The following is a 288,358-nucleotide window of genomic DNA, read 5'->3' as shown; positions in this document are numbered from 1 at the left end:
CATGGCCTTAGAATGCTAATAATCTCATATCTACAGGTAATAGAATTCTTTGTCATGTCAGGTTCCCTTTAAGTTGTTTCTTTGCAACATCTTTACCATCACCGTTTTTTCTTTTTAACGCCTACGGTATAAACTGCTGAGTGGCTTCCAAGCTGAGCCACCTGAAGAATGGGTCAGTCATCTTTGAAAAGGTAAAAGCGGTTAAAAGAAACTCCAAATAATGAATATATGAACAGCAAGTCAATTTTACATTACAGTCCAAATATTCATTCTTTTTAAAGATTTAGCAATTTTTCAAGACAGGCTATGGAGCGTACCTGCCTGAAACAGACCCCAAACTTGCTTCTAGTCTATGGCAAAGGGTGGCTTCAAGTACAAGGCCTATTGATATGGTGCAGCTTTTGCTTTTCCTTATTTTGCCAAAACTCGCCTTTCATCAATTATTCCAATTTTGTCTCAAATTGAAAATAAAAAAACGCTCTAAACATATCAGAAATCAAACAATCAGTAGGTATTGATAATGACTAAAAGGCAAAATTTTTCACTGGATAAAACATCACAATGTATTTTTCTTCTACGCAAGACAAAAGGTTCTGTTCTTCCCCAGGATGAGACAGACGGTGCTGACTCTGAAATCTGCTGCAGCACAATGAAAAGTGATAGTGTTAACCAGCTCGAGCTTTCAGATGTTATCGCTGCCTGATACTATGGATGGCATCTTGTGCTTTCTTCAGATGTAATTTATGATTTTTCCTTACCGGTGTAATTTAGCCAATCGCCATACCTTGAAAATGCAGTCATTCTTGGAAAACCCTATGTATAGATTAGAGAAGCAGCTAATCATATTCAGCAGTTGTTGAATTTGTATTCCTGGAAATAAGGTTCCTTAGGGAATAACAAAAGCCTCGTTGGCAGCACTTCGGCACAGCAGAAAAAGTGGAGAATATCTTCTGCAATTTGCACAACTCTCACTGCATTTTCCAGAATACTGCTGCTTCTTTTATCAAAAGGTCAGAATCACTCTTGTCATCCTGTCGGTAATTTAATTTGTGACTGCAAAATGTCTGCTTTACATGTATTTTGTTGCATCAGTCTATCCATCAGAGATGCTGAGCTGAGTGACATTGATATTACCGTCATTGGATTTATAAAGGGTAGAGTAAATAGGTTATACTTGATTTAGGATCCATTTATCTCAATTCTTCTGTTTCATCTACTATACACATAGAACGAGACATAAGGGATCAGAAAAATGTAAGGAAACACACTGCAATGTTATTCTCTTTCCATTTGAAGCACATTTTCATTTAAAGGGGTTGTCTCATCACAGCCCCTTTAATATGAGAGCTATAAACATCGATTATTTAAAAAAAAAATGCCAGGAAAATTTCTCATCTTCCCTGCAATTCCCCCTGTAGATGAGACGTTGCATTACATGCAAGAACAAGAAAAAAAACACATCACATCCAAACAAATTTAAATATACAGGTGCAAATTGCAATAACTACAATACAAAGCAAATAAACAACAACCAAAAATATGCAACAGCACTCAGAGCACTAAAATATATGCAAACATTAAATATATAAATAATTTCACCATTTTCAGAGTACTAGGCAGCTGCTTAGAAGAACCCATGGCCAGGGCCGCCATCAGGGCATTACTGTCCTGACTGTCGTATGGGGCCCGGTGGGCAGAGGGGGCCCGCATCAGGCCCCGTCTCATCTGCTCACCGGGCCCCTACCGGCATGCTAAACCGGGCCCTTAGCGGAGCTGCGCTGCGGCAGCTGAACGTTATTGACATGCGGGCCTGTCGGCCCGCACGTCAATAGTTAACAGCCGCCAGCCAATCAGAGGCTGGCAGCTGACGTCAGCCGCAGCGCGGCTGTCGCCGGCGTCTGACGTCTCGCTCAGTCGCTGGCGAGTGCGCGCTGCAGCAGCGTGGAGGGAGCGCGAGCGTCGCCGCTGAAGCGTGGCCAGGTAAGTAAGAACTTTTTTTAATTGAAAGCGGCGATCCGGGGGGCCCAGGGCAGAATGCTAGACATGATGGGGCAGATTGCTGGACATGATGGCAGATTGCTGGACATGATGGGGCAGAATGCTGGACATGATGGGGCAGAATGCTGGACATGATGGGGGCAGATTGCTGGACATGATGGGGGCAGAATGCTGGACATGATGGGGGCAGAATGCTGGACATGATGGGGCAGAATGCAAGACATGATGGGGGCAGAATGTGACAGTGAGACACAGGAGGGGGCAGAATGGACACTGGGCAGAATGTGACAGTGAGACACAAGAGGTGGCAGAATGTGGCAGTAAGACACAGGAGGTGGCAGAATGTGGCAGGAAGACACAGAAAGGGTGCAGGATCATGGGGCAGGATGGATACGATGGAGACAGATGGGGAGATCATATGGGGCACAATGGATACTCATGAGGGCGGGATGGGAGAACATATGGCAGGCCAGGAATGAGACACACGGGAGCCAGGATGGGGAATATTATTACCATAGGGGCTAATTAAGGGATATTATTACTGCAGTGATGTCTTTATTTTATTTTTTGAGTATACTGTTTTAAATGGGGGGATGGTCCTGTTACTGTGTAGAGTGACACTATGTTGCCTTTTTTTCTTCATGTGATGTACTGTAGAAGTTAGGAAAAAAATAAGTAATGTGTTCTGCAAGCAGAGCTCAAGATAACTGTGTTATTTCCAGCAGAGACGAGTCCTGGCTGGAAGACGTGATGGCGGTCTGTGCTGGATGAAAGATGAAAAGCAAAGATGAAGGACTTCACCTAGATACATCACTGGTGAGTTAGTGTGTTACCTATACACTGACACTATATACTGTATACTATATATAGAGGTCCTGTGTATAATGTCACCAGTGATCACTGTGCTACCTGTACATTATATACAGAGCTCCTGTGTATAATGTCATTGATCAATGTATTACCTGTACACAGACACTGTATACTAAGTACAGATCTCCTGTGTATAATGGCACTTATGGTGATGGTATTGTGTTTTTTATTACTGATCAGCATTGTAGTATTCAGTCACTATGTGGTGGTAATATGTGGTCTGGACATGGTGTTGTGGTAGTTGTCCCTTGTATGTGCTATTATTTGGTCACTTTGTGGTGGTAATATGTGGTCTGGTCATGATGCGGTGGTATTTGTTCCTTGTATGTGATATTATTCGGTCAATATGGTAGTAATATGTGGTCTGGTCATGGTGTGGTGGTATTTGTTCCTTGTATGTGGTATTATAGGTCACTATGTGGTGGTAATATGTGGTCTGGACTTGGGGCGATGGTATTTGTCCCTTGTATGTGATATTATTGGTCATTTTAAAAATTGAAAAATAAATAAAAATACTGTACCTAAATTGTATTGCATATTTTTAACAAATATTTAATAGGTTACAGTAGAGTAGGGCTCGGCCAAAAGAGTCTACAGTGTTGTGATGGTGGCTTAAAAAATCTTTTGTCCAAAGCAAAAGCTGCCGGGTATATGTGTGATCTGGTGATGGGAACTGTTAATGTGTGATTGGTGAGAAGTGGAGTTTTTCCAAGAGAGCGGTGGGACTGTGGACAGTTTGAGAAGTGGAGGCGGGGCTGGGGTGGAGCCTGGGCGGAGTCTAAAGGGGCCCCGAAAATTTTGCCAGTATGGGGCCCCGAAATTCCTAGTGGCAGCCCTGCCCATGGCTGCTGGTTTTTTGCACAAGGTTAAAGGAGGCTGGGTTTTTAAAAAGATAGGAAATTTGCATCACCTGGCCTTTCCCAATGATGATAGTGAACAAGCAATAACCCTAAGGGCAGATTCACACATCAGTATCTCCGGTACGTGTAGTGACAGTTTTCTCACGTACCGGAGACACTGACACATTCGAATGAATGTGTCTATGCAGATGTCAGCGTGTTTTCACGGACCGTGTGTCCGTGTGCAAAACACGCTGACATGTCCGTTTTTGTGCAACAGCACGGATCACACGGACCCATACAAGTCAATGGGTCAGTGTAAACACGTACCGCACACGGATGCTGTCTGCGTGTTGTCCGTGTGCTGTCCGTGTGCGATCCGTGTGTGTTTTTGAAAGTCAAAGGGTTAACATTGAAAATAATTTTTCAAAAACACGGACACAGACACACGGACAGCATACAGACAGCACACGGACCGCACACGGATGGTACACACGGACTTACGGATGTCACACGGATGGCATACGTATGCACACAGACACACGGACAGCTCCGGTACCGGTTTTTCCGGTACCGGAATTATCTGGACGTGTGAAACTGCCCTACGGGTGTGTGCACACGTTGCGGATTCTGCTGCGGATCTGCAGAGGATTTGGCCCGGCGGATCTGCAGCAGTTTTCCATGCAGTGTACAGTACCATGTAAACCTATGGAAAACAAAAACCGCTGTGCACATGCTGTGGAAAATTCTGTGCAGCATTTTTACACCTCTTCCATTATAGGAATCCGCAGGTGTAAAAACGCAGGCGAAATTAGCACAAAATCCGTAGAAAACCCGCAGGTAATCCGCAGGACATTTTACCTGCAGATTCCGCGTGGAAAAATCTGCAATTGAATCCGCAACGTGTGCACATACCCTAAAAGGCTTATTAAGGTCTGAAACCTTGGGCAAAATTATCTGAACACACGAATCTCCAAGGGTGTCCAAACTTTGCATTGACCAGTTTTATTTTTTGTAATTTTTAAACTGTAAAAGATTAAAATATATAATATTTCTGCCTAAAATACAAAGTAAATGTGTCATCTTTAACTTTAGCCTCCAGGTTCTCCAGTTTCCTCCCACACTCCAAAGACATACTGATAGGGAATTTAGAATGTGAGCCCCATCGGGGACAGTGATGATGTCTGTAAAGCGCTGTGGAAATAGTGGCGCTATATAATGAGTAAAATAAAGAAATATATTATATATGCTGTGCTAAACAAATAAAAAAAAAAGAAAACATTTTTTTAATTAACGCATATTAGGCCTGATTCACCCATCCGTTTTTCTGCTCAGTCAAAATCCGCCAAAATGGCGGAAAACGGATCCGTAGGCGGATTGAAAAAAGCGGGTGTCACCGGACCGTTGTTTTGACGGATCTGCGTAAAGGCTCATTCACACGTCAGTATTTGGTCAGTATTTTGCATCAGTGTTTGTATGCCAAAGCCAGGAATGGAACTTACCAAGAAAAAAATATAATTGAAAGACTGACTCCTGTTCCTTATTTTGGAGACATTCCTGGTTTTGGCATACAAATACTGATGAAATACTGCTCAAAAATACTGATGTGTGAAAGAGGCCTAAGGTAGAATTTTAAAGGAACCGTGTCTGGAATAAGGAGAGAGAGAGATGCAGAGAGAGAATTTTTTCAGCCACCAGAACTGGGTTTAGGGTTAAATTTCTGCCAAACGTAATTCTTCCGGGCATGCGCAGTGAAAAATGCGGATCCGGCCAGGCAAAAAAACATTTCATGGTCCGTCCAGTTATGTCAGCGGACGCCAAAATTTTGGCGGATCCGTAAAAAAACGGATCCAACGGATGATCATCCGTCAAGATCCGCCGATAATGCAAGTCAATGGGAAAAAAAATGGATCCGCCAAGAAAAATGGCGGATCCGTTTTCTTTCTGCAAAACGGCGGATTTTGACTGATGGAGACAAACGGATGTGTGAAAGAGGCCTTAGAAAAAAGATTTGATATTAAATTGATGGAGATTTAAGATTAAAATAAATTTTAGTTTCAGACCACCTTTTTAACTAGAGGAAAGTAAGATTTAGCTATACTCTTTCTTTTTTTAATTAAAAACAGCTATGGACATTTGAAAGAGTGAATTGTAATGATGAAGGCAGTCACCACCCCTGTAAGTACAGGGCGACCAAAGAGATAAATCAGCAGGTCCTAACAAAATGAAAGTATGTCTGGATTGTACATGCCCTGAGTTAATTTTATATGCATAGGCAAAAGAGAGGTAATGTAGGGTTTAATTTTTTTCATTTTTGGCAGATGGGCTCACACAATTTGATCAAAATGCGCTATAATAATTTCAAATGAATAAGCATACTCTATAAAGGAATATTGCAAAATTATTTATTGTAAGCAGATACATCAGCACACTTCAAGTATTGTTATATACTATTGTATGCTGTGCTAATACATCACAGTACAAGCAACTTTCACCTGTACAAATATTTCATCACCTGTGCTGATCTATTTCACTTATCGCATAGTTACATATTGGCGTGGTGACTGGTGCCATCTTAGCTGTGGACTCCTCCCACCTGTCCAAAGCTGATTTTAATTAGAGTAGAATATAACAGGATCCCACTTGCCCCAAGTTTGCCATGTCAGACTAGTCCCTTTAAAAAGTAAATATGTCAACTCAAATTTGTAAGCATAATATTACATGCAACCATTAAAAAAAATTACAAACATAGAACCTGGGTAAGCAAGCATTTCTGACCCATAGAGGTGGATCAGAAACATTACTAATAAATCAGCATTTTAACTGATATGCAAATCAGGCTGAAGAACTATTTGTAAAATTGAAACCTCTGTCACACCAGCTCTATTCCCTTCAAAGTGTTGCCTCCTCCTACATGACTATCCTATATTCTGCTTGATTTCATGCAAAAGTGTAATCAGTCAGTCAATCAGGAGGAGACTGTGGCACTGGGTGGGGAATAGAACTGGAGTGACAGAGGCTTCAGATTTACAAATGGCTCTCCTGACTCTTTTTCCATATCAATTCAAACACTGATTTCTCAGTAATGGAGGAACGGAATGGTCATATAAGGTATAGTACATGGGCACAGTATTAGTTTCAGGGGTGATTGATTAGTTTGGGTCGGTGATGATATTGCCTATCACTCTTCTCTGCAAAATAACAGTTATAGGCATGGGCAGCCTAAGAATGAGGGCTCACACATTCATTTATACAGTCAGTTGCTTCTGACTTTTGTTTCAAAAAGTTATAGGGAAATTGATCTCTGAATGGGTCTTATTGTTTTTACAAGTAACCACTTGGGAAAACTTAAAAGCGTCTATTTTTATGACAGATGCCTCTTTTTGCCTTACCAAGGGACTATTCCATACAATATCTGGCAAGGATCTTGATCCGCTTCACCGAAATTACTGTTTGGGTTTTTAAGGAATTGATTTCCTATCTGAAGCACATGATCAGACTGAATATGTAAATTATAATAATTTCTTAGTGTCACGCTTATACAATTAACAGCTCACCTTTGTGCAGCTTCACCATTGACAATGCTGGAATTACTCTGACAGTATGCGCTGAAATGAATACCATACAATCTGATTGTACGAAACTTACTTTATATTTCCTTCTGTGAAATTCTTTTCGGACCTTAGAAGTTTATCCATCCATAGAAACCGTCTGAGAGTTCTTGGAAGAAGGTGTCCATTAAGCCTATCGCATACTGAAGCCATGGTACTTGAGTCTAATGAAATGATTGCACAGATTGAATTACCCAGCACTTCAGCCCCAGGACAGCAGAAAGGTGGAGGTTTTATCTGATACCCTGGAATTCCTATGGGAGAAACAATCATATCAAATACATCAAATAAATTGAAGGCTACAGCTCAGCAATACAGCTGATATATTGTTTTCCAATAAATCAATATCCCTACATGTAAAATATAGAGAAATTCCATAACTATAGAAGCTTTAATATGCCATACACTACTGACGTAGAGAATAATTCCCATCTATGACAGTTTTGCTAAGAGCCAAACTGAATGTTTTGACTTTTTTTTCCCATTCTTATTATTATATTAGCAACATACCAATATTCAATCTCTAACAAAATGAGACATTAGTTCTATCATATCCATTGCGTAATCATGGAGAGCACGACAGTGATTAAGGACAACTCTTTCTGATGAACTTAGCCTAAAACAGAAGTTCCAAGAAGGCCTCTTTGAAGACAATTGGAAAACTTGTTAGTGTCAGTTTCGGCAGACTATTTGTAAGTTAGTTGCACAAAAACCCAAATTGATATTACAGAGAACCCTTTATGGGTCCCATAGAAAGAGTAAGGCCGGGGTCACACTGGCGAGGAATACGGCCGAGTGAGAGGCGTTAAAAGCACGCACTAGACACGGACAAATGATTCTCTATGGGGTCCCTCGCACCAGCCGTATATTTCTCATCCGTATTCTACGCTCCGTGCCAATCGCAGCATGCTGAGATTGTCAGCGTTCTACAGCCGTAGTACGCCAATGCAAGTCTATGGGTGCGCAAAAAATACGGATTACACACGGACCACACATGTGACTTGCGAGAAATACGCACCCGGTGTCTTTTAGCAAAGCCGGCAATTCAGTGCGCTATACAGTAAACTCACACTGACAGGTTTAATAAAGAAACGAAAGAATAGATATAGACACATAGAATACATATATATATATATATATATATATATATATATATATTTATTTATGCATTCTATGTGTCTATATCTATTCTTTGGCTTCTGTTAGAAACCCTGTCATAGGGCTCCATTATATGTCCATTTTGCAAGCCTGCGAGAAAATCTCGCCATACGGATGCCATACGGATTACATACGGATGCTTAGATGCGCAAAATACGCGACCACACCTTGATTACGGATGACATACGGAGCACTGTTTAGGGGCCATTCATCCGTATTATGCATGTAAAATACTGACCGTATTTTGCGTTGGTTAGTGTGACCCCGGCCTTAATGTGGTCATGGTCCACTATGGTGTTCAGAATCAGAAACAAAAGTTGTCAGGAAGGCAATGTCAGAACATAAAAAGTGGTCTAAATGGAGATCGCATCATGGTCAAACTTTAATTCCTATGTTGAACCTTAGAAGAAAAAAAAAAAAAAAACACAAATATCCTGAACTAAAAAGTAAAAAATAAAAAATAAACTACAATAACAATTTGCAGTTTATTTTTTACTTTTTCGTTCAAGATATTTGTGTTTTTTGCTTTTTGTTTTCTCTGGTTAATGGTCATGTGTTAATATGCACTTACATTGTGCATACACATTAACTTACTTTTCTCAGTTCAGATTTGTGTTTTATTCATTTCATTGTGCATTCAGTGCATATAGGGGTGTGACCGCCCTCTTTCTGAGCTGGGAAAACCATCCTGTCTGGCCTAAGCTTTTACTAGTGGTTCAATCGCTCGATCCTTGTTCACATTCACGTCTCTTGGCAAGTTAAAAGGTTTTAAATACTAGAGTAGGCTAGAGTAGGCACTGTCCCACAAGGGTTGCCATGACGTGGCGGGATGGCTTGTACATTATTTTGATCAAAATTATGTTTACTAAATACCCTTATTATTATTATTACCTTTATGCATTATTTGCAGTTTATTTTTTACTTTTTAGTTCAGGATATGTGTTTTTTGCTTTTTGTTTTCTCTGGTTAATGGTCATGTGTTAATATGCACTTACATTGAGCATTCACATTAACTTACTTTCTCAGTTCAGACTCCAGTTTTCTATGTTGAGCCTTGCCTGTGGTCTTCCCTTTTGATAGACATTAACTTTGTCTGGATCTAGCACTTCAATGTTTGTTAACTGCAAACTCTGTGGGTCCTTGCTGTCTTCTTAATGAAAATAATGTACTCTGTATATCCAATATATTAAGCTGAATGTGTGTGTATGTTTGCATGTATGTGTGTGTGTATGTCCGGGATTGGCATCTGCACCGTCGCAGCTACAGCCACAAAATTTTGCACAGTCACACGTCTGGACCCCGAGAGCGTCATAGGCTATGTTGTGAGGCGAAATTTTAACCCTGCGCGTTCCAATTCACCAAACAATTTGGCCTATTATTCGTATCATTTCTATGGTGTTAAGGTCCTTCTGTAATGCTGGAAATAACACAATTTATTACCGTGCCAACACAGACCACCCTCTGACACAGACTGCAGGGGGAGCCCAGTATCATACAGGATAGGATTAGATACACGGCTCAGCAGTCAGTATCACACAGGAGAGGATTAGACACATGGCTCAGCAGTCAGTATCCCACAGGATAAGATTAGATACACAGCTCAGCAGTCAGTATCACACAGGATAGGATTAGATACACTTCTCAGCAGACAGTATCACACAGGATAGGATTAGATACACAGCTCAGCACACAGTATCACACAGAATAGTATTAGATACACGGCTCAGCAGACAGTATCACACAGAACAGGATTAGATACACTGCTCAGCAGTCAGTATCACACAGGATAGGATTAGATACACAGCTCAGCAGTCAGTATCACACAGGATAGGATTAGATACACGGCTGAGCAGTCAGTATCACACAGGATAGGAATAGATACACGGCTCAGCAGACAGTATCACACAGGATAGGATTAGATACACAGCTCAGCACACAGTATCACACAGAATAGTATTAGATACATGGCTCAGCAGACAGTATCACACAGAATAGGATTAGATACACTGCTCAGCAGTCAGTATCACACAGGATAGGATTAGATACACAGCTCAGCAGTCAGTATCACACAGGATAGGATTAGATACACGGCTGAGAAGTCAGTAACACACATAATAGTATTAGATACACGGCTCAGCAGATGGTATCACACAGGATAGGATTAGATACACTGATCAGCAGTCAGTATCACATAGAGTAGGATTAGATACACGGCTGAGCAGTCAGTAACACACGATAGGATTAGATACACAGCTCAGCAAAAGGTATCACACAGGAGAGGATTAGGTCCACAGCTCAGCAGACATTATCACACAGGATAGGGTTAGATACACAGCTCAGGAACAGGATGTGCTAAAGGAGAGGACATTTTCATTCCAAGAATTCCACTCATTCCATCCGATTTCTTTTTTTTTTTATTTTAGACGCCTCCAGTTTCCAGTTCAACTGCTATTTGCAATGTCCATTAACAATGCTCAGGACAGTCCTTGAAAGCAGTAGGGATCGATTTGCAATCTCCATGCTTTTCTCATAGTCAACTTTATGTGGTCTGTTCAAGAGTTGGAACTGCCAAAAATCTGTTCATCTTTGCATCGAAAGGAAAAACTAAAAATCTTGAATGAGTTGAAAATAAAATACTATCAATACTTGGGTAATCATTTAGTTAATTTGTGTTGCAAATCTGTAGTGTTTAATATATGATGTGAAATGTTTTTATGTGCAATATAATCATTATAATTTGTTATAACTAACCACAGTTGGTTACTATGCCCAGGCAATGCTGGGCTCTTCAGCTAGTATATATATATATATATATATATATATATATATGTGTGTGTGTACTGGAGAGGATGCTGGGGGTGATGTAGTTGGGTTTGTGGCATTTACTGTTGTATTTTATTCCCAAAATTTAAATGGAATTTTCCAATTTTCCAACAGGCTTCTGCTATATAATTGGATAGCAGCATCTGGTATGGACAGAGACCCTGATTCCAGCGAGGTATCACTTAGTTTACTCGGTGCAGCAGTTTTGATAGAATCACGGTTTTCTGTGCTGCAGATCTAGCAGAGCTCAGATGTTGAGCTGTGTATAGAGCTTTCTGTATACCTAGTATAGTGTTAATCAGTGCTGGGGGAGTGGTTGGACTAGGAGATAGTCCTGTAGTGATAATTTCCTGCTGATAAAACACTGATTGTAATGAAACAGAAAAACACCCAGCCTAGTAGGCAATTAGTCTCTGGAATCATGCTCTTTTCCCCTACATCATGCTCACAGATTACACAGCAAAACCTGGTGACAAAAAAAAAAATATCTGATTCAAAAAAAGAAACAAGGTAGTCCTTGAACAGCAATCAGATTCCAGTGGAACATTGACTATACAGGCCATAGGTGTTAGGATGACAATTACTGTACCATACAGATACCTGATGGTAACTTGAAGCATGATCTTAATTGACAATAGGTCATAATAAATATCTAGTCCATGGTATACACTGGTGCACTTTGACAAACAGAGACCATAGAGGTGCATGGTTCACTGTTTCCTAATTATTACATGCTAAATACTGCTGTCATTTGCAACAGTAAGGCAAAGCCATCAGATAAGAGAGAACACACGTGAGACGTAGAGGAAAAGCATGGCGGAGAAGTGACTGGAAACTTTCTGCAAAGCAAATGTCCTTGTATTTGGCTGCTTGATGTGAGATTTAGGCATCATTCAGACGTCCGTGAGTCACGTATGTGTTCTATTCATGTTCTATTCAAGTTTTACACGGATAGGACATGTATCCATAGTTTATGGGGCTGTTCACATGTCCTTGATTGTTTGTGGACCATGTAGTTCTCAGAAAATCATGAAGATGTCCATTTTTTATCCAAATCATGGATGAAAATTACCCATACAAGTCTATGGACCCATGAAATCACTGACAGTGCACACCGCCATCTTTGTACAATCCGTGATTAACATTGCAATAGATCATTAAATTGCAAATCTCCTCCTATTACTTTCTACCATCAGTGTTTGATCAGTGATTTTCTCATACGGAAAAGCAAAAATTGACAATGATCAACGGCTGATGAAACTCTAATCCAAAACATTGATGAACAATTGTCCGAGTTTTGATGTAGGAGAAAAATCACGGACATTTGAATGAAGCCTTATATAAAGAACAAGAAATATTTAGTTTAGACGTGTAATGTTTTCCATTTTTTTACAGCGTCACACCCACGACTATGGACATCACTTAATACTAGAAGTAAAAAGAAAATTTAAAAAAATAATGAACCAAAAGTGTTATAGTAAGAAATAAAAGCAAAAAAGAAAATGTATATAAACTGCTAAAGACAATCCAAGGTGCGTGCCGCATTTTAATCGATATGGATATACACTGCACATTTCAATTATATGTCCTTTACATGCATCTGAAATGCTTTATGACGCTCCTTAAATTGATTAAGACCTAAAAGAATCACATAATGTATAGTCCTGCATCCACTGTCAATGTCCATTATCTCGCTGCAATCAATAGTCTTACGTAAGCATGTCCACAATAACAACCAATGACATATGTAACGTCATGCTCAGCCAAAGAGCCATTTTTAGAACGACTAAATGAACTGTGTGACATGCTAATGCTCGCCTGCAGAGAGGAAGGATTTACAGATTAGATTTGAAAGGATATATACTAAAACTGGGTCAGATTTATCACTAGGAGTTGCTAATTTTAAACATCTTCGTACTTATCAGTTTCCAACACCAGCCGGGCCGGTGTGCGCAGCCTTTGTTAAAAAGAACAGTTATGCAATCTATTTATGCAATTGTTTTTGGTAAACTTTTATTCTTCAGTAAAAAAAAATAACCTGAACAATTATAAAACTATTCCCATTTCCTGATCTTGCCGATACATAATTTAGTTATAAAACAAAGAGTTGGTACTGGCTTTTATTTTTATTTTTCCCCCCGAACATTCTAATTACATTGTACGTTGTGGCTTCCATTCATAGCGTAAATCTGGATGCTGTGCTGCATATGTTCTTCAGCGGAGATTCCAACAGTGGTGTGAACATAGCCGTAGGGGTATATAAATAAGGTGGAGACTGAGACATATTTATCTTTACGTAATAAGAAAATACAAGGGGTAGCAGTATGTGTTGTGCAATCTGTCTCTGAAAACTCTACACCTACAGTAGGGTCCAGAAATATTTGGACAGTGACACAAGTTTGGTCATTCTAGCCGTTGACCAAAACATATTCAAGATACTGTTATATAATCAATATGGGATTAAAGTGTAGACTCTCTTCTTTAATTTGGGGGTATTCAAATCCTAACTGGAGTAAGGGTTTAGTAATTACAGCTTTTCGATACGTAGCTTTTTAAAAGTGACAAAAAGTAATTGAACAATTATAGCAAAAACTCTTTAATGGGCTGCATGGGCTATTCCCTCGTTAATCAATCATCAATTAAGCAGGTAGTAAAAGGTCTGGAGCTGATTCCAGACATGGCACTTGCATTTGAAAACTGTTGCTGAGAACATACAATATGTTGCTGAGAGTGTACAATGGAACAAAAACAGACCATCATTAGGTTGAAAAAAAAAAAAAAGAAGAAATCCATCAAAGAGATAACAGAAATGTTAGGGAGTCAGTGTTTCAGTGTCTAAATGTACCATAAAGACAGCCGATGTCTGAGTTCCCGGACTTGCCCTGTTTACAGTGCCTTGCGAAAGTATTCGGCCCCCTGGAACTTTTCAACCTTTTCCCACATATCATGCTTCAAACATAAAGATACCAAATGTAAATTTTTGGTGAAGAATCAACAAGTGGGACACAATTGTGAAGTTGAGTGAAATTTATTGGTTATTTTAAGTTTGTGTGGAAATGCAAAAACTGAAAAGTGGGGCGTGCAATATTATTCAGCCCCTTTACTTTCAGTGCAGCAAACTCACTCCAGAAGTTCATTGTGGATCTCTGAATGATCCAATGTTGTCCTAAATGACTAATGATGATAAATATAATCCACCTGTGTGTAATCAAGTCTCCATATAAATGCACCTGCTCTGTGATAGTCTCAGGGTTTTGCTTGAAGCACAGAGAGCATCATGAAGACCAAGGAACACAACAGGTAGGTCCATGATACTGTTGTGTTCAAGTTTAAAGCCAGATTTGGATACAAAATGATTTCCAAAATGTTAAACATCCCAAGGAGCACTGTGCAAGCGATCATATTGAAATGGAAGGAGTATCATACGACTGCAAATCTACCAAGACCCGGCCGTCCCTATAAACTTTCATCTCAAACAAGGAGAAGACTGATCAGAGATGCAGCCATGAGGCCCATGATCACTCTCGATGAACTGCAGAGATCTACAGCTGAGGTGGGACAGTTTGTACATAGGACAACAATCAGTCGTACACTGCACAAATCTGGTCTTTATGGAAGAGTGGCAAGAAGAAAGCAATTTCTCAAAGATATCCATAAAAAGTGTAGCTTAAAGTTTGCAACAAGCCACCTGGGAGACAAACCAAACATGTGGAAGGTGCTCTGTTCAGATGAAACCAAAATCAAACTTTTTGGCAACAATGCCAAACGATATGTTTGGCATAATGGCAACAAAGCTCATCACCCTGAACACACCATCCCCACCGTCAAAGATGGTGGTGGCAGCATCATGGTTTGGGGCTGCTTTTCTTCAGCAGGGACAGGGAAGATGGTTAAAATAGATGGGAAGATGGATGGAGCCAAATACAGGACCATTCTTGAAGGAAACCTGTTGGAGTCTGCAAAAGACCTGAGACTGGGACGGAGATTTGTCTTCCAACAAGACAATGATCCCAAACATAAAGCAAAATCTACAGTGGAATGGTTCACAAATAAACGTATCCAGGTGTTAGAATGGCCAAGTCAAAGTCCAGACCTGAATCCAATCGAGAATCTGTGGAAAGAGCTGAAAACTGCTGTTTACAAACTTGTCATGGTTAGGACATGGTTAATGTCCTGTTCTCACAAGGTTTACTTTTGCCAGCCTCTCTTTGGATCTGGGAGGGGTATTTATACTCACTCCAGATTAGGATTCCCTGTCAGCTATACTGTTATTCTGGCTGTGTGTCTGACCCCCCTGGTGTGCGTGGATACTGCATTGCTTGTTTGATTCCCGTGTATGACCCGGTCTGTCCCCTCACTCAGTTCTCTGTCTCACGCTTTGGTATTATTGTCTTCTCCGGTTCTGACCTCCTGGCTTGGCTATTGTTACTCCGTTACAGTTTGTCCTCCCTATTGTACTGTCCATTGCCTGTTCTGGTTTTCTGATCTATTGCTACGTCCTGACTATTCGCTCTGTCTAACCCTTTGGCACTGTCCTGCTATCTCGTGCTTTGACCCGGTTTGATCTGGTTTACGTCCCTGTCTATGCCTCTTGGTAATTTGTCCCGTAGTTACCTTTCTAGGAGTTTCCCTGCAGCTCCTAGCTCCGTGGAGCTTAGGCCACTCCCCCAGCAGTCACGTGCTTCAGGTCCTGATAGTCTGAAGCACGCATCGTCACCGCTGCCGCCCCACTCCACAGGTATCTTTGAGCACTGTTTTTGTACTCAGGACCCGCGCACTGGCTCAGTGAGCAAGTGCAGTGTGGTGTTCCTGACAAAACTATCTCCATCAAACCACACTGAGCTCAAGCTGTTTGCCAAGGAAGAATGAGCAAGAATTTCAGTCTCTCTATGTATAAAACTGATAGAGACATACCCCAAGTGACTTGCAGCTGTAATCGCAGCAAAAGGTGGCGCAGCAAAGTATTAAGTTAAAGGAGCCGATCGATTAATATTGCACGCCCCACTTTTCAGTTTTTGAATTTCCACAAAAATTTAAAATAACCAATACATTTCGTTCAACTTCACATCTGTGTTCCACTTGTTGTTGATTCTTCACCAAAAATTTACATTTGGTATCTTTATGTTTGAAGCATGATATGTGGGAAAAGGTTGAAAAGTTCCAGGCAGTCGAATACTTTCGCAAGGCACTGTATGTGTTGGTACCAAAGTCCTAGTCCTGATTCCTGCTGTTATCTACCTGAAGTCTTTCTGTGTCTTGAACCCTGCACCCAGTGACTGTGACTCTTTGCTGACTGTCACGGGGCAGTAAGGGGAAAACAGGCAATGTGAACCAGGGCCCCTGTACTGCCCCTAATATCACGGGGCAGTAAGGGGAAAACAGGGGATGTGGAACCAGGGCCCCTGAACTGCCCCTAAGACTAAAGGGGGGTCCTGACTCTCCTCAACTTGGGGGTACACTTAATGGTAGTGAGGCCCAAGTCTCCGACCTGTCCCTATCTCCTGTTTAGCCCTGAGTTAAACACCCAACCCCCTCCCCAGGAGGTGAGACAGGGAATAAAGTAAACTGCTTGAAAAACCAGGGAAAGGGTAACACAGACACCTCAGGGTTAAATAAACTGAAAGACAAGACTTAGCTTGCCACTTGAAAACAGCAGACAACTGAAGATCCACAGAACTCTTGTCAGCTCCTGAACTCCAGCTTGGTTGGTCTCCAAAGAGAAACAATATCACCAACAGTTAGTTGGTGCACCTGGTGAGCTTATGTAGGAAGGTGGGAGAGGTTTCCACCTGCATAGATAATTAATCACAATGCAGTAACACCGGGGGGAAAAACTAATATTAACCCCCGATGGCCTTAAAGGAAAAAAGTTTTAATATAAGAGCCCGGATCTGCCACAGATCCAAAAAATGGATCGTGACACTGACTTTCTGTGACCTAACCTGGGTTCATCTTGGAAGGAGTCTCGTGTGTCCGCTGCGTTTCTGCTACTCTGTGCTCAGCTTCTTATTCAGTGCAATCCCCTGCCAGCTCTAGTCCAGTACGCGGTGCTTGCACCAGACCGCTTGAGTTCCTTTTTAGGTCGCTGCCAGATGTCCCGAGCCTGGCGACCATGGTCTCTTAGCCGGAGCCTGATGACCACGGACTGATGTTCGGTGTCTGATGACCGCTCCTAGATGTCCATTGATTGACGTCCTCCGCCAGATGTCCGGATCCTATCTTTTGCTGCCTGATGCCCGGAGCCTGCCGATCGCTGTCAGATGTCCGCAGCCAGATGTCCGCAGCCTATCACTGCCGATCCGAGTTCTGATGTTCCTCCTGAGACCTGATGTCCGCCTTGTGCCCTGATGTCCTGCCTGAGACCTGATGTCCAGATGTCCTGCCTGAGACCTGATGTTCTGATGCCCGGCTTGCTCCCTGATGTCCTGATGTCCAGATGTCCTGCCTGAGACCTGATGTCCGGCTCGAGTCCTGATGTCCTACCTGTGTTCTGATGTCCTACCTGTGTTCTGATATCCCGCCTGTGTCCTGAGGTCCCACCTGTGTCCAGAGGTCCCGCCTGTGTCCAGATGTCTGTCCGTGTTCCAATGTCCCATCCGTGTTCCGATGTCCAGTCTGTGTTCCGATGTCCAGTCCATGGCCTTGGTGGTCGAACTTGTGCTCTTGAGTCGGTCCCGCTCATGTTCCTGGATGGATTCCTCCTCTGTGGTTCACGGGAGTCACCAGCTCTGTTCACCGGTGACGGCCCTGCCAGTGAGCCCTGGACCCAAACAGCCGATGCCCGGTGCTGTAGAGCCAAAATTCCTGTACCTGTGCTATCCGTGTCTTGTTTATGTTCTGATGTCCTGCTGATTCCCTGGGGTCTTACCCGTGTTGGCTCCTGCTATTGTCTGAAGGCTGTCCAAGGTCGGTGTCTGATGTTCTCCTGCTGTGCCTGTGCTACGCCTGAGGCCTGAGAGAGAGGCCATCCGAGTATGCCGGTGCCAGATAACCTTCGACTGCAACAACCTGTGATGACCCTAGCCATCATCTGAAGTCTGCCTGAGGTCGGTGTCTGATGTTCTGATGTGCCTGTGCCTCTCCTGTGGGCCGCGAGAGTGGTCCTCCTAGGATGCCCGTGCCAGACGTCCCTGGACTGCGTCAACCCGTGATGACCTCTTGCCATCGTCTGAAGCTAGTCCGAGGTCGGTGTCTGATGTTCTCCTGTTGTGCCTGTGCCACTCCTGAGGCCTAAGTGTGAAGTCCTCTTAGGATGCCCGTGCCAGATGACCCTGGACTGCATCAGCCCATGATGACCTCTTGCTTCGCCTGTCAACCTGAGATGTTTCCTTCGTGATGTGCGCAATCAGGAACCTGGTGTTTTGGTGTCTTTTGCTTTTAGTAAACTTTGTTTCTTCATACCTGAAGTTGTGTGGTGTCTTTTTATCCTGCATATGGCCATCTTGTCCACAAGCTCAGCTGCCACAGACCCCGGTCGCTACCCTTCCCTAGTCCGGGTAGGCCCGGGTCCCCCCTGTGGTCCAGTGGGTCCACATTCCACGATCACCTAGGACGCACACCACGTGGTCATTATGGTTCGACGACATGGGAGCGTGGGCTTGGTAAGCCACGCTGCGTCCGCGATCGTAACACTGCTCCATAGCGGCCGCATGGGCTGGGGGCCACTGGGGCAATGGGGGCCCTGGTCTGCCGGCCCTGATCGTGGTCAGTGTTAACCGCAGCTTGCAGCTAACAGTACAAGCTATTGGAGTGAAATGAATATGACCTGCTGCTGCTCCGCTGGCACCGGGAGCCGCCCATAGCAGCTGCGTGATGTGCCACTATTAGCGACATGCTACTAGCTAGGGGTAATGATGAGCGAGTAGCATTGTTGCTCGGGTCTCCTCGAGCATGCTCGGGTGGTCTCCGAGTATTTTTGCGTGCTCAGAGATTTAGTTTTCGGCATCTTAGCTGCATGATTTGCGACTGCTAGACAGCTTGAATACATGTGTGGAATGCCTGTTTGCTAGGGAATTCCCACATGTATTCAGCTTGTCTAGCAGTTGAAAATCATACAGCTAAGACGACGAAAACTAAATCTCCGAGCACGCCAAAATACTCGGAGACCACCCAAGCATGCTCGGGGAGACCCGAGCAACAATGCTACTCGCCCATCACTAGCTAGGGGACCCTAGGCAGTTGCTGGCCTGTATGCCAGCAGGTGTCAGTGCCTGGGCCTACAGAACCGGACAGTCCGACCTTGAATGGCTGTGTGTTACAGCCAGGACCTGCCTCTAACAAAATCAGGTTGAGCAGAGATTCACCTGCGATTGCTAACCCGCTAAATGCCGCTGTCAATCTAACATTGGCATTTAACACTCACTGAAATGGGGGAGCATTGCATTCAATGCCTCTGTAGTCACATCTGTGACATGATCGCGGGTCGCCGATGGGTTGCTATGACAGCTGGGAGTCTAGTAATGATCTCCGTGCTTGTCATTACAGAGCTCCTTTGAAACCCTGCCTATAGCCAAACGTCAAAGGAGACCGTGATTTCTACTACAGAATACACAGCTATACTGTGGCATTGCTGTATACAGCACAAGCAATAAGGAGATTGCAGCTTCAAGTCTACACTACTAAGGACTGTGAAAAGTAAAAAAAAAATGTTTTCAAGAAAATGACAAAACTAAAAAAAACACATAAAAGTTCAATCACCCCTCTTTTCCCCCATCAAAATTAAAGGTATTCAAGGCACTCTGTCAGCACAGAATGACAAAGTCCAGGCGCTCAGTGAATCATGGTGAGGCATTTATATACAGCTTCCCATATGCTTTTTTTCCATCTATCTCCTCCCTTCCTGGCTCTATATGAAGCCAGAGCTGTCAGTCAAAAATGAAGGGGTAGCAAAAGAAGAGGAAAACAAGCAGGTGGGAAGGTGTATATAAATTATTGGCCACGCCATTTAAAGTCATTTTTAAATAAATGTTTTAAAAAAAAACACACATGTGGTGTAGCAACGCATTCAGAAAAATTCAATCAATCAAAATAAAAAAAATTAATTAGATCAGTAAACAAAAATTCAATAACGCCTAAATTATGTTTTTTTGGTGGCTGCAATTCCACAAAAAAATGTTGTAACAAGTGATCAAAATGTTACATCTATCCCAAAATTATATTAAAAAATCATTGTCTTACCCTGCAAAAAAATAAACCATCAAACATCTCCATCGACCGAAAAATAAACCAGTCATGGGTCTCGGAAAATGGTGACACAACCTCCAATTTGTGTTTTTTGGAAACGTCTGATTTCTTTTTCATCACTAAAATAAAGGACATGCTGGGTATCGCCATAACAATACTGATGAGCAGATTCATATTGAGAGTTCATTTTTACCAAAAAATGTACTGTAAAAACAATTCCCAAATAACAGTTTGAATTGTGGGTTTTTTTTTCACATTTTCTTTCCCGTTTTCCATTACACTGTGGTAAAATCAATGGTGTCATTCAAAAGCGCAACTCGTCCCGCAAAAAGCAAACCCTTACATGTCTATGTGGACAGAAAAATAAAAGCGTTATGGCTCTGGGAAGAAGGGAGGAAAAAATAAAAATGCAAAAATGGAAATTGGCCACGTTGTGAAGAGATTAAATTAATGAGATGGTCAAATAAGGCACTTAGACTCTTCAAAAATCACGCTTGTTATTTAGTTCTTTTAGCTTAGATTATCCAGAAAATTATCTTTAATTCTTATCCAAGTATTGCTGCTATGTTCATCCTTGGCAAGACCAAAACTCTCAGGGCAGGAGCCGAGCAGATGCACACATAGGAAACACAGATGTGTGTGCATCTGCTCGACTCCTGCACTAACAATGTGTGCGCCACGTTCCTGCATGGTCAGTGTGTGCATACATGGCTGAGGTTTCAGTTCAAACAGTACTGTAAATCAACAAAAGGTTATTGAGAATATACACTGCTCAAAAAAATAAAGGGAACACTAAAATACCACATCCTAGATATCACTGAATGAAGTATTCCAGTTGCAAATCTTAATTACATAGAGGAATGTCTTGAGAACAATAAAACATAAAAATGATCAATGTAAATCAAAATTAATATCCCGTGGAGGTCTGGATTTGGAATGATACTCAAAATCAAAGTGAGAAATCAAATTACAGGCTGATCCAACTTCAGTGGAAATGCCTCATGACAAGTAAAAGATGCTCAGTATTGTGTGTGGCCTCCACGTGCCTGTATGACCTCCCTACTGTACAACGCCTGGGCATGCTCCTAATGAGGCGGCAGATGGTCTCCTGAGGGATCTCCTCCCAGACCTGAAATAAAGCATCTGCCAACTCCTGGACAGTCTGTGGTGCAACGTGACGTTGGTGGATGGAGCAAGACATGATGTCCCAGATGTGCTCAATCGGATTCAGGTCTGGGAAACGGGCAGGCCATTCCATAGCCTCAATGCCATCATCTTGCAGGAACTGCTGACACACTCCAGCCATATGAGGTCTGGCATTGTCCTGTATTAGGAGGAACCCAGGGCCAACCGCACCAACATATGGTCTCACAAGGGGTCTGAGGATCTCATCTCTGTCTGTCCCACAAGGGTTGCCGTGGCGGGATAGCTTGTACATTATTTTGATCAAAATTATGTTTGCTAAATACCCTTATTATTATTATTATTATTACCTTTATGCATTATTTGCAGTTTATTTTATACTTTTTAGTTCAGGATATTTGTGTTTTTTGCTTTTTGTTTTCTCTGGTTAATGGTCATGTGTTAATATGCACTTACATTGTGCATACACATTAACTTACTTTCTCAGTTCAGACTCCAGTTTTTTATTCATTTTATTGTGCATTCTGTGCATATATGGGTGTGACTGCCCTCTTTCTGAGCTGGGAAAACCATCCTGTCTGGCCTAAGCTTTTACTAGTGGTTCAGTCGCTCGATCCTTATTCACATTCACGTCACTTGGCAAGTGAAAAGGTTTAAAATACTAGAGTCGGGACTGTCCCACAAGGGTTGCCGTGACGTGGCGGGATGGCTGGTACATTATTTTGATCAAAATTATGTTTAATAAATATCCTTATTATTATTATTACCTTTATGCATTATTTGCAGTTCATTTTTTACTTTTTAGTTCAGGAAATTTGTGTTTTTTGCTTTTTGTTTTCATCTTGAAGAGCACAGGGCGCCAGTGGCGAATTTTCCAGTCCTGGTGTTCTGTGGCAAATGTCAAGAGTCCTGCGCGGTGTTGGGCTGTGAGCACAACCCCCATCTGTGGACTTTGGGCACTCAGACCATCCTCATGGAGTCAGTTTCTAACCATTTCTGCAGACACATGCACATTTGTGGTCTGCTGGAAGTCATTTTGCAGGGCTCCGGCAGTGCTCCTCCTGTTCCTCCTTGCATAAAGGCTGAGGTAGCGGTCCTGCTGCTGGGTTGTTGCCCTCCTATGGCCCACTCCACGTCTCCTGGTGTACTGGCCTGTCTCCTGGTAGCGCCACCAGCCTCTGGACACTATGCTGACAGACACAGCAAACCTTCTTGCCACAGCTCGCATTGATGTGCCATCCTGGATGAGCTGCACTACCTGAGCCACGTGTATGGGTTGTAGAGTCCGTCTCATGCTACCACGAGTGTGAAAGCACAACCAACATTCAAAAGTGACCAAAACATGAGCCAGAAAGCATTGGTACTGAGATGTGGTCTGTGGTCCCCACCTTCAGAACCATTCCTTGATTTGGTCTTGATAATTGCCAATAATTTCCATCTGTTGTCTCTTCCATTTGCACAACAGCATGTGAAATTGATTGGCTATCAGTGTTGCTTCCTAAGTGGACAGTTTGATTTCACAGAAGTTTGATTTACTTGGAGTTATATTCTGTTGTTTAAGTGTTCCCTTTATTTTTTTGAGCAGTGTATAGGCTTTCTTCCCACATGCTAATATTTGCATGTTGAAGGTCTTCAATGCAGTTGCACTTTTGAACTACTATGCAAAAACTGTAGCTCCAGTAATTACAGATTTACATATCAATCCTGTGCTGCTGATGCTAATGACATGGCAAATAAACTCTGTGATGTTTGCTACTTTCACTGTCTGTGCAAAACATGTACAGAGGAGAAGCACCCTGTTAGTCCTCAATCAGACAACCATTTTTTATTTTATCCTATGTGAAAAATATCAGACCGAATTTAATCAGTGTACTGGATCAGACTTTCATCACCGTTTAATCAGTGTGTTATCAACTATAATGGCTACATGAAAAACAAGGACAGAAAACATGTGGAAAACAGATGTCTGAATGACGCCGCCTAAGTCATTGCTGCTCCATTCAGCAATGCCACTAGAGCAAAGCCACAGCTCTATGTCCACTACCCCATCTGCTAAAAAACATCTATTAGAGTAATCTTAGTACCCGACTGTCACGACTCTGTTGTCGGGTGTCCTAGGACCAGGGGCTCTTTCCTTGTCCCCAACACTAAGGCCTCCCTAGCTCACCCTGTTCCCCTGATCACTTCTGATGAAGATGCTGGGGCCACCTTCCTTGCCTTAGCTCCTAAATCTGCCCTCAGTCTGTAACCTTCCCCCACACAGGAAAGACGGGAGCAGTAGTGTACCACAATATACCAACCAGACTAACAAGGTAATACAAACAGGGATAAAGGAAAGTACCAAACATTCAAATTATACACACACAAATAACAGAGGGATGCATCATGGAATAGAGGACTGGGTTAAACCAAAGTAGGAGAAGATAGGGAATTATCACACACTCAAAACCAAGCAACAGTCACAGATAAATCCACCAAACGCCTTCTCCAATAATAACCACCAACAACCTCCAGCCATGCAGCATAAGCTATCTTTGACAATGAGTGCTAGCTAGGGCCCAGATCATATAGGAGATGGGAGTTACTAAAAGTGAACAGCTGAGCCTTAATGCAGGAAAGCATCCAGCAGCTCTCAACTGAGCAGATTAACCTCTGCACTGCTAAAATAAACCTGCACCATTTACTATGAGGGTGAAGTGCTTCTATTAAGTGCAGGAGTGGGAGAAATCAGACGCTGTGGTCTTCTGGCTCTCCTCTGTTGTGGTAAACCCGTGACACAGATGAATTTAAAAAAAAAAGAGTAACCTTTCATAAATTTACTAGTATAGTCGGGTTTGGCACTGGGTATTTGGCTCAGGAGTATTTTGTGCTGACAGAGCTGTCACAGATATAGACACTGTATACTGTATAGACATAAATGACGAGTGCTGTCGCTTCCCTCGCACTAGGTAGTGCTGAGTCCTGCCACTGCCTGCTGCCTACTCCTACCTGTCAGGAGTCAGTCCTCTTTAATGAAGAGACACACAATGCTGCTTACTCCTTGCACTAGACAGACTCCTGTCACACTGCCACTTATCTCTACCAGTCAGGTACAGACAGGGTACCCTTGCCAGACAAGAGTCAGCATTAAATAATGCTAAAGGTAAGTGGCAGCTGTTGCTACCTATTTATTGCACTAGGCAGCGCTGACTGAGTTCTGACGCAGCCCACGACGTGCTTCCATATTACCAGGGTGAGACCATTAACTATTCAGTGACCCAGTATTCACAATCAGTACAGTAGTCAGTAGTAGTATAGTGCCAGCATGGGACGCAGGCTGATTGCTGCACTGTGGGACCCGTAGGTAGATTCCTCCACCAGTATGGAGAGAATGCAGGCTCAGACGCAGATTAACAAGCAAGCAGCTGCGCCATTTGTCAGCTCTAAACTACTACTACAGACAACTGCACTAACTAGGAGTGCTGGTAGGTAGGACAGTCAGGCTGGCTGTAGAAGAGCATATGAGAAATCGTCTGAGCTTCATCTAGAAAACTCAGACGATTTTCAACTAATTTTCATCTGAGTCTCATACATGTGCCATCCGAATGTCTGTGTTTTTACAGCTGTTTGATGTCCATGTCTGATCCATTTTGATACATCTACACTTAAAAATGTACATGATCAAAACCAGTTTCCTAGGTTTATAATAGAAATGCATCAGTAAAAATAGGATGCCTGTCATGATCCAAGGTGGATCTGACAAGTAAATGGACAAAGTGAACTTTTTTCCCTTTGGCTTGGTGCCAAAGTGGGTTGATTGCCCCCGGTGGCCATTAGAATTATTACACGTGGTGTCGTTTGTTCTAAGTTGCCCCGGTGGTGGTGAGTGGTATTACACTTTAGTTTTAATGTGCAGGTATTACAAATCAGGTGTGAGGCTCTATAAAAGAGTTTCAGGTGTGTTTGATGATCGTTGGTGATATTGATAGTTCGTCATTTGGGAAGTAAGCATGGGTGATGAAGGAGCTGAATGAGAGTCCTGGCCAGCCCAGCCAGAGGGGTTGAGTCAGCTATGGAGTCTGCAAGGAGTGCTGGCATGGATTGGTGGAGTTCAATGTTGGTGTCTGGAAGAAGGGCTGGTGTTATGAACGGGTTGCCGAGGAGGAAATAAAAAAACAAGCTAAGTCTCAGAAAACCAAAGAGGTTGGTAACTATGCAGACTGCAGACCCCTGATCCTAACACGCAACTAGCAGCAGTCGTGGAGCATTCCTACGGTGGTCCTAGACGCCTCGTCACAACCGGAGAACTAAATAAGCCTAAAGCAGGAAAAGAGGAAAACTAACTGCCCCAGAGCAGACCCCAGAGGAAAGACAGCAACCCACATGTATTGACGGTGAAACAAGATGAAAACACAAACAAATGCAGGAACATAGGTTGAGCAAACGATGGGGCCAAACTAACTAGAAAGGACAGGAAAGGAAAGACACTGTCTGCAATCTGCCAAAAACCCTACAACAATGTCCAACACAACTGATAGCAAAATTAACCCTGAAGCCACTAGACTTCTCCCACTATATCAGTACTCTGAAATATTCTGAGACAGCGCAAAAAGAGGCCAATCTAATAAGGGACAAAAAAAGGCAATTTGGCAAATACAGATAAATAAGAGTGGAAATTCAGCACAGCCCAGCCGGGCTGGCTGACCACGCAAAAAACTGAATTGACCAACAAGAGCAAGTGTGAATATTAGCAAAAACAAACTTAACTTGAGAAGACTGGAACAGAGCTGAGTCCAAGACCTGAGAAGCAGACTGAGTCACCAGCACCAGGATAGGGCGTCGGCTGTCTTATATCCAGTCTGATACTCCAGAGATCCAATCGTTATCTTCCTCACCAGGTGGCAGATCACTACCAATTAAACCAACCTCACTACCTCCTGTCACCACCAGAGGGAGAACGGAAGGGGAACTCTCAACTGGTGGAGTAGAAAATGAGCTCATAACAGTACCCCCCCTTGAGGAGGGGTCACCGAACCCTCATCCATGCCACCAGGCCGAACAGGATGGGTCCGGTGAAAAGCACGAACCAATTTATTGGCATGAATATCAGAGGCAGAGACCCAAGAATTATCCTCCTGGCCATAACCCTTCCATTTGACCAAATACTGGAGTCTCCGTCTAACCAAACGAGAATCCAATATTTTCTCTACCTCATATTCCATATTGCCTTTAACCAACACAGGGTCAGGAGGTGTCGCCACAGGAACTACTGGCTCAACAAACCTCTTCAACAGTGATTTGTGAAATACGTTATGGATTTTGAACGTAACTGGAAGAGTCAATCGAAAAGAAACAGGATTAAGAATCTCCAAAATCCTATAAGGTCCAATAAATCTTGGCTTAAATTTTGGAGATGCAACCTTCATAGGAATATTCTTAGACGACAACCAAACCATATCACCCACTTTAAACCGGGGACCAATGGTCCTATGCCGGTTGGAAAAACGCTGGGCCTTTTCCTGAGAGAGTGACAATTTATCCACCACTTGGTCCCATATCTGCTGCATTCTCACAACCACAGTGTCCACACCTGGGCAGGACAAGATTCCACTTGCCCTGAAGAGAATCGAGGATGAAACCCAAAATTACAGAAAAAGGGTGACATCAAGGTGGCGGAACTAGCTCTATTGTTCAGCGCAAACTCGGCCAACAGCAAAAATGAGACCCAATCATCTTGATCAGCAGATATAAAACATCTTAAATAAGACTCCAGGGTCTGGTTTGTTCTCTCAGTCTGCCCATTGGTCTGGGGATGAAATGCGGAGGAGAAGGATAACTGAATTCCCAGATTGGAACAAAAGGCTTTCCAAAATCTGGAAACAAACTGGACCCCTCTATCGGACACAATGTTCTCAGGAATCCCATGTAACCGAACCACCTGTTGTAAAAACAAGGGTACCAACTCAGCGGAAGATGGCAACTTTGGGAGTGGTACAAGATGGACCATCTTCGAAAATCTATCACAAATTACCCAGATAACAGTCATTCTCTGAGAGACAGGAAGATCAGAAATAAAATCCATTGAGATATGGGTCCATGGCATCTTGGGCACCAGCAGGGGCATCAGCAACCCACTAGAATGAGAACAGGGTTTAGACCGAGAACAAGTCCCACAGGACTGTACAAAATTCCTGACATTACGAGATAAGCCAGGCCACCAAAACGACCGACTCACCAAATCTCTGGTACCAAAAATACCTGGATGACCAGCCAATGCGGAGCAATGAACTTCAGACATCACTCTCTTTCTCCACTGGTCCGGAACATACAATCTTCCCATAGGGCAACGCTCAGGTTTATCCTCCTGAAATTCCTCCAGGGCATGTCTCAAATCGGGCGAAATGGCATAAAGAACTACCCCCTCACCTAGGATTTTAGTAGGCTCGGTCACATTAAGAGAATCAGCAAAGAAACTCCTAGAAAGGGCGTCTGCTTTAACATTCTTAGTGCCCGGAAGAAAAGAGAGCACAAAATTAAAACGCATGAAAAACAAGGCCCATCTAGCCTGTCTAAGATTCAAGCGTTTGGCCGACTCCAGATAAGTCAGATTCTTGTGATCGGTGAGGACCACAAATTGATGTCTGGCTCCCTCCAACCAATGTCTCCACTCCTCAAATGCCCATTTTATGGCCAACAATTCCCGATTCCCCACGTCATAGCAGAGTTCAGATGGGGAGAACTTTCGAGAAAAGAAGGCACAGGGATTCATCTTAGAAGTCACAGGGTCTTTTTGGGACAGAACAGCTCCTGCACCAATCTCAGAAGCGTCTACCTCCACTTGAAAAGGAAGTGAGACATCAGGTTGCCGTAAAGCTGGAGCTGAAGTAAACCTCCACTTAAGCTCCTGAAATGCTGAGACAGTCTCAGGAGACTAATTCAGCACATCAGCTCCCTTCTTGGTCAGATCAGTCAGTGGTTTGACAATACTAGAAAAATTACCTATAAATTTACGATAGAAATTAGCAAAACCCAAAAACTTCTGAAGAGCCATCAAAGAAGTAGGCTGAATCCAATCATAAATGGCCTGTACCTTTGCCGGGTCCATTTCAATAGTCGATGGAGATAAGATAAATCCCAAAAATGAAATCCTCTGTACACCAAAGAGACATTTCGATCCCTTAACAAACAGGGAATTCTCCCTCAAAATCCGGAATACAGTCCGACATGTTCCACATGGGAATCCCAATCACTAGAAAAGATCAAAATATCATCCACATAGATGATCAAAAACTTATCCACAAAGTCTCGGAAAATATCATTCATAAAGGACTGGAAGACAGAAGGGGCATTGGAAAGCCCAAAAGGCATCACCAGGTACTCAAAATGTCCCTCCGGAGTATTAAACGCCGTCTTCCATTCATCCCTGTGCTTGATGCGAACAAGATTATACGTCCCCCTGAGGTCAAACTTAGTAAACCAGCAGGCACTCTTAACTCTGGAGAATAAATCAGACTTCAGAGGTAACGGGTACTGATATTTAACCGTCATCTTGTTAAGGGAACGATAATACACGGTCTTAATGAACCATCTTTCTTAGCCACAAAAAAAACGCCAGCACCAAAAGGTGTCGAGGATGGTCTAATATGACCCTTCTCCAACGACTCCTTAATATATGATCGCATAGCATCATGTTCGGGTACAGATAAGTTAAAAAGCCGACCCTTGGGAAATTTTCACCCAGGCATCAACTCAATTGCACAGTCATAACTCCTATGAGGGGGCAAAGACGCAGACTTACTCTCACTAAATACATCAGAGAATTCAGCCAGATAATCAGGAATATCATGACACTGAGAGGTGGAGAAAACAGGAGCGTCCCTAAGAACACACTGACAACCCCAACTCACCACAGACACAGATTTCCAATCCAAAACTGGGTTATGAGTTTGCAACCAGGTGAACCCCAGAACAATAGTATCATGCAAATTATGCAGCACCAAAAATTTACAGTTTTCCTGGTGGTCTGGGGCAACTCGCATTATCACCTGGGTCCAAAACTGAGGTTTATTCTCCGCCAAAGGAGTGGCATCAATACCCTTCAAAGGAATAGGCGTCTGCAGAGGCGTCATGGACAAACCACAATGTTTAGCAAAGTCCAAATCCAATCAGATTCAGAGCTGCTCCTGAATCCACAAAAGCCTTAGTGGAAAATGTGGACAAGGAGCAGATCAGAGTAATTGCCAAAAGGAACTTAGGTTGTATACTGCCCACAGCAAATGTGTGTGCAAAACGTTTCTCTCATTTAGGGCAGACAGAAATAGTATGAGAGGCGTCTCCACAGAAAAAACACAGCTTATTACGCCTTCTAAACTCCCGACGTTGCGCCCTAGACAAAACCCCATCACATTGCATAGGTTCAGACATTTGTTCAAAAGGTGGCAGTGCCTCCCGTGTATTTTTACGTTCACGTAAACGCCGATCAACTTGAATGGCTAATGGCATAGAGCCATCCAGACCAGAGGGAATAGGAGATCCCACCATAACATCTTTTACGGTCTCTGATAAACCTTTCCAAAAGAGGGCTGCCAATGCACTATCATTCCATGTAGTAAGGACCGCCCACTTTCGGAATTTTTGACAATATAACTCTGAAGGATCCTGAACCTGGTTCAATGCCAACAGGGTTCTCTCAGCTTGATCAATGGAATTAGGTTCATCATACAACAACCCCAAGGCCTGAAAAAATGCATCCACATTAGTCAGAATAGGATTTTCAGGTGTCAGAGAAAACGCTCAATCCTGGAGATTGCCACGCAGCAAGGAGATAACAATTTTAACCTGCTGCGCAGAGCTTCCCGATGAGTTAGGCTTCAAGGCAAGAAATAATTTACAATTATGCTTAAAATTCAAAAATTTAGACCAATCCCCAGAAAACACATCAGGAGTAGGGATTTTGGGTTCAACAGCATGTGATTGAGCAAGATAGGCGGAAATTCCCTGCACTTCAGCAGCGAGCTGCTCCACACGATCAGACAATGCTTAATTTCCATTAAGGAAAAAATCCTCCTACGGCCCCAGAGAAAAAGAGGAAAAAATGCATATTTTTTCCTCCTGCTTTTGAGTACCCTAGAATCTGCGGTATGGCTGGTGATTCTGTTATGAATGGGTCGCCGAGGAGGAAATAAAAGAGGAAATAAAAAAACAACACAAGCTAAGTCTCAGAAAACCAAAGAGGTTGGTAACTATGCAGACTGCAGACCCCTGATCCTAACACGCAACTAGCAGCAGTCGTGGAGTGTTCCTACGGTGGTCCTAGACGCCTCGTCACAACCGGAGAACTAAATAAGCCTAAAGCAGGAAAAGAGGAAAACTAACTGCCCCAGAGCAGACCCCAAAGGAAAGACAGCCCCCCACATGTATTGACGGTGAAACGAGATGAAAACACAAACAAATGCAGGAAAATAGGCTGAGCAAACGATGGGGCCAAACTAACTAGAAAGGACAGGAAAGGAAAGACACTGTCTGCAATCTGCCTAAAACCATACAAAAATGTCCAACACAACTGATAGCAAAATTAACCCTGAAGTCACTAGACTTCTCCCACTATATCAGCACTCTGAAATATTCTGAGACAGAGCAAAAAGAGGCCAATCTAATAAGGGACAAAAAAAAAGACAATCTGGCAAATACAGATAAATAAGAGTGGAAATTCAGCACAGCCCAGCCGGGCTGGCTGACCAAACAAAAAACTGAATTGACCAACAAGAGCAAGTGTGAACATTAGCAAAAACAAACTTAACTTGAGAAGACTGGAACAGAGCTGAGTCCAAGACCTGAGAAGCAGACTGAGTCACCAGCACCAGGATAGGATGTCAGCTATCTTATATCCAGTCTGATACTCCAGAGATCCAATCGTTATCTTCCTCACCAGGTGGCAGATCACTACCAATTAAACCAACCTCACTACCTCCTGTCACCACCAGAGGGAGAATGGAAGGGGAACTCTCAACTGGTGGAGCAGAAAATTAGCTCATAACAGGCTAGCATGGCGTGGTGGAGTCGCAGTTTATGGTGTCTGCAGGAGGTGCTTGCATGGCTTGGTGGAGTGGCGACTATGGTGAGAGTTGCACTCAGTATGCTGGACTTGGTTGCTGAAAGCTGGACTAAAGCATGCTTGACTTCTTGGCAGAAAAGTTGGACTCGAGCATGCTGGACTTTTTGGCAGAAGCTGGACTCATCTTCGGGACTCTGTTTACTGGGCAGCTGCAACTGGTGGTGGACTCTGCTCCAAGGCTGCACTAGGGTGATGGATCCGGTTATGGTGATGGATCCGGTTGGAGGAGAAGATGCATGCAGGTGGTGGGCTCTATTGCTAGGAGCGAAAGCAACAGATCAAAGCTAAGTGGTGTTCCCCCTGTATTGTCATTTTCCCTTATGTGTGTTTAGTGCAGTGGTGGGAATAGTTTCCGCACCGACCAATTCCCTAGTGAGGGTTTAGGTGCAGGGCAAGTCAGGGTTTGAGGTACGCGTGCGTCGCCCGGTGCGGAACCGGCATAGGGAAGGTTAGGAGTGCAGGGACACTGGCTCAGGGGAGTACAGGAGATCTCCACATCCCTATTCCCTATCGCAGGGCCCACCATTGTTATTGTTACCAAGGTTTCCCCTTTATTATTTAAATTCGCCTTACTGGAGGCGGGGTTTCCAGGCTACTGTATATATAACGTATTACCTAAATTCGCCAGTTGGAGGCGGTGTATCCAGCTGCACGTTTTATTGTTTAAATTCGCCCTACTGGAGGCGGTGTATCCAGGATCACGCGTGTCATGGGTTCGCCTTGCGGTACTCGCTGCGTCCAGACACACGTGACCGTGACAATGCCACCCGGATGTTCTGTGTGGGATCCGTATTTTCAGGCACCCATAGACTTGAATAGGTGAGTCTCGTCCGAGATTTGAAAGAAAATAGTGCATGCTGCAATTATTTTCTCATGGACAGTCGTACCCCACCAAAACAATTAGGGCAGCACGGTGGCTCAGTGGTTAGCTGCAGCGCTGGAGTCCTGGGTTCGAATCCCACCAAGGACAACATCTGCAAGGAGTTTGTATGTTCTCCCAGTGTTTGCGTGGGTTTCCCCCGGGCACTCCGGTTTCCTCCCACACTCCAAAGACTGTATGATAGGGAATATAGATTGTGAGCCCCATCGGGGACAGTGTTCAAAATGTGTGCAAACTGTAAAGGCGCTGCGGAATATGTTAGCGCTATATAAAAATAAAGATTATTATTATTATTATTATTATTATTAAAACAATTGCTCATTTGAAAAGACCAACAGAATATTATGGGTCAGTGTGCTTTCCGTGTACTATGCAATTAAAAATTAGAAAGCACATGTCCGATTCATACGCTCGTCTGCATGAGCCCTTACTGGTCTGTCTCTGGCAATCAGGGTTTACTCAGCTGCTATTTCTTTCAAATTGCACCCCTTCCGGCATCCCCTTCAGTGGTGCCTACACTTTGTTTCAGCCCTGATTATATTAAAATTGAAGAAACAAAAGTTGCATATTATTCATATAATCCTAAAATGGTAATCCTGAAATTACAGTACTTGCCAATTCTACCTAATGCGACTGAATTATCAGTTAGTTTATTATTTGATCCTCTTTAATCCACAGATTGCTCTTCTAAATTAATAAGGACAATACATTATTGAATTGCAGCAATGTGTCTTATCTAGTACTGGAGAAAGATTGCAGAAGACCAGAATGCTATATTTGCATTGAGAAGCAAGGGAGTCTGAAATTACAGTTCAATCTGCAGGCAGCATGATATGGAGCATGAGAAGCTGAGCAGATACAGTAGATTCAGTATAACCGGTGTTATATTTATTGAAATCTCTGCACATTCTGGGCTTTCCAGTCAAGTGGACGGTCCTAATCGGTGACTGAAAGCCTTTTCTTTTTGAACTATTGTAACAATGCCACTCATCTGGGAGCAATCTGAGGTATCACAGGAACCATTTCTATTTAAAGTTCAGTCCTCATATACAACATCATAGGAAAACTTAAACACAGCCTTTGCCAGGCACGAAGTGAAACATAAAGTAACAAATCCATACAATAGTGTTGGTGAGCCCCCCAGGCTTAGGGGTACTTCACAGTAAGCGAGATCACTAGCGTGATCGCTGATGCGTCACCGATTTTGTGACGCGTCAGCGATCTCGCTGTGTGTGGCACGCATCAGCGACCGCCCCCCCCCCCGCCGAGTATCGCTGATCATGCAGGAATGTCCTGGGCCATTTTTTGATCGTTGGTCTCCCGTTGGCCAGCACGCATCGCTATGTGTGGCAGCGGGAGACCAATGATCAGCGAGCTCCCAGCGTTGTAAGCAGATGCTGGGAGCTGGTATCCAGGGTAAATAGTGGGTAACTAAACGCGCACGTCGCTTAGTTACCCGCTGTGTACTCTGAATACCAGCGTGCTTGTGCTGGGAGCTGGTATCCAAGGTAAACAGCGGGTAACTAAGCGCCGCGTGCATTTAGTTACCCGCTGTTTACCCTGGATACCAGCTCCCAGCGCGAGCACGCTGGTATCCAGGGTAAACAGAGGGTAACTAAGCGACGCGCGCGCTTAGTTACCCGCTATTTACCGTGGATACCAGTGCCCTCACTGGTCCTGATCGCTGGTGAGTCTGCCTGTTTGACAGCTCACCAGCGATCATGTAGCGACGCACCAGCGATCCTGACCAGGTCGTATCGTTGTCGGGATCGCTGGTGCATCGTTTAGTGTAACGGGACCATTAGAGTCCAGCTTCTTAGTCCTTTAGCAAAGGCACACAATCCAGGAGATCTGCACACCTCTATACACACAGACATGTGTGAGACAAACAGGTGTCATTTTACCAAGTGAACCACACCCAAGGTTGAAGATATGGTGAGCAGCAGTTCAGCTGCTCATAATCAATCAGTCATGGTCAATTAATCCCTTTTTGCCCTAGGATTACTCTAGGTTTATCTTCCTTCCACTATGCATATAATAGCCACCTTACAGTATACAAACATAAATGTCAGTCACCAAGTAGGACCACCCACTTGTCTGAAAAGCCTGAATAATTAGATACACAAATGAATAAAATACAAGTTACGTGTATTTTTCACACATACTGTAACAATAAATCTGCTCAGCTTCATGTGATCCATTTCATGGTACCTGCAGATTGGGCATCATTTTCAATGTGAGAGGTTTTCATTGAAGATTTTGCCTGAAATTAAATGAGAAAAGCACCACTCTTCTTCATAGCCTTTTCTGGTATTGCAACTCAGACCCATTTAAAGCATGAGAGAGAATCAGATCACAGTAAAATTACACTTGAATCACGCTCGCAGCAGTGCTTGTCATTTGAATACAGCAACCAATTCTCTTGCATAAGCGAGCCATCAGATGCTATATGTTAGTGTGAGCAAAGCCTTAGACTCTATTATGGCCCCCATGTACTTTAGACTACACTTGGCCAAACACTGTCTAATGTGTATGGTGGCCACCATAGAGAGAAGGATGCTGCACACTGGATTTCAGATTGCGATCTTTATGCTTTCCAGGAAAGTTGTTCTTGTCTATGAGGGACTCAGGAGAGATAGCTGTCGGCCAACAACTATCTATGTTGTGGTGTAGTGACCACTGTGTCCACTAGGGGGCGTTGTGTGGGTGGTCCAGGACAGGCGTATAAGCAATTCCAGTGTCCTGATAGGAGTAGGATGCTGAATGATCGTAATGTATCTCAAGGTGGGTGGCCTTGAGACGAAGACTTGTGTATGTGTTGATCAGCAGTGATACTGCTGAGGTTCCGTGTCAATGTCTTAGGGAAGTCTTCAGGTAGCTGGAGAGACGGGCGGACCAGCTACCTACAAATCCACCCAGGGGTGTGTCTGGAAACGCTGGTAGTAAAAGAATATGTGAGTGTGAAGGACCTGTGATGAGGTCGTAGCCATGTGACCCGGTGGGCGTGGCTACGGACCATATGAGGTGGCCAGGGTAGGTCACATAGAGTGAATGCTTGGACCCGGTTGGTCTGTTGTGGAAGGTCCCACTGGGAGATGGAGCTTCCAGCCTGACAGCACATGGAGTGGCTGTGTGTAATGGCTGCCAGTATCTGAGAGTTCCCAGGGGAGGGAATGAACGTCTGGAGTCTGAAGCAACCATGAGGTAACCCTGACGGGGTGAAATAACTGTGAGGCTGAAAAGCCTGAGTGCTGGACATTGCGTAACCTGTGTGACCACAGGGATAACAGAGGGAAGCTCTGTCATGAACGTTATGCTATGGATATGAACTTTATGTTGCTGCTGTGGGTTTATGATGCCTGAATAAACCGCATGGATTGTTATGGTTTTATGGAAAATCCATGCCGGATCTGATTATCTGGCTGCCAAGCGAGTATCCCCTACCTGAATGACAGCGCTACCTTACAATGTGAATGGGGGGTTGGGGATTTAGGCTCACGGCTTTCATAGCAACCCACTAACACCTCACAATCATGTGGCAGGGTACCGAAAGTATTATAGAGGGAGTTACCTTACCACTATAAAACAACAGTGCTTCTGTTGCTAAGGAGCAGTGGCATACCGCTAATGAGTTGAGGAAGCCTGACATCGCCTACACCCCGCCCGGCATCCTGATTTCAACCTTAGGGCTCATACTCATTTGCGAGAAAAATGTACGAGTTCAATCCGATAAAGAATTACAATTTTTATCTCAGCTCAGATCGAACTGAGAAAAAAAATTCCAGCCTGCTGCGATGTGCCTCGTACATCGGATGAGACTCGGAAAAGCAAGTCAAAGGGTGCGAGAAAAAAAAATAAATCACACAGCCCATGGGTGTGCCAACTGATTTTTATGCACCCATCTCCCAGAAAATTCATTCATCAGCCGAGTACAGTAAAATCACAGTGTAACCCATCAGAATAGAATAGATAAATAAATATATACATAGAATAGATAGCTACAAATATGTGAGTCACATATATAATTAATACAGTGCTTGTTTAGCTTACTGTACATGTATTTTTTTTATAATTCTTTATTTAAAGACTCACAACGAAATCCAGGTTAACATAATAATTGAAACCAGACAAGTAGACGAATACAAGCAATACAACTTAACTCCCGACCAAGACAATCGTCCACGAGCTGTGAGCCTATTATTAATAGCCTGGGACGCTCCATGTTTATTACCCTCTTCCCAGGCTATAAACATCTGCCCCCAGCTGTCCGCTTTCCCTCTGAAAATTGACACAATTTCGAGAGATTCCATGTAATTTTTTGCTGTAATCTATTAATTTAATTAAATACATGTTCAGTAAACTGCACACTGTAGTAATTATATCTGTCACTCACATATTTGTAGCTATCTATGTATTGAAGAATATTTACCTTGAAAACTATCTTTAAATGACAGAAAATTAGAGTATGTAAAAGCTAATGTTAAAATCGCATTGCATATGGATTGCATACGCATGTCATATGGATGCTAGGTGAGAAAAATGTCATTGTACTCGCATGACACTTGTCCAACTTTTCATGAACAACATCGTACAGATTTTATTCACGCTGATCGGTATTAGCCCTTATCTGAATAATCAGGATGCTAATAAAGATGAAGATAGTGGTGGAACAGGGAACCATCAGATGTCTGATCCCCCATTCAGCATGTAAAGGCCCCGTCACACTAAGCGACTTACCAGCGATCCCGACACCGATATCAAGGTGTCAGGATCGCTAGTAAGTCGCTATGTGATCGCTGGTGAGCTGTCACACAGACAGCTTCACCAGCGATCAGCACAGCGATGCCGAACGTGCGGCATCGCTGGCCACCCCTGTAAAAAATAGAATCAAAATAAAAAATATAATTCTCACCTTCCGACGTCCCGTTCAGCCATCCTGCCTCTCTCCACGCTCCGGTCCCAGTAATCCTTTGCACGAATGACCGCGAGATGTCACAGTCTCGAGGGATAACAAAGTCTTGCGGTCATTCGTGCAAAGGATCACTGGGACCGGAGCGTGGAGAGAGGCAGGATGGCTGAACGGGACGTCGGAAGGTGAGAATAACTATATTTTTAATTTTTTTTATTATTTTTTACACCTGATCGCTGGTCTCCAGCCTGTCACACACAGCGATGCGTGTCGGCCAGCGGGAGACCAGCGACCAAAGAAATGTCCAGAGGTTTCTTCCAGCGATCAGCGATACCGGCAGGGGGGCCGCTCGCTGATAGCTGTCACACACAGCGATCTCGCTGGTGAGATCGCTGTTACGTCACAAAAGTTGTGACTCAGCAGCGATCTCGCTACCGAGATCGCTTAGTGAGACGGGGCCTTTAGTCTCAGTGTAACAGGTACAGTGACATCAATAGTGTGTGTGCGCCTGCTACATGAAACTTCAAATCACAATCAGCACAAACTAGAGCAGCACATAGAGGGATTGAGGTGGCTAGGTGAGTAGTTTTTGATGTACATTGTTAGTCAGCACTTGTGGAGGGCAATCTGAGGACTTAATGTATGTTTGTGGAAACCATGGGAGCATCAAACTATTGGGGAGGGGCTGTAGGGTCATAATACTGTCTGTATGGAAACTGGGGTGGGGGCATCATCTTGAGTGGGGGAACTATGGGGACGTCATACTGTGTTGGGGCATTGTGGGGACATCATACTGTGTTGGAGGCATCACACTTTGCTGATGGCATTGTGTGGGCATTATGGAGAATTCGAAAAGAGTAACTATTATAGAAAAATAAAAAAAATAAAAAACAACAAGATTACATAACACTAAAATGAAAATATGGAGGCCCAAGAATACAGAAAAAATAATTGTGTGCTTTTCAACTGGTAAAATACTGCAGTGGGTACGGAAAGTATTCAGACCCCTTTACATTTTTTCACTCTTTGTTTCATTGCAGCCATTTGGTAAATTCAAATAAGTTCATTTTTTTTTTTCTCATTAACGTACACTCTGCACCCCATCTTGACTGAAAAAAAAACAGAAATGTAGAAATTTTTGCAAATGTATTAAAAAAGAAAAACTGAAATATCACATGGTCATAAGTATTCAGAGCCTTTGCTCAGTATTGAAAAGCACCCTTTTGAGCTAGTACCACCATTCTTGGGAATGATGCAACAAGTTTTCACATCTGGATTTGGGGATCCTCTGCCATTCTCCTGGCAGATCCTCTCCAGTTCCGTCAGGTTGGATGGTGAATGTTGGAGGACAGCCATTTTCAGGTCTCTCAAGAGATGCTCAATTGGGTTTAGAGTCAGGGCTCTGGCTGCGCCAGTCAAGAATGGTCACAGAATTGTTCTGAAGCCACTCCTTTGTTATTGTAGCTGTGTGCTTAGGATCATTGTCTTGTTGGAAGGTGAACCTTTGGCCAAGTCTGAGGTCTAGAGCAATCTGGAAGAGGTTTAAATCCAGGATATTTCTGTATTTGGCCGCATTCATGTTTCCTTCAATTGCAACCAGTTATCCTGTCACTGTAGCTGAAAAACAACCCCATAGCATGATGCTGCCACCACCATGTTTCACTGTTGGGATTGTATTGGGCAGGTGATGAGCAGTGCCTGTTTTTCTCCACACATATCGCTTAGAATTATCACCAAAAAGTTCTATCTTTGTCTCATCAGATCACAGAATGTTATTTCTCATAGTCTGGGAGTCCTTCATGTGTTTTTTAGCAAACTCTATGCGGACTTTCATATGTCTTGCACTGAGGAGAGGATTCCGTCAGGTCACTCTGCCATAAAGGCCCAACTGGTGAAGCGTTACTGTGATAGCTGACTTTGTAGAACTTTCTCCCATCTCCCTACTGCATCTGTGGAGCTCAGCCACAGTGATCTTGGGGTTCTTCTTTACCACTCTCACCAAGGCTCTTCTCCCACAATTGCTCAGTTTGGCTAGAAGGCCAGGTCTAGGAAGATTTATGATGGTCCCAAACTTGTAAGGATTATAGAGGCCAGTATGCTTTTCGGAACCTTGAGTACTGCAGAAATTCTTTTGTAACCTTATGTCATGATCCAGGTTGGATTATGACAGATTTTGCACAAGTAACCATTTTTTTCCTTTAATCTGTTTGCTTAAAGTTAGTTTTGCCCCCGGTGGCCATTAAGGTCATTACACTGTGGTTGTTTTAGTTCTAGTTTTGCCCCCGGTGGCCGTTAGGGTCATTGCACTCTGGTGAATTTAGTTCAGTTGCCCCCCGGTGGCCGCTAGTGTGAGTGCACGTGATTATGAAGCAGGTGTGATACCCTGGCTCCTATCTATAAAGGAGTAGCAGGTGGTCTCACTGAGGGTTGGTGTTTATTGCTTATTTCCAACCAAATCTGGTGAAGGAAGGTGGCCGCTAGTGTGAGTGCACGTGATTATGAAGCAGGTGTGATACCCTGGCTCTTATCTATAAAGGAGTAGCAGGTGGTATCACTGAGGTTTGGTGTGTATTGCTCATTTCTAACCAAGTCTGGTGAAGGAAGGAACTTCAGAAAGGAGTTGCTTGCAGCTCAGGGGAGCACTGGTGTAATAGCTTCAGGCGGAGGCTGAATTCAGGTGTCGAGCTTCAGGGGTGAAGCTGAACTTTGGTGTTGTACTCTGTTGCTGGGAGCAATAGCAACAGAGCAAAGCTAAGTGCTTTTCCCTGTTTGTTACTTTCCTTGTGTGTGTATTAGTGCAGTGGTAGGATTAGTTTCTGCACCGTCCAATTCACTAGAAAGGGATAGGTGCAGGGCGAGCTAGGGATTTGAGGTATCCAGCTCGTCGCCAGGTGTGGAACCTGCCTAGGGATCGTCAGGAGTGTAGGGACACTGACTCGGGAGAGTGCAGAAGGTCTCCACGTCCCCGTTCCCTATTGCAGGGCCCTCCATTGTATCGGTTTCCCCAGTGTTTCCCTTAACTCTGTTTAAATTCGCGCTGCTGGAGGCGGTGCATCCATGTTCATGAGTGTAATAGAAATTCGCCCTGCTGGAGGTGGTGTATCCAGTCACACGTGACATCACACCTTGGCCAGATATGTGACATACCAAAATTCTGTCTCTGAGCTCCTTGGCAAGTTCCTTTGACCTCATGATTCTCATTTGATCTGACATGCACTGTGAGCTGTAAGGTCTTATATAGACAGGTGTGTGCCTTTACAAATCAAGTCCTATCAGTTTAATTAAACACAGCTGGACTCCAAGTCCAAAGGAGTAGAATCATCTCAAGGAGGATCACAAGCAAATGGACAGCATGTGACTTAAATATGAGTGTGTAGGGGATTGAAAGAGTATCCCTTTAATGCCGCCTCCCCTTTAAGGAGTTCTAATATTAACATATATTGTAAATGATGTACAGATATTATGATCTTTGTTACTGCAACACTATGGTGTATTACCTCCTGTTTATTGGTACTGCCACATTATATGTGTTACCAAGTTTTAGTATATTGTATTATATGCCGTATGTTAATGCTTAGATTAGGGTAAGCCAGTGCATCCTTCGGGTTCAATAGCGGAGGGCACCGTTAGTATATAGCTCCATAGACTGGGTATACTAGTTGGCCTTGTTAGGTATAGTTGATAGGTAGTTCACATAAGAGTTAACGGTAGGAGGAGCTGCTATGGGTTAAGCAAGTGTAGGTTATAGGAATAAGGGAGAAGGGCGAGCAGGCCCGAAGTGTCTACAAGGGCTCTAAGCCCAGGACACAATAGCAGCTACGCAACATTGTTGAAAAGAAGAAAAGCACTGGCACAGTCAGATGGGTGCTGGATAAGACCGGAGCACCCAGGGAAATTACAGTTTATGGCAGCAGCAGGAACGGAATGGAGGAAGTGGTCCAAAAGTAGTGCAGGGCGCAGAGTATTCACCATGTGGCACATCTTAAATAGGGCTGCAGCCTGCAAGTCTGAGGCGAAGTGGATGAACGGGTTCCCCTATGTTCTGAGGTCCTACAGGGCGCTACTACCCCGTAATGTGTGTGGGGATACAGAAGGTAAGCAAGGGAAAGTGCAGGAGGAATGCTGTGTGGACTGTAATGTAACTGATGTGTCCGGGACCATTGAAGAAGTAAAGTCGTTGATTTGGCATCAGAACTGGTATCTGTGTCCGTTATTTGAACCCTGAGCACTGGATCAAAGTGTACAGGAGCAGGGTCGCACCGTAGTGGAATCCCTGTCCGTGGACCAGCACCCCAAACAGGTATGCCGGTAGAAGCTGACGGTATTTCTGCGGGAGGAGGTCAGGACACCAGAGCCCCGATGTCCTCGGCTGCGACTACCGTCCTGGCCCCTCTTACAAGTGTCTGAGCAAAGGGTCTGAATACTTATGACTATGTGATATTTCAGTTTTTCTTTTTTAATAAATTTGCAAAAGTTTCTACATTTCTGTTTTTTTCAGTCAAGATGCAGAGTGTACTTTTAATGAGAAAAAAATGAGCTTTTTTGAATTTACCAAATGAATGCATTGAAACAAAGAGTGAAAAATTAAAGGGGTCTGAATACTTTACGTACACACTGTATATTTTTAAGGACTAGTCATTTTCATTTGCGCATCTAAATAATAAACATTTGTAAACTGTTATCTGTTTCCCTCGCAATAAACAGTGATAGTGGCTTGTATAAAGTAATATGAATGTATAATAAGGAAATTGGATCATTTCTAAAAGTGGGTAAATAAGTAATTGAGATGTTTCGGGTGTCTTATCTTTCATACCAAAGTAGACTAAATCACAGTAGTACAAAGAGCATCTGCTGAAATAGGCCGACAATGGCTTGGCTCAGTGAGAAACAGCAGTCAGTCTACAGAAGAGCACTTGATATTTATGGGCCTACAAAAGAGAACAGCAGACACATCAAAGACAGACGGCATCTCATGACACATAAGGAGTAGGAGGAGAACAGTTGCTCAGTTAGTATCCAATTCTTCTCTGACTCACTCTCGCTGGGTGACTTGTCTGTGATTTATGGTGTGAATAAAATGCCACTTAAGAACCTTTCCCATTCATATTCCCATGTAGTTCTATGCTTCTTCATGGAACTTCAGACATACTAGCGTCATAACACAAGTGAATTACAGCTAGGCCATGGAAGATCAGTAAGAATTATTACACTTACATATATTAATGATAGATAATTAAATTAACATCAATTCGACTTTCGAAACGCGTTGCCCTGTAATATTTTATCACCTCAATAAAGCAGATATTTACATATAACATCTATGAGAATCTCTATATGGGAGCGCTGGCTACATGCTGGGATTTTCCTAGCTATCTATTGTTTTATATAGCAGCAAATGAGATAAAATATAACTTTTAATACAACAAATTAAAAAGTACCAAAAAATAATAATGTCACCCACAAGTGAATTTAAAATGAGATGGAAAATAAATGGGTGATCCTCAAAGGATAATTTGCAAGCACCCAAACGCATCACATAGGGATATACTGTAGAATGTAACTGATAAATCAGAAAACAATCTATATAATGGATACAGCATAAATAAAAAATTAGCACAATGCTATAGCCAATTGCACATGTATGCACATATATATATATATTTTTTAATTCGTTTATTAAACCATAAGCAGTTTTACAATACATACATTCAGTGCAAAATGTTAAGCCTAGTACAAAATAGATATGTACAATTAGCATGAAGACATGAGGCATAATATGTGCATCAACTGTATGTAAATAAAGCAGACATAATATCAATTGAATCACAATGGTGTTAAGTTATTGTACCAGTAATAAAACCTGCCTGGCTTCTAAACTCAACCGACATCTACTAAAACATTAACTATTCTGCAGCCTACTTCTATATAGCAAGCAGTTTATTGTGCGACATCTCCGCTCTGCAAGGTAAAGTGAGAGGAGTTCCATCTCTCCCAAATCTTTTTAAATTTACCTGAGCACCCTCTATTCTGATACAGTGTCCTTTCATATGGGATAATCGAATTTACGAGAGTGATCCAGGACCCAAGAGAAGGAGGTGAATTCCCCATCCATCGTAGTGCCAGTATCTTTCGTGCCATGACCAGTGTCTCCCGTAAAAAAATCCCAACATAATGACCCCACGTCTCCTCTTTCCACACTCCAAACAGACATATCAGCGGTTCGAGGGGAACAGGCGTTTGTACCAAGGATGTTAATAACGACGTCACCCCTCTCCAGAATTGCACAACAACAGGACAGCACCAAATCATATGAATAAAGTCTGCATCCATTGAATGACATCTCAAACATTCCGATGACGGATATCGGCCCATCTTAAAGAGTCGAGTTGGAGTCAAATATGATTGATTAATAATGTACAATTGTATCATCCTGTTGTTGGCAGACGGAGACACCCAGATTGGTGACTCCAGAATTTCTTCCCATTCCTCATCCCGTGTATCAGGAATGAGCCTCTCCCATTTCTTCTTAACGGAGTCTATGGCACATTCTGTCCCCACTGACAACATATATGTATATAGAGAGGAGATGAGACCTTGAGGGCCCTGTGACTTGAGGATCTCTATCAAGGGCAGAGACGAAATGGCATCACTCATATCTAAATTTCTCATATGCGATTGAAAAGCTGACCTTAGTTGTAGATAATGGAAAAACTGGGATCTCGGGACACCGCGATTGACTTGTAATTGCGCAAAGGATATTAAAGTACCATGATCGTATAGATCACCTATCGTAGAGACACCGTACTGAACCCAGAACTCGGCAGACGGATGTTCACGCAGCACCGGGAGGTAGTCATTATTCCACAGGGGCATTTCAGCTATAACATCGCCAAATCCAACCACCCCCTTAATCTGTCTCCATATTGATCGTGCCAGACGGAGCAGAGGCAGCAGTCTCGGGACATTTATTTTCCTCATTTCTAAAATACCTAGTGGGCAACCAGTCCCTGCAGCATGAAGAAAATGACTCTCAGAATTCGGGAGGTGGCTTCCAGGCATCCATGCACTTAAGGCCTTGGCCTGTCCAGCTAGATAATCTAAAAAGAAATTGGGTAATGCTGCTCCCCCTCCCCTCTTGGGCCTCTGTAGAGTGGTCAACTTTAGTTTGGGCCTGGCTTTCCCCCAAATAAAGGATGTGGTTTGGGAATTTAAATGAGCAAAAATGGATTTGGGCACCACCACCGCACTATGTTGAAGAAAGTAGTTAAGCTTGGGGAGTAATATCATTTTAATTAAATTAATACGTCCGGCTACATACAATGGAAGCTTACCCCAGATCGCAAACTTACCCCTAACCGTCTCCAGCAGTGGTTGTATATTGAGTTGTAGATCAAATTTACTGCCCTTAGAGATATGAACCCCCAAATATTTGAAACTGGTCACGATGGATGGGCAGCAGGGAGAGAGTCTCAAGTCGTGGCATTGGAGCATGGGAAAGAGGCATCAAAGCAGATTTATCCCAATTTATGTAAAGGCCAGAATATTTACTAAATTTATTTATGGTAGTAATCACTCTTGTCAGGGTTTCCTCTGCTTTGTCCATAAATATCACCATATCATCAGCGTATAAGCCTATGGTATCCGTCCGACCCGCTATCTCTATACCAGCGATATCAGGGGATAATCTTATACGAATTGCCAGCGCCTCAATAGCGAGAGCAAAAAGGGCCGGGGAGAGAGGACACCCCTGACGGGTTCCCCTATGCAATGAAAATGATTCAGATATGGAGCTATTTACGATGACCCGGGCCTTGGGCTTCATGTATAAGACATTGACCCAGTTTTGGAATCTTTCGCCAAATCCATATCTCTGCAAACATGCACGGAGAAAAGGCCATTCAAGTGAGCCAAAGGCCTTGGCCGCATCTAGTGATGCCAATGCCCATTCATTATCCTGTACCAGAGAACTATATTGGGCCACTGACTGGACACGTCTGATATTTGTGGAAGTGCTCTTACCCGGCATAAAACCCATCTGATCAGGGTGTACAAGATCCAATATAACGGTATTTACTCTTTTGGCTAAAATTTTTGTAAAAATTTTATAATCCACATTTACTAGTGATATAGGCCTATACGATCCACAATCCAAAGGGTCCTTCCCCTCCATTTTTAGAACTATTATATTGGCCTCATAAAAAGACTCCGGCATGCATCCCCCCTCCCAAATCCCACGAAACACTGTCAACAAAAGAGGCGCCAGTATATCCTGATATTTTCTATATAACTCCACAGGAAATCCATCCGGCCCAGGGGCCTTCCCGGAGGCCATGCCTTGTATGGCATCCTCTACCGCCTCTAGAGTAAACTCAGCATCCATATAGGCCTGTTGGGAAGGAATTAGCGTGGGAAACTCTATATCTAACAAATAGTCCAAACACTCTGGGCCATCCACATCTGTCTTAGAATTGTACAATGAGCCATAATAGTCAGAAAAGCACCTTAGTATCTCCTCAGTTGAGGAGACCAATGTACCATCCGAATCACGGATCTGTAGAATTGTGTTGGTTGCATTGTGCTGTCGTACTAAGTAGGCCAGAAACTTACTCGCCTGATTCCCCATCTCAAAATAAGACTGCCGGGCAAAAAATAATTTACGTTTCGTATTGGTGTCCATGTATTGAGCATATAACCTTTGAGCGGTCAGCCATTCTATCCTATTACTGTTAGATTGATCCGATATATAGGCTGCTTCCGAGTCTTTCAGACGTCGCTCCATCTCGCCATCCTCCTCCGATGTCACTCGCTTAATGTGAGAAATTATAGAGGATAAACAACCCCGTAAATAGGCTTTAAGGCTGGTTTCACATTTGCGTTTTTTAGCGCTGGAAAAAAACGCTAACCTGCGCATGCGTTTTTTCCCCTATCTTTAACATGGGTGCGCATACTTGCGCGCTTGTAAGCGCATGTATGCGATTTTCATGCGCTGCGTTTTTTTGGGGTGTGCGATTGGATTTTCCAGACGCATCATGTTGCATTTTTTGGCCCTGCAAAAAAGCGCATGCGCACATATGCGCACGTTTTGCGCTAAAAAGGGCCATTATAGCCTATGGATGCGCATATGTGCGCACTGGCATGCTCATGTAAGCGTTTTTTTGCATATGCGTTTTTTTTTTTTAACCATGGAATTTAGGGGTTTGAGTTAGAGTTAGGGTTAGTTAAGGGGGTTTAGGGTTAGGGTTAGGGTCAGGGTCAGGGTTAGGGTTGGGTTTTGGGTCAGGGTTAGGGTTTAGTATGGTTTGGTTAAGGGTTAGGGTCAGGGTTAGGGTCAGGATTAGGGTTAAGTATGGTTTTGTTAAGGGTTAGGGTCAGGGTTAGGGTTAGGGTTAGGGTTAGGGTCAGGGTTAGGGTTAGGGTCAGGGTTAGGGTTAGGGTCAGGGTTAGGGTTAAGTATGGTTTTGTTAAGGATTAGGGTCAGGGTTAGGGTCAGGATTAGGGTTAAGTATGGTTTTGTTAAGGGTTAGGGTCAGGGTTAGGGTTAGGGTCAGGGTTAGGGTTAGGGTCAGGGTTAGGGTTAGGGTCAGGGTTAGGGTTAAGTATGGTTTTGTTAAGGATTAGGGTCAGGGTTAGGGTCAGGATTAGGGTTAAGTATGGTTTTGTTAAGGGTTAGGGTCAGGGTTAGGGTTAGGGTCAGGGTTAGGGTTAGGGTTAGGGTTAGGGTTAGGGTCAGGGTCAGGGTTAGGGTTAAGTATGGTTTTGTTAAGGGTTAGGGTCAGGGTTAGGGTTAGGGTTAGGGTCAGGGTTAGGGTTAGGGTCAGGGTTAGGGTCAGGGTTAGGGTTAGGGTCAGGGTTAGGGTTAGGGTTAGGGTTAGTTAGGGTTTAGGGTTTGGGTTAGGGTTAAGTATGATTTGGTTAAGGGTTAGGGTCAGGGTTAGGGTTAGGGTTAGGGTCAGGGTTAGGGTTAGGGTTAGGGTCAGGGTTAGGGTTAGTAAAGTCATGGTTTGGGTAGTGTGAGGGGCCACCTAAAAATGTTGGAAAAAAACGCAAACGCGGTAAAAACGCGCTAAAAACGCATACAAACGCATAAAAACGCTGCGTTTTTTTCATGCATGCTCATAAAAATGCTTGAAAAAAACGCAGCAGTTGTATGCTTATGTATGCGTTTTTTCAATGCGTTTTTTTGCGGGAAAAACGCGCTGCAAAAAAAAGCAAGTGTGAAACTAGCCTAAGAGCATCCCAAAATACATTAATATTTCGGGGTTCGGGGTGGGAGGAGACGAAGCAACGTAGCTGATCAATCGTTCTATCAGGGGGTGTTATCAACTTCAGTCAAAAAGGGTTCAGCTTCCATGCCATTCTGTTAGTCAATGGCCCATATTTAAGTTTGAGAATGACTGGACTATGATCCGAAACTCCCCTGTTCCCGTGTTTAATGTCCTCCACCCACGCCGCCAAACCGCTGGATCCAAAAATGTAGTCTATGCGAGACAGAGAGCGTTTAGTGGAGGAATGGCAAGTGTATTCCCTCGTCTCTGGATGGTGCACTCTCCATAGATCTAGCCACCCACTACCCGCCATGAATTGTGACAGTTGGGATGAGCCCGGGGGGGGGGACCCCACCCTGTATTCCATCGCCCAGTCTCAATTTATCAAGATGGCTATGCATGACCAGATTAAAATCTCCCATACAGATGACATGTGCGTCTGGGTAACTTAAAGCGAAGCTCAATGCCCTCTGGAGAATTGATATATTGGCCGGAGGGCGATTGTAAATACAAAGGATGACATATTTCCGAGAGTCAATCAGCGCATGAACAAACACAAATCGTCCCTCGGGGTCTCTCCGGGCTTCCCTGACCTCCCACCTAACATCCTTATGAATTAACAGAGAAACTCCCCTTGAGTAGCTGGTGTGAAAAGAATGCATAAACCATTGCACCCACGGCTTCTGCACCCACCGAACTGTATCCCTGGTCAGGTGCGTCTCCACTAGGGCCAATATGTGAGGACGGCAATGTCTGACCTGTGAGAATACCTTAATTTTCTTGCGAGGGGTTTTTATGCCCCTCACATTCCAGGTCATACAAATCAGCTCAGAATCCATTACCATCCATTCAAATATGGTGTATAATGGTGCCCGAGCCAGGTGCAGAGAGTCCACACAGATAGCAGAATTTGACGTCGGTTGCAGCCTCTATCTAAACAACAACAAACATAAAAAAAACTTTTAAAAAAGAAAACGCAAAAGCAAAGCAGGAACCTAGTAACATAGGCGTACAGTCTTACGCCCCCAACAGAAATTGAACAAGGGGATACCATCACTGAGCACAGTGTCCGGTATAGCTGGTATCTGGGAACTAGCCGGGAGAGCTCCAATTAGACCTTTGGTTGAAAGGATCAGAAATAACAGTCGCCGCATTAGGACTCCCTCGCCGGGGATCCCCCAAGGGATCGCAGCCATTCAGTCGCCTCCGCCGGATTCGTAAAAAATACAGAAGAACCCTCATGGACAACTCGGAGCCGGGCCGGATATATCATAGAATATACAATATTCCTGTCTCTGAGTCGCTTCTTGACCTCGAAAAACTGCGCCCGCTGTTTCTGCAGCTCCACGGAGAAGTCCGGAAAGATGGAAATGACAACATTATTGAATTTAATAGGACTTTTCAGGCGCGCCAGGCGTAAGATGGTGTCTCTCGTCCTTGCAGTTGAGCAGGCGTGCCAGGAATGGTCGAGGTGGGGCCCCCCGGAGGTAGGGGTCTGGTAGGGACCCTGTGAGCTCTTTCAACGGCGAACATTGAGGAGAATTCGTCCCCTAAGGAGGTCTTAAGCCAAACCTCTAGAAACTGCTCAGGATGCTGACCTTCCGAGCGCTCAGGCAGTCCAACAATACGTATATTATTCCTGCGCATTCTGTTTTCTAAATCATCCGCCTTTTGCTTCCAGGCATTCATGGAGCCCGCCACCTTCGTTAATTTAGCCTCCATGGGTGTAATGGTGTCCTCCACCTTGGACACCCTCGTCTCCACTTCCGTAATGCGTCCCTTCATGGCCTGCATATCCTGACGGAGTCTCCCCACCTCCGTATAAACATCCTCAATTTTCTCTGTCAGGGATGTCCTGGTCAATGAGATAGCCTGCATCAACTGCGCAGACGCTTGTTTAAGGGTCAATTCTTCCTGATCCGTCTCCTCCTCTCCGCCAGACTGGCGATTTTTGCGCTGAACTTGAGAGGATGTGCTCCTACTGTGCCGCGCACTTTCAGCGGGGTCAGGTCTAGCAAATTCCTTTAATTTTTCCGCCGCTCTCGGCCCCTTAAGTCGGCTCATGATTGTCTGCAGTGCAGCTGATAAAACAAATTAAGGTGTGCAATCCAGGTATTGCCCACTACAGATGGGTATCACAGCGGGCTGGTAACAGTTAATTATGAATCAAACTGCAGAGGGACGTTTGATGGAGTATCAGGGCAGCAGCTAGGCACAGTCCAGATAATCTTTGTGGCCCGGGGAGGGAGGGGGTCCCGCAGAGGCAGCTGCAGTGAGGGAGGGTGCACAAAGCCTCCCTTTCTGATGGCGCCAGCCGGTAGTGAGTGGATGGGCAGAGAGGGATACCGCGCAGGGGCCCGTTTCCCAGGGCACTCACCTCACGCTCCCCCGGGTTATCAATCAGATTACTTCTCTCCCCGGCGGCGGTGCAGCAGTGGGAAGCCGGCGCTGCAGCTCTCAGCAGTTGAGCTGCGCGCCCAAGATGGCCACCGCCTCGTGGGGGAACCAGCCGCCCGCTCCTATCTCCCCCCGTCGCCCGCTCCCAGAAGCCGTCTCCCGAACTGCCACGGAGTGTCCAGGGGGTCCCAGCGTCCAAGGAGGATCCAGTCAGCAGCAAGTGGGTTATTAGGAAAGGGTCTAGAGACCAGGATCAGTCAGGATTATGCAGAGCTCTCCTCACCAGCGTCCTCTCCCTCTCACGGCATAGCCACGCCCCTCGCACATATATATTTCGTAGGCCAGACCAACAGGTTCATAGCCTTCTATAACGAGATTTCAAAAGAAAGGAACAATCTCACCGGTTTATGCAGACGGTCAGGAGTCACCAGGGATACTTTGTATACCTACAGGAAGGTAGCGATGGGAAGACAATACCCTGTCAATTCCTTTACATGCTAACCATTAACTGATCCCCAGGCTCCTGCCCTTACAAGGGCAGTCCACAGCTTGCCCTATATTGCACATGCCCTGCACTTTCCCTATAAGGAGCGTCCCAACGCGTTTCATCCAAGTAACTCTTCAGGGGACTAACTTGTTTAAAGTGCCATAGTGCTATAGCTAAGAGACATACATCCTCCTGCTCTCTATGCTATCTGCTGTCTGCAGGGAGCGGAAGGAAAAGGGCATATATATATCATTATGTTAATCCACACATATTTCCGCAATTAATTAATTAACGCATATATGTTCAATCATACCTGGCATACCAGTCATCCCCCATTATATAGTTTAACTCTCCCAGGGCGCGCGCCATGATTTGCACAAAAAATGCCCCACAATGACATCACTGGAAAGGAAAGTCCCAAGTATAATGAGCGGATGAAGCCCCATTTCCGGTGGAATCAAAAAAAATGGTGAATGCCCCACTTCCGGTGACAAGCCTCATACACGGACGGCACACTTCCGATTCACAAGACACACTCATACTTGGCGCGTCAAACACACCATGCAAGGCGACCTAACCCAAACAGGGAGCGCGCGTCATAATTCGCGCTAGACACCGCCTCAATAAACTCCCTGAAACCGATGTCGCCCCACTTCCGGTGAAAGCAAGATGGTGGTTGCCCCACTTCCGGTGACGTCCATCAGCCAAACGGCACCACACTTCCGGTTAGTGGGGGACACATCCTGCCACACTTCCGAGGATGCAGCGCCCCCCCCCCAGCATCACCATCAAGGAAAAACATTTCAAAATAGCGAAAGAGGGACATATATAGATAATGTAAGATAATTAGAAAATTTGTCAATAATAACCAATCATAAATATAAACACCGGAGAGGAAAAATAATTCACCCCATATATTTATATGAAGGCGCAACATTGGAGCATATCCAAGTATCAAGAATGCAAATGGCGTCCAATTAGATACTAGCATATAACGGACGCTACCGATTGAAATGCGCATAAAACAAAATAAGCGGCAACATGAAATGCATATATAGGCATATAATACACATGTATACACATATGCCAATCCCCAATACTAGGTGACAAAAAGGTGATTTCAGGCTTAGAAAACAATCCAAACTGTAGATCAAAAATTGGAAAGAAAAGGAAGGAATTCAAATAAAACAATTAAAATTAATCTGTTCATTGAGGCCTTTAGGTGTTACAGTGTCCAAGTAGAATATCCACTTAGCCTCATGCTGCAACAGCAACTGATCCCAGTTGCCTCCTCTTTGTGGATTAAGGACCCCGTCAATGGCAGTAAAAGAAAGATATGAAATCTGCCCCTAATGCATACCATGAATATGCCTTGAGATTGGAGTGTCCCTGTAAATGCGGATTGGAGTACGTTGGAAAAACGATTTGAGAATTTAATAGGAGAATTGGTGAACATGTGGGAGATGTAACGCAAAAGAGGGACACTTTGATCTACAGTTTGGATTGTTTTCTAAGCCTGAATCACCTTTTTGTCACCTAATATTGGGGATTGGCATGTGTATACATGTGTATTATATGCCTATATATGCATTTCATGTTGCCGCTTATTTTGTTTTATGCGCATTTCAATCGGTAGCGTCCGTTATATGCTAGTATCTAATCGGACGCCATTTGCATTCTTGATACTTGGATATGCTCCAATGCTGCGCCTTCATATAAATATATGGGGTGAATTATTGTTCCTCTCCGGTGTTTTTATTTATGATTGGTTATTATTGACAAATTTTCTAATTATCTTACATTATCTATATATGTCCCTTTTTCGCTATTTTGAAATGTTTTTCCTTGATGGTGATGCTGGGGGGGGGGGCGCCGCATCCACGGAAGTGTGGCAAGATGTGTCCCCCACTAACCGGAAGTGTGGCGCCGTTTGGCTGATGGACGTCACTGGAAGTGGGGCAACCACCATCTTGCTTTCACCGGAAGTGGGGCGACATCAGTTTCAGGGAGTTTATTGAGGCGGTGTCTAGCGCGAATTATGACGCGCGCTCCCTGTTTGGGTTAGGTCGCCTTGCATGGTGTGTTTGACACGCCAAGTACGAGTGTGTCTTGTGAATCGGAAGTGTGCCGTCTGTGTATGAGGCTTGTTACCGGAAGTGGGGCATTCACCATTTTTTGATTCCACCGGAAATGGGGCTTCATCCGCTCATTATACATGGGACTTTCCTTTCCAGTGATGTCATTGTGGGGCGTTTTTTGCGCGAATCATGGCGCGCGCCCTGGGAGAGTTAAACCAAATAATGGGGGATGACTGGTATGCCAGGTATGATTGAACATATATGCGTTAATTAATTAATTGCGGCAATATGTGTGGATTAACATAATGATATGCCCTTTTCCTTCCGCTCCCTGCAGACAGCAGATAGCATAGAGAGCGGGAGGATGTATGTCTCTTAGCTATAGCACTATGGCACTTTAAACAAGTTAGTCCCCTGAAGAATTACTTGGATGAAACGCGTTGGGACGCTCCTTATAGGGAAAGTGCAGGGCATGTGGAATATAGGGCTAGCTGTGGACTGCCCTTGTAAGGGCAGGAGTCTGGGGGTCAGTTAATGGTTAGCATGTAAGGGAATTGACAGGGTATTGTCTTCCCATCGCTACCTTCCTGTAGGTATACAGAGTATCCCTGGTGACTCCTGACCGTCTGCATAAACCGGTGAGATTGTTCCTTTATTTTGAAATCTTGTTTATGGAAGGCTATGAACCTGTTGGTCTGGCCTATGAAATATATATGTGCATACATGTGCAATTGGCTATAGCATTGTGCTAATTTTTTATTTATGCTGTATCCATTATATAGATTGTTTTCTGATTTATCAGTTACATTCTATATCCCTATGTGAAGCGTTTGGGTGCTTGCAAATTATCCTTTGAGGATCACCCATTTATTTTGCATCTCATTTTAAATTCACTTGTGGGTGACATTATTTTTTGGTACTTTTTAATTTTTTGTATTAACCCCTTCCTGACATCAGACGTACTATCCCGTCCATGGGACCCGGGCCCCTATGCCCATGGACGGGATAGTACATCTCAGCGATAAGCGGCGCCCACGTGGTGAGCGCCGCTAATCGCGGCCGGGTGTCAGCTGATTATCACAGCTGACACCCGGCACAATGTGTCAGGGGCCCCGACACGTTAACCCCTTGCACACCGCGATCAAACACGATCGCGGTGTACCGGGGGTTAAAGGGAAGCATCGGCAGGGAGGGGGCTCCCTACGTGCTTCCCTGAGCCCCCCACGGCAGCGCAATGTGCAGCGCTGCTGCGGGGGGCTCCTTTTCTGCAGGCCCCCGAATCCAAGATGGCGACGGGGGCCTTCGGGGGCCTGCAGGAAGCTGGCTTCCTCAGTGCCTGCAAAGCGCAGGCAAGAGGAAGTCTTCTTCAATGCCTGTGACAGATTGCTGATCTGTCACAGTGATCTGTGATGTGACAGATCAGCGATCTGTCACAGGACAGTGATGTTCCACCTGGGACTATTTAATAAAGTTAAAAAAAAATAAAAAAAACTGTTAAAATAATTTTTAAAAAAAATCGCCAAATAAATTAGAAAAAAAAAAAATATTCCCCCAAATAAATCCATTTTTTGGAAATAAAAAAAAAAACAAACAATAAAAGTACACATATTAGGTATCGCCGCGTCCGTAACGACCCGCCCTATAAAACTGTTCCATTAGTTAACCCCTTTAGCGAACCCCTTAAAAAATAAAAATAAAAAACGAAGCAAAAAATAATGAGTTATTATCATACCGCCAAACAAAAGTGTAATAACGCGCGATCAAAAAGACGCATATAAATATGCATGGTACCGCTGAAAACGTCATCTTGTCCCGCAAAAAACGAGCTGCCACACAGCATCATCAGCGAAAAAATAAAAAAGTTATAGCTCGCAGAATAAAGCGATGCAAAAATAATTATTTTTTATATAAAATAGTTTTCATTGCATAAAACCGACAAAACATAAAAAAAGACATAAATGAGGTATCGCTGTAACCGTACTGACCCGAAGAATAAAACCGCTTTATCAATTTTACCGCACGTGGAACGGTGTAAACGCACCCCCCCCAAAAGAAATTCATGAAACGCTGGTTTTTGTTCATTCTGCGTCCCAAAAATCGGAATAAAAAGCGATCAAAAAATGTCACGTGCCCGAAAATGGTACCAATAAAAACGTCAACTCGTCCCGCAAAATATAAGACCTCACATGACTCGGTGGGTCAAAATACGGAAAAATTATAGCTCTCAATATGTGGTGATGCAAAAACTATTTTTACAATAAAAAGCGTCTTTTAGCGTGCGACAGCTGCCAAACATAAAAACCGCCATAAATAGTAAATCAAACCCCCCGTTATCACCCCCTTAGTTAGGGAAAAATAATAAAATAAAAAAAATGTATTTATTTCCATTTTTCCATTAGGGTTAGGGCTAGGGTTAGGGCTAGGGTTAGGGCTGAGATTAGGGTTAGGGGTGTGTTGGGGTTCGGGTTGGAGTTAGAATTGGGGGGTTTCCACTGTTTGGGCACATCAGGGGCTCTCCAAATGCAACATTGCGTCTGATCTCAATTCCAGCCAATTCTGAGTTGAAAAAGTCAAATGGTGCTCCTTCCCTTCCAAGCTCTGCCATGCGCCCAAACAGTATTTTACCCCCACATGTAGGGTATCAGCCTACTCAGGACAAATTGCAAAACAATTTTTGGGGTCCAATTTCTCCTGTTACCCTTAGGAAAATAAAAATTGGGGGCAAAAATATCATTTTTGTAGAAAAAAATGATTTTTTTCTTTTCACGTCCGAGCGTTATAAACTTCTGTGAAGCCCTTGGGGGTTCAAAGTGCTCACCACACATCTAGATAAGTTCCTTAGGGGGTCTTGTTTCCAAAATGGGGTCATTTGTGGGTGTTTCCACTGTTTAGGTACATTAGGGGCTCTCCAAAGGCAACATGACACCCGCAGACCATTCCATCAAAGTCTGCATTTCAAAACGTCACTACTTCCCTTCCGATCCCTGACGTGTGTCCATACAGTAGTTTTCTCCCACATATGGGGTGTCAGCGTACTCAGGACAAATTGGACAACAACTTTTGGGGTCCAATTTCTCCTGTTACCCTTGGGAAAATAAAAAAATAGTGACTAAAAGATCATGTTTGTGGAAAAAATACGAATTTTTTATTTTCACGCCCGGGCGTTATAAACTTCTGTGAAGCACTGGGGGGTTCAAAGTGCTCACCACACATCTAGATAAGTTCCTTGGGGGGTCTAGTTTACAAAATGGTGTCATTTGTGGGGGGTTTCCACTGTTTAGGTACATCAGGGGTTTTCCAATCGCGACATGGTGTCCGATCTCAATTCCAGCCAAAAACGTCAAATGGCGCTGCTTCCCTTCCGAGCTCTGCCATGTGCCCAAATAGTGGTTTACCCCCACATGTGGGGTATCAGCGTACTCAGGACAAATTGCACAATAACGTTTAGGGTGCTGTTACCCTTGGAAAAATAAGAATTGAGGGTGAAAAGATCATTTTTGTGGAAAAAATATGATTTTTTAATTGTACGGCTGTATGTTATAAACTTCTGTGAAGCCCTTGGGGGTTCAAAGTTCTCACCACACATCTAGATAAGTTCCTTAGGGGGTCTAGTTTCCAAAATGGTGTCATTTGTGGGGGGTTTCCACTGTTTTGGTACATCAGGGGTTTTCCAATCGCGACATGGTGTCCGATCTCAATTCCAGCCAAAAACGTCAAATGGCGCTGCTTCCCTTCCGAGCTCTGCCATGCTCCCAAATAGTGGTTTACCCCCACATGTGGGGTATCAGCGTACTCAGGACAAATTGCACAATAACTTTTAGGTCCTGTTACCCTTGGAAAAATAAGAATTGAGGGTGAAAAGATCATTTTTGTGGAAAAAATATGATTTTTTAATTGTACGGCTGTATGTTATAAACTTCTGTGAAGCCCTTGGGGGTTCAAAGTTCTCACCACACATCTAGATAAGTTCCTTAGGGGGTCTAGTTTCCAAAATGGTGTCATTTGTGGGGGGTTTCCACTGTTTTGGTACATCAGGGGTTTTCCAATCGCGACATGGTGTCCGATCTCAATTCCAGCCAAAAACGTCAAATGGCGCTGCTTCCCTTCCAAGCTCTGCCATGCGCCCAAATAGTGGTTTACCCCCACATGTGGGGTATCAGCGTACTCAGGACAAATTGCACAATAACTTTTAGGGTCCTGTTACCCTTGGGAAAATAAAAATTGGGGTGAAAAGATCATTATTGTGGAAAAAATATGATTTTTTAATTGTACCGCTGTACGTTATAAACTTCTGTAAAGCCCTTGTGGGTTCAAACTTCTCACCACATATCTAGATAAGTTCCTTGGGGGGTCTAGTTTCCAAAATGGGGTCACTTGTAGGGGGTTTCCACTGTTTAGGTACATCAGGGACTCTCCAAACGTGACACGGTGTCCGATCTGAATTCCAGCCAATTTTGCATTGAAAAAGTCAAACGGCGCTCCTTCCATTCTGAGCTCTGCCATGCGCCGAAACGGTCGTTCCCCCCCACAAATCAGGTATCAGCGTACTCAGGACAAACTGCACAATAACTTTTGCAGTCCAATTTCTCCTGTTACCCTTGGTAAAATAAAAAAAATTGAATCTGAAGTATTTTTTTGTTAAAAAAAAGGTAGATGTTCATTTTTTTTTAAATATTCAAAAAAATTCCTGTGACGCACCTAAAGGGTTAATAAACTTCTTGAATGTGGTTTTGAGCACCTTAAGGGGTGCAGTTTTTAGAATGGTGTCACTTTTGGGTATTTTCTATCATATAGACCCCTCAAAGTGGCTTCAAATGTGATGTGGTCCTAAAAATAAAATGGTGTTGAAAAATCAGAAATCGCTGGTCAACTTTTAACCCTTATAACTTCCTAACAAAAAAAAATTTTGGTTCCAAAATTGTGCTGATGTAAAGTAAACATGTGGGAAATGTTAGTTATCAAGTTTTTGTGTGCCGTATCTCTGTGATTTAAGGGCATAAAAATTCAAAGTTGGAAAATTGCGAAATTTTCAAAATTTTTGCCAAATTTCCGTTTTTTTCACAAATAAACGCAAGTTATTTGAATGAAATTTTACCACTAACATGAAGTACAATATGTCACGAGAAAACAATGTCAGAATCACCGGGATCCATGGAAGCGTTCCAGAGTTATGACCTCATAAAGGTACAGTGGTCAGAATTGTAAAAATTGGCCCGGTCATGAACGTGCAAACCACCCTTGGGGGTGAAGGGGTTAAAAGCTATATTTTATCTCATTTGCTGCTATATACTGTAAATTTGGATGAGAAATATTTGTCATTTCGGACTGATATTGGCATTTTTTGCTGTATTTGCTATCTATTGTTTTACCACAAATGTCTGAGGGCCTTTTCCGTGTGCCCAGTCGGCTGAGCTGCAGACCGTTCCCCTTGGATTCCTGTCGGATCCCCTTTCAATGCTTCATTTTCACTTTTGACTAGGTGAGTGCAATTATATAAGTGTGCAATTTACACCTAGTTTCTACTGCACTTAGATCATGTGCGGCGTTGTTTCCTTTTTTCCCTATCCTCAGGGTTGTTTGGATTCTCTCTGGTTTTTCAGTGACATGCTTCCAGTTTAAAATTTCGAACCAACGCCGTCATTGTCGTACATTGATTTCTTGGCTGTTCTTCATTCCCGCAGATTGAGATCTTGGTTCAATGACATCTCTAAAAGATATCGTTCATTTGAGACCGCAAATGGCACAATGATGGGGCTGGTACGAAATTTCAAACAGGAGGAAGTGACTTGTTATTCAAAGACCAGAGGCAGGTGGAGTACCCGGGGAAGAAGGAGAAGACATAATGCACAGTCCGGCCCCTGTGCACCAAAATCTCATTACCCGAAAACATAAAATGCTGATAAAGAAGGACCACAAAGCAGATTTCTTCACCAAAGGTATCGATTTAAACTGTATTACAGCCCCCATTATGGCTATGTCCTTACTTTAACTTGCAAAATGGTGTTGTCAGGTTCTCTTTAGAGTGACAACTAATAACAGTAAAACAAAGATCTGTCACTTCATAAACATTTGTGTACCTCCAGTACTTTATGGGACAACTCTTTTACCAACATAAGACCAACACCGCATTTAAATAATGCACTAGAATAAGTAAATAGAATATCTTTATTACTGTTAGATGGAAATGTTTCCGTTCTGCTTATGGCTAAATGCAGATCTTTACTTTCAACCGATGTTGGCCGTTTCCTTGAGAATAATCTCCAAGATACAAAGTCTTCATCCATTCTATGGCTCTGAAACTACAATAAATATTGGTTGCATAAGATGATATGTTTAGATCAGGGTAGGAGCAGCAGTGGATGGTGAGTTTAGTATTGCTTCACTAATTTTTTTTTAACCCATTCTGAGCATTTTGTAAATTTTTTCATGAGCCAGATAATCTAGTTAGAGTATATTTTATGCTGCCAGTACATCTACAGTAAAAAATAAAGCAACTTTGAAATATACCTTATTTTTTGGACTACAAGACACACTTTTTCCCCAAATGTGGGGGGCAAATGGGGGTGCGTCTTATAAACCAAATGTAGCTTACCAGCTGCGGTGGAGCTGTGTCTCGGGGTTGCTGCTGCAGGAAACTTCTGGTGGTGGCGGCGGCAAGAGTGGGGTGATGCTACGGGCCCCAGACTGGTAGAAGGTTGTGTACTGCAGTTCGGGGGCTTCGCCGACAATTTGACAAAGCCCAGAGACCCCGAACTTTCCATGCTTTTCAATGCGGTGGAATCTGGGAAAATGGCTGCAGGAGGTGGCGCATGCGCAGATTGAGATCTTGGCACCGAGATATCAATTGTGAATGCACCACCTCCAGTGACTATATTCTTGGAGTCCACAGTATTGAAAAACATGAAAAGTGCGGTCCCCCACACCCAGGTAAGCTACCGTAAAAATGGATTATAAGACGCACCACCATTTTATTTAAAAAAAAAAAAATTACTCCCCAAAATTTGGTGAGCATTTTATAATCTGGTGCATCTTATAATCCGCAAAATACGGTAGCTTTGTGTCTACAGCATAAATGTAGACCTATGTATGTTGTGTCTAGGGACTGTATAAAGTCTGTTTTTGCATTTGTACTCCCTTCCATCCTTCCTCTACTTCATGCCAACTTTCTGAGTATAGGCTACCAAGAAATAGAATCAAACTACACAGTTTGTTTGTTGTCTGTAACCTCGGAGAGACATAGATTTGCATATGAACTGTAGACTCAGAATTATAGATCATTTTTAATCCAGTTTTATTTAAAATTTGCTTAAAGGGAATCTGTCAGCAGGATTTTACTATCAAAACTCTTTGTAGTGTTCTTTCAAAAACAAGTCCACAAATATCTTTAAATGGCCATTCTGTTCCTGTTATTAACCTTTCATTAAGAAAGCAGAATTTAAATTGATATGCAAATTAGGCTGTAGGACTAAGGTAAAGATTCCGTCACTCTAGCTCTGTTCCCACCCAGCACCACCTCCTTCTGCTTGACTGACAGCCTCTTCTATGTTGTAACTTCAGTCAAAGAAACGGTCAGTTAAGCAGGAGGAGACAATGCAGTGTGGGAAATAGAGCTGGAGTGACAGAAGCTTCAGATTTACAGGCTGATTTTCATATAAATTCAAACGCTGATTTCTCAGTTAGGCCACATTCAAATGTGCAATATTTGATCAGTATTTTACATCAGTATTAGTAAGCCAAAACCAGGTGTGGGTGAAAAATGCAGAAGCGGTGCATGTGTTTCTATTATACTTTTCCTTTGATTGTTCCACTCCTGATTTTGGCTTACAAATAATGATGTAAAATACTGACCAAATACTGAACGTGTGCACGTGGCCTAAAGGAGGAATGGGGGGCGTGGCTGGCGCTCAATGTGAGAGGGGGTGATCCCTGAGCTCTCCGAGACTATCATCCTGTTATGATGTGCTACGCGCAGCTCAGCCATGCTAATCAGCAGCGCCCGCACCGTAATCACTCACTGGTGAGAGCAGTACGTTCCAGTAACTTTTTGTGGTGGGGAGATGCAAAAATGACAAGAAGGAGGGATGTCTAAGGAAGCTGAGCAGGAGATCCAAGATAGCGACGCGGCGTCTGCACCTGAAGTAAAAGCAGGACAGACGGCCATACATCAAAAAGAAGCCACAACGAGGCTTGAGAGTTTTGCCAGGTCCACTTCCCTGGATGAGGGAAGGAGCTCCAGAGGAGAGCCTACGCAGTGATCACAGCCACAGGCACAGCCAGTAAAATGGCCTGCACAATCAGCACAGAAAGATATGATGATCACCCTACATACTGTCAATGAGGACTCTGACATAAGCCAGGCTGCAGGTCTGAAGGTGCAGGGATCCTCACAGGATGAACCTGGACAGAAGTCTGACCCTACCACTATAGAGTCTACTCTCACTGATATGATACAAAACCTACAAAAGACAAAATGAAAAAAAACCCTGCTATAATTAAATAAGTAAAAAGCAAAAGTGCATTTAAATCATACAGAGTTCTTAGTAATACTGTATTTGATCAAACATAGCATAAAAGCCATCCCACCATCGACAAGGTGACTCTGTGGTCGGGGCGGTCCTATACTGTCTAGTATTAATAACCTTATCATGTGTCAAAGTTGACGTCTGTGTGAATAAGGGCAGTCAAGGACCGGGTCCCAACCCCTGGACACCAGTCAGGAGAAGCCTTAAAATACAATTTCCAGCTCAGGAGAGGGAGGCCACACGTCAGCTTGCACAGAATGCAAAAATACAAAGAAAAAACACAAAAATTGAGCTTGGTTTGAGTTGGTACACATGCAGCATATAAATGCATGTTCACATGGCCAAAAAGCATACAAAACCTACAAAAGACAAAATGAAAAAAACCCTGCTATAATTAAATGAGTAAAAAGCAGTGTCCAGTGGTTGGGACCCGGTCCTTGTCTGCCCTTATTCACACAGACGTCAACTTTGACACATGATAAGGTTATTAATACTAGGCAGTGTAGGACCGTCCTGACCACAGAGTCACCTTGTCGATGGTGGGACGGCTTTTATGCCATGTTTGATCAAATACAGTATTACTAAGAACTCTGTATGATTTAAATGCACTTTTGCTTTTTACTTATTTAATTATAGCAGGGTTTTTTTCATTTTGTCTTTTGTAGGTTTTGTATGCTTTTTGGCCATGTGAACATGCATTTATATGCTGCATGTGTACCAACTCAAACCAAGCTCAATTTTTGTGTTTTTTCTCACTGATATGATGTCAGCAATAGGACTATGCTATAAATCCCTAAATAATAATGTATTTCAAGAGAGGTGCATTAAAGAGGAGGTGACCATTGTGAGACATGATATAAACAGACTGAAAGACCACTGAAATAGAGGAGAGCATAAGTGAAATGGATGATGCGCTCCGGCCTAAAAAGGAAGTCATACAACAGCATGGGAGAGGCTTAAAATGTTCCAGGATGATTTGTAAAACCGGTTAAACTGGAATAACATAGATTTTGTGGGGGCACCTGAGAAAGCAGAAGGAAATAGGCCCACTGAATTTTTTGAAGACTGGATACTAAAAACATTTGGGAAAGACAACCTGACCCCCTTATTTGCTATCAAACGTGCCCATCATGGTCCAACTAGGCCACTTTCCCCAGGTAGCCCTCCACGTACAGTGTTCATGAAGATCCTACACTAGAGACATGGATATAATACTCCGTATGGCGAGAAATATTCCTGACTTATCACTGGATGGACACAAGATCTCCTTATTTCCTGATTATTCAGTCGAGGTCCAGTAAAAAAGAGGTAATTCCTGGACATTAAATGGAAGCTTCACCAAATAAATGTGCCTTACTCAATGTTATACCCTACAAGGCTTAGGGTGGTAGAAATAAACTCCACTTATTTCTTTGTAACGTTAAAAGATGCCCTTGCATGGCTGGAGCAGAATGAATGATGCCTTTGAGATACTTGGGCAAGACAGACAACACCTACTTGATATATGACAGATGAGTGCATACTGTAAACCTCTTTTGGTATACGTCATATGTTGTGTATCCCCCTTTGATGTAGGCTTCGACGCTGAGCCCACATCTTTTCCGGCACATGACAGCTGACTTGATCAGATGTCATGTGCCCCTAACAGTTGTTAACATGTTAAAAACCGCTGTCAATCTCTGACAGCGGCATTTAACATGGCCACGCCGGGAGCGCATCACTAACCCCACCCATCGGTGCCTGGCACATGATCGCGGGGTGTAGCGATGTGTTGGCATGACAACAGGAGTCTGCAGGAGTTCCCTGTGGTTGTCATTGCCGATCTGCTATAAGCGCCGCCCCATGGCCGGCGCTCATAGCGGATGAGCATTTCTGCTACACATAGCAGGGCTGAAGCCCTTCTATGTGTAGCACAAGAGATCAGAATGTTGCAGCTTCAAGTCTAAGGAGACTATTGAAGCAAGTTAAAAATAGAAAAAAAGGTTTTAAAAATATAAAAGTTCAATAAACCTACTTTTGCCCCATTCAAAATAAAACAATAAAAATATGAAAAATACACATATTTGATATGCTGTGTTCAGAAACTATCAATCTATCAAAATATAAAATAATTAATCCAATCAGTAAACAGCATAACAAGAAAAAAAATGAAGACGTCAGAATTAATTTTTTTGGTCACCAAAACATTGTATCTATGGCATCGATAAAAACGTCAGCTTGGCGTGCAAAAAACAAGCCCTCGCTCAACCCAAGATCAGTAAAAATGGAGGCGCTACGGGTCTTGGAAAATGGAGCTTTTTTTTTTTTACAAAGTTTGATATATTTTTCACCACTTAAATACAAAAAAAGAACCTAGACATGTTTGGTGTCTGTGAACTCATAATGACCTGGAGAATCATAATGGCAGGTCAGTTTTAGCATTTAGTGAACATGGTTAAAAAAAAATAACAATTGTGCCATTTTCTGCAATTTCACCGCACTTGGGATTTTTTTCCGTTTTCCAGTACATTATATGGTAAAATCAATAATGTTGTTCAAAAGTACAACTCGTCCCGCAAAAAACAAGCCCTTTACACGGCCATATTGAAGGAAAAATAAAAAATGATGGCTTTTGGAAGAAAGGGAGCAAAAAACAAAAACAATGAAAATGGCTCGGAGTGAAGGGGTTAAATAACTAAGCGGGCTTAAGAATGCCTTCAGATCATTTGAAAAAACACTTAAGATGGAGGTACAAAAAGCTGAAAATTTATATTTAATTGATGACTACCAAACTAGCTTAAAAAAAAAGCTGAACACCAGCAAGCAAAACATTTGTTAACCAAAGTGGGCAATAAACAATTTTTTCCAAAAATAAAAAATATTTTGAAGAGGGGGAGAAGGCTGGTCATTTACTGGTAATCATATCGAAAGCTCAGAAGGAGATGTGTTTTATGAAAGAGATGAAGGAAAGAGACGGGGAATTAGTGCAAACATCCTCGGGTTTTTTGAAACACTTTAAGTCTAGAGTATCCCCCTCTGTAGACTCAAAAAAAGAGGAACAGATTGGCCATGAAAAGGGACAGATTCAGTTGGTACAATGAAAAAGATGTATGTAACCTTTAAATAAACAATTAATTTGTTTACCTTCTCTTTGGTTTCACATTGGGCTAAAAATAAATCCATTGCATTCTCAACTAGCTGGAAAGTGTGATTTATAAAACTTGTCATTTCTGCTGAGACCTCTGTTGTGTCATCATCTAAAGAAATAATAGAAATGTTTCACATAAGCTAATATTCCATTATTTTGTACATTAGGCGAAGATACTACTGCATAATGAATATATCACTGAAACCTGTAGTGCATCCAGATTGTTGGGCTGATTTTGTCCACTGTTCCCACAGGCTCAGCTTCACTTTTTTTTCCATTCTTGCATGCTCCACCTTACTCATGTTTGGAGGGTGCTGAATGTGAAAGAAAAGGACAGTAATAAGTAAAAAGAAATGGGGCAAATTTACTATTCCTCTATAATATTTGGTCAGCATAAACTCAGTCTTGAAACTTTGGCTCAGCGATTAGTCTAACGCGGCGGTCCAAGGTGTGTCCCCCCCGGCGGCTGCATTTTGCCACCACCCAGAGTGGGAGTCGGACAGTCTCTGAACCGGCTGTCAAGCTGACAGCCGGCTCACAGAAGCTGCAGCCAACGGTTCCCAGTGAACAATTGTAGTTGCGTCTTTCAATCATGAGTAGAATTGAAGCTCTGACCACCGGGTCAGAGCGACGTCAGCAGCATGATCAGTGTAACCGGGGGGGGACATTTGGAAGAGGGTTGGGGGAGATTTATTGTAACGGGGTTAGGGTCGGTGAAATTTAGTGTAAAGGGAGAAGATTTGAGGACACAGGTGTGGGGAGCAAGGATGGGATGAGTGCAGACAAAATATGGGGAGCGGGAGAAATTTGAAGACACAGTATGAGGACCAATGGATGAGATGGGGGGCATGTATGAGAAAACAGTATAGGGGATGGGTGCAGACACAATATGGTGAGTGGGGGAAAGGGTGTGGACACAGCATAGTGATTGGGAGGATGGGTGCAGATGCAGTATGATGAGTGGGAAGTGGGTATGGACACAGTATGAGGAGCGAGGAGGGGAATGTATGAGAAGGATGGGTGCAGATACAGTTTGTGAGGGGATTGGTGTGGACACAGAATGGGAAGAATGGGGGTGAATGCAGTATGGATAAAGGGGAGGGAATGTATGTGAATACAGCATGTGGAGACAGGGAGGGAATGAGCGTAGTCAAAGTATGGTGAGTGGGGGAATGGGTTCAGACACAATATGAGTAGAGAGGGGAAAACGTATGTGGACACAGTTTGGGGAACGAGGGTGATGGGATAGGTGCAGACACAGTATGAGGAGTCGGGGGGATGAGTGAGAGGGCAGTATGGAGAGTGAGAGGGTAAATATATGAGGAGATAGTATGGTTAGCAAGGGGGATGTGAGAGGAGACAGTATGAGGAGGGATGGGGAAATGTGTGAGGAGATTTTTAAGGGGAATAATGTGAGAAGACAGTATGGAGGAAGAAAAGCGTAAGTGGGCACAAAATAAAGACTGGGTAGTGCATGTGGTGGGTAGCATGGGGGACAAAGTAAGGGCACAACCAGGAGGGATAGTATGCCAAGGAAGGGGAGTGTGGTGAGGGGGCACAGTACAGAGACTGGACCCTATAGAGGGGACACAGTGTGAGAGGACAGTGTGAAGAGAGGGCCCAGTATGGAAAGGAGAGGGCAGTGTGGAGAGCATGTACCATAAGAGGGACAATATGGGGTCATATTTTGTCTAGGGAATATAGTGAGGGGCAATTATTTATTCAGGTGCTCAGAAGAGGGCAGATATTTGTATTCAGAAGCATTATAATAACACTGCTGTTTGTAAAGATATCGTGTGGGGATGTACTGCAGAAGACCGGAGAAGATGTAAGTCTGTAGAGATGAGCTGGGTATGAGAAAAACCATCATGGCAGCACAGTGACTCAGTGGTTAGCACTACAGCTTTGCAGCGCTGGGGTCCTGGGTTCAAATCCAACCAAGGACAACAAATGCAAGGAGTTTGTTTGTTCTCCCTTTGTTTGCATCCTGGTACTTCAGCACTGTGGAATTAATGGTGATATATAAATGAGTAAAATAAATAAAAAATAAATAAATCATGGTGTCTGGACAAGATGAAGAAAAGAAAGAGAATAACTCCAATCAGAGAAAACATAATCTATAGGGTGCCTGGATATAATTGTTTTTTTGTGATACTGACTAATTCTCATATTTTTATTTATGTTAGGAGCACTAAAGATGTTGTACAAGTTTGTGATGAGTCTGCAGTCATTCTTTGTGACTACAGGCATCTTAATTCTCACAGTAGGCACTGAATGCTGTCAGGATTCTCTGGTGTCGGCGATTTGCATTTATGCAGTCACGTGCCAACTAGACATGTGTGGCCCCACTCAATGAAAATGAATTGAGCAAGCCAGACAGGTCTAGTTGGAATGTGGCCAGGAGTATGCAAATTGCATAGTTGTGCTGACATGACAGTACACTCTTGCAAGAGAGAATCCTAAAAGTGTGCGGTGCATGCGCTGTGAGAATTCAGCAGCCTGCAATAATATAGAGTGACTGCAGACCTTCCTCTCAAACCCGGACAAGCCCTTTAGTTATAAAATTAAGCTCTGTAGCCAATCCTAACAGTGTGTAATATACTCACTGTCAGGATTCAGCTCTGAATGCAGGTTCCAGCACTCATTACATGGTCACTTCAATCATATGTGAATTTCATACTTATGGTCACGTGACAATTAACTTCTCTCTTGCTGCTTTGCTCAGTTTTTCACTGAACAAGTGAAATAGGGAGAGCAGCTCGTTGGCGCATGATTAAGTGTGCAAATCGCAAATGTGCCTGGGGTAAGGGGGAAGCCAAACTGAATTCTTGCCCCGGGTCCTGGAAAACCTAAAAGCACTTCTGATTAGCACTATACCCTTGCAGAACTGGGGTCCTGGTTTCAAATATGTTCTTCCTATGTTTGAGTAGGTTTCCTCCCACACTCCAAAGACTTTCTGATAGGGAATTTCGATTGTAAGCCCCAGTGGGGACAGGGATGTTAATGCCTGTACACAGTGTCTCATGTTGGACTGAACTTGGCATATCTTTGGATATTTTTGTATACACGCATCCGCATTAAGATTGAAGTGCAAAATGCAAAAAGTGCTTAAAATCTTAAGTTTTAAAGACATATGAGTTTTTGTGATAATTAAGCAAAAATTCTGCCACATTTAACATATCTTTTACAATGACTAGAAATATTGAATTCACATTTAATACTTGCAAATCACCAGTCTGTTGCAACATACCTGAATGCTTCCACATACAGGTGCTTCGCACTAAATTAGAACATCAACAAAAAGTTAATTTATTTCAGTTCTTCAATACAAAATGTGAAACTCATATATAGAGTCATTTCAAACAGAGTGATTTATTTCAAGTGTTTATTTCTGTTAATGTTGATGATTATGGCTTACACCCAATGAAAACACAAAAGACATTATCTCAGTACATTAGAATAATTAACAAAAAACACCTGCAAAGGCTTCCTAAGCATTTAAAAAGGTCCCTTAGTCGGTATCAGTAGGCTCCACAATCATGGGGAAGACTGCTGACTTGAGCGATGTCCAGAAGGCAGTCATTGACACACTCCACAAGAGAGGGTAAGCCACAAAAAGTCATTGCAAAAGAAGCTGGCTGTTCAGAGTGCCGTACCCAAGCATATTAATGGAAAGTTGAATGGAAGGAAAAAGTGTGGTAGAAAATGGTGCACAAGCAAGTGGGATAACCTCAGCATTTAAAGCATTGTTAATAAAATGCCATTCAAAAATTTGGGGAAGATTCACAAGGAGTGGACTGCTGCTGGAGTCATTGCTTCAAGAACCACCACACACAGACGTATCCATGACATGGGCTACAAGTGTTGCATTCCTTGTGTCAAGCCACTCATAGACAATGCCAGAAGCATCTTACCTGGGTTAAGGAGAAAAAGAACTGGACTGTTGATCAGTGGTCCAAGGTGTTTTCAGATGAAAGGAAATTTTGCATTTCATTTGGAAATCAAGGTCCCAGAGTTTGTAAATGCTGCTTGAGGTCTAGTGTGAAGTTTCCACAATCAGTGATGGTTTGGGGAGCCATGTCATCTGCTGGTGTAGTTCCACTGTGTTTTATCAAGGCCAAAATCAGCACAGTCGTCTAAAAGGAAATTTTAGAGCACTTCATGCTTCCCCTCTGCCGACAAGCTTTTGGGAGATGGAAATTTAATTCTCCAACAGGACTTGGCACCTGTCCACACTGCCAAAAGTACCAATACCTGGTTTAAAAACAACAGTATCACTGTGCTTCATTGGCCAGCAAACTCCCCTTACAACCCCACAGAGAACCCATGGGGTATTGTCAAGAGGAAGATGAGAGACACCAAACCCAACAATGCAGACAAGTTGAAGGCTACAATCAAAGCAACCTGGGCTTCTATAACACCTCAGCAGTGCCACTGGCTGATCGCCTCCATGCCACGCCGCATTGATGCAGTAATTAATGCCAAAGGAGCCCAAACCAAGTATTGAGTACATTTACTGAACATACATTTCAGTAGGCCAACATTTTAGATTTTAAAATAATTTTTCAAGCTGGTGTTATAAAGTATTCTAATTTACTGAGATAATGACTTTTGGGTCTTCATTGGCTGTAAGACCTAATCATCAACATTAACAGAAATAAACACTTGAAATAGATCACTCTGTTTGTAATGACTCTATATAAGTTTCACTTTTTGTATTGAAGAACCGAAATAAATTAACTTTTTGATGACATTCTAATTTTGAGAAGCACCTGCATATATTGTGATAGATCACCTCACTCAGCGGTACACGGAGGTAGAAATAGGAAGACCGTCTCTTTAAGTCCTTCACTGGTTTATTTGGTACATGCAGCATAGGCCATGGTGAAGTAAAATAAACACCGCCCTTAGGGCAAAAACAGGAAAACAAAGCAAAATGGTATCTCACAGTCCATACTTTTGCGGGGATCAGCCCGCTCAAGATTAACAAAAACACATGGTTCAGTTTAGCACTAACACAAGCACTTTCCTGGAGCTACTCTTTCCAAACACACTGAGCACTGAATACGTCTGGAGGCCGACTATTTAAGCCCCAGACCAAACCCTTTGGTGGAGATAAGGTGGACAACCTTATGGTTGTCCACAAAAACTCAGCCTTTAAACAAGATGGTTGATTAACCTCTCTCAACACTTAGTGTGCTGGAGCAAAATGTTTGGGTTTCAAATCACTGAAGCCAGAAGTCCCAGCAAAACATATCTCCCCTCCAGCACTTTGCTAGTGACTGTAACTTCCAGACACACTCACCATGTGCCAAACACCAACCTCCATTACATAGCCCATAACCCCTCCTATAAGTGAGGTAAACATCATATGGGCTGATCACGTGACCATGACATCATCACAGGTCCTGTCTTTAGGGAAAAACCCGGCCAAATATTAACCTGCTGGGAGAAATGTATCTCCCATCCAGTAAAACACCCTTTACTGTACCACAATATATATATATATATATATATATATATATATATACACTGTATATATATATATATATATATATACACTGTGTATATATATATATGTACACACGCGCACACATTTGGCTAATTCTAAAGAAAGGGACCACAATGGATGCATGTAGTAATATTTATTGTCAATATGTAAAACACTGACAATGGGTACAGAATGACACTGTCGTTATGAGAGAGTCCCGGTTGTTTGCAGCATAACATAAGCCAAGGTCTGAATTGCTATCAGATATTTACAAGTACATAATGCAATAGTGAATATCAGACATTATCTTGGGAGCAAATTTATGAGTAATGCGTTCTTCTTGATTTCAAGTAGCTAGGCCTGTTTCATACCTCCGTCGTCGGCGGTCAATTGAAATCCGCCAAAGGTTCCAAACAACTGATCCGTCTCCTTTCGTGACGTACGGATGACAGCGGACCACGTTGCAGTACGGATCCGTGGAAGATGTAAAGCGGCGTGATTTAAAGGGACCGCGGGTTGGAAGTTCGCAGCGATCTCGCGGCATTGCCCATCGCCGCGATATCTCATGGCCGGCCGCGATTGCGCGGCGATCCTCATGGCCACGATCTCGCGGCAATCCTCATGGCCGCGATCTCGCGGCGATCATCGCGGCAATCTTCATGGCCGCGATCTCGCAGCAATCATTGTGACAATCTTCAAGGCCGTGATCTCCCGGCAATCATCGCGGCAATCTTCTTGGCCGCGATCTCGCAGCAATCATCGCTGCAATCTTCATGGCCGCGATCTCCCAGCAATCTTGAGGACGTGATTGGAATCGAGGGAGCTCAGGTGAGATCGGGAGAGAAAGAGAATTTTAGCGGCTCCCGGGACAGCATTTCAGGGTTAAAACTGCTCCCGGCTTTCACCTTTCAGGCATGCGCAGTTAAAAATAGCGGACCGTCAACCAAAAAAAACTTTGCAGTGTCCGTCTGGTCCGCCCCGGGAGCCGCTAAAATTCTCACGGATCCGTTAAAAAACGGACTCAACAGACGACCATCAGTCAAAATTCACCACTAATGCAAATCAATGGGGGAAAAAACAGATCCGCCCAAAAATGGGTGGATCCGTTTTTTTCTAAAAGTGACAGATTTTGACTGACGTCAAAAAACTGAAGTGTGAAAGAGGCCTTGGCCACAACAACATAAGCTCTTAATTAAGCCACAGTAAATATGTGCGTCTTAATAATATCTATATCAGGTCATTTGTCATAAATGATAGTGTTTGTATTACTTACCAAAAGATCAGGGTCATTTGGATATTTACTAAAATGGTTTTGTACGAAGTTATTTCCTATGAGTTTGAATATCATTTGCCTTTCCTTCGGATCATCAAGTAGAAATTGTATATTTTTGACAAAGGCAACAGTAATCCTGTTCAATACCTGCAGAAGAATTGGAGTTAAAAATGTAATAGTTTTTACTTTTTAAAAGTGAAATTACATTTTAATCTAATTTCACCAATCCACTGATATAAAAACCCTTATTGATGTACCATACGGATTTCAACAAAGTGCACAAAGGATACATTAAAAAACAAATAAATAAAAACTCTATTTCATATTTCTATGTAGCAGTGTAGTCATTACAGGGGCTTCCAATTTTTGTATTACTAAAAGGGATTGGCCCCATTTAAGAAAAGTGTTTCCAATAAGTTTCCTTAGTAGCAAACACAAATTGCGTTTTACTTACCCTGCCTGAGTCCAGTACTGGTCACAAAGGCTGCTCCTGGTGTATGCAGCACTAACGTCACGTTGACAGCGCTGCAGACAATTGAGCTGAGCGGTTATGCTGATGTAGACGGCACAACTTGCTCAGAGCCACTGAGCTATCTGACTTCCATGCTGTCACGCTCAGCCATTCGCGCTGTCTACATTGTCTTTCTTAAATGTATAGAGAATAAGGAGCATTTGCTAAAGCCATGACAAAGAAGCAAATTACTCTGAAAAACTGGAGTAACAGCAAATCATGAATCAAGGTCATAGTTTCTTCTTATCATTGGAGAACTCACTTGCCCACATTTCATTCTAGATATCCAAGGATAATGTGAAGAGATAGGCTATGAAGCAGAGGCACCCTATTTCAATGGGAAGCAAGTTGTTTCTTGGAGAAGAAGGCTATTATTGCAGTACAGAAAAAAAAACAGCCTTACCTACACCAAGGTAGATCACAAATGCACGTGCAGGATGCAGCAGACATCCACAAACCTACCGATTCATGGAGGGGGTGGCTGCCTTGTAGAAAATTAACACAGATGAGGCTTGAATAGAACGCTAATCACACAGGTGTGTGTGATGCGTGTGGACCCTTGACATGGGTTGCGAACTTGTCTATTTTGGCCAAAATATCAACCAATACCTAATGTAATGTATTTATCATATACATTATTTTTCATTTTTTCAAATTTTTATTGCAAATTTATTCATTTTTTGCATGATGCTGACGAGCCCTTTTTTGTTGGTTGAACTGGGGTGTCTGTCCTTGTGGGGTGCACTCATAAAGTGCTGGACAGCCCGCCTGATATAATATTATGGGCATCATTAATAGGCTGTAAGTCGGACATTGTGCATCACATGTACCCGTGTGACTGGCGTACTATTCAAGCTTCATTTGTGTGCATTTTTTACTAGGCAGCCACCCCCTCCATGAATTAGGTTTGTGCGTGGCTGCTTTCATCAGTATTTTGCACCTGTGCTGCCTTTATAATAGGGGTCTGCTGCATCCTGCTTATGCATTTGTGATCTGACTTGGTGTTGGTAAGGCTGTTTTTTCTGGTTTGTTTTTTTAATTCATGTTCTTTAGGTTGTTATTATTGCCCTGGAAAACAAGAATTTGGATGCAAATGTAGAGCAAGGTGTAACATTGGATACTTACCTTAATGGTGAGCATCTTAGATCAGTACCATATATTTTTTTTTACTTTAGTTTTCCAGAGTAAAATTAATGTTTCTTAGACAGACAATGAACTCCAAAGCACAGTTTTAAAAAACACATGGTAAAGAGTCTAAGTATAATTCAAAAACTTATACATATTTACACTGATGAGCAAAAGGGTTACAATGTTTTGAATTTTTGACTTTCATTCACCATCTACTTCTGCTGAAAATGTGAGACTACCATCATTTTATAGACAATCATCTTGGCTATCTCGTAAATAAATTTAACTATTTAGCATATGATTAGTTTTGCAGAATCTTTTCATGTCACTGCATTTACTATTTTGCTCCTGGTGATGGAAAAATATTTTTCTTCCTGAATACTACAAAATACAATCTGTTTTCACATTTCCTAATAGCTCAGTGTGTTATTAGGTTAATTCCCAAGTGAAAGATCATTGGTTCGAATTGAGGAGCAGCCATGAAGATTTCCCAAGAAAAGAGAAACAACATCATCCAGCTCATCAATAACTTTCTTTTGGACAAAAAAATTACCAAATTGCATCATGTGAGTGTCATGACAGTTAGAAGAACATGAAATGAAGTCCGCCCATTAATTCAGAAGCCAAGAGGTGGACGTCCAGGTGAAATATTGAAGTCAACAAGTCTGTTCATCCCAAGGTCTATAAGTTCTGGTGCGACAAACACGGCAGTTGAGGTGACTCGTATACTTCATAATAGTGAGATCACAGTCGTCGATGCCAGCACTGTGAGACACACATTGACTAGTCTCTGATACGTGCAAATGGGTCTGAAAGAAACAAGGGAAAAAAGGTGCTAACAGATTGAGAAATTGATGGAAATGTCAAGTTCGGTAACTTGATGATATGGTGTTGGATACTTGACCAGGATTGACGGTGATCTCAAAGCTGATTTATATGTGAGTAGTATCCTACAAGATGAGTTACTTCATACACTTGCGTACTATGGATATGAGAAGGACGACATAGTGTTCCAACAGGACAACAGCACGAAACATAGGTCAAGATTGGCGAGAGATGGTTCAGCGACAATGAAGTAGAGGTGCTGGATTGGCCCCCACAGTCTCCATACCTTAACCCAATCAAACACTTGTGGGTAGAATTGAAGAAAAACTGTATAGATACCCAAGTGAGTCGACTAGTATGCACCAACGTTGGGAATGTGTAGAAGAGACCCGAGTTCAAACTTCGGTTGACACCTTTGAATCTGACTGAGAGCATGCCCAGAAGGAGTCAGACATTGTTGTTGAAAAACAAAAGGTAGATTTACAAAATACTAACAAAATTAAAATTTAGATCTTTCGGAGCAAAACAGTAAGAATGAATTGACATGACAAGGAATCTGCATAATTAATCACATGCCAAATAGTTGCAAGTCAAATTTAAGAATGAGATAGCCAAGATGTTTGTCTATAAAATGATGGCAGTCCCAGGTTCAAAGTAGAAGTGAATAATGAGATTTGGAGCCTGAAAGTCAAAAGTTCAAAACATTGTGACCGTTTTGCTCTTCACTGTAAATCAATTTTAGTGAATCTTATCTTTCCTAATGTGACTTATATTTATTAAAAAGAAAACATGTTTACATTGTCTGAAATCCCCTTTAGGCATAGAGAAAAAAATTGGTGGAATAGGCCAAACATAAATTCTACAGGGGTCTGTAAACTTTATCCTGACAGATGAAGTCAGGGAAAAGAAGGATCAGCTTGGGATCAGTAGAAATTCAACGACCAATCCTTTTGTTCACTCAAGAGGCCAGCTGCTGCCAGAGGTAGCGGCTTACACCCTTCTCCCCATTCAAAACACATGCACACTCAGCTGTGCATGAATGTGTATAAGGGTGGGAGATGGGAGAGAGACCGCTATCTAAGGTGTATGGACACTATAAGCCCGCATAACATAAAGCAAACAACTGAAGCCAATTAGAACATATTTCAATTGAATGTGCACAGCCACAGACAATAATAATTGTCTATTTGACCCTGTCCCACATAAGTCAATTGAAGAACGGTCTAGGTTTTAATTTTCCCAATTAGCTTAAACAACATACAGTGGGGAAAAAAAGTATTTAGTCAGTCAGCAATAGTGCAAGTTCCACCACTTAAAAAGATGAGAGGCGTCTGTAATTTACATCATAGGTAGACCTCAACTATGGGAGACAAACTGAGAAAAAAAAATCCAGAAAATCACATTGTCTGTTTTTTTTTCATTTTATTTGCATATTATGGTGGAAAATAAGTATTTGGTCAGAAACAAAATTTCATCTCAATACTTTGTGATATATCCTTTGTTGGCAATGACAGAGGTCAAACGTTTTCTGTAAGTCTTCACAAGGTTGCCACACACTGTTGTTGGTATGTTGGCCCATTCCTCCATGCAGATCTCCTCTAGAGCAGTGATGTTTTTGGCTTTTCGCTTGGCAACACGGACTTTCAACTCCCTCCAAAGGTTTTCTATAGGGTTGAGATCTGGAGACTGGCTAGGCCACTCCAGGACCTTGAAATGCTTCTTACGAAGCCACTCCTTCGTTGCCCTGGCGGTGTGCTTTGGATCATTGTCATGTTGAAAGACCCAGCCACGTTTCATCTTCAATGCCCTTGCTGATGGAAGGAGGTTTGCACTCAAAATCTCACGATACATGGCCCCATTCATTCTTTCATGTACCCGGATCAGTCGTCCTGGCCCCTTTGCAGAGAAACAGCCCCAAAGCATGATGTTTCCACCACCATGCTTTACAGTAGGTATGGTGTTTGATGGATGCAACTCAGTATTCTTTTTCCTCCAAACACGACAAGTTGTGTTTCTACCAAACAGTTCCAGTTTGGTTTCATCAGACCATAGGACATTCTCCCAAAACTCCTCTGGATCATCCAAATGCTCTCTAGCAAACTTCAGATGGGCCCTGACATGTACAGGCTTAAGCAGTGGGACACGTCTGGCATTGCAGGATCTGAGTCCATGGTGGCATAGTGTGTTACTTATGGTAGGCCTTGTTACATTGGTCCCAGCTCTCTGCAGTTCATTCACTAGGTCCCCCCGCGTGGTTCTGGGATTTTTGCTCACCGTTCATGTGATCATTCTGACCCCACGGGGTGGGATTTTGCGTGGAGCACCAGATCGAGGGAGATTATCAGTGGTCTTGTATGTCTTCCATTTTCTAATTATTGCTCCCACAGTTGATTTCTTCACTCCAAGCTGGTTGGCTATTGCAGATTCAGTCTTCCCAGCCTGGTGCAGGGCTACAATTTTGTTTCTGGTGTCCTTTGACAGCTCTTTGGTCTTCACCATAGTGGAGTTTGGAGTCAGACTGTTTGAGGGTGTGCACAGGTGTCTTTTTATACTGATAACAAGTTTAAACAGGTGCCATTACTACAGGTAATGAGTGGAGGAAAGAGGAGACTCTTAAAGAAGAAGTTACAGGTCTGTGGGAGCCAGAAATCTTGATTGCTTGTTTCTGACCAAATACTTATTTTCCACCATAATATGCAAATAAAATGAAAAAAAACAGACAATGTGATTTTCTGGATTTTTTTTTCTCAGTTTCTCTCCCATAGTTGAGGTCTACCTATGATGTAAATTACAGACGCCTCTCATCTTTTTAAGTGGTGGAACTTGCACTATTGCTGACTGACTAAATACTTTTTTTCCCCACTATATATAATTGAACATTCTTGGCATCTCAGTTTATTGTGAAAAGCATTCAGTTTTATTTTCTACATTTAGAAATGAAGAACATGTCTAGATTTCACCATGTTCTATGCTATAATTAATCTCTAATGCATCGGTACATGGCAAACAAAAGTGTGACTCTAGCGGAAATCCTACCAGCTAGAACCGTGAGAGATCATGCATCGCCTGCTAATGTATTGAATTAATATTTAATGTTGATCTGCAGGGAAGAACAAAAGTACAATAAGTATCATTGCCATCACTTTCCTTCTGTGCTGACATTTCCTTATTATCAGCTATTGACTACCTTACTAATGCACTTCAGCAATGCCTGCATAATGAATCAAAAACTCAATCAAGAATCAAAAGTGAATAATCTGTGAATGTTTCTTTTCAATTTGTGCCAGATGATAGTCTCGGCATAATATTCACCTAGATTTTATAATGTTCTCAAGATGGAGGCACTGCGGCTTTTGTCAGCTATGAACTATCGGGCAGACAGTACTTAAAATTAATAAATGTTCTACTAAAAGTCAGTTAGAAACATGAAAGGAGCAGGAAACAGAAATTACTATAAATAATAATAATCTTCATTTATAGAACAGCTACAATAAAATACCATTACTACTGAATTTAGTACTTTATGGCAGGGGTGTAACTAGATTCCTATAGCAACCAGGGCAGCTTCTGAATCTGGCTTCCCTTCCCAGCTTGTTGTTGCTTGGATGTCTCGGCACAACTGCTAGCATCTATATAAGTCATTCCTTTCTCACATTACAAAACCCCACATTACATACATATTTTAAATATATATGTCATGGCTGAAAGTATTGGCACCCTTGAAATTGTCTCAGAAAATAAAGCATTTCTCCAATAAAATTACTGCAATTACACGTTTTGTCATACACATGTTTATTTCCTTTCTGTGTATTGAAACAACACAAAAAAACTGAGAACAAAAGCAAATTGGATATAATGTCCCACACAAAGCTCCATAAATAGGCTGGACAAAATTGTTGTCATCTTTCCAAAATTGTGGGTAAACATCTTACCTGTGGCAAGTAACAGGTGTGGGCAATATGAAAATCACACTTGAAACCACATGAAAAGGGGAGAATTTGATTCAGACTTTGTATTGTGTGTGTGCCACACTAAGCATGGACAGCAGAAAGAGAACTGTCTGAGGACTTGAGAACTAAAATTATTAAACAATTTCTACCATCTCAAGGCTACAAGTCCATCTCAAGAGATCTTGATGTTGATTTGTCCACGTTGTGCAACATAATCAAAAAGTTTACAACCCATGGCACTGTAGCCAATCTCCCTGGATGTGGATGGCAGAGAAAAATTGATGAAAGGTTGCAACGAAGGACAGTCCGAATTGTGGATTAGCAGCCCAAATATTTAAATTACATAAAATGCTATGGCATGAGACCAAGGATGACCCCACTACTGACACAGACATAAAAAAGCTAGGCTGCAATTTGCCAATATGTAAGTGAGAAAACCAAACTACTTCTGGCAAAGTGTGTTGTGGACAGATGAGACCAAGATAGAGCTTTATGGTAAAGCACATCATTCTACTGTTTACCTATAATGGAATGAGGCCTAAAAAGAAAATAACACAGTACCTACAGTCAAATATGGTGGAGGTTCAAAGATGTTTTGAGGTTGTTTTGCTGCCTCTGGCACTGAGTGAAATATGAAGATTACCAAAGTATTTTGGGCCGCAATGTTGTGCCCAGTGTAAGAAAGCTGCATTTGCATCCTAGGACATGGCTTTTCCACAGTAGAACAATGACAATAGAGATACTTCAAGAAGCACCCTGAAATGGATGGAAACAAAGCACTGGAGAGTTTTGTAATGGTCAGCAACGAGTCCGGATCTAAATCCTACTGAACATATATGGAGAGAGCTTAAAATTACTGCTAGGAAAAGGCACCCTTCAGATATCAATTTAGAGGTGCAAGAAGTTTGTTGATAGTTATAGGAATTATTGATTGCAGTTATTTATTCCAAAGGGTGTGCAACCAAACATTAATTTGAGGGTGCCAACAATTTTGTCCGGCCCAGTATTGGGGTTTTGTGAGAAATTATGTCCAATTTGCGTTCTCAGTTTTTTTGTATTGTTTCAATACGCACAAATGAATTTAGCATATGTATGATAAAACATGTGTAATTGCAATAATTGTTTGGGAGAAATACTTCATTTTTTGGAACAACTTCAAGGGTGTCAACACTTTCGGCCATGACTGTACATACAGTGCTCAGCATAAATGAGCACTCCCCAACAGATTTTTCAGAAAACCTAAAGTTTCAGAATCAACATTTCCTATGGGATACTGTTGTGAATTCACTTTCTGGCCTACCTCTGGTTACTAGTGAAGGTAGTGGAGCTGGTTGTATTGATAGTGGGGTCGTGAGTTCTCTTTCCGGGCTCCCTCTGGTGGTTACAGGAGGTAATGGAGCTGATCTAATTAACAGATGTCTGCCACATGATAATGAGGAGGATGATTGGACATCTGGAGTTTCTGATTGGATTTAAGACAGCCAACTCCCTCTATCCCTGCTGGTGATTTTTTCCTGCCTCCTGAGGTCTTAGATTCCAGCTCAGTCCCTGCATGCTCAAGCTAAGTGTTCTTTTGCTATTGTTCACATTTGATTTGGTTTTGTCTACTTTAGTTTTGTGTGGTCAGCCAGCCCCGGCTGGGGCTGTGCTGAATTTCCATCCTTATGTTACTGTTTGTGCCAGTTTGTTTTTGTCCCTTATTAGATTGGCCTCTCTTTGCTCTGCTTTCAGAATATACCAGAGTGCTGATATAGTGGGCAAAGTCTAGTGACTTCAGTGTTTTTTCTATCAGACGTGTTGGGCTTTTTTTGCAGGGTTTTTTGCGTGATTGCAGACAGTGTCTTTCCTTTCCTGTCCTGTCTAGTTAGTTTGGGCTCCATCATTTGCTCAGCCTATTTTCCTACCTGCGCTTGTGTTTTCATTTTGTCTCACCGACAATATATGTTTGGGGGCTATCTATTCCTTTGGGGGTCTGCTCTGGAGCAGTTTAGATTTCCCCTTTCTTGCTTTAGGCTTATTTAGTACTCCGGCTGTGTCGAGGCATCTAGAATCATCGTAGGTACGCTCCACGGCTACTGCTAGTTGTGTGGATAGGATCAGGGGTCTGCAATCCGCTTAGTTACCAACCTCTCTGGTTTTCTGTGGCTTAGCTTGGTCTTGCTTTCCTCCTCGGTGACCCAATCATAACAGGATACAATATTACAAAATACTCCCACAAATGTTAGCCATTGATAGCAAACAAGATTTGTTATTTTCCTAACAAATTAATTCAGGACCATATTGAAAAAATGAGTACACCCCCAATTAAAGTATAAGGTTATGTTTCCTGTTATGATTAGGTAGCCGAGGAGGAGAGCAGGGGAATAGGCTAGGCAACCAGATAACCAGAGAGGTTGGTAACTTAGCAGACCCCTAAACTGACAACACAACTAGAATTATCCGTGGGACGTACCTACGATGCTCCAGACGCCCCGGCACAGCCAAAGAATTTACTAAGCCTAAAGAGAGAAAGGGGAAAGCTAAACTGCCCCAGAGTAGAACCCCAAATAAACATATATTGCTGGTGAGACAAGATGAGGCACAAAACACAGGCAGAAAATAGATTAAACAAATGATTGGGCCCAAACTGTCTAAATAGAACAGGACAGGAAAGGATACTTTCTGCAATCACGCAAAAAACCCTAAGAAAAAGTCCAACATGTCTGATATGCAAAAATACTGAGGCCACACGACCTCTGCCCCACTAAAACAGAATTCTGGTGTGAACTGGACGCAAAACAAAAGATACTGATATAACAGGGACTGACATGAGCTGTGGCATATGGAACAGAGTCAAGAACAGGTCCCAGCAGGGAACAAGGCTGAACTAACACCAGCAGAGCAAAAATCAGAGAAAAGCAAAAAATGGATCAAATGCAAAAAGATTCAAGCAGACAAATAACTTATCTGAAAGATGCAGGACAAAGCAAGAGGCAAGCAGACTTCCAAAATGCTCAGGAAGAAAACCAAATCACCGGCAACAACTGAGGGAAGGTTGCTCACTTAAATCTCTCCAGTCTGTAACACCTGACCTCCAATCATCCTCTTCAGGTGATTGACTTCTGTCAGCCAGACCAGCTCCATTATCAGCAGCAACCACCAGAGGGAGCCCAAACTATGAAGCCAGGTCAAAAGCGTTCACAACAGTTTCAACGATAAGCTGTTGGTGAGTTTTTAATGTCACAGATTTTCTGCACCATTTCTACATCCATTGAGTACAATAGTTTACTTGCATTTTTTGAAAGTATGCAGAGTAAAAAAAAAATCACCAAAAACTAATTGTGGGAACGTACACAAACGAGTAAAAGGGTAACAATGTTTTGAACTTTGACTTTCAGGCTCCATATCTCAACATCCACTATGGCTTCAAGTGTGAGACTACCATTATTTCATGGGCAATCATCTTGGCTACCTCATACCTAAATTTGACTTGCAGCACTGAATTGTTACTAATGTGTTCCTGATGGTGGAGAAATCTTTTTCCTTTTTCTTCCTGTATGCTACAAATTACAACCTGTTCTTTCATTTCCTAATAGCAAAACTCAACCACAGGTAAGACTACTTATTCTACAACAGGTGTCCAGTACCCAGTTCACTATAAAAGGGCATTACTTAACTAAGAAAACCCCTTCCCATTTCAAACTGTCAGCAATGGTACCACATGGAAGAGAAATGTCACAAAACATGAAAGAAAAGAATAATTTCTTTACAGAAAGGTGATGACTACAAGAAGAATACTTTAGCAAGAGTCATAAAAAAATTAATAAAGATGAAACTGTAACAATCTCGCAGAGGTGTTCAGGCTAACCATGGAAATTAAAACCTAAACACTGGGTGTGTGAGATGAAAGCTAATGAAGTGTATGTAATCAATCTTATGTCTGTTCTACTCTGGGCACTCTGTAATCACACACAGCTCTGCAGTGAGGTAACGTGAGCAAACTCTTAGTCATTACATGACTCACACTGGTAATGCCCCCTTTCATTTAAAAAACTCTGGAGGCAGATTCTCAGGCAGAACAGCGCCAGCTAGGAGATCTTAATAGCTCATTTACATATTCAAAAACATGGATTTCTCTGGAACAGGACATAGGATCGCAGGTATCAAGATATTTTGTTTACCTTTCTATCACCTACATGCCCAAATAAACAGCAGATTCTCTTTGAAGAGAATCTATCACTAGGTTTTATGCAGCATAATCACAGAGCAGCATAATGTAGGGACAGAGACCCTGAATTGAGTCATGTGTCATTTATTAGGCTACTTGCTGTAGTTTTGATAAAAAAATAACTAGTTTATAAACAGGAGATTATCACTAGAGGACTAGTAAATCTGCTGACATGTAGTCCTCCATATTTTCCCACCCCCAATTTGTAGATTTCTAACTATGCTCAGTGTACTTGTAAGCAGAAAGCTGTCAATCAGTGGTGTGGGCAGGGTAGTACAGAATTCAGCATTTACAGTACTGGCAGATCTGTGGCAAATAAAATAGTGATTGTATCAAAACTGCTAAAAGCAGCTCAGTAATTGATACACATCACTGGAATCAGGATCTTTGCTCCTAAATGATGCTACTCTCAGATGAGGTAGCAAAAACCTGCTGACAGAATCTCTTCAAATGCAGGAGAAATTGTAATTCCATTGAAAAAATATTTGCAATATGAAAGAATATGGACCAGTTTATTTATAAAGACGAATACCAATCTGATGAGAGTTGGTATTCATTATTTCTTAGTATGATTAGGCTGCCACCATGTGGAATATAATACAACTGTTTTCTTTGTCTAAAGATTTATGTTGCCATCAAGTGGTTATTACAAATGCCATAAATATTATTACATCACCACCAACCCCTGACTGCATATATTATTTCAAAATACAGTAGGTTAAAATCTTGACAGTAATAAATCCCATAGGAGTCTATGGAAATGAGCAGTCAAAGGCCAGAGAAGAGACCTCTCTCAGCCAATGCTAGGCTGAGCAGGTATCCGGATGTTCCTGGCATCGGGATTGCCCCCAGGAACTAGATATCAGCAAGAACAAGTTAACCATCAGAATGTGAGCTGCTGGGAATTAGTGGAGATTGAGTAAAGCTCTTTTTTTAAACAATCAGTGCTATATTAAAAGCAATGTATACTCCCTAAACTAAGTGGCATACTGTCAATGGCGAAAGGACATGTGGCCGCTATGGGGCACGCAAGTCTGGGGGGAACCTGTGCCCTGCCTGGCATCGCACTTTCAACTGTATCGGCATCCTGGATGCCAATACAATTTAAAGCAATAATGGAGGAGGGAGCATCAGCTGACGCTCTCTCCCCCATCATTCTCCCTCTGCATCTGACGCCTCAGCGCAGCGTCTAAAACGTGCCCACTGTGCCAAGCAGTGCAAAGCTGCAGAAGAGACGTTGAAGAGAGCAAAGCAGCGGAAAATGGGAAGAGGTGAGTATTTTGCTTTTGTTTTTCTTTAATCAATTAGAACACTGTGGGGAGACTAATATATTATATGGTAGGCTGCGTGGGGCCATTAGATAATATGGAAGGCTCTGCGGGGCCACTATATAATATGGAATGCAATGTGGGGTCCATTATACTATATGGAAAGCAATGTGGGGCACATTATATTACATGCAAGGCTATGAAGGGCCTAGTATATTATATGGAAGGCTATGTAGGGCCCATTATTTTATATGAAAGACTATGTGGAGGCTATTATATTATATGGAAGGCTATGTGGGGCACATTACATTATATGGAAGGCTATGTGGAGCCCATTACATTACATGAAAAGCTATGTGGTCTCATTATATTGTATGGAAGGCAGTGTGGGGCCAATTATATGATATGAAAGGCTGTGGGGACCTTATATTATATAGAAGGCTATGTGGGGCCAATTTTACTATATGGAAAGCTGTGCAGGGCCATTACCGTATATTGTTTGGAGGGCTATGTAGGGGCATTATATGTTTTTTAGGCCTATGTGAGGGTCACTATATTGTTTGGAGGGCTATGTGGAAGCTTTTATAAAGTTTGGAAGGCTGTGTGATGGCTCTTATACTGTTTGGAGGACTATGTAACCATTATACTGTTTTGAGGCTATGTGGGGGCCATTATACTATTTGGAGGGCTATGTAGGGCCATTATAATGTTTGGAGGGCTATGTGGGGGTGGGCCATTATACAGTGTGGAGGTATGTGTGGGGGCCATCATACTGTGTGGGGGCTATTATATTGTGTGGAAAGTTGTTTAGGGGGTCACAGTTGGGGCATCATACTGTGTTGGGGTCAACATACTTTGCCAGGTGGGTACAGTAGGGTCATCATACTGTGCATCTATAGGGTGTTGTGTAGGAATTCATTGTGTGGGTATACTGTGTTTGAGGGCACTTTTGTTGGCATCATACTTTATGGGGGCAATGAAAGAGAATCTACGGCCTGAAAAGGAAGAACGTTACTCTGTAAAAGCTGCAAAGTTGTGGGATATGTTCTGTGCCCCCACAGAACATAATTTTTCTTTATTTTTTTATTTTTTGGGGGGAGGGGGGCCTGATTAGTAGTTCTGCTAAAGGGGCCCCACAATTTCTATTTCCATCCCTGCCTAAACCTAGCTCGGATCAGGGACTTAGTTGGGTGTGAGCAGTTTATTCCTCATTCTTTCTATCTCTGGGCAGTGCTCAACAGTCTTGGGATTAAGTTCAGTTCCTGACCTTGAACAATCTCTGTCGAATCTTTCTGGGAAATCATACTCATTTTCTTAAACATTCCAGCTTAAAAAATCTCACGGTGATCTGCTGTGAAGACACTGACCTTGAACTGCGGTGACCTCATCACTGACTTTTTCCCACGGTCCTGAGGTCACTGCAGTTCAGGCCGGCTGGGAACCTTGATGATGTCACCACAGGTCAATGATGCTGCGCTCACAGTAGCTCATTCATCAGTGGTTCTCAGCCGGAACGGTCGCATCTTGGCACCGTCCAGGTTGAAAATTATTTAGCCCCCAAAAAATGGATTACGGTATGGGACAGAACGACTGACAGGTATGGTATATTGCTGTTCTTCTATTTTATTTTTATTACAGGAGAACAAGGGCTTCGGTGAAATTAGGTGAGGTCATAAGTAAGGTTTAATTGAGAATATTAAAGGAGTCTGTTATTTTTTCAATTAAAGGCCTTTATTATGGCCGTGTCTTTATTTACCATACAACTATAGGATTAGTAATGGATAGGAGTCTTAGAGACACATCTCCATTACTAAGCCGTGGGCTTGATGTTACCTGATAATACAAAGGTGACATCAACCCCACAAATACTACCCAACTTGCCACGGCTACAGGGCAAGTGGGAAGAGCTGGGCAAAGTGGCGCCTTTTCTGGGTGGCTGTGGGCTGCTGTTTTTTAGGCTGGGGGGCCAATATCCATGGCCTCTTACCAGCCTGAGAATACCAGCTGAGAGGGGTCTCACAGGGGAAGAGGGGTTGACCGCTCACCTCGGTGGGAGAGGAGAGAAGGACCTAGCAGGGGTCGGCTCTCTGGCACCACCACTTGCCCCAGGTCAGTCAGGGAACTGCACCGAGGGCATATAGTCGCTTGAAAGGCTTCCCTTATAGGTACGAGTTAGTGAGGTGCTCCCAGTGAGGGGAGCTACTGTATATATCACCAATCCAGGCTGGGAATATATATACAAACCTCCCAGCCGTCACTGCCAGAGTTCCTCACTAAAACAATATGGTATTCTGCCACCAGTTCCTCATTTGAAATAAGCCCCGTCCGACAACAGGCTTATATCGGGTCAGGAACCAACTCGGTAGCGTATCATATAACCAGTCGAGTGTGTGGACGTGGGGATTTGTGGATCGAGATAAAAGAGCAGCCCAAGATTAATTTTATACTGTATTTAATCGCCTAAAAGGCGCACTAGAAATATACAAGCATATATTTACAGAACAATATACAAGTATGCCGTCAGGGGTGTAGTACAAGGATAGGGTATAGATAGGTTGCAATTACCGTGTTATGTAGCATGTGCCCACAGGAAGACGCTGATAGATTGCAGGTCCAAATCTTAGTTACAGGCTTTCCTGGCTCTGCCTGATAACGGGTCCTCCAGTCAGAAGAAAAAACTAGCTCCAAGTGAGGAGCTGACATTTATCTCCTTGGCTGCTCCTCCAACACTCTGCGCCCACCCATGGGCTTGTGCAGCCTATCTACTCCCATCTCTGAAAGTATCAGTGCCAGTCCAGAACCGTGAATGTCCCACAACTTTCTGCCCAAAGCTCTGAATAGAATGGCATTTAACATTCGATTCCAGCAATAGCGCTGGAAATCCGCCCATCGGGGAACCTTTTCGAGTGATCGGGGGTCACTAATGTGTAAGGATTCCGGACTTTCCTTTGTGCCTGTTCGCCCTTATGCAAGATGGAGTCTTGTATCTCGCCTTGCCATGGAACTTCCTGTCCTGATTATTTCCAGTCTGTTCTGAGCTCCTGCCTGTCTACTGGTGGACTCACTGTTGCTGATGCTCATTACTCGGTGCTCTGCAATTCCATGTTATGCTGCCTACAGTCCTCTGCACGTCTCCCTGATGCTGTCTGTGCTTTGCTGGACTTGTGTGGGACTTTCAGCCCAAAAAGATACATATAGTGACCTTCTCCTGTTAATGCCACTCTTGTATAATGCTGGTCTTCTACGTTTAAGTGCCGTGTGCATTTCCACCCATATGATTGCTGGACTCCTACACTTTAGTGCTGTGTGCGTGCTCATTTATAATATAGCTGGTCTTCCTTATTAAACGCGGTGTGCTTACTCTCATACTTTCTGCTGGTCTCCCACGTTTAGTGCCTTGTGCACACCTGCATCATATTACTGTTGGACTGGTTCACATTAGCGGTCGCATCCCGCTCTTCAGTTACACTGGACATTTCCATATTGTGCTGTGCATTCATTACTATTGCAGGAAGTGCTCTTTTAGTTTTGCTTTACTTGCATCATTCTACATTGTGTTGTGTTTTCATTACTATTGCAGGAAGTGCTCTGTTAGTTTTGTTTCTCTTGTTAATATACTCATTTGCATCAACTTTGGTCTCAGTTTCATATTATCCCACGCATAACATTTTCCGTAGTACCCATATAATTGTTACACAATGGGTCTGCATGACAACCAGAGGACAAGTGAGGTATTCTGCTACATGAAGGTGATCTGATCATCGCCTGTATGTAGGAGAGCCGATCCGACAAGTGCAGCTTCTAGTCTCCCATGGAGACTCCAGGGATTGAAGCTTGAGGAAGATAATTTGCATATTCCAGGTGCCTTCTGGGAAAAACGAAGAGTCTCCCTAAGCAAGAGGATCGATGGATACAGCCGGGACCAGCTGCTTGGAAAGCATCGCCAAACCAGGGATTGAAGCTTGAGGAAGATCATTTGCATATTCCAGGTGCCTTCTGGGAAAAGCGAAGAGTCTCCCTAAGCAAGAGGATCGTTGGATACAGCCGGGACCAGCTGCTTGGAAAGCATCGCCGAACCAGGGATTGAAGCTTGAGGAAGATAATTTGCATATTCCAGCTGCCTTCTGGGAAAAGCGAAGAGTCTCCCTAAGCAAGAGGATCGTTGGATACAGCCGGGACCAGCTGCTTGGAAAGCATCGCCAAACCGCGCGCCATAATTTTTGCCTCTAGGATATTATTGCAAGAAAGCTTGCCTGATTGAGTAGATTACACAAGAAGGAAGACACGCAGCAAGTCAGCAGGATCTAGGAGCAACATGGCAGATGTGATAACCTATATGGTGAGCTGCAACATGTGCTACATGTTCACAGATCGACCAGAAGAAGAATCCAACTTCACCTGCCAGAAGTGTAGATTAGTGGCCCTTTTAGAAGAAAAGATGCGTGGTCTGGAACAAAGATTTGCAACTTTGAAACTCATCAAAGAAAATGAAGACTTCCTAGGCAGGACAGAAGCATCTCTACTGGTCACAGAAGGTGAAGAAAGTGTCAGAGAACCTCCAAAAGCAGACGAGTGGAAGCATGTGACCAAAAGAAGCAAGAAGACCATAGAAACATCACCAACCACACAACTCACAAACCGATACCAAGGCCTTGCGGAGGATGATGATGGTATACCTAAGGATGAGGCACAACCAGCAAGCAAAGAAGAAAAGGGTACACAGCAACACCCAGAAGCGACAACAAAAAGTATAGCCAAGAAGCAAAGAAGAGTGGTAGTGGTGGGAGACTCACTACTGAGAGGCACACAAGCAGCCATCTGCAGACCGGATATAACCGCAAGAGTATGCTGACTCCCAGGTGCGAAGATCAAGGATGTGACCAATAGGATACCAAAGCTCATCAGTTCCAAGGACGTCCACCCATTTCTTCTGATACATGTTGGCACCAATGACACGGCAAGGAAGGACCTACCGACAATCTGCAAAGACTTTGAAGAGTTGGGGAAGAAAGTAAAGGAACTGGATGCCCAGGTAGTTTTTTCTTCTATCCTTCCAGTAGACGGGCATGGCACCAGGAGATGGAACAGGATCCTTGATGAGAACAACTGGCTAAGACGATGGTGCAGACAACAAGGATTCGGATTCCTGGACCACGATGTGAATTACCTGCACGATGGACTCCTCTCCAGAGACGGACTACACCTCAACAAACCTGGGAAACACACATTCACCAGAAGACTTGATACACTCATCAGGAGAGCGTTAAACTAGAAGAAGAGGGGATGGGAAGAAAAACGTTAGACACGAACATGAAACCAGATATTATAACTGATGAATGATATGAGGTGTGGCAAAGAAGATCCAAGACAACATACTCAGAAGGGAGGTAAGAAAATTTCTAAAACAATCAACAGGGAGGAGATTGGAACAAAGCAAAATTCTCTAAAATGCATGCTCGCAAACGCCAGAAGCCTGACAAACAAGATGGAAGAACTAGAAGCAGAAATATCTACAGGTAACTATGATATAGTGGGAATAACCGAGACATGGTTAGATGAAAGCTATGACTGGGAAGTTAACTTAAAGGGTTACAGTCTGTTTAGAAAGGATCGTAAAAATCGGAGAGGAGGAGGGGTTTGTCTTTATGTAAAGTCTTGTCTAAAGTCCATTTAAAGGGAAGATATTAGCAAAAGGAATGAGGATATTGAGTCCATATGGATCGAAATACATGGAGAGAAAAATAGTAACAAAATTCTCTTTGGGGTCTGTTACAAACCCCCAAATATAACAGAAATCATGGAAAGTTTACTACTAAGGCAGATAGATGAAGCTGCAACCCATAACGAGGTCCTTGTTATGGGGGACTTTAACTACCCGTATATTAACTGGGAAACAGAGACCTGCGAAACCCATAAAGGCAACAGGTTTCTGCTAATAGCCAAGAATAATTATCTTTCACAATTGGTGCAGAATCCAACCAGAGGAGGAGCACTTTTAGACCTAATACTATCTAACAGACCTGACAGAATAACAAATCTGCAGGTTGTTGGGCATATAGGAAATAGCGACCACAACATTGTACAGTTTCACTTGTCTTTCACTAGGGGGACATGTCAGGGCGTCACAAAACACTGAACTTTAGGAAGGCAAAGTTTCACCAGCTTAGAGATGCCCTTAATCTGGTTGACTGGGACAATGTCCTCAGAAATAAGAATACAGAAAATAAATGGGAAATGTTTAAGAACATCCTTAATAGGCACTGTAGGCGGTTTATACCTTGTGGGAATAAAAGGACAAGAAATAGGAAAAACCCAATGTGGCTAAACAAAAATGTAAGAGGGGGAATTAACAGTAAAAAGAAAGCATTTAAACTACTAAAGCAGGATGGCACCGTTGAAGCTCTAAAAAACTATAAGGAGAAAAATTCTTTATCTAAAAAAATAATTAAAGCTGCCAAAAAAGAAATAGAGAAGCACATTGCTAAGGAGAGTAGCACTAATCCCAAGCTGTTCTTCAACTGTATCAATAGTAAAAGAATCAAAAGTGAAAGATTAGGCCCATTAAAAAATTGTGAGGAAAGTATGGTTGTAGATGATGAGGAAAAAGCTAATATATTAAACACCTTCTTCTCCACATTATTCACGGTGGAAAATGAAATGCTAGGTGAAATGCAGAGAGACAAAGAAAACCCTATATTAAGGGTGACCAATCTAACCCAAGTGTGACGGACTCAGCTCCTGCTGAGCCCATTTTTTTAGTTCACCCTCTGGGTCATGGCACCCACCAACCGAGGGCGAGCTTACCTTGTGAGAATCCACCCCCAATACAGGGAGTGTCAGGGGCAAGACCAAGGGGGTGAGCCACCACGACTGCTGGAACCAGACGGCCGGCTCAAGGGACACTAGACGAGTGTCTGACGACAAGGACGAGCAGGAAGCAAGACGAGACAAGACGTAGGTGCAAGGTAACTTCATTAGGATAACTCAGGATCACATACAGTGTAAACAAGCAAAACGTGCAAGGTGCGCGCTTTTGCACGCCAAGGTCCATAGCATGGTACGTGCCAGGTGGCACGCCTAGGTACGGGTAACGGCATGATGGCATCGGACTCCGTACTGCTGGCAACGATCGACATCATCAAGGCATCAGGCTGCGGACATCAGCTCCGGACGTCAGGCCGCAGTCATCCAGCTCATGATCTCTGGTAGCGATCGGCAGGTTCCGGGCATCCGGCAGGCAAACCAGGTTTCAGGCAGGGAGGCACGACAGATATCCAGGCATGGTGCGTGATAGCGAACACGCCGAGGTCCAAGGCTAGGTGCGTGTGTAGGGGACACGCCAGGGTTCAAGGCTAGGTGCGTGTGTAGGGGACACGCCAGGGTTCAAGGCTAGGTGCGCGTGTAGGGGACACGCCAGGGTTCACAGACGAGACAGGGTGCGTGTGTGGAGACACGCCAAGGCATGAGACAGAGTAAGAGTGTAGACACACGCCAAGGCACAAGACAGAGTCCTGAGCGTGCAAAGGGCACGCCAGGGTCAGGCGAGGCAGAGTCCTGCGCGTGCAGAGAGGCACGCCAGGAACAGGGTTCAAGGACCAGGCAAGACAGGGATCAGAGCAGAGCAAAGTTAACAAAGTGTTGTGCAAGAGTAGCACGAAAAGGCACAGTGCGAGAACCAGCGTGAGTGCAAGGGAGCACGGAGACCACGGCTGGGAGCGCTGGCAGGTGGTACTGATGATGGCAGTTGCAGGCAGGCACGACTAGAGGCGGCACCGCCGCGGGGCCACGCAGCCAGACCACTATAGCACTGGACGGGGCACGGCTGAGGCACACAGGCGAGCATGGCTAGAGGCGGCACGGCTGAGGCACACCAGGCAGGCACAGACGACCAGGCACGTGCACGGAGGCACAGAGCCACAAGGCAGGGCTAGGCAAAGACACAGGACAGTGACACGTACAGACAGTACGGCAGAGCCTAGTGCGAAAAGTGCAAGGGCGCACGAAACATCAGGGACAATACAAAGAACAAGGCAGAGACCTGCGCATGCAAAGAGCATGCCAGGGACAGGGACAGTCTAGCAGCGGAGCGTAGGGCGAAGCCCAGAGCCGGGCCAAGGAAGGACCTTGGGACTAGACAGGGTACACAGGCGAGGCAGAGTCCTGCGCGTGCAGAGAGGCACGCCAGGGACAGGCGAGGCAGAGTCCTGCGTGTGCAGAGAGGCACGCCAGGGACAGGCGAGGCAGAGTCCTGCGCGTGCAGAGAGTCACGCCAGGGACAGAGACACGGAACAGAAGCAGACAAGGACTACAAGGCAAAGCAGAGCAGGGACAGAACATGGCACGAAGGACAACACAAGACATGACACAAGACAAGAGACGGAATACGAGCACGGAGCGTGTGCAGAGATGCACGACAGAGCAGAGTGCAAGGGCACAGAATAGAGGGAGCGCCCCACAGACCAAGCAGCCATGCAGGGACACCACACAATACTCAGGCCCTGAGCAAAGGAAGGGGCAGCCTGATATAGGGCATAGCACCTCCTCTTCCAGGTCAGGGCCAGGGGAGCACTTCCGGGTTCAGATCCACAGGATAACAGAGCACAGTCACATGATCAGAGTTCCAGACATGACGAGACGACTGCAGATCCAGTGCTGAAACCTAGACAGGTCACATGATCAGAGTTCCAGACATGACGAGATGATTACCGAACCAGACAGTGCAGGATCTTTAGGAAACATCACATGATCAGCGTTCCAGACATGACGAGATGATTGCAGAACCAGACAGTGCAGGATCCAGGCAGGGACACATGATCAGGGACTCTAGACAAGACGAGAAGATCACAGAAGGCAGAGCAGAAACGCAGGCATCCTGCAGCTCAGACATGAGGTGAGTGTGCACACTGCTCTAGCGAACATGCAGGACAGCAGACAAGATATGCACATGCACATCGCTCCAGGAGTTCTTGAGACAAAACAGACATGGCAGACATGACAAACATGGCGGACATGACACCAAGAAGAGGTGCAAAACCGGCTAAATAAGATTAAAATAGATAAATCTCCGGGTCCGGATGGCATACATCCACGAGTACTAAGAGAACTAAGTAATGTAATAGACAAACCATTATTTCTTATATTTAGAGACTCTATAGCGACGGGGTCTGTTCCACAGGACTGGCGCATTGCAAATGTGGTACCAATATTCAAAAAGGGCTCTAAAAGTGAACCTGGAAATTATAGGCCAGTAAGTCTAACCTCTATTGTTGGTAAAATATTTGAAGGGTTTCTGAGGGATGTTATTCTGGATTATCTCAATGAGAATAACTGTTTAACGCCATATCAGCATGGGTTTATGAGGAATCGCTCCTGTCAAACCAATCTAATTAGTTTTTATGAAGAGGTAAGCTATAGACTGGACCAAGGTGAGTCATTGGATGTGGTATATCTTGATTTTTCCAAAGCGTTTGATACCGTGCCACACAAGAGGTTGGTACACAAAATGAGAATGCTGGGTCTGGGGGAAAATGTGTGTAAATGGGTAAGTAACTGGCTTAGTGATAGAAAGCAGAGGGTGGTTATAAATGGTATATTCTCTAACTGGGTCGCTGTGACCAGTGGGGTACCGCAGGGGTCTGTGTTGGGACCTATTCTCTTCAACATATTTATTAACGATCTGGTAGAAGGTTTGCACAGTAAAATATTGATATTTGCAGATGATACAAAACTATGTAAAGCAGTCAATACAAGAGAAGATAGTATTCTGCTACAGATGGATCTGGATAAGTTGGGAACTTGGGCTGGAAGGTGGCAGATGCAGTTTAACAATGATAAATGTAAGGTTAAACACATGGGAAGAAGGAATCAATATCACCATTACACACTGAACGGTAAAACACTGGGTAAATCTGACATGGAGAAGGACTTGGGGATCCTAGTTAATGATAAACATACCTGGAGCAGCCAGTGCCAGGCAGCGGCTGCCAAGGCAAACAGGATCATGGGGTGCATTAAAAGAGGTCTGGATACACATGATGAGAGCATTATACTGCCTCTGTACAAATCTCTGGTTAGACCGCACATAATAATATTAATAATAATCTTTATTTATATAGCGCCAACATATTCCGCAGCGCTTTACAGTTTAACAGTTTCAAAACACAAGTCATAAGTAACAACGTTAACAATACAATAATTGAAGCAAAATAAGACGAAATGAGATGTCCCTGCTCGTGAGAGCTTACAATCTATAATGAGGTGGGGGAGATACAAAGTACAGGTGTGTATTTACAATTGTGTATTTACAATGAAGGTCCAGCCATCTTGAGGGAGTGAAGGATGGATGGAGATAGTGAATGGGCTACACAAGCACACTTACACAGAGAATTACTTTGATCAGTGAACGTGATAGGCCGCTCTGAACAAGTGTGTTTTGAGGGAGCGCCTAAAACTATGCAAATTGTGGATAGTCCTGATTTCTTGGGGTAGAGCATTCCAGAGGATAGGAGCAGCACGGGAGAAGTCTTGGAGTCGGGAGTGGGAGGTACGGATTAGTGCAGAGGTTAGTCGAAAGTCGTTTGCAGAGCGCAGCGATCGGCTAGGCCGATAGACAGAAATGAGGGAAGAAATGTAAGGGGGTGCTGCACTGTGGAGAGCTTTGTGGGTGAGAATAAGTACTTTGAATTGGATCCTATAATGAATGGGCAGCCAATGTAAGGACTGGCGAAGAGCGGATGCGTCCGAGTACCGATTAGCCAGATGGACGATCCTGGCCGCTGCATTAAGTATGGACTGGAGGACTGTGTACAGTTTTGGGCACCGGTGCTCAGGAAGGATATAATGGAACTAGAGCAGGTACAAAGGAGGGCAACAAAATTAATAAAGGGGATGGGGGAACTACAATACCCAGAGAGATTAGCAAAACTAGGATTATTTAGTCTAGAAAAAAGACGACTGAGGGGCGATCTAATAACCATGTATAAGTATATAAGGGGACAATACAAATATCTCTCCGAGGATCTGTTTATACCAAGGAAGGTGACGTCACAAGGGGGCATTCTCTGCGTCTGGAGGAGAGAAGGTTTTTCCACCAACATAGAAGAGGATTCTTTACTGTTAGGGCAGTGAGAATCTGGAATTACCTGCCTAAGGAGGTGGTGATGGTGAACTCAGTCGAAGGGTTCAAGAGAGGCCTGGATGTCTTCCTGGAGCGTAACAATATTGTATCTTACAGTTATTGTTAGGTTCTTTAGAAGGACGTAGATCTGGGGATTTATTCTGACAGACTTTTATAGGCTGAACTGGATGGACTAATGTCTTTTTTCGGCCTTACTAACTATGTTACTATGTTATGAAGCATGTAAAAAGTAAAAAAAAAAGTTTTAAAAATATAAAAAAATAAAAAATATATAAAAGTTCAAATCACCCCACTTTCACCCCATTCAAAATAAAACAACAAAAACAAAATCAAACATAGACATATTTGGTATCGCCGCATTCAGAATCGCCCGGTCTATCAATAAAAAAAAGGATGAACCTGATCGCTAATCGGTGTAGCAAGAAAAAAAGTCAAAACGCCAGAATTACGTTTTTTTGGTCGTCGCGACATTGCATTAAAATGCAATAACGGGCGACCAACAAATCGTATCTACACAAAAATGGTATAATTAAAAACATCAGTTCGGCACGCAAAAAATAAGCCCTCACTGAACCCGAGATCACGAAAAATAGAGACGCTACAGGTCTTGAAATATGGTGCAATTTTTTTTTTTTTTTTTAAACAAAGTTTGGAATTTTTTTCACCACTTAGATAAAAAAGAACCTAGACATGTTTGGTGTCTATGAATTTATAATGTCCCGGAGAATCATAATGGCTGATCAGTTTTAGCATTTAGTGAACCTAGTAAAAAAGCTAAACAAAAAACAACTGTGGGATTGCACTTTTTATGCAATTTCACCGCACTTGGATTTTTTTTTCCCGTTTTTCAGTACACAATATGTTAAAAGCAATGGTGTTGTTCAAAAGTACAACTTGTCCCACAAGAAACAAGCCCTCATATGGCCATATTGATGGAAAAATAAAAAAAGTTATGGCTCTGGGAAAAAGGGGAGCAAAGAACAAAAAAGAAAATACCTCCGGTCATGAAGGGGTTATCACACAGGACACAGGTCCTGTCAGGACTCTGCAGGTGGAGATACAGTGGACCCCCACCCACCCACTCTATGGAGGAACACTAAAACCAGCTCAAACATAGGTTCCTATTAACCCTCTCAGCACTTAGCGTGCTGGAGGCAAAAACACTCTGGTTTTATACTGACCACAGAATGCGCAGTGGCACGTATCTCCATTCACATACTATGCCAGTGACTCTGTCACAGCCTGGTATTTCCATTTACCTTGTTCCTGTGCCTTGTTCGTCGGGTTGGTGTACTGCGGTGCATGGCAGCTCTCCTCTTCCCTGGGAGGGGGAAGAGAACAGACAGAGGACTGATTCAGGAGATAAGGCAATGATGGAGGCCCCAGAATCTTCATCTCCAGAAGTATCCTGGGATTAGGGCGAGCTAGGGCACACCCTAGTGTTAGGGACAGGGAAGGAACCCCTGGTCCCGGGGTCACCAGACAGCTGAGTCGTGACAGATAATTTGCATATTTCCCAAAGGAGTATTGTGGCTTAAAAGTCTCCTCACCTTGGCATGTCAGGCTTGACATGTCACTCTCCGCAAGGAGATACGTTACCCCTTGAATCCAAATCAGACGCCTCTCACCCAGCAAACAAGGTCTTACACTTTGCACTGACAAAGGGGCAGTACACTGAAACACAGTGTCTGCAAATTGAGATTTTGGTTTTGACTTTCATCCTAATTCATGTGAAAAGGCTCATTAGAGAGTCTATACTGACTTTTAGGATTGCTACTTCCTATAGATGTCACACCATACGAGCCATACTGTATGGTGAATTTAATCGCAGTAGACCAGGGGTGAGCAATTAATTTTCTAGAGGGGTCACATGAGAGACAATGACTGCTATGGAGGGCCGAACCAATAGGCTAAAATTAATTATACTCAATATTAATATACACATATTAATTAAAATTATATTAAGATTAATTATATCACTCAATATTGAGCATAATTAAGTATGCTAACATCCCCATATGCACCATATGAACCTGAATACAGCCCCTTTAATATATCGTATGAGGCCCACACAGCCTCCCCATGTCCAGCATATGAGGCCCACACAGTGTCCCCATGTCCAGCATCTGATGCCCACACAGCCTTCCCATGTCCAGCATGAGCCCCACACAGCCTCCCCATGTCCAGCATGAGGCCAACACAGCCTCCCCATGTCCAAAATTTGAGCCCCACACAGCCTCCCCATGGCCAGCATATGATGCCCACACAGCCTCCTTATGTCAGCATATGAGGCCAACACAACCTCCGAATGGACAGCATATGAGGCCCACACAGCCTCCCCATGGTCACCATATGAGGCCCACACAGCCTCCCAATTGTCACCATATGAGGCCCACACAACCATCCCAATGTTCACCATATGAGGCACACACAGCCTACCCATGTTCATGTTAAGACCTCATAACCTACACATGTCCACGTTAAGACACCCATAGCATCCCCATGTCAAGATCCCCATAGCCTCCCTATGTCCATAAGACCCATATAGCCTTCCCATCTCCATAAGACCCATACAGCCTCCCCATGTTCATTATAAGACCCATATAGTCTCCCCATGCCTATGATAAGACCCATATAGCCTCCCCATTTGTGCAGCCAAACATCCCATGCACATAAATAAAAAAAATAACATACTCACCTTTCTTCCGGTCCCATGGCACTCTGCTCTGCTTCTGTCTCCGATGCGCTGTCTCTCTGCAGTATATAGTACACATGACGTCATCGCGTCAGCTGTTTCACACACTGATTGGTGGAGGAAGTGGTCGGAGGCCCCTCCTCCACCAACGCAGTCAGTGTCGATGGAGACTGATTGCGGAGACAGCGGGCAGGTGTGCGGAGACAGCGGGCAGGCATGCGGGTGGGCGGAGATAGCAGGTGGGCACGGAGCGGTGCGAGGGCCACTGTTTTCAGCCCCTCGGTTGTCTCGGTCCACGGGACGGACTGGGATAGCCAGAGGGCTGGATGTGGCCCGCAGGCCGCACTTTGTCCACGTCTGCACTAGACACATTTGTTCTAATAATAAATCCTTTCTTTATGAAAGACAAATTATAAAGAAACGTCTGAGTGAAAGGGGTTATAAGAACCATGATATAAAAAATATGCCTTTAATAAGGTAATAAAAAAAAAACAAGATCCATACTTCCTTGTAATACATTTCCTCTTTCGTCTCAAGATTCACATTCCATAGTTATTTTTTCTTTTTTTTAATAATTCTTTATTTAAAGACTCACAACGAAATCCAGGTTAACATAATAATTGAAACCAAACAAGTAGACGAATACAAGCAATACAACTTAACTCTCGACCAAGACAATCGTCCACGAGTCCTTAACATCCGGGGACACGGTAGTAGAGGTCAATTCGGAGGGTCTTTCATTTATTTAACCTTTAACAAACAGTATAGGAAAGAAAAGACAGAGCAGAGGAAGAAGGAGAGCAGTTGAAGCGAAAAAAGAGAGTGGGGGGAAATAAGTAACGGAGCCAAGAGAGGCAAAAAAAAAAGGGGAGGGAAGGAAAAAACGAGGGGGTAAGGGAAGGAGTCCCCACCCGACCAAGTCCACCTCTCAGCCTGATGTTTTCAGTTAACCTCAGGGGGGTTTACCTCCAGCATTAGATTACAATACTAACTAGAGCTTCAAAAATCCATCCATCCAAGCCAAGTAGCCCAAAACTTTGGGTATGATTCATGTATGGATGAGGTGAGGTCCTCCATATACATAATTTCATTGACTTTTGCGATCCACTGAGTCATGGAGGGAGGAGCGGGACTCATCCATATCTCTGGGATGCAAGCCCTCGCAGCCATGATCAAAAATTTCAACAAAGAGGATTAAGGCTATGTGCACACGTTGCAGATTCACCTGCGTTTTTTTCAGCGCGGAACCGCAGGTAAAACCGCAGGTAAAGTGACCTGCGGTTTGGTCTGCGGTTTTGCCCTGCGGTTTCACACCTCTACTATGTTAAAGGTGTGAAACCACTGTGGAAACCACCCAAACAATTGACATGCTGCGGTTTGTAAACCGCAGCAAAACCGCGCGGAAAAAAACGCACCGTCAGCACAGCGTTTTTGAAAATCCATAGGGTTTCATTGTACTGTACTTGGTCTGCGGAACTGCTACGTTTCCGCAGGGCCAAAACCGCTGCGGAAACGCAGCAGAATCCGCACCGTGTGCACATAGCCTTATAGATCCGGAGTGGGATTTTATTATGTTGGAGTAGTATCAGAGCCGGAGTCAACTTTTCGGAACAGCCCGTAACCCGACAAATAATTTCCCACACCCCTGTCCAAAATAATTGCAAAACGTCACATTGCCAGAAAATATGAAAAATCGTGCCCTCTGCCCCGCCACACCTCCAGAAGTTGGGGTGAATTTCCGGAAATATGGTGTGCAACCTCGAGGGCACTCTGTACCATCTGGACAAAATCTTATAGCCAGCCTCCTGGAACCTAGAGCTAATCGAGGCACAGTGTACAAGGGTAAAAATTTGAGTTCTCTGATCTTCCGTAAAAGAAATATTTAAATCTCTCTTCCAATGCGCAAGGAAAGAAGGGGGCGACCGGCTCCGGGGGTCCATCAACATAGAGTAGGTTTTAGCTAAGGTGTGTCTGATTGGGCCCTGGCTATTACATAAAAGCTCAAATTGCGTTTTGGGTCGTCAAAATGAACTTTTGGGGGGAAGGCTGCTGAAAAAGTGGGTAAGTTGCAAACACCTCAAACTGCCCAAGGGTATTTGATCTATTTTGGCGGTAAGGTCACCCAGATCAGGCCAAGAGGCTCCCTCTCCCCAGTTTTCTACTCTATCCATCCCCGAATCTATTCACAGACAAAAAATGGAGTCCGAGCAGCTAGGGACAAATTTAGGATGACTCGATATCGGAGTGAGAGGAGAAGCCCATGGTTACTTTTTCAACATCGTACAGCCCACAGTTTAACAAAATCAAATCAATAATAAAAAAAAAATACTTACCGGTCACTAATCAGGATGATATAATACGTGAAATCATTAATCATGGGTATAGATATGTGGCCCAGTGGGGCTTTACTTTAGGCAATTCGTTGTCCTCCAACCTCATCAGACAACCGCACTGTACCAGAACATTGCTGTCTGTTATAGGATTCCACAAATGCGCTGGCAGCAGATGCAACGTGTGTAAATCCAAAGATAAAGCAAAATAATAAATAATAAAAATATTTTTTTTAAAAAAAAATTATAAAAATAAATAAAATGTTAAAAAATAATAAAATGAATAATGATGGACAGAATATGGTTTTACACCACAATATAAATGAGCATACAAAAATACGATGGGGGGCGTGGTATGGCGAGCGAGGACGCACTTGAGAGAGCTCCCGCTCCCACACCGGTGACCGACCCGAACAGAGCCCGACATACATACCCCATTTACCGATGTCGGCTAGGAGGACCAGGGGGAACACATCCGCGGGCCCTTCAGCACCCGATAGCGCTCCCAAAGGCATTTCCCGCTACTTTACAGGAGCGGGAAGAGGGAAGGCCGGGGGGGCCATGACAGGAGCGGAGACCGGAGCGCAGCAGGCCCCGCCGCCACCAGGAAGTAAGGTGCAGGCGGGGGGAGAACGATCTGGAGAGACAGCAGACCGTAGGGGACCCTCTGGGAGAAATGGTGGCATGTCTGCAGGGGCCCCGCAGACAGTGAGACGCTCTCCTCCGAATAAATCCACCGGGGCCCGGGAGACCCGTCGTTCACAGGGGAGCCCCGCGGACGGACCCGCGCAGCCGCAGGTCGGTGGGTCAGGCCGGAGCCCCAGGGAGATGAATGCAGAACCCCCCACACCACAGAGAGGCGGCAGTGTCCCCCCAGATGCCGACATAACCACTGCAGATGTCTCTGCAGCAATAGGGGCAGCAGACCCCATGATGACAGACACCACAGTATCCCCTGCTTCTCAATCAGGTCTGCCATATAATACAGCTTACCGACCAGATGCACCCCTGACACCGCAACACGGGAAATCACCCTCTTTCTTGACAGGGCACTCCGCAGCACCCATGGGAGCTGATTTCAATCTATTATACAATAAGATAAAAGATATCCCAACGAAGCAGGATATGGAGCAGTACATTGCCCGTTTGGAATCCTCCTACAAGGCTGAACTTTCCATACTAAGAGATGATATTCAACAATGTGGTGAGAAAGTGGAATCTCATGACCAGCTTATAGCCTCTCTGACCGAGAGAATGTAGGCTCAGGAATCCGCCACAGCCGCACAAGCTAGACAGCTGCATACTCTAGCGGAAATGCTGGATGATTCTGAGAACAGGGGACGCAGAAATAATATTAGAGTAAGGCTGAGTTCACACGTGGCGTTTTTTTCGCGTTTCCGCGGCAGTTTTAACCGCGCGATTTTGCCGCGAAAACGCGAAAAATAAGCATCCCATGCATTCCTATGGGATTCCGCAATGCTGTGCTAATGCTGCGGTTTTTACCGCGGCGGAATCGCTTTGCGGTAAAAACCGCAGCATGCTCATTAATTTGCGGAATCGCAGCGATCCCGCACCCATAGGAATGCATTGTTCCGCTTATTTCCTGCATGTGGCTGTGCACACCATGCGGAAAGTAAGCAGAACATTTGCGGATGGTACCCACGGTTCGGAGGAGAGGAGACTGTCCTCCGGGCTTTGGGTACCATATCCCTGTAAAAAATAGAATTTAAAATAAAAAATATTGTTATTCTTACCCTCCGACGTCCCGCGCAGCCTTCCTGCTTCTCTTCACGCTCCCGTTCCCAGTAGTCCTTTGCGAAAATGCCCGCGATGGCGTCCGATCTCGCGGGATCGCGAAGCTAAAGCTAAATATAGCTAAAGCTAAATACGCTTGCAAAATGCTAGTTTTTCCGCGGGAATTTAAAATACGATTTTCCCGCGGACTGGAATTCCGGAATTCTCGCGGTAATTTCCGCGAGAGTTCCGGTACGTGTGCACTTAGCCTAAGAGGACTGCCCGAATCTATACCCCCCCAGGAGTTGAACACCACTTTGAGAGCCATTTTTAACTCGGTACTATATAGGCCTCAGGACGCTCCACTGGAACTGGATCGTGCCCATAGGTCCCTGGGCCCACGTCCCGGCGAGCAAGACCAGCCGAGAGATGTGATATGCCGGGTTCACAAGTACCAACTTAAAGATGCGGTCATGGGAGCAGCAAAGGAGAGTAAAAACCATAAACCATTCGGGATCTCGTATACAGCTCTTCGCAGACCTGTCCAGATGGACCCTACAGAGACGCAGAGCTCTCCGCCCCCTCTTGGACGAACTACAACGACACGGCCTTCCTTATACTTGGGGATTTCCATTTTGTCTTTGGGTTCGGAGGGGAGGTAGAGTGCATTGTTTGAGCCATCCTGGTGGAGTTCCTGCATTCTCGGCTGCCTTGGATCTAACAGAAGTGGATATACCTGACTGGCCATCCCTACCATCATTCTATAGACTTGAGGGTCTCCAAAGAGGCCAGAACCCTCAGCAGCAATGTCGTCGCAGGGGTCGGCCCAATGGTCCGGGGCACATGCATCCGGTGGAGGACGAGGCTGACGATGCCTTGTCCTGAATTTGCAGATTGTCCTGTGGTGTCATGTTTTGAGGGATAACTTGCTGTTTAAAAGATTATACTGGTTCTGAGTTTAAAAACAAAAAACGTTTCACTAGCTTATGATTAGATAAAATATGTCTATTCTCTGTCTGTTAAGTTCTCGATATAAAGGGAATACGATGGTTAGGTCATTACGGGGTTGGGAACCGGGGGGAGACGGTGTCTCCAACTCCTCTTTTTGCTGTACACTTAACCCCTGGAGGTGCTGTTCTGCCATTGAGGCACGCAGCTGTTATAGTTTACCTCCAACAGGTTCTACTGGAGTGTGCTTACTTACACTCGTATTGTTAAAATTTCCTATATCTTTGTCTTTTTTTTTCTAACTTTTCATCTACTTTCCTTGTCAATACCCACTCCCCTTGTTAGCTTCCCCTCCCTCTTCAACAGCGGGCGTTGGACTCCGAAGCCGATCCATCTTGGTAGCCGTAACTTGCATCCTCGACCTCACGCTACAGATACAATGTCGGGTAAGACCACTGCACAAAAGATAACACTGGGCTCTTTGAATACTAGAGGCTTTAATACCCCGCAGAAGCGGTCACATATTTTATATGGCATGCACAAGAAAAGAGTAAATGTAGTAATCTTACAAGAGACACATTTTAAAGTTGGACACATCCCTAATATTCATGACCGATACTACACAACCTGGTTCCATAATGCTAACCCGAATTCACGATCCCGTGGGGTATCTATAGCGCTCCATAAATCTCTCCAGCATAACATATTGGACACTTTGGTTGATGCGGAGGACAGATACGTGCTCTTGAAAATTCAAATTTTTTCAACCACATATACTATAGCGGGTTGGTACGCCCCCGGCTAAGACCAAATACGAGCTGCTAGATCTTTCTTGAAGATCGTGGCTGAGTTTGCTGAGGGGGTGGTCATACTGGGAGGTGACTTCAACATGACTCTTAACCCGACTCTAGACTCCACGGCAGCAAAGTCTTACTTATCACTTCGTCAGCTGTCCTCATTGAAAAGGGACCTCCAGGATTTACGACTCACCGACGTCTGGAGACTTTGCAACCCCAATGAAAAAGACTATACGTTCTTTTCCACACCGCATAACTCATATGGTAGGATAGATTTCTTTCTCCTTAGTCACTGTGCATTGGCCTGGAACCCAAGACCTTCTATCGGGAGTTTTCTGTGGTCGGATCACGCTCCAGTGTTTCTGGACATTAGTCCTCCTGACTCAGGGTTGCGGCAGTGGACGTGGAGATTGAACGATAATCTTTTAAAAGATAATATTTGGGTGGCCGACATCAAGTCTACCATAGCAAACTTTCTACAAGACCATGCACATGATACTACTGCCATTCCTGTTAAATGGGAGGCCCTTAAATGTATCCTTAGAGGGGTTCTCATTAAACATGGATCTCGCTTGAAACGAATAAAAAGTTAAGAGATTATAGACTTGACAGAAAAGATATTGACGTTAGAGACGAAGCATAAGACGAACAAGGATGCGGAAACGTTGACTGACCTGATTAAATACAGAGACGATCTGAAGTCCCTACTAAGTGAAAAATACCGACACCACAGAAACCGCTTTAAAAGTATATTATACGGTCAAGCTAACAAATGTGGACGTCTGTTGGCTAGATTTTTGCACCCACATAATCAGACTACATACATCTCATCTCTCCAGCAAAACGGAGGTCGAACGACGTCAAACCCGACAGAAATTTTGGATATAATGCGGCGTCAAACATTATATAATATCAGTGGAGATTGTCCCCCTCAATCACCCTTGGATCCTCAACCATGCATAGAATCTTATATTCATGACACTGCCCTTCCTACACTGGCCACGGATTTAACTATCCCGTTAGACTCGGACTTTACGACAGAGGAGATTGTTGAAGCCATCCAAAATACTCCGGCTGGTAAAAGCCCGGGACCGGATGGGTTTTCCCCTCATTTTTATAAGATGTTTCAAGAGCAACTTAGCCCTATTATGACATGGGTGTTTAACTCCATCACAGCTGAGTCTCCGTTCGTTCCACAGTCTTTAGAGGCTTTTATTACAGTGATACCGAAGCCGGGGAGGGACCCTAAATTAGTAACAAATTACCGCCCAATATCTCTCATCAATGTTGACGTAAAATTATACGCAAAAATTCTGGCGAATCGACTGGCTCCTCTCTTGTCCTCAGTAATACATTCAGACCAGGTGGGGTTTGTGCGGGGAAGGGAGGCGAGAGACGGCATAAGTAAGACTCTCAACTTGACTGCATATGCTAAATCGAAATGTAAACCGTTGGTTGTGCTGTCGATGGATGCGGAGAAAGCCTTTGACCGTGTACACTGGGGCTTCATGTTCTCGGCCCTACAACAGATGGGCCTGGGAAACCGCTTTTTGCATAGGGTTGCAGCCCTATACTCTGGCCCGTCGGCAATGGTCAAGGTAAATGGAGCAATGTCGAACTCTATGACCATTGGGAACGGGACCAGGCAAGGGTGCCCTTTGTCGCCCCTTTTATATGCGATAGTTATGGAACACTTGGCGGTGGAGATCAGGAAGAACCCTAGTGTACACGGTCTATGGGTAGACAATATTCATTATAAGGTCTCTCTTTATGCGGACGACCTCTTACTGTATATATCCCAGCCACATATTACCCTCCCGTCATTGATGGAAGAGTTCCAAAAATACGGAGCAGTCAGTAATTTTAAGATTAACTTTCAGAAAACTGAAGCCCTTAACATATCCCTAGGACAGTCAGAACTTACAAGACTTATGGGAAATTTCCCCTTTCGGTGGAAGACTGGGGCCATTCAATATTTAGGCATTCAAATCCCTACTGACACGACTGACCTATATAAATTAAATTATGTGCCCCTGTTGGAGTCGACTCTGAAACGGTTGAGGGAATACGGACGGAAGAATATCTCATGGTTTGGCAGGATGAATTCATTTAAAATGGACAGGTTCTTATACCTATTCCAGGCGGTCCCGATTGTGCCGCCGAAGACATTCTTTCAGACCATTAGATCTGCGTTAATCCGCTTTACCTGGCAGACATCTAAAACTCGTCTTAAATATTCTATTCTAACCGCCCCGAAACCCAGAGGTGGTGCGGGCCTCCCTGACCAGGAACTCTACCATAGAGCTTCCCTACTTGCACATCTGTTTGACTGGCAGTTCGGCCACCGTTCTAAACAATGGGTTCAATTGGAACAGACGTCTTTTGGTGTCCCATTGCGCCATCTCCCGTGGATCAGAGGTACTGAACAGGTCGCAAATGACTTTAAGGGACCAACAGGTTTCTTGACTCGAGAAGTTTTACAGACCTGGAATCATGTTAAACATAAAAAGAAACTGATCAGCACTTTGAACCCACTGTCGCCGATATTTGGTAACCCGGACTTTGCTCCAGGATGTCACAGAGACCAATTTTTAGGTTGGCATAGGAGTTCTGACTTACGACTGGGACAGATACTCGTGGACGGAAATTTTCCGACATGGGATGCCTTACGGGAAAAGTTTCCCAATAGGTCACTCTCCTGGTTGGAATATAACCAGTTGAGATATTTTATACGGGGACGTTTGGTCGACCGTACTTCTCGCCCTCCCATGACGCGGTTGGAGGCTCTCTTACAACTGCAGGACCCTCCCTCTCATCTGATTTCCTTTTTAAATAAGGAACTTCATTCATGGGACTCGGAAGTGGTTCCAAGTTACATCCGTGCATGGGAGGAGGAGATGGGTTGTAAATTTTCGACGGAAGACCTTGACAAAGCATTTCTTTTTACACAAAAATGTCTCCGGCCGGGGGCGCACAGGAGAAAAATTATAAGATACTGACTAGGTGGTATCTGTCCCCCGTTAGATTGAAGTCCATCTTTCCGACAGTGGATGATACATGCTGGCGCTGTCCAATGGAGAGAGGCACGCTATACCATATATGGTGGCAATGCCCTGCTGTACGACCCTTCTGGGAAGAGGTGTTTCGGGCCTACCAGGAGATATCTGGAAAATTTGTCCTTCCCTCCCCACAAATTGCCATTTTATCAATTCTCCCGGGTTCCATATCCACTCAAAAGGAGAGCCTTCTCCAGTTTTGTATTACTGCGGCACGGATGGTGATCCCACGCCACTGGCGTACGACAACAAAGCCAACTATAGCAGAGTGGTTATCAGAGTTTACAGACATTTTTCGTATGGAGGAGTTGATGGCTGAATTGGAGGGAGATAACTCCCGTTTGATTCGAACATGGCAGCCTTGGATCGTGTTCAGGGAGACGCCTGGTCTACTTCGATTGATCGAAAATGCTTCTTAGAGGCTGGCTCGGAAGTCTGAAACCCGTCCCCCTTTCCCCCCCTTTCCCTTTGCCTCTCTCCCTTTTCTCTTTCTATCTATACTTCCTGTGAGTCTTCTTTCTCTTTCTGATTCCTTTCTCTCTTTGGTATTTGCAATACACCTTCACAGGTTACGGGCAAACTATTGTTGAACACGAACCACTGTTGCTGTGATCTAGTATGGCTTGGTGTATAATCGTGTATAATCTTGTATATTGTATCTTATGTCTTGTATGTTATATGTTAAATTCTTTTCAATAAAATGGATTCAACATAAAAATACGATGTAATAAAAACCAAAAATATTTGCATTACAATATATCTTTATTCAAGCAAAAAGTTTCTTCTATATATATTAAAAATAATACAATAAATGCAAAAGTTAAGGCCCTTTTACATTTAGCGATGCACCAGCGATCCGACCCGGTCAGGATCGCTGGTGCATCGCTAAATGATCGCTAGTGAGCTTTCACACAGAAAGACCTCACAGCGATTCAGCAGCGACGCAGCGGACGATACTTACCTTTCACACACAGCGATTCTGACATCCTCCCGCCCGCGTCCAGCGTCACTCGTCTCACACAGCAGGAAGCCCAGCAGGAAGCAGACGACGAGAAATGGAGCCGGCCGATCTCGCGTGATCAGCGATGGACAGCGGGGGAGCCGGTCGTTGGTAAGTATCACACATAGCGATATCGCTAGCAATATCGCTATAACGTCACAAAACCGGTGACGTTATAGCGATAATGCTAGCGATATCGCTTAGTGTAAAACCCCCTTTAGCCAATAGATGGCGCTGCAAATAAATATCTAACACATAAATAAAGCTAGTGAATAATATGTGAAAGTGAAACTAATTCAAAATCTAATTCATCTTTTAAGGTGATTAATTTATCTGAACAAACTTTTTCTGAGTCTGAAATAGCTTTATTGTCTAAGGGATTGTCCTTTTCACCTTCTATGCGTTTTAATCCTTTTTTAGCAATCAAGGACTTGAATATTTTTGCAAGAAACCTAATTTTCAAAAAATGGTTTCACAATGAAGAAATGCAGAAACTATTTCCTTTACCAGAAGAACAGGCTGCCATACAAATTCTGGAAAAATTAGATGAGGAAAATGATATTCCATTGGGTAAGATTCCATCTTCTTTAAAACAAAGATCTCAAAAATTCCCCCCTCTGTCTAGTTTTCCTAACATAGATATACTTGCTCAACTTGCTCTGAATCCACTCCTGTGTCTCCATTCAATGTCAGCAAGCAGTTAATCCTGAATGCTATCTATGTGTTTTCAACTCTGCAAGCTTATATCTGGTAACCAGCTTTTCCAATCTCTGCTCTGAATCCACTCCTGTGTCTCCATTCAATGTCAGCAAGCAGTTAATCCTGAATGCTATCTATGTGTTTTCAACTCTGCAAGCTTATATCTGGTAACCAGCTTTTCCAATCTCTGCTCTGAATCCACTCCTGTGTCTCCATTCAATGTCAGCAAGCAGTTAATCCTGAATGCTATCTATGTGTTTTCAACTCTGCAAGCTTATATCTGGTATATAGTTATTTCAACTTACTCTGCTTGTCCCCTTATGTTGTGAGGTCAAGAAACTTTTCAAAGTGCTTTATGATCCATGTAGTGCTGGACATGTGTTTATTTGACCACCACATTTTATTGGGTCCTGGTGTCTCAATTTAGTGTGATTGATTAACGAGAAGAGAGAGCCAAAAAACAAAAACAAAAAAAAACTTAGCCTTAACCTCCTATATATTCAGACCTAGCTAGGGGGAGCATTTATGCAGGGGTGGCATTTATGCACATGTAATCGAAGTACATGTATCAAAGTACTTCTGGCAGTTATAACATGGCAGTTAGACAGGGCAGGAGACAGGTAAGACATTTATATATCTACTCCCTGTACATTTGGGGTGCAACAAATATATACCATATGCATTTGTGTAATTTATATCCTGGCCGCTGCATTCACACACATCCACCGCCCTGGCATTAACTCTCCACACTCCATCCATATTGGCCCCTCGCTCCTTTCCTCTCCTATGTATAGCACTCATGCTCTTTTCACATTGTTAAATTGCACAGATCCAGCCAGTCCCACCATTCAACACCAGAGACGCTCTCACAAATCACTTAACCATCTGCTCACTCTTTCTATCCTCCTTCTCCTAGTTGCAGGAGACATTGCTCCCAACCCTGGTCCCCCATGTTATAGAAAGTCAAACCCCCCCACTGCTACACTCAGAAACCCCTCTAATCTTATTAATATTCCCTGCATGCCATCTGTCTCTCTTAATTGTGCACTTTGGAATTCTCGCTCAGTGTGTAACAAACTCTCCTTCATTCATGACTTCTTCCTTTCTAATTCTCTTAACCTTCTGGCTCTTACTGAAACCTGGATCCAGCAGTCAGATACTACCACTGCTGCTGCTCTTTCATACGGGGGGCTACACTTCTCTCATACCCCAAGATCAGACAATAGAGCTGGTGGAGGCGTTGGTCTGCTCCTATCACCAAAATGTACCTTTCAGGTTATCCCTCAACTACCCTCACTTGTCTTCCCTTCTTTTGAGGTCCATGCCGTCAGACTCTACACCCCCTTCTCCATGCGACTGGCGGTGGTATATCGTCCTCCCGGCCCCTCCCATCAGTTCCTGGATCATTTTGCCACTTGGCTTCCACATTTTCTCTCCTGTGACATCCCTACCCTCATCATGGGAGATTTCAACATCCCCATTGCTCTTCCCCTCTCCCCATCTGCTACTCACCTTTTATCTCTAACCTCCTCATTTGGCCTTTCGCAGCTTACTAATTCTCCAACGCATGAAGACGGAAACTCCCTCGACTTGGTCTTCTCTCGGCTTTGTGCAGTGGATGATTTTGCAAACTCCCCTCTCCCGCTCTCTGACCACAATCTTCTTTCATTCTCTATAAAGAACTGCCAGGCTGCTCAGGTCACCCCCACTGTCCAGACTTATAGAAACACACAGGCCATTAACACCCAGAAACTTCTGAAGAACTTGCAGTCTTCATTGGCCCCTATCTCCTCCCTCTCATGTCCTGATTCTGCTTTGAAGCATTACAATGAAACACTTCAAACTGCCCTGGATGAATTTGCACCCCCTATAAATAGAACACCACAACGCAGACGGCGACAACCCTGGCACACGGTGCAAACACGTTTCCTGCAGCGGTGCTCCAGGTGCGCCGAACGTCTGTGGAGAAAATCCAATCTACACGAAGATTTCATCCATTTTAAGTTTATGCTTAGAACATACAACACTGCCCTTCACCTCTCCAAACAAACCTATTTCAACACCCTCATCATCTCACTGTCCAATAACCCGAAACGTCTCTTTGACACTTTTCATTCTCTACTCAATCCAAGAGTACAGGCCCCAACCACTGAGCTCCGAGCTGACGATCTGGCCAATTACTTCAAAGAAAAAATTGACCAGATCCGACAGGAAATTATCTCCAAATCCCCTCATACCATGCACTGTCCTCCCTCCCCCACTGCATCTAACTCACTCTCTGATTTTGAACCAGTCACAGAAGAAGTAAGCAGGCTCCTTGCATCTTCTCGCCCAACTACTTGCACCAGTGACCCATTTCCGTCACATCTCCTCCAGTCCCTTTCCCCTGCTGTCACCCCTCACCTAACTAAAATATTTAACCTCTCTCTCTCTTCTGGTATTTTTCCCTCCTCATTTAAGCATGCCATCATACATCCACTACTTAAAAAACCATCCCTCGACCAAAATTGTGCCGCTAACTATAGACCTGTCTCTAATCTTCCCTTCATCTCTAAACTCCTGGAACGCCTGGTCCACTCCCGTCTTATCCGCTATCTCTCAGAAAACTCTGTTCTCGACCCTCTCCAATCCGGTTTCCGCTCTTTACACTCCACTGAAACTGCCCTCACTAAAGTCTCTAATGATCTGCTAACAGCTAAATCAAATGGTCATTACTCCATGCTAATTCTCTTGGATCTCTCTGCAGCATTCGACACTGTGGATCATCAGCTCCTCCTCACTATGCTCCGTTCCATTGGCCTCAAGGACACCGTTCTCTCCTGGTTCTCCTCCTATCTCTCCGACCGCTCCTTTACTGTTTCTTTTGCCGGTTCCTCCTCCTCTCACCTTCCTCTTACTGTTGGGGTTCCTCAAGGATCGGTTCTAGGCCCCCTCCTCTTCTCCTTGTACACTGCCCCTATTGGTCAAACAATCAGTAGATTTGGTTTCCAGTACCATCTCTATGCTGATGACACCCAATTATACGCTTCTTCTCCTGACATCACGCCAGCCTTTCTAGAAAACACTGGCGATTGTCTAAACGCTGTGTCTAATATCATGTCCTCACTATATCTGAAACTGAACCTATCAAAGACTGAACTCCTTGTGTTTCCTCCCGCTACTAATGTACCTACACCTGACATTGCCATTTCCGTCTGTGGTTCCACTATTACTCCCCAGCAACATGCCCGCTGTCTTGGGGTCATACTTGATTCCGAGCTTTCCTTTGCCCCCCACATTCGATCACTGGCTCGCTCTTGTCATCTGCACCTCAAAAACATTTCTAGAATTCGACCTTTTCTTACTTTTGACTCTGCAAAAACTCTTACTGTTTCTCTTATTCATTCTCGTCTCGACTATTGTAACTCTCTTCTAATCGGTCTCCCTCTTACAAAACTCTCCCCTCTCCAATCTGTCTTGAATGCTGCAGCCAGGATCATATTCCTCACCAATCGTTACACCGATGCCTCTACCTTGTGCCAGTCATTACACTGGCTACCCATCCACTCCAGAATTCAGTATAAACTTATTACCCTCACCCACAAAGCCCTCCATGGCTCAGCACCACCCTACATCTCCTCCCTTGTTTCAGTATACCACCCTACCCGCGCCCTCCGTTCTGCTGATGACCTGAGGTTAGTATCCTCAATAGTCAGAACCTCCCACTCCCGTCTCCAAGACTTTACACGTGCCGCGCCAATTCTTTGGAATGCACTTCCCAGGTCAATACGATTAGTCCCCAGTCCCCACAATTTTAAGCGTGTCCTGAAAACGCATTTATTCAGACTGGCCTATCGCCTCAACACATTAACCTAACCTATCCCTGTGTGGCAGAGCCAAAAATTTTACCATAACCAGGTTCCCAGCATCATGTTCCCACATGCTTTATGCATCCATTAGCCCTCTGTGTCTGTACTGTTACACACTTAACATTATGGCTGGTCCATACAATCAGGGCAACTGTTACCACCCACCTTTCGTGTCTACCTCTTTCCTCATAGACTGTAAGCTTGCGAGCAGGGCCCTCACTCCTCTTGGTATTTGTTATAATCTACTGTATGTGATTATTGTTATGCTGTAATGTCTATTGTCTGTACAAATCCCCTCTGAAATGTAAAGTGCTGCGGAATATGTCGGCGCTATAAAAATAAAATTTATTATTATTATTATTATAACTTGTTTCTGCTGATTTTGAAAAAATTTCTTGGAAAATTAATAATGATAATATACCAAAGGCAGAACGTGTAGCTTTAAAATCATTGAAAAAAAGAGAGGATATTTTATATAAACCTTCTGATAAAGGAGGAAATGTTGTGATATGGCCTACAAAACTCTATGAAAGTGAAGCATTTAGATTATTACATGATAGATCTTGTTATAAAAAGCTCACTTATAATCCTTTGACATCTTTCAGACAAGAAATATTCAAGATACTACAATCTGGCAGAGATAATAACTTGATTACCAAGGAGATTTTTTAATATTTTGGCTATTAAGGAACCGGCGATACCAACCCTTTATTTATTACCCAAGATTCACAAAAATGCTATTACACCACCAGGTAGGCCTATTATCTCAGGAATAGGAGGTCTGATAGAAAATATTTGTAAATATATTGATTCTCACTTAAAGCCATTAGTGGAGACCATTCCTTCTTATCTTCGTGATACTGTTGATTTTTTACAAAAAATTGATTCATTACATATAGATGATGATATGATTTTAGTAACGTGTGATGTTGAATCATTGTACACGAATATAAAACATACAGATGGTCTCAATGCAGCTAAAGTTTTTTTAGGTATGTCCAATCTCTCCAGAGTGGAATCCAATTTTATTCTTCAGCTTTTAGAGTTTGTTTTAACTCATAATTTTTTTACTTTTAAAGGATCCTTCTACCTGCAGCTCCAGGGTACAGCAATGGGTGCGGCTTGTGCGCCTTCTTACTCTAATCTGTTCCTGGGGCTGTGGGAAAGGGATCTATTTTCATCTGATTTTTTTTAAATCATGTTCCCTTTTGGACAAGATTTATAGACGATATATTTTTTATTTGGCGTGGTGGCGAATTTGAGTTAAAATCATTTATTTCAGATTTGAATGTAAATGATCTTAATATCCATTTAACTTTTAATCATGATTTTTATAGGGTGACCTTTTTGGATATCGAGATTCAACGTGATGATCAGGGAGTACTACAATCAGATATATACAGGAGGGATACAGCTGTCAATTCGATTCTCCACGCTTCTTCCTCTCATCCATATCACATCATTAAATCTATTCCAACTGGACAGTTTCTTAAGGGCCTGTCACACTAAGGCCTGTTTCACACTTCCGTTTTTGTGTCCGCCAAATGGATCCGTTTCCGTTTTTTTGACGGAAACGGATGCAAACGGATCCGTTTTTAAAAAAACGGATCCGTTTTTTTGACGGATCCGCGGTAACCGTAATGGAAGTCTATGGGACCAAAAAAAACGGATCCTGCAAAAAATGGCGGATCCGTTTAACGGAAAACAACGGATTTTGACGGATTTGAAAAAACGGAAGTGTGAAACAGGCCTAAGCGATATCGCTAGCAATATCGCTATAACGTCACTGGTTTTGTGACGTTATAGCGATATTGCTAGCAATATTGCTATGTCTGATACTTACATCTGACCGCTCCCCCCGCTGGTTATCGCTGATCGCGCGAGAACGGCCTGGGCCGTTTCTCGTCATCAGCTTCCTGCTGGGCTTCCTGTGGCGCCGACGAGCGACGCGTGGACACGGGTGGGAGAACGTCAGGATCGCCGCGTCTGACAAGTAAGTAGCGACCCCCGACCGCTGCTATGTCGCTGGTGAGATCTGCCTGTGTGGCAGCTCACTAGCGAACACTTAGCGATGCACCCGCGATCCATATCGTTGTCGGGATCGCTGATGCATCGCTAAGTGTGACAGTACCTTTAGACTAAGACGACTTTGTTCTTCTTATAAGGATTTTAAAATCCGTGCAATTGAAATGCGGGACAGGTTTTTGGATAGAGGGTACAGTCGTCGAAGTGTGAAAAAAGCTTATAATAGAGCAAAAAAAAGTAATGATCTTATCTATGCTACAAAAGTTGTAAAACCCTCAAATCAGGTGAGATATACAACCCAATATCACTCTCAGTGGGAATATATGCGGAATGTTTTATCAAAACAATGGTCTGTTCTCCTTGCAGACAAAACTTTGAGACAATACCTTCCAGAAAAACCATGCATTACTGCTCGAAGGTCTCGTAATTTAAGGGATCATTTGGTGAAATCTCATTATGTGGCAAATGATCAATCTACAATTTTCCCGACAAGTAAACCACACCAGAAGTGGGGTTGCTCACCATGCGGTAAGTGTGTGGCCTGTAGCAGTACTGATCAAGCTACTCAATTCAAATCAACAGATGATAAAGTTTATCAAATAACCCAAACTATTACGTGCCGAACTAAGGCTGTAATTTACCATGCCACATGTCCGTGTGGGAAGATTTATGTGGGTCTTACAACCCATTGTTTTAAAGTTAGAGCACGGGAACACATAAGGGATATCCGTTTAGCGGTAGGAGAAGAAAATGTTGAGTATATGAAACCGATCCCTAGACATTTTAAAGATTTTCATTCATGTGATCCCACGGGATTACATTTTATAGGTATTGATTGTGTGCATTCAGAATATCGTTGTCACGGTCACGCGTGGCTGGACACAGCGCCTCCAGCAGGGCGGATTTAGATGACACGCGAGACCCTGGCTACACCGCCTCCAGTTGGGCGAATTTAAATAATAAAATGTGCAGCTGGATACGCCACCTCCTTCGGAAATACAAGTATGTCTGGAAACCCCGCCTCCAGTAAGGCGAATTTAAACAATAAAAGGGAAAACCTGGGTAACAATAACAATGGTGGCCCTGCGATAGGGAACAGGGAAGTGGAGACCTCCAGCACTCCCCTGAGTCAGTGTCTCTACACGCCTAACGTTCCCTAGGCCGGTTCCGCACCGGGCGACGATCAGGAACCTAAAAACTCTGACTCGCCCTGCACCTAAACCCTCACTAGTGAAGTGGACGGTGCAGAAACTCATCCCACCACTGCACTAAAACACACATAAGGAAAAGAGACAAAACAGGGGAACACCATTTAGCTTTGCTCTGTTGCTTACGCACCCAGCAACAGAGCCCACCACCTGCATGCATCTTTTCCTCTGACCGGATCCAACACCATAGTGCAGCCTTGGAGCAAACAGAGTCCACCACCTGCGTGCAGCTGTCCCGAAACAGAGTCCAGCGTATGAGTCCAGATTTCCAGCAAAAGAGTCCAGCATCTTGAGTCCAGCTTTCCAGCAACCGAGTCCAGCATCATGAGTGCAGCTCTAAACCATAGCTGCCACTCCACCAAGCCATGCAAGAACTCCTTGCTGACACCATAGCTGCAACTCAACCAAGCCATGCCAGCCCTCCTAGCAGACACCATAGCTGCCACTCCAGGACTCTCACTGAGCTGCCCCTCCAGGACTCTCACTGAGCTGCCCGGGACTCTCCTTCAGCTCCATCCTTCACCCAGGCTTGCTTGTAACTGGGGACTATCACCAACAGTGATTACCACACCTGACACTCTTTTATAGAGCAATCACACCTGTTTTATAACCAAGTGCACAAAACTAAAGTAACCAAAGTGCAATGACCCTAATGGCCACCGGGGGGAAACTAAGAAAAAGACACCACTGTGTAATAACCCTTAATGGCCACCGGGGCAAAACCAACCCTGAGCAAACAGCTCACAGGAAAAAAAAGGTTACATATGCATTTTCTCTGTCATATCCAACCTAGATCATGACAATCGTGGGGGCAACCTTAGCAAGATTCTCGCTCAAAAAGAATCCAAGTGGATTTGGACTCTGCACACTTTACAACCACTAGGCCTCAATGAGAACCTAAATTATGCTTCATTTCTCTGATCCTTAGAACCGTTTTAGTTATATATATAATTTTTTAATGATTATTTTATATATGATGATAATAAAGATATGCATTATCTATATGCCTCTATTAACCATATATGTATTTTTTCTTTTTAAGATATTTGATCTACAGTTTCCATCCTTTCGTGACTGGCTATTTATTTTGGACACATCACACTTGATCACTTATTTATTATTCCTTATAATTTAAATTATATATATGTAATACTACTATGTATTAAGCGATTAATAATTGATATTGTACACTGTTTATCATACTTTTATTATATATATATATATATTCATATTTTATTGTAGCACCACACTTTAATTCATATTCATTTGATTAACTAAATATTTGATAAAATGTATTTAATATATGGTTTATGTGTATTTATGTGGTCTATTGCATCTTTATATGCATATGTTGCTTGTTATTATGTAGATATAACTATATATGTGTATTGACTGCATAGTATGTATCTGTATATGCAATGCATTTTTTGCTTATATATGCACAAATTAGTATCACCTTACATTAATATTGCAGTTATTTTCAGCACTATAATAACATTTTTTGTCACTTAATATTCATTATTTAGGCACATATTTATATTTTGTGTTTTTTTTTTTTAATATGTTCTCGCTGGTCCATGACCTAAGTTATATGTAATCCAGTGTGCGCATGCGGGCCCGCTTTCCTCCTCTCACACACCCCTCGATGCGTCTCTGTGGTGATGCGGCGGTCTGTTTCCTGGATCGCGCTCACGTGATACGTGGGCGTGGTTTCGGGTCACATGACCGCTGTGTCTCCATGACGCTCCGATGGATGGGAGCGATGGATTTACAGCGGGTGTCCGCATGCGCCGTTCAATACCGGCGTACTTGTGAGCCATTTGGCTCTATATTCGCAGGTGGATGGGGGCAATTAGGTTATACTGTGTGTCCGCATGCGCCGTTTATTATCGGCGCACTTGTGAGGCAATTGGCCCTGTATTGCTATTGGACACATTCATATATAAATAGTGGCTACATCAGCACTATAGACACTCCCCTGGAAGAAGGCTATACATGCCGAAACATACGTAGGGATTGGGACCTCTGGCGCTGCTGCACATTGAACTTTGTAGGTATAGATTTTATTTGCGTGTTTCACATTGTTTGTGTAGTTGTATTTGCACTGAGCACTTTTTTTTACCTTCAATTAATTATATTACCATGGTATTTGAATTAGTTTCACTTTCACATGTTATTCACTAGCTTTATTTATACTGTATGTGCTAGATATTTATTTGCAGCGCCATCTATTGGCTAACTTTTGTATTTATTGTATTATTTTTAATATATATAAAAGAAACTTTTTGCTTGAATAAAGATATATTTTAATACAGATGCAACGTGTGTGTATAAGCTTTGCATAGAACTAAGTCCATCCAGCTGGCTTCTGGCATGGTCCAGAAAATTACATCCTTTATCAACTGCGACACACAATACGTTGTTTATTGCATCTGCTGCCTTACTTGTGATTTAAAATACATCGGGTGCACCACTCGCAAGTTAAAAAAAAGGAGAGCAGAACACCTATCAAATATTAATAACAAAAATGCTTCCTATTCAGGGGCCTCTAAACATTTTGTTAATGTTCACGAAGGTGACACTGCTCACCTTGCGTTTTTTGGATTCGAGAAGGTGAACAATCCTGTTCGTGGAGGTGACATAAACAACTTACTATTAAGGAATCCTTTTGGATCCTAAAATTGTATACTAACTATCTGAAAGGGATGAATTTCAGAAATGATTTATTCTATAGTGTGGGGTACAGCACGCAAGCATCCCATAAGCAAAGCATCACAGAAGATAAGCATCCAGCAAAACGGCAGTTATACATGGCATGGAATTAACATTCATCTTCTCTCTTCACACAGGTAATCAACTGAGCCACCCTGCATGTATTTACTCCATTCACTGCCAGCAAGCAGCCTGAATGATACAACTTCCCACCTCTGCTGCCTCTATTCTCTGCTGTAATATATCCAAATGGTACAACTCCATACTTCTGCTGCTTTACCATTTTGCTGCATATTTAAATGTGCTTGCTAAAGCTTTGGTATAATTCATTTGTTGCACTGTATGTAATACTTACTGCTTTAGATCTGTGACTGGGGCCTTTCTAGATCTTATCAGGTGGAAGGTGCTATAGCATTTTGCCACATCTTGGTCTAGTGCCTTTGATCATCTAACCATCCCCTGGTGTGCTGGCCCCAGCTGCCAAATTATACCCAACCATCTCCCACAATCCCTCTCTCCTGACCCTGTAGTGTGGCCTATATATGTAGTAGTTGCTAAGGGGAAGCACGCAGTGTGGGGTACAGCACGCAAGCATCCCATAAGCAAAGCATCACAGAAGATAAGCATCCAGCAAAACGGCAGTTATACATGGCAGTTAGTCAGGGCAGGAGTCAGGTAACCCACACTTTGCCTTCCCCTTTAACCATGTGCTTTATTTTTATCCTCCTGTGTTCCCTTGCCATCCACATTCATCACCCTATCCCCCCTCCATCACGACTCATACACATCAGCCCCTCTATACTTCCCTCTCCCATGTACAGCTCCCACACACTCCTCACCTTCCTGAGAAACCTCAGCCCATCTTGCCCAAACACATCGCAGAAAAAAACTACTTACAATTCCAACAACTATTGGCTCTTTATCTTCCTTCTCCTACTGATTTCAGGGGACATCTCCCCCAACCCTGGTCCACCATCCCCCAACCTCAACCCCTACCCTACCTCATATCGAAACCATAATAATCTGATTAACATTACTTGCACTCCCTCATCTCCATCTTTTAATTGTGCCCTCTGGAATCCACGGTCTGCTTGTAACAAGCTTCCTTTCCTACACAACTACTTTCTGAACAACTCTCTTAATCTGTTGGCCCTCACTGAAACCTGGATTCAGGATTCTGACACTGTCTCTCCTGCTGCCATTTCCTACGGTGGTTAACAATTCTCTCACTCTCCGAGACCCACAAACAGACCTGGTGGTGGAGTTGGCATACTCCTGTCCCCACAATGCACTTTCCAGGTCATCCCCCCAGTCCCATCACTCTTATTCCCTTCTTTTGAGGTCCACACCATCAGGCTCTTTCGTCCCCTCTCCCTCAGGGTAGCGGTCATATACCGGCCCCCAGGCTCACCCACCCACTTCCTTGACCACTTTTCAGCCTGGCTGCCACACTTCATGTCCTCAGAACTACCAACCCTCATCCTGGGAGACTTCAACATCCCCATTAACAGCCCTAATTCCACATCTGCATCCCAGCTTCTATCACTAACCACCTCTCTAGGCCTCTCACAGCTTTCAACCTCTGAGACACATAAGGACGGTAACACCCTTGATTTGGTCTTCTGCCGACTCTGTTCAATCTCCCACCTAAACAACTCACCGCTTCCACTCTCTGACCACAACATTCTCTCCTTCACGCTCACAAATCCTCGCCCACCCCAGCTCATTCCTACCTACCACACAGTCAGAAATCTACAAGCTATTAACCCTCAGACACTTTCAGATTCCCTACATTCATCTCTGTCCCCAATCTCCTCTCTTTCCTGTCCTAATCTGGCTGTTCATCACTACAATGACACTCTTAGAAGCACCCTTGACCAAGTAGCTCCCCTCACCCTCAGAACCTCCAAACACAGAGTAAAACAGCCCTGGCTCACATCGCAAACTCAACTTCTCCAGCGATGCTCCAGGAGTGCTGAACGCCTATGGAGAAAAACCCGCACACCAGAAGACTTCATCCACTTCAAATTTATGTTAAGAACCTATAACGCTGCCCTTCACCTTGCCAAACAGACCTACTTCACCACCCTGATCTCCTCACTAGCCAACAACCCCAAGAAACTTTTTGACACTTTTCACTCCCTCCTCAGGCCAAAAGCACAAGCCCCTATCACAGACATTTGTGCTGATGACCTGGCCTCCCACTTTACAGAAAAAATAGATAATATCCGTCAAGAAATCTGCTCCCAACCACCAAGTGCTGTGACTCCCATCCCTTCCTACATCTCCCCTGGCTCACTCTCCACATTTGATCCCATCACAGAAGAAGAAGTCTCCAGACTCCTCTCTTCTTCTCGTCCGACTACATGCACTACCGACCCCATTCCCTCACATCTCCTCCAGTCTCTCTCTCCAGTCGTCACAACCCACCTAACTACAATCTTTAATCTCTCCCTCTCCTCGGGCATTTTCCCATCCTCCTTCAAACACGCCATCGTTACTCCATTACTAAAGAAACCTGCTCTCGACCCATCCTGCACAAACAACTACAGACCAGTCTCCAATCTCCCCTTCATCTCTAAACTTTTGGAACGCCTAGTTTACTCCCGCCTTACCCGTTACCTCTCCATTCACTCCCTTCTAGACCCTTCACAGTCCGGCTTCCGCCCCCTACATTTGACTGAAACTGCACTCATCAAAGTGACCAATGACCTTCTGACAGCAAAACGTAACGGTGACCACTCTCTGCTCATTCTTCTTGACCTATCTGCAGCTTTCGATACTGTTGACCACCATCTCCTACTCTCTAGGCTCCAGTCACTAGGCATTAAGGACACTGCACTCTCCTGGTTCTCTTCCTATCTCTCTGACCGCTCCTTCAGTGTTTTGTTCTCTGGCTCCACGTCATCTCCTCTTCCTCTTGCTGTCGGGGTACCTCAGGGCTCAGTCCTTGGCCCCCTTCTTTTCTCTCTCTACACAGCCCCAATTGGACAGACCATCACCAGATTTGGCTTTCAGTACCATCTTTATGCTGATGACACACAACTATACACGTCTTCCCCCGACCTTACCCCCGCTGTACTACAGAACGCCAGTGACTGTCTGTCCGCAGTCTCCAATATCATGTCCGCTCTCTATCTGAAACTCAACCTCTCCAAAACTGAACTTCTTCTGCTCCCGCCGTCTACTAACCTCCCTAAATCTGACATTTCCCTCTCCGTGGGTGGTACCACAATAACACCCCGGCAGCAGGTGCGCTGTCTGGGTGTTATGTTTGACACCAATCTCTCCTTCACATCCCATATACAATCCCTTGCCCGCTCTTGCCGCTTACACCTAAAGAACATCTCTAGAATCCGCCCTTTTCTCACTATGGAAACAACAAAAACCCTCACTGTTGCATTGATCCACTCTCGCCTGGATTACTGCAACGCTCTATTAATTGGCCTCCCCGTCACTCGACTATCCCCTCTCCAGTCCATACTTAATGCAGCAGCCAGGATCGTCCATCTGGGTAATCGGTACTCGGACGCGTCCGCTCTTCGCCAGTCCTTACATTGGCTGCCCATTCATTATAGGATCCAATTCAAAGTACTTGTTCTCACCCACAAAGCTCTCCACAGTGCGGCACCCCCTTACATCTCTTCTCTCATTTCTGTCTATCGGCCTAGCCGTTCGCTGCGCTCTGCAAACGACTTTCGACTAACCTCTGCACTAATCCGTACCTCCCACTCCCGACTCCAAGACTTCTCCCGTGCTGCTCCTATCCTCTGGAATGCTCTACCCCAAGAAATCAGGACTATCCACAATTTGCATAGTTTTAGGCGCTCCCTCAAAACACACCTGTTCAGAGCGGCCTATCACATTCACTAATCAAAGTCATTCTCTGTGTAAGTGTGCGTGTGTAGCCCATTCACTATCTCCATCCATCCTTCACTCCCGCAAGATGGCTGGACCTTCATTGTAAATACACCATTGTAAATACACACCTGTACTCTGTATCTCCCTCACCTCATTGTAGATTGTAAGCTCTCACGAGCAGGGTCGTCTTATTTCGTCTTATTTTGCTTTAATTATTGTATTGTTAACGTTGTTACTTATGACTTGTGTTTTGAAACTGTTAAACTGTAAAGCGCTGCGGAATATGTTGGCGCTATATAAATAAAGATTATTATTATTATTATTCTATACATACATATGTGTTTTCTTTGCACCTTTGGCTTCTATAAAGATGGCGTGGCACACTCCATGTGCATACTAATGCAATTATGCTTTGCTGTCTCTGCTTCGTTTTGTCTATATACAATTACATGCTTTGCCTTTGTTGTATCCTATGACGGAAGGGCACTACTACCGCGCCAGAAAACGTGTCAGGTTCTTTTATCTATTTTAACTATGGTTTGACAGGCCGAATAGAGGCTTTTGATTTTATCTCACAGGTCTGGAGGAAATCCCTTTTCTTTGCCTTAGGGTGCCGTTACACCTAGCGATGCACCAGCGATCCCGACCAGCGATATGACGCGGTCAGGATCGCTGGTACATCGCTAGGTGGTCGCTAGTGAGCTGCCACACAGGCAGATCTCACTAGCGACATCGCTGGGGACGGGGATCGCTACTTACCTGTCAGACGAGGCGATGCTGACATCCTCCCACCCGCGTCCACGCGTCACTCGTCGGCGCCACAGGAAGCGCAGCAGGAAGTGACCGACGAGGAATGGTCCAGGAGCTTCTCGCGCGATCAGCGATAACCAGCGGGGGAGCCGGTCGGAGGTAAGTATCAGACATAGCGATATCGCTAGCAATATCGCTACAACGTCACAAAATCGGTGACTTTACAGCGATATTGCTAGCAATATCGCAGTGTGTAACGGGGGCTTTATTTGTGGCTGTGATTACCAGCGGGACCAACACCCATCTGCAACACATTGGACTCAGCCTCATTTGGATCCATCTGCTACGTTGCAGACTCCCTGACCCCCTCTCGTCTACAAGAGTCATACCTTATTCCACGGGCTGCCTGGTAGCAATGTACTGTGCAAGCAAACATCCAGCCAAGGCTCCTTGAGACGTTCATGCCTGTCAGCAGAATGGTTATGTTGAGCAGAAGGCATCTCCATTCCTGCTAAAAAACAGTAAATGAACATCTTATACTACAACAATACAATGTATTCTGTAGGTACAATGGTAATTATGTTGCTCTGACTAGCTCTAAAGTGACCCAGACAGCATACATTAAAAGAGTATTCCCATTTCCAAGTGTGGCGCCCCCAGGAGTATGGCCGCCACAGTGGCTTTGCCTTCCTCCAGGGGAGGGTAATGCCAGGCTTGCAGGCAATGATGGGTCTCTCTCGCAGTCAATCCATACATGCAACACAGTTCCACTCCAGGTCAGCAGGGGGAACTCTGAACCAGGATTAGGGGGAGGAGTGCTCTCTGAGGGCCAATAGGAAGGAGTGGCCAGTTAGTCTGTGGAGGGTGAAGTGGGGAGAAGCTGGAGGTTGAGCTAGGAAGGAGAGCTCCCTCAGCTTGAGAGCGCAAGAACTGGAGCCTGGTCTCCACGGCTGTATGGATACTAACGGTCCTACAGCAGACACCAGAGGAGTAGGAGGCTGTAAATGCCCTACTCCCATCTAAGACTTGAGACACAACAGCAGCTTGGATAGAGAGCCAGGACTCAAGAGAGGAGTCCCCGAGAGAGGCTACAGCTGTCTGCCGTGCAAGTAAGGTTCTGACAGGAGGAACTTCAGAGTAACTTAGTACTGGAGTGCTTCATTCAAACCAGTGTTAGGAAGGAGACTGCACAGCCCGTCTGCTGAGAAAGAATCCCTGAGTTGCTTCCAGGCTAGCCTGCTCCGTTACCATCTGTAATCAGGACCCTGGACTGCAGTTATCAAGTAAAGGTACAGAAATTGCACCCCGCTGTGTCTTGTCTGCTTCCTACCTTTCCGGCACTGCTACATCCCCGTGCCAACCACATCTACACTGCCCTGGGACTATAGCGTCACCTGTGGGGAGCTATTACATCTTTGCTGCACCATACCATCAGTCCCAGCGGATCTGTCTGCAGTGTCGGCTTAACATCTCCCTTGCCGAACACCACAGGTGGCATCACGAACTATTCCATTCCATTAACTACATTCCCCCATTACTTGGGCGCCCAGGGCCACGGATCGGGTCACCGCTGCTGTGACACATTCCCCTGACACCTGCCCGGTACCAAGTACCCCACAGCCCTGGGAGGGCGACCCACAAGATCCTATCTCAATATGTAGTAGGTGTAATAATAATAATATTAAGCAAATACCTCCAATTAGAAATGTAGTATTGTTTTTCTGATTCGCTATGTCGCTTTCCTCATGTGCATGCATTGAAGGATCTTAAGTATCCATGCTTACGACCACTAGCAACTAGCTAACTAACTGTCACTATATCAGTGGTCATAACCATGGATACCTAAGGTCCTGAAATGGCTGAACATGAGGAAAGAGAAAGCAAATCTGAAAAACTATACTACACTTCTAATTGGAAGTATTTGCTAATATTATTATTATTATTATTATTATTATTACTACACCTACTACACATTGGGGTAGGATCTTGGAGATGGGAATACCACTTTAAGGTAAGGTGTAGATGGCCGTAGATTATCTCATCTGAGAGGACTGGGCCGAATATACAAATGACACTCTGCTCAAAGTATGATCACAGTTTGATCAAAGTGTTGGTACACTGTGATCCGATGCTAAACTATGATGAGAGAATCGGAGCACACTGTAAGGAGAAGAGGGAGAACAATATTTCTCCATTAGACTGCACCCAGATGTCATCCGAGTGCAGTCCAATTGTTTCCACGTGTTCAGTAGCCTGAATGGCCAAGTGCCATCCAAATATTGGATCAAAACTCGGACATGTGAGTGGCCCCATAGAATATCATTGGTCCTAGTGACATCCAACTACTTTTTTACAACAGCCTTCAGGACAAAATAAATCCACTTTCTGGCTCCTATGGTTGAATGTTCTGGGCACGATCTACACAAGTAGAATGCACCTGAATTATGGGAGGAGTAGATCTGAAGCCCTCCCATCACCTTTTGTCAGTGATGTAATCCTTTGTTATGTGCTTTCCCAAGTGTTTCCCAGGAGTGGACAGTCATGGTTAAAAGTTTTGAGACAGTCACAACTTTTGGTTTTCACAAAGTTTGCAGCCTCAGTGTTTTAGATCACTTAGGCTGGTTTCACACTAGCGTTTGTGTTCGCAACATGTTGCGTTCGGCGGGCACGTCAAAATGATGCACGGGGACACATCCGCATACAAGGCATGTCCCTGCATACACAATGTTAAACATAGGTATGCAAGATGCATGCGGATCTTAAGGAAAGAAGTACGCTGGCCTATGCTGTGTACACAAAGGCTAGTGTGAAACCAGCCTTAAGGCCCCGTCTCACTAAGCGATCTCGGTAGCGAGATCGCTGCTGAGTCACAACTTTTGTGACGTAACAGCGATCTCACCAGCGAGATCGCTGTGTGTGACAGCGACCGCCCCCCCTGCCGGTATCGCTGATCGCTGGAAGAAACCTCTGGACATTTCTTTGGTCGCTGGTCTCCCGCTGGCCAGCACGCATCACTGTGTGTGACAGGCGGGAGACCAGCGATCAGGTGTAAAAAATAATAAAAAAAATAAAAAATATAGTTATTCTTACCTTCCGACGTCCCGTTCAGCCATCCTGCCTCTCTCCACGCTCCGGTCCCAGTGATCCTTTGCATGAATGACCGCGAGACTTTGTTATCCCTCGAGACCGTGACATCTCGCGGTCATTCGTGCAAAGGATCACTGGGACCGGAGCGTGGAGAGAGGCCGGAAGACTGCGCGGGACATCGGAAGGTGAGAATAACTATATTTTTTATTTTAATTCTATTTTTTACAGGGATGGCCAGCGATGCCGCACGTTCGGCATCGCTGTGCTGATCGCTGGTGAAGCTGTCTGTGTGACAGCTCACCAGCCATCACATAGCGACTTACTAGCGATCCTGACACCTTCATATCGGTGTCGGGATCGCTGGTAAGTCGCTTAGTGTGACGGGGCCTTTAGTCCAATGTTTCTAAAAAAAAAAAAATCATTATCTACAGTGTTGACCCTTATTTATCAAGACTTCTGCAATTCACCCTGGCATGTTGATTATTAGCTTTTGGGCCAAATCCTGACTGATGACATTCTTATCTAATCAGTGCTTGTAGTGTGTCACAATTTCTGTGTTCTTATTTGTCCACTCACTTATTGAGGCTTTACCACTAGCTCTCAATGTTTGTGATCTAGGGAGTTTCCTAACTAAGGACCCAAAATGTTAATGTTTTGTTCACCGAGCTATTAAAGCCCCCGTCACACACAGCGATCTCGATATTGAGATCGCTGCTGAGTCACTAGTTTTGTGACGCAACAGCGATCTCACCAGCGAGATCGCTGTGTGTGACAGCGATCAGCGACCGGCCCCGTTGCCGGGTATCGTTGATCGCTGTTGAAATGGCTGGACATTTTTAGGGTCACTGGTCTCCCACTGGCCAGCACGCATCGCTGCATGTGACAGGCGGGAGACCAGCGAGCAGGAGCTGGTAACTAAGGTACACATCGGGTTTCTAAGTGGGCGCGCTGCGAAAACCTGTAGCTGAATCCTCTTTAGGAGACGTCCCTAAGGGTACCGTCACACTAAGCGACGCAGCAGCGATACCGACAACGATACGACCTCATCAGGATCGCTGGTACATCGTTACATGATCGCTGGTGAGCTGACAAACATAACGATATCTTCAACGACGCAGCATAGATCAGCAATCTGTATAACGACCTCGGCGGTCGTTGGAACCCTGGCACACAGCATCTATTGTGACGATGCAGACCTCGAGTAGGCGTGCTTCAGCGTTACCTTTGCAAAGCCCCTCTTCATCGATTGGTGGCCAATGCTGCACTCTCATTGTCGGATTGGGCAACGGATTTTAGAACGCCCCGCAACTCCGACTGGTGGCCACTACTGCGACCTCTTCAGAAAAGATAGTATTTGGGCTTCCATACAATTGCTCCCGAGCGCTGTAGTTAGTACAATAAGTATTCCTGCTGCGCTCCCGTGCAAATCATTGGTGCGTTCTCCCTGGATTCAACCTGCTTGATAGCCTCAGTGACCTATATGTATTCCTGCTGCGGTCCCGTGCAAATCATTGGTGCGTTATCCCAGGATTAAACCACCTTCCTTGCCTCAGTGACCCTGTTAGAGACGCTACAGCATCTTGGATTTTCTTGGAATTTCCAACAACTTCTGGATTTAGCTCTGTCTTGCAAGGTATGTTTGGGGTTTTGTAATGGGATTTTAGTTTGGTTCCTTTTTTTAATAACTTTATTCAAAATTTTTTTGTTTTGCTTTTACATAGACATAGGCAGCGATTTTTTTTTTTTTTTTCTCTTCCTGCCGCGCCCGCCACCGCTATTGTAGGATCATGGGCAGCCATGTTATTTTTTCTGCCGCGCCAATATTGTACGATCTTTGTAGCATTACGTTTTATATGTCAGCAATCATCGCTCGATTGAAATTTTTTCTTAGGCTTTTATATAGACATACTTAGCCATTTTTGTTTGCCTGCCGCGCCCGCCCCTGCTATTGTAGGAACATGGGCAGCCATTTTAGTTTTCCTGCTACGCTCAACAAACACTACTGGATGGGCGGCCATTTTAGTTTGACTACCGTGCCCGATATTGTACGATCTTTGCAGCGTAACGTTTTTTAGGTCAGCAATCATCGCTGGATTCAAATTTTTTTTTAGCCTTTTACAAAGACACAGGCAGCCATTTTAGGTTGACAGCCACGCCCGCCACCGCTATTGTAGGATCATGGGCAGCCATTTTAGTTTTCCTGCTCCGCTGTACAAACACTACTGGATGGGCGGCCATTCTAGTTTTCCTTCCGCGATCGTCCCCTACATTGTAGGATATTTTTCGTGTTTAATTTTATAGGTCAGCTTTAAATTATATGCAATCAGAACTCTATTATACATTTTGTTTATGCTTTTACCCCCCCGCACAACAAACACTAGTGCATTTGTAACGTGTATTTTTAATTTTCAAAAATGTAACATGTATTGTGGCGTTGTCACTGATTCTTTTAATTTTTTTCAGATGCAAGGCTTTATTCGTGAACTCATTGAACTTTATCGCTCCCTGCCCTGCCTATGGAAAATTAAGTTTGCAGAGTACAGCAACAAACATAAAAAAAGGAGGCATATGACAAACTTGTTGCACTGTTCAAAGACCATAATCCGAGAGAGACCGTCGATGAGACAGTGGTCAAGAAGAAAATACAGGGCCTCCGGACTGGGTTTAAAAAAGAGCTCAATAAGGTGAATCAATCTACAAAGTCTGGTGCCGGAAGCGATGAAGTCTACGTACCAAAGCTTTGGTATTATGATTTGATGGCATTTACAAGAGACCAGGAAATACCACGGCCTATGACGGGGATGTTGACTAGGGAGCCAGAGATCCGCCCAGAGTCCCCTGTCGGAGATGTAAGTACCTTATTTGCTTCCCTCTAAATAGCCTTGAAATGTTGTATGTAGATGGCCTAGACTCCGGTTTTACATGATTAATTTTGCAGATTACAAATGTTATCCCTTCCTGTGCAGATAAGTATACTCCTTTACCTGTTTAGGCCTACTCATTTTTATTTCCGTTGAATGACATTGCATATTCTGTTACACTAGTCCCGCCCTCACTTTTGGTGTAGCGGTACGATGTAAAATTACCTATGGTTTTTGCTTTAACATGCTTTTTCTGTTAACGCAGGACCCAGGTGAAGGGATGTCATCACCAACTGTTGTCACCACATCGCCAGTATACATCGGCAGTGCCACACAAAACAATGAGGAGGAAAATGAAGAACCATCACCTTCAGCGACACCTTGGCAAATAACCAATTGTGGTCGCAAAAGAAAGGCCCCCCCCCCTGCGACCCCTGAGTAACACTTGCTGGACTCTCTTGCACACCTTTAAGCCTTCTTCACAGGAATTGACCCTCTCTGGAATTCTTGATGATCCGATAAATGGTTGAATTAGGGGCAATCTTACAAGCAGCAATGTCCTTGACTGTAAAGCCCTTTTGATACAAAGCTATGTTAACTGCACATTTACTTGGAGACAACCATTGGTTAACAGAAATTACTGACTTCAATCACCATACAAGTTGTAAAGCAACTAGTCCTTTTTTAAAATTCAATCAGGATCGCAAAGTGAAATCAACTACATTGTACTCAATGGATCTTTCTCCTGACGTTACAAGAAAAGCTCCGAAGTGATGTAAGCATTTTTAATTTGTGGCAGGGCTGAAATTCTGGAATTTTTTGGTTTTTTTAGATTAAACTAATTTTCATGGCAAGGAATTACTGTAATTTATCATATCACTTTAAATAGCAATCTAAAGTTAGTGCAGATTGCCACTATAAAAATTTAAGCAACAAACTTTTTGAAAAGCAAAATTTGTGTCAGTCTCAAAACATTTGGCCACAAACTATACTCAGGAAAATTGATAAATTTCAGATAAAATAATATTTTAACATAAAAGCTTAATACCTTCACAACATGGGCTGTACATATACAGTGCAAGTCGAAAGCCAGCTCATGGGGTAAGCCCACCCCATACCTGGCATGTGATCACTGTGTGTTACAGACTGGACCTGCCAGCAACAATCGCAGGTGGAGAGGAACTCTCCCTGCGATTATTAACCTGCTAGATGCTGCTGTCAATCTCTGACAACGAATGGGTTGCCATGACAGCCCAGGGTCAGTTAAAGACCTCCATGCTTGTCATTACGGACCTCCTTTGAAACCCAGCCTATGGCCGGGCTTCAAAGGAGAAAGTAATTTCTGCTATATACAGAGATGCTGTGGCATCATTGCATGTAGCACAAGTGATCAGATGATCACCAATTCAAGTTCCCTAAGAAAATTATGAAAAAGAGTGTAAGGTCAATGAAGGTTTTTAAAAAATATGAAAAAAAAAAAAGTTAACGTCACTCCTTTTTTCCCCATTGAAAATAAAGATATTAAAAATTGCCGTGTTCCGAAAAGTCCAATCTATCAAAATTTTAAAATAATTAACCCGATTGGTTTAAGACTGTAAATGGAAAAAATGGAAGAACGACAAAATTACGTTTTTTTGGTGGCTGCAATTCCTCAAAAAATTCTGTAACAAGCGAACAAAAGGTCACAGCTGTTCCAGGATGATATCAATAAAAGCAATGTCTTGCCCCGCAAAAAATAAGCGATCACACAGCTCCATTGACTGAAAAATGAAAATTTTACAGGTCTCAGAAAATGGAAACACAACCCCAAAAATTTTTTTTTGCAAACTTCTGATTTTTTTTTATCACTACTAAAATAATAAAAAAACTGGACATGTTTGGTATTGTTATAATCATACTGATGAGCAGAATCATATTTCAAGGTCATGTTTACAATGAAATGTACACTGTAAAAATAACTCCCCAAAAAGCTATTTCAGAATTGCATTTTTTTTTCACAATTTCACAATGGTACTCCCATCTCAAAGATCCTATCCCAATGTGTAATGATAATAATATTAGCAAATACCTCTAACAGAAATGTAGTATAGTTCTTTGGATCTATTACTGTATATTGCTTACCCCATGTGTAGGGAATTGCAGTATCTTTGGTATTGTAAGGTAGCGCTTATTGTTAGTGTTGGGGGACACTCGCTTGGCAGCGGATTAATATGGTCAGGCACGGGTTTTTTAAAAAAAAACAGTCCATACGGTTTATTATGGCATCATAAACCGCACCGTAAGCCATGTTATACTTCACAGGCTTACACATAGTCCGTAACATTTCAACATATGGCTTTTCCTTGCAGTCCCTAAACATGCTGGACCCCCTCACTGTCCAGTTACCGTGGGTGACTGCACGCCGTACAGTTCATTAATGTCCATAGAACATCACGGTCACCAACAGTTATATCCCCATGTCCAGGGTTACCTCGCAGGAGCTCCTGCTCCAGATGCCGACTCTTTGGTAGTTGTCTCTCTCAGGGAAGCTGCCGAACTGGGATCACCGTCCCGGACAACGACTTGCTCACCAAGCCACCTGACAGTCCAGATCCACAGACGGACAGTAGCTCCCCCAATGCAGTGCCATCACTGACTCTGCAAATACACGTGGCCTGTCTGTGTGCTATTCAGGATGTCCGTCCCCACTTTGGAACCGTCCAACACACAGGCCTCACTGGGTGCTATTCAGGGATCCGACCCTCCTCCCAGGGTCTCCCAACACACCGGCCACCAGGTCCAGGGCCTCAGTGGGTGCTATTCAGGACGTCCGTCCCCTCCTGAGACTGTCCAACACTCACGCCTCACCAGGTCCAAGGTCGCAGCACGTGCTCCAGGGATCCGATCCTTCTCCCAGAAACTCCCAATCTGACCCTCCAGGACCTTGTACCCTGAACCATTCAGGTATACACTCTCTCCCCATGTGACCAGACCTCAGGCACATTATATGGTTCATAACCACACCCACAGGTAAGGTATGGATTACATGGTCATGATCTCACTACATTACACACAGCCACACACTTACAGGCTTTACTTTGGGCGTTCAGACACACCCCTGGGTGGGTTTGTAGGTGACTGGTCCCACCCATCTCACCAAGTCACCTGGAAGCTTCCCTGATACACAGCAACAAATCCTCAGCAGTATATCTCTGCTGCTTAATACATATCCCAGCTTCATCACAGGGCACCCACCCCTGTGATACATATCGGCCATTTATAATCCTGCCGCTCACCATTTTCCCATCATAACAAAGAGAATACCTGCATGCATGTCCCGGGCAGCCCATACAGCGCCCCCTAGCTGTCACAGGGGTCACTGCATCACAGTATCCATGGTTACAAACACTAACAGCTAACTACAGTTGAAACCAGAAGTTTACATACACTATATAAAAAGACACATATTCACATTTTTCTCAATATCTGAGAAAGAATGTTTTAAGGCATTTTTATTACTTACTGCAAAGTCAAAAGTTTACATACACTAAGATTACCATGCCTTTAAAAATTTCTGGACTGCCCATATGATGATGTGTTTGGAAGCTTCTGTTTTTTGGCAACATCTGAGTTAATTAGAGACACAGCTGTGGATGTATTTTAATGCACACCTGAAACACACTGCTTCTTTGTATAGCATCATGAGAAAGTCTAAAAAAATCAGCCAAGATATCAGGAAAAAAATTGCGGACATGCACAAGTCTCGCTCATCCTTGGGTACAATTTCACAATACCTGAAGGTGCCTTGTTCATCTGAACAAACAATTATACGCAAGTACAAACAAGATGGGAATGTCCAGCCATCATACCGCTCAGGAAGGAGAGGGGTTCTGTGTCCCAGAGATGAACGTTCTTTGGTCCGACACGTGCATATCAACCCAAGGACAAAAGCAGAAAACCTTTTGAAGATGATGGCGGAAGCTGGTAAGATTGTGTCAATATCCACAGTGAAACGAGTACTGTATCAACATGGGTTGAAAGGCAACTGTCAGGAAGAAGCCATTACTCCAAAAGAAACATAAAAAAACAAGACAAAAGTTTGCAAATACACACAGGAACAAAGACCTTTGGAGACATGTCCTGTGGTCTGATGAAACTAAATTGAACTTTTTGGGCATAATGACCATAGTTACGTTTGGAGGAAAAAGGGAGAAGCTTGGAAGCCTAAGAACACCATCCCAACTGTGAAACACGAGGGTGGCAGCATCACGTTGTCGGGTTGTTTTGCTGCAGGAGAGACTGGTGCACTTCACAAAATAGATGGCATCATGAGAAAAGAAGATTATGTGGCAATACTGATGCAACATCTCAAGACATCGGCCAGTAAGATAAAGCTTAGGCGGAAATGGGTCTTCCAAATGGACAAAGACCCGAAGCAAACTGCCAAAATGGTAACGAAGTGGCTTAAGGATAACAAAGTCAATGGTTTGGAGTGGCCATCACAAAGCCCTGATCTCAATCCTTTTGAAAATTTATGGGTAAAGCTGAAAAGGCAGGTGTGAGCTGTCACGGTCACGTGTGTCTGGACGCAGCGACTACCGCAAGGCGAACCCATGTGACGCACGTGACCCTGGATACACTGCCTCCAGTGGGGCGAATTTAAATAATAAACACGTGCAGCTGGCGAATTTAGACTACACGTATATACAAGTCTGGAAACCCCGCCTCCAGTAAGGCGAATTTAAATAATAAGGGAAACCTGGGAAACATTAACAATGGTGGGCCCTGCGATAGGGAATAGGGAAGTGGAGACCTCCTGAGCTCCCCTGAGCCAGTGTCCCTGCACTCCTAACGTTCCCTATCCCGGTTCCGCACCAGGCGCGCAACAGGAACCTAAAAACCCTAGCTCGTCCTGACCTAAACCCTCACTAGGGAATAGGTCGGTGCGGAAACTAATCCCACCACTGCACTAAAACACACATGAGGAAAGATGACAAAACAGGGGAAACACCACTTAGCTTTGCTCTGTTGCGTGCGCTCCTACCAACAGCCCGCCACCTGCGTGCATCTTCTCCACCAGGATCCATCACCATAACTGGATCATTCACCATAGTGCAGCCTTGGAGCAGAGTCCACCACTAATTTCAGAAGTCCAGTAACAGAGTCCCAAAGATGAGTTCAGCTCCTGCCCAAAAAGTCAAGCATGCTTGAGTCCAGCTCTCAGCAACCAAGTCCCGCATGCTGAGTGCAACTCTCTCCATAGTCGTCACTTCACCAAGCCATGCAAGCACTTCCTGCCGAGACCATAAACTGTGACTCCACCACGCCATGCCAGCCCTTCTTGCAGACCACATAGCTGCCACTCGTCCCCTCTGGCTGGGCTGCGCAGGACTCATGTTCAGCTCCTTCCTCACCCAGGCTTGCTTCCCAAATGACGAACACAATATCACCAACAGTGATTGAACAAACCTGGCTCCCTTTTATAGAGCCTAACACCTGATTTGTAATTAAGTGCACATTAAACCAAAGAAACTAAAGTGCACTACCGCTAACCACCACCGGGGCAACTTAGAATGCACAACACCACGTGTAATAATTCTAATGGCCACCGGGGGCAATCAACCCACTTTGGCACCAAGCCAAAGGAAAAAAAGTTCAATTTGTGCATTTAAACTGTCAGATCCAGCCTGGATCATGACATGAGCAAGGCGATCTACAAACCTGGATCAGTTACATCAAATATTTTTGTAGAAATAGGCCCAAATTCCGGCCAACTACTGTGAGAACCTTGTGGAAGGATATCCCAAACGTTTGACGCAAGTCATTCATTTTAAGTGCAATGGTACCAAATACTAATGAAATGGATGTAAACTTTTGACTTTGAGGAAGTAATAAAAATGCCTTAAAACATTCTCTCTCTGATTATTCTGGCATTTGGCAAATATTAATAGTTATGGTAATCCTAACTGACCTAAAACGGGAAAGGTTTATTCTGATTTCATGTCAGATATTGAGAAAAACATGCATATGTGTCTTTTTACATAGTGCACGTAATTAGCTGTAACTGTCACTATATGAGTGAATTTTTGTGGTCGTAACCATGGAAACGTAAGTTACTGCAATGCCTGCACAAGGGGTAAGTGACACTGAGAATCAGAAGAACTATACTAGATTTCTAATTGGAGATACCGGTATTTGATGATATTATTTTTATTATTATTACACCACCTACTGGGATAGGACCTTGGAGATGGGAATACATTTTTATTCAAACAAGGTTATTTTCAAGCAATAGATAATCTGGAAAATGTAACTGTCATTTTTAGAGAAAAGAGAAATGCCAAGACCTAATTGTAAATGAGCCTTTTAATGTAATACACTGACCCTTATTATTATCTTTTTTTTTACTCCCTAGCTACAGTGTTTGAACTCTTCAGAATAGCTTGAGAATGAAGATGGCTGGATGGCATCTTCCTCCTATGCGGTTTGCTACCACTCTGCATCATACAGTCTGCCCTCACCGCCGCAACGCAGTGCTGCTCGCTCTGCAGTGAGCATTGGCTGTAGACAATCAGGACACCGCCATTCCTTTGGCACGCCACAAGTCTATACTATACTATGGAAGATAAAGCAGCTTGACAATAGTTATATAACGGTTTACGAGGCTGCGTCCACATGTTGTGGTTATGTTGTTTTGTTTTGCCACAATCGCACAAAAAACATTTTACCATGTTTACAGTTTTACCATGATTGCGGCAAAGAAACACACAACAGAAGCTACGTGTGAACGCAGCACGGATGTCACCGAGAGACCGCCTGCCAAACAAGTATCCGTACTCAGTCAGTACAGAATAAAGAAGTGTCAGTACACAGTGGAGTATGGAATATGTATAGCAGCACAACCCCGGTAAGGATGAAGAAAGCTATAGGGGCGACATTTCGACAGTGTGGTAGGCGCAGAAAAGAGTAAAAAGGGGAATGGAGTGCACTAAATATATGTAGTACATCACTTAGGGATACTATTTCAGTAAATATGAAAATAAATGACATTTACTCTTTAAATTTAGTTTAGTGTTGCTAGAAAGGTAAGACCTTCCAGGTGATGAAGCATTGCTACATGGTAAGTACCCCACTTATGAACAGAGGTCAGCGAACCTGAACTGCAACGTTCGTGGTTCATACCTAAGTGCGTAACTCCGAACATGGACTTTTCCTGAAGTCCATTACACTTCGGGAGTCCAGGGAGCGAGTGAGAGAGATTTTCGAACTCCAAAGTTCGGGTGCCCATTGATTTCAATTGGGTTCAGGTTCAAGTTGAGATACAGTTCTGGCACCCGAAACAAACTTTGAACTAAAGTTCAGTTGGGTACCAGAACCCGAACTTCCATGGGTCGGCTCATCTCTACTTATGAACAATCCCAACTTTGCATTGTGTGACTATCATGAGTTCATAGGACGCAGTGAATTCTGGGTACTGGAGCCTGAGAGGGCCCAAATGTTTCTCTACTACAGAAGAATACTGATGATACTATTAAGACCTCACTTCACAAATGTTTTCTAACTGTGGTTTTCACAGATACAACGCGTAACCATTATAGTCTATGGGGTTGTTCACATGTTCATGTTTTTTGGTGCAACGTGTGTGCAAAAATAACGGAGACATGTCTGTATTTTTACCAACAGTGGCATCACAGATGAAAATTGCTGATATAAGTCTACGAGTTTGTGAAAAACATGTATGGCATCGGTGTACCGTCCATGTGCTGACCGTGACAGACCAGTGGTTTTTCAGCCGGGACAGTCGCATCTTTGCACCGTCCAGGTTGAAAAATGTATATCCCCCGGATATGGGTTATGGCGTGGGACACAACGACGAACAGGTATGGTATATTGTTGCTTTTTTATTTTATATTTATTACAGGAGACCAAGGGCTTCGCTTAGATTAGGTGTGGTTGTAAGTATGGTTTAATTAAGAATAATTATTATTATTTTTTATTATTTATTATTATAATAATAAAGGAGTCTGTGTCTTTATTACAAGTAAAGGATTTTTTAATGGGTGGCTGTGTTTTCTTTACAATGGGGTTAGTAATAGGGGCGTCTTATTGACACCTCTCCATTACTAACCTCAGGGCTTGATGTCACCTTTCAACCCCCCAACTAGTTCCCCATATGCCACCGCTACAGAGCAGTGGGAAGAGCAAGAGATGCGCCTTTTCTGGGGCGGCTAAAAGCTGATGTTATTAGCCGGGGGGGGGACTATCAATCGTCCCTTCTTTGACTATTAACATCAGCCCTTAGCTGTCTGCATAGCCATTGCTGGCTATTAATTATAGGGGGACCCCATGCCATTTTTTGCGCAAAATAATCTTTAACCCCTTACTGCCACTGGATGCAATAGTACGTCCAATGGCAGTACCCCCGCTTTGATAAGGGCTCCGGCGGTGAGCTCATATCAAAGCCGGGACATGTCTGCTGTTTTGAACAGCTGACATGTGCCAGCAATAGGCGCAGGTGGAATTGCGATCCACCCACGGCAGAGCCGATCAAGTTGTGGCAGCTTCTTGTCTCCTATGGAGGCTATTGAACCATGCCAAAATTAAAAAAAATGTTTTAAAAAAATATGAAAAAAATAAAAAAATATAAAAAAAATATAAAAGTTTAAAATATAAAAGTTTAAATCACCCCCCTTTCGCCCCATTCAAAATAAACAAAATCACACATACACATATTAGGCCTCTTTCACACTTCCGTTTTTTACAATCAGTCACAATCCGCCAGGTTTTGAAAAAAAACGGATCCTCAAATTTTTTTTGAGGATCCGTTTTTTCCCATTGACTTGCATTAATGGCGGATTGTGACGGATTGCTGTCCGTTGCATCCGTTTTTTGTGAGGATCCGCCAAAAGTTGCTGTCCGTCACCATCCTCAAAGATTTCAAAACGGAGCTTGTAACGTTTTTTTCTCTGGCGGATCCTCCAGACACTCATTTAACCCGAAATTCTTTCTGGGTGCCGGACAAAAAAAAAAAACTCTCTCTCTCTCTCTCGCCAGCGATTCCTTGAAATTTCTTCATTTTCAGGATCCGTCTGAAAACGGATCCTGTGCCATCCGTTCACATCAGTTGACAACGGATCCGCTTGGCCGCCTTTTTGGCGGATTATAACTGATGCAAAAAACTGAAGTGTGAAAGAGGCCTTAGGTATCTGCGCGTTCAGAATTGCACGATCTATCAATTAAAAAAAGGATTAACCCGATCGCTAAATGGCGTAGCGGGAAAAAAAAACCAAAATGCCAGAATAACATTTTTTTGGTCGCCACGACATTGCATTAAAATGCAATACCAGGCGATCAAAAGATCGTATCTGCACATAAATGGTATCCATAAAAACATCAGCTCGGCACGCAAAAAATAAGCCCTCAACCAACCCCAGATCATGAAAAATGGAGACGCTACGGGTCTTGGAAAGTGGCACAATTTTTTTTTTTTTTTTTAGCAAATGTTGGAATTTTTTTTCACCACATAGATAAAAAAGAACCTAGACATGTTTGGTGTCTATGAACTCGTAATAACCTGAAGAATCATAATGGCAGGTCAGTTTTAGCATTTAGTGAACCTAGCAAAAAAGCCAAACAAAAAACATGTGCGAGATTGCACTTTTTTTGCAATTTCACTGCACTTGGAATTTTGTTTCCCATTTTCGAGTACACGACATGCTAAAACCAATGATGTCTTTCAAAAGTACAACTCGTCCCACAAAAAATAAGCCCGCACATGGCTATATTGACAATAAAATAAAAAAGTCATGGCTCTGGGAAGAAAGGGAGCGAAAAACGAAAACACAAAACCGAAAAAAAGCGCCGGTCATTAAGGGGTTAATTCATTAAATACATGTCCAGAATTTTGCACACACATTATGCTAATTGTATTTGTCACTGACATGTATATAGCTACCTATTCTATATGGATTTACCGTATGTAATCCATCTCTCCTATCCTGTCGGTTCCTGCAGTAATTTTACAGAAGCCGACAAATTAATTACCAGCTGTTCTTCTACCTATCTCTCTATGAAATATAAAGACATATATATATATATATATATATATATATATATATATATATATATAGATATATAGATATATATATACACTGTGTATATATATATATATACATACATATATATTTATATATATATATATATATATATACACATATGTGTGTGTGTGTGTCACTGACATCTACAGTATATATGTATTCTACAGTGCCTTGTGAAAGTATTCGGCCCCCTGGAACTTTTCAACCTTTTCCCACATACCATGCTTCAAGCATAAAGATACCAAATGTAAATTTTTGATGAAGAATCAACAACAAGTGGGACACAATTGTGAAGTTGAACGAAATGTTTTGGTTATTTTAAATTTTTGTGGAAATTCAAAAACTGAAAAGTGGGGCGTGCAATATTATTCGGCCCCTTTAACTTAATACTTTGTTGCGCCACCTTTTGCTGCGATTACAGCTGCAAGTCGCTTGGGGTATGTCTCTATCAGTTTTGTACATCGAGAGACTGAAATTCTTGCCCATTCTTCCTTGGCAAACAGCTCGAGCTCAGTGAGGTTTGATGGAGATCGTTTGTGAACAGCAGTTTTCAGCTCTTTCCACAGATTCTTGATTGGATTCAGGTCTGGACTTTGACTTGGCCATTCTAACACCTGGATACGTTTATTTGTGAACCATTCCATTGTAGATTTTACTTTATGTTTGGGATCATTGTCTTGTTGGAAGACAAATCTCTGTCCCAGTCTCATGTCTTTTGCAGACTCCAACAGGTTTTCTTCCAGAATGGTTCTGTATTTGGCTCCATCCATCTTCCCATCAATTTTAACCATCTTCCCTGTCCCTGCTGAAGAAAAGCAGGCCCAAACCATGATGCTGCCACCACCATGTTTGACAGTGGGGATGGTGTGTTCAGGGTGATGAGCTGTGTTGCCTTTACGCCAAACATATCGTTTGGCATTGTTGCCAAAAAGTTCGATTTTGGTTTCATCTGACAAGAGCACCTTTTTCCACATGTTTGGTGTGTCTCCCAGGTGGCTTGTTGCAAACTTTAAAACAACACTTTTTATGGATATCTTTGAGAAATGGCTTTCTTCTTGCCATAAAGGCCAGATTTGTGCAGTGTACGACTGATTATTGTCCTATGGACAGACTGTCCCACCTCAGCTGTAGATCTCTGCAGTTCATCCAGAGTGATCATGGGCCTCTTGGCTGCATCTCTGATCACTACCTATATAACTACCTATTTCCTTGTACTGTGCCCCATACAGGACCAGCTCATAACCTTCCTTACCAGCTGGCAAACAGTCATATCTCTTCTCTCATTCATTACTTTGGAGCACAGAGATGAGCCCAGTGCTGTGATTGGCCCATGTTACGTACAGCACTGAATGGTGGTGAAAGTGCTGAGCATTGTAATTTCCAGCTTATGGAGCTGCTAGAATTTTTAAATGAGAATGATTTGACCCCTCTCTCTCGGAAATCTGGTGAAAACTATACCATCGTACATCCCAGCTATGTAATTGAAGCCAGGTGTATTTTTCTCTGACATGCCCGCGACTCAAAGAAAACATAGTTTACAGATCCATGTGTGTGCATCAGTAGAGAACTGTCAATCAACTAGTTATCTGAGAAAAAGCCCGCCATGGAGAGCACCAGACTAATCTCATCTCTTTCTATAGTCCCTGGCCAGGTCTTTTAGCTATATTTTATCTGAAGCACTGAAGCGTTTCAGAGAATAACATACCTGGTGTCAAGGGTTTACAGCATGAGAGGGGCCAGTAGACCACGGTGTCTGATTTCACATACTCCTGCACTGATTAGAAGCACTTCAACATCGTATTAAACAGTGCTGGTTTTTGCTAGCAGTACAGGAGTTAATCTGTTCAGGTGAGAGCTTCTGGGGCTTTCCTGATTTGATGGCCTCAGTTGTTCAGTGTTCGCCACTCTCCTCTGCTATATATACTGGCCTCTGGCAATCAGGTTCTGGAGTAGGAGGTGTTGGTTGTTGGAGGAGGCAATTGGAGTGTTGTTCAGGAGACTGTTGCTCGGTGATTTGTCTGTGTGCGTATCCCAACTTCCCACTTCCCTGGGTGAGGGAGGGGACAAACAAGGGATGATTTAGGAGCTCAGCAAGATATGTGGCCCCGGCATCCTCACCATTAGAAGTAATCGATGGAGCAGGGATAGCTAGGGCTCCCATAGCTTTAGAGATTGGGAACGAGCACCTAGCCGCAGGATATCCGACAACAGTGCTGTGACATCTGGGTGCAGTATTGCAGCTAGACTCTGATTCATGCTTCCCATGGTTTGGACAGCGTGAATCAACAAGGATCCCTTTAATAAGATCCAAGTTGTCCTAGTCTGATGTCAAAACCATCAGACTAGGACAACCTCCGTGCAGGCTTGGATTGACCCACAGGAGAATCCTCAGGTGGGCCCTCGTGCACAAGTGGGCCACCACCCTCTTACATGAGCAGTACTTGGCACAATATACTTGAATCACTATGTACAGACAAAGGTTAATTCATTTAACAATCTACCCAGTTAATTGTTATATAAATTTGTGATTGACGATAACGTTACATTTGCATGTAGCTGAAAAGTGGGGCCCTGGAGTTGAATGAACAATGCAGTATTTGGCAGCTGGACCAGGGCAGTTTTCACCTTCACAGCCAGCATCCTGGATAGCCCTTGCGCTTACTAGGTCACCTAGTCTCAAGACCACATTCGATGTCCTGACATCCGTCAAGGGGCCTAATATACACCAGAAGCGCCCTCAATGGAACATGCCAGCCACAGAAGTGAAGACTGCCTTGATCTGGACTACAGAACTGGAAATCGGACCAGGGGAGTGCAAATCTTTTTGATTAACCCTATATAGTGTTAAGGTTTCGCTAGGCAAGGCAGGATTCCAGGAGTGGACCCTCTGGAGCGTGGCACCGAGGGGCCCCAGACGAGCAACCAGGTGTGGCCAACCCCTATACAGGGACCGTTAGGAGCAGGCCCGGGGGTTTGAAAGCCACGGCAGCCGGTACCAAGAGGGGCGGCTTGGAATAGACTGGATTGAGACAGAGAACCAGGTACCACGAGCTCAGAGTAGGCGTAGAGCTCGGGTGGAGAGACTGGAGTAAGACAGCTGGAGTCAAAGGGGAACAGGCAGGACAGAGCAAGAACACACAGGACCGGAGTAGGACAGCAGGAGTAAGACACGGGCAGGCAGGACGGGAGTAGGACTGCAGGAATAAGACACGGGCAGGCAGGATGGAGCAGGAACACACAGGACCGGAGTAGGACTGTAGGAATAAGGCACGGGCAGGCAGGACCAGAGTAGGACTGCAGGAATAAGACACGGGCAGGCAGGACGGGAGTAGGACTGCAGGAATAAGACACAGGCAGACAGGACGGAGCAGGAACACACAGGACCGGAGTAGGACTGTAGGAATAAGGCACGGGCAGGCAGGACGGAGCAGGAACACACAGGACCGGAGTAGGACTGCAATGGAAGCAGAGGAAAAATGTGAGAACCGGCGCAGTGCACGGGGCAAGGCACAGGGACCTAATGTGCGGATGAAACAACCATGATCAGGCGCCTCCATTACAGGAGGGCGGCCTGAAATACCCAAAACGCTGCCCCCATTGGTCCGGCGGTGCTTCCGGTTCAAGCCACCGCCGGAGCATAAGAACCGAGAGAGGGACGCGACCGCGGCCTACGGCGCATGCGCAGAGCATGCAAGGACGCCGCAGGCCGCGGGCCGGTCACAGGACGCCGCGACTGCCGGGAGAGACCAGGTTGCGGCGCGGGACCGGTCCGGTAAGTATCGGGGGCGGTAATATATAGTTTGCTGAGGGATCAGTTTTGTGCATGCAGCATTTGGCTGTCCAGCCGTGGACTTCAGACAGGCACACTCACTTTTTACATCTACTTTAGCCAAAAACAATTTGGCTGTGTGAACGCACCTTGGTTGATACACAGCATACAGTAGAGCTTTATTTTCACAGTAACTTTCTGATAATAAGTGAATCAGTTTTTACATCTATTAAAAAAAACAACAACAACAATCAGTTAATTTCTTCATAAAATGAAACAACAGAAAGGGGACGGTGCCTAATGTGATACGTTTCAACAAATTAGTATCTATATATATAAAACTGAATGTATGTATCTGTGTATCACCAACCAATCACAAAGCATCTTTCATTTCACCAGAGCTGTTCAAAAGAAGCTGAGCTGTGATTGGTTGCTATGAGCAACAGTTTTCCTTGCAACCAATCACTAAGCATCTCTCATTTCACCAGAGCTGGTTAAAAGAAGCTGAGCTGTGATTGGTTGCTATGAGCAAGTTTTCCCACTTGACAACACCTCAGCAGACACTGACATGGTGGGAGAAATCTAGCATCCCTGGAAACATAAGCTCCCAGTCATTGTCTGCCCCTCAGAAGGAGCAGCGAGCACATGACAGAAATGAATCCCCCCTCCCGTGCCTATATACCCATCACACATCCTCCATACCAAACCATCAAAGTGTGAAAAAATGGATCCGTTGCAGATTTGCAAAAAACTGATGCACCGGATCCAGTTTTTGGACAGATCCGTCGCAGCAGCCAGTGTATGAAATTTAAAGGAACAGAACTCTGGAAATGGGGAGAGAGACCCCAGGGTCTCTTAAAGGGATCATTGGTATGGAAGATAGGGAAAATCCACACTGCGCTTTGGTACTGACCCCAGGACTTTCTTAAAGGGATCTCCGGTATGGAAGTCAGGGCAAATCCATCCAGCCCTTTGGTTTTGACCCCAGGCCTCTCTTAAAGGGATCCCCGGTATAGAAGTCAGGGCAATTGCCTTCAAATGCTCTGGTACTGACCCCAGGCTCTCTTAAAGGGATCTTCGGTATGGAAGTCAGGGCAAATCCATCCAGGGCTTTAGTTCTGACCCCAGGCTCTCTTAAAGGGATCTCCTGTATGGAAGATAGGGCAAATCCCTGAGCGCTCTGATTCTGACCCCAGAGTTCTATTAAAGGGATCATTGGTATGCAAGTAAGGGCAAATCCACTCAGCGCTCTGATTCTGATCCCAGGCTCTCTTAAAGGGATCCCCGGTATGGTAGTGAGAGCAAATCCATTCTGCGCTTTGGTACTGACCCCAGGCCTCTCTTAAAGGGATCCCCGGTATGGAAGTTAGGACCGTTCCACTGAGCGCTCTGGTTCTGACCCCAGACTGACGGGATGATGTGGGATATTAAGGGTAGTAGTCCGGTGGCTCTGGCTGACGGGATGATGTGGGATATTAGGGGTAGTAGTCCGGTGGCTCTGGCTGACGGGATGATGTGGGATATTAGGGGTAGTAGTCCGGTGGCTCTGACTAACGGGATGATGTGGGATATTAGTGGTAGTAGTTCGGTGGTTCTGGTGGACGGGATGATGTGGGATATTAAGGGTAGTAGTCCGGTGGCTCTGGCTGACGGGATGATGTGGGATATTAAGGGTAGTAGTCCGGTGGCTCTGGCTGACGGGATGATGTGGGATATTAGTGGTAGTAGTCCGGTGGCTCTGGCTGACGGGATGATGTGGGATATTAGGGGTAGTAGTTCGGTGGTTCTGGTGGACGGGATGATGTGGGATATTATGTTTAGTAGTCCGGTAGCTCTGACTGAATTATGTGGGATATTAGGGGTAGTTGTCCGGTGGCTGTGACGGGATGATGTGTGATATTAGTGGCAATTGTCCGGTGGCTCTGGCTGACGGGATGATGTGGGATATTAAGGGTAGTAGTCCGGTGGCTCTGGCTGACGGGATGATGTGGGATATTAGTGGTAGTAGTCCGGTGGCTCTGGCTGACGGGATGATGTGGGATATTAGTGGTAGTAGTTCGGTGGTTCTGGTGGACGGGATGATGTGGGATATTATGTTTAGTAGTCCGGTAGCTCTGACTGAATTATGTGGGATATTAGGGGTAGTTGTCCGGTGGCTGTGACGGGATGATGTGTGATATTAGTGGCAATTGTCCGGTGGCTCTGGCTGACGGGATGATGTGGGATATTAGGGGTAGTAGTCCGGTGGCTCTGACTGAATGATGTGGGATATTAGGGGTAGTAGTCCGGTGGCTCTGGCTGATGGGATGATGTGGGATATTAGGGGTAGTAGTCCGGCGGCTGTGACGGGATGATGTGGGATATTAGGGGTAGTAGTCCGGAGGCTCTGGCTGACGGGATGATGTGGGATATTAGGGGTAGTAGTCCAGTGGCTCTGGCTGACGGGATGATGTGGGATATTAAGGGCAGTAGTCCGGTAGCTCTGGCTGACAGGATGATGTGGGATATTAGGGGTAGTAGTCCGGTGGCTCTGGCTGACGGGATGATGTGGGATATTAAGGGCAGTAGTCCGGTAGCTCTGGCTGACAGGATGATGTGGGATATTAGTGATAGTAGTCCGGTGGCTCTGGCTGACGAGATGATGTGGGATATTAGGGGTAGTAGTCCGGTGGCTCTGGCTGACGAGATGATGTGGGATATTAGGGGTAGTAGTCCGGTGGCTCTGGCTGACGGGATGATGTGGGATATTAGGGGTAGTAGTCCGGTGGCTCTGGCTGACGGGATGATGTGGGATATTAGGGGTAGTGTAGTCCGGTGGCTCTGGCTGACGGGATGATGTGGGATATTAGGGGTAGTAGTCCGGTGGCTCTGGCTGACGAGATGATGTGGGATATTAGGGGTAGTAGTCCGGTGGCTCTGGCTGACGGGATGATGTGGGATATTATAGTTAATGTGGCTCTACACTCCGCTTTATATATATAGATATAATCATTATAATTTGTTATAACTAACCGAAGTTTGTTACTATGCCCGGGCAGCACCGGGCTCTTCAGCTAGTTAGTATATGAAACAAAGGTACTTAACAAGGGGGTGCTCTCCTCTATCGTTAGAAGTGTACCTAACCCTGTTACAGGGTAATGGGAACATTGGTGAAGGCAGATGCCGGGTGTCTCCTGGCGTGCCTTCCCTTCTCCAAAGGAGTTCCGGAGTGTTCACCAGATAACAGTAGGTATATAGTAGAAAAAGATGCTATACTTCAGTGTTTCTCAACTCCAGTCCTCAAGACTCACCAACAGATCATGTTTTCAGGATTTCCTTAGTATTGCATAGGTGATGGAATTAATGTTAGGACAGGTGATGAAATTATCACCTGGGTAATACTACGGATATCCTGAAAACATGATCTGTTGGTGGGTCTTGAGGACTGGAGTTGAGAAACACTGCCTCACTTGGCGCTGTCACTCCAATAGAAAGTAGCATCAGTTCAAAGATAATTATTTTATTCATGTCTTAAAAGATTACACGTTTTGGGGACCTGCTCCCCTTCATCAGACCAAAAACACAAGACATCTCTTCATCAGTATCATTCTATTCCTTTGGTTGGTCCTTATGTCTGACATTGACTTTTCTCTGCTTGCAACCCTTATAAGTGAAGTAACATCGCCACCTAGTGGTGACTGCTGTGAATGACTCATGCTAGTCGTAAAATATACCTCAACCAATGAAAATCTAGCTCTTGAAAACACTGACCCAGATCTAGTAAATTTACAATGTAACAAGAGGTACTGATTTATAAATGCATATAATCCTCAATGCACCTGCAGAGAGGACAGTGAGGTGGCCATTATACTTGGTGTCAGTCAGGCAAAACAAACTGAATGTGGTAACAGGCGAACAAGTCTTTCATAGGGAAGCACGGCTAAACCAAATATCCAATATGTAAGCTCTTTTCTGAATGTGATTTCATAAAGATCATTTGCTTTTTTGCTTATAAATGATTCCGGAGAAACAAGCAGAACAGTCCATGAGATATTACAGATGCTGTGATGTCATAAACATGTCCACCAATCATAAATGAGCTCTGCCTAGAAGAATCAAGAACCACCCATGAGGAAACAGTCATGACTGTGATGTCATGGAGCTGAGCTGGACCTCCACCAATCAGTGCTGGGGATAACCAGCAGTACATGCCTGCTCAATCAGTTCTGCTGTCCTCCTAGCCTTTCTGTTCCTTGTGAACACGTCATGGAGCGGAATCTCTGGAGGGAAAGTCCTTGTCACATTCAGGAGCAGCAGGACATTCAGAGCCGATCAGATGCTTGCAGGTGGCTGAGGAATGGGATTTATGGCAGACACTTTAGTGCCAATGCTCCATTGTGCCTCTATGTTGTATTGGAGCATACGACTGCGCAAATTTGGTTTTCGTTGGATTTCACGTGGTTGTCTAGTAAAGCTATGTTATCAGTTACCCAAGGGATAGATGATAACTTCGAAACTGGTTGGGGTCCGACTGCTGAAACCTGCACTGACTGACAGCATGGGGCACAGGCCCAACCACTGCAACATTCATTTTTAATGGGGCTTCCAGAAAAAGTGCAGCACCCTAGGAAATTAATGGAGCAGTGGTCAGGCATGTGCACGGCCGCTCCGTTCTAAGAGGTAATAACGGGCATAAAAGTTCTGAAGATTACCGCAGTTTCCAGTGGTTGGCCCCCTGCACCCCGATCTCCAGCTCATCACCTATCCTGCTCCATGCAACAACTCCTTTAAGGCCACGTTCACACTTTCAGTATTTTACCTCAGTATTTGGTGAGTTTTTACATCAATATTTGGTCAGTATTTTACCTCGGTATCGGTAAGCCAAAACCAGGAGTGGGTGATAAATACTGAAGTGGTGACGGGTTTCTATTATACTTTTCCACTGATTGTTCCTCTCCTGGTTTTAGCTTATAAATACGGAGGTAAAAAACTCACCAAATACTGAATGTAGAGGGGTGAAAAGCATAAACAAAGACCACAGGTTGCAGATTAACCCTCTTAAGGTCACGTTCACACTGTGCTGTCCCATCTAAAGTTATGATTCTATGCTTTTATAGTTGTGTTATGTTACCTTTCTTTGTGTTCAGTCTTGCTTTTGGTCTGCTGCCACCTGCTGTCCTTTTTCTGTATAGCAGACTGCAGCTAAGTAATTTTAGTACATGCCTCCCACTTCCAGGTCAGAGATGACTCCTTCTCTTCCTGCCGGTGGCCATTACTAGTTTCATCTTCACCAGAGAGAGACACACTTACCAGGCTGTGGAAGGCATCAGTTTTTTGACCACACACTTCGTTGCTCACACAACTTGCTGAATCATCTTGCTGTACCACCTGGTTGTTACATCTGCATTTCTGGAGAAGTACTGCATTACCAATCATACTCTGTATGTCCAGATTTCCAATAAACAAGTCTGGACTTCACAATATCTGGTGTGTATCATCTCTCCGGACGCATGAACAGCAAAACAGCAACAATGGTCCTGTCTGCTCTGCATCGAGGAAACGGAAGGTAGGAATCTCTCCCAGCCCCACTCAACTACACCTCCATTCGCCTCATGTGGGGACAGAACAGTCAAAAAACTGCCTTGAAGCCTGGCAAAAATCACCCTTGGATCTTAACCCGCCTGCCCACTCACATACTGCAGCCCTGCTCTGCTAAGAAACTCTGCAGCGTCACCCCAGACCGCATTGTGCATAGAGACTGTCTGTATATTATACAACATTGCTGCAGATTGTCGGACTGCAAAACCCCACAATTCTCTAAAAAGACATTGGGGATCTCGTCAGGACATCTTAACTAAGCTGCACTACGATTTCCAGCCCCCAACTCAAAAGTTCAGTTTCTTAAAGAGACAGTGCACCTTAAATCAAAATGGCCGAAAAAGACCCTGCAAAGTCTTCCACTGCTGAAACAGAGCAAATACTACCCGATGATGTCCATTATGAAGAGGGGGAAACAGAGCCAGCTTCAGAAACAGACCAAGACTCGCGACCAAGACGCTCTGCCAAACCAACCATAAAGGTCATCGAAAACTATCACAGTACAAAGGATGAGTTTAATGACAACCTGGACGACCTATGGGAATGAGTCACCTCCCTCATGTCAAGCATCCAACGCCACAAAAATGATGCAGCGAGTCTACAGGACACTATAAAACGGCTAGACACGGCCCACAGAAGATACAAGAGACTGTCCGCAAGGTACGTTGCCTTCCTAAAAAACTCTAATATTGATGAAGCCTCATCAGAATTAAGCAAAGTGAATTCCACAGAAAGAGAAAGGGACACCGCTGTGCAAGACGCCAAAGATAAAGCGGAGCTCCGTATCGCTTATCTGCAAGAAGCTGGATCTCACAGGTCAGGCTAATCCAGACACTCTGCTCGGTGATACAAATCATCCTGCTCAAGAACTTCAGCCCTCAGCGACAGAATCCTAGAGGCCCATTTAAACGCAGAGCGATCCAAATTAAGACGCTCCTACACAGAAAAGAAAGCAGAGGCAGAAGCAGAAGCCAAGAAAGCAGAGGCAGAAGCCAAGAAAGCAGAAGCAGAGGCAGAAAGCAAGAAAGCAGAGGCAGAAGCCAAGAAAGCGAAAGCAGAAGCAGAGGCCCAAGCAAAGATCCTTCAAAGAGAAGCAGAGGCTCGGGCAAAGATTCTTCAAACAGAAATGGAGGAAAAAAAATCACATTAGCTGAAGTAAAAATACTTGAGCAAGCAATAAAGCAAAACCTCGACCCGATTTGCCTACCACCACTGGAAGAAGAGGACCCAGCTGTCTGTACCAGTGATTACGTGCAGAAACAGATATCTGCAGTACACACCTTCTCCAGCGACGTTCAACCCAACAATGTGGAAACGTCCAAGTCAGCCCAACTTACGGTGCCAGTGTTACCCACAGCATCTACAGAAACCCAAGACCAACGCCATAATGTGTCCCCTCAGGAGCAGCAATCATCACAAGATGGCCACAAGATGCACTCCAGTCCATCTCCACAGTTCAAGCCGCAGTCATCGAAACCTCCAGAGGTTAAACCACAGCTCAACCCTAAGGTGAGTGGCTTAGTGTACATTTTTTTGCAAAAAAAACGTATCAACAAAATACCCTGGTTTTGTTAACATCTTTTACTAGCACTTGCTGCTTACTGTTACATATATTTTACAACAGAGTATTTATGCACGTTTGTCATACTGTGTTTTGTTTCTGTGTCTTAGTTCTTGGGTGGTGTGAACAGGGTCTTATTGACCTGTTCATTTTTTGTGCATGTGTCATGTGTTCTGAATCCATTGATTTCTTGCTTATGCAAGTCTTGGGAGATCCCCGCCTCTCTCTTTTGGGACATGCACATAAAAAGCCATTTTGCCCAGCGAGTCCATACCGGGCAGCACCTTTCTGAATCCTGCTCATGAAGGTATTATTCACATGTTCAGGTTTTAAATACATTAGATAGGACTGCTCCGAGAAGGGTATGCCTTGACGTGGCGGAGTGGCTTAGCGTAATTTTTTTGCAAATAAAACGTATCAACAAAATACCCTGGTTTTGTTAACCTCTTTTAGTAGCACTTGCTGCTTACTGTTACATATATTTTACAACAGAGTATTTATGCACGTTTGTCATACTGTGTTTTGTTTCTGTGTCACAGCTCAACCCTGCAGCAACATCATTCTACCCGGGAACAATTCACCCTTCCACGCCACACAGCTTATACGCCCGAGAGGCAACACAAGGTAACAAGGAGTGAAGGATCGGATATGCCCGAGTTAGCCAGGTTTATGGTGAGCACAGATCTAATCAGCACCAGCCTCTCAAGGTTTGACGACTGTGCAGAGAACTACAGAGCCTGGAAAGCAACCTTCAATGCTACCATTGCTGACCTCAACCTATCTGCAGAACGGGAGCTCGACCTCATGGTAAAATGGTTGGGTCCTGACTCCACAAACCGTATCAAGAGTCTTTGGACCGTCTATGTGGGGCAAGCTGAAGCAGGTCTCGCTGCTGCCTTGCTGAGACTCGAAAGAACCTATGGCAGCGCTGAAGCCATAGAAAAATCCCTATTCAAGAGAATGCAGAACGTCCCAAGGATCAACCTTAAGGAAGCCCACAAGCTTCTGGACTTAATTGATCTGCTTATGGAGCTGGAACTTGCAAAAAAGAGACCCTCGTCTGTCTGGATTATGCTACCTGGACACTGCCCATGGGGTGAACCCAATCATCTCAATGCTGCCGCACAGTCTGCAAGAGAAGTGGGCAGTATGCGTTTCCAGGTACAAAAGGTCACATGATGTCACCTTTCCTCTGTTCGATCAGTTCTACAAGTTTGTCGACGAACAGGCCCAAATGAGGAACGACCCTAGCCTAGACTTCCTGGAGTCTAACACTACAGCTCCAGCAATACCGTCATCAAGGTATGAAAGCGTCTCACATAGACGCAAGGACTTGAGGAGCAGTATAAGTGTCAGAAAGACTAACCTGCCACCACCCGCAGTAACTGCCGATAAACAGTACACTATTCCATCGAGAGATAAGTCTTTCATCCGTGAGTGTCCCATTCACAAAAAAACGCACTCACTGAATAAATGTAGAGGCTTCAGGTCCAAAACCAATCAGGAGTGCAAGAAAATCCTCAGTGAACTTGGGGTATGTTTCAAGTGCTGCGCCTCATTAGAACACATGGCCAAGGACTGTAAATCTGCCATTAAGTGTGAAGAGTGTCATAGTGACAAACACCCTGTCATGCTCGCCATGTCTGTCATGTCCGCCATGTCTGTTTTGCCTCATGACCCCTGGAGCGGTGTGCACGCGCATCTCATGTCTGCTATCCTGCATGTGCCCTAGAGCAGTGTGCACACTCACCTCATGACTGTTGAGCTGCGGGATGCCTGCGTTTCTGCTCTGCCTTCTGTGATCGTCTCTTCATGTCTAGAACCCCTGATCATGTGTCCTTCCTATGTTCCAACAGAGGCTGGTTCTGCATTCATCTCTGCATGTCTGGAACTCTGATCATGTGACCTGCCTAGGTTTCAGCACTGGTTCTGCTATCATCTCTGCATGTCTGGAATTCTGATCATGTGACCTGCCTAGGTTTCAGCACTGGTTCTGCAATCATCCCTGCATGTCTGTAATCCTAATCATGTGACTGCTCCCTGTGATCCTAGAGGATCTGAACTGGAAGTTCTCCCCTGGTCCTGACCCAGAAGTGGAGGTGCTATGACCTATATCAGACCGCCCCTTCCTATGCTCAGGGCCTGAGTATTGTGTTGCTTCCCTGCATGGCTGCTTGGTATGCTGGGTCGCTCCCTCTATTCTGTGCCCTTGCACTTTGCTCTGTCGTGCGTCTCTGCACACGCTCCGTGCTCGTACTCCGTCTCTTGTCTTGTATAGTGTTTGTTCTTCGTGCCATGTTTGTCCGTGCCTTGCTTTGCCTTGTAGTACTTTCTATGTTCCCTGCCTTGCCTGTTTTCGCTATGCCTTCTTCCATACCTTGCCTTGCTCTACCTTGTTCCTCCCTATGGTCTCAGTCTTTGCTTGCTCTGCCTCATTCTCTATGGTGCTCTGTAGTGCCCTCTGGCACACGCACCATTCCTCCTCTTTCCTATTGTGCTCTCCTGCACGTTTCTAGGCTAGTTCCAAGGCTCTCCCTTGGCCCGGCTCTGGGCTTCGGCCTAAGCTACGCTGCTAGCTCCGTTCTCGCTCTGATCTGACTCTGTGTTTCTGCCTATGCTTCCGTTCCTGGTTCCGTACTCTGCCTATGCTCTGCCTGGTTTCTTGTCTTGCCTTGCTCTGTTGCTTCGTGTGCCCTTTGCATGTGCCTGGCCTTCCTAGCCTCCTGCTTGTGCCTCAGCCATGCCCGTCGGTCAGTGACAGCAGTGTCGCCTGCCATGCCTCAGTCGGGTTCACTGGTGTTTTGCCCGTCTGTCAGTGCCGCAGCCCGATCAGCTAGCCAGTGCCCCAGCCGTGCTCTCTGTACTTCCTTGCACTTCACGCTGTTTCTGCACTGTGCTGTGTGCTCTCTATAGCACGCGCAGGTCCTCGCCTGCCCTTGGCATACCTCCCCGTGCTTCTATAAAAGTACGTGCAGGTTTTGCCATGTATCCTGTCGTGTCCTCTTGCACACATAGGCCCTAACCCTGTTCTCGTACTCTGTCCCTGGCATGTCCTCGCACGCGCAGGCCACCGTCCTTGTACCTGTCCCTGGCGTGCCCTCTGCATGCGCAGGCCACCGTCCTTGTGCCTCTCCCTGGCATGCCCACTGCACGCGCAGTGTTTTGAGCTCATTTTCTGGTCTACCAGTCAGGCTCCCTCTGGTGGTAACAGGAGGTAGTGAGGCTGATTTAATCAATAGAGATCTGCCACCTGATAATGAGGATGACAATTGGACCTCAGGAATCTCAGTTTGGATTTAAGACAGACGACGCCCTACTCTGGTGCGGGTGATTCCTTCAGCTTGTCAGGTCTTGGTTCAAAGCTCTGTTACAGTCAGTTCAAGCTAAGTTCTCTGCTAATGTTCACACTTGATTTTGTTGTTCTATTCAGTTTTTTGTGTGGTCAGCCAGCCCCGGCTTGGGCTGTGCTGAATTTCCACTCTTATTTATCTGTATTTGCCAATTTGCTTTTTGTCCCTTATTAGATTGGCCTCTTTTTGCTCTGTCTCAGAATATTTCAGAGTGCTGATATAGTGGGAGAAGTCTAGTGACTTCAGGGTTAATTTTGTTATCAGAAGTGTTGGACATTATTTTGTAGGGTTTTGGGCAGATTGCAGACAGTGTCTTTGCTTTCCTCTCCTTTCTAGTTAGTTTGGGCCCCATCGTTTGCTCAGCCTATTTTCCTTCCTGTGTTTGTGTTTTCATCTTGTTTCACCGTCAATACATGTGTGGGGGCTGTCTTTCCTTTGGGGTCTAATCTGGGGCAGTTAGTTTTCCCTTTTCTTGCTTTAGGCTGATGGATTTGGACTTTGCTAAACATTGTGGTTTTTCCATGACACCTCTGCGGACGCCTATCCTTTGAGGGGTATTGATGCTACTCCTTTGGCGGAGAATAAACCTCAGTTTTGGACCCAGGTGATAATGCGAGTTACCCCAGACCACCAAGAAAATTGTAAATTTTTGGTGCTGCACAAATTGCATGATACTATTGTTCTGGGTTTTCCCTGGTTGCAAACTCATAATCCAGTTTTGGATTGGAAATCTGGGTCTGTGGTAAGTTGGGGTTGTCAGTGTGTTCTTAGGGACGCTCCCGTTTTCTCCACCTCTCCTCAGTCTCATGATATTCCTGATTATCTGGCCGATTTTTCTGATGTATTTAGTGAGAGTAAGTCTGCATCTTTGCCTCCTCATAGGAGTTATGACTGTGCAATTGAGTTGATGCCTGGGTGTAAATTTCCCAAGGGTCGGCTTTTCAACTTATCAGTACCCGAACATGATGCTATGTGATCCTATATTAAGGAGTTGTTGGAGAAGGGTCATATTAGACCATCGTAGTTACCTTTAGGTGCTGATTGTTTTTTTGTGGCCAAGAAAGATGGTTCATTAAGACCATGTATTGATTATCGTTCCCTTAACAAGATAACGGTTAAATATCAGTACCCGTTACCTCTGATGTCTGATTTATTCTCCAGAGTTAAGAGTGCTTGCTGGTTTACTAAGCTTGACCTCAGGGGGGCGTATAATCTTATTCGCATCAAGCACGGGGATGAATGGAAGACGGCGTCTAATACTCCGGAGGGACATTTTGAGTACCTGGTGATGCCTTTTGTGCTCACTAATGCCCCTTCTGTCTTCCAGTCTTTTGTGAATGATATTTTCTGTGACTTTGTGGATAAGTTTTTGATCATCTATCTGGATGATATTTTGATCTTTTCTAGTGATTGGGATTCTTATGTGGAACACGTCCGGACTGTGTTTCATATTTTGAGGGAGAATTCCCTGTTTGTTAAGGGATCGCAATGCCTCTTTGGTGTACAGAGGATTTCATTTTTGGGATTTATCTTGTCTCCATCGACTATTGAAATGGACCCGGCCAAGGTACAGGCCATTTATGATTGGGTTCAGCCTACTTCTTTGAAGGCCCTCCAGAAGTTTTTGGGTTTTGCTAATTTCTATCGTAAATTTATAGGTAATTTTTCTGGTATTGTCAAACCACTGACTGATCTGACCAAGAAGGGCGCTGATGTGGCTGAATTGGTCTCCTGAGGCTGTCTCAGCATTTCAGGAGCTTAAGCGGAGATTTACTTCAGCTCCGGTTTTACGGCAACCTGATGTCTCACTTCCATTTCAGGTGGAGGTAGATGCTTCTGAGATTGGTGCAGGAGCTGTTTTGTCCCAAAAAGACTCTGTGCCTTCTTTTCTCGAAAGTTCTCCCCATCTGAACGCAACTATGACGTGGGGAATCGGGAATTGTTGACCATGAAATGGGAATTTGAGGAGTGGAGACATTGGTTAGAGGGAGTTAGACATCAAGTTGTGGTCCTCACCGATCACAAGAATTTGATTTATCTGGAGTCAGCCAAACGCTTGAATCCTAGACAGGCTAGATGGGCCTTGTTTTTCACGCGTTTTAATCTTGTGGTCTCTTTTCTTCCGGGCACTAAGAATGTTAAGGCAGACGCCCTTTCTAGGAGTTTCTTTGCCGATTCTCTTAATGTGACCGAGCCTACTACCATCCTAGGTGAGGGGGTAGTTCTTTCTGCCATTTTGCCCGATTTGAGACGCGACCTGGATGAATTTCAGGAGGATAATCCTGAGCGTTGCCCTATGGGAAAATTGTATGTTCCTGACCAGTGGAGAAAGAGAGTGATGTCTGAAATTCATTGCTCCGCATTGGCTGGTAATCCAGGTATTTTTGGGACCAGAGATTTGGTGAGTCGGTCCTTTTGGTGGCCCGCCTTATCTCGTGATGTCAGGAATTTTGTACAGTCCTGTGGGACTTGTTCTCGGTCTAAACCCTGTTCTCGTTCTAGTGGGTTGCTGATGCCCCTGCCGGTGCCCAAGAGGCCACGGACCCATATCTCAATGGATTTTATTTCTGATCTTCCTGTCTCTCAGAGAATGTTATCTGGGTGATTTGTGATAGATTTTCGAAGATGGTCCATCTTGTACCACTCCCAAAGTTGCCATCTTCCGCTGAGCTGGTGCCCTTGTTTTTACAACAGGTGGTTCGGTTACATGGGATTCCTGAGAACATTGTGTCCGACAGAGAAGTTCAGTTTGTTTCCAGATTCTGGAAAGCCTTTTGTTCCAGTCTGGGAATTCAGTTATCCTTCTCCTCCGCGTTTCATCCCCAGACCAATGGACAGACTGAGAGAACAAACCAGACCTTGGAGTCTTATTTAAGATGTTTTATATCTGCTGATCAGGATGATTGGGTCTCATTTTTGCCCTTGGCCGAATTCGCGCTGAACAATAGAGCTAGTTCTGCCACTTTGATATCACCCTTTTTCTGTAATTTTGGGTTTCATCCTCGATTCTTTTCAGGGCAAGTGGAATCTTCGTCCTGCCCAGGTGTGGACACTGTGGTTGAGAGAATGCAGCAGATATGGGACCAAGTGGTGGATAAGTTGTCACTCTCTCAGGAAAAGGCCCAGCGATTTTCCAACCGGCATAGGACCATTGGTCCCCGGTTTAGAGTGATATGGTTTGGTTGCCGTCTAGGAATATTCCTATGAAGGTTGCATCTCCAAAATTTAAGCCAAGATTTATTGGACCTTATAAGATTTTGGAGATTCTTAATCCTGTTTCTTTTCGATTGGCTCTTCCAGTTACGTTCAAGATCCATAACGTATTTCACAAATCTCTGTTGAAGAGGTTTGTTGAGCCAGTGGTTCCTATGGCAGCACCTCCTGACCCTGTGTTGGTTGAAGGCAATGTGGAATATGAGGTAGAGAAAATATTGGATTCTCGCTTGGTTAGACGGAGACTCCAGTATTTGGTCAAATGGAAGGGTTATGGCCAGGAGGATAATTCTTGGGTCTCTGCCTCTGATATTCATGCCAATAGATTGGTTCGTGCTTTTCACTGGGCCCATCCTGATCGGCCTGGTGGCGTGGATGAGGGTTCGGTGACCCCTCCTCAAGGGGGGGGGTACTGTTGTGAGTTCATTTTCTGGTCTACCAGTCAGGCTCCCTCTGGTGGTAACAGGAGGTAGTGAGGCTGATTTAATCAGTAGAGATCTGCCACCTGATAATGAGGATGACAATTGGACCTCAGGAATCTCAGATTGGATTTAAGACAGCCAACGCCCTACTCTGGTGCTGGTGATTCCTTCAGCTTGTCAGGTCTTGGTTCTCAGCTCTGTTCCAGTCAGCTCAAGCTAAGTTCTCTGCTAATGTTCACACTTGATTTTGTTGTTCTGTTCAGTTTTTCGTGTGGTCAGCCAGCCCCGGCTTGGGCTGTGCTGAATTTCCACTCTTATTTATCTGTATTTGCCATTTGCTTTTTGTCCCTTATTAGATTGGCCTCTTTTTGCTCTGTCTCAGAATATTTCAGAGTGCTGATATAGTGGAAGAAGTCTAGTGACTTCAGGGTTAATTTTGTTATCAGAAGTGTTGGACATTATTTTGTAGGGTTTTGGGCAGATTGCAGACAGTGTCTTTGTTTTCCTCTCCTTTCTAGTTAGTTTGGGCCCCATCATTTGCTCAGCCTATTTTCCTACCTGTGTTTGTGTTTTCATCTTGTTTCACCGTCAATACATGTGTGGGGGCTGTCTTTCCTTTGGGGTCTGCTCTGGGGCAGTTAGTTTTCCCTTTTCTTGCTTTAGGCTTATTTAGTCCTCCGGCCGTGACGAGGCGTCTAGGTTCATCGTAGGCACGCTCCACGGCTGCTGCTAGTTGTGTGGTAGGGATCAGGGATCTGCAATCTGCATAGTTACCAACCTCTCTGGTATTTCTGGGCTTAGCATGTTTAGGTTTTTTCCTCCTCGGTGACCCATTCATAACAGTGCAGGCCTCCGTCCTTGTACCTGTCCCTGGCGTGCCCTCTGCACGCGCAGGCCTCCGTCCTTGTACCTGTCCCTGGCGTGCCTCTCTGCACGCGCAGGCCTCCGTCCTTGTGCCTGTCCCTGGCATGCCCCTCGGCATGCGCAGGCCTCCGTCCTGTGAACCTGATCCTGGCGTGTCTCCAAGAACGCACCCTGCCTTGAACCCTGGCGTGGCTCCAAGCACGCACCCTGCCGTGAACCCTGGCTTGCCTGCCGGATTCCTGAAACCTGCCGACTGCTGCCAGAGGTCCGGAACCAGATGACTGCGGCCTGATGTCCGGAGCTGATGTCCGCAGCCTGATGCCTGGACCCTGTCGGTCGTTGCCAGTAGTCCGGAGTCCGATGCCATCGCACCCCGTCTTGGATCCTGGCGTGTCCTTGCATGCACCCTGCCTTGGACTCTGGCGTGTCTCTCGGCGCGCACCTTGTCTTGGACTCTGGCGTGCCCTAGCACGCATCCCCTCTAGGAACTCTGGTGTGATCCCTAACACGTACCCTGCCCTGGACTCTGGTATGTTTTCGTGCACGTGTTATGTCTGGAACATTTGGCGTGCCCTTGCACGTACCTTGCCGTGTTTCACCGTTTGTGCCCTGCACCTGATTCCCTGTTTATGCCTTGCACCTGAATAAAGTGTAAAACCACGTTTTGCTGAAGAAACCCTGTGACTTTGTTTTATGTTTGGTATCCTGTCCGTCCTGTTGCCAGACACTCAATAGTGTCTCTCTGAGCCGGCCGTCTGGTCCAGCTGCCGTGGTGGCTCACCCCCTTGGTCTTGCCCCTGACACTCCCTGTACAGGGGGTGGGTTCTCACTAGGTCAGCTCGCCCTAGGTGGGTGGGCGCCACGGTCCAGAGGGTCCACTCGAAAAAGGAAAACGACTCAGCGTAAGCTGACGTTCGTCACACACCAATCAGCTTTGCATCCAACCTCAGCCACCAGCGATTCAGCAGTCGCAGTTACCTCTAGTCCGGCTACAAGCCATGGCTGGGAGCCACAGAATAACGCCAAGTCTACCACGGCTGTCTCCTGCTCACGCTCAAAGGTATGTGGGAAGAGCCAAAGTGACAAATGCTGTGTCAGGATATGCCTAATCAAAGTTTATCCAGAAGGGCAACCAGAGAAGGCAGTAAAAATGTATGCCATCATTGACGATCAGAGCAATCGATCCCTGGCTGGACCTAAGTTCTTTGAAGCCTTTGGAATCAAGGGACCAGCAACGCCCTATACTCTGAACACTTGCTCTGGCAGCATAGAGACTAGCGGCAGGAGGGCACAAGGTTTCATTGCTTCTCCTGTCAACGGAGGCGTAGAAATACCCTTACCTACGCTAATCGAATGCGATCAAATACCCAGCCAAAGGAATGAGATTCCTACCCCAGAAGCTGCGTTCCACCAACCACACCTAAGGCACCTAGTCAGCGTTATCCCACCTATGGACTCAGATGCTGGAATCCTACTTCTGCTCGGCAGAGACAATTTAAGGATACATAAGGTCCGCCAACAGTGCAATGGTCCTGACTATGCCCCCTACGCACAGAGACTCGACTTGGGGTGGGTAATCATAGGAAATGTGTGCTTGGACCGAACAAGAGTCGATTCCTTTAAGACTTATGTACTCAGAGACGGACGAGCTACTCTCTGCAAACCATGCCCTCATCACCACAAGGTGAAAGAGAAGCCTCCAGATCCAGTACAGCTGCCTGATGTCATTCCTTCTCCCTATGCAGACGACTTGGGAAGATCGGTGTTTCATACAACTAAGGATGACAACAAAGTAGCCCCGTCAATGGAAGACAAGGAATTTGTCAGGATAATGGACAATGAGTCCCTTAAGGTGAAAGAGAAGCCTCCAGATCCAGTACAGCTGCCTGATGTCATTCCTTCTCCCTATGCAGACGACTTGGGAAGATCGGTGTTTCATACAACTAAGGATGACAACAAAGTAGCCCCGTCAATGGAAGACAAGGAATTTGTCAGGATAATGGACAATGAGTCCCTTAAGGACGAGACAAATCACTGAGTTTTTCCCCTACCCTTCCGAGCTACCAGGGTAAGACTCCCGAACAATCGTGAACAAGCCTTGTCCAGATTCAACTCTCTCCAGCGCACACTTAGCAACAAACCGGAGATGAAAGAACACATTGTCACCTTTATGAGCAAGATATTCCAGAATAACCATGCTGAGACAGCGCCTCCCTTAAAGGAAAATGAGGAGTGCTGGTACCTACCCTCATTCGGAGTATATCACCCACGGAAACCTAAGCAAATTAGAGTTGTCTTTGATTCAAGCGCCAAACATCAAGGTGTATCTCTCAACGATGTCCTCCTCACGGGTCCTAATCTTACAAACAACCTAGTAGGAGTGTTGATGAGGTTCAGGAAAGGGCCCATTGCCATCACCGCTGACATTGAACAGATGTTCCACTGTTTCATAGTCAGAGAGGACCATAGGAATTTCCTCAGGTTCAAGGACAATGACCCCAGCAAAGGGATGGTGGAGTATCGCATGAGGGTGCACGTATTCAGGAACAGCCCTTCCCCAGCAGTGGCAACCTATGGCCTGCGGAGAACCGCTCAAGAAGGAGAGACCGAATATGGAACACACGCCAGAGACTTTGTAGAGAAAGACGTCTATGTAGATGATGGACTAAAATCTCTACCCACAGAAGAAGCGGCTATCGATCTACTCAAGAGGTCCCAAGGTATGCTGTACCAAGCTAAGCTTAGATTGCACAAAATTGCTTCAAGCAGTGCGGCTGTCATGAGAGCCTTTGATTCAAGTGACCACGCACCAGGATTCAAGGACATAGACCTGGGACCAGACTGTCCGCCTGTGCAGAGAAGCTTAGGCTTGAGGTGGAACCTGTCAGTCGACACCTTCAGTTTCCAAATAAACTGTGCAGACAAACCATTCGCTAAACGTGGTGTCCTGTCAGTGGTGAATAGCTTATACGACCCGCTGGGGTTCGTAGCATCAGTTACCATACAAGGTAAATCCCTTCTGAGACAGCTTTCCGAAACCGTCAAGGACTGGGATGCCCCACTCCCTCCTGAGAAGGAACCAAATGGGAAACCTGGAAGCAGTCTTTGTGTGCCTTGAATGAGATCCACATACCGAGATGCTACGCCAGAACCTCACTTGCTGCTAGCACTAGGAAGGAACTCCATGTGTTCTCGGATGCATCCATGGAGGCCATTGCAGCAGTTGCCTACCTGAAGGTGATGGGACCCGACAATCAAGATCATGTTGGATTCGTCTTCGGCAAGGCTAAGTTGGCTCCCAAGCCTGACCACACTATTCCCAGGCTTGAACTCTGTGCGACCGTGCTTGCAGTGGAACTCGCAGACTTTATACAGCACGAGCTAGATACCAACATAGATGACGTGCAATACTACAGTGACAGTAAGGTTGTCTTAGGTTACATCTACAACCAAACAAGGCATTTCTACGTGTACGTCAGTAACCGCATCGAGAGAATAAGGAGGTCTTCCAAGCCTGAACAATGGCACTATATCCCATCTGAACTTAATCCAGCTGACCATGCCACTAGACCTATGTCTATAAGGTCCTTTGCTAACTCTTCTTGGCTGTCAGGTCCTAAGTTTCTGCTGGAACAGAAGGGAAGTGAACGTGTCCAGGAAGTCTTCAGCATCCAGGATCTGGATGGCGATCCAGAAGTCCGCTCCGAGGTCAGTGCTTTGGCGACGAACACTAAACCAACCTCCAGCCTCGGTTGCCAGCGCTTCAAATACTTCTCCAATGGGAGGAAACTTCTTAAGACTATCGCAAGGTTAGTCCACACTGCGAGATATTATCTCAGCTCACGTGGAGACAAAGACTGTCACGGCTGGCACGTCTGCCACAAACCACTCTCTATCAACTACGTTCCGGTAGGATGAACCACGAACAGAACACTGCCCTACTATTTCGTCCATTGGATTACTGTTTGGGTCGGAGACAGTTTGGCCTAGTACGGCTTCTCCGATCCGAAGATGGGTACCATTGGATTGTCTCAGGAACTGACTGTCATCTACCTCGTTTTGAAGTTGTTATTATTGCATGCATATTCATGTTTCTTTTCTAGGTTATTGAACTTTAAAGAAAAACAAAAAAAACTATATAGTGAAATTCCTTATGGAATTTCAGACGGGGAGTGTGCTGTCCCATCTAAAGTTATGATTCTATGCTTATATAGTTGTGTTATGTTACCTTTCTTTGTGTTCAGTTTTGCTTTTGGTCTGCTGCCACCTGCTGTCCTTTTTCTGTATAGCAGACTGCAGCTAAGTAATTTTAGTACATGCCTCCCACTTCCAGGTCAGATGACTCCTTCTCTTCCTGCCGGTGGCCATTACTAGTTTCATCTTCACCAGGGAGAGATACGCTTACCAGGCTGTGGAAGGCATCAGTTTTTTGACCACTTACAAATCCGTTGCTCACCTTGCTGCATCTTGCTGTACCACCTGGTTGTTACATCTGCATTTCTGGAGAAGTACTGCATTATCAATCATACGCTGTATGTCCAGATTTCCAATAAACAAGTCTGGACTTCACAATATCTGGTGTGTATCATCTCTCCGGACGCATGAACAGCAAAACAGCAACAATGGTCCTGTCTGCTCTGCATCGAGGAAACGGAAGGTAGGATTCTCTCCCAGCCCCACTCAACTACACCTCCATTCGCCTCATGTGGGGACAGAGCACACACGTTCAATATTTGTTGAGTTTTTTACCTCAGTATTTGGTCAGTATTTTACCTTGGTATTTGGTTAGTATTTTACCTCAGTATCTGAAAGTCAAATACAGGAGTGGGTGATAAATACAGACGTGGTGACGTGTTTCTATTATACTTTTCCTCTGATTGTCCCACTCCTGGTTTTAGCTTATAAATACTGAGGTAAAATACTGACCAAATACTAAATGTAGAGGGGTGAAAAGCATAAACAACAAAGACCACAGGTTACAGATTAACCCTCTTAAGGTCACGTTCACACATTCAATATTTGTTGAGTTTTTTACCTCAGTATTTGGTCAGTATTTTACCTCAGTATTTGGTCAGTATTTTACCTCAGTATCTGAAAGCCAAAACCAGGAGTGGGTGATAAATACAGAAGTGGTGACGGGTTTCTATTATACTTTTCCTCTGATTGTTCCTCTCCTGGTTTTGGCTTACAGATACTGATGTAAAAAACTCACCAAATACTGAGGTAAAATACTGACCAAAAACTGACCGTGTGCACATGGCCTAACATCTTGGGCTAACATCTTCTATCAGAATAACCACTGCATTAGGCTATGTTCACAACTTTTTTGTCCGGCTATAAAAAACTAATTTCGACTGGATCTGTTTTATAAACATTGAAGTCTATGGAGAATGGATCAGGTAATCAGCCACCCGTTTTTCTCCCATTTGAAAAGGATCCGTTTTTTGCTGACCAGATCAGTTTCATATGGAAGAAGACTGATGGTTATAGAATGGATCTGTTTTCCATAGATTTCAATGTTAAAAAAACGGATCCAGTTGAAATTAGTTTTTTTAGTTGGACAAAAAAGTAATGTCTGCGCAACTTGTCAACGGCTTGTTCCTGGGTCTGTTCTAACGGATGATTACTGGACATGTGGCCGTAGCCTTACACCATGAAGAGTACAGAGAGAAATGCAAACAGACCAGACGCATCATGGCTGATATATGGGTTCCTCTATAAGCCCCCATCATGGACCCCAAACCACTCCTAATACCACCCACATAGGAATGAGACAAAGTCACCATCCCAGGCGACCATGCTGCTGCTACGCTCTTGTGTACAGAGCGCTGGCCGCCATGAAGACGCTGCAGCAATCACTGGAACCATCTGATTGTTGGGGTCCTGAAAGCTGGACCACCACAGACCTCCACTGATGAATGGATAAAGTAACCATTAATCTTATAGGTATAGAAACCCCCTCTAATTCGCCCCCTGGTGGGAGTGAGATGGGGATATGAGAAACACCTGGCGGGACTGACAGTCACCAGTGCTGCAATCCCGATCCCTGACACTACATAGCAGGAGCCGCCATGTGGGCCCCACAGACCGGGGACTAACTTACCCCTTACTCTACTGGAGGTGCAGACCTCTGCTCTGAAGACAGTACAGACTGTGTACGCTAACTGCACATTACCCCACTAACAAACCACTGGCGATCGTGTCCCACATACATCCACACGATAAAGACAGATCATATCCACCTGATTCTGACGCCAGAGTCCCGTTGCTAAGGCCGATAGACGCCAGCCACCTTGTCCTTGGCAACGACGTAAGCGTCTATCCCCTTCCCCGCGTGACGTGGGTGAGAGCTCAGGAGCCGGAGTGTTAGCAATAGCTCCGCCTTCCACATGGCGTCACACCGGTAGCAGCCGGAACCTGTGAGTCCCGGAAAGAGCGGCTTACCTGTGCCCTGCCGCCGCGCCAGCACCTGTTCCTAGAGTGTCGCCTCTGACAGAGATGGGCACGGACGGTCTCGGCTCTCGGGAGCAGCATGAAGCTACGAGCAAGTTCTGAGCGGTGAGGACGTGGTGTACGTAGCAGCGTGATCCGTGACGTCATCTGCTGCCACTGGCGAGGTACAGGGGGCGCAGGGCAGAGATACTGTGCTCTGCGCCCGGAATACCCTCTTAAAGGGGTAGTACAGGTGATAACAGTGCCGACCCCAATGCGCAGTCCCTGTCCCCTGCCCTGTGTATAAGATATAACGGGTTTCCCCGGACAGCCCCGTTAAGGTCGCGATCAGTTGTCAGTGTGCTGTTTCTTCTTCCCTTATTTGTTGGCACCATTTGTTGCAGTTCTGAGACTCCATTTACCTCACAGGAAAATTTGGTAAATGTTTCCAAATATGGCGGGATGGTGAGACACCCCCCCCCAGCTCCCCCATTGTTTGTACATACCGCCAGGCTTGAGGGCTTCTGATATTAATCTAGTGGCTTAGGCTGTGTGCACACGGTGCGGATTCTGCTGCGTTTCTGCAGCGGTTTTTCCCCTGCGGAAACGCAGCAGTTCCGCTGACCAAGTACAGTACAATGAAACCCTATGGAGTTTCAAAACCACTGTGCACATGCTGCGTTTTTTTCCGCGCAGTTTTGTTGCGGTTTTCAAACCGCAGCATGTCAATTGTTTGGTTCAGAAACGCTGCAGTTTCAGGCTGTGTTCACACACAGCGTTTTTTTAGCGTTTTTCACTATAAAAACGCTAAAAATAAGCTGCACAGTCATTTCTATGCATTTTTCACTTTTTGTGCACATTGATGCGTTTTTTACCGCGAAAAAACCGCATCGCGGTAAAAAACAGCATGCACATTAATTTTGCGTTTTTTTCCGCGGTTTAGGCTTCTCCCATGCTTTTAGAAACCGCTGCGGTAAAAAACGCATCAAAACCGCGCGGAAAACACAGCGGAAAAATAGGTGCGGTTTCTGGGAAGGGATTCAGGTTTTTGTGCAGAAATTTTCTGCAACGTGTGCACTTAGCCTTACACCTCATCCATTATGAGGTGTAAAACCGCAGATTTACCTGCGATTTTCTCTACAAAATCCGCACACCAAGAAAACTACGTGTGCACATACCCGTAAATCAAAACTGTAGTTTGTTACAAATTTCCAAGTGTTTTTTTTTTCAATTGTGTAAGGAAATGTTTTATTTTTTCTGCATTCCAAGCTGTTTTTTTTTTATTGGTAATTTAAGTTTATGCTTAGAACATACAACACTGCCCTTCACCTCTCCAAACAAACCTATTTCAACACCCTCATCACCTCACTGTCAAATAACCCGAAACGTCTCTTTGACACTTTTCATTCTCTACTCAATCCAAGAGTACAGGACCCAACCACAGAGCTCAGAGCTGACAATCTGGCCAATTACTTCAAAGAAAAAATTGACCAGATTCGACAGGAAATTATCTCCCAATCACCTCATACCATGCACTGTCCTCCCTCCCCCACTGCATCTAGCTCACTCTCTGATTTTGAACCAGTCACAGAAGAAGAAGTAAGCAGGCTCCTTGCATCTTCTCGCCCAACTACTTGCACCAGTGACCCATTTCCGTCACATCTCCTCCAGTCCCTTTCCCCTGCTGTCACCCCTCACCTAACTAAAATATTTAACCTCTCTCTCTCTTCTGGTATTTTTCCCTCCTCATTTAAGCATGCCATCATACATCCACTACTTAAAAAACCATCCCTCGACCAAAACTGTGCCGCTAACTATAGACCTGTCTCTAATCTTCCCTTCATCTCTAAACTCCTGGAACGCCTGGTCCACTCCCGTCTTGTCCGCTATCTCTCAGAAAACTCTGTTCTCGACCCTCTCCAATCCGGTTTCCGCTCTTTACACTCCACTGAAACTGCCCTCACTAAAGTCTCTAATGATCTACTAACAGCTAAATCAAATGGTCATTACTCCATGCTAATTCTCTTGGATCTCTCTGCACCATTCAACACTGTTGATCATCAGCTCCTCCACACTATGCTCCGTTCCATTGGCCTCAAGGACACCGTTCTCTCCTGGTTCTCCTCCTATCTCTCTGACCGCTCCTTTACTGTATCTTTTGCCGGTTCCTCCTCCTCTCACCTTCCCCTTACTGTTGGGGTCCCCCAAGGATCGGTTTTAGGCCCCCTCCTCTTCTCCTTGTACACTGCCCCTATTGGTCAAACAATCAGTAGATTTGGGTTCCAGTACCATCTCTATGCTGATGACACCCAATTATACGCTTCTTCTCCTGACATCACGCCAGCCTTTCTAGAAAACACCGGCGATTGTCTAAACACTGTGTCTAATATCATGTCCTCACTATATCTGAAACTGAACCTGTCAAAGACTGAACTCCTTGTGTTTCCTCCCTCTACTAATGTACCTATACCCGACATTGCTATTTCTGTGGGTGGCTCCACTATTACTCCCCAGCAACAGGCCCGCTGTCTTGGGGTCATACTTGATTCCGAGCTTTCCTTTGCCCCCCACATTTGATCACTGGCTCGCTCTTGTCATCTGCACCTCAAAAACATTTCTAGAATTCGACCTTTTCTTACCTTTGACTCTGCAAAAACTCTTACTGTTTCTCTTATTCATTCTCGTCTCGACTATTGTAACTCTCTTCTAATCGGTCTCCCTCTTACCAAACTCTCCCCTCTCCAATCTGTCTTGAATGCTGCAGCCAGGATCATATTCCTCACCAATCGTTACACCGATGCCTCTACCTTGTGCCAGTCGTTACACTGGCTACCCATCCACTCCAGAATTCAGTATAAACTTATTACCCTCACCCACAAAGCCCTCCATGGCTCAGCACCACCCTACATCTCCTCCCTTGTTTCAGTATACCACCCTACCCGCGCCCTCCGTTCTGCTGATGACCTGAGGTTGGTATCCTCAATAGTCAGAACCTCCCACTCCCGTCTCCAAGACTTTACACGTGCCGCGCCAATTCTTTGGAATGCACTTCCCAGGTCAATACGATTAGTCCCCAATCCCCACAATTTTAAGCGTGCCCTGAAAACACATTTATTCAGACTGGCCTATTGCCTCAACACATTATCCTAATCTATCCCTGTGTGGCACAGCCAAAAGTTTTACCATAACCAGATTTCCCGCATCATGTTCCCACATGCTTTATGCATCCATTAGCCCTCTGTGTCTGTACTGTTACACACTTAACATTATGGCTGGTCCATACAATCAGGGCAACTGTTACCACCCACCTTTCGTGTCTACCTCTTTCCTCATAGACTGTAAGCTTGCGAGCAGGGCCCTCATTCCTCTTGGTATCTGTTATGATCTATGTGATTATTGTTATGCTGTAATGTCTATTGTCTGTACAAATCCCCTCTGAAATGTAAAGTGCTGCGGAATATGTCGGCGCTATAGAAATAAAATTTATTATTATTATTGGTACCATTTTGGGGTGCACACAACAGTTGTTATTTGATTTTTTTTTTTTTTTTTTTTTTTATAGTGTTTAACTTTTGAGTTAAACCCTTATATATTGGAATCTTCTGCATTCATTTATTGATGTTGTTTGTTTGCTTTTTTTGTCGTACAATTTTGGAACCTGCTGCAATCACTTGTGCTATATATTGTACTTCTAGTATATACTGCAATAGTTTACTCCCAGGATATAAAAAGATGATGGCAGTGGGGCCTTCAGCAGGACTGTGGTAACTTTGGAAACCCATTGGTACCCCACCATTACGCCTCAGTGAGAAGAGGGGCGCGCAGTGGGCATTCCAATGGATGCCCTAGGTCACTGTCCTCAATTAATAATGCTATTTAAGTGGTTAAACCGCAGCTAGTTCTGATCCGGGGTTGTGTGTTCCTAAAGATTGACTCGAATTGTTCGATCTGGAATTCTGCTAGCAGAGGTAGTCTGCCTCTGCAGTATGGGATAAGTGCAGGGAGACTGAAGCTGGTCAGAGCTTGCAGTCCAGTTGGCAGGAGAGCTGGGTCTAAGGCTACTTTCACATCAGCGTTTTTTTGCGCAGCACATCGTTAGCAATAGAAATGCATGCAAAAAGCGCATCATGCGTTTTTGCATGCGTTTGCGTTTTTTATGCGCATTCGTTCTCTAGGGGTTAAAACCAGTGACTACACATTTTTACACCGAAAACGCAGACGAACGCATGTCCATGCGCACGCCTGCGTTTACATAGACTGTAATGCATTATTTTGTCGCATTCCATGCGCATGCATTTTTTTATGCCTTTCAGCGGACCCATAAATGCAACGGGTTGCGTCTAGTGCGCCTAGGCGCACACCTTAAAAAAACGCATGCGCAAGAAAACGCGTACGAACGCGTGCAAACACAAGACCATGCGCCCGTCATGTTAACCCCTTCCTGACATCCGACATACTATCCTGTGCATGGGACCCGGGCCCCTATGCCCATGGATAGGATAGTACGTCTACCGCGATCAGCGGCGCCCACGTGGTGAGCGCCGCTGATTGCGGCCGGGTGTCAGCTGATTATCACAGCTGACACCCGGCACAATGTGACACGTTAACCTCTTGCACACCGCGATCAAACATGATCGCGGTGTACCGGGGGGTTAAAGGGAAGCATCGGCAGGGAGGGGGCTCCCTCCGTGCTTCCCTGAGCCCCCCACGGCAGCGCAATGTGCAGCGCTGCTGCGGGGTGCTCCTTTCCTGCAGGCCCCCGAATCCAAGATGGCAACGGGGGCCTTCGGGGGCATGCAGGAAGCTGGCTTCCTCAGTGCCTGCAAAGCGCAGGCATGAGGAAGCCTTCTGCACTGCCTGTGACAGATCGCTGATGATCGCTGTGATGTGACAGATCAGCGATCTGTCACAGGACAGTGATGTCCCACCTGGGACTATTTAATAAAGTTAAAAAAAAAAAATAATAAAAAAAGTGTTAAAATTAAATTAAAAAAATCGCCAAATTAGAAAAAAAAAAATATATATTCCCCCAAATAAATCCATTTTTTGGAAATAAAAAAAACCAATAAAAGTACACATATTAGGTATCGCCGCGTCCGTAACGACCCGCCCTATAAAACTGTCCCATTAGTTAACCCCTTTAGCGAACCCCTTAAAAAATTAAAAACGAAGCAAAAAATAATGATTTATTATCATACCGCCAAACAAAGTGTAATAACGCGCGATCAAAAAGACGCATATAAATATCCATGGTACCGCTGAAAACGTCATCTTGTCCCGCAAAAAACGAGCCACCACACAGCATCATCAGAGAAAAAATAAAAAAGTTATAGCTCGCAGAATAAAGCGATGCAAAAATAATTATTTTTTATATAAAATAGTTTTCATTGCATAAAACCGACAAAACATAAAAAAAGACCTAAATGAGGTATCGCTGTAACCGTACTGACCCAAAGAATAAAACCGCTTTATCAATTTTATCGCACACGGAACGGTGTAAACGCACCCCCCCCCAAAAGAAATTCATGAAACGCTGGTTTTTGTTCATTCTGCGTCCCAAAAATTGGAATAAAAAGCGATCAAAAAATGTCACGTGCCCGAAAATGATACCAATAAAAACGTCAACTCGTCCCACAAAAAATAAGACCTCACATGACTTGGTGGGTCAAAATACGGAAAAACTATAGCTCAATATGTGGTGATGCAAAAACTATTTTTACAATAAAAAGCGTCTTTTAGCGTGCGACAGCTGCCAAACATAAAAACCGCCATAAATAGTAAATCAAACCCCCCGTTATCACCCCCTTAGTTAGGGAAAAATAATAAAATAAAAAAAGTATATTTATTTCCATTTTTCCATTAGGGGTAGGGTTAGGGCTGAGATTAGGGTTAGGGGTGTGTTGGGGTTCGGGTTGGAGTTAGAATTGGGGGTTTCCACTGTTTGGGCACATCAGGGGATCTCCAAATGCAACATGGCGTCTGATCTCAATTCCAGCCAATTCTGAGTTGAAAAAGTCAAATGGTGCTCCTTCCCTTCCAAGCTCAGCCATGCGCCCAAACAGTGTTTTACCCCCACATATAGGGTGTCAGCCTACTCAGGTCAAATTGCAAAACAATTTTTGGGGTCCAATTTCTCCTGTTACCCTTAGGAAAATAAAAAATTGGGGGCAAAAATATCATTTTTGTGGAAAAAAAATGTTTTTTTTATTTTCACGTCTGAGCGTTATAAACTTCTGTGAAGCACTTGGGGGTTCAAAGTGCTCACCACATATCTAGATAAGTTCCGTGGGGGGTCTAGTGTCCAAAATGGGGTCACTTGTGGGGAGTTTCAATAGTTTAGGTACATCAGGGGCTCTCCAAAGGCAACATGACACCCGCAGAACATTCCCTCAAAGTCTGCATTCCAAAACGTCACTACTTCCCTTCCGAGCCCCGACGTGTGTCCATACAGTAGTTTTCTCCCACATGTGGGGCGTCAGCGTACTCAGGACAAATTGGACAACAACTTTTGGGGTTCAATTTCTCCTGTTACCCTTGGGAAAATAAAACAATTGGGGACTAATTGATCATGTTTGTGGAAAAAATATGAATTTTTTATTTTCACGCCCGGGCGTTATAAACTTCTGTGAAGCACTGGGGGGTTCAAAGTGCTCACCACACATCTAGATAAGTTCCTTAGGGGGTCTAGTTTCCAAAATGGTGTCATTTGTGGGGGGGGGGGGTTTCCACTGTTTTGGTACATCAGGGGTTTTCAAATCGCGACATGGTGTCCGATCTCAATTCCAGCCAAAAACGTCAAATGGCGCTGCTTCCCTTCCGAGCTCTGCCATGCGCCCAAATAGTGGTTTACCCCCACATGTGGGGTATCAGCGTACTCAGGACAAATTGCACAATAACTTTTAGGGTCCTGTTACCCTTGGAAAAATAAGAATTGAGGGTGAAAAGATAATTTTTGTGGAAAAAATATGATTTTTTTTAATTGTACCGCTGTACGTTATAAATTTCTGTAAAGCCCTTGTGGGTTCAAAGTTCTCACATATCTAGATAAGTTCCTTGGGGGGTCTAGTTTCCAAAATGGGGTCACTTGTAGGGGGTTTCCACTGTTTAGGTTCATCAGGGACTCTCCAAACGTGACATGGCGTCCGATCTGAATTCCAGCCAATTTTGCATTGAAAAAGTCAAACGGCGCTCCTTCCATTCTGAGCTCTGCCATGCGCCAAAACAGTCGTCCCCCCACATATCAGGTATCAGCGTACTCAGGACAAATTGCACAATAACTTTTGCAGTCCAATTTCTCCTGTTACCCTTGGTAAAATAAAAAAAATTGAACCTGAAGTATTTTTTTTGTGAAAAAAAGTTAATGTTCATTTTTATTTTTTTTTTAAATATTCAAAAAAATTCCTGTGACGCACCTAAAGGGTTAATAAACTTCTTGAATGTGGTTTTGAGCACCTTAAGGGGTGCAGTTTTTAGAATGGTGTCACTTTTGGGTATTTTCTATTATATAGACCCCTCAAAGTGGCTTCAAATGTGATGTGGTCCTAAAAATAAAATGGTGTTGTAAAAATGAGAAATCGCTGGTCAAATTTTAACCCTTATAACTTCCTAACAACAAAAAATTTTGGTTCCAAAATTGTTCTGATGTAAAGTAAACATGTGGGAAATGTTAGTTATCAAGTTTTTTGTGTGCCGTATCTCTGTGATTTAAGGGCATAAAAATTCAAAGTTGGAAAATTGCAAAATTTTCGCCAAATTTCCGTTTTTCTCACAAACGCAAGTTATTTGAATGAAAATTTTACCACTAACCACTACCACTAACATGAAGTACAATATGTCACGAGAAAACATTGTCAGAATCACCGGGATCCATGGAAGCGTTCCAGAGTTATGACCTCATAAAGGGACAGTGGTCAGAATTGTAAAAATTGGCCCGGTCATGAACGTGCAAACCACCCTTGGGGGTGAAGGGGTTAAACAGGGACTCATGGATGCGCTGTACAAAAACCGCTAATGTGAAACCAGCCTAAAGCAGGGGTGCACAACACTTTTTGGGCCAAGGGCCACATTCCTATACTTAACCAATCCCATGGAGTACTTGCATAAATACATTACCAGAACCACCATCAGTACATTAATACATCACCAGAACCAAGTTTTGAGGACTTGGGGAGTTTCTGCTCCCCCCAAAATTAATTTAAACACACCCTAAATGAAATTGTTTTTTTTTTTTGTTTGCAGCAGACATTCACCAGATCCTCCTCCAAATCTCTAAGTTTTCAGGATTTTTAATTTTTAACATAGCCGTGTAGCACGTTATGGATTGCTACATTGTGCAAGATCTGAACCATTGTCAATGCACAAATGGGCTGCCACAGTTGGTGCACGTATGGGGTCATCAGAGCCACCGTCTGTACATGTATACAGCACCAAGCTTAGTACAGCGATCAATTGTAGTGTCAGGTCAGCCCCATATGTACAGGTGCATCTCACAAAATTAGAATATCATCAAAAAATTAATTTATTTCAGTTCTTCAATTCAAAAAGTGAAACTTGTATTTTATATAGTCATTACAATCAGTGATCTATTTCAAGTGTTTATTTCTGTTAATGTTGATGATTATGGCTTACAGCCAATGAAAACCCAAAAGTCGTCATCTCATCACTAAATTAGAATACTTTATAACTGAATCACAGTATCAAAAAATATTTTTGAGATTAAGTCAAAAATTCACAGTTATCTCATATATTCCTGTTAAAAATTTCAAACCTTTAATAATCAATTAAGCAAAAAATACACTAAAATTAGTAATGCATCATACACAAAAGAATGAACACCATAGGGAAGTGCCTGTCCCTATGCTGACCTGTCCCTACCTGTCAGCGGAGGTTGGAGCCCTAGGACCTGCGCATTGGCCCCCCCACTCCTCGACTGCTCTCCCTGCTACCCCTATAGGGCCCTGTAGTGGCAGGGTTGTGATAAGGTGTTAAAAAGGTAGGTGAGAAAGAGGAGAAATGTCTGAGTGAAGGCTTCTTGGATTTCTTCCCAGGTGCTCATCTCAATTGAGATGTATACTATGATAAATGGTCTCTATCTAGAGATTTATATTCTCCAGCACCCTCATATCTAGACTAATCTAATGTGGTTATGTTTAGATATAAGTAGAGCTCCCAAAAAGACCAAAAAAAAGGACTATTGAGCCGCTATACAATTAGAAGTACATCAAAAATCATTAGATATAATCTCCTCAGCACACATCCTCTTGTAATTCAATATTTCATATAAAGGTCACTGATACATATATGAAAAAAATACCCCTTGAAAAAGCCCCCTCAAAAAAACGAAACTCGGGTGTGGTGCACCACATCAAAAAACAAAAATGCAAGAATATGTATATAGTGTAAACTATGTACATCTATATGTAAAAATTAACCAGGATACAAAAATTCCCTGTATGCACGGCAGGGCTGTGGAGTCGGTGCTCATTTTGGTGGAGTCGGTATAAAATAGACCGACTCCTAAAATATATAATAAATTGGGTACAGTAGCTCAATGCAGAATGTGCTGAATATTTTTTCATAGGAATTTGGGAAAGTTATGAAATGTCCTAAAAATGGCTGTTCTATTCCTGATCTAAGGCTACATTCACACACAGCGTTTTTCCTGCGTTTTGAGTTTACGTTTTTCAGTTGCAAAAGCAGATCAGCTTTTTAAAAAACCGCATCACCTGAAAGGTTTTTGAGCTCATAGATAATGTTTTCAATAGCAAAAGCAGATTAGAAATCTGCTCTATCCATCCATTTATCCATATCTGTCTGTACATATCTTATCTGTACCAAAAAGAATGAAAGCCGGGTAACACAGACTGAAGGGGGCTTTACACATAGCGATATCGCTAGCAATATTGCTAAAGCGTCACCGATTTTGTGACGCAGCAGCGATATTGCTATGTGTGATACTTACCGCCGACCGGCTCCCCGCTGGTTATCGCTGATCGCGCACGTCCATTTCGCGTGGACGCGGGCGGGAGGACGTCATCATCGCCGCATCTGAAAGGTAAGTAACGACCGCTGCTACGTCGCTGTGAGATCTGCCTGTTTGGCAGCTCACTAGCGACGTACCAGCTATCCTGACCGGGTCATATCATTGTCGGGATCGCTGGTGCATCGCTAGATGTAAAGGGGGCTTAACACTCCTTTTCAAGTGTAGGGGTGTGCAGTATGAGCTTCTGCAGCAGCTGAGGTGTGCAGTATGAGGTTCTGCCCCCCCTAGGTTTGATCCTGGCTACGCCATTATATAGAGCATAGCACACCAACAGGTGCCGTGGCGTGCGTGTCAGCTGATTGCGTGTCAGTTACCTGTTTCCTGTTCCCTGATACAGCTCCTGCAGAGTCCCCACATACCTATGCTCTATATAATGGCAGTTAGCGGCTACAGACTTCAGGCATCATACCATGAGAGGGGATTGTCCCTGACCATCTAGGCACATCCTGCACATCTTATGTTTAAGATAAGTGCTCCACTTTTTCCATCACACTCCTGATGAACCTCGGAAGGGGGGAAACGCGTCGAGTTTACATTGGAGTTACAGTGGGGAAAAAAAGTATTTAGTCAGTCAGCAATAGTGCAAGTTCCACCACTTAAAAAGATGAGAGGCGTCTGTAATTTACATCATAGGTAGACCTCAACTATGGGAGACAAACTGAGAAAAAAAAATCCAGAAAATCACATTCTGTTTTTTTTTTTCATTTTATTTGCATATTATGGTGGAAAATAAGTATTTGGTCAGAAACAAAATTTCATCTCAATACTTTGTGATATATCCTTTGTTGGCAATGACAGAGGTCAAATGTTTTCTGTAAGTCTTCACAAGGTTGCCACACACTGTTGTTGGTATGTTGGCCCATTTCTCCATGCAGATCTCCTCTAGAGCAGTGATGTTTTTGGCTTTTCGCTTGGCAACACGGACTTTCAACTCCCTCCAAAGGTTTTCTATAGGGTTGAGATCTGGAGACTGGCTAGGCCACTCCAGGACCTTGAAATGCTTCTTACGAAGCCACTCCTTCGTTGCCCTGGCGGTGTGCTTTGGATCATTGTCATGTTGAAAGACCCAGCCACGTTTCATCTTCAATGCCCTTGCTGATGGAAGGAGGTTTGCACTCAAAATCTCACGATATATGGCCCCATTCATTCTTTCATGTACCCGGATCAGTCGTCCTGGCCCCTTTGCAGAGAAACATCCCCAAAGCATGATGTTTCCACCACCATGCTTTACAGTAGGTATGGTGTTTGATGGATGCAACTCAGTATTCTTTTTCCTCCGAACACGACAAGTTGTGTTTCTACCAAACAGTTCCAGTTTGGTTTCATCAGACCATAGGACATTCTCCCAAAACTCCTCTGGATCATCCAAATGCTCTCTAGCAAACTTCAGACGGGCCCGGACATGTACAGGCTTAAGCAGTGGGACACGTCTGGCACTGCAGGATCTGAGTCCATGGTGGCATAGTGTGTTACTTATGGTAGGCCTTGTTACATTGGTCCCAGCTCTCTGCAGTTCATTCACTAGGTCCCCCCGCGTGGTTCTGGGATTTTTGCTTACCGTTCTTGTGATCATTCTGACCCCACGGGGTGGGATTTTGCGTGGAGCACCAGATCGAGGGAGATTATCAGTGGTCTTGTATGTCTTCCATTTTCTAATTATTGCTCCCACAGTTGATTTCTTCACTCCAAGCTGGTTGGCTATTGCAGATTCAGTCTTCCCAGCCTGGTGCAGGGCTACAATTTTGTTTCTGGTGTCCTTTGACAGCTCTTTGGTCTTCACCATAGTGGAGTTTGGAGTCAGACTGTTTGAGGGTGTGCACAGGTGTCTTTTTATACTGATAACAAGTTTAAACAGGTGCCATTACTACAGGTAATGAGTGGAGGAAAGAGGAGAAGAAGTTACAGGTCTGTGAGAGCCAGAAATCTTGATTGCTTGTTTCTGACCAAATACTTATTTTCCACCATAATATGCAAATAAAATGAAAAAAAAACAATGTGATTTTCTGGATTTTTTTTGCTCACTTTGTCTCCCATAGTTGAGGTCTACCTATGATGTAAATTACAGACGCCTCACATCTTTTTAAGTGGTGGAACTTGCACTATTGCTGACTGACTAAATACTTTTTTTTCCCCACTGTATATCTGGTGATAAATGGGCTAATTAACCCTTTCCTAAGTTTTCTTTGCATGGTGATGTGGATAGATTGAACCCATTTCTTTATATTTTTCAATCATACTGTCCATGAATGAAGGGCTAAATTGAATTGACTTGCTATGTATTTGATTATGATGTTATTGGAGAGAGGGGTCATCTATTCTCCCTCTTTTACTACTACATGATCATGAGGAACAGTTTGTGTGCTCCTGTATATTTTTAGGCTATATAGTCCATGAACGAATGGATTATTGGAACCCCCATATATTGTGGATTTTTGTATGCTGTGCATTGCGCAATAGTCTATAGTGTGGATATGTTTTCAACATACAGACCAAGAATAACTGAACAATTCTTTCACCATTATGGGAATAAGATGTATTGATAATTCGCCAGATGATTACAACTAATTGGGCTAGATTACCCGTGCATACAGGGAATTTTTGTATCCTGGTTAATCTTTACATATAGATGTACATAGTTTACACTATATACACATTCTTATATTTTTGATGTGGTGCACCACACCCGAGTTTCGTTTTTTTGAGTGGGTTTTTTGATGCGGTACTTTATAACTCCAGCTTAAAAAATGATTTTAAAATCCGAAATATTGGTCTACTGAAATGTATATTCAATAAATGCACTCAATACTTGGTCGGGGCTCCTTTAGCATCAGTTACTGCATCAATGCGGCCTGGCATGGAGGTGATCAGCCTGTGGCACTGCTGAGGTGTTCTGGAAGCCCAGGTTGCTTTGATAGCAGCCTTCAGCTCATCTGCATTGTTGGGTCTGGTGTCTCTCTGTGGTGTCCTCCCCGCGCTGGCCCCCTCCGTGGTGTCCTCCCCGCGCTTGCCACCTCCGAGCAGATGGATACTATTTCTGATAGGAACAGTCAGGGATAGGCAGACGGGTACTATTATTCTTGGGGACAATCAAGAACGGGAAAATAAGAAAAAATAAAAGCTTAATTCGAGTGTAATACTATAAAAAAATATTAAATACTTTTTAAATATGAAAACAGGGTAATAAGTAAAAGATATTAACAGTCTGATATGGCAATAAATGTCAAGTATGATTCCATAAAACAATTCAATTCATATCTCATTTGGGCCCATATAGTGTCTACAAATCAATTCCTAAAAATGTATACCGTACATCAATTAGTAGAGTAAGGTAAGCAGAATTATTCAGGAATAGAATCCATAATTTATAGACATTTATTAGTCCCATTAGCAAGTGTCCTATAACTAAGGGTGTAAATATAGTGGGTGCAGGGATTAAAGTTGCAAAAACTTCCTTTTGCACATATTAGAAGATTAAAACTGTGAAACACCAGTGGTTGGTATTTAAAGGCCTGGCTGAGAGATTTTGACTTGGGGCCAACAAGTTACACCAGTGCTATAGCAGATCATCAGGGTGTTATGATAGAATTCATAAAGCACTATTTACAGAGCTACGCCCTAGATGGTAACTTACTGAGGATTCATCCACCATAATTCTAGGTAGATCATTAGCTGTAGACTGTGTCTATGAGGCTGGGTGAAGGCACTTTTGAATTGCCAGTAAAGAACTTCAAAGTAACTGCACATAACAATGCAGGCAGACCAGTTTGGCTGGATTTCCCACTAAAGTACTACATCAATCTATCAAATGGCAGATGGTGGTATCCGTGCTCAAGGCAAAGAAGAATAGCAGTGCATGAGAGTTGGTACTCATCGAGTTTGCATATCGATTTACTGCTCCACATCCTTCTGTTGATATACCACAATGCTGGTCTACGATAGCGGGAGTTCCGGTTTCGCATGAGGTGCAACCCATCAGCCGGTGTCATAGTGTGAGTCGACAATATACATGACTTGGTGACATTAATACTCTGACACAATTCATCACGTAACAGGAGTTCATCAGGAGGAGTTAAGATACCCTAAATACCAACCATGAGCCAAATGAAGCATGACATGCACGCATACAGTTGTGGCCAAAAGTATTGACACCCCTGCAATTCTGTCAGCTAATACTCAGTTTCTTCCTGAAAATGATTGCAAACACAAATTCTACGGGTTGACAGTGTTGTACCCTCGGACTGCAGGGCAGCTTGAACTTGTTTGGTTGTTAGTCGAGATTCTTTATCCAACATCCGCACAATCTTGCGTTGAAATCTCTTGTCAATTTTTCTTTCCGTCCACATCTAGGGAAGTTAGCCACAGTGCCATGGGCTTTAAACTTCTTGATGACACTGTGCACGGTAGACACAGGAACATTCAGGTCTTTGGAGATGGACTTGTAGCCTTGAGATTGCTCATGCTTCCTCACAATTTGGTTTCTCAAGCCCTCAGACAGTTCTTTGGTCTTCTTTCTTTTCTCCATGCTCAATGTGGTACACACAAGGACACAGGACAGAGGTTGAGTCAACTTTAATCCATGTCAACTGGCTGCAAGTGTGATTTAGTTATTGCCAACACCTGTTAGGTGCCACAAGAAAGTTACAGGTGCTGTTAATTACACAAATTAGAGAAGCATCACATGATTTTTCGAACAGTGCCAATACTTTTGTCCACCCTCTTTTTTATGTTTGATGTGGAATTATATCCAATTTGGCTTTAGGACAATTATTTTTGTGTTTTTTCATTTAAGACAATAATACCAAAGAATTTGTGATTGCAATCATTTTCAGGAAGAAACTGAGTATTATCTGACAAAATTGCAGGGGTGTCAATACTTTTGGCCACAACTGTAATGTAACAGTAATTGAAAATAAGAGAAAATCCCACCTTAATCTCTTTAATTTTGTTGGCTGTCACAACACCAGAAAACAGACAGGGAGGATAGAAGTAAGAAAATAATAATCATAAGGAATAATAGAAATTTTAGTATCTTTCCTAATAGATACTAAATAATACAATGAAAATACTAATAAAAAAAAGTCAAGTAATGTACAGGTGTGTGAGCACTAATACCTCTAGGATCAGGCAGCCTGGTACTAATTCTCATACAAACAGGTACAAGCGGACGGCACAAATACTCGTAGGGATGATGAGGAACAGGCGAGCAGGCTGGCACTAATACTCATAGAGATGGTCAGGGACAGGTGCTATTGCTCTTAAGGACAGTCGGGAACGAACGAGTACTAATGCTCTTAGGGACGGTCAAGAATGCGCTCTCGGGCGCTAATGCTCTTAGGGATGGTCAGGGACAGGTGCTAATGCTCTTGGGGACTGTCACTGAATAGACGCTAATGCTCTTGGGGACGGGCAGATGGGCACTAATGTTCTTAGGAATGGTCAGGAACAGGTGCTCATTCTCTTTGGGACGGTCACTAAACAGGCGTTAATGCTCTTGGGGGACAGGCGGATGGGCGCTGATAGTCAGGGACAGGTGCTAATGCTTTTGTGGATGGTCAGTAATGGGCGGACGGGCGCTAATTCTCTTAGGACAGTCAGGAACAGTCGCTAATGTTAGGGACAGTCAGACAAGCTATTGCTCGAAACATGCAGATACATACATGAACACACACACACACACACCCCTTCCCTACTTTTCAGTAGTTACATAATTTCACATGCTTTTTTTTCTCCTGTTGGTCCTCCTGTAGGAAGCCTTATAGCTCCTCCTCAAGCCTTCAGGACTTGAATAGATTTGGTCATTCGTCCGTAAACGTGCATGTCCAGCAGGGCTGTGGAGTCAGTAAGCCAAACCTGTGACTCCCGACTCTACACCGAATCTCCGACTGCCACATATATTGCTTATATTTAGTTGAAAAATTTATTGTAGTACAATGTGAACATCAGACATTTAATCATTTTTATGATACAATAATCAAGATATTTAGATAGAACATAATATATATTTATTGGAATACAACTTTAGAACACAAAAACCTGTAATAAATTGTAAATATGTAATACACTATGTAATATTGATATATATTCTCAGTGTGGATGTGTGTGTGGATGTCCGGGATTGGCATCCGCACCGTCGCAGCTACAGCCACAAAATTTGGCACAGTCACACATCTGGACCCCGAGAACGCCATAGGCTATGTTGTAAGGTGAAATTTTAACCCTGCGCGTTCCAATTCACCAAACAATTTTGCCCCTATCTACATAATGGGGAAAAAGTGAAAGGAAAAGTGTTGGAGGCAAATTGACAGCTGCCAGATGTGAACAAGGGGGACTGAAAGAATGAGAGCGATGGCACCAAACAGTATATACCGTACAGTTGCTAAGGTGGGGCCCTGACATGAGATACTCATCACACACGGGTATATGAACACACACACAGTGTGCCACACACTACCATGTGCTTCAACACATATACCACCCTCAGCACACATTTCACCGCACATGCACCAACCTCGCCACATAAAAGTCGAAACACAAAAGTCGCCACTCAAAACTCACCACACTGTCCCAGAGCTGTTTAAAAGATGAAAAATGAGCTGTGAGTGGTTGCTATCTGCCACAGTTTTCTTTGTAGACAATTGTGGTAACTGAGGCCTATTATTCTTATTTCTATGGTGTTATCATCCTTCTGTAAAGCTGGAAATAACACAATTTATTACCGTGCCAACACAGACCACCCTCTGACACAGACTGCAGGGGGAGCCCAGTATCACACAGGATAGGATTAGATGCACGGCTCAGCAGTCAGTATCACACAGGAGAGGATTAGACACATGGCTCAGCAGGCAGTATCACACAGGAGAGGATTAGATACACAGCTCAGCAGTCGGCATCACACAGGATAGGAATAGATACACTCCTAGCAGTCAGTATCACACAGGATAGGAATAGATACACGCCTAGCAGTCAGTATCACACAGGATATAATTACACAGCTCAGCAGTCAGTATCACACAGGATAGGATTAGATACATGGCTCAGCAGACAGTATCACACATAATAGTATTAGATACACGGCTCAGCAGTCAGTATCACACAGGATTGGATTAGATGCACGGTTTTTATGTGCAATATAATCATGATAATTTGTTATAACTAACAAATCCTAAATTTAGACCAAAATAATGAAGGACACACCTCAAGCCAAGATAAACACCAAAAAACAGAAGTGTGAAACCAAGAATATAATTAAAAAGTGAAAGTTTATTGAATACAAAGGAAAGGTAAAATCACATAGATATTAAGGGACTGAAACAACAGAATGAACTCCACGGGTCTACAAAAAAAAAGTGTAGTGCTTATACTAATGAATTCACATATGATAAATATAGAGCAGAATAGCCACATTAAAAGGAGATTTCAAAAGAATGTATAAAGTGCCAAAGATAAAATGAATCCAGAAAGAACCTAGTAGGTCATGTGAACTGTTTGCATAAAATAATACCAAAAATGGCTGCAAAGGCTACCAATGTAGCATCATAAGTATATGGCAGTAAGCAAAACATTTTTTATATAAAGTGCAATAGTGCAGAGGTAAATTCATAGTGACAGTCGGCAGAGTATACCAGAAGGTGCAATGGTGCAGCAATAAATAAGTCAAAAGCCAAAGATGCATGTAGTAGTGCAAGTGCACAAAAGGATTGCTGTACACCGGCTATATGAACATAGATGCAAGCATCTAATGAAGCTAACTGTCACTGGGAGGCATAATTACCGTGTAGACGGAGCGAGGAGATGGCCCCGACATGCGTTTCGCTTGTAGCTTCTTCCAGGGGGACGTGTATGTGACAGGAGTGAAGGTGCCGGTTTTTATATGAGCGCGGTAATGCGGCGCTTGAATCAGCTGAGCGGAGACCCAGGAAGCGGAGGGTCCGGCGTCCCACGTCATCAGTCACCACCCACTATTGCAGCATGGCCATGGCTGGATTGTAATATTTCACCTGTTTTCATTGGTGAAATATTACCAATCGCTCTGATTGGCAGTTTCACTTTTAGCAGCCAATCAGAGCGATCGTAGGCATGTGGGGGCTAAGCCACGCCCCCAGGGGTTAACTTCAAAGGGTCCTCTGTGTGCGGGTCGGGTGACCTTTCAGTGACCCCGGTCACCCGACCCGCAGGGGGGTAATGAATTCATGACGCTGCATGGACGTCATGGGTCGGATTGGCACTGACTTTCATGACGCCTATGTGGTGTCAAAGGTCGGGAAGGGGTTAAGAAATAATTACCTTAATCTTGTTATCCTGTTCACTCTAACAATTTTTTTGAGATGAGTACAGGCCTTCCTTCTTTCTGAGTGTGTTTACTTTGTACCCTTGTCTGTAGAGGAGGAGCTTTACTGGTGCTGAAGTGCAGCACTGACTTATCTCAGCTAAGACAAAGCTAGATCCTCAGGCTACGTTCACACCATGGGCGTAGCCGGGATCAAACCTAGGGGGGGCAGAACCTCATACTGTTCCGCAGAACCTCACTGCACACCTCAGCTGATGCAGAACCTCATACTGCACACCCCTACACTTGAAAATAAAGCCTGCACCTTAAGAAGATGTGGTGATGAATGCAGTCTGTCTATTCCAACTATCAATTGATGTTGATGTGTTACTGAACACGAGCAATGCCTGTCCTGGGCGTCGTTTTGGGCAGCTATGAGGTGTACCTGACTGGTGCTAAAAAAATAAAAAGGAGTGTTAGTCTGTGTGCTACCCGGCTTTCATTCTTTTTTGTACAGATAAGATATGGATAGACAGATATGGATAAATTGATGGATAGAGCAGATTTCTAATCTGCTTTTGCTATTGAAAACATTATCTATGAGCTCAAAATCATTTCAGGTGTTTCAGTTTTATAAAAAGCTGATCTGCTTTTGCAGCTGAAAAACGTATCCTCAAAAAACGCAGCAAAAATGCTGTGTGAATGTAGCCTTAGATCAGGAATAGAACAGCCATTTATAGGACATTTCATAACTATCCCAAATTCCTATGAAAAAATATTCAGCACATTCTGCATTGAACTACTGTACCCAATTTATTATATATTTTAGGAGTCGGTCCATTTTATACCGACCCCGACTCCACAGCCCTGATGTCCTGACACAAATTTGTGCCTTTTGTGATGACTTGCAATGAGCAATAATCCCTAAAAGCCCAAAAGTGTGCAAAGATGTGCTGGGATAGAGATCGGTTGCCATTCCTATCATTTTGAAACAGCACGATGGTGTGTGTGTGACTGCAAGATGTTTTTGATTTGTTCTTGTAAAGTCATTGGCTGCATGAGAATGTGTAGGAGCAGGTAGCCGGCTGTCTGGGACAAATGAACACCCCATATGGAATACAAAATATTTAAAATTGGGAGTTGTTGGTGGTTCATGCCTATTAATGGCTATCTTTACACTCTCCCAAGATATTAAAAAGTAAAATATAAAATTATGAAAGTGACATAAAAATTAGGCTCCACGACTTATTTTACTAGTTGTGAGTCCTTATTTTTAGTAAATTTTTATTTTCTTATTTTGGGTTCCTTTGGATTGAGCAGTGTGTGCTCATGTATTCTTTCCATTTTAGGAAATGTGGCAGCGAGGCTTGTAAGTTGGAAGAAGAGGGGACTGCCATCATGCAGACAAGCGCTGGGCATGCCCATCAGACGGCAAATGGTGATGGCTTGCCCTGCCTTTCTCTCCCTACTAACCGCTCACCTGCCGATGGTTCCGGCATCTCTGGAGATGTAGCAATAAATATACATTCAGAAAGTGGCACAAGATCCGGCCCAAGACATGCTCGACCGACCATTCGGATTCAGAATCGACCTGGTCACACACACTCTCATACCAGTGATATGAGTGGCCATAACGATCCAAATAACACAGATACAAGAGAACATGGCAACAGCATCTCCGAGGTCCTGCATGTCTATCAGTGGTTGGATAAAAGCTTTCCGTATATTTTAATCTTTAGTGCCAAACTCCTTGTTCAGCACCTCACAGGTATGTCTCCTTTTCACTCACATTGTAACTATTTTTGTTTGGCTTAAAGTGGATTTAAGGGAATCTGTCACAAGGTTTTTGCTACCTCATCTGAGAGCAGTATAATGTAGGGGCAGAGACCTCGATTGCAGCGATGTATCATTTATTTTACTGGTTGCTGTTGCTTTGATTAAGACTATATTCTCTGCTATGGATCTACCTATTCTCTAATCCTGATCCTGACCGGGTCATATCGTTGTCGGGATAGCTGGTGCATCGCTAAGTGTAACGGTACCCTAATACTGAGCTCTGGATAATGTTGTCTGCACCACCCACTGATAGGCAGCTTTCGGCCTATCTATGCACAGTATGCACAGAAAGCTCTCAATCGGTGGTCATAGAATCGTAGCGTTGGAAGGGACTTCCTGGGCCATCTGGTCCAACCCCCTGCTCAAAGCAGGATTCACTAAATCATCCCAGTCAGATGTCTGTCCAGCCTCTGTTTGAAGACTTCCATTGAAGGAGAACTCACCACTTCTCGTGGCAGCCTGTTCCACTCATTGATCGCTCTAACTGTCAAAAAGTTTTTTCTAATATCTAATCTGCGTCTCCTCCCATTCAGTTTCATCCCATTACTTCTAGTCTTTCCTTGTGCAAATGAGAATAAAGATGATCCTTCTACAATGTGACAGCCCTTTAGATATTTGTAGACCGCTATTAAGTCTCCTCTCAGTCTTCTCTTTTGCAAACTAAACATTCCCAAATCCTGCAACCTTTCCTCATAAGACATGGTTTGCAGACCGGTCACCATTCTGGTCGCTCTTTTCTGAACTTGCTCCAGTTTGTTGATGTCTTTTTTTAAAATGTGGTGCCCAAAACTGGACACAATATTCCTGATGAGGTCTGACCAAAGAGGAGTAGAGGGAAATAATGACTTCACGTGATCTAGACTGTATGCTTCTGTTAATACATCCTAGAATTGCATTTGCCTTTTTTGCTGCTGCATCACACTGTTGACTCATATTCAGTCTGTGATCTATTAGTATACCCAAGTCTTTTTCACATGTGCTGCCACTTAGCCCTATTCCTCCCATTCTGTATATGCTTCTTTCATTTTTATTGCCCAGATGTAGTACTTTGCATTTTTCCCTGTTAAAAACCTTTCTGTTAGTTGCTGCCCACTGCTTCAGTTTGTTTATTTATGGTGATGGGGTTATACAGAGCTGGAGAACTACATGGCATTAAGGACTAGTCCTGTAGTGATGACATTAGTTTTATTAACAGGTGGTTATCAAAACGACAGCAAGCAGCCCAGTATGTGACAAATTGCTGGAATCAGGTTCTCTGTCTGTACATTGGGCTTCTCTTAGATTAGGTGGAAAAACCTGGTGATAAATTCCCATTAACAGGGTGTGTGCACACGTTGCGGATTCTGCTGCAGATCCCCAGTGGTTTTGGCCCTGCGGGTCCGCAGCAGTTTTTGCTGCAGTGTACAGTACCTTTATATTCTATGGAAAACAAAAACCGCAGTGCACACGGTGCAGATTTTTCCGCACGGATTTGCTGCAGTTTCAAAACCGCAGCATGTCACTTCTTTGTGCGGAATCCGCAGCGGTTTCACACCTTCTCCATTGTAGAGGTGTCAAACCGCAGGGGAAAACCGCAGGCTAATTCGCGGATAAACTACAGGTCTTTTGACCTACGGATTTTGCCAAAATCCGCAGCAGAATCCACAGCGTGTGCACATAGCCGTAATCTCCAGATTCAATGAAATTCCTATTTGGTGCTGTTCTCCTGAAGAGTTGCACTGTTACTTACACATGTCCTTTCTGTAATGATTGACAGCTGTCAGAAAACCTCACTAGGGTATACCTTCGATGTACCATGCAACCAGCTTTCCAAATTTAATTTCATGTAGCGGGCCGTTACTTTGAAAGATTTTGTTGTGTTTTATATTTTAACTTCTTTTTATTTTGTTTTCTAATAGGCATTACTGTTGGAATTGGCCTGCTAACAACTTTTCTGTATGCAAATAAAAGCATTGTAAATCAGGTTTTTCTAAGAGTAAGTAAGTTCTTTGTTAAGTAGCCATGAATAAGGATTACTGACACACACATGAAGATTAGGAGTCTGGAGTGAAATCATGATTTAAAGGAGTTTTGGAAAAGTTTTTTTTTTTTTTTTTTTTTTTTTTTTTTCCCCTCCTCAGGTGTGTTTTGATTGGACAGTAGCTAGTTTGCACTTGACTCTATCAGAAGCTGCTTTAACCCCTTAGCGACCGCCGATACGCCTTTTAACGGCGGTATTTAAGTGTACATAAACCACAGCGCCGCTAATTCACGGCGCTGTGAAGAAAGTGAATAGCGCCCCCCAGTGTCGGATTTTCTCCGAGGTCTCGGCTGCCGGGGGTAGCCGAGACCCCAGAGAACATGAATCGATCGGTTTTTACCAACCCTGCTTTTGCGATCGCCGTTATTAACCCTATAACGGCGACCGCAAAAAAAAAAGCTGCAATTGTGCATTAAATTTCTCTTTCCTCTGATGTGATCGTTGCACATCAGAGGAGAGAGAACTAGGGTCCCCGATTTTCCCCCCCTCCCGGTGGTCCCGCGTCCCGCCGGCGTCCTCCGGTGGGCGCCGCCATCTTGGATCCAGAGAAAATGGCGGGCACATGCGCAGTGCGCCCGCCGGGAATCTGCAGGCTCCGGCTGGCAGATTCCATTCATTCATTTTGATCACGATGATAAACTATCATCATGATCAAAATAAACAAAACGGTACATAATCCCCCCGTTTATCACCCCCTTAGTTAGGCCAACATAACGAAATAAAGAAAATATATTTTTTTTCAGTTTTCCATTAGGGATAGGGTTGGGCTAGGGTTAGAATTATGGTTAGGGCTAACTAGGATTAGGGTTAGGGGTGTGTTGGGGTTAGGGTTGGAGCAAGAATAGAGGAGTTTCCACAATTTACCAACCTTGGGGGTCTAAAAATTGGGTCTAAAAAAATCACTTTTTTGGAAATAAGAAAGACTTTATATTTTCACGGCTCTGCGTTTATAAACTTCTGTGAAGCGCTTGGGGGTTCAAAGTGCTCACCACACATCTAGATAAGTTCCTTAGGGGGTCTAATTTCCAAAATGGGGTCACTTGGGGGGGGGGGGGGGGGAGAGTTTCCACTGTTTAGGCCCATCAGGGGCTCTGCAAACGCAACATGACGCCCGCAGACCATTCCATCAAAGTCTGCATTCCAAAATGGCACTCCTTCCCTTCTGAGCTCTCCCATGCGCCCAACAGTGGTTCCCCCCCACATATGGGGTATCGGCGTACTCAGGACAAATCGCACAACAACTGTGGGGGTATGATTTCTCCTGTTACCCTTGTAAAAATAAAAATTTGGGGGTGAAAAGTTCATTTTTGTGGAAAAAAAAAAATGGATTTCTTATTTTCACGGCTCTACGTTATAAACTTCTGTGAAGCACTTGAAGGTTCAAAGTGCTCACCACACATCTAGATAAGTTCCTTAATGGTCAGAGCAGTTAGGCCTAGAAAAGTGGCTCTTCCAATAGCACTATCATCAAAAAGGACTTACGGAAGCATATAGCCATAAAATATACCATTTTATTCAGTCAATACAAAAACACACAGACATAGACAAATGTAAAAAGGAGATGAGTATCCAATATAACACCCCAGAATACGTATGCACTATAATGGTAATGCACTCATTGCTAACACCATGTACACCATCTGTAAACGGTTCAATATCAAAATGATACATAGAGTCACAAATAGTAAAGCCAGTAGCACCACACTAAGTTACCTGTGTAGCAAATATGATATGGATAAACAAAGCTAGAAAGTGGTAGCTCAAGTGATGACACATTGTTGCCTATCATAACAATGTGCTTTTTTTTTTTTTTACAGGGGTATGGTACCCAGGGCCTGGAGGACAGTCTCCTCTCCTCCACACCGTGGGTACCATCCGCACATGAGACGCTTAACTTCCCGCATGGTGGGCATAGCCACATGCGGGAAGTAAGCGATTCTCATACATTCCTATGGGTGCGGAATCGCAGCAATTCTTTGCGATTCCGCACAAAAGAATGACCATGCTGCGACTTTTTTTCCGCGATGCGATTCTGCCGCGGAAAAAAGCACAGCATGTGCGGAATGCCATAGGAATGCATGGGGAGCGTTCTGTACACGATTTTTAAACGCTTTCGCGCCGAAAATCGCGGCAAAAACGCTTAAAAATCGCATCGTGGGCACACAGCCTAAATATGATGTGGTCCCTAAAAAAAAAAAATGGTTTTGTAAATTTTGTTGTAAAAATGAGAAATTGCTGGTCAACTTTTAACCCTTATAACTTCCTAACAAAAAACAATTTTGCTTCCAAAATTGTGCTGATGTAAAGTAGACATGTGGGAAATGTCATTTATTAAGAAATTTGTGTGACACATCTCTCTGATTTAAGGGCATAAAAATTTAAAGTTTTAAAATTGCAAAATTTTCAAAATTTTCGCCATATTTCCGTTTTTTTCATAAACACAAGACTTATCGAAGAAATTTTACCACTAACATGAAGTACAATATGTCATGAAAAAACATTCTCCGAATCAGCGGGATCCATTAAAGCGTTCCAGAGTTATAACCTCATAAAGTGACAGTGGTCAGAATTGTAAAAATTGGCCCGGTCATTAAGCTGCAAACTGGCTGTCGCTAAGGGGTTAAAGAAGTGACATGCACATTTTTTTTTTTAATGTCTTCAGAATGGAAAAAGCAATAAATAGCTGCTCCAAAAACACTCAAAAGAATGTGCCCATTCATATGTTCAGGCTTTTGAGTTTTGAAAAGACACACAAGTGTTTTAACCCCTTAACGACCGCCGATACGCCTTTTAACGGCGGTAATTAAGGGTACTTAAACCACAGCGCCGTTAATTCACGGCGCTGTGATTTAAGTGAATAGCGCCCCCCAGTGTCGGATTTTCTCCGGGGTCTCGGCTGCCAGGGGTAGCCGAGACCCCAGAGAACATGAATCGGTCGGTTTTTACCGACCCCCGCTTTTGCGATCGCCGTTATTAACCCTATAACGGCGACCGCAAAAAAAAAAAAAGCCGCGATTTTACATTTAATTTCTCTTTCCTCTGATGTGATCGCACATCAGAGGATAGAGAAATAGGGTCCCCGGTCCCCTCCCGGTACCTCTCCCTTGTCCTCCGTCCCCTCCCGGTGGTCCCGCGCCCGCCGGCGTCATCCGATGGGCGCCGCCATCTTGAAAATGGCGGGCGCATGCGCAGTGCGCCCGCCGGGAATCTGCTAGCTCCGGCTGGCAGATTCCATTCATTATTTTGATCACTATGATAAACGATCATAGTGATCAAAATAATAAAAATAGTACATAACCCCCCCTTTTATCACCCCCTTATTCTGGCACACATAATGAAATAAAAAAAATATTTTTTTTTTCAGTTTTCCATAAGGGTTAGGCTAGTGGTAGGGCTAGGGTTAGGGTTAGGCTAGGGTTAGGCTGGTGGTAGGGTTAGGGTTAGGTTAGGGTTAGGCTAGGGTTAGGGTTAGGCTAGGGTTAGGGTTAGGCTAGGGTTAGGCTAGGGTTAGGGTTAGGCTAGGGTTAGGCTAGGGTTAGGCTAGGGTTAGGGCTAGGGTTAGGCTAGGGTTAGGGTTAGGCTAGGGTAGGGCTAGGGTTAGGCTAGGCTAGGGTTAGGCTAGGGTTAGGCTAGGGTTAGGCTAGGGTTAGGTTAGGGTTAGGCTAGGGTTAGGCTAGGGTTAGGCTAAGGTTAGGCTAGGGTTAGGCTAGGGTTAGGCTAAGGTTAGGGCTAGGGTTAGGGTTGGGCTAGGGTTAAGGGTTAGGGTTGGGCTAGGGTTAGGGTTGGGCTAGGGTTAAGGGTTAGGGTTGGGCTAGGGTTAGGGCGAACTAGGATTAGGGTTAGGGGTGTGTTGGGGTTAGGGTTGGAGCAAGAATTGAGGGGTTTCCACTATTTACCCACTTTGGGGGTCTAAAAATTGGGGTCTAAAAAATCACTTTTGTGGAAATAAAAGACTTTTTATTTTCACGGCTCTGCGTTTATAAACTTCTGTGACGCGCTTGGGGGTTCAAAGTGCTCACCACACATCTAGATAAGTTCCTTAGGGGGTCTAATTTCCAAAATGGGGTCACTTGTGGGGGGTTTCCACTGTTTAGGCCCATCAGGGGCTCTGCAAACGCAACATGATGCCCGCAGACCATTCCATCAAAGTCTGCATTCCAAAATGGCACTCCTTCCCTTCCGAGCTCTCCCATGCGCCCAAACAGTGGTTCCCCCCCACATATGGGGTATCAGTGTACTCAGGACAAATTGCATAATAACTGTGGGGGTATGATTTCTCCTGTTACCCTTGTAAAAATAAAAATTTGGGCGCGAAAAGATCATTTTTGTGGAAAAAAAATGGATTTCTTATTTTCACGGCTCTGCGTTTATAAACTTCTGTGAAGCACTTGAAGGTTCAAAGTGCTCACCACACATCTAGATAAGTTCCTTCATGGGTCTAGTTTCCAAAATGGAGTCACTTGTTGGGAGTTTCCACTGTTTAGGCCCATCAGGGGCTCTGCAAACGCGACATGATGCCCGCAGACCATTCCATCAAAGTCTGCATTCCAAAATGGCACTCCTTCCCTTCCAAGCTCTCCCATGCACCCAAACAGTGGTTCCTCCCCACATATGGGGTATCAGCGTACTCAGGACAAATCGCATAATAACTGTGGGGGTATGATTTCTCCTGTTACCCTTGTAAAAATAAAAATTTGGGGGTGAAAAGATCATTTTTGTTGAAAAAAAAATGGATTTCTTATTTTCACGGCTCTACGTTATAAACTTCTGTGAAGCACTTGAAGGTTGAAAGTGCTCACCACACATCTAGATAAGTTCCTTAATGGGTCTAGTTTCCAAAATGGGGTCACTTGTTGGAGTTTTCCACTGTTTAGGCACATTAAGGGCTCTCTGAACGCAACATGGCATCTGATCTTAATTCCAGCCAATTCTGCGTTGAAAAAGTCAAATGGTGCTCCATCCCTTGCGAGCTCTGCCGTGTGCTGAAAAAGGGGTTTACCCCCACATATGGGGTATCGGCGTATTCAGGAGAAATTGTACAACAAATTTTGTGGTTGATTTTCTCTTTTAACACTTGTGAAAATAAAAAAAATTGGTTCTGAAGTAATTTTTTTCCAAAAAAAAGTTAAATGTTAATTTTTTCCATCCACATTGCTTTCGGTTCTGTGAAGCACTTAAAGGGTTAATAAACTTCTTGAATGTGGTTTTGAGCACCTTGAGGGGTCTAGTTTTTAGAATGGTGCCACTTTTGGGTATTTTCTGTCATGTACACCCCTCAAAATGACTTTAAATATGATGTGGTCCCTAAAAAAAATGGCTTTGTAAATTTTGTTGTAAAAATGAGAAATCGCTGGTCAACTTTTAACCCTTATAACTTCCTAACAAAAAAAAATTTTGCATCCAAAATTGTGCTGATGTAAAGTAGACATGTGGGAAATGTTATTTATTAAGAAATTTGTGACACATCTCTCTGATTTAAGGGCATAAAAATTTAAAGTTTTAAAATTGCAAAATTTTAAATTTTTTTGCCATATTTCTGTTTTTTTCATAAATAAACACAAGACTTATCGAAGAAATTTTACCACTAACATGAAGTGCAATATGTCACGAAAAAACAATCTCAGAATCAGCAGGATCCATTAAAGCGTTCCAGAGTTATAACCTCGTAAAGGGACAGTGGTCAGAATTGTAAAAATTGGCCTGGTCATTAAGCTGCAAACTGGCTCTGTCGCTAAGGGGTTAAAGAAGTAAGGTACGTTCTTCAGGCATTTTCTGCTGGGAGGACGCTCCATACTTTAGCATGTAAGTCAATGAGCAGACTAAATGATGTCCAGAAGATGCGGCGGCGACTCTTTTGAGTGTCTTATCAGCGTTTTTGTGTAGAAAATGCTAGCGTCTTCTTCATTGCTTAATAGAATTTATAGAAAAACATCTGGAAAATGACCATAAAAAGACACTGAAATTACACACACAAAATAAAAGATGGATAAAAAAAAAAGCCAGCGGAAAAAATCATCGCAAAAGGGTTCCAGAAATGATGAACAAATGCTAAAGAAAAAAAAAGCACACACTTTAGGTTTTCAAAACTGCAGAGAAAAGGTGGAATTCCAGAAGTGTGTTTGGCATTAAATATTATTTTTGCTTGCTGGAGAAAATGTTACCATAGCCTTAGGGTAGGTTCACACTATTGATGTGTACAGATCTGAGAAAAACAGTCCAATTATTCTGATCATACTTTGATCAGAGTGGTATGAGATTTTCTCGGATGTAGAGAGAAGAAAAACGCTGATATCACTCATACTCGAAAATCTGTTGTGTGCACAAACCCTTTCTGGAGGGTGGTCCGATCGCCTACAAGAACTGAGTGCGCAAATACCCTAATTGAGACATTTTTTTCATCTACATACACAGGGCATGCCATAATGGTTAGGTATGTGCTGGTCGCCCTACTGGGACCTGCACCTATGTGGGGAATGGGCAAGTTCAGAAAGTTCTGCCTTACAAGGTGGTTGCCATTTCAGGTGGAAAATAAGTGGAAAAGTGACCTTGCATTTGCCTCTGGCTACATCTACAAGTGGGTGGGTCTCAGAGTGGAAAACCAAATCTATCGTCCCTTTCTGGCATTTCTAATGAATGAGAAATGCTTTTTTTGTGTGAATACCCTTTAAAGGGAATCTGTCACCCCTTTTTTGAGATATCATATAATATTATTCAATTGTGTGTCACATAAGGATTCTCTTAGTACTTTTGCTTCCCCCTGACCCCGCACCTTTCATGCATAAATACCTTTTTTTATATCGGTTCAGATGTCTGTAAACTGCCGCTGTCTGGTCCGCTGGGCGGGGCTTATTCAACTGCTCCCCCCTCCCTGTCTTGCTCTATGCATTTCTTCTTGTGTAGAGCAAGACAGGGAGTGGGGGAGCAGTTGAATAAGCCCCGCCCAGCGGACTGGACAGCGACAGTTTACAGACATCTGAACCGATATAAAAAAGGTATTTATGCATGAAAGGTGCGGGGTCAGGGGGAAGCAAAAGTACTAAGAGAATCCTTATGTGACACACAATTGAATGATATCATTATATGATATCTCAAAAAAGGGGTGACAGATTCCCTTTAATGTCCTCTGGTTGGCAGGCACAGTTTATGCTTTAATACCCATACTCAGATTACTTATTAGTAATATTTTTTGCCTTTTCTTAAAATAATTAATATTTACCACTCACAACTGTATTTGTGCAGAATTGGGTACATTTAAAAACCTTTTTTTACTTGTTTCATAGGATAAGTATTCCAAATTGCAATGCGTCTGGCTCCTGGTATTTTTGTCCAGCTGCTCAGTGCTTTTGTATTACAGCTTCTCATCTCAGGCACTTTATTATAGGTACGTCTTAATATATACATATATAATGAAAACTTAGACTTCTGACCAATGTTATTCTATAATACCAAGATTGTGTTAGGAAGTCTTTTTATTATTTCCAGGTTACATTACTTTGTATCTTTTTACCTTTATTTTTATAGCTTGATTTTTATGAATCCTGCTCTTGGACCTTTGCAGTTCTGGGATGCTTTGTGGGTTGTGGGTATAACAGACTTTGTTGTGAAATTTTTCTTCATGGGCCTGAAGTGCCTGATTCTCCTGGTGCCTTCTGTTATGATGTCACATACAAGCAAGGTAATCTATTCCAATATTTAATATGCCTTAATCATAGTTGAAGTATTTTCTGATGTAGGCTACTTAGTAGATCTATAGATCATATTTAATAATATTGCAAGTCATGTGAAAACTTGTAATGTTTTGCACTGCTTTTACCCTCTAAATAGTTCCCAAAATCACAAGTTATCCCCTTTCATTTGGAGTATGGGGCTGTGCTAGACCAAAAAACTGCTCTGCATGCAGCCCCATTTAAATGGAGTGTATGCTTGACCTCCACTCCCTTGATTGTTTGGACATTGTCTTTGGCTGCTGAAGAAAGCTGAGTGCAGTACTCAACTATTTCTGGCAGTCCCATTGGCAGTGAATGGAGTGGAGGCCAAGCATGCACACCTCCACTCCATTTGAGAAAGGGATTCCATTTTGCTGAATTAAAGAGGACCAGGAAGGGGTTAAAAAAATTTGTGTACTCTTAGGCAATATCCATATCTGTAGCATCACCACTGGGCCTTCAATTGGTTCTTCTGTCTTTTATCTTTATCTGGGTCTCCAGCCACTCATATCCAGGTCGTCTGCTCACTAGGCCGTATGGTGTCACATGTATCATATCCCACATGTCATGTCGTCGAACCTAGTGACTAGAAGTCTCGGCCACCTGGAATAAAGATAGTGGACAGAGAAGCCGAATAGATGACCGGCGGCTCTGGACAGCTATGGGAGGGCCAAAAAGAAGTGTACGGGTGTGTGTGTGGGTTTTCTGGAAGATTCAATTAAAGGGAATCTGTCACCCCATTTTTCGAGTATCGGCAGCCGGCACCACCATCAGGGATCTATCTACAGCATTCTGTAATGCTGTAGATAAGCCCCGATGTAACCTGAAAGAGAAGAAAAACGAGTTAGATTATACTCAACGGGGGGGGGGGCGGTCCGGTCTTGGTCCGATGGGTGTTGCCGACCGGCGCCTCCCATCTTCTAACGGTGACGTCCTCTTCTTTGCTGCCTGTTGTGGCTCCTGCGCAGGTGCACTGCTCTGCCCTGTTGAGGGCAGAGCAGAATACTGCAGTGCGCAGGCGCCGGACCCATCGGACCAAGACCGGATGGCATTTTTATTAGGCTGCAGGGGCTCCCATGGATTTGTAGAAATGAGCTCAGCAGTGCCGAGGACCTCAGCACTAGTTGCCTGAGCAGCTGCTAGGTCATAGAAAACCCCCTCTCTATGAATCATTGAGGGTCCTTTAGTCTGAGGGTATGTGTACACATTGCGAATTCTGCTGCGGATCCGCAGCAAAAATGCAAGTGATGTACAGTACCATTTTAGCCTATGTAAAAAAAAAAAAATGGTGTGCACATGCTGCGGATTTTTCCACGGATTTGAATCTGCAGCATGTCACTTCTTTTGCGCAGATCCGCAGCGTTTTGACACCTGCTCCATTATAGGAATCCACAGGTGTCAAAACGCAGGGGAAATCTGCACAAAAACTGCAGAAAATCCACAGGAAATCTGCACTAAATCCGCAGGTAAAATGCAGGTCATTTTACCTGCAGATTTAGCAAAATCCGCACAAGATTCCACAGCCGAATCCGCAACCTGTGCATATACATTGATACAACTACAGCTCTGGCAAAAATTAAGAGACCACTGCACAGTTTTATAAAAATCAGCTTCTCTACATGTCTGACAGCCATTCCATTCCAGTGTCAGTTGATGTCCAACCAGAGTACACCTCATTCTACTTAATGTGCTTCTGATTAGGTGATCACCTGAACCAAATCTTATTTAACAGAGGACAGTATAAAAAACCCTGCTGTGGTGTTCACAATCCTCTTGCAATAGGACAAGCTGGATGGCAAAACAAGTGCTAGTAATATCCCAAAAGTAATAGGAATGAAAAAGTAACTTTTAATCATTCCAAAGGAGTTGAAAAGAAAAGTCTTGAGTGAGGAGAAGGGCTCAATTCTGGCTTTATTAGCAGAGGGATACAGTGAGCATCCTTAAAATTTCTAAGATGGCAGTCCATTACAACAAGGTCAAGCAGCAGACATTGGGGACAACAGAGTTACAGACCGGGAGAGGGCAAAAACGACACTCCACTGACCGGGATGACCGTCATCTTATTCGAATGTCACTCAGCAACCGCAGGATGACATCAAGTGACCTACAAAAGTAATGGCAAATGGCAGCTGGGGTGAAGTGCATGGCAAGAACCGTTCATAACAGGCTCCTAGAGGCAGGACTCAAGTCATGTAAAGGTAGAAAAAAGCCTTTCTTCAATGAGAAGCATTGGAGAGCCAGGCTGAAGTTTTCCAAAGGCCATAAGGATTGGACCAGAGAGGACTGGAGTAAGGTAATTTTCTCTGATGAGTCTAATTTTCAGCTTTGCCCAACACCTGGTCGTCTAATGGTTAGACGAAGACCTGGAGAGGAGTACAAGGCACAGTGTCTTGCACCCACTGTCAAATTTGGTGGAGGATCAGTGATGATCTGGGGATGCTTAAGCAAGGCTGGAATTGGGCAGGTTAATCTATGCGAAGGACTAATGAATCAAGCTGCATACAAGGTTATCCTGGAAAAACAGTTGATTTCTTCTGCTTAGGCAATGTTCCCCAACTCTGAGGACTAGTTTTTTCCAGCAGGACAATGTGCCATGCCACACAGCTAGGTCAATCAATGTGTGGATGAAAGACCACTACATTAAATCCCTGTCGTGGCCAACCCAATTTCCAGACCTGAACTCCATTGAAAACCTCTGGAATGTAATCAAGAGGAAGATGGATAGTCATAAGCCATCAAACAAAGAACTGCTTACATTTTTGTACCAGGAGTGGCATAAGGTCACCCAAAAGCAGTGTGAAAGACTGATGGAAAGCATGCCAAGACGCATGAAAGCTGTGATCAAAAATCATGGTTATTCCACAAAATATTGATATCCTAACTCTTCCTGAGTTAAAACATTAGTATTGTTGTTTCTAAATGATTATGAACTTGTTTTAGCATTATTTGAAGTCTGCAAGCACTGCATTTTTTTATTTTTACCATTTCTCATTTTCTGAAAATAAATACAAAATTTATTGCTTGCAAATTCTGAGACATGTTGCCAGTAGTTTACAGAATAAAAGAGCAATTTACGTTTTACTCAAAAATATACCTATAAAGAGAAAAATCAGACAAACTGATAATTTTGCAGTGGTCTCTTAATTTTTGCTAGAGCTGTATGTTCCATCTGATCCTTGTAAGCAGTGATGTCACAATTGTTGCTTTGAGATCTTTTCTCCTTATTTCTGACATTATCGGAGCCTCTAAGAACAGCACATAACATGATTGGCATATTGTTTGAATACCTAACTGTGCTTGTGATCAAATTATCACATACTTGTGTTACTTTGTAGATGCATGTATTATTCAGTATACCGGTAATTCATTGGTCCATAGGAAAAGCCAGACTGGTCAACGTAGTTGTGTTCTAGAAGTAAAAAAAAAAGTCTTTTAGTATTGGAATTTAGTTCTTCGGCTCCTTTTAGTCAGTATATTTATGAAGCTTATAAAGAAGACTATTCAGCGAGCCCCCTGCAGTTTTATTTCCCAGGGCATCAAGGGAAAAGTGTGGTCCTAAGGCTAGTTTCACATTAGCGTTTACGGCCGCAGCGTCGGGCTGCGCACGGCCGCCGCTAAGCCGCGCCTCCGCCGGTAGCTCAGCCTACGGACGCATGACGCTGCCTGTGTCCCTATCTTTAGCATTGGGGACGCAGGCCTTGCACAGTATGCGTTTGGCGGCGCATGCGTTCTTTTGACGCTGCACCGAGCGCACCAAATTGCAACCTGTTGCGTTTGGCGCTGGTCGGCGCAGCGTCAAAAGGACGCATGCGCTGCCAAACGCATACTGCGCACGGCCTGCGTCCCCAGTGCTAAAGATAGGGGACACAGGCAGCGTCATGCGTCCGTAGGTGGAGCTACCGGCGGAGGCGCGGCAGGGGTGGGGCTTAGCGGCGGCCTTGCGCAGCCCGACGCTGCGGCCTTGAACGCTAATGTGAAACTAGCCTAAGATGTCATCTCAGAAAGTGGGAACTTCTTTCTCCATGCTTAATTCAAAATGTGTAGACTCCAGCTCCTACTGGGTGGATGACTTAGCTCCAGCTCTGCCTTTCTATTTTAGGGCTTTTGGTACATGTGTTTAGAAGAAGTTTCCCAGTATTATTGCACGCTGGTCTCTACACCTGTCTGGTTCCACTACCTGATTGATTATGGGGCTCAAACCAGCGGACCTGAATGGCATTTTGGTATTCTGTTGGCTTTGCTCTACCTCATCATAAAAGTAAGAACACGTGTGCCTTTTTTTTTTTTTTTTTCTCCTTTGTGTTTCCCTATTCTAAAGGTGTCGGATGGTTTTTACTTATCACACTTAGGGCCCCGTCACACATAGCGACTCACCAGCGATCCCGACAACGATATCAACGTGTCAGGATCGCTGGTGAGTCGCTACATGATCGCTGGTGAGCTGTCACACAGACAGCTTCACCAGCGATCAGCACAGCGATCAGCACAGCGACGCTAAGCACGCGGCGTCGCTGTGTACTTTAGTTACCAGCGTGCTGATGCAGGGAGCTGGTAACTAAGGAACACATCGGGTTTCTAAGGGGCGTGCGTACCTTAGTTACCTGCATCATAGCGCTGGTAACTAAGGTACACATTGGGTTTCTAGGCACAACGCGCCCCCTTAGAAACCCGATGTTTACCTTAGTTACCAGCTCCAGCTCGCTGGTCTCCCGCCTGTCACACGCAGCGATGCGTGCTGAGCAGCCGGAGACCAGCGACCCAAAAAATGTCCAGGGCTTTCCATCAACGATCAGCGATACCGGCAGGGGGGCCGGTCACTGATAGCTGTCACACACAGCAATCTCGCTGGTGAGATCGCTGTTGCGTCACAAAACTAGTGACTCAGCAGCGATCTCACTAGCGAGATTGCTTTGTGTGACGGGGGCTTTAGAACATGTGCCTGGGACACTAGATATATCTGCAAGTTACAGTTAGCAGAAGTAATCATCTCCTAAGCAGCCGTCAGATTAGAACTGATATTCTGCATCTATCCAGCACCCTGGCTCAGATACTGTAAGGCTGCTGAACTGTACCCAGACAAGGTTTTTTCATTAGTTTAGAGCTATAGCCATAGGGTAGGAGATGACTTCTCTTACACCTGGGACTTCTCCAAGACTGTGGCTTTGGGAGCTTGGCTCTACAGGGTCTTCTTTTTTTTTCTGGGCTAAACTCCCTTAACTTTGTTTAATATATGTATTTGTAGAATATCTTGATGGCCCAGACTCTGTATATTGTGAACTGTATGCATGATGGAATATGCTTAAGATATGTAAGCTTTACCATAAAAACGAGTACACTGAAAAATGCAGATTTCTTGTTTCCATTCCAGTTATTTGCATGCCTTTCTTTCCAGCTTGTCATTGTTTTCGGACAGTGGAGAACATCTGCTGATGTATTAAGACTGTGTTTTACTCGGCCTGTAAGTAATCCTAAAATATTCTATTCCTTAAGTATAAAAACTAAGCAAGACAGACTACAGTTGTGATTGGTGGGATCAACTCGTAAAATAACTTATGACCTCACTAGTGGTGAGCGAACGTGCTCTCATAAGGTGTTATCTGAGCATGCTCGTGTGCTAACAGTGTATCTTCGGCGTGCTCGATGATGATAATATTCTTTATAAAGCGCCAACATATTCCACAGCGCTTTACAGTTTAACAGTTTCAACCACAACAGTCATAAGTAACAACGTTAACATTAATATAGTAATTAAAGCAAAATAAAACGACCCTGCTTGTGAGAGCTTACAATCTACAATGAGGTGGGGGAGATACAAAGTACAGGTGTGTATTTACAATGATGGTCCAGCCATCTTGAGGGAGTGGGGGATAGCTAGAGATAGTGAGTGGGCTACACACATACTTACACATAAAATGACTTTAATTAGGGAACGTGATAGGCTGCTCAAAACACATTTGTTCAGCGGGAGCGCCTAAAACTGTGTAAGTTGTGGCTGGTCCTAATTTCTTGGGGTAGAGCATTCCAAAGGATCGGCGCAACGCAGGAGAAGTCTTGGAGTCGGGAGTGGGAGGTAAGGATTAGTGCAGAGGTTTGTCGAAAGTTGTTTGCAGAGCGCAGCGATCGGCTAGGTCGATAGAAATGAGGGAGGAGATGTAAGGGGGTGCCGCACTGTGGAGAGCTTTGTGGGTGAGAACAAGTAGTTTGATTTGGATCCTATAATGAATGGGCAGCTAGTGTAATGACTGGCGAAGAGCGGACGCGTCCGAGTACCGATTGGCCAGATGGACGACCCTGGCTGCTGTATTAAGGATGGATTGGAGAGGGGAAAGTCGAGTGAGGGGGGAGGCCAATTACTAGAGCGTTACAATAGTCCAGGTGGGAGTGGATCAGGGCGACAGTGAGGGTTTTTGTTGTCACCATGGTAAGAAAAAGGCGAATTCTAGAGATGTTCTTTTAGGTGTAAGCGGCAAGAGACTGTATATGGGAGGTGAAGGAGAGATTAGTGTCAAACATAACACAGACAAGCGCGCCTTTTGCCAGAGTGTAATTATGGTGCCACCCACAGAGAGGGAAATGTCAGATTTAGGGAGGTTAGTAGACGGCGGGAGCAGAAGTAGTTAAGTTTTGGAAAGGTTGAGTTTCAGATAGAGAGTGGACATAATGTTTGAGACTGCAGACAGACAATCACTGGCATTCTGTAGTACAGTGGGATAAGTTCAGGGGATGACATGTATAGTTGTGTGTCATCAGCATAAAGATGGTATTGAAACCCAAATCTGCTGATGGTCTGTCCAATTGGGTCGTGTAGAGGGAGAAGAGAAGGGGGCCAAGGACTGAGCCCTGAGGTACCCCAACAGTGAGAGGAAGCGGAGATGACGTGGAGCCAGTGAACAAAACACTGAAGGAGTGATCAGAAGGATAGGAAGAGAACCAGGAGAGAGCAGTGTCCTTAATGCCTAGTGACTGGAGCCTAGAGAGTAGGAGATGGTGGTCAACAGTGTTGAAAGCTGGAGAAGAATGAGCAGAGTGTGGTCACCATTACATTTTGCTGTCAGAAGGTCATTGGTCACTTTGAATGCAGTTTCTGTCGAATGTAGGAGGCAGAAGCCCGGACTGTGAAGGGTCTAGGAGGGAGTAGTGAGTGGAGAGGTAACGGGTAAGGTGGGAGTAGACCAGGAACTCTAAGAGTTTAGAGATGAAGGGGAGATTGGAGACTGGTTTGTAGTTTGTTTTTTTTTTGTGCAGGATGGGTCGAGAGCGGGTTTCTTTAGTAATGGAGTAATGATAGTGTTTGAAGGAGAAGGGGAAAATGCCTGAGGAGAGGGAGAGATTAAAAATTGTAGTTAGGTGAGTTGTGACGACTGAAGGAGATTTGAGGGAATGGGGTCAGTATTGCGTGTAGTCGGACAAGAAGAAGAGAAGAGCCTGGAGACTTCTTCTGTGATGGGATCAAATGTGAAGAGTGAGCCCGGGGAAATGCATGGAGGGATGGGAGTCAAGGCACCTGGTGGCTGGGAGTGGATCAATTTTCTCTATAAAGTGGGGGGCCAGGTCATCAGCACAAATGTTTGTGATAGGGGCTTGTGCTTTCAGCCTGAGGAGGGAGTGAAAGGTGTCAAAATGTGTTTCTTGGGTTTGTTGGATAGTGAGGAGATCAGGGTGGTGAAGTAGGTCTGTTTGGCGAGGTGAAGGGCAGAGTTATAGGTTCTTAACATTAAATTTGAAATGGATGAAGTCTTCTGGTGTGCAAGTTTTACTCCATAAGCATTCAGCACTCCTAGAGCATCGCTGGAGAAATAGTTTGCGATGTGAGCCAGGGCTGTTTTACTCTGTGCTTGGATGGTCTGAGGGTGAGGAGAGCTATTTGGTCAAGTTGCTTCTGAGAGTCATTGTAGAGGTGTACAGCCAGATCAGGACAGCAAAAAGAGGAGATTGGGGACAGTGATGAGTGTAGGGAGTCTGAAAGTGTATGAGGGTTAATGGTTTGTAGATTTCTGAATGTGTGGTAGGTAGAAGTGTGCCGGGGTGTGCGAGGATTTGTGAGCGTGAAGGAGAGAATGTTGTGGTCATAGAGGGGAAGCGGTGAGTTATCAAGGTAGGAGATTGAACAGAGCAGGACAAAGATCAGGTCAAGGGTGTTAGTCTTTGTGTGTTTGAGAGGTTGAGAGCTGTGAGAGGCCGAGAGAAGTGGTTAGTGATAGAAGCTGGGATGCAGATGGGGATGTTGAAGTTTCCCAGGATAAGGGTTGGGAGTTTTGAGGACACGAAGTGCGGCAGCCAGCCAGAGAAATGGTCAAGGAAGTGGGTGGGTGGGTGAGCCTGGGGGCCGGTATATGACCGCTACTCTGAGGGAGAGGGGACGTAAGAGACTGATGGTGTGAACCTCAAAAGAAGGGAATGAGAGTGATGGAACTGGGGGGATGACCTGGAAAGTGCATTGTGGGGACAGGCATATGCCGACTCCACCACCAAGTCTGTTTGTAGGTCTCGAGGAATGGGAGAATTGTAAGCCACCATGTGAAATGGCAGTGGGGGAGAGAGTGTCAGAATCCTGAATTCAGGTTTCAATCAGGGCCAACAGATTAAGAGAGTTGTTCAGAAAGTAATTGTGCCTGAAAGGAAGTTTGTTACATACATACTGTGGATTCCAGAGGGCTCAATTAAAAGGAGATGAGGGAGTGCAACTAATATTAATAAGGGTAGTGAGGTTTCGATGTGAGGTAGGGTAAGAGTAGAGGGATGGTGGACCAGCGTTGGGGGAGATGTCCCCTGAAATGAGTAGGAGTAGGAAGATAAAGAGCAAGTAGTTATTGAAATTGTAAGTAGTTTTTATGTGCGATGTGTTTGGGCAAGATGGGTTGAGGTTTTTCGGGAAGGTGAGAAGTACATGGGAACTGTACATGGGAGCGGGAAGTATAGAGGGGCTGATGTGTATGAGTTGTGATGGAAGGGGGATGGGGCAGTGGATGGCAAAGGAACACAGGAGGATAGAATTAAAGCACATGGCTAAAAGGAGAGCAAAGTGTGGGTTACCTTTCTCCTGCCCTGACTAACTGCCATGGATTAACTGCTTCGTGTAGATGCTTAGCTGCTGGGATGCTTTGCTGAGGGGATGTGTGCACCCCTTAGAATGCTTCTAAATTTATAGGCCACACTACAGGGTCAGGAGAGAGGGATTGTGGGAGCTGGTTTGGGATAATTTAGCAGCTGCTCCAATACACCAGGGGGTGGAAAGATGATGAAAGACACTAGTCGTGGCTCCATCTCTATGCTAGAACACCTTTCCCAAGATATCTACAATGACCCCAGCCATGGCTATACAGCAGTGAATATTGAGTACAGTGCAACAGATGAATTAATAGCAATAATTTGGGAAGCAGTTTTCTATGTTCTGTACCATTAAAGTTGTTGCAGGATAACAAGGCAGTAGTTGATAGACAGCAAGCAGAGTTCTATGTTCTATACCATTAAAATAAATATTGCAGGATGATAAACAGCAGATGACAGCAAGCATATAATATGTTTGAGTCCCTGTGGCTGCATTTCTCGTGGCTGGCAATCCCTACATGTTTTGCAGCTGTAGAACAGCCACGAGACATGCAGCTGCGTGGGACTCGAACATATTTTTCGAGCACGCCGAAGACACTGTTGGCACCCGAGCGATCTCAGAACACCTTATCTCAGCACATTTCGTTCATCTCTAGATCTCACCCATCATCATACTTGCATCCTTATGTTTTCCCTTTTTTTTTTTCTTTTTATATATTGTATTTGCTAGCCACCTTGGGTGCCTTGAACCTTCAATCCTCTCATCATTGTGCTTTATGCAGTGATGCCACAGTATTGCTGAATATAGCACAAATCAGTCTCCTTTGGAGCCCAGCCACAGGCACGGAGGCCTTGAACAGACCCCCGGCTGTCATAGCAAAACATGGCAGAACGGTGGCTCAGTGGAGTCCTGGGTTCGACTCCCACCAAGGACAACATCTGCAAGGAGTTTGTATGTTCTCCCCGTGTTTGCGTGGGTTTCCTTGGGTACTTCGGTTTCCTCCCACATTCCAAAGACATACTGATAGGGAATTTAGATTGTGAGCCCCATCGGGGACAGCGATGATAATGTGTGCAAAACTGTAAAGCGCTGCGGAGTATGTTAGCGCTATATAAAAATAAAAAATAAAGATTATTATTATTGGCACCTCGTGGTCATGTTACAGGCAGCCGATGGGTGCATATAATGATTATTTTTCTGCTTTGAAGCATTACAATGAAACACTTCAAACTGCCCTGGATGAATTTGCACCCCCTATAAATAGAACACCACAACGCAGACGGCGAAAACCCTGGCACATGGTGCAAACACGTTTCCTGCAGCGGTGCTCCAGGTGCGCCGAACGTCTGTGGAGAAAATCCAATCTACACGAAGATTTCATCCATTTTAAGTTTATGCTTAGAACATACAACACTGCCCTTCACCTCTCCAAACAAACCTATTTCAACACCCTCATCATCTCACCGTCCAATAACCCGAAACGTCTCTTTGACACTTTTCATTCTCTACTCAATCCAAGAGTACAGGCCCCAACCACGGAGCTCCGAGCTAACGATCTGGCCAATTACTTCAAAGAAAAAATTGACCAGATCCGACAGGAAATTATCTCCAAATCCCCTCATACCATGCACTGTCCTCCCTCCCCCACTGCATCTAACTCACTCTCTGATTTTGAACCAGTCACAGAAGAAGTAGTAAGCAGGCTCCTTGCATCTTCTCGCCCAACTACTTGCACCAGTGACCCATTTCCGTCACATCTCCTCCAGTCCCTTTCCCCTGCTGTCACCCCTCACCTAACTAAAATATTTAACCTCTCTCTCTCTCTTCTGGTATTTTTCCCTCCTCATTTAAGCATGCCATCATACATCCACTACTTAAAAAACCATCCCTCGACCAAAACTGTGCCGCTAACTATAGACCTGTCTCTAATCTTCCCTTCATCTCTAAACTCCTGGAACGCCTGGTCCACTCCCGTCTTATCCGCTATCTCTCAGAAAACTCTGTTCTCGACCCTCTCCAATCCGGTTTCCGCTCTTTACACTCCACTGAAACTGCCCTCACTAAAGTCTCTAATGATCTACTAACAGCTAAATCAAATGGTCATTACTCCATGCTAATTCTCTTGGATCTCTCTGCAGCATTCGACACTGTGGATCATCAGCTCCTCCTCACTATGCTCCATTCCATTGGCCTCAAGGACACCGTTCTCTCCTGGTTCTCCTCCTATCTCTCCGACCGCTCCTTTACTGTTTCTTTTGCCGGTTCCTCCTCCTCTCACCTTCCCCTTACTGTTGGGGTTCCTCAAGGATCGGTTCTAGGCCCCCTCCTCTTCTCCTTGTACACTGCCCCTATTGGTCAAACAATCAGTAGATTTGGTTTCCATTACCATCTCTATGCTGATGACACCCAATTATACGCTTCTTCTCCTGACATCACGCCAGCCTTTCTAGAAAACACTGGCGATTGTCTAAACGCTGTGTCTAATATCATGTCCTCACTATATCTGAAACTGAACCTGTCAAAGACTGAACTCCTTGTGTTTCCTCCCGCTACTAATGTACCTACACCCGACATTGCCATTTCCGTCTGTGGTTCCACTATTACTCCCCAGCAACATGCCCGCTGTCTTGGGGTCATACTTGATTCCGAGCTTTCCTTTGCCCCCCACATTCGATCACTGGCTCGCTCTTGTCATCTGCACCTCAAAAACATTTCTAGAATTCGACCTTTTCTTACTTTTGACTCTGCAAAAACTCTTACTGTTTCTCTTATTCATTCTCGTCTCGACTATTGTAACTCTCTTCTAATCGGTCTCCCTCTTACAAAACTCTCCCCTCTCCAATCTGTCTTGAATGCTGCAGCCAGGATCATATTCCTCACCAATCGTTACACCGATGCCTCTACCTTGTGCCAGTCATTACACTGGCTACCCATCCACTCCAGAATTCAGTATAAACTTATTACCCTCACCCACAAAGCCCTCCATGGCTCAGCACCACCCTACATCTCCTCCCTTGTTTCAGTATACCACCCTACCCGCGCCCTCCGTTCTGCTGATGACCTGAGGTTAGTATCCTCAATAGTCAGAACCTCCCACTCCCGTCTCCAAGACTTTACACGTGCCGCGCCAATTCTTTGGAATGCACTTCCCAGGTCAATACGATTAGTCCCCAATCCCCACAATTTTAAGCGTGTCCTGAAAACGCATTTATTCAGACTGGCCTATCGCCTCAACACATTAACCTAACCTATCCCTGTGTGGCAGAGCCAAAAGTTTTACCATAACCAGGTTCCCAGCATCATGTTCCCACATGCTTTATGCATCCATTAGCCCTCTGTGTCTGTACTGTTACACACTTAACATTATGGCTGGTCCATACAATCAGGGCAACTGTTACCACCCACCTTTCGTGTCTACCTCTTTCCTCATAGACTGTAAGCTTGCGAGCAGGGCCCTCACTCCTCTTGGTATTTGTTATAATCTACTGTATGTGATTATTGTTATGCTGTAATGTCTATTGTCTGTACAAATCCCCTCTGAAATGTAAAGTGCTGCGGAATATGTCGGCGCTATAAAAATAAAATTTATTATTATTATTATTATGATGCGCCCCCCTCCTTGTGGTGTCTTTTTAGGCGGCATTTAACAGGTTTACAATCTCTGGCGAAGCTCCGCTACACCCGCAGTTGTTGGAAGCATGTTCTCTGCTGTGTATGAGGTGGACTTCCAACTTGCGCCATACATGTACGGTGCATGTCGGTAAGGCCTCTTTCACACTTCAGTTTTTTGTATCAGTCAAAATCCGCCAAAAGGACGGATGGCGGATCTGTTTTAGTACTGATGACAACGGATGACAGCCGTCCGTTTTTTTGACGGATCCGACAAACGAAGAATTTTAAAGGAATCGCAGCCGAGAGAGAGAATTTTTTTTTTGTCCGACACCTAGAAAGAATTTCGGGTTAAAACAGTGTCTGGAGGATCCGCCAGAGAAAAAAACGTTGCAAGCTCCGTTTTGAAATCTTTGAGGATGGTGACGGACAGCAATTTTTGGCGGATCCGCAAAAAAAACGGATGCAACGGACGGTAATCCGTCACAATCCGCCAATAATGGAAGTCAATGGGGAAAAAAACGGATCCTCAAAAGAAAATTGCGGATCCGTTTTTTTCAAAACCTGGCGGATTGTGACTGATTGTAAAAAACTGAAGTGTGAAAGAGGCCTAAGGGGTTAAAAAGCATGCAGAATTTCAGAATGTAAGAACAGTGGGCTGAAGGAACCTTTTTCTCTTTGTTCTTGACATCAGCAGGGGCCCCATTGGTTAGACACTCGCCAGTCGTTGTTAGGATATATTGTAGCAATATGTCATAACATTGTAAGATGTGGACACTCCTTTGGGATCCTTTTTCTGTTTTCTTTTTCTCTTGCCATAACCTTGGCTTTCTTAATTTTTTTGCCTCTAATTTTCAAGCTGTTGCTAAATCTTCCTTATAACCGTTTTTAGAGTGTTCCCCTTTCTGATATTAGATATCGTGTCAGTTACATGCTATAGATGGTTTCTTCCACCAATCTATTGCAAAAAGCAAAATCCGCTCTGGAATGGTTAGTGTGGCTACTAAATATTAAGAAGTCCCATCTACAGCCCATGAAAGTTCAGCAGTTCTTGGGCCTAACCCTAGATTCGCGGAATCAGGAGTGTCGTCTTCCACCTGAAAAATTAGTTCGCCTACGACATCAGGTCTTGAACGCCTCCAATAACCCCACCATGTCTCTTAGGAAGGCAATGTCCCTCCTGGGTTCTCTCTCTCGTCCTGCATCCCCGCGGTCCGGTGGGCCCAGTTTCATACAAGGGTGCTACAGGGCGATGTTTTACGTCATCAAAAAATCCTGGGCGGTTATCTAGAAGGCCAGTTGACTTTGTCCCAACATGCTATAAGATCCCTTGATTGGTGGCTAGACGAAAACAATCTAGCCAGAGGGGTGCCCTCGGAATATAACGTAACCCAGGTAGTCACCACAGACGCAAACCCTACGGGTTGGGGGGCCCACATGGGGGAAGTTTTAATCCAGGACCTATGGGATTACCATCAGTTGGAAATGTCCTCCAACCTGAAAGAGCTAACAGCCGTAGAGCAGGCAGTTAAAAACCTTGTGTATCTACAGGGTCACCATGTTCGAATATTCTCCGACAATCAGGTCACCGTGGCTTACATCAACCACTAAGGTGGGACTCGTTCCAGATCCCTGATGAAGGTAGCAGAGCGGCTGTTTCAATTGGCAGAGCAACATCTTCTGTCTTTAACAGCTCTGCACATAAAAGGAAGAGAAAACACCACAGCGGACTATCTAAGCCGCAACCTTCTAAGACAAGGGGAATGGTCCTTAAAAACCTCCGTCTTCGACCTGATCGCACAAAAATGGGGGCAGCCAGAAGTGGACCTCTTTGCCACCAGAGAGAACAGGAAAGTGCCTCAGTTTTGCTCTCTAAATCCCAGAGAGAAGCCACTGGCAGTAGATGCTCTTCTGATCAAATGGGACTTCGGGCTAGCATACGCCTTCCTTCCCCTGTCTCTACTACCCCTGGTGATGAGGAAAGTCAGGAAGGACAAGGCGAGGATTATAGTGATCGCCCCGTTTTGGCCCATGAGGGCATGGTTCTCATGCCTCAGGACCATGTCGGTGTCCAACCCTTGGGTCCTACCAAACATCCCAGATCTCCTATCCCAGGGCCCAGTTTACCATCCTCAGGTGGCTGGCCTACATCTGACGGCGTGGATTTTGAACGGGCACTACTAAAGGAGAAAGGTTTCTCCCCAGCCCTAATTAACACCCTTCTCAAAAGCAGAAAACAAATTACAACCAAAATCTACTTTAGCATCTGGAAAAGATTCCTTCAGGGTTCAGGGGTAGTAGCTGGGCAGTCCACACCGATAGCGCAGATCCTAGAATTCTTACAAAGAGGTCTGGACATGGGGCTTTCCACCAGCACCCTTAAAGTACAGGTGTCAGCCTTAGGGGCCCTTTCTAACTGCAACATCGCCAGTAACTATTGGATCAATTGGTTTATTAAGGCAACAGGCAGGTCCAGACCGGAAGTAAGAAAGAAATTTATGCCATGAGATTTAAACCTAGTCCTCACGGCCATGACGGAGGCCCCCTTTGAGCCTATCTCATCAGCCTCCACAAAAAACTTGTCTCTTAAGACCCCGACACACTAAGCAATATCGCTATAACGTCACTGGTTTTGTGACGCAGCAGCGATATCACTATGTGTGATACTTGCCTCCGACCGGCTCCCCCGCTGATTATCGCTGATCGCGCGAGAACGGCCTGGGCCGTTTCTCGTCGTCAGCTTCATGCTGGGCTTCCTGCTGTGGCGACAAGCAACGCGTGGATGCGGGCGGGAGGACGTCTTCATCGCCTCGTCTGACAGGTAAGTAGCGCCCGCCGACCGCTGCTACGTCGCTGGTGAGATCTGCCTGTTTGGCAGCTCACTATCGACCACTTAGTGATGCACCAACGATCCTGACCGCGTCATATCGTTGTCGGGGTCGCTGGTGCATCGCTAAGTGTGACAGTACCTTTAAAGTGGCTCTTCTGGCAGCGTTGACATCAGCCCGTAGAGTAAGTGACATCCAGGCGTTATCTAGACTTCCTCCGTACATACAATCCATTGACGACACCGATCCAGCATACCTGCCTAAAGTAGCCTCCAGTTTCCATAGAACTCAGGAGATAGTCCTTTCATACTTTCTCCCTAATCCCACGAACGCTAAGGAAAGGAAACTACACACTCTAGACGTTAGGAGATGTCTCCTAGAGTACCTTGCCGTTACCGACCCCTGGAAAAAAGATAATGCCTTGTTTATCTCCTATCAGGGCACTAGAAAGGGCCTTAGGGCTTGAAAAAGCTCGCTAACGAGGTGGATTAGGGAGGCCATTTCATTAGCATACACCTCAAAAGGCAAACCGGCTCCTGGCAAGCTGAGGGCGCCTTCCACCAGGGCCATGGCAACCTCGTGGGCAGAGCGATCGGAAGGCTCGATCGACCAAATATGTAAGGCAGCTACTTGGTCCTCTCCGAGCACCTTTTACAACCATTATAGACTAGACCTGGGTGCTTCCTCAGACCTCTCCTTTGGTGTCAGGGTTCTGCAGGCTGTAGTCCCTCCCTAAAGTTATTACTCTCTGTAATTCTCTCAGGTGGTGCTGTTATGGACGACCGAATAAAGTCGTAGTTACTCACCAGTTAACGGTATTTTTCGGAGTCCATGACAGCACCCGTATATTCCCTCCCTTTAGTTTGATTTGGGTGTGCACTTCTTCCTCTTATATGTACACTGGTAATGAATAGTTGTGTAAAGTATTGTACATAAATTATGCTATTAACCTTGGTGGTCCTCTTGTGCTCTGTAAACCAACTGAGGTGTGGGAGAGGTACCGCCCTTATGTGTCAGTAGGATTTCCTGTTCCTGAAGGGCAGATCCCCTCTCTCAGGTGGTGCTGTCATGGACTCCGAAAAATACCGTTAACCGGTGAGTTAACTACGACTTTCCTGAAACTGAAAGTGTGAGTCTAAAAAAGCCCCAGTGAGTAGTGTGAGAATTGTAAGAGTTTTTTTTTTTTGTTTTTTTTTTTTATTTTGTAATTCATATTGTGATATTATGAAAGAAGAAAAAAATACCCACAATTTTTAATGACATGAACACAAAACCGGATTTAAACAATAGGTCATAATCTGATATTGACTTTACATGAATTATTTTTCTTTTTTTTTTTTCTTGCCTTTGTTGTGGATAACCTAAATGCAATGCTGGTGTGAAGCCACGTGGAAATGATAGCATTATTGTTTGTCTTTGGTCCTGCAATGCAAGCACTTATCTAGTCTGGCAGGATACCAGCATTGGCGCCATACATATGCAAATCTCAGGCTGCTGAAATGTGTGTGTCTGCAGTCTGAGTCCAGGCAACATTCCCATTTGCAGGCTTGAAACATCAGGAGATAATTGGCTTTGACATGCTTTCCTCCTGCCAGAATGGAGCCTCTATGTTGCAGTCCTCTTGTAGTGATGGAATTCTGTAGTGAGAGACTGCCCTATAGCCATGTTTTAAAAATACCCAAATGAACACCGTATTAAGGGCAAATAAAGAGCAATGTTTCGAGAGAACTTTTTTTTACTTGCATGTAATCCTTGAACATTCCAACATAATGCAGAGTCAGTAACGATTTACTACATCGATTCACACTGAAGAAATCCATTAAACAGCTTTATTTATTGCTAGAAATGACTCAATGAGCTTTAAAAAAAAAAAAAAACTGCCTTGCGTTCCATTTGTAGTTGACTATATGCACACACAAGTGTTAATAATTGAATGGTTTTCCCATCTCCAAGATACTATCTCAATAAGTAGTAGGTGAAATAATATTAGCAAATGGCTCCAATTAGAAATGCAGTATAGTTTTTCTGATTCACTGACTCTTTACTTTTGTGCAGGCATTGCAGGACCTTAGGTATCCATTGTTTCAACCACTGATATAGTGACAGTTGGCTTGTTGCTAGTGGTCGTAACCATGGATACCTAAGGTCCTGCACATGAGGAAAGAGACATAGAAAATCAGAAGAACTATACTAGGTTTCTAATTGGAGGTATTTGCTAATAATTCACCTACTACATATTGGGATAGCATCTTGGAGATGGGAATACCCCTTTTGAGTCTTCAAGTTCTGGGCATTTAAAAAGAGGAGGTCACAGAAGATTGATGTCAGCCGAACATCAGACAGCTGTTGCATATGGCCAACTTTGGTTATTGTCAGTTTTTAGCGCCAGTGAGAAAACAAGGTCCATCATAAGAATTAGATGTCATTTGCTTGACATTTTATTTTTTCAAATCCTCTCATTTCAAGAGCCCAAATATAAACCATGGTTACACATGAAAACAAGATGACATCAGTCCATCAAATTTATTCTTTCTCCATAATTAATACGTTCTCTATCGCAAGATTATTCATAACCCATAATGACATTTGTTGTGAGAAAAGCATCTAAATCTGTTATTTAATGTGGAAATAGTATCTGCTATTACTACCTCTTATGGTAGGGCATTCCACAGTCTGACTGCTCTAACTGTTAAGAACCCTTTCCTATTTAGATACAAGAATCGCCTTTCTTCCACATTGACTGCCCCCCGGGTCCTTAGTAAGGTCCTTGGAAGGAATAAATCATTTGCCATTCCTTTAAGGTGACCTCACATGTATTTATACATATCACCTCTGAAGCATTTTTTATTTTTTTAAGTTATACAAACTCAATGTTTCTAACCTCTTATTATAGGAGAAGCCTTCTATCCCACGTAATGATCTAGTTACCTGCCTTTGAACTGACTAAAACTAATGTGGAGGCCAAAACTGGTTCCCATATTCTAGTTGTGGTCTTACAAGTGATTTATAGAAGGGTAACGATACATTGGGATCACATGATTTTATCTGTTTTTATGCCTTCTAAAATCTTAGGATGTGCACTATGATAGTCTTGATGATGAATTGGCTCCAAACTATGCAAAATCTTTAAATATAGCTTTCACAGTCTTGGATTGGGTAGTAAACTAGCACTGTGATTCATGTGGTATTATTTTTATTACGCATTGCTTATTCATATTCGGCAGCTCTTTACAGACACCATCACTGTCTCCTTTGGGGCTCATAAGTTAAATTTCCCATCAGTATGTCTTTGGAATGTGGGAGGAAACCGGAGTGCCCAGAGGAAACATCCGCAAACATACAAACTCCTTGCAGATGTTGTCCTTGGTGGGATTTGAACCTAGGACTCAAGTGGTATCGTATCTCTGAGGACATCTAGTCTATGACAGCTTGCTTTTGCTTTATGTGTAACTTATTAATCTTCTGCATGAGAATACAGTCACATGTGATTATAATGTTTTTAGCATTTCGTTCATATACTTCCCTTTTTTTTCCTGCAGAATTATGGCGTGGCTGCAACCAAAAGGCAGTGTTCAGAAGCTGAAGACATCTGTGCAATATGTCAAGCTGAATTCGCTAAACCGACTGTTCTTATATGCCAGGTAACAATGCCACTTTCAGAGTCGTTTACTTGTAACAGATCCTGATGGATCCCATTGACTTCAGTATTGATTTAGCATAAGAAGTAACAAATGACAGAATATGGGCAGTTATGTCGTTTTTACATTGCTATGCACGGTGTTCATATGTTGGATTCCACATGGATTCCATCTGAACAAGACGTTGTTTCCACATACCCTAACAAATAAGGAAACGTTGAGCTATGTGACACCAGAATAATGTGTAACCTAAAATGTTTCTTGTTTCTTCAGCACATTTTCTGTGAGGACTGCATCTCTCTCTGGTTCAATAGAGAGAAGACCTGTCCTCTCTGCCGGACCGTGATTTCCAGCCACAACCACAAATGGAAGGATGGAGCCACCTCCCTACAACTGCGGCTCTTCTAGTCTTAAGTCTCCGCAATACAATGTTGACTGCATTTCCTTCATTTAGTTTGTTTTCTTTTTTTCTTTTGGTGTATAGATTTACTTAAAAATATTTTGGTGACTTCTCGAAATGAAGGGCTAGATGTTTAATGGATTTGTTTTGGGTTTTACATTTTTATTGTGAGTGTTCTGGTTTACTCCTAATGTCAGGTTTCTTCCCTATGCAAATGTCATACTCGTATAAGAGATTTAGTGGTTCAGAGCCAAACTCCTTTATATTACAAAAATTGATACTGCTTTTTATTATTGTCATCACTTCTAGAATGAATTGTTATGGCATGGGTGACTATATGTGTGTCATACTAGAAGGGGATAACTTTTAAACCACCGCCCCAGCTTTTTTTTTTATTTATTTTATTTTACCACTGTAGTGGTTTCACACATGTAAATTCCCTGCCCCTATCAACATATATACCAGTCGCAGTTGTCTTCTTTTTTTGGCGCCACTCTGGGCAGTTTCTGACATGCCTGATCGCTCCAGTGTTTGCTGGGTGATCCGGAAGTCTCAACTTAATGTATGTCTGCGAGCCAGAACGATTTATACAGAGAGCTTGTTATTGTTAGCTCTAACTTCTGGTCAATCATAAGTTGTGGTCACAAGCAGAAGATGACAGCTATTAAGCATATTACTAGGGGCAGGGAACTTGCAGTAGTGGCATCACTCCAGAGCTGAAATAAGATATCATATTTTTCAGACTATAAGACACACTTTTCCAAAAAAAAAAAACTTTTTCGGAAAAATGGGGGGGGGGGGGGGTCTTATAGTAAGAATGTACTTACCAGGAGTGTGGCGGCAGCAGGAATCGATGATCTGACTCATCTCAGGCTGGTGCGACAGGTTCGGTGGTGCGGGGACTCTGTCGACATTTTGTGAAAGCCCAAAGCCCCCGCACTTCCATTTCTGCAATGTGGTGGCCTTCGGGAAAATGGCCGCCGAAAGCAAAGCATGTGTGGATTGAGATCTCTGCAACGAGATCTCGTCTACTAAGATCTCATTTTGTGCACATGCCGCCTCCAGCAGCTATTTTCCCAGAGGCCACCGCATTGCAGCAATGGATGTGCAGGGGATGAGTCAGATCATTGACAGACCGCGGAACCCCTCCTGTGAGCCCGCTCCACCAGTACTTCCGATCACTCCCCCCTTCCATCCCGGTAAGCTGAATTCGGACTGTAAGACGGACCTCCATTTGACGCATTATTTTTTTTCCTGCTAAAAATTTGGGGTGTGTCTCATGGTCTGAAAAAAATAAAGACAACACCGCAATGGTGCGTTAAAGCAGCATACCAATTTTAATAACATTTATTCTTTCTCTGATAAAAAAAACTACAAGAACTTCTAATTATGTATGAATTCCCAAAATCTGTAGGTAAATGGCTTTACTGGACATAACATGTTTCCTTTAAGAAAATAGTGGGCAGCTGCAGACCTTTTATTAAAAAAACTTTAATTAGAGATAATGCCATCCTAAATGAACGGATTTTCTAGCAAAACTTTGGTCCAAACTTTGGTCCAAACTTCTGGGTTGTGAAATCCTGGCATGCAGAGCTGGATCCCACAACCCTCTGCCACCCACTTACTGGCAAATCAAGATATCTTGTGTTTTATTTTGGGATAATTAACACAGCACTGCCGCTTTTATGTACACAGCAGTTGCCAATCGTAAAATGAGATCCCAAAGCCCACCCTAGTACCCCTTACTGACAAAGGCGCTCCTAAAACAGCTTACAAATCGGTAACACCTATGTACATAATGCAGCAATGCTGTTTTGGTTCAAGGCACAAGCTCTCGCATTTTGCTAGTAAGGGTGCAGCAGAGGGTTATGGGATCCCACTTTTCATGCCAGGAACTTTCTAGCAAATATTGGGTCATCTAGTCTTCGTTCAGACATTCGTTTTACATGTGCATTTTCTGTGTTTTTCATAATAGAACAAGAATTTATTAAACTCTATAGTGGTATTCACATGTACGTTTTTGATCAGCGTCACTGCTCAAAATGACCCATTCAAATCTGAGTCGATGATTGGGAAAAGCTGACATACTGAGCAAACGCTGGTGAAACTCGGACCTAAAGGTACTGTCACACTTAGCGATGTACCAGCGATCCCGACCAGCGATATGACGCGGTCAGGATCGCTGGTGCATCGCTAAGTGGTCGCTAGTGAGCTTCCACACAGGCAGATCTCACCAGCGACATCGCAGGGGTCGTTACTTGCCTGTCAGACTAGGCGATCCTGACGTCCTCCCGCCTGCGTCCACGCGTCGCTCGTCGTCACAGCAGGAAGCGTTCCAGGACGTTCACGCGCGATCAACGATAACCAGCGGGGGAGCGGTCGGAGGTAAGTATCAGACATAGCGATATCGCTAGCAATATCACTGCTACGTCACAAAAACCAGTGACGTTATAGCGATATTGCTAGTGATATCGCTTAGTGTGACAGGCCCTTAAAACACTGATAAACCCTGACCATTTCTTGCGTACGCGAAAAGTCAAGGATATCTAAATGAGGCCTCACATGACATTAGGGACTTTTCTTCTAAGTAACGTTATTTAGTAAAATTGCTTGTCTGCCACTGTTTTCTTAAATACAAAGTGCGGCCCCAGACAGGAGATAGGACTGTGCAGAGCCGCTATGTAGCAATATTCGGTTCGGCCACATCATTGCCTCATATTTTCTTTCACATTTAATATTATGGAGAGTCTAGGAATGAAAGGTAAATGAGCAGTAATATTCATACTTTTCATTTTCCCATGGTGTGTGACCTAGGCCTCACGTTGGTCAGTCTGATGAGGCTCTACTAGAAAAAGTTTAGAGCTAGTATTACGGAGTCCAAGTTGTGCATAGTGATGTAAATTTTAATGATTTTTTTTTTTGTTTGATTTTGTGTTCGTGTACAGGTTCATAATTTTCATTTGTAAGGATGACCCCATATTTTATGACCCTTTTCTACTGAGACTAGAGTTATTTTTTTCCACCTTGCATGCGTTTGTTAGACGTGCTCAATCATTATTTCCTCTTTTACAATATTGTGACTTGGAATCCGCTTTTGTAAAACATTAGAAAGTTTTGCGCCCCATTATAATCTTGATATCCCTTTTTAAAGGTGAAGTTTATTGTAAAATGCAGATTTGAAAGCCTGTGGTGGTAATGAGTCCCATATGCTAATCCCATTATGGTCGTTTTATAGTGCCAGCATAATCCACAATACTTTACAATTCAGAGGGTACACGAATGAAATACATTGCAAGATGACGAACGCATCAATAATTCAAACTATAGCAGTGAGGACTCTGCACACAAGGTCTTCCAATCACACATGGGCAGCACAAAATTGACTTTATTATGAATAGTGATGAGCGAACGTGCTGGGATAAGGTGTTATTTGAGCACGCTCATGTGCTATCAGTGTCTTCAGCGTGTTCGAAAAATAGGATTGAGCCCCCACGGATGATCAACACATGCAGAGATTGCCATTCCACATGTGTTGCTGCTGTGGAAGAGTCGCGAGACATGCAGACGTGGGGACGTGAACATAATTTTTGAGCACGCTGAAGACACTGTTAATACCTTAGCGTGCTCGGATAACACCGTATCCCAGCACGTTCGCTCATCATGAATTTTGAACCCTAATCGCATTTTGGATGTACTCAATGAGATGGCGTTAAATTGATGCCAAGAATCCATTTCTGGCCAAACATTGTGGCCACTGCAGTGGAAATATGTTCCTTGCTGGCCATTCAAATGATTGTAGACCATATAATATATGGGCAGGGTCCAAGAAAAGCCAGTGTATCCTTAAAGGATATCCGCTCTGGCTTTTAGAGGATATGGCGCTATATAATAGCCTTGTGACCTAATCGGGTGCATGACATAGGATTGTCTTTGTAAGACATCTTCAACATGCTAAAATTGGCCACATTTACATGATGTATTACAGGAGTTTGAGCGCAATTTGTACCACTCTACTGTATATGTATGTACACACACAAACCAAAGCAAAGACATTTTCATGTTTGTATTGTATTGTTTTTGTTTAATTCTGCACCTCCACTGTGTCCTGAATAAAGCCACACCAGCATTCTAGTAGGTTCTCCACAGAACTGCAGCATTTCTACAATGGATGGTATAAATCCTAGCTTTACTAGCTGGCATCCAGCCTAACAGATTGTGTAAGACTTTCTATGCTAAAACCTTGTTTATACGAAAAGAATGATTTATATGAGTCATTTGGAAGCGTATTTTATATTCGCCTAAAACTGAAGGTATTATGAAAAAATGGCACTTTTTAAAAATGTATATTGCATCCTGTTTCTTCATTCAGTGCATGTATGTAAAGAATCATGCTGCGTATTTATAAGAAACTTCTTAATAAATGTATCTTCTCAGTACTGGGATTGCTGTCTTTTTTTTCTAAGGGTTTGTGCACACATTGAGTATTTGCTTGCAGAATTTTCTGCAAGGTTTCTGTATCTCTTCGCAGCAAAAACAATGTGGAAAATCCGTAGTGTTTTTCTATGTTTTTTTTTTTTTTCCTTTGATTCAGTGGGTCAAAAACGCGTAAATAATTTACATGCTGCGGATTTAAACGCACAGCAAATTGTGAAAGGAAAAATAGTGTTCATGTGCACAGCATTTCAGGATTGTCAATGACTTTGCTGGCATAAGGCTTCCCTAGCGTTTTTGGGGCAATTCCAAAAACCTGCAAAAACACACCCTGTGCACACAGCTGAAAGTCTTTTTGCTTAATGTGTATATTGTTTGTTTATTGGTAATGTCCATGTGATTGTGCTAAAACTGCAGGCAAAGTAACTTGCATTTATCTTCCTATATTCAGTTTGATAGGCACTGTGATATTCAGGAGGCAGCCACACACTGCTGCTTGTGACCCTACCCTGAACAGCCATTCTAAAGCAGGGGTGCACAAATTATTTTTTTTTTGGTCCAGGGGCCACACTGCCATACTGAACTAATCCCAAGGGCTGCTATTTTTTTAAAGGGGTAGTTAATAATAATAATTTTATTTCTATAGCGCTGACATATTCTGCAGCACTTTACATTTTAGAGGGGACTTGTACAGACAATAGACATTACAGCATGACAATAGACCCATAGATCAAAACAGATACCAATAGGAGTGAGGGCCCTGCTCACAAGCTTTCAATCTATAAGGAAAAAGGGGAGACACGAAAGGTGGATGGTAACAATTGCTTTCGTTGTTCGGACCAGCCAAAGTGTAAGAATCAGGTGTTCATGTAATGCTGCATGAACCGGTTATCAGCCTAAGTATTTAACAATACAGACACATAGGGCTATTAAATGCATAAAGTATGTGAGAACATGATGCGAGGAACCTGGTTATGGTAAAATATTTTGATTGGGCAACACAGGGCTAGTTAGGTTAATGTGTTGAGATGGTAGGCCAGTCTGAACAAATGTGTTTTTAGGGCACGCTTAAAACTGTGGGGATTAATCGTATTAACCTGGGTAGTGCATCCCAAAGAATTGGCGCAGCACATGAAAAGTCTTAGAGACTGGAGTGGGAGGTTCTGATTAATACATCACCAGATCCAAATTGAAGCGGATTTAGAGAATATTACAAAAAAAATCAGTGTGAATGCCTACTAACTTAAACTGAACTAGCCAAATCCTCCTCATCTCAAATCTCTTTAGTTTCAACACTTTGTTTTAACACTGCCATGAAGCACATTATGGATTACTAGAGGTGTATAAGATAAGAACCACCTTCAGTATATGAATGCAGCATCAGAACCACTGTCAGTATATGAATGCATCAACAGAACCACCTGTACCGGAGATGTCTGTGTCCATGTGTGTAATATTTGCTACACACATGTGGCAACCATGTGCCGCATCACTGCCACACTCTTTGGCATATGAGAAGCAGTGGTACAGTTAACGCTGTTCCCCGGTGCTGAAGACTGCTCTAGTCATTCTTCCCTGCTCTGCCGGTGATCAGCGTGGGCAGGGGAGAATGATGAGTTATATTCAACTGATAACAGCGACAGCAGGCGCCGGCTGATGGGAGCATTCATCACCCGCTCCTTCGCAAGAAATTGAAATCTCTGGATTCCCCTGTATTTTCTATAACCAACCAAGCAAAACTCACAGCTGGGGGCTACAACCCTCAGTTGTCAGCTTCAGCAAGGCTAGTTATCACCGACTAAGGGGTCCCCACCGCAGTTCAAGCTGTGAGAAATTCTCATGGTGATCTGCTGTGAACACTCCGAGCTGAACTGCGGTGACCCCATCACTGACTTTTTTTCCACGGTGCTGAGGTCACCGCTGTTTAGCCCGAATGGGAACGCAACCTCATTGACAGTCTGTAACCTCGATGATGTCGCTGCTGGTCAATGATGCTGCGCTCCCAGCAGCTCATTCACCAGTGGTTTTCAGCCTGGGGGGGTCGCACCTTGGAACCGTTCAGGTTGCTAAAGGATTAGTAATGGATTGGTGTCTTATATAGACTCCTCTCCATTATTAATCTGTGTGCTTGTTGTCACCTGACAATACAAGGGTGATATCAACCCCACAGATATGAACCCCACATGCCACTGCTACAGGGCAGGTGGGAAGAGTCGGGCAAAGCGCCAGAATCTAATAGATGTCCCTTTTTTAGGTGGCAGCAGGCTGCTATTTTTAGACTGGGGGGGTCAAGGGATCAGTATCCATGGCCTCTTACCAGTCTGAAAATACCAACTGTCGGCTTTAGCAAGGCTGGTTGTCTAAAGTGGGGGGGACCCCACACCATTTTTTATTTATTTTTTTTTTTTAAATTATGTATTCAAATATTTTTTTTTTTTTAAACCAGTTATTTTTATTTAGGTTTCAAAAGATTTTAAACAATAAACAGTGGATATCAATATACATGTAACAATTCACATATCTTGTAGTAATACAATCAAAGCCATCCCCCCCTCCCCCAATACTCCTTATGCCGGGTATACTTGAGAGTCTTAGCAATCATATCACCGCCATCCAGGCGGACCATATTTTTTCGAAAGTGCTTTCACCATGCCTTCGCCTGTAAATGCTTTCCTCTAAATGCATTACCGTACGTGTCTGAGCAATAAATTCCCTCCTAGTGGGGGGGTTCCGAATCCTTCCATTTTCGTGCTATTAGTTTGCGTGCCACATACAGCAACCTCGCTATTGCCACTTTGTAATGTTCTGAGACAGGTATCCCATCCACCTCCCCCAAAACACACAGCACTGGATTCCTGTCGAGCGTACATGCATAAGCTCTCTCAATTTTGTTGATAACGACCAGCCAGTATGCCACCAGCCGCGGACACGACCATAACATATGTAACAGTCCGGCCTGGTCTGTGCCACATCTAGGGCAGCTAGAGTCTCCCCTCAAGCCCGCCTTGAATAGGACCAGCGGTGTTTTGTATGTTCTATGTATTACATATAATTGGGAGAGCCGTGCCTGCTCGCTTAGAGAGATCTTCGGGACATATTCAAGAATAGTCTCCCATTGTTCTGTTGTGAGGGTACCCACCTCCCTCTCCCATTTACTCTTTGCAGTGAGGTGATTGTCCCCCAGATAGGAGTGTAGTAGATCATGATATATGCTCGATATAACTCCCCTCGTCCCTCCTTTCATACACACAAATTCTAGTACAATGTCGCCCTGAACCGTCATGGCTCCCAATCTACACTGTGCCCTCCAAGCATGTTGAAGCATATAGTATTGAAACCCCCATACCGAAGGCAAATCAAATTCCTCTCTCAATGTCTCAAAGGTCTTCAGGTCCGTTCCACTCTGCTGCTGGCACACATATCTTACTCCTTTCGCCTTCCAATTGCCCATTTGACGCAGCTTATTAAGTTCCGGCAGATGCTCATTGTCCCACACCGGTGAGTACCTAGTCAGCTCATCCACCCCTCTGATCCTTTTAATGGTGTCCCGTACCTTCTGAATCATGCCTATGGTAGGATATGGTGCTCCCAGTTTCTTAAAGGTACCATCCTCTAGACCCTGGATAAGTGGGCGTCTCCCCGTCACATGTACCAGCACCCGGTGAGCTGCTCCTCCACAATCGAGCTCTCTCCATCCCCTGACATGCTGGCCCTGTACTGCCAAGAAATAGACCCATGGATTTAATGCGGCCAGTCCTCCCTCTTCCTTTCCTTTTTGCAGAGTTCCAAATTTAATCCGTGCCTGCTTCTTGCCCCATATCAAGGATCTGGAGATAGAATCAATGCCCCGAAACCGTTTTTTTGGTAGCCATATCGGCGAATTGTGCAAAACGTACATTAGTTGTGGCATAAGGACCATCTTAATCAGGTTAGTTCTACCCATTACCGTTAAAGCCAATTTGCACCATGCACCTATTTTCCCTTTAAATTTCTCTAGCAGAGGAACCAAATTCAGATCCGTGAATCGGGACAGTGGAAGAGCTACCCATATCCCTAGGTATTTAAACTGTGAAACTAGCTGGAGTTGTTTCCCCCTCTCATCTATCTCCTCCGCTTCTATTGCTCTATCCACAGCCATGACATAAGACTTGTGCCAATTTATCTCCAGTCCCGAAATGCTCCCAAATTGTTTAATTACATCCATCGCGCACCCCAGTGTCTCTCCTGCACTTTACAAAAACAACAGGATGTCGTCGGCATACAATGATATTTTTTCTTCCAGCTTCCCAAATTTAAATCCGACCACTCCCCTCTCAGCTCTAATCTTGGCCACCAGGGGCTCCACTGCCACCGCGAACAATAGCGGGGACAGCGGACACCCCTGCCTTTTCCCCTTATGCAAGTCAAACATCCCGGACTGTTCTCCATTCACCTTAACTACCGCCTTTGGGGATGAGTACAATAACTTCACTCAGGCCATGAACGCGGGGCCGAATCCCATCAGTTCCATTATTTTCCATAAGTATTGCCATTCCACGCTATCAAATGCTTTCCTAGCATCCAATGACATCACTATTCTCCTGCCACCATTATCAGCAGGCAGTTGCATATTAAGAAATAATCTTCTTAAGTTAACAGCCGTGGAGCGGTTAGGCATAAAGCCCGACTGGTCCTCGTGTATAATGGTATGCGCAACCCCGGTGAGCCGGGTGGCCAGGATCTTAGCGAGTATTTTGACATCCGTTGTCAACAACGAAATGGGCCTGTACGACTCCGCATCCATGGGATCTTTTCCCTCCTTCGGCAGAACCACTATCACTGCTTCCTCCATTGATCTCGGCAGTGCCCCCGTCACTAAAGCCTCATCAAACACAGATTTCAATTTCGGAGCCAGCAGTTCCACTAACTCCCTGTACACCTCCCCAGGTAGACCAGCTCCCGGTGATTTGTTATTGGGCATAGACAGTATTGCACATTCCACCTCCTTCACACTCACAGGTTCTTCCAACCTCAACCTATCTTCCTCAGACAATTTAGGTAGTGAAATGCCTTCCAAAAATTTCTCCACATCCCCCTCTGTGTCCCGTGCTCTCGAAGTGTACAGTGCCATGTAATATGCCTTGAAGACCTCCAGTATGTCCTTTGTGTCTGTCAGTCGCCCCTGTTTGATCTCTCAGTTTATACACCCTGGAAGACTCCCTTTGTGCCGCAGATATCACCGCCAACAAGTGACCTACTCTCTCTCCTTCTTCAAAGAATTGAGCTTGCTGAAATGCCCTTTTCCTCTCAGCTTGCATCATGTGCAGTTTATCAACTGCCTCCTGAGCCAATTTTAGTCTATTGTGAGCTTCACTCATTGGCGCCAAAATCATGTCTGCCTCCGCTCTTGTCAGGTCATCCTTTATTTGTTGATCTGCCAATTTAGTTTTGGTCTTACACCTCGCAATCTCACTTATAAAAAGTCCCCTCATAAATGCCTTCATGGCATCCCATACCGTTGTGGCCTCAGTACTCCCTTCGTTCATTTGGAAGAAGTGCTCTAGCTCTTTGGTTATGCCACCCATGTCCACCACTTTAAGCCACGTCGGGTGTAGACGCCAACCTCCCCTCTGACCCCGAGCAGATCTCACCAGAAGCGTGACCACCATAGGACCATGATCCGAGAGAGTCCTCTGTAGGTATTCCACCTCCCCCACCATCCCGTCCATAGCGGTATCCCCCAAAGCCAGGTCTATCCTCGACAGTGTTCCATGTGTTGCCGAATGACATGAAAAAGTCCTCTTACCCTCATTTCGTACTCTCCACAGATCTACCAGCCCAAGTTCCCCTACATACTTGCCAAAGGCAGTCATCCTGTCCTGTCCAGCTTCCGTACCTGCCGGTCGTACTTTATCCCAAAAATCATTCATAGTGTTATTAACATCTCCCATAATCAACAATGGAGTCTCCCCCCATCTGCCCGTCAGTTCCAGTACTGCTTGTAGTTTCTTTTTAGAGTAAGGTGGAGGGATATATAAAGCCACTAAAATCATTTTGTGTCCGAACAATCTGCAAGCAATCCATACATACTGCCCTTCACTGTCTACATGCACTTCCAGCTCTTCATAATGTGTGTTTTTGTGTATTAGGACTGACACCCCCCTGGAGTACGAGGAATAAGTAGAATGATATGTCTTTAGCATCCAGGCTCTTGACAACCAGTGCATAGTGTCTCTAGTGAGATGTGTCTCCTGCAAGCACGCGATCATAGGTTCACAGGATTTGATATGATTCAGAACAGCCGCCCTCTTAACCTTATCAGATATACCACGTACATTCCAACTTAACATCCGAACAGTACGGTTACTCATTGTGCATTAGAAAGAACAATCCATCATCATCAAGTAACATCATTACATTGTGGTCCCAATCATACCCGGTCAAACAGCATGAAAACCCCCATCTCCCTACAAATCCACCCCACCCACCTCCCCCCATCCCTCTCCGCTTCCCCTCCCCCCACCCTTCCCCTTTTGCACTTGTCACTCTCTCCCCAACGTGAGAGTGGGAGCTCAAAGAACCTGAGCAACTTCTCAGTATTCCGCACTTCAACATGCGTCGGGTCCTCCTCCATTATTGGCAGCCTCTCCGCCATATTGTCAACAGTATGCATAGTCCCGAACCATTAGTCAAACAATTAACCATAATACGTAGATCCCAGTGGGGAGTTCTCCCCCTCCTCTGCGCTCCTATTTCGCAGAGTAAAGCAGCGCCACAACCCTGTCCAGTGATCAGTCTAGCAGGGTCATGTGGTCATATTGCCATTATCTTCTCTCAATTTGCTCCGGTTGCGCTCCAACCACGAAGCAGCCTCAACCGGTGACGGGAAAAAAATGACCTTTCCAAAAGCATCCACTCTTACTTTAGCAGGATAAATTGTAGAGTATTTCAAATGCAAAGAGCGGAGCTGTTTCTTCACTTCGCCATACCGCAGTCGCAACTTTTGCACCTCGGCTGAGTAATCCGGGTATATTTCGATTCGTTTGCCCTCCAGGTTAAGATCTGTCAACTTTGCAGCCTTTCGTAAGATAGTGTCCCTGTCTCTGCAATTCAGGATTCTGGCTAGCATCGTGCGAGGTCCATCTCCCGGCACTGGGGGTCTCATGGGTACGCGATGGGCACGCTCCACCGCAAACACTCTCGACAAGTTATCAGCACCAAACTTGTCCAGCAGCCAGGTTTCAATAAAGGTTGTGGGGTCAGCACCCTCAGCTCTCTCAGGGATACCCACAATGCGCAAATTGTTCCTACGTGACCGGTTCTCCAGGTCATCATTTTTATTGGCTACTACCGTGATCCTCTGAGTGTGCTGTTGTTGTGTCTTTTGCACTGAGGTTAAGTGATCTTCTGTTACACCAACTCTGTCCTCCACCTCAGTTAATCTGGCTGTAACTTTCTGCATAGATGTTTTTATGCCTCCCATTTCTTCTTTCAGGCAATTCACTTGCTTTGTTAGAGCAGTTAAGGCAGTCTTGCAGTATAAGACAGCTTGGAATACATCCCGCAGGGTGGGCTCTGCTACATCTGCACTTTCAGCTAACTGCACAGTGTCACCATCCCCCTCTTCCTCCTGCTCCAGCTCTGCATTCAGCACAGGCATCTCCTCATCGTCTTCCTCCTCATCTCTGTGCTTCTCACTCTCTCCATTTCCTTCTTCATCTGTCTCTATGCCCTTCACATACCTGTTCAGCCGGGCTGAGACTTCCAGCCTCTGTGCAAAGGCTGTGTTTCTTCTTCCCACCTCCTCCTCTCTCTCAGCACCATCTTGGACTGAGGCACTGCTGCAGGCTACGACATCTTTCTGCCTTTTGCGGCCCATGTCTGTCTCTCTGAGTCTGGCAGAAGCTCACCCCTGACTCCTGGGACCTTCAGACATCTGATCCTGGTAAAGGAATTGGCTGGTTCGGGCTCTGTGCAGGATAATTGAGGCTAATGGTGGCAGAGAAGCACAGCCACCCGACTTCTCACATCAAGAGCTAGGCCCCGCCCCATGTATTCAAATATTAACCAGCGTTGGGGACCCCTCTATTCTTGATAACCAGCCTTGCTGAAGCTGATAGCTGAGGGTTGCAGCCCCCCAAGCTATCAGTTTTGCCTGGCTAGTTATAGAAAATACAGGGGAACCCACGCCAGACTTGTTATTTATAGCGCAGGCAGTGGGTGAAGAATGCTTTCATCAGCCGCCACCTGCTCACTATGTGAGATCAGTATTAGCGGCAGTTGGTGTAGGCTGCTGGGAGTAATGGTCCCATCAGCCGTTGCCTGCTGTCGCTGTTATCAGTTGAATACAACTCTCATCATTCACCCGTTTGCGCTGATCGCCGGTAGAGCGAGGGAGAATGAGAGCTGTCTTCTGCACCCAGCGCCAGGGAACAGTGCTTACTGTACTGCTGCTTCTCAGGTGCCGGTACGTTTCACACGGATGACATCCCAGTGTCTCATATGTGTGCATGTTTGTGGGACGTTTTGCGGCCCGTGCTATCGGTAAAAAAAATGGACACGGTCCATGGAAGCACACAGAAGTGCACAGACCCATTTACTTGAATGGGTCTACTTGTGTGTCTCCAGTACATATGAAAGCTGTCACAACACGTACCGGAGACACGGATGTCTGAAAGAGGCTTGAGAAGAAGCCAGCCATCAAGAGTATATACTTCGTGAGCAGGTTCAGCGCAATCTCTTTTCCCACTCTCCTATTTGAAGTTGCACCTGAACTGCGTGTGCAGCCGGACATGTTCCCTCCAGCCTCTGCGGGAGTACAAAGATGGGTTCTTGTGATGTATATGCAACCGCCTCTGTGACTCCCATGTGATGTATACATGAGCCCCAACATCTAATGTGATGTATATACAACAGTCTCGGTGTATCTTTTTTGTGTAATTAAAGGGTTATTCCCATGTCCAAAATCCTATCCCAATATGTGGTAGGTATAATAATAACAAATACCTCCAATTAGAATTGTAGTCTAATTTTTCTGATTCACTGTCTTCATGTGCAGGCATTTCAGGACCATAAGTATCCATGGTTACATTGGCTGGACTGGAACAGCCAGAGGGCCGCAATTTGCCCACATCGCAAACACTTGATTGCAGTTGTCGCTGCTAAGGGTGGCCCAACCTGTTATGTTTAGGAGCAATCAGTTTTTTCACACAGGGCCCTGTAGGTTTGGATTTATTTTTCCCTTAATAATAAAGACATTCACTTAAACTGCATTTTGTGTTTACTTTTGTTATCTTTGTCTAATATTTAAATGTGTTTGAGCTAAAACATTTAAAGTGTGAAAAATATGCAAAAGAATATGAAATCAGGAGGGGTGGCAAACACTTTTGACACAACTGTGTGTGTATGTACAGTTGGGTCCATATATATTTGGGCAGACAACATTTTTCTAATTTTGGTTCTAGACATTACCACAATGAACTTTAAACAAAACAATTCAGATACAGTTGAAGTTCAGACTTTCAGCTTTCATTTGAGGCTATCCACATTAAAATTGGATGAAGGGTTTAGGAGTTTCAGCTCCTTAACATGTGCCACCCTGTTTTTAAAGGGACCAAAAGTAATTCGACAGATTAATTGTAAATAAAATGTTAATTTCTAGTACTTGGTTGAAAACCCTTTGTTGGCAATGACTGCCTGAAGTCTTGAACTCATGGACATCACCAGACGCTGTTTCCTCCTTTTTGATGCTCTGCCAGGCCTTCACTGCGGTGGTTTTCAGTTGCTGTTTGTTTGTGGGCCTTTCTGTCTGAAGTTTAGTCTTTAACAAGTGAAATACATGCTCAATTGGGTTGAGATCAGGTGACTGACTTGGCCATTCAAGAATATTCCACTTCTTTGCTTTAATAAACTCCTGGGTTGCTTTGGCTTTATGTTTTGGGTCAGTGTCCATCTGTAGTATGAAACGACGACCAATCAGTTTGGCTGGATCTGAGCACACAGTATGGCTCTGAATACCTCAATTCATTCAGCTGCTTCTGTCCTGTGTCACATCATCAATAAACACTAGTGACCCAGTGCCACTGGCAGCCATGCATGCCCAAGCCATCACACTGCCTCCGCTGTGTTTTACAGATGATGTGGTATGCTTTGGAGCATGAGCTGTACCACGCCTTCGCCATACTTTTCTCTTTCCATCATTCTGGTAGAGGCTGATCTTGGTGTCAACTGTCCAAAGAATGTTCTTCCAGAACTGTGCTGGCATTTTTAGATGTTTTTTTAGCAAAGTCTAGTCTAGCCTTTTGATTCTTGCTTATGAGTGGCTTGCACCGTGCAGTGAACCCTCTGTATTTACTTTCATGCAGTCTTCTCTTTATGGTAGATTTGGATATTGATACGCCTACCTCCTGGAGAGTGTTGTTCACTTGGTTGGCTGTTGTGAAGGGGTTTCTCTTCACCATGGAGATTATTCTGTGATCATCCAGCACTGTTATCTTCCATGGGAGCCCAGGTCTTTTTGCATTGATGAGTTCACCAGTGCTTTCTTTCTCGGGATGTACCAAACTGTAGATTTTGCCACTCCTAATGTTGTAGAAAGTTCTCGGATGGGTTTTTTCTGTTTTTGCAGCTTAAGGATGGCTTGTTTCACCTGCATGGAGAGCTCCTTTGACCGCTTGTTCCCTTCACAGCAAAACCTTCCAAATGCAAGCACAACACCTCAAATCAACTCCAGGCCTTTTATCTGCTTAATTGAGAGTGACATAACGAAGGGATTGCCCACACCTGTCCATGAAATAGCCTTGGAGTCAATTGTCCAATTACTTTTGGTCCCTTTAAAAACAGGGTGGCACTTGTTAAGGAGCTGAAACTCCTAAACCCTTCATCCAATTTTAATGTGGATACCCTCAAATGAAAGCTGAAAGTCTGAACTTCAACTGCATCTGAATTGTTCTGTTAAATTCATTGTGGTAATGTCTAGATCCAGAATTAGAAAAATGTTGTCTCTGTCCAAATATATAAAAACCTAACTGTGTGTATATATATATATATATATATATATACACACACATTTACACACGCACACACAGTACTATGCCTGTCCTGTATATGTATATATATATATATATATATATACACTTCACAGTGCCACTTTTCCTGCTGTGTGTATGTATGGCAAAAACTTTCAATGCTATTGATGAAAGTACTGGATTTGCTCCCCAGTCTCTAGAAGCACACATTAGTGTGCTTCCTAAGCCAGGTAAAGACCCTTCAATAATTGCCAACTTTAGGCCGATTTCTTTCTTAAACATGGACATTAAATTATTTTCAAAAATCTTAGCTGACAGGCTAGCCCCTTTACTTCCTTCCCTGGTCAATAATGATCAGGTGGGATTCGTCAAAGGACGAGAAGCCCGGGATAATACTATTAAGACATTACTTATCTCCAAGGCAAAAACTAGCTCCACACCACTAGGTCTTTTATCTGTAGATGCAGAGAAGGCTTTCGATAGAGTCCATTGGGGGTTTATGGAGGAAGCCTTGAGACAGATAGGTCTAAGTCCTCACTTTCTACAGAAAATCTTAGAATTATATAATGGTCCAACAGAGCGGGTTAGAATAAATGGTTCATTATCCAGCCCATTTAAGATCAACAATGGAACCAGACAGAGCTCCCCACTTTCTCCATTACTTTACGTAGTGGTAATGGAACACCTAGCCAACGCTATCAGAAATAATATCAATATTCATGGATACACGATAGGACCTAACTCTTATAAAACAGCTCTGCATGCAGATGATTTACTCCTTTATATCTCACAACCACAAATATCGTTTCCAATGATTTTAAAAGAATTTGATAGGTTCGGATCACTTAGTAATTTTAAAGTCAATTATTCCAAATCCGAAGCCTTAAATATATCATTTTCTCAGAATGAGGTCCTTCAAATCATGAATAAATTTCCATTTAAATGGCAAGGAAAGTCATTGAAATATCTAGGGATCGTGGTCCCTTCTGATCCTAATAAATTGTTCGAGCCTAACTATCAAGCTTTATTAAGCAGAACATACAGAGACCTAGCGAATTATAGTAAATTTAAACTATCCTGGTTTGGAAGGATGAATGCTATCAAAATGGACGTTTTACCCCGTTTCTTATACATATTCCAAACTATACCGATTTCCCCCCCCTCATAGTTTCTTCTGTAAATTATGATCAGCTTTAACCAAATTCATATGGGGTAAACTCAAACCTCACATAAGCATACAGACCCTTTCTCGACCTAAATCTATAGGTGGTGCTGGTTTTCCCAATTTTAAGAGGTATTTTCAGGCTACTACATTACTTAGGATTCTAGACTGGCACTTTCGGGCTGATGCTAAACAGTGGGTGGGGGTGGAACAGGAGGCTTTAGATGTCCCTTTAAGACATCTGCCGTGGTGTTCTGGGGAGTCATTGATTATTGTCAATTGTAATTTATCTAGAGACACACTTAAAATATGGCACACTCTGAGAAAGAAGGGGTTCCCAGATAGGAATATTAGCCCACTAACATCATTGTTTTTCAATCCATCCTTTCTCCCTGGATACCTGCGTGGATCTTTTCTCGGTCGGAGGGCATTGGAGATACCCAATTGTTTCAGGTGCTAGAAAATGGGGAGTTGCCTTCTTTTGTCTCTATATAGGCTCAGTTTCCAAATGAGAAAATTAGGTGGTTTGAATACTTGCAATTACAATCCTTCCTAATAACACATAATTTTGATAAAATTTCGATTTCAAACTTCACCTTTTTTGAGAAATTGTTCGTAGAGGAAAATAAGCCTCCACATGCAAAATCTGTGATTTATGGGGGATTAAGCAGAGAGGGTGAAGCGGAGAAGTTAACATTTCAGCAGGCGTGGGAGAGAGACTTGGGGATAAGCTTGTCTCCTGAGGAATGGGAAAGGGGGTTTCTCTTCACACAAACTTGCTAGCGCTGGGATTGCACAAGAGAAGAACTATAAAATACTTATGAGATGGTATCATTACCCTTCTAAACTACATGCAATATATCCAGCAGTTTCAGGGGTTTGTTGGAGATGCGAGAGGGAGGTGGGCTCTATGATTCACATTTGGTGGGAATGCTCTAAGATCAAGCCATTCTGGGAGAAGGTTTTCGACAATTATCAACAAATCACGGGAAACAGTGTAGCAAGGTTCCCTTAAATAGCTCTTCTGTCAATTTTACCTTCTTCAATAGGGACTCAGAAGAGAGATATTCTTCGGTTTTGTCTAACAGCAGCACGAATGGTAATCCCGCGGTTTTGGAAACTTACAAACCCCCCTGACATATTAGACTGGTATAAGGAAATGGTCAATCTATGTAGAATGGAGGAGCTGTCTGCAGACTGCAATGGTACAAACGATAACTTTAGAAGGATTTGGAGTGGATGGATTTTGTTTCAGGACTCACCTGATTTACATAATTTGTTCCGCTGAATGTTTCAGTTACATAGGAATTTGCACATTAATATATACATGATTTTAAGGACTGCTTTATCCATAACTTTTTTTTTTTTTTTCCTTATTCCCCCTCTTCCCTTGTCTTTCTTTCCCGCTTTTTTTACCCTATGTCTGTCCTCTGCATAATAAAGAGGATACTTCCTCTCTTGAATACCTTGTTGGCGTTCGTCATATGGCTACTGTTATTGTCTACCATGGTATGTTTGATTTACTGATAGATGGTTGTATTCTCATTTTTGAATACTAGATATTTTCTATGATTCTATATATTATCTGTCTGCATATAATATATTCTTTGTTTGTAAAATGCTCAATAAAATAGATTGAACATATTGCACAGTCCTGCTCCTGTATATAAAGTGGGAAATTGTAACGGGTGTGTTAGAAGCTGCAGACAGTAGCGCACTGCATCTGGCTGTAGAAAGTCTCAGCAGTTGGCCTTGAAGACTAGTGTCCACCTCCCCCGGCCTTAACCCCTTTCTGACATCAGACGTACTATCCCGTCCATGGGACCTGGGCCCCTATGCCCATGGACGGGATAGTACGTCTAGCGCGATCAGCTGCGCTCACGGGGGGAGCGCAGCTGATCGCGGCCGGGTGTCAGCTGATTATCACAGCTGACACCCGGCATTATGTGTCAGGGGCGGTCACGGACCGCCCCCGACACGTTAACCCCTTGCACACAGCGATCAAACACGATTGCCGTGTACCGGGGTTAAAGGGAAGCATCAGCAGGGAGGGGGCTCCCTCTGTGCTTCCCTGAGCCCCCCACAGCAGCGCAATGTGCAGCGCTGCTGCGGGGTGCTCCTTCCCTGCAGGTCCCCGGATCCAAGATGGCGACGGGGGCCTGCAGGGAGCTGGCTTCCTCAGTGTCTGCAAAGCGCAGGCATGAGGAAGTCTAATTCTATGCCTCTGACAGACTGCTGATCTGTCACAGTGATCTGTGATGTGACAGATCAGCGATCTGTCACATGACAGCTATGTCCCCCCTGGGACAATGTAATAAAGTTAAAAAAAAGTAAAAATAGATTTAAAAAAAATCGCTACATTAAAAAAAAAAAAAAAAAATTCCCTAATAAATTCATTTTTTGGAAATAAAAAACTATAAAAACAGTGCACATATTTGGTATCGCCACGTCCGTAACGACCCGCCCTATAAAACTGTCCCATTAGTTAACCCCTTTAGCGAACCCCTTAAAAAATAAAAATAAAAAAAAACGAAGCAAAAAATAATGATTTATCATACCGCCGAACAAAAAGTGCAATAACGCGCGATGAAAAAGACGCATATAAATATCCATGGTACCGCTGAAAACGTCATCTTGTCCCGCAAAAAACGAGCCGCCATTCAGTGTCATCAGTGAAAAAATAAAAAAGTTATAGCTCGCAGAATAAAGCGATGCAAAAATAATAATTTTTTATATAAAATTGTTTGTATTGCATAAAAGCACCAAAACATAAAAGACATAAATGAGGTATCGCTGTAACCGTACTGACCCGAAGAATAAAACCGCCTTATCAATTTTACTGCACGCGGAACGGTGTAAACGCACCCCCCAAAAGAAATTCTTGAAATGCTGGTTTTTGTTCATTCTGCGTCCCAAAAATCGGAATAAAAAGCAATCAAAAAATGTCACGCGCCCGAAAATGGTACCAATAAAAACGTCAACTCGTCCCACAAAAAATAAGACCTCACATGACTCTGTGGGTCAAAATACGGAAAAATTATAGCTCTCAAAATGTGGTGATGCAAAAACTATTTTTACAATAAAAAGCGTCTTTTAGCATGCGACAGCTGCCAAAAGTAAAAACCCGCCATAAATAGTAAATCAAATCCCCCATTATCACCCCCTTAGTGAAAATAATAAAATGTAAAAAAAAAATGTATTTATTTCCATTTTCCCATTAGGGTTAGGGCTAGGGGTGTGTTGGGGTTAGGGTTGGAGTTAGAATTGGGGGGTTTCCACTGTTTGGGCACATCAGGTGCTCACCAAACGCAACATGGTGTCTGATCTCAATTCCAGCCAATTCTGCGTTGAAAAAGTCAAATGGTGCTCCTTCGCTTCCAACCTCTGCCATGGGCCCAAACAGTGGTTCACCCCCACATATAGGGTATCAGCCTACTCAGGACAAATTGCAAAACAACTTTTAGGGTCCAATTTCTCCTGTTACCCTTAGGAAAATAAAAAATTGGGGGCAAAAATATCATTTTTGTGGAAAAAAATATGATTTTTTTATTTTCACGCCCAGACGTTATAAACTTCTGTGAAGCACTTGGGGGTTCAAAGTGCTCACCACACATCTAGATAAGTTCCGTGGGGGGGGGGGTCTAGTTTCCAAAATGGGGTCACTTGTGGGGAGTTTCAACAGTTTAGGCACATCAGGGGCTCTCCAAACACGACATGACACCGGCAAACCATTCCATCAAAGTCTGCATTCCAAAACGTCACTACTTCCCTTCCAAGCCCCAACGTGTGTCCATACAGTAGTTTTTTCCCACATATGGGGTATCAGCGGACTCAGGACAAATTGGACAACAACTTTTGGGGTCCAATTTCTCCTGTTACCCTTGGGAAAATAAAAAAATTGGGGACTAAAAGATCATGTTTGTGGAAAAAATGATTTTATTTTCATGCCTGGGCGTTAAGCTTCTATGAAGCACTGGGGGTTCAAAGTTCACCACACATCTAGATAAGTTCCTTGAGGGGTCTAATTTCCAAAATGGTGTCATTTGTGGGGGGTTTCCACTGTTTTGGTACATCAGGGGCTTTCCAAACGCGACATGGTGTCCGATCTCAATTCCAGCCAAAAAAGTAAAATGGCGGTGCTTCCCTTCCGAGCTCTGCCATGCGCCCAAATAGTCATTTACACCCACATATGGGGTATCAGCGTACTCAGGACAAACTGCACAATGACTTTTAGGGTCCTGTTACCATTTTGAAAATAAAAATTGGGGGTGAAAAGATCATTTTTGTGGAAAAAAAATTTTCATTGTACGGCTGTACGTTATAAACTTCTCTGAAGCCCATGTGAGTTTTAAAGTTCTCACCACATATCTAGATAAGTTCCTTGGGGGGTCTAGTTTCCAAAATGGGGTCACTTGTGGGGGGTTTCCACTGTTTAGGTACATCAGGGGCTCTCCAAACGTGACATGGCGTCCGATCTGAATTCCAGCCAATTTTGCATTGAAAAGTCAAACGGCGCTCCTTCCCTTCTTAGCTCTGCCATGCGCCGAAACAGTGGTCTCCCCCCCCCCACGTATCAGGTATCAGCGTACTCAGGACAAATTGCACAATAACTTTTGCAGTCTAATTTCTCCTGATACCCTTGGTAAAATAAAAAAAAAAAAAATTGGACCTGAATTTTTTTTGTGAAAAAAAAGTTAAATGTTCATTTTTTTTTTAAACATTCAAAAAATTCCTGTGAAGCACCTGAAGGGTTAATAAACTTCTTGAATGTGGTTTTGAGCACCTTGAGGGGTGCAGTTTTTAGAATGGTGTCACTTTTGGGGATTTTCTACCATATAGACCCCTCAAAGTGACTTCAAATGTGATGTGGTCCGTAAAATACAGTTGTGGCCAAAAGTATTGACACCCCTGCAATTCTGTCAGATAATACTCAGTTTCTTCCTGAAAATGATTGCAAACACAAATTCTTTGGTATTATCTTCATTTAATTTGTCTTAAATGAAAAAACACAACATTGATCATTTCACACAAAACTCCAAAAATGGGCCATACAAAAGTATTGGCACCCTCAGCCTAATACTTGGTTGCACAACCTTTAGCCAAAATAACTGCGACAAACCGCTTCCGGTAACCATCAATGTGTTTCTTACAATGCTCTGCTGGAATTTTAGACCATTCTTCTTTGGCAAACTGCTCTAGGTCCCTGATATTTGAAGGGTGCCTTCTCCAAACTGCCATTTTTAGATCTCTCCACAGGTGTTCTATGGGATTCAGGTCGGGACTCATTGCTGGCCACCTTAGAAGTCTCCAGTGCTTTCTCTCAAACCATTTTCTAGTGCTTTTTGAAGTGTGTTTTGGGTCATTGTCCTGCTGGAAGACCCATGACCTCTGAGGGAGACCCAGCTTTCTCACACTGGGCCCTACATTATGCTGCAAAATTTGTTGGTAGTCTTCAGACTTCATAATGCCATGCACACGGTCAAGCTGTCCAGTGCCAGAGGCAGCAAAGCAACCCCAAAACATCAGGGAACCTCCGCCATGTTTGACTGTAGGGACCGTGTTCTTTTCTTTGAATGCCTCTTTTTTTCTCCTGTAAACTCTATGGTGATGCCTTTGCCCAAAAAGCTCTACTTTTGTCTCATCTGACCAGAGAACATTCTTCCAAAACGTTTTAGGCTTTTTCAGGTAAGTTTTGGCAAACTCCAGCCTGGCTTTTTTTATGTCTCGGGGTAAGAAGTGGGGTCTTCCTGGGTCTCCTACCATACAGTCCCTTTTCATTCAGACGCCGACGGATAGTATGGGTTGACACTGTTGTACCCTCGGACTGCAGAGCAGCTTGAACTTGTTTGGATGTTAGTCGAGGTTCTTTATCCAACATCCGCACAATCTTGCGTTGAAATCTCTTGTCAATTTTTCTTTTCCGTCCACATCTAGGGAGGTTAGCCACAGTGCCATGGGCTTTAATCTTCTTGATGACAGTGCGCACGGTAGACACAGGCACATTCAGGTCTTTGGAGATGGACTTGTAGCCTTGAGATTGCTCATGCTTCCTCACAGTTTGGTTTCTCAAGTCCTCAGACAGTTCTTTGGTCTCCTTTATTTTCTCCATGCTCAATGTGTTACACACAAGGACAAAGGACAGAGGTTGAGTCAGCTATAATCCATGTCAACTGGCTGCAAGTGTGATTTAGTTATTGCTAACACCTTTTAGGCGCCACAGGTAAGTTACAGGTGCTGTTAATTACACAAATTAGAGAAGCATCACATGATTTTTCGAACAGTGCCAATACTTTTGTCCACCCTCTTTTTTATGTTTGGTGTGGAATTATATCCAATTTGGCTTTAGGACAATTCTTTTTGTGTTTTTTCATTTATAATAATAATAAATTTTATTTTTATAGCGCCGACATATTCCGCAGCACTTTACATTTCAGAGGGGATTTGTACAGACAATAGACATTACAGCATAACAATAATCACATACAGTAGATTATAACAAATACCAAGAGGAAAGAGGGCCCTGCTCACAAGCTTACAGTCTATGAGGAAAGAGGTAGACACGAAAGGTGGGTGGTAACAGTTGCCCTGATTGTATGGACCAGCCATAATGTTAGGTGTGTGACAGTACGGACACAGAGGGCTAATGGATGCATAAAGCATGTGGGAGAATGATGCGGGGAACCTGGTTATGGTAAAACTTTTGGCTGTGCCACACAGGGATAGATTAGGTTAATGTGTTGAGGCGGTAGGCCAGTCTGAATAAATGCGTTTTCAGGACACGCTTAAAATTGTGGTGATTGGGGACTAATCGTATTTAAGACATTTAAGACAAATTAAATGAAGATAATAATACCAAAGAATTTGTGTCTGCAATCATTTTCAGGAAGAAACTGAGTATTATCTGACAGAATTGCAGGGGTGTCAATACTTTTGGCCACAACTGTAAAATGGTGTTGCAAAAATGAGAAATCGCTGGTTAACTTTTAACCCTTATAACTTCCTAACAAAAAAAATTTTGGTTCCAAAATTGTGCTGATGTAAAGTAAACATGTGGGAAATGTTACTTATTAAGTTTGTGTGCCGTATCTCTGTGATTTAAGGGCATACAAATTCAAAGTTGGAAAATTGCGAAATTTTCAAAATTTTCGCCAAATTTCCGTTTTTTTTCACCAATAAAGGCAAGTTATTTGAATGAAATTTTACCACTAACATGAAGTACAATATGTCACGAGAAACAATGTCAGAATCACCAGGATCCATGGAAGCGTTGCAGAGTTATTACCTCATAAAGGGACAGTGGTCAGAATTGTAAAAATTGGCCCGGTCATGAACGTGCAAACCACCTTTGGGGGTTAAGGGGTTAATGGTGTCACCTGGATCTGGGTTTTTATAACTCCCAACTTCCTGTTGCAGTCTGCTATCAGCCTTTTTGGAGTTTGGAGGATGTTGGTGTTTTCTTTCTGAGTCTTCTCAAGCTAAGTGTTTCCTTGTTTCATTTGTCAATCCTGGTTGGCTTTTGCAGTAATGAGGATTGACTAGCGCCCATCCTGTCCTTCCTGGTGCAGAGCTTATCACCAGGGTCATGAAATGAAACACAACAAGGCACTCTGAAGTCAATGAGTTCGTAGAAGGTGCACAAGCAGGGGATCCAGCCCGTAATATAATTGATAATGAACTTGGCACTCGGAATTTTTCTTCTAAAAATTTTTATCTTTATTGGCATCCAGATAACATTTATTCTAAACATTTTCGGCCCAACATAGGGCCTTCATCAGAGATTGTTTTAGGATTTGCTGTTTTAAAAAACAAAAAAAAACAGAAAATTAGGTACAAAAATGAATATCCTATGATGCACAAAAGGAAAAAAAAAAAAGAGAGAAAACAACATAATATGTCGAATAAGCATATATTCAGTCCCGGATTTCTAGAGATTGATCCACAAAGATATGAGTCATGCAATCATTCTGTGAAAATATACATGTAAAGCTCGGTGTTAAGGAAAAAAAACTGTTTCTATACTGGCAAGAACAATAGTATGGTTCAAATGGAGCTCCTCAAAGGAAAAAAGGATATAAGTGTTCCAAAGTGCTGGGTGCTGATTGTGCCCATTTCAAAGAAATATACGGTAATGATTATATTATATGTGGTTCGAATATGTTGATCCTCTTAAGAGGTAAAAGGAGAGAAAAGTCAGGCCATATCTGCATATATATCTCAGTACATAATCATTTCATATTAGAGTAATACCCATATTAGAAAAGAGCAATCCCTGTGATTACCTGAATGCTGATAAATAAATGTGGGATAATAGCGCTAGGGTATTGTGACGATTGTCACTATGGCATGGCGCTGGGAAAAAGGGGGAAACATATCAGCTGGGTATATCTTAGCTGCGTCAGTAGAGCGTGGTATGGGGTTGTCAGCCCCTGACTGTACCTGCGATGGTGTCCCCTTCGGTATGCGAAGTGTGTTGCTGTGAGCAGAGGAGCCATGCTCAGGCATCTGCTTCCGGGTATTTAACCTGGCGGGGACACCCACTGAATCGCGTCATAGCGGTCACATGGTATCGCCGCTCGCGCCTGCGCTGTGTGTCAGAATCGGGATAGCTAGAGCACTGTCAGTGCGCATGTCACTAGGGGAATGTTTAGATGTAAACAGCGATGTTAGATCACGTCATTGTGGTCACCTGACTGGGACTAACCACGCCTGCGCTTTAGGGGGAAAGCGATAGCATTGTCAGCCTAAGACGTGTATTCTAGGGAAGAAGGCCAGCTAGGGAGTTAGGGTATAGAAAGAGAATAATGCAATAGAGATGATACATTCCTTAATATGTATAAGAGCCTAACATCCTATGGGTAACCAGTAAGATACAGATAGCGTTAGAACATGTTAGAAAAATTGTTCCCTGTAATAGAAAGGTTGGTGACATGTGTATCATACAGAGTAAACAGAGGTGCCCAGTGGGAAGATGAAGAATGGATCTAGCGGTTCTACGAAGGAGAAAGAGAAAATTAATTAATAAACATTGAATGTATAACATGATTTACAGTTAATGCATTGTAGTTGAAAAAACCACCAGTATTTCATAGGAAACTTTATACGTCATAGTCTCTGTTCAGTCCTCTTGGCTCCAAAGTTTGGAGGGTAAAAATCCAATAGGCCTTTCTTCTTTTGAGGATCTTAGTCCTATCTTGACCCCTCCTACTGGGTTCAATTTGTTCCAAAACTTGGAACTTGAGTTGAGAAATACTGTGTCCCTTATCAAGGAAATGGTATGGTAACGGGAGACGGGTCCTTTTGCACCTTATGTTGGATTTATGCTGGGATATTCTATCCCTTACCATTTGAGTTGTTTCGCCTACATAGGCAAGGCCACATGGGCACTTTATCAAGTATATAACGTATGTGGATTCGCACGTATAGAATCCTTTGACCGGAATAGCTGTCCGGTCTGTGGGTGAAAGACTTGATTTCCTCTTTGTATAGTTACACTGTAAACACGATAAACATGGAAAAGTCCCGTTTATCTGTAGAAATGTTTGTCTTGGTATTACTGTGTTTGAGCCAGCATCCGCCGTGACTAACCTATCCCTCAAATTCTTAGGCCTACGATAACAGGGAAGGAAGGATTGTTGAAACTCCGGTATTTCAGGGTGTCAGAGACACCGCACTGCACTTGCTCATAGAGCCAGTGCGCGTGTCCTGAGTACAGAAGCAGTGCCAAAAGATACCTGTGGAGCAGGGCAGCAGAGGTGACCAGGCGTGCTTCAGGTTAATAGTGTCAGGGTCCAGTCAGCGCTGGAAAGTAAAGAGGCATAGGACTTGCGGACACTGAAACTGAATAATCTGCACGGGACCTATGGTCATGTGACTGCAAGGGGGCGGGGCTTAGCGTCCTGTATTCAGATAGGACAGGACACCATACAACAACTCAGAGTCAGGCAAAACAGAGGTCACAGCAGTACGGGCAAACGAGGTACAGGAAGGACAAACAGACGGGTAGTCAGACAGAGCCAAAGGTCATACACAAGAGGGCGACGTGGTACCAAGGAGACAAGCAGAGAGGAGTCGGGTCACAAGCAGAGTCATACACGAGAGGTAGCGCAGTACAAGAGGGTCAGGCAGAACTCGTAACAGGGACAGAACCAGATCACAACCGAACAAGCAAGCAAGATATCAGGCACAAGGCACACGTATACAAGAGGTCACTTAACTCAGCCGAGGGCAGGAGTATAACTGACACCGGACCCAGGTCCAGTGAGCACTAAATAGCCTCCTGCTGCCAGAGAGAGGCAGCACAATTAACCCATAGTCTAACCAGGACGGGTCAAAGCGAAATCTCGTCCTGGATCATGACACAGGGTAGCTATGTGAAAGTATGTTCCAGTGTTTATTGATAGTGGCCTGTATTTTTCTAGAATAGGGATGAAACGTGTTCACAAATGGTAAGCGTTTAGTAGGATTTTTGGTCCTCGGATTGCTATTGGCTCTAGATTGCGTTAAAAGACCGCCAGGGTAACCCCTCTCAGTGAACTTCTTTGTCATTTCATCCAATCGAAGTTTTTTTGTCTCTACATTAGTGACAATTCTATCAATTCTGCAATATTGGGATCTGGGGATCGATTTTTTGACAGCTGGTGGGTAAAAGCTATCGAAGTGTAAAATGCTGTTCCTATCTGTCGGTTTGACATATAGGTCAATAGATAATTCTCCTGTTTCGTTTTTACAGACCAACGTGTTCAGGAAGCTAATTTTGTCAGTGCTGTGTTGTAGACTAAATTTAAGTTCGGGCCAGATATTGTTTATATGAGGATCAAATTGTAACAGAGTGTCAATGGGGCCATTCCAAACGCAAAAAATATCATCAATGAATCGAACCCACACACGCGAATGCTGTGTAAATAGAGGGTGGGTGTATACACAATTGTCCTCAAAGAAAGCCATATAAGCAATGGCATACGGGGGTGCTACATGTGACCCCATTGCTGTGCCCTGCCACTGGATGTAATAAGTATCCTGAAAAAGAAAGTAATTTTCTTTAAGTACCAACCCTAAGAGGTCGGAACAAAGGTCACAAATCTTGGTATCAATGCTCACTTTCTCCAAGAGAATTTCCATAGCTCTCATGCCCTTTTCATGTGTTATTGACGTGTAAAGACTGTTCACGTCCCATGTGACAAGAATAGAGGACGGGGAAAGGGGGTCCCAAGTTTTTAATGAGAGTGAGAAATTCATTTGTATCTTTAATGTATGACCTAGTTGTGTAATCAATGGTGTAAAAATCTTTTCTAACAGCATGGCAGGTGGTGATAGAATAGAGTCCGTGGAGGACACTATAGGGCGCCCTGGTGGTTTATCCAACCGCTTGCGGATCTTCAGTAGAATGTAAAAAACGGATGTAATGGGATGTTTTTAAGAGAAATTCACCCAATTTTTTATCTATAGTACCCTCCTTCACATGATCTATAATGGGTTGAATCTTGTTAATGATGGAGTTAAGGGGATTATATGGGATGGCCATGTATATCTCTGTGTCATTCAATTGTCTATGGATTTCACTAAGGTAGTCTGTTCTATCCATGATCACTATGGCCCCTCCTTTATCGGCCGGTTTAATGACTAGTGATTTGTTTGAGGACAATCACGGGCCGCTTTTTCTTGTACAGTTAAGTTGGTGTGATGAAATTTCCCTTGATTGACCTCCCTAGTGAAATGCTGTATGTCCCTTTCCACTAGTGAAATGAAGGTTTCCACCGGTGGGTTCTCGCTTGGGGGCATAAAAGAACTGTGTGTCTGGAGTCCTAACTCCTTGAATTGTAGTAATGATGAAGTAACTTGGCCCGTTGGTATAGTAGGTTGTTTAGAAAAATGGACTTTAAGTCTAAGGTTTCTAAAAAACCTTTGTAGATCCATATTGAGCTCGAAAAAATTAAATTTGTATGCTGGACAAAAAAATAACCCTTTCTGGAGTAGTGACAATTGGTTTATATCCAGGTTCTTAGAAGAAATGTTGATTACTAAAGGTGTATTACCTGTGATCTGGTCGTTATGTTGGTTCTGGCTTCCCCGGTTGCACTGGCCACCCCACCTCGTCTTCCTCTTGGGCGGCCCCGGTTGTGGCCTAAAAAAGTAGTGGAGGTAGCGCTGTTGGTTGTACCAGATCTGCTGTCTGCTGACCCAGAGGAACTTTGTGAAGTGCGACGTCTGGGGAAACGTGTATTTCGCCATCCGTACACCCGGTTCTGCAGATATTCTTCGGTATCTCGTAAGAACTTTGCTGTTTTCCTCTTCTATAGATCTGCTCTGTGTGTAAGTATACTTTCCTGGTTCTTCTGCTTGATCTCCTGGAACTCCTCCTGAGTCATGGTGCTTGAGAGCTGACTCTCTATAGCATATATCTGAGAATTAATCGTATCCAGATTCTTCTGCAAGAAAGATAAAGTCAGGGTCAGCAAGTCAAACGAGCACTTGTTCAAACTTAGTGCAGTATTCTTTATCCTCCTGAAAACAGGTAGTTTGTAAAGGTACTCTCAGGCCTCATGGTATATGTTGGACTCGTAAATATTCGGCTAATGTTATAGAATGTAATTCTAGGTTTATGGCTCTTCTAGATTCCCGTTCCAGGTCTCTGTTCTTGATCTCTCATGTGGGAGTTTGGAGAAAATCACTTGATGCGGTTACTTTGGAAACAATCTCTGCCGTCTCCATTGCGTTATAAGAGAAAGTCTTGCTCGACATCATTGGTTGGTGCTCTTGTGAAGGAAAATTCAGATAATGAAACAACAAGGCACTCTGAAGTCAGTGAGTTCGTAGAAGGTGCACAAGTAGGGTATCCAGCCCGTAATATAATTGATAATGAACTTGGCACTCAAAATTTTTTTTAGAAGAAAAATTCCATCTTTATTGGCATCCAGATAACAATTATTCTTAACATTTTCGGCCCAACATCGGGCCTTCATCAGAGATTGTTTTAGGATTTGCGGTTTTAAAAAAACAGAAAATTAGGTACAAAAATGAATATCATATGATGCACAAAAAGAAAAAAAAAAAAAAAGAGAAAATAACAATATGTCGAATAAGCATATATTCAGGCCCAGATTTCTAGAGATTGATCCACAAAGATACGAGTCATGCTATCATTCAGTGAAAATATACCGTACATTTAAAACTCGGTGTTAGGGAAAAAACAAATCGTTTCTATACTGGCAAGAACAATAGTATGGTTCAAATGGAGCTCCTCAAAGGTAAAGCTCCTCAAAGGGAAAAAGGATATAAGGGCTCCAAAGTGCTGGGTGCGGATTGTGCCATTTGTTTTTCCTTAACACCGAGTTTTACATGTATATTTTCACAGAATGATTGCATGACTCATCTTTGTGGATCAATCTCTAGAAATCCGGGACTGAATATATGCTTATTCGACATACTATGTTGTTTTCTCTCTTTTTTTTTCCTCTTTTTTCCCCTCTTTTTTCCTTTTGTGCATCATATAATGTTCATTTTTGTACCTAATTTTCAGTTTTTTTTATTTTTTAAAACAGCAAATCCTAAAACAATCTCTGATGAAGGCCCTATGTTGGGCCGAAAACGTTTACAATAAATGTTATCTGGATGCCAATAAAGATGGAATTTTTCTTCTAAAAAATTTTGAATGCCAAGTTCATTATCAATTATCACCAGGGTCAGGCAGGAATTGAGTATCCTGCTTGGCGATAGGTGCAGAACCTGTATAGGGGCGATAGGACAGACAGGGAGATGTTAGATCTGTCTAGAAGTTTTCCACTCCCCTCTTCCCTAGTGTTTGGTTCCCTTTCCTCTCATCCCTTTGTGTTGCACTTATATTCCTGTCACGCAAAGTGTAGGACAGACTAAGTATGTGATACTCTGCCAATTGTGCAAGTTTTCCCACCTACAAAGAATGGAGGTCTGTAATTTTTTATTGTAGGTATACTTAAGATGTGAAAGACAGAATCTAAAAAAATAAAAATAAAATCATATGGTATGATTTTCACATAATTAGCTTTTTATTGCACTAAGGTACTTAATACAATAGAATAACGTAATATTTGGTACAGAAACCTTTGTTTGCAAATACAAAGGTCAGACGTTTCCTGTAGTTCTTGACCAAGTTTGCACACAATGCAGAAGGGATTTTGGCCCATTCCTCCATTCAGATCTTCTCCAGAAGGTTTAGGGCTGTCGCTGGACAACACTGAGTTTCAGCTCCCTCCAAAGAATTACTATTGGGTTCAGGTCTGGAGACTGGATAGGCCACTCCAAGACCTTGAAATGCTTCGTATGGAGCCACTGATTAGTTGCCCTGGCTGTGTTTCGGGTCACTGTCATGCTGGAAGTCCCAGCCATGACCCATCTTCAATGCTTATACCGAAACAACGATGTTGTTAGTCAAAATCTTGCGATACACGACCCCATCCATCCTCCCTTCACTATTGTGCAGTCGTCTTGTCCCCTTTACAGAGAAGCAGCCCTAAATCATGATTTTGATTTTTTTTTTTCCCCACCATGCTTCACGGTTCGAACGGTATTCTTAGGCATTGCATTCATCCTTATTCTTCCTCCAAACTTGGCGAGTGGACCAAAAGGTTGTATTTCAGTGTCCCCTGACCACGACTTTCATTGGCGAACTTCAAAAGGGCCTGGACACGTGCTGACGTGAGCAGGGGGACCTTGCGTGCCCTGCAGGATTTTTATCCATGACAGTGTAGACATGACATTACTAATGGTAATGTTTGAGACTGTGTTCCCAGCTCTCTTCAGATCATTGACCAGGTCCTTCCGTCTAAATCTGGGCTGAGTCGTGACCTTTCTGAGAATCATCCATACCCCACGAGGTGAGATCTTGCATGGACCACAGACTAAGAAAGATTGACTGTCATCTTGTGTTTCTTCCATTTTCTAATAATTGTGCCAACAGTTGTTGCCTTCTCTCCAAGCTGCATGCCTATTATCCTGTAGCCCATCCCATCATTGTGCAGGTCTACAATTTTGTACCTGGTGTCCTTAGACAACTCTTTGGCCTTGGCCATGGTGGATATGTGGGAGTGTGATTGATTGTGAAGGTGCAATTAATACAGGAAATGCGTGCAGAGTAGGAGGGCTTCTTAAAGAAAAACTAACTGGTCTGAGACGGCCAGAATTTTTGATGGTTGGTAGATTATCAGATAATTAAATTGCATTTTATTGCATGAAATGTAAATCATACAATGTTGAAATGCACATACAATAAAAATTACAAACCTCTCCATTCTCTGTAGTTGGGAAAACTTGCAAAATTGGCACTTTATCAAATACTTTCCCCACTGTATATACCTTGCACAGTACCAATTCACTGGTCCTGTATATTGGCTGTATTTCTCAGTATCTGCATTATTTTGTATATACACACTGTACGGTAGTACTTGTCCTGTACATCTCGGATGAGACTTGCCAATGAAATGTGATAAACAAAAAAAAAAATGTCCCGGCTCTCGAACCATTCGAGTGCCATCCAATTTTTACACACCCATGTCCTTGAAAATCCGACAGAATAGAATAGTTAAAAGGTCAGTCGCCTATATAATTTGTGCAGTGCTTGTGTAGCTTACCGTACATGTATTACTGAATAAAATAATTTCTGGAAAAAAAAAATGACGTGATATCTCCCAATATTTTAACCAGCAGACGGAAGGCAGGCAGCTGGGGGCAGATCTTAATAGCCTGGGAGGGGGTAAATACCCATTGAGTTTTCAAGGCTATTAATACCAGCTCACAGCTGTATATGTAGCCTTAACTGGTTATTAAAATGCAGACATCACCCCCCCTCCAAAAAAAAAAATTATTTCCACCTATGATTAATAACCAGCAAAGGCTAGGCAGACAGCTGTGGGCTGATGATATTAATAGCCTAGGAAGGGGCCATGGCTATTGGCCCCGTCCCAGACTAAAAACATCAGCCCTCAGCTGCCCCAGAAATGGTGCATCCATAAAATGCACCAAATCAGGCACTTAGCCTCGCTCTTCCCACTTGCCATGGTCTGGTTGCAAGTGGGGTCATAGTATTGAGGTTTATGTCAGCATTGTATTATCAGGTGACATCAAGCACAGGAGTTAGTAATGCAGGCATCTTCTAGACGCCTCTCCATTACTAACCCCATAGTCAGATTGTGAAAAAAAAAACCCAGAATAAAGTCCTTTATTTGAACAAATGACAGACTTCTTTATTTACTTTAAATTAATTAAAAGTTATACTCACTTTACAGCCAATCCACTGAAGCCAATGTCCCTTGTAAAAGAATTAAAATAATAAACCATATTCTTCAACTATCGGTTGAGAAGATAATCTAACTGTTCCGCGACACGTCTAGTTCTGCTACATCTAGATGGCCGGCTGCGTTGTTGCATGATGCGACTAAACAGCCAGCCATCCAGCAGAGATATTGAACTATGTGTGTTTGTTAAGCTCAGTGCCTCGTGGTGACATGCTAAAGTTGAGCGGGGTTCATATCCAATTAACTCCTTTGCCTTCACCACAAGCGTGAGAAAGTTCTCACGCTCGCGGTGCTGTCAATAAGGTCATCAGAGTTCAGAGCCAATGAACTCCGTTCATCTCAATGATGTCAGTAAGAGCGCCGAACTCCGATGACCTTTCTAATGGCATGGTAAGCGTGCGAGGTGTATGGCACTAGCAAATACAGTGCCTTGCGAACTTTTTGGCAACAATGCCAAACGATATGTTTGGCGTAAAGGCAACACAGCTCATCACCCTGAACACACCATCCCCACTGTCAAACATGGTGGTGGCAGCATTATGGTTTGGGCCTGCTTTTCTTCAGCAGGGACAGGGAAGATGGTTAAAATTTATGGGAAGATGGATGGAGCCAAATACAGAACCATTCTTGAAGAAAACCTGTTGGAGTCTGCAAAAGAACTGAGACTGGGACAAAGATTTGTCTTGCAACAAGACAATGATCCCAAACATAAAGCAAAATCTACAATGGAATGGTTCACAAATAATCATATCCAGGTGTTAGAATGGACAAGTCAAAGTCCAGACCTGAATCCAATCGAGAATCTGTGGAAAAAGCTGAAAACTGCTATTCACAAACTCTCTCCATCAAACCTCACTGAGCTCAAGCTGTTTACCAAGGAAGAATGGGCAAGAATTTCAGTCTCTCGATGTACGAAACTGAGAGAGACATACCCCAAGCGACTTGCAGCTGTAATCGCAGCAAAAGGTGGCGCAACAAAGTATTAAGTTAAAGAGGCCGAATAATATTGCACGCCCCACTTTTCAGTTTTTGAATTTCCACAAAAATTTAAAATAACCAATAAATTTCGTTCAACTTCACAATTATGTCCCACTTGTTGGTGATTCTTCACCAAAAATTTACATTTGGTATCTTTATGTTTGAAGCATGTTATGTGGGAAAAGGTTGAAAAGTTCCAGGGGGCTGAATACTTTCGCAAGGCACTGTAGATCATACACAGTGCATGATCTAACTATCTTTTGTCTGCAGAGCTGACAGGTTATAAAGCACTGCAATGCTTGAGCATTTCAATGCTTTTTTTACAGCAATCAGACTGCAAAAAGTGAAAGTCCTATAGTGGAACGGAGTAAAAAAAAAAAAAAAAAAAAATCACAAAAGTTGTACCCATAAATATTTCTATGTAAAAAATTTTTAAAAAAATAAACAAAAGTACACGTTTGGTAACACTGCATCCACTACACGATCTATAGAACTGTCCCACTAGTAAATCCCTTCCGTGAACACAGTAGAGAAAAAAAATACACAAAACGAGGCAAAACACAATGCGTTATCATGCGGCTGAACAAAAAGTGCAATAAAACGCAATCACAAAGATGAATGTAAACACAAATGGTATTTCTGAAAATGTCATCTTGTCTCACAAAAAACAAGCTGCCATACAGCTCGATCAGCCAAAAAATAAAAAAAATTATAGCTCTCAGAATTCAGTGATGCAAAATAATGATTTCCTCTATACTAAAGTTTACGCGTAAAAGTGCCAAAACGTAAAAGATATAAATGTGATATCGCTGTAATCGTATTGATCCAAAGAATAAAGCGGCCTTATAAATTTTATCGCAAGAGGAACGGCGTGAAATATAAATAAAATCAATTCTTCACCATTCTGCCTGCCAAAGATCGCAATAAGGCTCGGCGCACATTTATCCTGCACTCTGCCCTGAGTTCTTATACTGGGGTTTCTGTGTAAATCTTGAAATGCAGACGTAACCCGCATTGGAAGATTCCCTATAATGAGGCAGATGAAGGCACTGTGGATGCCATCTGGCTGCCTATGATCCAGCGGTGTCTGTCTTTTTAGGCGTGCATAAATGTGCCATTGGCCACAATTTTTTGTACTTCTGAAAAGAAGGTTGTGAAGGATGGCATCAGAGAGATCTCACAGAATCCTTCCACTGCCACCACATGTGAAGAACCCACACCTCGCCTGATAGGACTATTTTATCAGAAGACTCCCGTAACGCCTTCCCACTTTCACCAATGTAACATTCAGCACCCCCTGGGGACTTGTAAGGTCAGCTTGGTATAGTTCTACAAAGACAACACCTGTCCACACGGGCCCATGCATGCACGGGGCTGTTTCTGCTTGCGACGTTCTGTTGCTGCTATGAGGGTCTCATACGAGGTCTTGTCTCCTTCCTTCAGTCTGGCCAGGGTAGCTTGCAGGAGTGTATCCAAGCCTGCTTGGCTGGGGGGGTGGGCAGGTGGTGGGCGGCTCACTGTGGAATTAACCACCAGCGACTGGCTCCTTTGGGAGCCCGGATTGGATTACCCCTCTACTTGAGCAACATCGTCTTCCACCTCTTCCTCACCATCCGTAGCATTAGCCATTTGTTTGGCTCTGCCCCTGGTGTCATTGGCCATCCTTGCAATCTTTGGTCACTGACACAAAGCTGAAACCTGATGCACCCACACCTCTTACAGTATCTGCAATTCGGACTGCCTAATGCTGAGCTGATCTTAAGACGCCAGCGGCAAAAGCTACTGCTGGTAGTTTTGAGTGTCTGGGAATATGGGTCTCACACTCACACACTTATCTCGATCCCACTACGCTGCCACCACTTGTGAAGGGTGGCACCGGAGAGATCAAGCAGAATCTCACAGCTGCCACCACATGTGATGAACCCACACCTCACTACCCCACCTGACGTCACTATTACATTAGACGGATCACGTAATGCGGTCTCCCCATTTTCAACAATCTGACCTTCCGCACCCCCTGGAGATACGCAAGATCAGCTTGGAACAGTTTTAAACAAACACCATGTGTCTGATAGACACCTCTCCACTACTAACCCGAGGGCTTGATGCCAGCTGTAATTTTAGACAAATGACAGCTGACATTAACCCCAACTACAATCACCTCGATTGCCAATTGAAAGGGAAGAATAGGGAAGAGCCAGGCAAAGCGCCAGAACTGGCACATTTAATGTGATGCACCAACACCGGGGCGGCAGCGGGCTGATATTTTTAGGCTAGAAAGGGCTCAATTACCAGGGACCTTCCCAACCTGATAATATAAGCCTGCAGCTGTCTGCTTTACCTTGGCTGGTTATCAAAAATAGGGGGGACCTCGTTTTTTTAAATTGTTAGGTTAAACTAGGCTAAAAATAATACATAAAAACAAACATATCAACAGGTTCAAACGAACACACCATATGGCATAGTAACTACTGAAATAGAGAATTGTTTAGTTACATGAAAACAAACAACTCCACATGGTATCAACAGTAGTTTGCTAAAGATAATTGCCAACCTGTTAAACTAAATAACAAAAAGGAGAAGAGAAAAGAGAAGAAATGTTTATAAGGACCACGAGCAAAAATCACAAAGGCAGAGTAATTCATTATTTTAATTGATTTCTTTATTTAATGTTTTGTATATAGACCATTTATATAAAAGAAAAAACTACATGTATTTCATCCTTTTAACTTCTTTTTTGCCTGTGCTTTTGGTTGGTCTGCTGCACTCTGGAATTTCCTAAGATCTGAACAAAACAACACCTGAAAAAGGAAAAAATTCAGTAACAATACAAAATTTGATTTTTGTATACACCCTGCTACTAGGATGTTCAACACTAGGTGGGAAAAAAAAAAAGTGTTGGCTCCGCCAGATGGGCTATACCTTTCCCTCAATCACTAGGTAGCCCAGAACCATCATTACTTGAACTCAGAAAAGAACACATAGGCCACAAGACCACCAGGATTAGAATGTTCCCCAATGTATTTAATGAGAAAGGGATTTTTACACAGAGTACAAAAGTCCAATTTTTTTGTTAATAGCACTCAGAAACACTGAACCATTGGACATTCCAAACTAGTTCCAATAGGTGGGAAACAGGACCCAAAAAAAAAAGAAAACAGATGAGGACCAGCTTGTAGACAGTGGACTGCAGTTCCCTACTCCTAAGACTGGCATCAGCAGAAGTCATACAGTGAGGTTTGTAAAACCTGATGAAAGGTGCGGATGAAGGCCCAAGGGGCAGCATTGCAGGTCTGAAATATAAAACCCCAATATGCCTGACTGCCCAGGAGACCCTTACCGCCACTGTGGAATAAGCAGTGACACAATAGGTGGAAATTTTTCCTTGACCTTGTAGGCTTCCAATAATAGACATCATCTATTTGGAAATGATAGCCTATCAAGGATCACAAAAAGAGCAGGAAGAGACAGGCTAAAATAGCCCTAACGAGATACAGATGGTGGAGAGAACAATTACAGGGAATAGATGGAGAACAGCAAAAGAAGGGGAGATTGATGTCAACAATGATGCAGAAGAGGCCCGCAAAGGAAACAAAATAGCACAGGACACAAAAACCACTCTGTCCTAATGAGAACAAGGAAGAGAACCTTGCAGGAAATGCTAGCAAGCTCACACACCCTGGGTATGTCGATTATAGCCACCAGAAATGCAACCTTCTACAAACAAAATTATAGGGAGAGTCTGTGAAAAACTCAAAGGAGAGTCCTAAGACCTCAGCACGAAACCAGGTTAATGTCCCAAGGCTCCACCGGATATCTGAAAAAAAAAAAAAAGGTAATGCGTCACTCCCAGAGGGAGAGTCTAAACCTATTTGTGAGAAGCCATCATATGAAAGAACAGTATGGAGAAGGCAGAAATGTGCCATATCCAGGAGATGAACGTGAGGCTGCATCCAAACTGGAATGAAGACAGACGAATCCTAGGAATGAAAGAAGAATTTGATAGGAGTCATTTTGTTCACACCAACTAACAGGAAGAAGAAAGGTTAAAGAGACCAAAAAGAATCTCCAGCACCGCATGGCTAATTCATGGCTCCGAACCTCCCGATTCCCGCGGGACAGTCCCGTTTTTGACATCCCCCTCCTTGACACCCCCCTCCCGTGTCCCGCCCGGATTTTTCCAGCACTGCACGGAGCCGATAGACCCATTGCAGCCTACCCTGCAATGATGTGGCTGGGCTGTGTATTTTGTGAGCACAGGACCTGTGAGAGGGGAGAAGTCAGGGGTCACATGATCAGGGGCCTCCGTGTCTATATGGCTGGACTATGTGTTCTGTGCGCACAGGACTCTGCTGTGCTGGTTGTCATGGTGCTGGTCTGGATGAGGTAAAGTTTCCGTGTGGGGTCAGGAAGATTTTACAGTGTGGATGTAGCAGAGCCGCGTGGGTTCGAGGTGTACGGAGCCGAGCCGCGTGGGTACGAGGTGTACGGAGCCGAGCCGCGTGGGTACGAGGTGTACGGAGCCGAGCCGCGTGGGTACGAGGTGTACGGAGCCGAGCCGCGTGGGTACGAGGTGTACGGAGCCGAGCCGCGTGGGTACGAGGTGTACGGAGCCGAGCCGCGTGGGTACGAGGTGTACGGAGCCGAGCCGCGTGGGTACGAGGTGTACGGAGCCGAGCCGCGTGGGTACGAGGTGTACGGAGCCGAGCCGCGTGGGTACGAGGTGTACGGAGCCGAGCCGCGTGGGTACGAGGTGTACGGAGCCGAGCCGCGTGGGTACGAGGTGTACAGAGCCGAGCCGCGTGGGTACGAGGTGTACGGAGCCGAGCCGCGTGGGTACGAGGTGTACGGAGCCGAGCCGCGTGGGTACGAGGTGTACGGAGCCGAGCCGCGTGGGTACGAGGTGTACGGAGCCGCGCCGCCTGGGTACGAGGTGTACGGAGCCGAGCCGCGTGTGTACGAGGTGTACGGAGTGGAGCCGCGTATGCATGAGTTATACGGAGCGGAGCCGCGTGTACGAGGTGTACGGAGCGGAGCCGCGTGTGTACGAGGTGTACGGAGCGGAGCCGCGTGTGTACGGAGCGGAGCCGCGTATGCATGAGGTGTACGGAGCGGAGCCGCGTATACGAGGTGTATGGAGCGGAGCCGCGTGTGTACGAGGTGTACGGAGCGGAGCCGCGTGTGTACGGAGGAGAGCCGCGTGTGTACGAGGTATACGGAGCGGAGCCGCGTGTACGAGGTGTAAGGAGCGGAGCCGCGTGTGTACGAGGTGTACGGAGCGGAGCCGCGTGTGTACGAGGTGTACGGAGCGGAGCCGCGTGTGTACGAGGTGTACAGAGCGGAGCCGCGTGTGTACGAGGTGTACGGAGCGGAGCCGCGTGTGTACGAGGTGTACGGAGCGGAGCCGCGTGTGTACGAGGTGTACGGAGCGGAGCCGCGTGTGTACGAGGTGTACGGAGCGGAGCCGCGTGTGTACGAGGTGTACGGAGGGGAGCCGCGTGTGTACGAGGTGTACGGAGGGGAGCCGCGTGTGTACGAGGTGTACGGAGGGGAGCCGCGTGTGTACGAGGTGTACGGACGGAGCAGAGCCGTGTGTGTACGAGGTGGACGGAGCAGAGCCGTGTGTGTACGAGGTGGACGGAGCAGAGCTGTGTGTGTACGAGGTGTATTAGGTTTGAAAGGAATGCGGCCCGCCAGCTCAAATTTTTTTTTATGTGAAGCCCATTTACTCTGCCGAGTTTGAGACCCCTGCATTAGTTCAAGAAGCGGTTGTGCTAGTAGTTGACAACCTCTTTAACGATGTCATGATTTCCAAAGCACTAGCCTCCTATAACAAGTGGCAAAGCAAGGGCTTTATGAAAGCCAAGTCAGAGGAAACGGATCTGAGCAAAGTGGAGCACAAATCAGCCAAAGGAAATAGCTACAGCGTGAGCCACAAATAGTGTTGGCACAAGAGAAACTCTGAAAGAGAACTTTGAAGCATGCAGCAAAATGAGATAGAAGGTTGAGAAGATCCTCTTGTGGAAATAGAACATAAATCCTGGTGAATGTGCTTTTTACAGCCCATGTAGGCTTTGCTGACCCAGGACACCACAAAGGCAGAACCCTATAAGCAAGTAAAATAAATAAGGCTAAGCCTGCTGCCGAAAAAGCTGCATCAAAAAGAGGTCAATCTACATGCCTAGCGGGTCACAGTGGAGCAAGGTAGTAGCAAGGTAGTAGCTCCTCAGAGTTGAGCTGAGGCTTCAGCCATGGGGGAAGACAGGCAGTAAAAGGCATCCTCAGGGAGGCACATTTCTGTAGAGTGCACAGTATTCCTTCCCTGGATTGTGATCTAAAGTGGAGAACCTACATATCAACTGGAAAGAAACAAAAAAAAAATGAATTAAGGAAAAAAAAAGTGTCCAGAAGAGCTAATAGAGGTCATGTCTGCCTCTTATGGACAGTAGGCTAAAACTGAGGTGCCTAGTGTAATAGGAGAGGGCATAGCCCAACAGGCGGTCCGGTATCCCTCAATGCTATTAACCAGAAAGAACTAATAGAACATGCTTTGGAAATAAACTCTAGAACCCTATTTCACGTTTGAAAAAAATTTAATGTAGTTTTTAATCAATGGGGACAATTATTAACATTCAAAACTGATATTCACCGAGCATAATAAAACCGATAATCACCTTATAAAAAAGTGCCATCTACATGTCCTCCCACTAAATACTATACAAGCTATAGAATGTTTTATACAAATATGTTAATATTTGTGCTTTAAAACTGTATAATAGACACATGGACGTACCCCTTGAGCCCATCCAGCGTAGGGACCCCAGAGACTGTGAAAATAATCTCCTTGAAGAAAACAGAGAGGAATACACACATTACACAGTAACAGAGACAGGCTTTGTTCACATCAAGTTAGTGATGTACACTGGGAAAAGCCTGTCATACATGCTAAGTGTATGTAATGGGTTCATTAACCATCTGACAGATGCTCCTTTTTTGGCTTTTTCAGATAGGTGTATATTGTTATACCACAAAGAAAGTGTATGGTATAGTGTGCAAGGCTACACAACTTCATAGACAAGTATACAAAAAAAACCGCATTCGATATAGTAAACTGATTTATGCCTCATGCTCTTGCTTCATTACATGTAAAAAAGTTGCGTTTTTGTGTAAGTCTACAAAATTGTAGACGTTCAGTGCATAAAAGGGTGCTCTAACTACGTACTAGAAAATTGTATAAGCTCAAAGCATAAAGGAGTGCCCTCGCTATGCACTAGAAAATTATATGGGCTCAGTGCATAGAAGAGTGCCCCCACTAAGCATTAGAAAATTATATAGGCTCAGTGCATAGAAGAGTGCCCCCATTAAGCACTAGAAAATTATATAGGCTCAATGTATAGAAGAGTGCCCCCACTAAGCACTAGAAAATTATATGGGCTCGTGCATAGAAGAGTGCCCCCATTAAGCACTAGAAAATTATATAGGCTCAATGCATAGAAGAGTGCCCCCAGTAAGTACTAGAAAATTATATAGGCTCAATGTATAGAAGAGTGCCCCCACTAAGCCCTAGAAAATTATATAGGCTCAGTGCATAGAAGAGTGCCCCCACTAAGCACTAGAAAATTATATAGGCTCAATGTATAGAAGAGTGCCCCCACTAAGCCCTAGAAAATTATATAGGCTCAGTGCATAGAAGAGTGCCCCCACTAAGCACTAGAAAATTATATAGGCTCAATGTATAGAAGAGTGCCCCCACTAAGCACTAGAAAATTATATAGGCTCAGTGCATAGAAGACTGCCCCCACTAAGCACTAGAAAATTATATAGGCTCAGTGCATAGAAGAGTGCCCCCACTAAGCACTAGAAAACAATCATATAAATTATTACATAGAAGACACGAATAGTTCCTAGCACAAATTGAATGTTCATACCAATCTCCCGGTACACCCGCTCTGTGAGAGTCTTGTTACCCTGACCGAGCTTGGGTAAATAGTCTCTTTTTGCAATCTGCCAGACGTGAGTATCCACTGGTACAGCCTCTGGTTTATCTAGAGCCATCAAGCAAACACAATCCGCAACCTAAAAAAAAAAAAAAAAATGTATACCAAATTAAAATCCTAACTATATCAATGGGTTAATTATATATTCTGGGGCTAATTGTGCAGCTTCATCAATCACACAAGAGGGTCCACCATTCAGTATGTAACCTAATAATACTGCTGTTATCTAGTAGATCTGGCCATTTTTCACCATGTATGTTGCCCTAATTACACCCGTTACCGCCACCACTGAACAATGTCAATTTGATACAACACAATATATGTAGCTAAAGGTCTGAACGATTATAGTAACTGAATAATAACACCTTTTTACCGGTAATGATCATTTTTATTACTTGTGCTGAATGACAGGCCATAAATCATACTTACTTTGGCTCCTACCCCTGGCAGGGCACATAATGCAGACTTTGCTTCCTCATAGGGAGCCAGTCGAAGGCTGTCCAGCCAATCAGGACCTTGTTTTTGCAAAATTGCCCGGGCACTCTCATTAACAAACTTTGCTCTGTAACCAAAACCTAAATCTCGCAACTTTGCCTCAATATCATCAGCTGCAAAGTAAACACAAGTTGAAAACATGGCAAACTTACATTGGTCATATAAACATGATGATTTGAACTTGCAAATCGGTACCCACCCAGCCTGACTCACAGCTGCAGCTTGTACTGAGCAATGTGAGATTTCAGCAGCAGGGAGGAGAGACTCCGAGGTGGGCAGGGAGTTTAGGTCATTAATATACTTGAACTAATGAGCTCCCCCACTCTCCATTTTAAAATGAGGTGAGAAAACTTTCAAAAAGGAATATACAGAGATTCTAACATGGATTTTCAATGACGTAAACCAGCCTCATCCGATTTAAGATCTATTACATCGTGCATGCAGTTTGTATTGTAAAATCTGGAGGCAGAAAACTTTTTAAAAAAAGATAAGATATCTGGAGTTATGTTTAGTATATGTAATTTAGCTGAGTATATAACATTAAGTCAAGTACATCTAGAAATCTAGTGTCTTATACCTAGGTGACACACTAGGGGTCATCTGTGTCAGGGCACTGAATACAGATTTTTAGACTAGGGTTAAAAGATACACAATAAACTAAAATCAAATGCAAATGAGAATACCGTAGACGCATAATGGTATCCATGCAGACTATCGCATTTTTTAAATTGGGTTCTGACTATGTGCATCCCAGATTTTATTCTTCACACTATAGACATAACTGTGTAGAAATTAAGTATAATGAATGATACGGACTCTTGTCTTGTGAATTATAAAAACTCTTTCTATAACCTTATAGGCAATGCAGGATTGGAATTTCTCAAACAGCAAGCCTTCTTTTTATTTCAACTTCACGTCTGTTAAAAAGGCTATGCCACACACGCACATCAAGCTGTGTATGGGCTTATGGACATTCTCTTGCACCCTGAGCAGCGCACGTCACAAGTGTTTTGCGCAAGGTGGGGGTCCTCTGCAGAGTGGGTGACATTATAACTCAAAAAAAAAAGTGTAAGCACCCGTTAACATAATTGTACTGTTCATTAAATCACACCTTTGCCAACAAATGTCTAAACGTGTATAGAGCATTTTAATTGGCTTGGTTCAACATGCTAGACTTGAATTCTTAGGGCATATGCACACAATGTCATTTTCAGTAGGTTATGTCCTATAGATCACCTGAAAAAGTGCTAAATAAATTCTAAAAAGAATGAATATATGTATTGTAGTGTAAAACTATTGCTGTTCATATATTCAGTCTTTTGAACTTGTTTTCACCACTTCAAGTTCCCAAACATGTGAAGTGGTTGAAAGAAGTAACTGAAACCATTCTTCGGGGAGCTTCTGCTTTGAAGCCACTCACTAGTATTTTCAATACAAAATTTTCTTTTTTCTTTTAAATGCAGTTGGCCAAAGACATCACATGAAATAACCAAAAATGAAAAGACACTTCACAACAAAAGATGCTGGTGTGCCCCGAAGAGTATTCCTGCTGAAAAACTTGTTTGCTTTGCACAAGACATTGGTGCACATACCCCTAGACTATCTTTGAAGCCATCACACATGCTGAGCAGTTTTTCCCCACCAGTACATACAGTGGGTACGGAAAGTATTCAGACCCCTTTACGTTTGTCACTCTTTGTTTCACTGCAGCCATTTGATAAATTCAAAAAAGTTCTTTTTCTTCTCATTAATGCACACTCTGCACGTCATCTTGACTGAAAAAAAAACAGAAATGTAGAAATTTTTGCAAATTTATTAAAAAAGAAAAACTGAAATATCACATGTTCATAAGTATTCAGACCCTTTGCTCAGACGCTCATATTTAAGTCATATGCTGTCCATTTCTTTGTGATCCTCCTTAAGATGGTTCTACTCCTTAATTGGAGTCCAGCTGTGTTTAATTAAACTGATAGGACTTGATTTGTAAAGGTACACACCTGTCTATATAAGACCTCACAGTTCACAGTGAATGTCAGGCCAAATGAGAATCATGAGGACAAAGGAACTGGCCAAGGAGCTCAAAGACAGAATTGTGGCAAGGCACACATTTGGCCAAGGTTACAAAAGAATTTCTGCAATACTCAAAGTTCCTAAGAGCAGAGTGGCCTCCCTAATCCTTAAATGTCAGAAGTTTGGGACCACCAGAAGTCTTCCTAGACCTGGCCGTCCAGCCAAACTGAGCAATTGTGGGAGAAGAGCCTTGGTTAAAGAGGTAAAGAAGAACCCCAAGATCACTGTGGCTGAGCTCCACAGATGCAGTAGGGAGATGGGAGAAAGTTCCACAAAGTCAACTATCACTGAAGCCTTTCACCATACAGGCCTTTATGGCAGAGTGGTCCGATGGAAGCCCCACCTCAGTGTCAGACATATGAAAGCTCACATAGAGTTTGCTAGAAAACACATGAAGGACTCCCAGACTATGAGAAATAAGATTCTCTGGTCTGATGAGATGAAGATAGAATTATCAGTAAAAAGTTCTAAGCGGTATGTGTGGAGAAAACCAGGCACTGCTCATCACCTGACAATACATACAATCCCAAAAGTGAAACATGGTGGTGGCAGCATCATGCTATGGGGGTGTTTTTCAGATGCAGGGACAGGATGACTGGTTGCAATTCAAGGAAACATGAATGCGGGCAAGTACAGAGATATCCTGGATGAAAACCTCTTCCAGAGTGCTCTGGACCTCAGACTTGGCCAAAGGTTCACCTTCCAACAAGACAAATGACCCTAAGCACACAGCAAAAATAACAAAGGAGTGGCTTCAGAACAACTCTGTGTCCATTCTTGACTAGCCCAGCCAGAGCCCTGACCTAAACCCAATTGAGCATCTCTGGAGAGATCTGAAAATGGCTGTCTACCAACATTCACCATCCAACCTGACGGAACTGAAAAGGATCTGCAAGGAAGAATGGCAGAAGATCCCTAAATCTAGGTGTGAAAAACTTGTTGCATCATTCCCAAGACGACTCATGGCTGTTCTAGCGCAAAATGGTGCTTCTACTCAATACTGAGTAAAGGCTCTGAATACTTATGACCATGTGATATTTCATTTTTTTTTTTTTTTTTTATAAATTAGCAAATATTTCTACATTTGGTTTTTTTTTCAGTCAATATGGGGTGCAGAGTGTACATTAACGAGAAAAATATGAACTTTTTTCAAGAGTGAAAAATTTAAAGGGGTCTGAATAATTTCCGTACCCATTGTAAATGTGCATAATTTTGCAAACTTGCCCACTAACATATAGACAGCCCCCAAATAATGACTGGCATGTTACCTGCCTGCCAGTGTATGAAGTGTGGGAAATGAATAGTACTCCACCAAGTCAAGCTGGCATAGCCTTTTTCCTAAAGCAGTGCACAGGCGCTCAATCATTCCAGTGATGCGAGAAATGTGGTTGTTGGAGGTACAGATGAAAGAAAAAAGGCATTCTACAGGATCCTGCCGCAAAACTCGAATTCCTGGAAGAGAGACCATGCATACTCATGCCATAAATGAGAATCACAAGACAGAAAATACAAGCTTCTCTGGGTAGATATTGCTGGTACATACTTGCTAAAGGGACTCTCAGCACAGAATGACTGTTCAAACTAAGTCCTGCCGCTTGGAGCTTCAAAGTGGGACCAATCATTCATATACACCTTCCCACCTGCTTGCTGTCCCTCTATCTTTACCCCCCCCATATTTTATTGAAAGGTCTGGCTTCATAGAGACAGAGAAGGGTAGAGATAGAAGGAAATCAAGCAGGTAGGGAGGTGCATATAAATGATTGGCCCTGCAGTGAAGCATCGAGCCCCTGTACTTAGTTTGAACAGTCATTCTGTACTGACGAGGTCCCTTTAGAGGCCACCTGGTGTTACCTAATAGTTACTGTGTCCAGTGCTGGTGAAACAAAGCTACTAGTATGCGAATTCTTATTTGCTTGCCTGCCCAATGATAAGAATCACTCTGTCTTCATAATGATGGGGGTGAAGCGGACTGAGCTACTGGGCATGTGTGACTACTAGTACTGCACACATTTGGTCGTCAGAGAACATCACAGTGAACCATAACCAGTACGTAATAGTGATATCTAGATGTAGCAAATGTTTTAGATATTACTGTTGGTTGACAAGGGCAAATGTGGAGTGTAATATTCCGAATATTACCTGGAAATTCCTTTGCTACCTTCAGAAAGTTCTTGTCAGACTTTCCCCATTGATTGTAGAGTTCATTGAGATTGACTTGCAATTGAAAGTAATTCTGTAAAATCTCACTGTCTTTCTTACAGTTAGCACTTGGGGAGACACAATCTCCTGATACATCCTCATTTTCCTGCTTTGTTGTGTCTTTTTCTTGCTTTATTGTGTCAGAGACAGTGTGGGGCAGTTTTCGCTTGAGGGGCCTTCTTCGGACTTCTTTTTCAAACTCACTATCTGTTGTCTCTGGGCAGGGATACACTGTGTACCATAAGTGGCCATCTTTCTGAGTCAGGGTCCACACCCGTTCATGTAATACCCCTGTCCAGTAGCCGGGACTGTGTTCTTTCCACCTAAATGTTTCATGACAAACAAGAATGATTTAAACGTGAACTTTTCAATATGCCCTGATAAACTTTCAGCTTTATTTCTTGAAGGGGTTGTTCACTACTGAGCTCAATGACTGGCTGCAGCGGTGATGTGAGCTGTCAATGTGACCTCATCCCTGCAGCCAAAACAGGGAACAAACACAGGACCAGGGGAAGGTGAGTATTTTCTGATTTTGTTATGTTACATGATAGGAAAAATTTGAGCTTTACTTTTCTAAAAGTGGAAAATCCCTTTAAGCAGTTTCTTTTACAGATGATTTGTCAATTAGCTCTCCCAGGACATTGAACAACAAGTCAGTGTAGCTATATCGGGAGATTTGTCGCTACATAACTAAGCAAATTGGTAACTCAGCAGTCAGAGATACACTTAGTTCATTCTGAATATACATAAAATATCACGATGACCGCATTAAGTACATTGTTATATAATAGCTTTTTAAAGTGCCTTAATGACAATCTAACTAAAGCACAGGTGGAGGTGTGACTCCTGCTATTATAATTAGGCAGATTTGGCAGTCAAGGAAAGTAGGGTAACTTACCCTTTAAAGCAGGGTTCCCCAGCTCCAGTCCTCAAGGCCCACCAACAGATCATGTTTTCAGGATTTCCTTAGTATTGCTCAAGTGATAATTGCTTCACCTGTGCAATACAAAGGAAATCCTGAAAACATGATCTGTTGGTGGGCCTTGAGGACTGGAGCTGGGGAACCCTGCTTTAAAGGGAATCTGTAGCCACATTTGACCTATCAATATATTAATATGCGCATACAGGCTATAGGATGCTGAGAAAAGTCGTACCTACAGTGAATGAAATAAGTGTTTGATCCCTTGCTGATTTTGTAAGTTTGCCCACTAACAAAGACGTGAACAGTCTATAATTTTAAGGGTGGGTTAATTTTAACATTGAGAGATAGACTATCAAAAATAAAATCCAGAAAATCACATTGTATAAATTATATAAATTTACTTGCATTTTGCATTGAGAAATAAGCATTTGATCCCTCTGGCAAACAAGACTTAATACTTGGTGGCAAAACCCTTGTTGGCAAGCACAGCAGTCAGACTTTTTTTTTGTAGATGATGATGAGGTTTGCACAATTGTCAGGAGGAATTTTGGTCCACTCCTCTCTGCAGATCATCTCTAAATCATTAAGATTTTGAGGCTGTCGCTTGGCAACTCAGAGCTTCAACTCCCTCCAAAAGTTTTCTATGGGATTAAGGTCTGGAGTCTGGCTAGACTATTCCATGACCTTAATGTGCTTCTTTTTGTGCCACTCCTTTGTTGCCTTGGCTGTATATTTTGGGTCATTGTCTTGTTGGAAGACCCAGACAAGACCCATTTTTAATGTCCTGGCGGAGGAAAGGTTGTCACTCAGGATTTTACGGAACATGGCTCCATCCATCCTCCCATAGATGCAGTGAAGTAATCCTGTGCCCTTAGTAGAGAAACACCCCCAAAACATAATGTTTCCACCTCCATGCTTGACAGTGGGGATGGTGTTTTTTGGGTCATAGGCAGCATTTCTCTTCCTCCAAACATGACAAGTTGAGTTAATGCCAAAGACCTCAATTTTTGTCTCATCTGACTACAGCACCTTCTCCCAATCACTCACAGAATCACCCAGGTGTTCATTTACAAACTTCAAATGAGCCTGCACATGTGCTTTCTTGAGCAGGGGGACCTTGCAGGCACTGCAGGATTTTGGTTTTCTTGGTGACTGTGGTCCCAGCTGCCTTGAGATCATTAACAAGTGTAATTTTAGACTGATCTCTCACCTTCCTAATGATCAAGGATACCCCACGAGGTGAGATTTTGCATGGTGCCTCCCGATCGATGTCGATTGACAGTCATTTTGTATTTCTTCCATTTTCTTACTGTTGCACCAACAGTTGTCTCCTTCTCACCCAGCGTCTTATTTATGGTTTTGTAGCCCATTCCAGCTTTGTGCAGGTCTATGATCTTGTCCCTGACATCCTTAGAAAGCTCTTTGGTCTTGCCCATGTTGTAGAAGTTAGAGTCTGACTGAGTCTGTGAACAGGGAGTCTTTTTAAAGGTGACTATGTAAGACAGCTATCTTTAATGCAGGTAATGAGTTGATTAGGAGCATCTAACTGGTCTATAGGAGCCAGAACTCTTAATGGTTGGTAGGAGATAATAATAATCTTTATTTTTAAATAATAAAAGGATTAGGAGCATCTAACTGTCTATAGGAGCCAGAACTCTTAATGGTTGGTAGGGGATAATAATCTTTATTTTTATATAGCGCTAACATATTCCGCAGCACTTTACACAGTTTGCACACATTATCATCGCTGTCCCCGATGGGGCTCACAATCTAAATTTCCTATCATTGTCATTGTAATGTGGGAGGAAACCTGAGTACCTGGCGGAAACCCACGCAAACACGGGGAGAACAAACAACTTGCAGATGTTGTCCTTGGTGGGATTTGAACCCAGGACCCCAGCGCTGCAAGGCTGCAGTGCTAACCACTGAGCCACTGTGCTACCCCGGGGATCAAATACTTATTTCTCACTGCGAAATGGAAATAAATTTATATAATTTATACAATGTGATTTTCTGGATTTTATTTTTGATATTCACTCTCAATGTTAAAATTAACTGTCACGATAATGTATAAAATGACGTATGATTTTCCTTGTTATCACACCTTCCGGAATCTTCCACTCTACACTTTTTCCAGAACTTTCCTCACATACTTAACTCTACTATACCAGTGGTGAGGGTTTGACCCCCCCACCTTCCTTCCTACTGCCTGTCATGCCTGCAGCTCTAGTCCTCTGACTGCATGTAACCTGAAACTCCAGCTCACTCACTCCTTCCTCCTCTTCCCCTCCCCCCATGGAATGTTAATTAGCAGAGAGAATTTCCTTTGTCTGTCCAGCATGTGCTCGGAGACTAAAGGGCCAGTCACACTAAGAGATATCGCTAGCAATAACGCTATAACTAGTGACATTATAGCGATATTGCTAGCGATATCTCTGTGTGTGATACTTACCTACGACCGGCTCCCCCGCTGGTTATCGCTGATCGCGCGAGAACGTTCAGGACTGTTTCTCGTCGTCAGCTTCCTGCGGCGCTTCCTGCTGTGACGACGAGCGACGCATGGAGGCGGGCAGGAGGACGCAGGATCGCCGGGTGTGACAGGTAAGTAGCGATCCCCGTCCCCAGCGATGTCGCTGGTGAGATCTGCCTATGTGGCAGCTCACTAGCGACCACTTAGCGATGTACCAGCGATCCTGACAGCGTCATATCGCTGGCCGGGATCGCTGGTCCATCGCTAAGTGTGACAGTACCTTAAGGGTACCGTTACACTTAGCGATGCACCAGCGATCCCGACAACGATATGGATTGCTGGTGCATCGCTAAGTGGTCGCTAGTGAGCTGCCAAACAGGCAGATCTCACCAGCAACATAGCAGCGGTCGGGGGTTGCTACTTACCTGTCAGACACGGCGATCCTGACATCCTCCCGCCCGCATCCACGCGTCACTCGTCGGCGCCGCAGGAAGTGCCCGACGAGAAATGGCCCAGGCCGCGCGATCAGCGATAATCAGTGGGGGGAGCCAGTCGGAGGTATCACATGTAGCGATATCACTAGCAATATCGCTGCTACGTCACAAAACCAGTGACGTTACAGCGATATTGCTAGCGATATCGCTATGTGTAACGGGCCCTTAAAATGGATGGGGTTTAGGATCTAACTATTCAACATAATGCAACGCCAGTTTATGATAGAAAAATGACAGATACATATCCGGGACGTGCTTCGATAAGAGCTTCCCTACCGCGCCTTTTGCTAAATTCCAGCACCAAAAGAACCTCAGAAATGGATTTCTCCTGAACAGAGGGGGATAGTCCGAGTTTGGAGTCATTCGGAAGCTAATTTCAATATAAGATGAATGATGGGTCTGCCTTTATTCTGCTAGGTTCTCCAGCTCCAGGTTCTGATCATTATAAGATTTCAGAACCAAATCTGTAACTCTGGAAAATGGGAGGGCGGTGGTGACTCAACCCACTTTAGTGATGTCATGACCCAGAAGTATAAGTTACTTTCCCCCAGTCCAACCCAGATAGTTGCTGCCTGGACGCTGTTGCCTCAAGACCCTCCATGCATTTTGATATGTCGCCCCACTCCCAGCCTGGTTAGCCTGGAATGATCTAAGTACCATGTGAGTGTTTTTCTCGTTTAACCCTGTTTTATTTGTAATCGCTTTGTACATACTTTTAATTGTCTCAACTTTTAAAAAAAATTTGTTATACCTTCTGTAAACACTGCTTACCTTTTTGGAGTAAAATATAAAATTACTAGTTTGTCTCTATGCTCTATACTGAATGTCCACGTGCCTGTAGTTGATTACGCTACTAAGTTGTGTTGGCTTCGGACCCTCTTTTTTAATTTAAATATTAATATAGAAATCGGAGCTGGTGGCAGCGAAGTGTGTCTGGGCTAGATGGGCAAGCTGGCAGTAATGGAAGGGGTTTTGTAAGCTGATAGGCACGCTGCAGCAAGGGAATTATAAATGCTCTGGCCGCAGCCAAATAGCAAGTGCACAACAAGCGGCCTGTCCGGCGACTAATTACCCTTGGTGCAGTTCCCTGACTGACCTGACGGTAAGGGGGACAACGGAGAGCTGCAAGCTCCAAAGCGGAACTGGAAAGCGGGATATACATAAATCCCAGCAATATGTAACACATTGTTGGCAGCGGTGGGCTATCTAAAATAAGCCCCCCTGCGGTAAATTGATAGGTCAAGACTAGCTTGCTGTTTTCATCACATTGAGGCAGCGGTGGGATAACTAAGATAAGCCGCCCTGCACATGTGATAGCCATGTGCTGGCCAAAGGTCACCCCCCTTTTTGTGACATTAACCTACTCTTAAAATTATGGACTTATGTTATTGTCAGTGGGCAAACTTACAAAATCAGCAAGGGATCAAATAATTATTTCTTTCACTGTATGTGTCTCATGTCAGATGTCTTGTTGTTGAGAAATAATCTTTTAATCACTTAATTTAAATAGCCTTTTCCTGGATCTAGGGAGGATAACTCAGCCTCTAGAGATTATGTTACATGAAGGGGAGTTAACAGTGAGACAAGTAACTAACACAGAGCAGGAGAAAGAGGGATTTTTGGTACTCACCATAAAATCTCTTTCTTGGAGCCTTCATTGGGGGACACAGGTAACAATGGGTGTATGCCGCTGTCGCTAAGAATACGATACTATGCAAAAAAAAAGAAAATAGCTCATCCTCTGCAGTATACACTCACCGACTAGCACCAAGCTCGTCAGTTAGTAGCAAAGCAGTAGGAGAAGCACCGATAACAGAAAAACTATGTACAAAAGCCTACAGAAAGGCAAGTAGGCCCAAATAAAGCACAAAACTAGGGAGGGTTCAGTGTCCCCCAATGAAGGCTCCAAGAAAAAGATTTTACAGTGATTATTATTATTATTATTTACTTATGGTTACATACAAAGTTATAGATATCGTTAACAGTAAACAAATTTACAATGACAGACTTGTACAGAGGGGAGAGGACCCTGTCCTTGTGGACTTACATTCTATGGGATTACCAAAAATCCCTCTTTCTTTATCACTTCATTGGGGGACACAGGTAACCATGAGACGTCCCAAAGCAGTCTCAAGTATGGGAAATTAACTAAGTAGAACAAATTAAGTAAAACGGCGGGCGACCGTCGTTTGCAAAACCTTTCTGCCCAAGCCAGACTCAGCCCAGGCATGGGTAAGAACCTGTAGAACCTTGTAAACATGTGAAAAGAAGACCAGGTCGGGGCCTTGCCAATCTGATAAACAGTGGCTTAGTGGCAAATGGCCCAGGAAGCCCCCACCACCTGGGTGGAACGAGCCCTTACACCCTGAAGGGCATGTCAGTCAATGGGAGAGAGAGAGATAGAGAGAATTTTTTCACCGCCAGAACAGAGTTTAGGGTTAAATTTCCGAGCGAGGCAAATCCTCCGGGCATGCGCAATGTCAAATACGGATCCGGCCGCCGAAAAACGTTGCATCGTCCGTTCAGGCATGTCGGCGGACGCCAAAATTTTGGCGGATCCGCAAAAAAACGGATCGAACGGATGGCCAGCCGTCAATATCCGCCGGTAATCCAACTCAATGGGAAAAAACGGATCCGCCAAGCAAAATGGCGGATCCGTTTTTTTTGCACAACGGAGGATTTTGACGGATTTCAAAAAACTGATGTGTGAAACAACACCTCCCGGATTGCCGAGCAAATCCATCGGGCAATGGTAGAATTGGAAGCAGGAAGCCCCATAGGACAACCCTCAGAAAGGACAACCGAGGAGTCAGAGTGTCGAAAAGAAGCCGTTCTTGAGGGATAGAAATGAGGGGCTCTGACCAAATCCAGCCTGAGAAGAGACTTCTCCAAAAATGGACTGGAAAATGTAGAGAGAAGATAGAACAAACCTTACATTAATGTCTACCTTAGGCAGGGATGAAGGAACAGGTCTGAGAACCAGCATGTCCTGATGCAAAAGAGAAAAAAAAATAGAGAGCAGCAAGATAGTGCTGCCAGCACAGAGACTCGCCCGTTGGATATGGTGCCTCGTCAAAAAAGGAAACCTTCCATGAAAATAAGGAGAACATAATGTCCTGAATGGGTTTAAAAGAAGGCTGCTGACGAACACCTAGTATGACATTAAAATCCCACAGCTCTACCAGAGGACGATATGGGGGCACCAGGCGAGCAACGCCCTGAAGGAAATTGTTGACCTGGGGATGAGAGGCGAGATTTCACTTTAAGGGAACTGAAAGTGTGGAGGCCTGACCCTTAAGAGTACTGAGGGTGAGACCGGAATTAAGGCCAGACTATAGAAGGGTCTGAAGACTTTGAAATATCAACAGAAAAAACACGAGGAATCGGGCGTTTATGATTTATCCTGATCTGTATAACCTGAGGAGAAAGAACCCGGCCTCTCTCAGAATGGCGGCCTAAGTAGCCATGCCATTAAATTCAGAGACAGAAAACTCTGATGGAAGGGAGGGTCCTGTGGGGTCAGGGTAGGACACGGAAGGTTCGTAAACAGGACCACGGGGAGGACAGGGACGTACCTCAAAAGTGAGTCCCAAATCCTTCTTCGCTCCTGAGGATGTAGTCAGGAGCCCCCGGGTGGATGAGGGTCACTGGAATATGGGATCCTCCATCCCACACCGTTGTGGGTCCGGACGGTGTCGACCCCACACAAGAAGGGGGAATGCCACCATGGGTGACCACAGTCTTCCTCCCAGCCCGCTCAGAGTAAAGGGGTGGGGTGGGAAAAAGGCAAGGACCGGCCACCGGGAATCACCCTGAAGCACTGAGGTGACAAAGGACTAGGTCCTGACTTGCGGGTCTGATAGTGGAAGATGTGGGTGACACCACACTGTTGTCTCAGTCGCATAATTGTGGAGAAAACAGGGTGAGGATTACACCCGCTTACACTGTAGAAGGAGAAACCTGGAAGCTAAAACTAAGCTAAAACTGGCGAGCTTGTTGGCAGTCGGTGGGTGTAAACTGCAGAGGAGGAGGTATTTTCCTTTTTTTGCATAGTGTCAGCCTCCTGGCGACAGCAGCGTATATACACCCATGGTTACCTGTGTCCCCTAATGAAGCGATAAAGAAATTTAATTTGCTTTCTTGCAATCACATTTGTTGCTACAACCCTGTCTCCTTGTGAGCTGGAGGCTGAAGCTGAGAGAAATCTGCAGATGTATCAGGTATGATCACAAAGAGTTCTGCAGTGAGATCAGGAGCGCAGAGAGCGGTCATTACTCATCACACTGGTAACTCTGGAGGCAGAGTTATCTACCAGGCACTATCCTCCCCAGAGCCTGGAAGAGGTATTTTACAATAGTGTTCAAAATAAGAACAGTGTGTTCAAAAACATGCGTTAATCATCCAATCTTTATACTACTTTTTATTTTCATGCATTGGGAACATTGCACACTGTTCTCTAATTAAAGGCATGATGAGAAATGTATATAATTTTTAACTTCTTTACAGAAAATAACAAAAAATGAACATTGGGCTGTTCAAAAAAATAGCAGTGTCTGCATGTGTTTACAAACTCATATGTACTATTTTTTGTGGTTTTAGCATTCCTGTGAATCACTAACATAATATTTAGTTTTTGTATACCCATAGTTTTTTAGAACTGGTTCACATCTATGATGCATAGAGTCAACCAACTTTTGGCACCTGTCAGTTATTCCAGCCCAGGATGCATTGACTACATCCCACAATTTTTTGGCATTTGTTGGCTTTGCCTCAGAAACTGCATTTTTAATGTCACCTCACGTGTTCTATTGGAATAAGGTCCGGGGATTGGGCTGGCCACTCAATCTCAATTTTGTTGGACATGAACCAAGATTTTGCTCATTTACTTGTGTGTTTAGGGTCGCCGTCTTGTTGAACCCCCCATTTCAAGGGCATATCCTCTTCAGTGTAAGGCAAGATGACCTACTCAAGTGTTTTAATGTATGCAAACTGGTCCATGATTCCTGGTATGCATTAAATAGGTCTGGCACCATAGTAAGACAGACATGCCCATATCATGATTCTTGCACCACCATGCTTCAACGTCTTCAGATCATACTGTGACTTTAATGCAGAGTTTGGGTGTCGTTTGACTAACTATCTGGCTTTCCATTTTAGAGCATTGGCGATCATTTTAGATGAACAGCCTATCATTGTATGCACTTCTTTTAAAAGTTGATTGGAGAGGGTAAAACTTATAATCAAAGTATGCTGTTCTTCTGAACAGTGTCTCAAACAACCCATATTTCTCAGGCTTTCAAGGAGAAATGCATGTACATGTCCTGGCTTCACCCTTAAATAAGGGCCATCTGATTCACACCTGTTTTTTGAGAGAATTATCGTTATTCTATGTTTGGCTATGCATAACTCAAAGTGATACATTACATTCAACATATCGACCATAAAACTAAAACTACTACTATCCTGCTGCCATAAACAACCTCCACAATGCTAATGACATTATGAAACTATAAAGTGTGAATCAATGTATTCTTCACTACAGCTATTATGATGGTATCAAACTATTGTCTACATGTTGATATAGTAAGGTGAGAAGTATTCCACACGTCCCAAATCTTATTAAACTTTCCCTGGCAACCCCTATTTTGGTACATTGTCCACTTGTAAGGTATAACTGAATTCACCAACTCAATCCAAGCTCTAAGAGATGGATGTATATTACCCATCCAACGCAAGGCCAATATTTTCCTGGCTAAGAAAAGTGTCTCACGTAGGAAAGTTTTAACATGGTGCCCTCAAATCTCTTCCTCTAGCACACCAAACAGACACACCAACGGGTTAAGAGGAACAGGAGTGCATATAAGGGAGGTCAACAATGAAGTTATCTCTTTCCAGAAGGATAGGATAATTGGGCACCCCCACACCATATGTATAAAATCCGCATCAATTGTATGACATCTTGGGCATTCTGAAGATTGAGACCATCCCATTTTAAATAATCACAACGGAGTCAGATAAGACTGGTGTACTATATATAGTGGAGTCATCCTGTTATTAGCCGATGGAGACACCTTGGTTGGAGATTCAAGAATCTCTTCCTAATCCTCATCTTGAATGTCAGAGATGAGAAGTTTCCATTTCCCTCTTATTGTCAGTGAAACTGAATCGGTACCCACAGACAACATATGTGTATATAAAGCAGAAATAAGACCCTGGGGGCCCTATGACTTAAGAATCCCTATTAAAGGGAAGGACGATAGTACTTGGGTCGAATTTATACTGCGTAAATTTGATTGAATTGCTGATCTAAGCTGTAGATAGCGAAAAATTGGGACCTCGGGATACTATATTTGGCTTGCATTTGTTCAAAGGACATTAGGACATTGTATTCGTATAGATCATTGACCGAGGAGACGTTATGTGAGACCCAGAATTGAGTAGATGGGTGATTTAATAACATTGGAAATATGTATTATTCCATAATGGCATTTTCATGATGCCATCAAAACGAACCACTTGTTTAAATTGTCTCCAGACCGACCTGGACAAACGAAGCAGGGGTAATAAACCAGAGACATTAGGTTTATCTATTCCTAAAAAGTCAAACAAGCAGTTAGTCCCTGCAGCATGGGCCAAATGGCTCTCCGAGTTAGGTAGATAATTATTGGGCATTCATTTACTCAAGGCTCTGATCTGCCCAGCCAAATAATATAAAAAGAAATCCGGCAACGCCGCTCCCCCCCCCTCTGTCTAGACCTATGTAAGGTGGACAGTTTGCGTTTGGGTCTGGTCTTTCCCCATATAAAGGATGATGTCAATGAAATTAGACCTGAGAAAGAGAATTTAGGGATCAATACTGCACTATTTTGGAGGGAATGATTAAGCTTTGGGAGTAGGATCATTTTTATTAAGTTCATATGTCCAGAGACAGATAATAGTAATTTGCTCCAAATAGCAAATTTGAGCTTGACAAGTTCCAACAGTGGGAGAATATTGCGTTGTCAATCAAGTTTACTGTTTTTTGTGATATTTATTCCCAGGTATTTAAAACTAGTTATAATAGGCAGTCGAAATAACGTTTCAAGGTGATCTATTGGACCGTGGAAGAGAGGCATTAAAGCGAATTTATCCCAGTTTATATATAATCCCGAATAATTCCTAAATTTGTCTATTGTGGCAATCACATGTAGTAACGTTTCTTCTGTGTTATCCATGAATATTACCATGTTGTCAGCATATAAGCCATTGGTGTCCAAACGGCCCGCTATATCTATACCCTTAATGACCGGAGTGGATCTTTTACATATCGCCAGTGCTTCGATCGTGATAGCAAAGAGGGCTGGGGAGAGGGGACATCCCTAACGTGTTCCCCTTGCCAAACAGAATGATTCGGATATAGAGTTATTTATTATTATTCGGGCTTTTGGTTTCATATACATTGCGCCAATCCACTTCCGAAATTTAGAACCAAAACCATATTTTTGTAAACAAGCAGATAAGAAGGACCACTCAAGGGAGTCAAAGGCTTTAGCTGCGTCTAACGAGGCCAAGGCCCACTTATTATCTGGCACCAGGGAGCTGTACTGAAGCACCGACTGAACTCTCCTAATATTAATAGACATATTCTTCCCGGGCATAAAACCGGTTTGGTCTTGATGTATTATTTCAAGTATCACGGAATTCAGTCTAGTGGCCAGGATCTTAATGATGATCTTATAGTCCACATTTACCAGCGATATGGGGAGATATGATCCACAGTCAAGGGGGGGGGGTCTTTCCCCTCTTTAAGAATTATATTTGCCTCATACAAGGAGTCTGGTAGAGAGCCTCTCTCCCAAGTTTCCCGAAAACACCTTTAGGAGGAGTGGCACCAAAAAATCCAAATACTTCCTGTACATTTCTTTGGGAAACCCATCCGGCCCAGGTGCTTTCCCAGAGGCTAGATCTGCAATAGCTCCATTTATTTCCTCTATAGTAAAGTCTGCATGCAGAAAGGCTTGTTGAGTAGGGCCTAACGTGGGAAACTCCACATCTGATAAGTATTCAAGACATTCCAAAGTGCTGAAACTACCCATGGAGCTATATAATGTTTTATAGTAATCATGGAAACATTGCAGTATATCATCAGTTGTGGTTACTATCAAATTATCAGGCTTTCGAATTTGAAGTATTTTATTAGATGTGTTGTGCTGGCGCACTATAAATGCCAGTAGTTTTCTGGATTGATTCCCCAGTTCAAAATATGACTGACGTGTAAAGAATAGTTTACGTTTAGATTTGGTATCCATATATTGAGTATATAATCTATAGGAGTTCAAACACTCAATTCTATTTTCATTCGTCTGGTTAGCTATACACGTTGCCTCCGAATCCCTGAGGCGCCACTCCATTTCATCATCCTCCCTTGATGTTGTCCGCTTAATGTAAGAAATTGTAGAGGACAAACATCCCCTTAAATATGCCTTAAGGGCATCCCAGAACAAATTAATATTCTGTTTTTCAGAGTGAGACGAAATGAAGCAGTCCAGCTGGTCCAGAGTCCTGTCATTGGGGCCTATCAATTTCAGCTAAAATGGGTTTAGCTTCCAAAATATACTGTGACTTGCCTGGCCGAATCTGAGTTTAAGTATTATTGGACTATGGTCTGAAATACCCCTGTTCCCATGCTCCACATCCCCATCACTAGGTTACTGGAACCAAATATATAGTCTAAACGGGATAAAGTACGTCTAATGGACAGGTATATTCTCTAACCTCAGGATGACGCATCCTCCACAGATTCACCCAACCGCTACCCTTCATGTGTAATGATAACGGGGATGGAGAGGGAGTGGCCCCGGAGACCCCATGATTCAGTCTAAGTCTATCGAGACAATTATCCATAACAGGATTAAAATCTCCCATGCACATGACTAATGCATCCGGATAGTTTAGGGCAAAGCTTACTGCCTTTTTAATAACTGACACATTGGCCGGGGGTGGGTTATAAACCCACATTATTACGTAGTTTTTCATATTTACTGATGCATGCACAAAAACAAAACGTCCCCCAGGGTCTTTCCGAGCTTCTTTAACCTATCATCTAAAGTCCCTGTGGATTACCAAGGACACCCCTCTAGAGTAACTAGTATGAAATGCAGGTATAGACCATTGTACCCATGGTTTCTGCACACAACGGGCCGAATCCCTGGTCAGATGTGTCTCAACCACGGCCACAATGTGAGGGCGGTAACGTTTAATCTGGGAAAAAAACTTAACTCTCTTTCGGGGGGATCGGAGGCCTCTAACATTCCAGGTCATACATATTACTTAAGATCCCATGTTCCCTTATCCAGATATGATATACAGTTGTGGCCAAAAGTATTGACACCCCTGCAATTCTGTCAGATAATACTCAGTTTCTTCCGGAAAATGATTGCAAACACAAATTCTTTGGTATTATTATCTTCATTTAATTTGTCTTAAATGAAAAAAACACAAAAAGAATTGTCCTAAAGCCAAATTCGATATAATTCCACACCAAACATAAAAAAGAGGGTGGACAAAAGTATTGGCATTGCTCGAAAAATCATGTAATGCTTCTCTAATTTGTGTAATTAACAGCACCTGTAACTTAGCTGTGGCACCTAACAGGTGTTGGCAATAACTAAATTACACTTGCAGCCAGTTGACATGGATTAAAGTTGACTCAACCTCTGTCCTGTATCCTTGTGTGTACCACATTGAGCATGGAGAAAAGAAAGAAGACCAAAGAACTGTCTGAGGAGTTGAGAAACCAAATTGTGAGGAAGCATGAGCAATCTCAAGGCTACACGTCCAACTCCAAAGACCTGAATGTTTCTGTGTCTACCGTGCGCAGTGTCATTAAGAAGTTTAAAGCCCATGGCACTGTGGCTAACCTCCCTAGATGTGGACGGAAAAGAAAAATTGACAAGAGATTTCAACGCAAGATTGTGCGGATGTTGGATAAAGAACCTCGACTAACATCCAAACAAGTTCAAGCTGCCCTGCAGTCCAAGGGTACAACAGTGTCAACCCGTACTATCCGTCGGCGTCTGAATGAAAAGGGACTGTATGGTAGGAGACCCAGGAAGACCCCACTTCTTACACAGAGACATAAAAAACCCAGGCTGGAGTTTGCCAAAACTTACCTGAAAAAGCCTAAAACGTTTTGGAAGAATGTTCTCTGGTCAGATGAGACAAAAGAAGAGCTTTTTGGGCAAAGGCATCAACATAGAGTTTACAAGAGAAAAAAAAAGAGGCAAAGAAAAGAACATGGTCCCTACAGTCAAACATGGCGGAGGTTCCATGATGTTTTGGGGTTGCTTTGCTGCCTCTGGCACTGGACTGCTTGACGTGTGCATGGCATTATGAAGTCTGAAGACTACCAACAAATTTTGCAGCATAATGTAGGGCCCAGTGTGAGAAAGCTGGGTCTCCCTCAGAGGTCATGGGTCTTCCAGCAGGACAATGACCCAAAACACACTTCAAAAAGCACTAGAAAATGGTTTGAGAGAAAGCACTGGAGACTTCTAAGGTGGCCAGCAATGAGTCCCGACCTGAATCCCAGAGAACACCTGTGGAGAGATCTAAAAATGGCAGTTTGGAGAAGGCACCCTTCAAATATCAGGGACCTGGAGCAGTTTGCCAAAGAAGAATGGTCTAAAATTCCAGCAGAGCATTGTAAGAAACTCATTGATGGTTACCGGAAGTGGTTGGTCGCAGTTATTTTGGCTAAAGGTTGTGCAACCAAGTATTAGGCTGAGGGTGCCAATACTTTTGTCTGGCCCATTTTTGGAATTTTGTGTGAAATGATCAATGTTTTGCTTCATTCTCTTTTGTGTTTTTTCATTTAAGACAAATTAAATGAAGATAATACCAAAGAATGTGTTTGCAATCATTTTCAGGAAGAAACTAAGTATTATCTGACAGAATTGCAGGGTTGTCAATACTTTTGGCCACAACTGTACATTGTCACACATAATAAACCTTAGAGATAGCATAATTGATGTTCTGGCAGCATCTATATAAACCTTAACCAACAATACTGAAACAAGAAAAAACAAAGCAAGATTCAAATAGGAGCACAATCTCACGCTCCTGTTGCAGTCCCAAAAAGAGGGTACCCTCACTGAACAGTGTCCGGTATTGATGTTATATTGGACGCTGGCGGAAAGAGCTCCTATCCTTACAGATATCAAGAAGTTCCATTTCCCCATACACCCGTGTAGGGACGACAGTAGATAAATCAGGGTAACTTTCCATTCGCTCACGTGTGGGACCGCAGCCACTCCACGGCCTCCGCTGGGGTTGTACAAAATATGGAGGAGCCTTCATAAACAATTTGAAGTCGAGCTGGGTAAGTCATTAAATATAGAATAATCCTTTCTCTGAGTTGTTTCTTGATCTCCATAAATTGAGCCCGCTGCTTCTGCAGCTCTATAGAAAAATCTGGAAAAATTTAAATTGTGTCGTTATTGCATTTAATGGGACTTTTTTGCCTTGCCATACGGAGGATAGTGTCTCTGTCTCTGCAACTGAGGAGGCATGCCAAAAAGGGTCGTGGCGGACTACCCAGGGGGAAGAGATTTTGTAGGTACCATATGAGCCCCTTACACGAAAAAAGTTGTAGAAAATTCACCTCCCAACGTGTCTCCGAGTCATCCTTCCAAGAATTGCTCCGGTCGCTGACCTTCCGAGTGTTCTGGTAATCCAATAATTCGGATGTTGTTCCGACGCATTCTGTTCTCTAGGTCGTCCGCTTTTTGCCTCCAGACATTTATGGAGCCAGCTACCTTTGACAACTTAGTTTCCATAGGTGCAAGATTATCTTCCAGGCTGAATACTCTGGTTTCGACCTCCGTGATGCGCCCCCTCATGGAGGCTTGCATGTCCTGCCGAAAGACGCCCCATTTTCCCCGACAAGGATGTTCTAGTTGGCTTGCATTAATTGTTCAGATGCATGTTTTAGGGTCAGATCTTCTTGATCGACACCCTCTTCGCAGTCAGAAGCGCGGGTTTTTACGTTCATCTGCAGCTTTAACACTTGATGCAGTATTTCTGTGGGACCTTGAGTTATCTGAGGGGTCAGGTCTTGCAAACTCCTTTAGCTTTTCAGCCGCCCCTGAGCTCTTTGATCGGTTCATAATTAACGTTTATGAGAAACAGCTAGCTGGTCAAGTATATTTTCCCCCCTTTCCCTGCTTGTAGCAGCATTTTTTGTAGAGTGGAAGCACTGATTTCTTGGCTTAATGATGCGAAGTAATACAGCCAGTTTTGTTTGGTCTGCTGTGCAGATCCCTTCCAGATATGATATAGTGCACTGTCAGCAAGCTGTTACAGCCTCTATAACTCCAGCCATGGGGAGCAGGGAGAAATGAAAGTGAAAGGAAAGCATAAAGATGCCAGCACTGGGTCTAACAAGCTACTTCACAAGCAGTTGTTGTACCCACTGCGACTTGAGTTTCTGTGCAATGAAAGCTTACTATAAGGGTGTGTGCAGACGCTGCGGAATCCGCTGCAGATTAATCCGCACGGATTTTGCAAAAACCGCAGATAAACCGCAAGGTCAAAAGACCTGCGGATTATCTGCGGTTTTGCCTGCGGTTTGGTCCTGCGGATTCATCATCTCCACAATGGTGGAGATAGGAACCCGCTGTGGATTCCGCAGAAAGAATTGACATGTCACTTCTTTCTGCGGTTTCAAAACCGCATCAAATCCGTACGGATTTTTCCGCAACGTCTACACAGCGTTTTTTTTTACCATTCATTTGAATGGTACTGTACACCGCAGCTAAAACTGCTGCGGGTCTGCAGCGGCCAAATCCGCTGCGGAAACGCAGCGGAATCCGCAGCGTGTGCACATACCCTAAGAGTTCCACAACAAACCCCGATATGTGGCCTGAAGTAGTGCGTTGTCAGCAGATTGCCGCGGAAACCACGGTCTCAGTCCCAAGCAGCAGAGATAAAAGTAAGAGCGCTGAATTAATATATAATGGCGGGCGCCAGCAGGCGATGTATATCTCTAATGGGGAAACGCGGGGCTCATTTCTCAGAGCTCACACCGCGTGTTCCTCCCTGTGTACCTCCGTGAGTCCGATGTACCGTTTGGTCAGCCGTGCCTGAAGAGGATTCTTCCGTGCTGTGCATCCAACTTCTATGGTGTGCAGGAGAAATGGCCGCCGTCCCTTGCTGGCTCAGTTTCCCGCCCGGATTTTCCCGGATCCACACCGACCGGAGCTGCACACCGCACCTCCTCAGAAACTGGAGATCTCCAGGAGCCCAGGGGGTCACACTATCACCGAGGTAAAGCCCCCGTTACACACTGCGATATCGCTAGGAATATCGCTGTAAAGTCACCGATTTTGTGACGTTACAGCGATATTACTAGCGATATCGCTGCATGTGATACTTACCTCCGACCGGCTCCCCCGCTGGTTATCGCTGATCGCGCAAGAAGCTCCTGGACCATTCCTCGTCGGTCACTTCCTGCTGGGCTTCCTGTGGCGCCGACAAGCGACGTGTGGAGCCGGGCGGGAGGACGCAGGATCGCCGCGTCTGACAGGTAAGTAGCGACCCCCGACCCCTGCGATGTCGCTGGTGAGATTTGCCTGTGTGGCAGCTCACTAGCGACCACCTAGCGATGCACCAGCGATCCTGACCGCGTCATATCGCTAGTCGGGATCGCTGGTGCATCGCTAAGTGTAACAGTACCCTAAGTCACGTTTGGGTGGTGTAAATACCGGATTAAAGTCAGGATTTTGGAAGCTCTGCCTAAGCACGTCCTCTCAGCTCCACTACATCGCCATAGGTCCCCACTTAATTATTTTAATACACAGACTCAAAAACATGCAGCTCATAAATGCAGTCTGTTGGTTTTCTTAGAATCACTGCACCAACTGGTAAATTGTTTGACATGTGGTAATATAAGTTATACCAAAAACAGTCATTAATCTGGTTAGTCATATTAGACTGCTATTATTTTGAACACTACTGTGCATAAAATGATAAAAAGATTTTTCAGCAACAAGACACCTGATATGAGAGACACAAGTAGGACTTTCTTATTCTGTAGCCTGTATGTCCATATTAATTGTTTCGATGTGTCAATGTGGTGACAGATTCCCTTTAACCCCTTAGTGACAGAGCCACTTTTGACCTTAACCCCTTTCTGACCGCTGACAGGATAGTACGTCAGCGGTCAGGCTCCCCTGCTTTGAGGTGGGCTCCAGCGGTGAGCCCACCTCAAAGCCGCGACATGTCAGCTGTTATAAACAGCTGACATGTGCCCGCAATAGGCGCGAGCGGAATCGCCGTCCGCCCACGTCTATTAACTAGTTAAATCCCGCTGTCAAGCGCTGACAGCGGGCATTTAACTAGCGCTTCCGGCCGCCGGGCCGGAAGTGAGCTGAGCGCCACCCCCGTCACGTGATCGGGGGTCGGCAACGCGTTGCCTGGATAATCAGAGGTCTCAGAGACCTCTATGGTTGTTGCAGGCAGATCGCTTTCAAAGCACAGCTACATCTGCTACATATGGGCGATCTGCTCATCACCCATATGTAGCAGAGTCGATCGAATTGTGCATGCTTCAAGCCTCCTATGGAGGCTATTCAAGCATGCCAAAAGTAAAACAAAAAAAAAAAAAAATGTTTAAAAATAAAAAAAAATAAAAAAACCTAAAAAATTCAAATCACCCCCCTTTCGCCCCAATCAAAATAAAACTATTAAAAAAAAAATCACATATTAGGTATCGCCGCGTTCAGAATGGCCCGATCTATCAATAAAAAAAAAGCATTAACCCGATCGCTAAACGGCGTAGCGAGAAAAAAATTAAAAACGCCAGAATTACGTTTTTTGGGTCGCCACGACATTGCATTAAAATGCAATAACGGGCGATCAAAAGAACGTATCGGCACAAGTGTGGTATCATTAAAAACGTCACCTCGGCTCGCAAAAAATAAGCCCTCACCTGACCCTAGATCATGAAAGATGGAGACGTTACGGGTCCCGGAAAATTGAGCTTTTTTTTTTAAGCAAACTTTGGAATTTTTTTTCACCACTTAGATAAAAGACAACATAGACATGTTTGGTGTCTATGAACTCGTAATGACCTGGAGAATCATAATGGCAGGTCAGTTTTTGCATTTATTGAACCTAGCAAAAAAGCCAAGCAAAAAACAAGTGTGGGATTGCACTTTTTTGGCAATTTCACCGAATGTGGAATTTTTTTCCCGTTTTCGAGTGCACGACATGCTATGATGTCGTTCAAAAGTACAACTCGTCTCACAAAAAAATAAGCCCTCACATGGCCATGTTGACGGAAAAGTAAAAAAGTTATGGCTCTGGGAAGGAGGGGAGCAAAAAACGAAAACTCGAAAAAAGCTCAGGTCATGAAGGGGTTAATGACCAGGCTGAATTTCTTAAATTTGACCAGTGTCCCTTTATGTGGTAATAACTCTGGAACGCTTCAACGGATTCCAATGATTCTGAGACTGTTTTCTTGTCACATATTGTACTTCATAATATTGTAACATTTGTTTGATATGACTTGCATTTATTTGTGAAAATATTGGAAATTTGAATAAAATGTAAAAAAGTGTCAGAATTTTCAAACTTTTAATTCTTATGCCCTTAAATCAGAAAGTTATATTACACAAAACAGTTAACAAATAACATTTTCCACATGTCTACTTTTACGTCTGCATCATTTTTTAAACATTTTTTTTATTAAGAAGTTACAACGATTAAAAGTTGATAAGCAATTTCTTATTTTTGCAACAAAATTTACAAAACTATATTTTTTTTAGGGACCACATCACATTTAGTCCCAATTTTTTACTTTCACAAGGGTAACATAACAAAACGTACTTCAAAATTTGTTGTTCATTTTCTCCTGAGTATGCAGATACCCCGTATGTGGAGGAAAACTACTGTTTGGGCGCACGGCAGGGAAGCAGTGACTTTATGGAAAGCAGACTTTGATGGAATGGTGATGTCACAATTAAAGAGTCCCTGACATGTGAAAACAACAGAAACCCCCCCACAAGTGACCCCATTTTGTAAACTGGATCCCTCAAGGAATTAATCTAGCTGTGTAGTAAGTATTTTGAACCCATAGGTGTCTCACAGAATTTTATAACATTGAGACACAGTAAAAATGTATTCTTTGTATTTGCTGCAAATTTTTCAGATGCACAAGGGTTAGTAGGAGAAACTGGGCCCCACAATTTATTCGCAATTTCTCCCAAACGCGGTGCTGACCCATATGTTGTCAAAAATTACTGTTTGGACCATCTATACGAGATTGGTATGAGGAACTATCTATGATCTTTCGTATGGAAGAGCTGGCAGCTGAATGCTTTAACACACAAGATAAATTCAATGTGACTTGGTGTGAATGGATTGTATTCCGTAATTCCCCTAACTTCCAGAGGTTGTTCATTTGAAGCCACACAGGTTAAAAGGTGGTGTGGGATTTCCCCTTGCCCTGATCCCATCCCCACCCCTCCATCCACTCTCTCTTTTCGTCCCCCCTTTCTCTTCCCCCTTCCCTTATTCCTCCAATTTTCTCTTTTCTCCTTCTTTTGTCAATTCTAACTTTTCTTATACCAACCTTTTTTCTTCTTTTTACTTCCTTTCTTATATATATTGTTTCTATACTATCAAATATAGGTAAGATAGGTATTTCTGGACCCGCTCGTCTATATTACACGAGAAGTTCAATACTTATTCTATTCTATAAGATTACTAATAGCAAATATACTAGATATGCTTATCCATTTATGTGGTTCACAAAAACAAATATATGGATACTAGTATTAATATTAATAGAAACACAGAAGGGTCATGTCAATATGAAAAAGAAGATCTTGAAGTGGTACGATGTAATGTAATGCTTCTACTAGTTGTATATCATATTTCTTTAAACATGAACATTTAATGTTTGGCTTGTCTATACCCTTCAAGGTACTTATAGTGCTAACGGAACTTATTGTATATGATTATTGTACCTTCTGTAATTTAAAATACAAAACTCAATAAATAAGAGATTTAACAAAAAATTACTGTTTGGCCACATGTCAGGGCTGAGAAGGAAGGGGCTCTATTTGGTAAAATACTTTGCGGGCAGCAATTTCAAAGCGTCGAAGGTGCCAGAACAGCAGAAAAAAACAAAAGTGCCCCCATTCTAGAAACTGCACCTCTCAGTGAATTCATCTACAGCTGCAGTGACTATTTTGTAACATCCACACTAGGCTTGTTTTTCTAGAGATTTGCAAATCTGCCATTCTAGCACCCATACATTGTGTCCCCATACATTGTGCCCAGCTTATGCTTCTGGTGATACACATCAGTAAATTAAATGCCTTTTATCCATTACAATAATGTCTAACATGTGACCGCTTACTGTGGTTTAGACACAATGGGGCATCTGTATTTGGGAGAACAGAATTCACTGGATTTTATTTGAGGTGGCGGCAGCCATGTCGCTTTTCCAGAGTCTTTGTTCTACCAGTAACGTGGGAACCACCTATAGTTCCAGTGACAGATGACGGACCTCAGTGGGGGCTGTTTTTGCTAGGGATAAATAAGGATTTTCATTGGTAACATTTTGGGGTACATTATATTTTTCAATCTCTTCCAGAATAACGCTGAATCATATTCTTGTGTTCTACGCTGAGCACTTACCTCGAGGTTTCTGTGTAAATCCCACAAAAATGTGACTCAGACAAAACCCCCAACGGAACCACCCACCATAAGGCAGATGTGGAGACACTTTGTACTCTGTTTAGCATCTGCTCAGGAATATCCATCTTTTTAGGCGTGCACACATCTGTGGTCGACAACACTTGTGTGCTAAAAAGACGCCTAAAATGATAGGACACTGCTGGAACACAGACCAGTGCAAAGTGACTCCATCTGTCTCATAAGTGAGTGGTTCCGTCAGGGATATTGTCTAAATCGCGTTTTTGGGGAATTTACACAGAAACCTGGACATAATCATTCAGGGAAGAGCGCAGGATAAATGTGAGCTGAGCCTTATTCCAATTATTGGGAAGTAGAATGAACAAATAGAAAACAATACAATAGTAGTTTAGTTTTTGCGCAGTTTACAGTGCAGTACAAGTGATGAGGCACACAATTTTACTGTGATAGCAGTAAAACCTAAAAAAAAAAAAAAAAAACTATACAAATCTGGTATCTCTGTAATCACATCAACCCCAAGAATAAATCCGCCTCATCACTTGTACCGCACGGTGAACCACGCATATTTTTTTAATAAAGTAGTTATTTTTTGTTGCCATATTCTGAGAGCTGTAACTTTTTAGTTTATGGCGAATAGGGCTGTATGAGGGCTTATTTTTTTTGTGGGACGAGTTGATCTCTATGGCACTATTTCGGAGTACATAACATTTTTTGATCGCTTTTTCAGATTTTTCAGACACAGAATGAACAAAACCAGCAAATCAGTTATTGTTTTTATTTTTTTTGAGCCATTCACCGCACGGTAAAAGTGATAAGACCGATTTATTTGTCAGGTCGGTATGATTACAGTGATACTAGATATATAGTTTTTTTATGCTTTGCTCTTTTTTTACAGACTAAACAATATTTTTCAAAAATAAATTTGTTTCTGCATCATTATGAGAACTGTAACTTTTTAAATTTTTGCCGATATATACCATTTTTATACCATTTTTTTTACATATGACTTTTTGATCGCTTTTTATTTACTTTTTGTGAGTCATGATGAAAAAACAACATTTTTGGTATGTTTTTTATTTATTTTTTTCTACAGCGTTCACTAAAAGCAATAAATAATGTGTTAGTTTATAGAGCGGGTCGCTCCAGACGTGGCGATACCAACTACGTGTACATTTTTTTATCACAAACGTATTTTAGTGATTTGTGTGAACTTTTTTGTGGGTTTTTTTTTTTTTTTTTTTTACGTTTTTACTTTTTTTCCCCCTTTTTTACTTAGCCTCCCTGTGGGACATGTATAATTTTTATTTTGACCACTTGTCTCATACACTGCATTACTCATGGCTGTACCTGTGAGACTCAGCTTCTTGATGAATCTCACAGGCCACCATACCCTGGGATCATCACGACCTCAGGGTACCATGGGCCTGTGATTCTCTTGCGGGAATCCAATGGTTACTAAAGGGGACTTGTAACCCCCTTGCAACTACTTAAATACCAATCTCACTGTATTTAAGGGAGTAAATCGGCCCCCATCGGTCGCAAAACCTGCCGGGACCGATAGTGCAGGGTGTCAGCAGTCATGTACTGCTGACACCAACGGGAATCGCTGCAGCTCAGTGACGCTATTCCCTTATTCCCCATTGCCGTTTTAAAACAGTAGTGAGAGAATACGTACCCTTAACCATCGTTTTAATGCGTATTGGCGTTCGTTAAGTGACTAAAGGTCTAATGAAGGCACCAATGTGCGGTGTAAACACTACTGCCCTGATGTTACAATGCTGTATATAGGATGTGGATAGGTGATAAAAGTCTTTTCTAGGAAAACACCTTTAAAACAAAGTTTGAGTGTAAATATACATTAACTATCAGGAGCAAACTGACCGAAAAGACTGACCGCCTGGTAGGACAAAATCCAGGCGTAGTTCAGACAGATGGCATGGAATTGACCGCCAGAGATGAGGGCACACCGATAGAGATGTGAGGTGTTTCATCCTGAAAAAAAACAAATCACACACATAAATGTAAGGATAAATGTAAGGAGGTCGCTTCCAACTCTACGATTCTATGATTCTATGATCCGGATATGCCACAATGTGCAAAAACGTTGTGAAAGCAGCTTCAATGATGAACTACAGGCCATGGTAAAGGGATTTCTCACTAACAAAAGTACATTTTAATCAACAGATCTTTGAATAATAATAATTTCCACAATTGGATGTGTTTAATAAAACATTTCGGTGCTGATAATCTTATAACTATGCCCCTGCTATGTACTGTGGTGTAACGGCTGTGTCTGACCGTGCAGGAACATGGTCTGGTCATACCACATCTCCTGGGCAGGGGAAGGGTAGCAAAAGAATATACAGACAGGACAGGCTGAGTTCACACGTTGCATTTTTTTCGCGTTTCCGCGGCGGTTTTAACCGCGCGATTTTGCCGCGAAAACGCGAAAAATAAGCATCCCATGCATTCCTATGGGATTCCGCAATGCTGTGCTAATGCTGCGGTTTTTACCGCGGCGGAATCGCTTCGCGGTAAAAACCGCAGCATGCTCATTAATTTGCGGAATCGCGGCGATCCCGCACCCATAGGAATGCATTGTTCCGCTTACTTCCCGCATGTGGCTGTGCACACCATGCGGAAAGTAAGCAGAACAATTGCGGATGGTACCCACGGTCCGGAGGAGAGGAGACTGTCCTCCGGGCTTTGGGTACCATATCCCTGTAAAAAATAGAATTTAAAATAAAAAATATTGTTATTCTCACCCTCCGACGTCCCGCGCAGCCTTCCCGCTTCTCTTCACGCTCCGGTCCCAGTAGTCCTTTGCGAAAATGCTCGCGATGACGTCCGTTCTCGCGGGATCGCGAAGTCTCGCGGTCATTCGCGCGACGTCATCGTGAATTACCGCGAGACGTCGCGATCCCGCGAGAACTGACGTCATCGCGGGCATTTTCGCAAAGGATTACTGGGAACGGATGCGCGGGACGTCGGAGGGTGAGAATAACACCATTTTTTTTTTTTTTTTACATTCTATCTTTTACTACTGATGCCGCATAGGCGGCCTCAGTAGTAAAAAGTTGGTCACACTCGTCAAACACTATGTTTGACGAGTGTGACCAACCTGTCAATCAGTTCTCCAAGCGATGCTACAGATCGCTTGGAAAACGCTAGCATTCTGCAAGCTAATTACGCTTGCAAAATGCTAGTTTTTCCGCGGGAATTTAAAATGCGATTTTCCCGCGGACTGGAATTCTGGAATTCTCGCGGTAATTTCCGCGAGAGTTCCGGTACGTGTGCACTTAGCCTAAGGGATCACAAATCATTATTTTGAGGTAAAACATTGTTTTTGTGAGACAAAGCCCTTCCCTGCCTGTTTTAAAAAAATATTTTACCTCAAACCAAAGAATTATTTGCGATCCCATACTATCCTGTCTGTATCCTCTTTTTCTTCCTCCCCTGCCCAGGAGCTGTGGTATGCTCAGACCATGTTCCTGTACGGTCAGACACTGCCATTACACAGCAAGGGCACATTTATAAGATTATCTCAGCACAGGAACATTTGTTTTAAACCAGGGGTGGGGAATCTTTCTTCTGCCAAGGGCCACTTGGATATTTATACCATTCTTCAGGGGCTGTACAAACTCCGCCCACAAAATACATCCTGACTCTGGCACTGGTGTCAGGATGTAATCTTTCATTGCATGCGCTTCAGTGTTCATTGTGAACACTGCGTGTATGCTCACAGAGCAAGAAGAAATTAATGAGTTTGTGGCAATCAAAATACAGCTCCCTGCCCAAGAATGCGGTCCCTGAGAATCTGCCCGGGGGCCTGATAAAAGGTCATCGAGGGCCGTAAATGGCCCTGGGGCCTGAGGTTCCCCATCCCTGTTTTAAACGCATCCAATTGTGGAAGTTATTATTATTCCAAGATCTGTTAATTAAAATGTACTTCAGTTCATGGGAAAACCCTTTTAAGTCAAATCAGAATCAGAAGGGAAGATACATATAACTACTTTGTTTTTCTATAAAACATTTCCACAGTTTAGAATCCATTCGTAGGTTATCTGATTGCCGATACCTGCTACTGCGCAAGTGCAGCCAGCGCCATCTTGGAGGAAACAATTTTTTTTCCTCTGGCAAAATGGCGCCTGCGCAGTAGCATCTATCGCATTCAGAATTATGCCACTGCGCAGGTGACTATGGCGTCATTCTGAGGAAGAATTTTTTTTTTTATCAAGCAATTTATTTCACTAAATAAAATAAAAATATGGATATTATAAATGTGATCATGCTACAGCGCAGGTATGACGAGTGTAATTTTTTTTTTAAACCATAACTTCCAGTATGTAAAATAGGGGGCAGGTCAGTGAGGGATCAGTGACCTGTCAGAAGCCCATAAGGATGAATACCTAATCAGAGGACCACATGAAGACCCTCACAGGCCGCCCTGGAGCACGGGCATATCATTAACTGAAAATAAAGATTAAACAACAACCACAAGACGGATTTCTTCAACCCAGGTATGATTATAAGGCCGGGGTCACACTTGCGAGAAACTCACAAGAGTCTCGCGTCTCAATACCCGGCACTGCCGCCGGCACTCGGACAGGAGTGCTCAGCTCTATAGAAGTACATGCAGCCGCACATTCCGGTCCGAGTGCAAGTTTCTCGCAAGTGTGACCCCGGCCTAATTAGTATAGCGACGCCGATCTGAAGGTAACTGAGCTTAATACTACTGACCGGTTCCCTTTAAAAGGTTTGTCACTAGTGATGAGCGAACGTGCTCGGATAAGTCACGTGCTGAGCAGCGGGTACAAACCCCTTAGTTCGAGACCAGGAAACAGCCTTTTCTCAGGATAACATATGTGTGACCTTTGTGAAGAGCTGCAGCCTGGAAACATATGCTAGTGAACTGCCTGCCATACATATACATATTCCCATTAAAGTGTTAAACGAGTGACTTTGGTGTGCAGGAAAAATATGTTCAAGTCCCGGCGGCTGCACGTCTCATGGATGTTGGGTAATCTCTCCATGTGTTGTGTCTGTCGATTAGCCACGAGACATGCAGCCGCAGCAACTCGCATATATTTTACAAGCACACCGAAGTCTCTCGCACAACACCTTAGTGGAGCACGTTCGCTCTTCACTAAGGCTATGTGCACACGCTGCGGATTCGCCTGCGGGTTTTTCCGCGCGGAACCGCAGGTAACGTGACCAGCGGTTTCACACCTCTACTATGTTAAAGGTGTGAAACCGCAGCGGAATCCGCAGAAACAATTGGCATGCTGCGGTTTATAAACCGCGGAAAAAACCGCAGTGTGAGCACAGCGGTTTTTAAAACCCATAGGGTAACATGGTACTGTACCATGTCTGCGGGACTGCTGCAGATCCGCAGGGCCAAAAACGCTGCGGAACCACAGCAGAATCAGCAGCATGTGCACATAGCCTCATTGTCACCTTTCAGACAACGGTTGCCCTGGCTTAAGTTTGTTTCAAGCGATTGTCTTGTTTAAAGGGAATCTGTCACCTATTTTTGGGCTTATAAGCTGCCGGCACAGCCATCAGGGGCTTATCTGCAGCATTCTGTAATGTTGTAGATAAGCCCCCAATGTAACCTGAAAGAGAAGAAAAATGAGTTATATTATACTCACCCTGGGGTGTTTGGGTCCAGTTTTGGTCCGATGGGTGTCGCGGTCCGGTGCCTCCTATCTTTATACGGTGACATCCTCTTCTTTGCTTCCCGTCCCGGCTGTTGAGGGCAGAGTACTGCAGTGCGCCTCCGCCGGGAAGCTAAGAAGAGGATGTCACCGTTAGAAGATGGGAGGCACCGGACCGCGACACCCATCGGACCCGGACCGCCCCTGGGTGAGTATAATATAACTCATTTTTCTTCTCTTTCAGGTTACATTGGGGGCTTATCTACAACTTTACAGAATGCTGCAGATAAACCCCTGATGGCGGTGACAGATTCCCTTTAAAATGAGGTCTGCAATTACTCTGTGTGACTGCAGACACCTGAATAGACCAGGTGAGGGCAGTATAGCGAGGCTTGTTACTTGTAACTGCCGCCGAACAGGGGCCAAACCTTGTCACGGTCAATAACGCCCACAATGGAACAGCAGCTATAAAGGGTGACCCCGGAGAGCAGGAAAGAGACCATCACCCACAATGCACTGCTGCATGACTGGATTGCACGGATCACCAACCCCGCTATAACGCGACAGGAGCAGGACACAGCACATCACAGCCACCTACATAGCAGCGCGCTCCCCTTCGCCGTGAGGACCTCGTTACGTCATCAGAGCACGTGACCAATCACCTGACTTCAAGTCACGTGCGGCGCGGCCCGCCCCCCAACTCTATTTGCTTGGTGACGCCGGTTTGCTGCGGTACTGTCAGTGTGCACGTGTGGGAGAGAGTGAGGGAACCAAGCAGGGCTGTGCAAATGAGGAGAGGGTGGTGTCTGAGGTGATTTGTAACGTGAAGGTGGAGCTTTCTGGCGCCAAGATAAGGGCTGCTGTGTGTATAAGCGGTATGTGGCGTATTACTGCAGGACTGGCACGCGAATCTCACAGGGGTCAACAGGACGGATGAGGGCCCCTGAGGGAGCCTACATGTATGGCATGGCCTGGGCATGCTTGTGTGGAGCTGTAATGCATTGCCAGCATCTATGCCTGTAGATGGCAGCCATTCGGATGTATTATTTAAGAGCAGTCTTGGATTCTTTGGCCTTGGGCATTTTCTTGCCTTCTACATATTCATTTTGTGTCCTTCTGCTCTATTATTAAGTGCTGGTTTGGGTTGCATTATTTGTTGGTGTATTTATTATCCCTGGCATTTTTGTGAAATTTCCCCGTTTCATTTTAATCATTGTTCATATTAATATATTGATGTTATGAATTTATCGCCTATGCCTTTTTTCTGCATAAATCTAGGGCAGGAGTGGGTATGTTGTAATTAACAGAAGGTGGAAGTAATATTCTCTGGACTATTTTGTTATGTATAACATCTTAGCACTCATCCATAATGATTTTTTTGACACTGTGTATTCTCTCTGTTTCATAAACGCAGCGTTTTACAGTTCCAGCAAAGAAGATGGGGATTTATAGAGATCTCATGGTCACTGTGTGCTTTTTTTTTTTTATTTTTTCTTACTTTTTTACGTAAACTGACCTGCGATGGGTACACTTGGTTTTGTGTGTGTGGATTTTCCTCTTAGGCTGGGGTCGCACTTGTGTATGGCATCCTATGCGAGAGCATTGGATACGATATGCTAATGACCCTCAGCTCCTGCTCTGCTGTGGAGGAAGCAGAGATACTAATATCTCCTCCACTGTAGGCATATAGCGCACAGCACTCAGATAATATCCGAGTGATGTGCGCTGTGCCACTCGCACCCATATGCTTATATGGGTGCGAGTGCACCAAGTGTCGTTGACAATCACAGCATGCTGCAATTTCACTCGGTCGCTGAAAATGGCCAAGAAAAATAATGTTTATGGGAGCTGCCCCATACAGGGCTGTGGAGTCGGTAAGCCAAACCTGCGACTCCGACTCCGACTCCTCAATTTCCCTTACACCGACTCCAACTCCGACTCCATGACTCCGACTCCCACACATATTGCTTATATTTAAGTGAAAAATTTATTGTAGTACAATGTGAACCTCAGACATTTAATCATTTTTATGATCCAATAATCAAGATATTTAGATAGAACAGAATA

General features: G+C 43.8%; 4 protein-coding genes across 14 annotated transcripts in view; 1 reads left to right on the top strand and 3 right to left on the bottom strand.

Annotated features, from left to right (window-relative positions):
* LOC141085978 (uncharacterized) overlaps positions 1-17,981 on the bottom strand; it is a 22,574-nt gene extending 4,593 nt beyond the window's left edge. Inside the window, exons 1-2 of the mRNA XM_073571674.1 lie at positions 17,783-17,981; positions 7,356-7,572 (exon numbers count right to left, since the gene is read on the bottom strand). Coding sequence (XP_073427775.1) covers positions 7,356-7,572; positions 17,783-17,981 — 416 coding nt within the window. The remainder of the gene's footprint in view (positions 1-7,355; positions 7,573-17,782) is intronic.
* Positions 17,982-58,793: 40,812 nt separating this feature from the next.
* LOC141085972 (uncharacterized) lies at positions 58,794-162,948 on the bottom strand. The gene is made up of 6 exons (XM_073571662.1): positions 162,859-162,948; positions 122,226-122,347; positions 71,148-71,294; positions 64,589-64,697; positions 64,380-64,492; positions 58,794-59,033 (listed from the first exon to the last, which is right to left on the bottom strand). Exons 2-6 carry the CDS (start codon positions 122,340-122,342, stop codon positions 58,794-58,796), a joined length of 726 nt encoding a protein of 241 aa, XP_073427763.1. The 5' UTR covers positions 122,343-122,347; positions 162,859-162,948.
* Positions 162,949-162,984: 36 nt separating this feature from the next.
* Positions 162,985-216,878, top strand: RNFT1 (ring finger protein, transmembrane 1). 4 transcript variants are annotated; one of them, XM_073573146.1, is made up of 9 exons: positions 162,985-163,187; positions 182,706-183,124; positions 185,091-185,167; positions 192,493-192,593; positions 192,734-192,887; positions 197,018-197,176; positions 198,287-198,376; positions 211,944-212,045; positions 212,316-216,878. In XM_073573146.1, the coding sequence occupies exons 2-9, from the start codon at positions 182,755-182,757 to the stop codon at positions 212,448-212,450; spliced, it is 1,188 nt and encodes a 395-aa protein (XP_073429247.1). In that variant the 5' UTR covers positions 162,985-163,187; positions 182,706-182,754; the 3' UTR covers positions 212,451-216,878. The 4 variants fall into 4 exon arrangements, with proteins under 4 accessions (XP_073429247.1, XP_073429240.1, XP_073429226.1 ...); XM_073573139.1 differs by having other exon boundaries at positions 162,985-163,233; XM_073573125.1 differs by having other exon boundaries at positions 162,999-163,174.
* Positions 216,879-248,928: 32,050 nt separating this feature from the next.
* Positions 248,929-287,057, bottom strand: OGG1 (8-oxoguanine DNA glycosylase). 8 transcript variants are annotated; one of them, XM_073573092.1, is made up of 8 exons: positions 286,802-287,057; positions 282,516-282,626; positions 258,986-259,368; positions 258,119-258,298; positions 254,711-254,889; positions 254,213-254,360; positions 253,078-253,127; positions 248,929-249,085 (listed from the first exon to the last, which is right to left on the bottom strand). In XM_073573092.1, the coding sequence occupies exons 2-8, from the start codon at positions 282,623-282,625 to the stop codon at positions 249,002-249,004; spliced, it is 1,134 nt and encodes a 377-aa protein (XP_073429193.1). In that variant the 5' UTR covers position 282,626; positions 286,802-287,057; the 3' UTR covers positions 248,929-249,001. The 8 variants fall into 8 exon arrangements, with proteins under 8 accessions (XP_073429193.1, XP_073429184.1, XP_073429210.1 ...); XM_073573083.1 differs by having other exon boundaries at positions 286,890-287,057; XM_073573109.1 differs by having other exon boundaries at positions 286,841-286,865.
* Between the last annotated feature and the right edge of the window lie 1,301 nt (positions 287,058-288,358).

The sequence above is a fragment of the Dendrobates tinctorius genome, unplaced genomic scaffold (genome assembly GCF_039654945.1).
Source record: "Dendrobates tinctorius isolate UK_male_01 unplaced genomic scaffold, ASM3965494v1 ptg000007l, whole genome shotgun sequence".
NCBI lineage: Eukaryota > Metazoa > Chordata > Amphibia > Anura > Dendrobatidae > Dendrobates > Dendrobates tinctorius.
The sequence above is the reverse complement of the archived record's forward strand: the minus strand, read 5'-3'. Positions and strand labels throughout refer to the sequence as shown.

Bases quoted from the DNA above. Each gene is read 5' to 3' on its own strand.
- LOC141085972 (XM_073571662.1), bottom strand. From the start codon at position 122,342: ATGGAGATGCCTTCTGCTCAACATAACCATTCTGCTGACAGGCATGAA. The intron at 71,295-122,225 runs GTATGACTCTTG...ATTCTTCTGCAG, and splicing joins CAGGCAGCCCGTGGAATAAG to GTATTGAACAGGATTACTGT. The intron at 59,034-64,379 runs GTAAACAAATTA...TATTTATTGTAG, and splicing joins AATGTGAAACCAAAGAGAAG to TTTCAGAGCCATAGAATGGA.
- RNFT1 (XM_073573125.1), top strand. From the start codon at position 163,149: ATGAAGCTACGAGCAAGTTCTGAGCG. The intron at 163,175-182,705 runs GTGAGGACGTGG...TTTCCATTTTAG, and splicing joins CTACGAGCAAGTTCTGAGCG to GAAATGTGGCAGCGAGGCTT. The intron at 212,046-212,315 runs GTAACAATGCCA...TTGTTTCTTCAG, and splicing joins CGACTGTTCTTATATGCCAG to CACATTTTCTGTGAGGACTG.
- OGG1 (XM_073573057.1), bottom strand. From the start codon at position 286,359: ATGTCACCGTATAAAGATAGGAGGCACCGGACCGCGACACCCATCGGA. The intron at 258,299-258,985 runs GTAATATTCGGA...TCTCTCTTCCAG, and splicing joins GGTAGCAAAGGAATTTCCAG to GAATTCGAGTTTTGCGGCAG. The intron at 254,890-258,118 runs GCAGGTAACATG...TTTACTTTGCAG, and splicing joins CACACTTCATACACTGGCAG to CTGATGATATTGAGGCAAAG.